Source organism: Andrena cerasifolii, chromosome 1 (assembly GCF_050908995.1).
Source record: "Andrena cerasifolii isolate SP2316 chromosome 1, iyAndCera1_principal, whole genome shotgun sequence".
Lineage (NCBI taxonomy): Eukaryota > Metazoa > Arthropoda > Insecta > Hymenoptera > Andrenidae > Andrena > Andrena cerasifolii.
Window position 1 is genome coordinate 8,787,745 of NC_135118.1, and position 288,358 is coordinate 9,076,102.

General features: G+C 40.9%; 13 protein-coding genes, 1 long non-coding RNA gene and 2 other non-coding genes across 22 annotated transcripts; 5 read left to right on the forward strand and 11 right to left on the reverse strand.

Moving 5' to 3' along the window:
* Window positions 1-13,693: 13,693 nt before the first annotated feature.
* LOC143367823 (natterin-3-like) lies at window positions 13,694-20,770 on the forward strand. Its single transcript, XM_076810025.1, has 4 exons — window positions 13,694-13,845; window positions 15,472-15,671; window positions 18,595-18,738; window positions 20,654-20,770. Exons 1-4 carry the CDS (start codon window positions 13,839-13,841, stop codon window positions 20,738-20,740), a joined length of 438 nt encoding a protein of 145 aa, XP_076666140.1. The 5' UTR covers window positions 13,694-13,838; the 3' UTR covers window positions 20,741-20,770.
* A 29,737-nt stretch (window positions 20,771-50,507) lies between these two features.
* On the reverse strand, window positions 50,508-58,273 carry LOC143368122 (odorant receptor 4-like). Its single transcript, XM_076810500.1, has 6 exons — window positions 58,017-58,273; window positions 54,272-54,608; window positions 53,719-53,931; window positions 53,523-53,636; window positions 50,849-51,004; window positions 50,508-50,603 (listed from the first exon to the last, which is right to left on the reverse strand). The coding sequence occupies exons 1-6, from the start codon at window positions 58,271-58,273 to the stop codon at window positions 50,553-50,555; spliced, it is 1,128 nt and encodes a 375-aa protein (XP_076666615.1). The 3' UTR covers window positions 50,508-50,552.
* A 2,157-nt stretch (window positions 58,274-60,430) lies between these two features.
* LOC143368256 (odorant receptor 67c-like) lies at window positions 60,431-67,044 on the reverse strand. The gene is made up of 6 exons (XM_076810800.1): window positions 66,690-67,044; window positions 63,279-63,615; window positions 62,707-62,919; window positions 62,495-62,608; window positions 60,817-60,972; window positions 60,431-60,595 (listed from the first exon to the last, which is right to left on the reverse strand). The coding sequence occupies exons 1-6, from the start codon at window positions 66,944-66,946 to the stop codon at window positions 60,545-60,547; spliced, it is 1,128 nt and encodes a 375-aa protein (XP_076666915.1). The 5' UTR covers window positions 66,947-67,044; the 3' UTR covers window positions 60,431-60,544.
* A 2,541-nt stretch (window positions 67,045-69,585) lies between these two features.
* Window positions 69,586-78,050, reverse strand: LOC143368138 (odorant receptor 13a). Its single transcript, XM_076810522.1, has 6 exons — window positions 77,813-78,050; window positions 75,347-75,701; window positions 73,272-73,502; window positions 72,868-72,981; window positions 72,637-72,792; window positions 69,586-69,851 (listed from the first exon to the last, which is right to left on the reverse strand). The coding sequence occupies exons 1-6, from the start codon at window positions 77,956-77,958 to the stop codon at window positions 69,801-69,803; spliced, it is 1,053 nt and encodes a 350-aa protein (XP_076666637.1). The 5' UTR covers window positions 77,959-78,050; the 3' UTR covers window positions 69,586-69,800.
* Window positions 78,051-83,850: 5,800 nt separating this feature from the next.
* On the reverse strand, window positions 83,851-87,490 carry LOC143368128 (odorant receptor 13a-like). The gene is made up of 6 exons (XM_076810511.1): window positions 87,117-87,490; window positions 86,540-86,891; window positions 85,441-85,671; window positions 85,230-85,343; window positions 84,991-85,146; window positions 83,851-84,098 (listed from the first exon to the last, which is right to left on the reverse strand). Exons 1-6 carry the CDS (start codon window positions 87,371-87,373, stop codon window positions 84,048-84,050), a joined length of 1,161 nt encoding a protein of 386 aa, XP_076666626.1. The 5' UTR covers window positions 87,374-87,490; the 3' UTR covers window positions 83,851-84,047.
* A 4,585-nt stretch (window positions 87,491-92,075) lies between these two features.
* Window positions 92,076-102,455, reverse strand: Etf-qo (electron transfer flavoprotein-ubiquinone oxidoreductase). 4 transcript variants are annotated; one of them, XM_076814209.1, is made up of 8 exons: window positions 102,268-102,455; window positions 101,211-101,318; window positions 99,626-99,974; window positions 98,980-99,286; window positions 98,659-98,900; window positions 98,190-98,584; window positions 97,887-98,108; window positions 92,076-92,595 (listed from the first exon to the last, which is right to left on the reverse strand). In XM_076814209.1, exons 1-8 carry the CDS (start codon window positions 102,299-102,301, stop codon window positions 92,432-92,434), a joined length of 1,821 nt encoding a protein of 606 aa, XP_076670324.1. In that variant the 5' UTR covers window positions 102,302-102,455; the 3' UTR covers window positions 92,076-92,431. The 4 variants fall into 4 exon arrangements, with proteins under 4 accessions (XP_076670324.1, XP_076670333.1, XP_076670350.1 ...); XM_076814218.1 differs by having other exon boundaries at window positions 101,211-101,313; window positions 102,268-102,425; XM_076814235.1 differs by lacking the exon at window positions 102,268-102,455 and adding an exon at window positions 101,620-101,661 and having other exon boundaries at window positions 101,211-101,313.
* Window positions 102,456-104,306: 1,851 nt separating this feature from the next.
* Window positions 104,307-105,619, forward strand: LOC143378728 (uncharacterized). Its single transcript, XM_076830656.1, has 3 exons — window positions 104,307-104,497; window positions 104,575-105,273; window positions 105,346-105,619. Exons 1-3 carry the CDS (start codon window positions 104,438-104,440, stop codon window positions 105,502-105,504), a joined length of 918 nt encoding a protein of 305 aa, XP_076686771.1. The 5' UTR covers window positions 104,307-104,437; the 3' UTR covers window positions 105,505-105,619.
* On the reverse strand, window positions 105,434-107,136 carry LOC143378717 (putative methyltransferase-like protein 25). Its single transcript, XM_076830648.1, has 5 exons — window positions 106,570-107,136; window positions 106,148-106,499; window positions 105,981-106,078; window positions 105,620-105,905; window positions 105,434-105,560 (listed from the first exon to the last, which is right to left on the reverse strand). Exons 1-4 carry the CDS (start codon window positions 107,134-107,136, stop codon window positions 105,672-105,674), a joined length of 1,251 nt encoding a protein of 416 aa, XP_076686763.1. The 3' UTR covers window positions 105,434-105,560; window positions 105,620-105,671.
* On the reverse strand, window positions 107,114-107,937 carry LOC143378737 (uncharacterized). 3 transcript variants are annotated; one of them, XM_076830678.1, is made up of 2 exons: window positions 107,751-107,937; window positions 107,114-107,675 (listed from the first exon to the last, which is right to left on the reverse strand). In XM_076830678.1, exon 2 carries the CDS (start codon window positions 107,662-107,664, stop codon window positions 107,260-107,262), a length of 405 nt encoding a protein of 134 aa, XP_076686793.1. In that variant the 5' UTR covers window positions 107,665-107,675; window positions 107,751-107,937; the 3' UTR covers window positions 107,114-107,259. The 3 variants fall into 3 exon arrangements, with proteins under 3 accessions (XP_076686793.1, XP_076686784.1, XP_076686802.1); XM_076830669.1 differs by having other exon boundaries at window positions 107,114-107,681; window positions 107,751-107,935; XM_076830687.1 differs by having other exon boundaries at window positions 107,114-107,750; window positions 107,830-107,922.
* A 306-nt stretch (window positions 107,938-108,243) lies between these two features.
* Nd-ashi (NADH:ubiquinone oxidoreductase subunit ASHI) lies at window positions 108,244-109,264 on the forward strand. Its single transcript, XM_076814344.1, has 4 exons — window positions 108,244-108,462; window positions 108,624-108,847; window positions 108,908-109,064; window positions 109,139-109,264. Exons 1-4 carry the CDS (start codon window positions 108,342-108,344, stop codon window positions 109,189-109,191), a joined length of 555 nt encoding a protein of 184 aa, XP_076670459.1. The 5' UTR covers window positions 108,244-108,341; the 3' UTR covers window positions 109,192-109,264.
* Window positions 108,715-110,125, reverse strand: LOC143369900 (uncharacterized). Its single transcript, XR_013085523.1, has 2 exons — window positions 109,912-110,125; window positions 108,715-109,823 (listed from the first exon to the last, which is right to left on the reverse strand). It is a non-coding gene; the product is annotated as an uncharacterized LOC143369900 (long non-coding RNA).
* Window positions 110,126-110,152: 27 nt separating this feature from the next.
* On the forward strand, window positions 110,153-115,828 carry LOC143369801 (FK506-binding protein 15). Its single transcript, XM_076814191.1, has 13 exons — window positions 110,153-110,343; window positions 110,581-110,745; window positions 110,820-111,339; window positions 111,424-111,627; window positions 111,702-111,737; window positions 111,968-112,150; window positions 112,213-112,398; window positions 112,473-112,695; window positions 113,760-114,028; window positions 114,112-114,237; window positions 114,295-114,477; window positions 114,554-114,656; window positions 115,661-115,828. The coding sequence occupies exons 1-12, from the start codon at window positions 110,258-110,260 to the stop codon at window positions 114,632-114,634; spliced, it is 2,262 nt and encodes a 753-aa protein (XP_076670306.1). The 5' UTR covers window positions 110,153-110,257; the 3' UTR covers window positions 114,635-114,656; window positions 115,661-115,828.
* Window positions 115,829-116,024: 196 nt separating this feature from the next.
* LOC143369845 (uncharacterized) lies at window positions 116,025-119,048 on the forward strand. Its single transcript, XM_076814250.1, has 6 exons — window positions 116,025-116,174; window positions 116,882-117,172; window positions 117,294-117,402; window positions 117,474-117,818; window positions 117,888-118,206; window positions 118,289-119,048. The coding sequence occupies exons 2-6, from the start codon at window positions 116,904-116,906 to the stop codon at window positions 118,816-118,818; spliced, it is 1,572 nt and encodes a 523-aa protein (XP_076670365.1). The 5' UTR covers window positions 116,025-116,174; window positions 116,882-116,903; the 3' UTR covers window positions 118,819-119,048.
* On the reverse strand, window positions 118,956-209,693 carry Mbo (nuclear pore complex protein Nup88). Of its 2 annotated transcripts, none has more exons than XM_076814196.1 (13): window positions 209,404-209,693; window positions 145,247-145,416; window positions 128,260-128,373; window positions 126,014-126,200; window positions 125,848-125,945; window positions 124,096-124,306; window positions 123,556-123,704; window positions 123,405-123,490; window positions 121,857-122,101; window positions 120,742-120,852; window positions 120,035-120,261; window positions 119,566-119,814; window positions 118,956-119,477 (listed from the first exon to the last, which is right to left on the reverse strand). In XM_076814196.1, the coding sequence occupies exons 1-13, from the start codon at window positions 209,611-209,613 to the stop codon at window positions 119,414-119,416; spliced, it is 2,121 nt and encodes a 706-aa protein (XP_076670311.1). In that variant the 5' UTR covers window positions 209,614-209,693; the 3' UTR covers window positions 118,956-119,413. The 2 variants fall into 2 exon arrangements, with proteins under 2 accessions (XP_076670311.1, XP_076670308.1); XM_076814193.1 differs by having other exon boundaries at window positions 123,556-123,716; window positions 124,102-124,306; window positions 209,404-209,692.
* Window positions 209,694-210,674: 981 nt separating this feature from the next.
* Window positions 210,675-210,748, reverse strand: Trnat-agu (transfer RNA threonine (anticodon AGU)). The gene has a single exon. It is a non-coding gene; the product is annotated as a tRNA-Thr (tRNA).
* Window positions 210,749-213,842: 3,094 nt separating this feature from the next.
* Window positions 213,843-213,916, reverse strand: Trnan-guu (transfer RNA asparagine (anticodon GUU)). Its single transcript has one exon. It is a non-coding gene; the product is annotated as a tRNA-Asn (tRNA).
* Between the last annotated feature and the right edge of the window lie 74,442 nt (window positions 213,917-288,358).

Below are 288,358 nucleotides of genomic sequence, written 5' to 3' on the forward strand. Positions count from 1 at the left end.
AACAAGTTGGAAAGTGGAATGCGTAATGTCGGAATAAGTCAACAGAAATACTAAAAGTCTTTTATTAATATCTCGTAAACTAATAAATTCCCGAAGCAACAATTTTAGATTTAGGGTCCAAACACCCTCCCCACCCCTCCACACCCTTCCCCACAAATCTCATGTCGATCGGCCACAGGGGCCATTCGAAAGTACACCCAAATTTTGACCTCGAAATCAGATTCTATGACCCCAAAACCCTCCCGAATGACCATCCTCATAATGATAAATGGTAAAATGTGAACTTAAGGATTTTTTATCATGTTTTCGGCGGCTCGGACCACTGTGCCCCGCGGCCGATGGCGCGGAGGGGAAGAAGTGCCTCTTCCAAGGCTTCTGCGGTTCCGCGCGGGACCGCTCCCGTTCCTACCCCCTTGAGCGGGCGAAAGTGGTGGGATAGAAGGAGAGGGGGACGGCGGCGAAGAAGGCCCCAGCGTCCAAGCCCGTTCCTGCCACCGGCCCCCATCCTCAGAATGCACATGTATAATGCTAAATCGTAGAAAAAGAAGTGGTAGATATTTCTGTAAAGTGGGAGAGGGGGTAGAAAGTAAGGAAAGATTTTTCTGTGTTCCTCAGAAAGTAGGTAAACCATATTTTAATTTATTTCTCGAGATCCACAAAAGTATTCGATTTGGTGTTCACGTATGAATATTTCAACTTAGCCTGACTTATTTTAATAAACAATATTTTCTTCGAGTTGCCGAAAGTATTCGAACCGCTCGGAACATATTCGGATCACTAAAATTGTGGTACGGTTTCGAATTTTGAGTTGTACGAACGTTTGGAGACTTCAATACGGCGTTTAACCCGGGAATAAGCGCGCTGCAAAGCGTGGTGGCTGAGAGATGTGGGCGAAAGTTGAACGCTTGTCGTTTCTTGGCAATGTCCGGTTTCTTTTGTGCGGTCGACCGTACTTACATACCGCAGTGCGACATCCCGGCATAACCTGATGCAGCCGCCGCCGCAAAAACTTCGACCTTACGCGAATAATAAAAGTAACACGGTTAGGCTGAGTCTTTCGCAGTTCGTACATAGATGTAGGTAGTGAATGTGTTACACGCGAGCAACCTGTCTGTCTTACGCGAGGAAAATTAATTGTACTTATTCTGTCGATATACTTGCCTGCTTACAGTTAATTCATATGATAGAACGCAGCATCGAGTACTTTTGCTACATGCTACGTCACTTTCTCATTCTCACACGGAAATGACAAACAGGCCTAAAGTAAACACCTACCTTTGCCATACTTTATTTCCGTAACAATCAATACCTATGCGAGCCTATTTTAGCTAAACACTTTTCGTTTATTTTCATCAGTATTGTGTGTCTTTAAATTCTTAGATTATTTTTCTTAATCACCCTGTATATCACCACATTTAAAACACTAAAAGCGTATTCAGTTCTAGCCATCTCTCTGCAGGGAAGCTGGGCTTTCTGAACGAGTTAAATTTAATTCTCGTAAAACAACAACCTAGATAAAGTTCAGTGAGTTTCAGCCTGCGGGTTCATTCGCGTGACTTTTCCAGGGAAAACGTCGTATGCAGATTGTTGAAAAACATTTTTCTTGCTAGTTCAGTCTGCATAAAGTGTTTTAGACATTACGAGGAGAAACATCTCCATCAATCATCTTTCATGCTGGTTAATTAATTTCGGAAGCAATTGAGCGTAGCTTCATCGAAGAGTAACTACGATTTTTGTTAGTCAAGTACCTGCTTCGCGAAATATTTGTTCCTGTAACTAGGGAGAAATATCGGTTCTGACAGCAGGAGCAGTACTCGTGTAGCCTTTAATATCGTGGATTCATTTCAAAAGCGTTCTGAGTGATCACGTTCATTTGTATCCGTTGTGGATACATGGATCCACCTAGTTATCGCTGTACTGCAGAACGGACTGTATTTCAGTTGATAGCAGTTGCATTCTTTATTTTCGCCTTCAATGCACCGCCCGGCATAACGAAGCTGAGCATCAGAAAATAAAATGCAGTGCTTTTTACCTCGAGTTAATTAAATACTAATTATAGCCATTTTATTTAGAATTGTCAGCTATAAGTGGCCTCTATTTTTGTGCCAACGTTGCATCATTGGATATCACACAGTACATACAACACTTGACGGAAATATTTAGAGTAGAGACTTATTGAAAGTGTTTATGAAATAAATGGGAACTATACTATACCAAAATATGAATCTAGTAAAATCGATGCCGTTAGTATAATTTTATTCGACGAATATAAGCCATATTTTCAGAACAAGATTTTAATCTTTGGTAATACTTTTGTGTGAAAAGAAATAGGTAAAATTAAGTGGACAAGATTTATTATATATTTCTCTTGTTTGAGATTAATATGTATTACATTACTCTTTTCGCTTTGATCTGACTTCGCTTTCATTAAGTGTTCTATCTTATTTTTCGTTACATTATGTTATGAACGTGTAATGTAAGCCATTTCAGAAGGGACTTCTAAAACACCATTTCGTGATCGATATTGTCTCACTCAGCAGGGTCCACAAATTTTCTAAGTGGTGTAATTAAAGACTCTGAGATATTTCATCCAAGTGCTGTGATTTCGATTCTTGGAGAAGACTCCATCATCTTCTTCATTCTGTGCATTGGAGCGTTACTCAGTGTAAATAATAAATCTTATATATACAAAGAACGGTTTTATTATAACGAGAAAGCAGTATATTATAAAGCAAAGAGAGGATTGCTTACAGGTCGCGGTAACAGAGCGAGGTACGGTAACAAATGTAGACCCGGCTTAAGCCGCGAGGCAGTACGGCAACGTGACGTTGCTTCGTCACACATTTTTTGTTATAAAGAAAACAGGAAATATTAAACCTATAAATCATGCGGATTGTATATTCAGTTTTGGTGAAGAGGCATCTTATTCCTTATTAATTTGATAATTTGTTTACTAAGCTTTGTTAATAAACTCATTAAATCCTTTAAAGAAGCGTCGTAATAAAGCTGGGTGTATTGTGGTTTATCTGTCTTTTTCGGTGAAGGGGAGGGAGTTTTTATTTAAAAGATTTCTTACAATAAGCAAAGCTTTTCTTTATGACAGGGTGACTTTTCAAAATTTGGACCTGCCCCTTTTTTGCTCTAAACTGTATAAAAATTCTCCTATCTCGGGTAAATAAAATTACATTAAATACTATTATTATATTATAAAACTAATATGCTTATTAAATCATTAAATAGTCTCAAAGTTCATGTGTTTGATCATCGTCATTTGTACCATAAACTAAAGAACGAACCCGAACGTCACCCTCAGTTAACTCAACAGATAATTTTTCTACACTCAATGCTATCTTATATAACCCAATTTCAGCAAATTATGCAGCTGCCTCCTTTTAGCAGCCAAGTCTTCAATTAAAAGGTACATTTGTACACCACCCGTTTTATCCCGTTTCTTTCTCTGCTGGTTGTTCTTGCCCAGTGTTCGTCATTTCACAGAATGCCGTCCACCCCACGATTTCGTCACCGACGTCGCCGACAATTACCATCATTCGTCGCGATATCAGCCAACCATTCTGTAAACAAGTTTCGTCGCTTTTTCAACGAGACGACGTGCCGTTTACCTGACAAAGCAATTACCGCTGCTGCTGTGGGTCATTGCCACTGCGTTTCTGCAGAGTCGTTCTCCTGTGGATGATTCGGTGAAAGCCGTCATTAATAATTATATTCCTAGTAGCAGTTATTTGTTGGGAGAGGCCAATGACGTGTTATCCGTTGGCCAACTGTTGAAGTGTCGCGCTATTTTAAAATGGGCCAACGTTTGTAACCAACGCAGGCCCAACTGAAGGTTTCTTTCCATAGGCCCAACAGTTGAGCCTCTACAGTAAACCAACAGTAGGAACACAGTTGGTTTACTACACTTCAATAAAAGCCTTATCAATCTCTAAAAAAAAAGTAACTGCAAAGTACGGTTTTCTGAAAATTTTATTTGTTTACATACACTGGATCTTTAATAGTACCTTTTCCATATTAGTAAAAGGAATACAAATAAAAGTATCACTTTCAGAATACATAGTTAAGTAAAAGTAAACATTTCTTATGTACGTTAGAAGAATAAAGAGACCACACAATACATCATCACCATTCCAGGGTACATATAAATTGATAGAATTATGAAACGATGATAGACTCTGATTGGAATCGCTATTAGAGATATTAAAATATGCTTCAAAAGCAACACTTATTCATAGACTATCATTGATTTGATTTCTTTTGCAGCCACATGCCGTTGTTTAGTTCGCTGCAATGATTTAATCTCTATGTTTTGAACCCGCAGGCCCTATGTTGGGATTTTGTAGGCAAAAACACTAACTATATCCCAACTAATTCCTAACTGTTGGCAACTGTAGGCCAACCAAAAATGCTACTAGGGATTACCGTTGGAGAAAATATAATGTCCCCGGCGGTAATTCACTACGTACTTTTCTGATCTCGATTGTCGTTTTAATTGGGATGTGTTCTTCGTCAACCACGGTAGCTAGATATACCCGGTATTTCGAAATGCTACGCACTACGGGAATGATAATAAATGCGAACGTAATTGAGCCTCTTGCCGGGAAAATCTTAATTATCGTGGACTTAGGGTACCGAAGTTCGTATGGGTATTAGTGCAAGTTCAATAATAATTGGATCCGTATCAAGTGTAGTTAAACGTTTCCTCTTATGCTCTTTCCCGTTGCGCTCAGTAATTAGGGTGTTACTGTTTCGCCATTCCGAAACAGAACGCCCATTTTCAAGGAAGAATAAAAAAATTATTGAATAATGGAAAAAACTGGTTTCTCCTTTCAAATTATGACCAATTAGGTAATTCCGATTATTGTTCACTACTTTTTGAGCATATTTACCGAAAGATTTCAAGCGACATTCTACTCGAATATTATGTATACATTATAATGTGAGATTCGATATTTCTAATGAGACAACGTTGTAAATATGTAACAAGTAATGAAAACGTTAAAAACTGATAACTGCTAAAGAAAAGGTAGGTAGGTATTTAAAATAAGAACAATTGCAAGAATGAATAAGTCAATGATTCAAATTAAAAGAGTGTTGTTGCTCCGAAGTACAATAATTACCGAATTGGTATCGCATGATGTCTAGATTCATTTGTCGAAGCTGTAAACGTTAGTTCATTATTAGCTGTAAATCTCCCTTGATCGGCATGTGGAGAAGTAGAGACGTAAAAAGCTTGTACGATATAATATGCCTAATTGGGAATCGTATGGTTATCATGTTGACAAAAGTAATGCATATTCGAAAGGTTACGATTCAATACAACGCAATTTTCAAAATTGATCTTAACACAGACGCGTTTAGAATTCTTGTATGCTCCGTTAAGGGGGGAGCCTGGTGTAGCGGATCGAAGAAATCGATTTTTTTTGTTGCATAAATCAATAGTTGAACATCACGACAATATGTTCCCAAAGCCGCAAAACGAAATTCGAAAAATTAAAGCGGATATAGCCGATTTTGCTACGGAGCGCCAGGCTACCACAAAACTTGAAATGTGTTTTTCTCGAAACGACAGTTTTATACTTTGCGGGCAATGTAACTAAAAAAATATTCAACCAATCGACTTGGCCTTGTGCACGGATATTTGTGAACATTTTCTTCATAGTACTAAGTTATTAGTATAATGATATTGTTTAAATAAATAACTTTTTTTTAGACATTTAAGGCAAAATTTCGTTGGAAACAGTGAACTTTTTATTCAAGGGGCCGCCATTTGTTCATTTTGCATCTTTTAAGTTTCAAATTTCTTCATTCTGTGCGTACTCTCATAAACTAAAAGAAAATTGTTCGATTTTTGGTTTCAGATGAAACCAAAAGACGCTACGTTGCCCGCAGTGCAATAATTGCGTCGCCAACGGACTGGGCATAACTTTGTTATTTGCCGCTCTTTTTTAATAAAATTTTTTTGTTATATACCTTAACCTGCTAATACAATATCCTGAAAGTTTCAGAAAGATCTATCAAATACTTTCTTTAAAAAAAATTCCCGAAAAATGCCTCGATTTTCATTTAGTTACACCAGGCTCCCCCCTTAATTAGTCGCGCCAGTGTAAACAGTTGACATCGTAGATGACAGCAGTAACAGCAGCATCTACGCGATGAAAGATATTGCATACGCTGGTGAACAGGCTGAATTCTTGACATGCACGCGAAAATGTGTATAACGTATTAATAGGTAGATCGATAGAGAAGCTTGGCCGTGCAAACAAGTTCCCAGCATTCCTCTTTGATGTGTCCGGATATACGCGAACATTTGCTACTGAGTACCTCGTCATGTAGTATATACTGGCGAACATATCGCTATCAATTGGCCACGTGTATGCAAACTGAGAGGCCCCATTGCAATGCGAAGTGCATCGCGATGGTATTGTATTGTACCAGCAGATAGGAATGCGAGTGCGCCATGGATCTTCATGATATTGATCTCTCCATCAAAACATTCATTTTTGCGTTGCACTCGTTTCTTTGCGCTTTAACTGTATCAATCGTCATGTACCTTCTTCTAATTACTGTTACGTTATTATTTCAAAGCTGAGAATTGATCTAGAGACGCGGTCGCACCGTTTTGAGAACACTGTTTCGAGAAAAACGCGTTTAAAGTTTTACGCGAGTGCCGAGTGGCCGGGTGTTACCCATGCAATTGCCGCTACTCAAATGCCTAGAACTTCGGGATTATTACGAATTTCAGCAAATCCTTTTAAACAAATGTTCCTAAAAGGCTGAACATTCGAAAAATGAAATAAAAAAAATAATCGACTTTTACCTCCCCTTAAGACAGTGGTGAGCAACCTTTTGTCCGAAGTGGGCCACAAGTGGAAACCTACTGCGCTACGCGGGCCGCAATATTAAATACATAAATATAACTAGGCCAAGAATTTTAATTTATGGGCTGAATTTGTTATTCCTGACAGCGATTTACTATAAAACTTTTTTTTTTAAATTTGATGTACTATTTATTGGTAATATATACACAGTAATATATACCTACATATTATAATATAAACAGGTATATGTATATTTTTCTAATTAAAGGAATTTAAATAAGCATTGGTATTTACTTAATGAGATACTTGATTCTGTTTCTCATTAACGAGCATGACAATATTGGGTGCGACATTCGAAACTGCTACTCTAATACAATTATTTAATCGTTCGTCAGCGAGTCGATTACGATGATCACTTTTTAAAAAAATTTCATTTTCGAGAATAGTTGATCACACGCATACGCACTGCCAAATAAGCTCATTATTTGCCTGGAGTGGGTAGCTAGCAATGGAAATTTATTAGCCGGAAATTCTGAAATTTATCCCTTAATTCCGTGTCGTTTTGTAAAACGACTATCTCCATTTGAAATTCTTCAGGAATTCTTTTAGCTTTAGCATTTATATTAAAGGGCGATGAAAAATTATCAAAGCTTGTTTGATTTTCGCTGAAATTTTTGAATCGCAAACTTAAGACACGTTCAATTTTATCACAAAATGAGACAAGTTTTAAATCTCAACCTAAAATAGGTAAAGCTCGTGTAGTGACATTGGTGCTATAGTTATGCAACACTTGAAAATCGCTCTTATGATTTATCTACATATTATTTCATATATGGGAGCAACTTTAATGCGGTCTTGCTGAAATCTGTTGTTTAGTATGCCCTTTCAGACTATATGATTGCCTTTATGCATTCTTAAGGGCCCTATACACGGTGAGATCTGTATCAATAGATGTATATTGATAGAGATCGCGATGCATGGGTAGGAGATTTGTGTGAAGTATCAAACAACACATACACGTTGAGACGGAATTAGTGTTCCTGATTTCTCTATATTTTTTGTTTCTCGAGAAATCGGAAATGAGATCATATTTCTTGAGAATTCTCGAGAATTCTCGAGAAGTTGAAAAAAATATATTGCAAACATTATATTTTTGGAGTAATGTTGATAATATTTATCAAAAACACGAGAAAACTTTAACTAAACGATTATTCCTGTCTAATTTATACAAAACTTGTGTAAATGAAAAATAGATATTAAATATAATTGGTAAATTTATTTATTGAATACAAAAATTTTACAAAGCGAAACATTACTTTTTGGTTTGTTTATGTTATATTATAGTATTTCTCGAGAAATAAGAAATAAGCAATTATAAAATTTCTCGAGAAATTCTCGAGAAAGCATTCTCGAGAAGGAACACTAGACGGAATCATGAAACATCAGTTCAGCTCTCAGGCTTCGGTTGTCCGACGCACTAAATATTAAATAAAACATAATGCCCACACTTTTCAATGGTATACAATTAATAACATTCGAAACGAAACGTAAAGATATTATCGAGGGAAACAGCAATTGTAGATATTCGTATCAGTTGCACGCTCGAGGTATCGACGTTTCACGGTACTGATACAGGCAACAATACCAGCTGATACCAATACATCGATACCGAGAAAGTCAAGTACACGTTGAGATTCGTATCGCGATACTGATACTTGCAACATGTACCGATACAGATCTCAATGTGCACGGGGTTCTTTCCTTAGAAGCCCGAATGAAAATGTATATAGATGGTGCTAAAACAGAGTTGGGCAAAGTCTTTATTTAAATAAAATTTCGAATAACGAATAAAAATTAAAAAAAAATTATTCGCCATTCGTTCGTTAATCCGAGTTAACTTCATTCGGTACATGACGAATAATTTTTTTAAACTTTTATTCGTTATTCGGAATATTATTTAAATAAAAATAATCTCTGTGCTAAAGTTATGCACTTGCGTTTACTTTTATAAAAAAACTTTACACATATATTACAATTGTGAGAACACATCTTTTACAAAAAATGGCGTTGAACATTAAAATTATGAAATTGTCGGATCGATCCCGTTCTTATGTTAAATAGTAGATCTCGATGAAGGGAATACAAAAGTCCTACGCGTTATTCCCATAAGATCAATAATTTAATCACAATTCTCAGTTTAATATCTCGATGAAAAATTTTAATTAATTTCCATAATTCCATAAAGTTAACGAAATATGTTTCTCATCACATATTAAGCACAGCTAAAAAATTCATATGTACAGAGCAGGAATTTATAGCGTGCAATTTCTGTAAAATTCCACCCTGTTTCTAATTAGTGTCATAAAACCGAGCATTTACATTTTAATCTTTTTATCGGGATATTAAACTGAAAATTGTGGAATTTTGATTAGTCACGGGACGCGTAATGACGAAAATATAAGGAGAAGAAAAAAATATAAAAAGCTCCCCTTGCAGGGATTTCGAAGCCTACTTTCCTGGCTCGTAATTTGGGATGCTTGCACCTAGGCTAGTGCGGTAGTTGAAAATTATTTTCCACAAGCGTAGTTAAGGGACATACAAAAGTAAAGATACTACGACAAAAGTGCATTTTCTGGTTAAATTAGTGCGGGTTAAATTAGTCCTATGAAAATAGTGCATAATTATTTTTTTTTTGTATTCCTTTCACCAAGATCTACTACTAAAAAGAACAACGAAGTCGATCCGACGACTTCACAATTTTAATATTCAAAGCCATTTTTTTATAAAAATAGCTGGCTATTCTCAGCTAATGTTCTGGAATTTGTTTATACACATCGGCCCCAACATTTTCTGCTCGGTTTGGTTAAAAAATCGCTCGTCCCATTCGCGCCCTCCCCTCGTTAGAAGCTATTTCTTGCCAAAGTGGCAGAATATTATACAATCCTTACTATTCCAGGGTTTGTTTGTAATTACTAAGTAACGTAATTACAACTTAAAAATTACCCTCCCCTGTTACCATTCTCGCTTACAAATAAAGCTTTCACGGCGTTCGTGATAGCGTTAGCTGTTTCTAAAATTACAACTGCAAGGACGAAATTTTGTTGAAATGTGCCTTATTCAATAGAAACACGAAAGTAGAAACATGGTCTTACTTAAAAGGGAAATAAATACACCGCTGCTGCGTTTCCCTTGGAAGCTTCCCATTAGCCGAAAGAGAAGATTTTATTGACTCTAACAGTCTGTGCGCGCAAAAGCAGACTAGCACTGAGGACGTCGGCAAAGCAGTTAAAGAGAGGAGGAAGAACCGAGGAGAATAATTCTGGTGAACGCCCTCACTGCCTTGACCTTAGCGACCTCTGCCCGTACTCACAGGCCTGAGACCAGATTCCTACGTAGCTCCGCGAAGGTGTAAGGTATCTCTAGATCCATCCAGTTACTCCACACCACATTCAGCTAACGGATTAATCGGATTTAACAATAATACGTTTATTTTAATGTACAGCAAATTCGACAGACTCGTATCTAAACAACTGCATGAAACCGTATTGCGTCATTTCAGTAAAATTTATATTATTCCTAGTTCTTAAGCAAAGTGAAAAAAAATCAGTCAGTGTTCAGATAAAGAAAGAATGTTTTACAAGAAATATATTTATAAAATAACGATTGATAGGTTACAGCGATGCCACTTGTCACTTCTGTTCAGGTCATTTATTATTCGTAAAAGTGCACAATATTTCTTTCTATTTCAATTAGTTTCCGAGAAATTTAACTAAATGTGCTTTCCATATCCAAGTTGGGGAGCAGTTTTTACCTTTTCAAATGAACGTCGACCGATGAGGGAAGTAAGTCTGAAGTATTCTTTAATAGGTACCTTTACCCATAGGTATGGAAAATTTGATCAAAATCGGACATTGTTACCCGACAGTGGGTGACGTTGCGTATTATTTAGTTCGCCTAAAGAAAATTGACAGTTAATATGAAATGCCTTTGATTGCTAATCAACAACGGTAAAATAGTACATTGCGTGACAAGGGAGAGAGGTTTCTCTCTTTTTCAACACCTGCAAGAAAGGGGTGTCTTTGATAGCCTGCTGAGCGATTCGCAAATAAATACACACGATCGATAACGATTAGTCGAACAAATGCATCTTCATACCGCAGGGTGACGCCAAACTCCAGGTTTCCTTTGAAGCAAAGTAAAAAATTGCGAATTCGCATGCGCGTAAAGTCTTTTTCCCTTGGGAGAAAAGTAGAAAACGCGAATACGTCTGAAATTGGTCATTTTGCTCCCGCTCAACAGGCTTAAAAAAAATACCCATTTTCATGAAGGTGTTGAAATCGTTTCTTACGCAGAAATGGATAAAGAAATGGAAATCGTTAGGCACACATATATATATATATACAATTTTGCGAATTTTACTATAAACCAAGCGGCATTTTATTGAGAAAAGATAGTACTTTCGGAAAATGCAATAAAAAATCGATTTTTCGACTGCCTAGTTCCCTTAACAAAATCGATGAAACTTACAGCTTATTAGATTTTTATATGTATGCCTCTTTATATATATATAATCGTTAGGCATCTAGGCTTTATATATATATAAAGATCTAATAAGCTGTAAGTTTCATCGATTTTTTTAAGGGAACTAGGCAGTCGAAAAATCGATTTTTAATGCATTTTCCGAAATTACTATCTTTTCTCAATAAAATGCCGCTTGGTTTATAGTAAAATTCACAAAATTGTAGATTTGACAGCTAAAAACGTCAAGCGGCAACATATAGCGTCGCCTTTGCCCAGAAAGTTTAAACGCGTTTTTCTCGAATATTTTTTTAAAACTCTGACCATATAAGTACACTTTCATTATTTTGCGTTTTTAAATAATTCTTATTCGTCGACACCTTGACCTAGCCTGGCCACGCCAAGTATTTGACTTCCAGGCCGCGGACATCTAGGCAAATGTCTAGATGTTACATTTTATCTTCACATTATTAAAATGTCCGCGATAATGGAATGTATGAACACAGCATTTTAGCTGCGTATATGTAGTTGTGTCATCTTAAGCGCAGTTGGAAAGCACCTTTATGTACCTGCAGCTAATTTTGATTTCACATCTCTCTTTTATATTCTAATTATTGTTATCTTCTATTCTTTTGTGATTTATTTGATTTCATGTACTTGGCGTAATTTTTTCACTTTTTTTCAAGTTTTTCTATGGGGATGATTAATAACTCTAGTTCTAAATGTATGAAATGAGCCGTCGAAGAAATCGAACAGTGTTAGATACGGTGTTAACGTTCTTTTTTGCACAAGACACACCAATTTAGAATTGAGTTTTCTGGATGGCTAGAGTGACGACTGGCGCTGTAATTTTCTTAGTGTCTCATAAAAGGTACCGCGCTTTATTATTCCGCGAGAAGGGATTTGAATAAAAAAGAAAGCGGGCGGGAGACTGGCGCATACAGAAAAGGACAGGAACAGTGGGGTGCAAGGGAGTGGAAAAAAAAGGAGAGAAAAGTAAGGGGAGAAGAAGCTAGGGTACGTAGACATCTGTCGCAGTGACATGCAAATTAGTTTACGAGACCAAAGGACACTTTCAGGGTAACGCGTCTCTGCTAGGAGTTTTAGTTCCTTATTTTCGTTTATAAATCGCGGTACCCAAGAAACACAATTAGAGTAAAATAAACGTCAAACTCTATCAGTAATTACCTTTTCACAAAAAGGTACAAAAAAGAGCGCCAAGTATATAATCCCATCGAAAAGAATCCCATTTAAAAACATTGTCGTAAATTAATATTATATTAATGTTCTATATTTAACTTTACAAAAATAATGATATACAACGATTGCGCCAATTATCACAATGACTATTTATACAAAGGAAAAATCTCAATGGTACAATGAAAAAATGTATTACATAATATTAAGCACATATATTTTTATACAAATAAATATTTTATTCAAAATACTTGGCGCTGCGAATCCGAAGAAATGCTAATTGTCTTAGTATTAATAATTTACATATATATATAATAATATATATGTAACACTTTTTACAATTGCCCTAGCTGCCAATTACCTCTTACAGACATAAAAACGAAAATTATGCCTTAAGATAGTGCGTTTCTTGGTCTATCCTTTGACCACAAAGTCAGCCTTCCATGATAAGTAGTCAAAGATTTATGGCAACTTTCCGCAGTGACTGTCATTGTTACTTTTGTCCTGCAGGGGTAGGACGAAAGTAACATACCATGGGGAGGAAAGTAATACTAATTATTTTGAGTAGAATTAAGTAAAAATACTTGTTCCAAAGCAAATTAGGATTATTTATTATCAGAAACGATAGAAACAAACATTTAAATAAACATATTTTAAGTAGGTATATGTAAATATTTTATTCAAAATACTTGGCGCTGCGAAACCGAAGAAATGCTAATTGTCTTAGTATTAATAATTTACAATAACTCCCTTGCAATCTAAAATGCATAATATATATATATATGTGCTGCACCGGAACATTCCAGCTACATTGATGGGACCTTCCTGCAATGAAGTGTGTTGTATGGGAAGTGTTAAATTTTCTGCAGGGCGCCAAGATATATATATTAATGCAAACAATATATATATATATATATTAATGTATGTTTGATGTGTTCTTTCAGTTCTCGTACCTACGTCCAGAAAATTCACAAAAACTGCAATTCCGAAAAAGTGTATCACCTTTCTTCGGAACGAGTTTTATTTGTAACGTTTCAGAGAAACGTACCTATAGATATATCATTAGATCGTATCGCGGAAAGTATACTCCGTGTACACAGAGGCTTGTACGGCGATAAGATTGATAGCGTTTAAAAGATTGGAAACCTTCGTACATCACCGTATTGCAGCCTTCATTCTCCACGACTCACGATCTATTCGACCAAGTAATACAACGGACATTCCACACGCGCAGTTCAAGCACTTTTTTATTCTGTGAAATTAAGTCGCAGTGTAATTGTCATTGCAAGGATGACCGGTGAGTAACGAAACTATTTGTCATACGATTTTACAATCCACTGTATAATTAATGGTATAGGTATGTTGGTAGGTTATCTATATAGCACTATATAAAATAAATAATTTCAATTATATAAATTATTTAAAATAAAATTAATTTATATTAGTGACATGATTCTATTTATTATTACAATAAAAATAAACCTTCTACCATAATTTTGTAAAGATTATGAGTAAGATTATATATAAATTTATAATTTTTGTGGGTGTTTGATATAGTTCAAAATATACTCTAATTTGTTGCAGTGCTTGAAAGTAAACAGCAAAATTAAAAATTTGAAAATCTAAGAATCTGGTTTTTGGAGGGCAAGCGGGTTCCTGGATTTTCACGTTGTATATTCTTTTATCTTATGATATGATAACTGAATCACAAAATCTTTCTCGGGCATATTTAAGAAGACTGCTTGACATTCGCATTTAACGAATTCATTGTTATTCCCAGTGTGTATAAAAGTTTCTTTCATTTCGTAATTTTCCGTAGCAATGTTAATCAGGTGTTGAAATAATTGATTACGAGTTGCATATTTCATAAATTCTGTTTATTTTTATTTTTTCATGTAAAAAGGCAAATATAGCTTTTTACAGCTGTCATTTTTATGGAGGAAGTGTATTAATCAATGCATTACTGTAGATTATGTCTTCGTTTAATCTTATCATTATTGGCACATTTTATCGACGAAAGAGTTAACTTTAGTTATATTTATATTCGCGTATTTGCACGTTCTATATATACGATGTTTCGAAAAGGTTAGCCAAAATGTTGGGTACTGGTACCATTATTTATCGTAACAACAAATAAGTTTTATAGCAATATTTTTCTAAAAACGTTTATCCTTCAAGTTAGAATCAAAAGAATAACGTCACAATAAGTACTTGAAACATTATCCACGAGATTTAATGCACTGATTGCACCTGTTTTTTTATGAATCATCCCATTCACATTGCAATTGATCGTTGAATGGGAAAATCTAGATCGCTTGTCGCGTTTCGTGAAAATTGGGAAAACGAGACGGTCAACTTGTACCTTGTAGCGCGTCTTAGCTATTTTTTGTGAGATATACTGAATCATGATTATAATTATTGGTGGGTAGGTAACGGAGAAACCATGAATCCTTTAAATTTTCAGTAATAATTGTACATTCGTAATACTGTAATAGTCTATTTCCAGAGATTTAAACTTTGCTATGTTGAAATTTGTATTTGATAAAATAGTTGTGCATAAAAGCTATCCTTTGTTAAAATTCACCAAATTTTTAAAGTATATTATTGCGGTCTAAAAATTCACAGAAATATTGGCAAAGACCTGGGGTGTGATACACGGTGTGTGATCACGAAGGGTTAATAATCGCTCCATATGTTATTTCAGCGATGTATGTGCTGTGTAAATGCTGTTCTTTGAAATTTGTATCCAAAATTAGCAATGAACAAATTCAACGTGTATTATGAGTAGGTACCTAATACCGGTGTAACTTGTGAACAAGATAGTCTGTGAAATATTGAATCAGAAATGTTGCTACCCACGATTCCCTTTTCTAGATAACATTTATATGTCGAGGTTCACTAATATCGACGGTTCCTGTTGCAGGGTATAAGTGGGTTAGATACACGGGTGCCCGTTACACGGTACCAGGAATGATTTCAGTCGGCAAGGATTTGGATGGCACGAATCTCGTCGTCGGGCGTGCTTTGCACCATGGCGACATGCTTCCTGCAAAAGTGAAACCGGAACACGGCGTTGCTTATGTCTGCCACGATGGTCGCGAGCACACGAAACATGATTTCGAGGTAAAGATGAACGATTTCCAAATATTTTGTTGCTACTTTGAACAGTAGGTCTGCATCTACAATAGCGAGCATGCTCGCCGAGCACACCACGAACTGCAGGCTCGGCAAGCATGCTAGCTAAATAGTGTGTGGCGGTTAACCCTCGGTTGTCACACCGGGTCAAATTGACCCTGCAATGTTTTAAGCAAAAAACTTTTTGTCGGAACTCTTATTGCTTCAAATTTTTTTTTAAGCATGATGAGACTTTAAATGTCAACATTCAACGATGGGCATGTATTCTACAATGTTCAAACGTTATCTCAGAATTTTGGAGACTTAATTTAACAAATAGTGTTTAAATGACAACTGATTGAAAACTGGCAGGGTCAAATTGACCCAGTGTGACAGCGACGTTCGAAAAAGTAGCTGTGACAACCGAGGGTTAAAATGCTCGGCTCGTGACCTGCTCTGTGCGGTGGAAATTGCTTAGCACACGTGACGCTCGTCGAATTTGTTCGTACAGTGTGTGGACAATCGCGAACATGTCGACGAATCGCACGCAAGCTTCATACGAGCATGCTCAGTTTCGTCCTGGCATCTTTTCTGTAACCATTGTCACCTTACAAACCCACGAATAAATCAAATTCAGTTTAGAATTTCCTAAACGCGAACAGGTGCAACTCAAAGCGATGCGTCTTCTGAAATGCAAAAACAGAATCCCTCCAAGGGGCATGTTTCTTATATGCACCTTGCAGACCTATGCAACGCGTGTATGTATGTATACGTAGCTCAAGAAACCGTAAAAAAAATTGTTCTTTGACATTCTTCCGCCCCACTTCTAGCGGCCATCCATCAAGATCGTTTTGAAGGAAGGAGTTAACGTTTCTGTATAGGGTGTCTTGGAAAACATGGTATCTTCAAGGGACGTGATTGAACAGATAAAACGAAGTGTCAAATTTCCTATAAACACGATATCACAAAGTATATATCAGCGAAGTCCAGGTGGGCGGTCCGAAGACGCTAGCATCCATAGCGTCTGCTACGTGTTGCGTGCAATGGGGTGCTCGAAGCCAACGAAGCGGCGGGCATACAACGGATAGGGAAAACTCTAGTAATGTGCGTGTAGGCTCGTACCCTAAAACCACAATCTATCGCCGGCGACTGCGGCCGCACATTGGAACGGCAGCCTTTAAAGCAGCGCTGTCCAAGGTTGCTCCTGCGGGAGCTCGGGGTTCTCCCACTCTCGTCCGCGTTGTCAGGGATACCGCGCGCCGCAAACGGTGAAGCCGCTAGCCCGGGTAGCCCGTCATAGCAGCCTTCTCAGCGTCGCGCCGTCTCCTTGACAACGGAAGGCACGCTGTGCGAGAGAAAGATTGGAAGGGGAAGCAGGCGCGTGAGGGGCCCCTACGCTGGACAGCGCTGCTTTAAAGGGACTAGGCAGTCGAAAAATCGATATTTTTATTGCATTTTCCGAAAGTACTATCCTTTCTGAATAAAATGCCGCTTGGTTTATAGTAAAATTCGCAAAATTGTAGATTTGGCAGCTAAAAACGTCAAGCGGCAACCTATAGCGTCGCCTTTACCCAACTTTAAACGGGTTTTCCTCGAATATTTGTTACACTTCATTTTTTTCCTGATTGCGAACGAATTGAGGTTCAGATCGACTTGGGAAAAATTACGGGATGTGTAAAACATGTGCCATTTCGAGGCAAACCTCTTATAGTGTCCGTAAAAATACGAGATTTTCATTAAAAAATTAAGAAGTCGCCGGATTTTTGTAGCGTACAAACAATGATGGTCTGGATTAAAAATATTCGGTGACTTCTTAATTTTTTTATGAAAATCTCGAATTTTTACGGACCCTATAAGAGGTTTGCCCCGAAATGGCACATGTTTTACAGATCCTGTAATTTTTTCCAAGTCGATCTGAACCTCAATTCGTTCGCAGTCAGGAAAAAATGAAGAGAAAAAAATATTCGAGAAAAACGCGTTTAAAGTTTCTGGGCAAAGGCGACGTTATAGGTTGTCGCTTGACGTTTTTAGCTGCCAAATCTACAATTTTGCAAATTTTACTATAAACCAAGCGGCATTTTATTCAGAAAAGATAGTACTTTCGGAAAATGCAATAAAAAAAAAACGATTTTTCGACTGCCTAGTAGAAGACAATATGGATGCTAGCGTTCTCGGACTGCCCACCTGGACTTCGCTGGACTGTGCACAGTGAGATAAATTCCTACAAAATTTAAAGTTACTACTGCTACAAAGCTGTAATATGTTTTTGAAATAGCCACCATTTTGTTTAACACAAAGCTCGATATTTTGCAAATGACGCACTTGTTAGAACACATTGGTAAGCTATTTTCTGGTACAGTTAATACAGAATTCTTAAATTCTTCATAATTATCGAATGTATTCGTGTAGACTAGGGTGGCCCTTATTTATACGCGTCGGAATTTTTTTTGTATTTCTTTGCTGTCACTATTTTTAGGCGTGAAATTACTCCTTTTGGCATGTTTGTGTTCAGACGTGCACCAAGCATCGTCGTTTTGATTTCTTTATCTTCTTAAAGGCTGATGAGATAGCGATTGATATAACAGATAAGATCCGTATCGTGTACACCAAACCGAGCCCGTACCGAGGAAATACTGCGCGTCCTTAAATTAATAGGTAAAGCGAACATGATCCTACGTTAGCTACCCCTTATTTGCCGCGTGATACACTCGATTGTACTCGTCGAAATCAATTTCTTCGGGTTCGAATATACCAGCAGGCGTGACCGCAGTTAATTACACATATGGCAGCTCGCTTCGGATAATTTATTTGCCGAGAGGATCAAGAAGATTAGGATGGTGGGAAACGTGACTCCTTGGTCTCTGCCATATTACGGGCGAACTTCTAAATGCACGATCCACACAGATGTCTCAAGAGCTCTTTTCCCCGACAGATTCTGATGCCTGCTGATTTTAAATGGATTCATGCGTGCCATGGCCACGTCCCAGAAGACGCGGTCGAAGCTGGAAGAACGGTGGATGGAGAGATGCTTTATGTCGGCCGCGCGTTTCACAACGGCGTACCATGCATGGGAAAGGTGAGGCGCGAAGCAATGGGATCATTCGAATTGCTTCAAATAATCATTTATCTAACAAGGCGCACTATCGACGTGTTCACACTATCGAAATGTGTTGTTAAGCACAACAATCTAAGAGGCTCGTATTTCATTATTCTTGCCCATTCTCTGTTTTAAAGGATGAATCACCCCCTCAGAGTTAAGAAATTGGCAGTTCCCGAATAAAGTGTTCTGCTATATATCCAACAAATACCGCGTATTTTAGAAGAAATACATATTGTAAAGTGATCTATGCGTTGACGAGTACAAAAATGGCAACCGCAAGAATGAGGAAGGGGGGGGGGGCAGAGAAACTTGAAAACGCAGAGGGGGTGGTTTATGATATTCTTAGTTTAAAAGGGGATATGTCGACGGAAAATCAGAAGAATTCAAAAATCCAGTGGAGTTTAGTTTTGGAGAAAGTTTAAGATCTACATATTGCAGCTTTCCCGTTTCTCTAGTCCCCTAGTCGTCCAGTTGCCATTTTTGAAATTATTAGCACATAGATCACTTACAAAACGTATTTCCTCTGAAATGCATGTAATTTGTTGGATATTTGGCAGAACGCTTCATTCGGGAAATGCCGATTTTTTAACATTGAGGGGCTGTTTCACCCCTTAAAATTCAGAATAGGCAAAAATAAAAATATGTGTCTCTTAGATTTCTGTGCTTCGCAACATATATCAAGGAAAAATAAATGGATTTTCTTTCGTCCAATACTTCACGTGGATAAGAATTATTCGTTATTCGTAATAAATTATTCTACCATATTATTCGAATAACACATCCTTATTTTATTGAATAATTTATTCTAATATGCATTCTAAAATTATTCAAATAACGATGTGAATAATAAATTGTCTATGCTTTCCGTTGCTTCCTATTTGATAGGTGTTTTAGAAAATATTAAACCTAACAAAATGACATTACGTAAATAACAGAAGAAGTGGATGACGCAGTGCAAGTAACCGATAAATAATTAGACGGATACAAATTGTTTGATTATAGCGGATGACAGCATATTCGTTATCTTGTCCGTTATTCGTCATCGGAATTGAATCATGCCTATCTAGCATATGAGTCATCCATGTCAAATCGATCGTTCTCTACAATCAATGTCTGGGATTTTCATGAAACTGAAAGATAATCTGGTTCATGTGAAATTGTAGCGTATTTAAGTCATCATTCTGTTAGTTCTGAATTCATTTAAAAAATACGGGCCATCAAATTTTCGAATTTTTACCTGCGAAACTATCTATCGTAGGAAGTTCGCCCTATTTTTATTTTGATTGAAAAAGTGAGCCTTTTTGGGAACGTTTACTTTTGATCAGAACCTATAAAAAAATCGCGGTGTATTCTCTTTTAGATAGCAGGACTATGCGCTCGGCTGCTACTAGTGGTTGACCATAGAGCTCACATATTATTATAAATAATTTGAAAACTACCAAATCAATTTTTCTGAAATTTTGCAGAGTGTTCTACTATTGCATAAAGATTGATGCCACCAATTTTCAAAGATTTTCGCTTATTTTGAATATTACTGAAGTTCAAACTTAAATAATTTAAAGATGAACTTCAGTAACATACAAAATAAGCGAAAATCTTTGAAAATTGGAGGCACCAATCTTTATGCAATAGTAAAACCCTCTGCAAAATTTTCGAAAAATTGATTCGGTAGTTTTCAAATTATTTATCCTGGCGAAGATTGTCACTGTAGTTCATCCTTAATAATGTCTACAAATACAATCGACAAGTCTCGTAGCTGTTTTCCTCAATAATTAGATCCATAATTATCAGTGTGCTGCTTCTTTTATTATATATTAGTTTTGTAATTTGTTTACGTTAAAGTTAATCATTTATTGATGTGTATGAATTATTCCTTTGATTGTTTTTGTAGATCCAGAGAAGTCACGGTGTACTGTACGTACCATACGATGGCAAGGAAGTTCCATTTAGGGATTATGAAGTTTTGGTGCAAAACTAATTTGTACACAGGGAGTGTTCAACTACAATATATAATTGTCTTATAACAAAATCATCTACTTTAACCAATGGAATAAAATTTGTATTTATAATTGGAAACCACTAAATGAAAGCAATACAAAATTCAATTTTTAATAAAAGAATGTTAACATGCAAATAATTAATTCGTTCTTTATAGCAAACTTATGTAACAATATAGTTATGGCAATACAGTTATGACAGTTTACAGTGTCTGTCAGCTACTTAGACCGCTCGATATTTAAGGAAATAAAGATTGCTCGTATTCCATTCATTGTAGTTCTCATAATTAAATTCATATGTAATAAACGCTGAAGTATTTTGTGGCATAATATTAAAATAAATTGATTTCCTACATTATGAATAGGAATGTTTTTAACATTTTCTTTTATCATGTGGTTCTAATAGCGGGCAGCTACTTAAGACCAGGGGTTGAACCGTTCCGAAAATAAATGTTTCGAACTGTTATATATCGATTATATTATATATATTACATATATTCAAGAGAATATTATTTTTTATTAAAAAGAATTTTCCAAGATAACAATTTTTATATAATACCATTAAGAAATTATTTTATTTAAATTAAGATTCAAAAGTATTACAATGCAAACAAGTAATCTACTTTCCAAATCATATCTATAAATGAAACTAGAATTTTTATTTTAATAAGAAATATCATAGGCACCATTCGATATAAAACTATGGAAAGGAATTGCTGAATTTTACTTAGACGCAGTAATTTGAAAATTAGCTTGAATTGGCTTGAACGAAAAAAGGTGCAATAACTATTATCGATATTTTGAACAAAGTTATCGACACCTGCGATTATTAGTGTTTGAAATATCGATCAAAAAATATCAAAATATGGTCGTGCAAATATCGATACGTACAGTAATCGATAAATATCGGGCATCAGTGCTCAGTTGTACTAAGCGATTTCCAGCGAGCAGAGCATCCTTCGAGCCAAGAACTTGAATCGTACGTTGGTCCCATAAATATTTTTAAGCACTGGCGAGCATGCTACTGCTTACCGTACACAGATTCTTGATCAGTTCATTATACTTTTCCTCTTCGTTCCAAACAAAGAAGATGAAAAAAGTTTATCACAATATTCTAACATTCTAATTTAACAATCTTATATGAGTGTTGATAGCGAGTTGCATAAAATTCAGTTTTCGTTTTCTTTAAATTTACACAAAACTTGTACAAAACATACATTTCGTATGAAAGCACTGTAATCGCATCGAATCGCCACAACCAATACAGAAATAAATTACAGCTCTATAGTAATTACAATCACCGAGAAGTACAGAGAAGAAACTACCTAAGGGGAAAATGAAGTGAAGGAAGACGTCGGGATAGAGAAATCGGCAGAGAAGTCTGGAGGGTTGTGTAGACCGACTGGAAGTTTAACGAACTTGAACAAAGAGAAAGGGCCTCCAGAACGAGGGAAAAGGATTGACGAATGGGGTGCTACTGCTGTCTCTGGCATTGGAGTGGAGCAGAGTACACGTACATTCTCTCCACCGTCGGGCCATGGCAGGAACCCCCCGTGTATTACGAGCGAACACCCCCATAACAGTACTCCTTGGTGCTGTATCGATCCATCGCCATGCCGGATTCAAGTTCCCCCTAACGTGCCAGAAACTTCGGGACGTCGCGCCGCGCCGCATGGCGGGAGAAGGCGAACAAAGAAAACACAAAGATGAATCTTCAGCTATTTTTCGCTTTGTTTCGCCACGTCGACCACCTTCCCCCCTGACTTTCCGCCACCCTTCCAAGAGACCACGCGGGGGCAAAGATGTCACGTTTGTTTTTAAACCTGCCTCTCTTCTCTTACTCGAAACTTCCTAGTACAGAGTAATGAATCATACTCCTTAAACGCATCACACTCGGCTCCCAACGACTTGCTGACTTTAATCGAATTTGAACAGCAATTTCGGCACCATACTTCGTCAGCGATAGCCAGTGAAGTACATATATTCACGAGGAAGATCCCTACTCTTTAAAGATTATATAGGGTGTCCCTCTGAAGTGTTTCAAATTTTCAAGTAAATTCGTACGAGTAATCCGAAAAAAATATTTCAAAAATTCTCCGGCCTTTCCTTTTTGAATTATCTCAAGAAAGCGATTTTTTATTAAGAGAACTTCCTCGGGATTTTTTTTTTAAACGAACAATAACGCCATTTTCTGATTCAGCACCACAAAAAACATACAGATGCCAGGTTTTAGCCAATTATTCTGCAATAAGAGGATTTTGCCGTTTTTCGCTTACGCCTCGAGGCTATATTGAATGTTATTGATACCACGAGTAAAATAGGTCCATTGCAGATATAATTTTCAGGATTTCCTACTTACTATGAGTGCTTTAAAAATATATATTCCAAATCGGGAAACTCGCTATAAGTAAATGTTTACTTATGAGATACTTTAAGCCTGTTTACAAACAAGGGATCATACCAGAGGGTTAATGCTCTTTTTATAGACACAGAGTTGTAATAATAGCAAATTTGAGAATATAAATATGTTATTAACTCTTTCATTGCGGCGTACATTTCGCTAAAGTATTTTTTTTTCTTAATTTTTTTTGTGTAAAGTACCAGAGAGCCGAGTAAAGTCGGCGCTAGAATCAGAAGGGTTAATACCTATTAGGTGAATGCCTAATCTTAAAGATACAATTAACTAGAGTTTCATTCCTAACATGTGCCCTTTTTCCATCAAACGCCTCAATTGCAACGTGACGTTCAATACTTGTCCCTTTCATCTCAGCTCTCCGCTAGAGGTGGAGCATTATCGATAATCTATCGATAACAATCGATAGTTTTTATTATCGAAAACTATCGATATTTTTTTATCTGACGAGAACTTTGTATGGGGTTGCATTCCACTTACGCCCAAATCGCCCGCAACGCCCGTGGTTTTAGTTCCCAGATTTATGAAAATCCTCAGAAATATGGAAGAGAAATCTGCGAAAAAGTCATTATCGGAGAACTCAGGTTTTTAAATATAAATTACGACTCGAACACAGGAACGTATAATTTATGATATTCATTTTACTTGCAATGCAATCTGCGGAAATCTCACATCTCACAAAAAGTTAACATATATAATATCTAATTCCTATTAAAAGTAGTTATTAAAAAGTAGGTATTAGAGATTACTTGGTAGTTTAAATAGTAAGTAATAATTTAGGTTTATTTTAAAATATGAGGTTAACTCTAAGTAAATTAGTAATTTTTAAAAATGATATTTTTGGAAACGTATTTACCAAGAAGTAGAAGCATTAATAAATTTGATGATAACTACTTTAACACTTCTAGATAAATAGGGAATTGAAGCCGTTGTCGGAATTGTGCAAAAAAATACTATTGCATACCAGTAACATCTGTGAATCGGAAAGGAGTTTTAGCAAAACAGGGAAAATAGTATTTGCAAGAGCAATCACAGAGGCAAAAAATATTCATACGCTTTTCTTCTTGAATAACAGTCAGTCTTTGTTATAGTAACCTACTTCTTTCTAAGATTTTTCACTTTCTTTATCCTCCGTTTATTCCCAACATGCATTAACATGCTATCCACTTCCAGTAGTTGCTCATTTGTTTCTTATAAAGATAAAGACTAAATATGATTGTGATATTTGTTCAACACCTGCATGAAAATAGGTGTTTTTTTTTTAGCAAAATGACCAATTTCAAACGTATTCGCGGTTTCTACTTTTCTCCCAAGGGAAAAAGACTTTACGCGCATGCGAGTTCGCAATTTTGTACTTTGCTCCCAAGGAAACTGGAGGCTGGCGTTACCCTGCGGTATGAAGATACATTTATTCGACTAATCGTTATCGATCATGTGTATTTTTTTTGCGAATCGCTCAGCAGGCTATCAAAAAACACACCTTTCATGCAGGTGTTGAAAAAAGTATTGTACGTGACAAGGGAGAAACACGATTTTGCTTTGCATGCGCTGTCGTTATATATGCATATTGAATTAGGAAATACAACTTAACAATGTGAAACATGATATCAAATTTTTGTAGTTTTATTTAAGAAAAACCTTCTTTACCTCTACGTACAGGCCCACAAGATAAAGATTTTCGGTAACAATTTGCCAGATCTATTCTTGGAAAGGATATAGTTGGTAGCAGAAACAGAAATTGTTCACATTTGATTACATACCGATATGCGTAAAGGCTGGAACAGACACGCCGAGTAATTTAGTCGAGTAGCCAGTAATTTAGTACTTTACCAATGTTTTACTAAACTACTTTACTAAATTTTAGTGTTCCTTGCACGAAAAATTACTAAATCACGTTTCATTTTTCTTATGAATAAAATATATATAAAAAAAATTATGTTAAAAATTCACTAACTGGAAATTCAGGAAAGTTATAAAGAATTGTAAATATTAGAGTTGTGTGAAAAACAGTATTTTATATTTAACCACAGAGTATGATAGCCGAAATTCTATTAACATTCTCAACAAATAATGCATGAGAAGATTCCACGAGGAAATGCTGGAATGGAGACTATAAATCGTAGCAGTATAGCAGTGAGAATAGGAAACGAAGAGACCGACTCACAAAGTGTATCTGGACGCCTAGAAAGCAACCGGTGGCCGCTTTCTTGGCGCACACCCGTTAGGTGGTGGGCACGTGGCCGTTGCGGCATTATGTTCCCATGGCTGGCACGTGGCCGTACTCCGGTACCCCAGAATCCCCCTTCGTAATCGGGAACCCCGCCACCTCCCATTGTTGGGGAGCCGGTGCCCCCGAGGGTTTTGTCGCGCTATTTAATATTTTGATCGGAGAGAAGCGTCTGCGTTTCGTTTGAGTAGCCAGCGGTAGGGGTTGCCCACGTGCTCGCGATCGTTCTCTTTTGATTAATTTCGGTACGGATCGACTGGCACGAACGTGGATGATGCTCGACAAAGGAAAGCTCTGGGAAGAGCTTGGCCGGGGTGGAGCGAGAGCGAGAATGGGGAAGAAGAAAGAAAAGAAAATAGTAACAGCTGGCACAGAGACGAGAATCGGCGACCAACACAATGCGACCTCGATACAGGGGCTAAATCACCCCCTCGACAGCCCCGTCCCTGCGCCGCTCGTCAGTTCTGACGCGTTCAAATCAACACACGATTTGCACGCGTTTGCTTTGCGATCATCCTGCTGTATTATATCACATAATCGTGGACCACTTGCATTTCAGGGGAGGAGTATCGTTAATGACGCCGGATTCTCAATGAAACGCAAGCCAGCGCCGAGAATAATCCCAGCTCCTATTCCCAATAGAAGGGGGGCGAGTTAATTATATCATTCGGAAGCATTATTTGCTTCAGCTTCCGGAGATGTTTAAACGCATTCTGTCACCGTGAGGAGACGCTACCGCAAATCAGAATATGGCTGCGTATTTAATCGGGTTGCATCGTTCGTTGCAAATCACTTTAATTCTTTTCCGGCAAGCGATAGTATACGGCTACACCAGGGATGCGCAGGGAGCCGTTTTTAGCGCCCAGCTGCGAGCAACCCGCCTGTCCCGTTGCTAAGGTTATTGTCGGTGAGGAGGACTGCAGTAATGTACGTGCGTGCTCGTAGGCTCGTAGCGTAGGTATATATAGCTGGGTTCAAGTCATACAAAACGCACGTACACTACTGCAGTTCGCCTCATCGACTCTAATCTTAGCAACGGGAGAGGCGGGTTGCTCGCAGCTAGGCGCTGAAAACGGCTCCCTGAGCACCCCTGGGCTACACAAAGATATCCGAGGCGTATTACATATTGAATTAATTCAAACGCTGTATCACTGCAACAATGTTAGTCAACCGTGTGTACGTAACACAGTCTAATGGAAATTTAGACTTTCTAATAATAAAATATTTTGAACGTTGTACAAGTGAACAGAGTAAGTAAAAAATGGCATGGGAGAAATAGGGTAGGCGGGGGCGGTGTTACCAACCCTACGGATTTTTCCGTAGATCTACGGATTTTTTACTTTATTTACGGATCTACGGATTGTAAACTGAAATCTACGGATTTTTTAGCTTAAATTATTTAATACTATTAATATGTATAATTTTAAAACTAAGGTAATTCGAAGTTGATAAAACAGATTCTGATTCTGATTAAAGAAATCATTTACTGTTTAATTTGACCCATTGATTTTACGATCCAAACCGCCGATTTACTGCGGGTAGCTAAATTCCACTTCACTGCAAGAGCTTTTTATCACACTTAATCGAGTACAATAAGAATTAGCAAAATTGATTTCAGAATCTTTACATATCAACTTTTTTAATTTCCTTTCCTTGGATTTACGTCGAGACGAAAGGCTTTGGCGAAAACGACTTTCGGGGAAACATTATTTTTGGGAAAAGCTGTTGTACTGAAGTGGAATTAGTAAAAGTGGACTTCGCAACTTTTGCACGTGAACTTTTTTCGTAATTTGTGAATTTTGCGGAACTATAAAATATAAATTCTAAAAATTAGTAGAAAATGTTTTAAACGTAAACGTTTTATTGAATGTATGAAATGATGTTATAGTCTCTTGAATTTTACCATTGCGAACCTGTTCGTAAAAATTGTTACTTCGTTTGGAGAAAAAAAACATGCGCGGAACTCGAATAACGTCCGCGCTGCTTCTGTGAAAATCGACTTATAAAGGTATCTTAGAAATGGTCTGAAATGAAAAAGCCTTCAAAGAGAAATGAGATTAAGTTGTTACTTGGAAGATGGTATGTCGAGAAGAAAGAAATGTCAGCTTTGTATTCCATTAACTAACAATAAGTTCTTTTATTTCTGTGAGAGAAACGAATACGGGCAAATTTAATTCAAAATAACTTCGAGGAAACTTTTCGAAGCTTTATTCAACTATTTCAGCCGGAACAGATTACACCACAGAAACGTTTCATTTTATGTCTTTAGAGTGGTCCTTACAGCTATTCGATGACTTGAAATGGCGTAAAATAAAATTCTTGCGCATGATTTGAAATGTAATAAAATTTGTAGGAGTAGGATAATAACAAATACAAAATTTAATATTCTTTTCAACTTTTCAATATTCTTTATACATTACCCCGCATTGTTGCAAGAACGTATTCTTCTTACAGTAAGGAAAACGACTACGATATCCTTTCACAACTTGCAATAAATATGGTTTTCGATTCTTCTTTTATTAATTTATTACACTCTGCTATTAATTTGACTGCCCCCTTGGCCGTATCATTTAATTTATTTTTTAGAATTTGTAGTCCTCTATTGAAGTTATTATTTTCGGACCCGGTTGACATATCTGTGGTAAACAATTCGGTGTGTACACATATTAAACATTTAAAAAAATGCCACAGTTTCTGCATTAAAAAGTATCTCGATCCTCTTTTGTGATAATTTAGTAATTTCATATTTTTGTATAAAATTACTGGCATCACAGCCTTTGCGCTTTCGTCCGTTAATTTCTCTTCCCGGTTAAGAGGATCAATCACCTTTTTCTTTGAACTTATTGATAAATTAAGACCATGAAATGGAAGCACATCGACCTGAAGACTAAAGCAGTCTCTTAGCGTACGGAATATACGAGGCAGCCTGTAGAATAATAATTTTAAAGGCTATTGTAATCTAAAGCGACTTTCGAAATACCAATAAATAAAAGAGAGGGGAAGGAGCAGCTATTTGTAGCTGGACAATTTTTCTAGAGAACTCGCAGAAACTACGGAACCGTGTTTATGGGATTTTACGTATAAAACTTTAGGGGAGACTATACTTTAGGCAACGCTAAAACAGGCCGACTTTTGGGAATTTTTTCTGCAGAAATTAAGAAACAAATTATTTTACACTTTGTCATGCCTTTATATTTAACGTTTGAAGATACGAAAAGAAAAATGTATGTTGAAAATATGAATTGTAGATACCGCTATCGACGCATCTTGCTACAGCGTTGCCACTGAAGTTGCAAACAGTGGGGGTAATTTAGAGAAAACTATTCAACCAATCGACTTGCTCCTACACATACAACTAGATAATTCCAAACTATTGTCGATGGACCTCTAGTATTATAAAAAAAAAATGTTAAAGTTCCAATGTTGCATAAAGAGATTAAAAAATATCCTGCAAAATCGTACTCCTTTTCCTAAGCTCCACAATATTGTCAATTTTCGAATTTTTTGGGGGTTTTAAGATCCCCTTAAGGGGTTAGGCCACCTTGGACGGAGCAAGATTGCAGTCATTTTCGGCATTTTTTTATAGAAAGATAATGAAACAAACAGAAAATTTAATATAAAGCCTGTTATTGTACAACTCTCGCCGGAAAAAATTGTATTTTTTTCCTACAAAATGGCGGCGGTAGAGCCGCGATACGCAAGATTTTGAGGGGCGACGTTTTCCAAGGTGTTCAATCTCACGGCTATACCGTTTAACCTGGAACAAAAGATCGGAAAGTTTTATTTTCTACATGAGTGAATCTAGAGAAGTTTTTATATATTAAGATTTTATATATTAAAAATTAGTTTTCCGGTTTCGACCACGAAAATGGATATAGTTCTTCAATTGACATTTGCATTAAATTTGTAAAATTCAAAAATTTCGCTTCTGTAGTTTTGGCCATAAAAACGCAAAATTTCCCCACTCTGTAACGGTCCGAAATGTAAGGGTGTTTTCGGGAATTTATTTCAACCAAACAACGCAAGTAAATCAATCACCTTTAAATTGAGAACGATTTAAAGAGCAGGCGAAATTAGGTGCACTTACTCTACGCGTTTAAAAGCTGTTGGTTATTGTCTTATGTATGGGGATCGAGTTGTGCGATCCGATCGAGGAACAAATCACAGCGGGCAACTTTCAATTGTCAAAATATACTCCAGTACTTACGGAAATGTGTGAACAATGGAACGCCATTGGAAGTTGAAACTGAAAATATTATTCGACGATATCCTCGCATACTACACGCACCGCTATGCAGAAACGTTTAAGATAAACGGCGGAATGGTTATTTTATTTCGAGAATGCGCTTCCTGGAATCTACGGGACCCACTCGAATACGAGTCCATCCATATGGTGCGAAGGACACGAAAAGCAGAAGCTGAACCAGAACTCGAATCGTGATTCAGGAGTGGCAAGAGAAAACAGCTGCTCTCTCGTCGATCGAGGAGAGCCCAGCAGCTGCTAGTGTTGTTACTGCTATTGCTACCGCTACAGCCACTTGAAACTTCGGAAACTAAATGACAAGGATGAACGTAATACATTTGTAACTGTAGACGGCAGTGGACTCTGTTCTGTATTAAGGGGTGGTTCCGGTCTAGAGCCCCAAAAAATAGGTGATCTTCAAGAATTAATTAAAGGAAAACTACTATATATAATTTAATGGGACGTTTTGCATTGTATTAAGGATGTCTTACATTATAGAAATATATTTTTTGTTTTATAATTAATCATTGCAGACAGCCTTGGGGAGTCGTTAAAGTCAAGGCGTCAAAAAATTGATCCAAATCGGTGGGACCTGTATCCCCAAAAGTTATTATCCGATTCGACTGAAATTTTCTTTATTTTGAAGAATATACTTCTGGCTAAGGGGGAAACCAGAAAACAAAACAAAAAGACATTTTCTAAGAAAATAACGACACTTGAAGTTTGAAATCACTTTCCCTCTATATTTTTCGTCCTTTCAACGCCTTTGAAAATTATAAATTTTCAATTTTTTGTATTTTCTTCTGGTTTCCCTCCTAGCCAGAAGTATATTCTTCCAAGTAAAAAAAGTTTCAGTCGAATCGGATAATAACTATTGGAGATACAGGTCCCACCGTTTTGAGAACACTGTTTCGAGAAAAACGCGTTTACAGTTTTACGTGAGTGCCGAGTGGTGTTACCCATGCATTTGCCGCTACTCAAATGCCTATAACTTCGGGAATTTTACGAATTTCAACAAATCCTTTTAAACACGCATTCCTAAAAGGTTGAACATTCGAAAAATGAAATAAAAAGAAATCGACTTTTAGACCGGAACCTCCCCTTAAGGGGGTAGTGGACTATTGGATACGTAAAATCGTTAGTTTCTTTGACGCTAAATTACTTGATACATAACTGCAGGTATTCACGCGTTTAGTATACATGGCCTGACACTAAAGTTCCCGGACTGCGGCAATAAAAAAACAGAGACATCTGAGATAATAAACTCTAATATTTTATCTTTCAAAGTAGTCTCCCCCATGACGTCAATACACTTGACACGTCTGTGATGCCACAGCTATGAACCATTTTTTAAAGCCCGTAGTTGGAATGTTGTCCAGAGCACTTCACATTCTTCTGTACATACTCGACGTCTTGAAAATGTTTACCTTTCATGATGTTTCTCAGCTTTCCGAGCAGCATGAAATCCGCGGGGGCAGATTCGACGAACAAGGTGGATGGTTCATCCGAACAACCCCTTTCTTGGTCAAAACTGCTTCGCGATTAATCCCTCGTGCGCAGGGGCGATGTTATGCATCAAACTCCAGATTCCCTGTTAGTTTAAGAAATCTGCTGTTCCTTTCACTGTAGGTACAAACAGCTGAACGAAATCAGCTGTTCAAGGCACTTGCGGAGATGTATAAGGTGTTGCCAGCATACACAAACTTACTTTGCGAACATTGGAACTCGCGGTCTAGTTCTCTGCAACTCGCGACGTACTTCATTGCCGGACCATGTATGAGATCGTCCTTAAATTACGTAAGGCCTTTTGGGAGGGGATCACGAATTTCTTACATTTTTTTTCTAAAGAGGAGAAGGGAGTTAGGTAGCGTCTTACGTAGTATTTTTTAAACCTAATTTTCAATATCAGTAGACTAAAAAGCGATGTTTCACCACGCAAGCGAAACCGAATTAAATTAATTATATAAACCAGGGGTCTCTCTACTTTGACGGCCTGAAAAGAAGAGCGATATTTGGGTTTTTTTTAGAGAAACCTTCAAATTATATTAGTTGAAAACTTTATGCTTATATTTGTACATATTTAAGCAATATTAAAAAAACAAAAAAAACGGTACCTAAAACTTTAAACGCGTTTTTTCTCAAAACGATATTTTTCAAATTGGTTAGCATGAGATTTCAAAAACCAATCACCCGATTTACTTGAAAATTGGTAGATATCTTCAGTAAATCTCCCATTCTCGTTGGTACTAAAGCTAAGTCGGTTTTTGCAAAATTAGGCTTTTGCGACTTAAAAAACCAGCGAATTTTTTGCAGAAATCGATGTCTGTTTTAGACACTGCCATTTTTTTTTTTACTTTTCAGTATTTCTCATTTAATCTAGTTCAGACGATAGCTACACTCGTAGAGATTACACAAATTTTTAAATTTTCTATATCAGACAACTACACCGGCTGATTTTATGCTAACCATGCGTATATGATTTTTGTAAGGCGCTCTATTTGGAGCACCATAACTTCGGATATAACCACTAATTTTTAATACAATTTTTTTCTTCATATTCTCTAAAGATTGACAAATAAAGCCACAAAGCTGGAACTAAATATATTTAATGGTATTGTTTTAAAAAATTCCCAAAGTTCGCATCGTGTTTCGTTCGTCAAGGTAGGGAGATCCATTAAGGGAATATTAATAACTGAAAAAATGCAATGTAAAAAATATTACGTAACAAAGGGAGGGGAGGTTGGAATCTAAAATCTTACGAATTCATATGCTTGGGGAGGGAGGGGATAAGATATCGCGAAAATTACCCTTGCGTAATTTAAGGACAGCCCTTATGCGAAAATTGTTCCAAATAAGTGACCTCTTAGTTAGACAAAGTATAATTAAATAAAAAAAAAGATCGTGCAATTGAGCAGGTACGTTGATTTGAAAACGCCGTCACTAATAACGCATGCGGTTAACGTACGTATGTAACTACATAGGGATGTTAATAACCACAAGTTACTTTTATGAGGGATGGTAGCTCATTTCCGTTTTCCGGCGAGCTATTCAAGAAAGGGATCATCATTAAAGTGGTGACGCGAATCTGCCACTGACAGAGTAAAACCCACACATCAGGGGCTTTCTTTCGACAGGATCGTAGGGGTTGGGAGGGCCACGCGACACGGCCCTTCGCCCTCTCTTTCTCCCTCTCCTTTACCCCACTGGTTTCGACTCTCATTCTCGAGTGCAGCTGCTCGTCACATGGGCCCCGCGCCATCTGCCATTAGAAGCTAACCATTGCACGCGCGCTTCATACAGGACCCCGGATCTGTAATGGTTTTGCGATAATACCGGGTGTGCAAAAGTTTCGATGCGACCCCTTCGAGCGGTTAATCCCACGCTGCTTTATTATCATTTCAGGGGAGTAATAAAAGCTTCCCGCGTTGAAATGAGGATTTAGTAGCCGGCTTGCCAATTTCCATTTAATACGTTCACACATTTACTCCGTAAACTTTCACTAAGTGAATAAGAAGCAAACATATTGCAATAAAGTATTCTATTAATAGTGCAGTGAACATATTCGGTACCTCTTCCAAGTTCCATTGTATTCTGAATGCAAGTTCTTCGTACTGCAATATGTATATATGTGTGTGTGTATATTTTCAATATCCTTCCTCCTTATCCTATTCGCGAGGGTTCGGAAATTATGTAAATTTTTCCAATACTTACATAAGCCACCCTTACTTTCGTTACGCCACTCCTAGTAACGTCTCCGCACAGCCTTTTACTGTTTTATGTGACGAATCCCAACTGCCTATAATGAGCCAGACAAGTGCACTCAAAATATAGCATCTTACAGTGTCTTATGGCCTCAAATAGAATGTACAAAAGTTTACTTTCCACTGCGCAGCGCGACATTGTCATTTTTTAGGACAAGATCATTAAATGCAATTAGAATTACTAATACAATTGTAATTAAAAGACAATTAATTGTGATGCAAGACGAGATTGAAAGAAATGTTCGCTCGGAAAGGAGAGCGCAACCGTTTGCATCGGATTAAGTGATTGGAAAATTATAAGAGAGAAGGACTTTTTGCAGGAACTGATGCACAAATACATGAATATCAGGCCGCTTTAATGTTTCCACAGCGGTCTGAGATGTAACAATGGCAGCTCTAAATCGTATTCATCGCATCATTCTTGCGCAACGTGCTTCAGTTACATTCTTCTGACAGGAGCTGCACGGAAATTACCATAACGGGCACTGCACATAGTGAAATACGAAGAGGGTGAAGGGGGTTGGCGCACGCAGCCGGCACGCGACATCGGGCTTGCAACAATAGCTGGATCATTGCTCTCTGTTCAGGAGCTTCAGGCGTGGCTGCAGGCGTTTAAAAAAAAAAGTTATTCTATTTAAACCCTCCCCTTGTCGAGCTCCCCAACATTCAACTGCACGAAACATGAAATACGGATCTGTCCATTCGCAAATGCAACCTTGAATCATTCAGGAGCTAGCGAACTGAACTTATTGTAGTTGCTGGCAGATGAAAATTACGACAGGGAACTCGACCGCGGCACTCGCTTGTTCTTTTGCTGCCAAAAAAAAAGTTGAAATTCGAGTCACGAAGCAGCTGAATGCTCGAATTCAATGATCTTCACTTTCCTTTATAGGTGGGACATTCCATGCGGACTCGGACAGATTTCGGAGTAAGTTTTCGTAGATTGCTGAAATTTGAATATGTTGTAGTCTTTAAATGTCGTAGTGATATTTAAACGTGCCTCAAAGAATTTTCTAAAATTTGGGAAAATGTCGATTTTACAGCTGTTTGAAGTTAAGTGCCACCTTATTTCAATGCATTATAGCTATCGAAGTAGTAAACGGATGGAGATGAGCTTTACGGTGATTATAGAGAAGACATTGAAGTTTTAAGAAAAAATTATTTCAGTTTAAAAGAAAAAAAATTTGAAACATTTCTGTGCAATTATTTTAAACAAATGCAGGTTTTTAACATCGGGCGCGATTTTAAAAATCTGCAAAAAAAGGGAGAATATTGTTCTATCCTTGCCCTTGATGGGCAAATTTTAAAAAATATGGACATTTTAAAATTGGCCCTGTAAAAATTGCCGAAAGTTGACGCTACGTTGCCCAGGTTAGTAGAGGATGCTCTCGCCTTCGCCAGACAAGAGTGAGACAGAAGTGATGGGGATAGCCAAAAATCTGTATCGTGTACACCAGGGGTGTCGAACTTCGCCACTCCGAGAGCCACACCAGTCGGACCCCCGGTCAGCTGATTTCCCCACTTATTTTTCTCCAGGAGTTGCACGAGACCCCGCAGGGAGAGAGTGCGGCACACGGAGGAGAAATTCATCAGAGTGAAGTAGGTGTGGAGGGGGCCGTTCTCCTACGGCTCTACGGAGCAGGCGAAGAGGAGAAGGAGCCACTGCGGCTCGCGAGCCGCTTGTTCGACACTCCTGGTGTACACCAAACCGGGCCCGTAACGAGGAAATACTGTAGCGACTGAGAATACCGCCCGTAGTATACTATTTAGTAAGCCTTAAACTCCATTGCAAGCACTATACAACACTATTTGTGAAAATCATTATACACATACCACTTTAGAGGTATTTGTAGGTTAATACGAACCACTTCAAAAACTTTCTGCAACGTATTTCAGAAATATGTGCTTGCGCAAGACGCTTAATTGAGTGAAATGACACTGTGCGGACAAAACAACCAATACACGGTTAGTTAGTAAAGAAACAGCATCGCTATGACATTCAAGAGTTCTATAGCGGAGATAAGCTGGAGTCTCATATTATGAGAGGTCACCATATTCGGCTACTTTACCCTAATGGAATAAAACGGTAAGAATTACTTTGAAGTGAAATTTGCAATTCCCCGTTAGGTGGAAAGTGTACTTCCTTAAAAAAACACTAAATAAATGTAGGAACTAGAGTGTATGTAATTATGCTAAATACAATATAAAAATATCGTGTTTAATAAAGATTAGGTATACAGCATTTTTATGTTCCTTCTTGTAAAATGTAACCAAAAAAAAAAAATAATCCTTCGGAAAGGAAGATTTTTATTTTTCATAAATCCAGGTTCACTTGAAACATTCCGATTGCAGCTGAATAAAATTATAATAGTGTAACGTTCCGGCGCAAGGCGTAGTCGCGCGTTACAGTAAGCTCCACGAATATAGCAGCTTAACCGTGGATTGTGAGATTGTTCGTGTCTCACATGGTAAATAATTAAAATTCACGATGAGGAATTTTCTTTAGTATAATTTTATTTAGACGAAACACCTTGTTGCTACGTGTTTTTGTGTGATCTTTGCGCATGTGTCTCTCGATAACACAATGGACTGCAGTGGATGTAATGGAAACAATAGATTTTAGCGAGTAGGCAGGTTTGGTGCAATGCATCGATACCTTGCAAATTTGGATGAAGTGCCGCAGAATTGCGTGGCCATATCGAGTGTCATAAATTTCGTCACAGCTTCTGTGACGTGAGTGGCCCCGCGCGACAGTGGTTTTGATTACCACTGCTCGGCCCCTCGCCTGACTTGCCCCGCCTGCAGCGGTGCACGCGGATTGCTTGCTTTTAGGCATATCTTTAAACGCTTATAACTAACAAACGAAGCCTCCGCAATAGCGTTAATCTTCATTTTCGTCTTAGTATGATGTCTAGAATCACCCCTCAAATTTATTCCTACGTGTAGCCGAACACCCTGTATAGTATCATGTACCGTCTGCGGGGGTGACTTTATGGAAATCAAAAATTCGTACCGTAAGCGGGCGTGCGACACTTTCTGATGCTTCTGAAATATCAGAAGAATAATGCACTGCTTTAATACAAATCAATTATTACTTTTATAGTTAAGTGAGAAATAAAAGTTAATTTTTATTCATTCAAATTTTCCGAGCTGGATGAAATTAAATATTCAAAAATTTATATTTAAAAACTCACGGCTTACGGTAATCATCCTGACAACTTATTCACACGTTGAGTAATTTCTAAGAAGACGTAAGTTGATTAAATAGGTATCAGTAAATATTCTGTACAAATGAAATGCGTTGTTAGTATACAGTACGCACTCGTTATAAGCCCGACGAACGGAACTTGCGACGGGCGTACGGTGCGTTGTGGACAGTATTCTGCGCGACCAATGGCGCGAGTGAGAAAACGCAAGAGCGAGCAGGAGGAAACGAAAGAGCCTCTCGCTCGTTCTCGAGCTCTCCCACTCTCGTTCGAAGGATTCCAGGAAATGGTGGGGATAGTCGCCGAGCGCACAACGCATCGCAGAAACGAGCTTATAACAAGTGCGTACTGTATGTAAATCATTAAATTATTAAGTTATTTTATTGAATAAAGAAGATTATATTAGCGTCAAAGTGGTTTGAATGGAATTAAGGGTGGGTAGCCTCATGCTGGTCTGGTTTCGAGGGTTTCATGGCAGGACCTTGAGCTGTGTGTGGCCTTGAAGAGAGGCGCACGAGGCGAAACAGTCCTGGCGTCAGGCGATGGCTGATGTTAGGGCTGTCATTTGTCAACCGTACTATAATATTATAGTATTGTCTAAATAGTGTATTGCAGACGCTAAGAAAAAGTTATAGTACGAAAAAAATACTATATTTTCGATATATCAATGAAGTGTTGTCTATGATCTGTTTGTTAAAATTTATTTATACTTATGTAATCGTTGTGTCATTGATACATCACCGTCCAGCTCAAACTGTTGACCCTTGAAACATGAAATTCGGAGGGTATATTCTATTTGCGACGTACGTGCTCGATAAGAAGGGATTTTTTGAAACTCCAACCCGATGGGGGTAAACAGTAGTGAAATATGTTTTCTTGGATTCCTTAATATCTCTTAGGCCCGATTAGATATCAACTTGGTTTTTACTTTGAAAGGTTACCCACATAAATGTGTAAAAACTAATTTCATGATTTAGCCCTAATCGAACCTTAAGGGGGTGGAGAAAAGGGGTGATATCATGGTGTGTGTTTTCATGGAGTCCTTAATGTTTCTTAGGCCCAAAGCACAGCGCGGGGGTATTTTGCTAGTATAAAATAATTTCATATTTTCTTTCTATCCTACCACTTGAGATTTTACACCCAGGATTTTTTCTATAATGAATATGAAGTGGCGGGGTGAAAGAAACAGAGCCACACTATTTCTCATAAAAAACGAACTCCTCACATATGTTAATTTGAACTTTTAGCGCAATTAAATCTTTATACATATTTGTTAAAGACAATAAATTAATTAATAATGCAAAATACACCCCAACGCCTCCAGAAGGGAATCTCCCGCGGACGCCAGGGTAGTGTGGGATTTTTAGCCACTAAAACCCCACGGCCACTATGAAATTTTTAATAATTTACATGTTAATATCTCTATTACTAAGGCCTATTGGCTGAAACGCTCGGACACCTATTTACTTATTTTCGACATAGATCCATCGTGCCAAGGCACATCAAAATCGGTGTCTACCACATGGTGTCCTCTCCTTGTAAGTCCCTCATTTTAAATAACTGCGGGATGAAACTCGGTATCTCTCAACGCGACTCAGAATTATACGATTTCTGTTAGATAAGGTAACCGGCAGTAAATGAGTGCTGTTACCCCTATTCATCAAACGCTTTTAAAGTGAAGTGGGCTAAAAAAGTGGAATGAATAGGATTTAAAATATATAAGGCTCGACTCAGTTGACCTGCTCTTTGAATTGCGCAAAAACTGTGAAATAGAAGTTCGTATGCTGGATACTAAAGCGTTTTAATGTCGTATTGCGGAGTTTACCATCCACACATTTATGCAAAAAAAAAGTTTAAAACCTGAAACCCGTTTTATTAAATTATACAGGATATTACGACCTTCCTTCGAATTTTCATGAATCTCGAGGTTCTGCCGTAATTATTGAGGCGTAATTTTGGATGTTCCGCTTTTGAGCAAGTCCTGGGACTTATCGGTCTGGGATAGTCGAGCGGATAGAGTATAACTACAAATCCAATCTTACGCGATGGGTGTGTCGTAAAGAGGCGTTATCGAACTGAATCACACTGTGCACGGATAATGAGTATGCATGGTCAATTCCCTTATCGATGGTTCCGACTCCACCCTTAACGCATTTCAGGAGGTTCGATACCGGAGCACAAATAATGAGAAATCTTTGAAAAGTGTTTTGATCTAATGTCCAAAGTGTAGTCCGTACTGTGTTAAAATTTCAAGTCGATTGACAGCACGGTTTATGAAAAAATTGAAATCAAAGTGGCGCTCTTATACACAGGCTGTTATGGGAGAAGCGATAAAATTTCTATAAAATGTTACACAGAGTCCTTAAAAATAGTGAGAAAGTCCTACAAAATGTTGCAATGAAAAGCTTAAGCATTCCTATGAAATTCTAAAAAAAAAATTGCACATTTACCGTACGGTTTATTAGATAATTGAATAAATAGACAGCAATGTGCTCGTATTTTTGGAACTGCCTGAAGGAACCGTTTGAAACGTGGCAACGCTGTGCGCCAGGTAGTCGTCTATACAGTGTATACTTGTACAAAGGATACAGTAAAAATTTGTAAAAACACTACCAAGCTGTAAACATGTATTTAGTAATTTGTTGCGACGCCACAAGTGTAAAGTGGAAAGAGAAAAAAAAGATGGACGCAAAGCGACGTTGCCGCATTTCGCTCGCATATTTTACGCTACTTTCAATGAAAATATTATATTTCTAACTGCATTAAACACACTTTTTGTTTAATTGAATTCCAAAACAAAATATATAGTAATAATTTGATTAGGAATAGACATGTAAATAACATTTTTGTCTACATAATTTTTTTTTATCTAAGATTGGTATCACTGCAGAGCTCCCATGTATAAGCATAGGCTTACCCCTCTCGTTGCCTGCCCCGCAAGTGAGGTATCGAACCTCCTTAAAAGATGTTAACTACACGCGAATGTTCTGTAGGCTTTTTGACCTCTGTGTGTCTTGGCACCAGCAATTTCCGTAATATCACATATTCAAATAATTACCTTTTTATATTTCGATTGGAATGAGCTTCCACCCCACACTCGTGTCCTTTGACGTGCCTTGAAATGGTACCCTACGATTTTGTATCTGAAATTCGGTGGACCGTAGGTTCATCGTACACCCCCAGGTGGTCCTCACTTGCATAAATTTAGTTTCAGGCATTTTTCAACGTCTGGAATTTTTACTAAATGAACGCATTGACGGATGAGAGGTTGACCTCTCTATCCATCAATGGTTCGCGATTGTTTTTTATTTGACCGTGTTGATCACGTTTTACGTTCAGTGATTGGTGACACAGTGGGCGGCTATACGCTAGTTAGTTATATCTCTCACCGATTAAACTTTTAACACTTTCGTGGTCACTAAATTGTGAATACCCTCTGAAAAGATTATAGTTACTTTTTTCATTACAGGTGTTAATACAGATTTTTACATTTATAAGTGGTTATAATCCATGTTTTTGCGCGTAATCCTTTTTACTGAGCTTCAAGCGGGTGTTGGGCCCCATTTTATAGGGACAGTGGGAGACCCATTTAGGTGTCTTCTTCTCGACTAATATGCATTTTGCTATATCACGCAAGTCCCAGTAGCGCCAATGATAAGGCGTCGATCTTAACCTGTTTTTCGGCAACCATATTGAAATATAAGCAAACTCAATACACGTCGAAGTTATTGTCATGTGATTCTGCGGTAATGGTTCCAAACCGTTGTATCTAGACACACTTGTATCGGTAGAAATTGTGATATACATGTGTGATTTAATTATAATGTGTGAATTATATCAGTCCCAGATCTCACATTAATTTGTACACCAATGTATGACACTTTCTAAGAATAAAGTATGTCAAATATACCCTTATACATTTTCAGTTAAATCTTGGTACGTACCAAGATTTAACTGAAAATGTATAAGGGTATATTTGACATACTTTATTCTTAGAAAGTGTCATACATTGGTGTACAAATTAATATGAGATATATATGTATATCGTTCATATGAACGCCATCTTTCCAGTGTGTCGCAACAAGAAATCGTTGGCAGCCGCCGTTCTACGCTACATGCGATCATACAAAAAATGTAACTGCCAAAATAGAAAATTAAATTTTTGAAGACTCTTTCCTTTGTTTCTCTGATTTACGTTAATACATTAAGTCTTAATTTATGATTGTGAAACCCCTTGTATAGAATTCGAGCACACTAAAGCTATTCCTACGTAGTTATACCTACGTACAGTCAGACATTCTTCAATGGGTTTTATATAGCGACGTTACACGATCGATGGACGGAACAATGTGAATGTCACCATGCAAGAAATATTGAAGAATGTTTTGACGGACGGTAGCCTGCCGCCAGCTAGACGGATAATGTGAATCCACCTTTATTCGGCTTCGGCCTCTCGATTAAATGCTTGTGCTCGAACAATCAGGCACGCAACGGAGTCTGTAAGGTTGCATAATGCCAGGCAATCCGCTTCACTCACCGCCTAGGCGCCTACACGACGCGTCTAATATCTGATCAAAAGCAGAAGAAAATGGAGGAAGCAGAAAAAAAAACGTGGAAGCCACTGAAATTAGAAAAGGTATTTGTTGCATAGATGAAAACGGGAAAATTTCTAGAATAAAGAAAAAAACCGTGCAGCAATAGGAATATATTGGTTGCAAACGTAACTAACAAGGAAAGATTCCGAACCGGGAAATTGAAATTAAAAATATTCTGAGACTTTGTGAATATGTAGGGGATTTCCTCCTGATAACAACGCAATTTTTGTTTGCTGCCTAAATTTACTCTAAGGGGTTGAAATTGATCCCTTAAATTCCGGCTATTTTCCGATTTTCTGTTATAACTCGCTAACTGTAAGAAACTTTTTTTTCTATCTCTTAGCGCTCTTTATTTTGCGAGTTACAAAGTAAAATCGGGAAATAGCCGAATTTTCAGGGATTAATTTCACCCTCTTAAAGTGAACGTGGACAGCAAACAGAAATTGCGTTGTAATCAGGAGGAAATCCCCTACATATTCGCAAAGTTTCAGATTTTTTTGTATTTCTGGTTTTCCGGATCTTCCCTTGTAAGTAATACCAGATACAGTGACTCGCATTAATATTCGGACACTTTTTAAAATCGCATAACTTTTTTAGAATTGGTCCAAACAACTTGAGTTTTTTTTAGAAGCTAGAAGGATTAGTTTTCTAAATTACGCATTTCGTCGTTTTGAAAAAAAAATGTATTGGGTTGGAATTGCGAAAAGAATAGTAAAGGTCGATTTTTAAACTTTTTTTTTTGTGAGCTTGTAATGAAAATTCAAAAAAAAACCGTTTGTAGATTGTAGTAAGTTGTATACGTGCCAAAAATTTCATCAAAATCAGTTAACGTTGTTCCGAGCTACAAACGTTTAAAGATCGCAGAATAAGGTCGAGAATCGCTGATTTTGGGAATTTTCGCGATTCGCTGATTTCGGAAATTTTCGCGATTCGCTAATTTCGGAAATTTTCGCGATTCTCGACCTTATAGTTAGCAAACTAATGCTTCTAGCTTCTCAAAAAAACTCAAGTTGTTTGGACCAATTCTAAAAAAGTTATGCGATTTTAAAAAGTGCCCGAATATTAATGCGAGCCACTGTACATATAATGCTGTTGTGCATGAGAGATACCCTGCAATTTTAATTTTTAACAACAAAATTAATTCTTTTTATAGGATCAATATTGTATTAAGAATGGTATAATACAATGTTAATATTTCTAATAAATATCCTTTATCATGGAGAATACGTTGTGTGAATCGAGATCTGCCAGTGACAGGAGTAATTAATATTCCATAGTGAAGAGATGTTGAGATATCATACTATTTATAAATCTTGATGGTTATAGTTCGTATTCACTGTTCTATAGATTGCATCATTTTTACCACACCTACCTATGGAAAGTATATCTATACGGTGAACTCTGTATGTTCGATAACGTTCACAGAAGGGTGTCATGTAGCGTCTGATCATGCTAACGTAACTTATTCCCTTTGAAGTTAATTGAAATCCTTACAAATAATTATTCTCAGACGTCGGAAAGGGAAACAAGAAAATCTATTATATTGGGGAGTTCAAATATTGGAAGAAACGAATAGAATCCTTCAGATACTATTTCACTTTATAATTGCGCGCGTAGTATGAGTGCTACGTAAAGAGTAATAATATTTGCTAAATCAGACACTGGCTACTATAGTTTCCTAAATTTATTGGCAATAAGAGGAAGTAGACAGTGGTGTCATCAGAAGAGTAGATAGAATGTATCATAAACTTAAAAATCGATTGAAAGTGTGTCTACTATTATTTACAAAACTATAAAAATTATTAGCAGTATTTATTTCAGAAATTTTTAGAAATCAGAGAAGGATAATAAACTAGAAGCAGCTGCGTAGAAGTGGCAACTGCAAAAGAGCAGTTTCGTCATTCCAATTCGCACTGTTTAATTATTCATGAAAAAAAAAATTGATAACTGCTAGTAAGAAATTATTTTTCTAGTATAAAAAATGACTGAATTTTCCCGAATTAAATGCCTTTTCTCTTTTCCAACAATAATGTATTTCCCATTCCTGAACGACTGGATCGATTGTCCGAAAATTCGTTTATCAGAAAGGTTTTATCTCCCTATTGTTTCGAACAATCGACGTGGAAAGGGACAATGGTAATGTTGAATAGACGATTTTATATCCTAGTGCTATAGATTATATTATACTCTAGCGCGATATTTTATCGCTATCGGTAGCCTTGGCTATCGTGGTCCAAATTTACCGCACATTTAATGGTAAATGGCAGCAATTAAATGTTCCAAGAGAATTTAATTATCTGGCTCATACCGCGGCAATACTAATTAGTTCTGTACAAAGCAACGCACATTGGTTGTATAATAACGCCTACACCTAGCAGAAAAATTCGAAAGGGAAAAAAGTCGCGATAGAGCATGTCCGAGGATAACTAAGGAAGGCAACTTCGCACAAAGTACTTTAAAAAAAAAAGCGGAAAGATGAACGCACAGAATGACTGAATAATAAGAGGAAAGTAGAACAAAAGGAGGCGGTGGTGGTAAAAAAAAACAAAAAAAAAACTGAGAAAAATTGAAGGGATGAGAGTAACGTGAACGGAGAACGATACGAAATAAAGGGACTTGCGGGCAAGTGATCGTAAAGTGAAACTAAGCGAATGGAAAGGAAAAAGAAGGCGAGAGTTATGGAGATAAAGGAATCAAGTAGGATGATTACGGCGAGACGAAGAGACGGGGAGGAACGCGCAAAGGTGAGCAAGATGGTGGAAGTCAAAGAGACGAAGACAGCCCGAAACGGTGAGCAGGGTACAATTCAGAAGAGAAGAAAAGAGGCAGGGTGGGGTTGAGGGGGGGGGGTGGGGGAGCGGGTTTATAGAGAGGGGAGGGAGAAAAGGGGGTGCTGCAGACGCGCCTCAACAAGGGTAAATGTACGTACGAATACACCCCAGATTGGCTTTGGGTGGTTTCCATGGAGACCAATTCGCTCGGCCCGGGGAGGTCGCAGTCACCGCCGCCGCCATTGCCGTTGCCGCCAACGCGGCTTTCCCGGAAAATCGCACTGCGTCCGAACTCCAAAAACTTTCGCTCAACCGTTCGGAACATGTATTTGCCTAATTTCACCATCTCCCTGTCGCGCCGCCCCATCCTTGATCCCCGCAAACGTGAGTACCCGACCGGACGAATCAGTAAACAGTAAACAGCAGGTACCTAAATGAGCATACAGAAATTGATTATTAAGCATAATTACGAGTGTCGGTTGATAGGACACGGGTTGTACTAACGTAATACGACGAATGCGAACCACTCGCTCTCTTCAAGGGTTATTACACTGGTAATCGAATCTGTTAAATTGATATCGATATTGGATATCGCTTGGAAAAATCGCAGGAGCTATCAATCATTATTATTATTATTATTATTATTATTATTATTATTATTATTATTATTATTATTATAAATGGGAGAACCCTTTAGAATACAGATATACACAAGTAAACACAAATAAATAAAACAGTCTACAAGCTACAACATAATTCACGGCAATGTAGGTAACAAATTATGCTGGAAGTCGGCTGATCAAATGATTCCGGAACGAGTCAAGCGACATAGAAAATAGGTGAATCTCCGATACGTAGAATGAGGACGGTGAAGTAAAATTTTCCTTCTTTCTTATGATTTTGCAAAGATTCTGAGTTAGGGGAAAGGTGGTGTTTTCTAGTTGCATTCTTATTGAGAATAACTATGTTTTAATTAAATTAATACAAAAGCTTGATATGGGCTCATTCTGAAACTTTTTACCTCGAAAGTACATTTTTTTTTTAATGCAATTTTCCTTGCCATTAATATCTACTTTTATGTAATTCGCGACGAAGGCGAGGTACTGTCGCGGCACAAAGGAAAGTATAACTTATGTGACTATTTCATTTGCAATGCAAGGGGATTTAAATCTCGTTACAAGTAGGTAATCTATTCACCTTTAAAGGCGAATTCATAAATTACAGTGGCTTTTACATAAAAGTTGCAGTCTATAATTGAACACGAAGGCAGAAACAAGGAATTGTCGTATTCATCGTTAACCTAACGGTGTTGTATTGCAATATAGTAAACGTGTACTTGGTGTATTCAGTAATGTACAGCAAACAGAAACAAGTTAAGTTCTACATCTGTACGTAATCTGCAATGAGCTCCGAGAAAAGTACTTAATACTCAAATTTAATATGATACTTGAATTTACAATACAGGAGACAACAACATATACACTGAAATATGTAGATATTCGTATCAGTTGCACGCTCGAGGTATCGACGTTTCAGTACATTGATACAGACGACCATACCAGCTGATACCGAGACAGTCAAATGCACATTGAGATTTGTATCAGAACTGTAATTATTCGAATAATTTCGAATACGAATAATTTCTTCGAATATTCGAATAATCAGAAGTACCTATTCGAATATTCGAATTCTCGGAACGATCGAATTTTAGATTGTACCAATTAGGAATCTGAATATGAAGTATTCTTTCACACTTTATCGTGAGATTCTTTTCATATTGGCTCGAACAATACGTTTCTTTTCATATTATTCGATCACCCCGAATATTCGAATATTCGAATTACTCTTAATTATTCAAATATTCGAATACCCCTGATTATTCGAATATTCGAATTACTCCTAATTATTCAAATATTCGAATACCCCTGATTATTTGAATATTCGAATTACTCCTAATTATTCAAATATTCGAATACCCCTGATTATTCGAATATTCGAATTACTCCTAATTATTCAAATATTCGAATACCCCTGATTATTTGAATATTCGAATTACTCCTAATTATTCAAATATTCGAATACCCCTGATTATTCGAATATTCGAATTACTCCTAATTATTCAAATATTCGAATACCCCTGATTATTCGAATATTCGAATTACTCCTAATTATTCAAATATTCGAATACCCCTAATTATTCAACTATTCGAATACCCCTGATTATTCGAATATTCGAATTCTCTGGTATCGAATATTTATATTATCCGAATAGTCGTTACAGCCCTAATTTGTATCGCGATACTATATGTATAATACTTGCAACATGTATTGGTACAGATTACGGATCTCAATGTATATGGGACCCTTTTGATCCGTGCCAACTTGATCTTTTCCGACCCATCTGGCTTGATCATCTGACGGGTGCGAACAAACGAGGGTTGAAATTGCGAGCGAAGCGAAAACCAACCCTCCTCATCTGACGTTTAGGATATCTGATTCGGCGCACAATGTCGTACTAATTTTTCAAGGTTGATGAAATTCTGGTTCTGATAGTTGGGTCGTCGGTTTCTCATGAGACTTTGTACATGTATGTATCTACACTATTAGTAGAGGCTGTCACGCCGTCTACGAATATAATAAACTTAAAGTCAGATACTCAATAGTTTTCAAAATATTTGCATTTAATCCAACAGCTGTTGTTGCATAAACACAACATTGAATTTTATTTTATTTCTTAATTAGTGCAAATGCAATGAAAAAATGCAATAAAAATCCTAGAGTTGTTATTTGAATGCTTGGCCGGTAATGGATGAATAGCAAATAATTCTACACGAGACAGGATTTGGTTTCTATTACAGTTTTAACTTTTTATAAAGATAATTATGTACATTTCGCGAACAAGCAACACGTAGGAAATATTTGCGAAGAACTATCGTCTGAAGAAGAGGAGAACAAAACATAACAATTCTTGCTGGCATTTAATACATCACGTGTTGTTTGTAAATTATAATACGTTTATTTTTTTGGATATCTGCATGATTACTTTATCGCTTTCTATGGTTGTCAGTTAATATTTTTTTATTGTGCAGTAAAAATATCGACTATATGAAGCTATGAGTGCAATAGTGGCGTAACCCCAAAACTTTTGTTTTGAGATAACGGCTAATTAAATTATTAGCGTTTTAAAGTCGTTGCTAAAAATTTCTACTTTTAGGTACATAGGTATGATCTTTTACAAAATATACTTGCTGAGGTGTATAGTATTAGTACTGTGGTAGATATACTTATATATATATAACTAAAAGTATGTATAATTATATCTACCACAGTAGATATACTTGGAAGATATGCATTAGATATACATATGGAGCTATCATCGCAATAGTGGCGTAACCCACAATTTTGGGTGAGTTGACATTTCAGCCTAAACCACATGTTATACAGCAGAATTTTAATTCTATAGTGTCCTGAGCAACCCTACAAAAACTTACACAAAAAAATATATATATATATAATTTAAAACTTAACAAATGCGATCAGTTTTCATTACATAATTTCACACTAGCTATATTTCTCAATTATTAGTATGATTTGCCTGTCGTAGTGTAACATTCTAACATTACCTACATGCAATACTGCATTACTTCAAAGAATACGTGCCACAAGCTATAAAAGTATAATTAAAGAAACATTCCTCTTAAGACACGCTATACACAGTATAAATTAAAATGTCGTATTAAAAAATCCCGACGTAAGACTGCTCGTCGCAGCTACCCCGATCTTCACCCTCTAGCGATTGTGAACAGAATAATTTCACGCGCACCTCCCTTGCGCATCAGGTCTAGGAAGGGCCGACTCCGACACCATCTGTCTCTGCCCGAGTCCGCGGGAGTCAAATTCCCTGTCTGCATAATAGGGCTATGCAATTCAGAAGTGATTGGAATTATGTATAATTAAAAGTAGCGCCGATAAGGTCGTATTTGAATTCATTTTCATCGGAAACCCCATGAAGATTTAATAAGCTATACCGAAGTTTAGATTTCCACCAGTAACGGCATGCGTTCAAAGCGCCGCTGAACGAGCTGGACAAAATTTCCCCCGCAGAAGCGATCGCTCGAAAAGGCCTGCCCGACTTTAGACTCATTATTCAAAACTTTCCGCCGCTGAAAGTGTTGACGCTTTCTTTTATAAATAAACGATGAACCCTTTTAATATTTTTATCCTATAGGTTTGCCACTGTGCGGCCTTGGTTGAAAGACACATAAACACCACAATGTAACCCTTGTGAGACTTATGACTCCTCCCTTTGGCCATACAGATTTGAAGTGGCTCAGCGTAGTCCACTCCGGTCCGCAATAAGGGCTTCGATGGCTGTAGTCTTCCAACCGGGAGACTACCCCATTTGCTGTTGGTCAGTAGTTCCCCGCAGTCGAAGGCACCGGAGGCATCAATGCACTACCTGCTTAATGAGTGGTCGACTGCGAGGGATCCAATGCGACTGGTGAGTCCAACCCTGGGTAGCGTTTACACCGCCGCATCTTTAGATGAGCCTCTTGAATTATAAGCGTGGACGGATGCGTACTGCGACTGATGATTACGGGGTGCCTTTGTGTATGAGTGATCGGGGCGTAATGGAGGCGTTCTCCGACACGTAGAATTCCGTCGGGGTCCAGGAAGGGACTGAGCGCTGTCAATGTCGAAGAGGATTTAACCAACTTACCTCGCCAGAGGGCGTCGATTTCTTCGGCGAAGGTCTCTCGCTGACTGATCTGGTGGATTGCGACGCGTGCTCGTTAAGGTTTTTTAATTTAAAAAACACTTTTCGAATTTTGCAAATTTATAAAAGAAACGGTTTGTAAGCCCGGTTTTTAAAAATCGGCAAACCCTAGTCAGTCCACGGGGTGGCCTGGTATTTGGCGAAACATTTTGACCATATTCACTGAGAACGCCATTCGGAAAAGCCTTCAGCTAGTATATAATAATTAGCCAGAAGTCGGATTGATGTTTAGGTCCGGTTAAAAGGATGTCATTGAGTGATCTTCCGGCAGCCGGCGGACGGGATGCATCGAAGACCACGCGTATTTTCCTCTGACTCCCTGATTCTTCCCAGACGGTGTGATGTGGCAGGTAAATCCGGCTTCTCCAGACTTCCTCCATATGTTGCGGCAGGTAAATCCGGTTTCCAGACTTCCTCCATATGTTCGAGGCAGAGGTACTCCTGCATGAACTCGCCATAATGATGCGGAGCGTTGGGTCCCAAATATCGGCAAGATACCGGCGCTTTAAAATCGACGAATCGATTTTTGTCTCTAACTTCTCAACTGTGCGCCTAAAAAAATACATAATTTTGAAATGCCACTTTGGATATACATAACTCCCACTATGAAGGGGCATCTCGTCGGTGATACTGCAACACCGCGTATGAGCAGTTTGTAAATACCGCGTATCTGCAAAAGTAGCAAAATTGAGATTTCGTGCCCAAGGTTGCCAAAGGCTGTTTCGCTTTTTTTTTAAAAGTCACGCCATGTGAAATAGCCAATAGGAAGTCGCCTTTTTACCAACGGAACCAGCAGGTTCAAGGATACCGTGAATCTGTCTCTCTTAGCAAGTTGGCGACAAAACCGCGCATTTACAGAGAAATCAGGTGAAGTGACGGCACGTTTGGTGCGTGAAAGTGACTTCACACAGCAATTCAGCATTTTTATGATGAATTGATGTTAGTATTTATTACAAGGCGTGCTAAAACTGACCCCAAAAAGTTCAGTCAAAGAAACCCCTTCAAATGGCTGAAATATTAAGTTTTTTCTTCCTCCTGTAAAATCGGTAAAATGCAGAACCGCGGTATTTACAAACTGCTCGTACGCGGTGTTGCAGTATCACCGACGATCTGTTTTATATGTATGCAAAATTTGAAATTAATCTGTTCATTGCACAATTTTTGTTCAATCCTGTCAACCAGCTCACGAAATGTAGCTTCAAGAAAAACGAGTATAAATGGTCGAGTTGTAATAATTGAATTTTTGCGACAATTACTGTTATTCTGCGATACCAGAGCCATGCAGTACGTAGCACACCTTCCTGTTCTTCCAAATTGACCTACTATTGCATAATCTCAATCATGAGAGCCGCACGCGCCTCTTTTGTCGGGTCCGACAATGGACGCTCAACACTGCAACCGTTGGATGTGTTGCTCGTTCCCCGTAAAGACAAAATGTTTTGTTTGCGGTCTAATTGTTACTCCCATCACAGACAAAATTTACATAATTGCATAAAACTCTTCGTTAAATATACGAGACGTTGAATAAATTGCAAATGATGTTGTTTCTCAGGCACAGAATATGTGCTTTGATGCGAAAGTACAAAATAAGGGTTGAAACTTATAGTTTAGTTGGTTGCTCATAATTATTAGATTAAGTCATTCAAAAATAGCAGTATAAATACAAAATACATTTGTTTCCGATTTTAGTATTTATTGAAGAATAATTTTACTAGTTCAATTAAAATTACATACATATAACTTTACTTCCGACTTCTGACTTATAATATACTATACAAGTAATCCTCGTGAGTTGAGTTTTCAAGACAATGCAAGAAGCACTGACACGTAAGATGCTGAACCTTTCATGATCTACAAATGTAAAAAATAAGGTTATTTTTGTTATTAGAACGGAAATTTAGTTTCGAAAACGTTACACGACTGTTTCACGAATTTTCAAAACATTATTTATAATAGGAGAAAAATTTCGTACTTTCAAACGTAACTAACTTTCTTTTGGAAATGATGTTATATAAAAACATTTATTCACAAAATATCAAAGAACTCTCTAATTAAGAGCAATTAAAACCATTATGTAATAATTACAAGTGCCGTACCTGTGTAAAACTTTCGTAAGAAAGGTTTGAAAATTTTCCAAAGGTAAGTGTAAACCCCTTCTGAGATCTCAGTATTACAAGTATTAGAACTCGACTTTCATCAGGTTGCAAGTCGTACCAGAGAGATTTATACGCTGTATCAGCGATCAGTTTGCTCTAAAAATATTAAAATTTAATGATTAGTCATAGAAATAACTTTACTATATATTTAACTCTAAAAATTGATTACGATTTTTTCAAGGTACCGAGGTGCCTCGTTAGCCGCCCGGATATCTGCCTCGTGAGCTAAACGTCGCGTCGCTTACCTATCCTCACCAGCAGGGTTGCCAGGAATATTCTACTCGTAGTCGAGGGGGAACACGCCACACATGCGCATCGACACCAAGGTAGGTCTTCTGCTACGAGTAAGATTTTCCTGTCAACCCTGCCAGGCTTTTCCCTACGTGTAGTGGAGGGGAAACACGTACCACAGTGGCGGCGTATGCGTATATCGGCGTCATCTCACGCACACATATACCGCCACGGCTGTAGGTTTCGCGCTCCGCTACGTGTAGGGAAACATCTAGCAACTCTGGCCCCGACAGGCAAGCATGATTCGTTTAACAATCTACCGACTTACAACCACGCTATCTCGTGCCAGCGGTCGGTATCTCACTCGCACTGAATGTTTCTTAATCGCTTACTTGAATTCTTGGAACTCTACCTCCCTCGATAGCCGACCAGATATCGTCCAGGATCCCGGTCAGCTAACGAGGCACCCCTGTATGCACTGATACAGAAAATGCATCGACTGCAATAGCGTTGTTGTCGAATTTACTCTATGCTAAGATCTAGGAACACTTAGAATGGCGTCGTCGTGTCTCCACGCCGGGAAACTTCCACCAAGTGCACAGCTTTGACCCATTTTCACGGCAATAAGGTGAATGTCCCAATTTCTGTTCAGTTAAGACGTTACTCGTCAGAAAGAGGGTGTAAAAAATTTGTTTGCGATCGAAATTTGCAGAGTAACTGATTAATTCTTTAATAATAAATCCACCAGTCGAAAACTATTTAAGAAAGATATTTCGAGATGTTTAACTACTAATAATTTGTAATTAAATATAATGCTCTAAATGTCTGTATTTCTGCTCACGAAAAATAGCAATGTACGTATTTCTACTGACCATTTTTACCAATTGCTGCTCACATAATATATTGCCTTTTCAGGTTGAAATACGTTACATCTTTTATGGAGATGTTTTATAACGCAACAGTAAAGCATAAAATAATGATAAACAAAAAATAAAATGCCTTCGAATAGAAATAGAGGTTACAGCATATATTGAATTGTGAGATTATGTTACTAAAATTTCGGTGAGTAGAAATGCGGACGCGACGGTGATTCACTTGACCCTAAACCTAATCACCTGTTTTCTACTTAAAAAAAAATAAAAATAGTACAAAAATCTACATCCAGAACACAATACGGTATCTGTTTTTGTTATTAAATAAGAACTTTTACTGCAAAAACTATTTTCTGCCCAATTACCGAATACCAATAATGACCCTGTTCCTTAACACAACTGGCTGAAACACGGTCGACGAATCATGAGACTCTCATTTTAAAAGTTTTTCGTTGCTGATGCTGCAGTTTGATTAGCCCCAAGCTCGTGCAATACTCGCGTAAATGTTCAAATAATTTTTAATTATTTCGTTGCAACTATAGTACAAACGTAACGCTTACAATGATAAGAAAAATACGAAATGAGCAGAAATGGGGATATGAGCAGATATTGAGACATTCACCTTATTTCCTGAAAAGTGTTGAAAGCATTATCCAAGGGCCTCCGAAAGTCTGTTTTTAAAAACCAAACCGAGTTTCAAGTTCGCTGTATACTTTGACATCTCGCGAGATGTCGTGACAGTGTTAGCGACCATTTGCCATTCAAAGTGCTAATAACAAGTGGACAGTTTTAATATAATATGTACTTATATTATAATAAGGATACTTATACTATGCAAATTTTCATACTTTAATATAATACTGATAATACTTATACATATACGCATATTTAACACTTCAAAAAACAAACACAGAAGGTATTAACACTTTGAGTGGCACAAGGTTGGGCGAAAGACTGTTTGTCGGAATTTCCGAATAATCGCTTCGGGTGGGAAAGTGTTGTTCAGCTCGTCCCACGTCTTGAACATGGCAACAGTAATGCCAACAATAATGAAAATTTTAACTTCTACATTTTGTATTAGATTCTGACGATAGCACTGCCAATGGGATGGACAAGATTCTGCTGATAAGAATATAACAATATTCTGGCCCGTCGATTCACATCTTAAAGTTTATGACACCTGTCGCCAAACATTCTGTATAGAAATTAAAATTTTCATCAGTAAATGACTGATTGGAGATTCGTCTGCCGCCCATGCAAGTGATACCTGAGACAGCGAAGTATGAAGCAAAATCCGAAATCGCTTGGTCTTCAATAGAAATATTTCAGACTTTCGGAAAATACCCACGATGTTTTCCAGAAAATACCGATGCGAAAACATGCCAAAGCCATGCACAGAATGGGAATCTCTCGGCGTGAAGCCTGCTCCAACGTCAGCTAAAGTGTCAATTACAGTGTCTTTGATACAAGATGGGTGTTCGTAAGCGAACATCATTATATTCTTTAGCAACCTTCTTATTCAGATATTCTCCAGCGAAGCAGTATATAAATGCTTCTAAACAAATAACGATGTAAAACATAACAGACTTTATCAATATGGGGAGTCCATTTTCGTCGGTTAATGCCTGTAACGTAGAATTGCTTTTATGTAAAATTTACTGTATATCGGTTACACATTTACACGTAAAAGTTAGAACTATTACTTACAACTATCATGATAAATCCTAAACAACAAGTAATTAAAGTGTTCGACACAAGTTGACTAAGCGATATATACGTAAAAAATTGTTCAATTCTCTGTGTAAATACAATGATTTCTTGGTGCCTGCTAACGAAGAATCGTAATTGTTTATCATCTATGCGACAAATATCCGTTAGTCCCTGACACATAATATCGATTTGACAGCCTACGTGGAGTACCTAAAAGTAATAACGGCATTTGCTGTAAAATTATAAAAACAATTTACACATAGAAATGTAATATTAACAGAAGTATACAAGATTTTACAGGAAAAATAAGTACAGTTAGATGGAAAGAAAGAGAATAAATTGTATTTCGACCAAAGAACAGCCGTATTGATGCGAACCTCTAAAATCACTTCTTTACACGTTATTCGTTAAAAATTATTTAAATTGAAATTCATTTAGAGTATTCGTTTGTCGATTATATTCTAATAGAGATATTCATCCTAGGTTGACCAGATAGTGTTCGAAACAAAATGTATGTTCAAATACAGTTATATAAACCAGTTGTACTTACAACCATTAGAAGCAGCGCACCAAAGACGCCAAATGTTATAGCAGATGACACCTGATGGAGAAATTCTGCAGTTACCACAAGCTCGTAAATAGGCGACTCGTTGGTATCGAAGGGTAAGTCGACATTCCAAAGAAGATTTCGAGACGTTGAACCGTTAGTGCCTTGAGACGTGAGAGCACCGGCTAGGTAAAAAGTCGCGGATACCACGTAGAGAGATATAACTACGCTCGTTAACCGATAAGAAAGGCGTGATGTTTTTGATATCAAATTATTTGTATCAATAACAGCATATTTCTGACAATCTTCTTCCATGGTTGATAGAATGTCGCTAAGCACGCTGCGAGATATCAATAATTTCGTTAATTATTTTATAAGCATAGAAAATCTAATTTGATTTTCACACGAAATTACCTCCAATACACAGGATGTGCCATAAAAGTTGCGTCAAACTTCAAAAGTATATATCCGCCGCAAGGGTGCCGAATTTTATGCTTGCATATGTAGAAGAGTCAAACCTGAGGTGATAGAGTTTTGTCGTTAGCTTCAGCTTGTTCGCAAGAGAAGTGCCTCGAGGTGTAATTCTGAGCTTTCAATGAGTATTTGCACAGTGATAGGGCTCGACGTACTGATGCTACCCATATTAGTATGTGGTTTTGGGGGCAGGCGGTTAATACTTTATGAGATATTCAATGTTATAGGAATGTCCAAGGAAAGGAGGGACCTCGCCTCTGTGAATTTGTTAGAGGAGGAGGATCTTTCTCCTCGTGATCAATTAAAGTTTCATAAATTTGGAATTCCCCATTCCAGCTCCTAGCTTTCCATAGAGCCTCCTCTACCTTCTCTTATTGTGGTGTTGTTGCAATGTAATTGCCATTGTAGCTAATTCCTCCCTTGTGAAGGAAAATGCCATTATGAAGGATATGTCTTCGAACTTATCAATACCACTAATATTACACAAGTAAGACTTCGGTAGTTGAAGGTTTGTTTAGAACTGATCAGTCAACTTTCAACCAGGCAAAAGACCGGGGGGTCGTCTGCAAGCCAGGCGTCGGCAATACAGTCATCAAGCTACACCTCGGGACTTTCGCTTGTCAGGTTTGACTCCTCTACTATCGCGAGATGAGAAGAAACAAGACTACCCCCAAGCTGAAGTGTCACAGGGGCAAGGGGAATCGCCTGTTTGCGTCAACGTATCCCCTCCAACACAGTTCGTCCCGTGATGAAGAACGCGAACGAAACCAATCGCAACAATCCGCGGATATGGACAGCCGCTAAGAAACGAAAAGTAGGAGCGAGCGGGCGAGTACCCTTGCCTCTGTGACATTTCAGCTTGGCGGTAGTCTTGTTTCTTCTCATCTCGCAATAGTACTTACGTGTTGCTATAGTCTGATTTTCGAGAGTTGAGACCTGAGGCGGGTTGGGATCTCATGGGCGCTACGCCGCACGCAATCCACAGCGTACCATTGGTTCCTCTTTCACCACGCTCCGTCCGAGGAACACGCCTCAGGTCTCAACTCTTGAAAATCAGACTATAGTATAAAATCCAGCAACGTTGGACTCCGACTTGACACGGGCTCGACCCGTCGGCGTTGTCTCAATGAGAAGCCACCAAGCCTCACTGAGTCCCTACCGAACGAACATCAAACATGCCGACGCGGTTCGGCCCCGGCTCAGTGGCTGTATAAACCGACTTTTTGCCAGATCAGGCACCGCAAAGACTAATCTCGTAGACCTTACCTCCTAGACAAAATGATGACATACGCGTCAGGTGGATGTTTCTAGGTGGCTACTATCGCACCTGGCCTGGCTAACACGTGCCGGCAGTAGTCTAACAATAAGACTCTCGCGTCAGACGCTTTTTACGCATATATTCAAGAATTAATAACTCGGAAACGGAGTCTTAAACGCAATTTCGTCATTCTTGATATTCGTCTTATTTTGAGGTATAGAAGCACTTCCTAAATAGATGCCCACCTGTCGTCGCACACCCTGTATATACATATGTAGCTTTGAAGTTGGACGCAACTTCTACGGCACGTCCTGTGTATTGAAGGTAATTTCATGTGAAAATCAAATTAGTTTTCCTATGTTGATGAAGATCTAAATTTCACAGCCAGTCGATTCTATACGTTATATGGCATTAGCATGTATTTATGTCGAGACTATGCTCAGAAGAATGAGACGCAATGTCTCGGACTCCCTGAATGTTTACTTTAAAAACTAATACTTTTTTATTCGGCCGTATGATCGTTATCCATCTTACCACCATGGAATCAGTTACTTACTACTGCAAATTAAAATTTATATGGTTTCTATTAAATCTTCATAAGAACATCATTGTGATAAATTAAATTTTGACATCAATGACTTAACGAGGTTTCCTCGATAAATATAAGTTTAAATACGACCTAATTCGGCTAATTTTTAACTCTTTGTAGGACACTTTTAACTTACAGAATTCAGAAGTGTTTGAAATTATGTATATTTAACAATATTCCAAATCAGGTCAGGAAAACCAGCCTATTATTGGTAATACAATCAGATTTAATAAAAATTATAGAAACTTTCTTGACTGTCTGCAAATGTCTAAAAATCGGAAAACGTGTCGGACAAAGCTTTTCAAACCGAGTCAGCCTGTTAATAAATATAGGTCTGAACTACGTTACTTTCCGAATTACAAGACATTCTCGTGTATTTGTCGATTCTGATAATTACATATGTAGGTACCTACTTACATATGTGCCTATTTGAATTTTTATTTATGGGATCATTTTAAAAGTATGATGTGCAGTACACCAGTTGACACGTTACAGAAATTGGAACAAATTCAAAATTGTTGTTGGCAAATAAAAGGGTGGTCTAGGATTATTGAACGTAGGTATATGACAATTTATGAAAAGATTTGCTTAAGTGCTTATGGAAATGTTTAGCGGACATGTTGAACGTTTGCAGTAGACACAAGTTACATTCGTCTAAAATGTTTCACTTATAAGTTCAACACAGACGGCTTTCAGATCCGTGCTTATTAACTCGTAACTGAAGAAGTGGAAACTTTTTTACCTAACTGGTGAAGTGAAAGTTTTGTTATCAAACTGGTGAGGCGGGGTCTGACATACTCGAATTTTTATTCTTATTTACATAATAAAATTCTGACTTTTCTTTAAAACAAAGCATTCTAGTATTTTCAGTATGTATATTAATACCAGTAATACGAATAAAACCTTATTTGTAAAGAATATGAAAATAGAATTAGTTGTTTTGCATTCTCACACGCAAAAGCGTCGAAATAAACAAACATTTGGAATATCATTATGGGTTCCATGACACCCCACCAGTTAAGGGTTAAGCCGCTGTTCCGTATCTTCGTGAATACCATAGAAAGTTTGCACAGTTGGCCACAAAAATTTTAGCACACGCTACGTTAGAATTACGTTTACCTTTGCACGGTTATTAAGAATAAAATGTTTTTACATCTTTCTTTGCTTAATTCAATTTTTTGTATCTCATTTAACGTGTTATTCATTCAGTTTATATTAACAAAGTGTTCATATTTATGAATTTCATTTATATTTAAGCGTCCATCACCCGGAAGAACGTACGAAAACTATAAAGCACAAAAACTATGAAGTACCTACATTCATAAACCTGAGTCCTGATGACGATACTTTGAGAATTAGAATTAGAATTTTAATAGATAAGTTTGCTTTCGTTTGTAAGAAAATTAAATCAGAATAGAACAACTCACCCGTGGTTCAACCAAGCAACAACTAATTTGATACACACTAGAGTAAACGGCATCGCGATACTCAGATTATCGATCATTTCTATTAGGCTATCACATTCATAGTGCGTGATAACATATTTGTACTGACAAGTTTGAAAAATTGCCATGAACGTCACCCAACAGAATTTATGTAAACCTGGGCATGGTGTGCCAGGCCAAATACCAACAAAATGAAGGCCACACTTAACAGATCGACTAATAGTGCTTGGTGATTTCATTTTACACTGTGTGGTAATTTTAAACCACTATTCGTTGAAATTGCACTTTTCGATTTGCGAAGTCACATTAAAAACGAATTATCGTTTCAGCAACTGTAATCTCCACGAGCACTTAGCAGTGTCTTCGGCGTCAGTAGTGTTCGAACAATGTCTTACGATAGACTGAGAGCATTGTAAAAACCATCATGGACGCACAAGCTTGCAGAAATAATACAATGTTCACATGCGTATCGCAAATAATGTTGCAATGATTACAGGTTTGCCAGATACAGAAAGAACTTCAGGGAGTTCTTTCTGATTTAGATTAAAAATTCACGACTAGGCATGCGGCACGCAAGCGCATATTAAATTCATAAAATCACATGTCGGAGAAAGTTCAGAAGTTTCAAAAGTGAAGAGAAACATCACGACATAAAAATGTTTTGCATGAAAACTTGATGAATTTAAGCGTTATCGAAGCAAATAAAAAGTAAGACTTCAGTTTTACAAGTTTATCCCGTACCTAAAAAAGTTTCGGTTCCACAGAGAAAAATGGATATGTTTTGTATTAAAAACCGACAGTTGAAGGGACCAACCAGTTTCAAAGTGTGCAAATAGACGTTGCATCTTCTATTTTAACCTTCACAGGAAAAAATATACACAATTAAATTAGAAATATTTTACTACGTACTTGTCATAAGACACGGTTGAGATAGGTGCAAGTGTATAAAAATTTGATATATTTCTTTTTTATATTTACATTTAAAAATCATCGAGCTCTGGTATCAACGAACAAGTGTAACTTTGAAACTCTAAATGTTCTCAGGAGAATTAATTTTATTTTAAGTAATATTGAATTAAAATGACTATTAACTACTGTGCATTTATTCACCTATCAACTAAAATCAGTGAAAGTAATGTGTACGCTTTCGATAACGCATGGAAACTACTAATTATATAGAAAAGAGTGTAAGGAAAACCTTTGATAACATAAACAAATTATTCGTGGAAGTTGTGCAGTTCAGTTGTCAAATCATATTACATAATGTTAAACATTTATCAAATTATATGTATACCTACTTCGACGAATAATGTTATATTTTTATTTTTCAAAACTTGACAAAATTATCGGGAACGTTTCAAAAATGTGTAAAGTATTTGTGTGTAACTTTCATATACATGAACAGCAGTTAATAAAAAATATTGTTTAATTTGATTGAGTAATTGCTTTGTCAATTGATCTGTAAACACGTGCAATATCTACGACCATCTGCTTTCAAATAATACAGTAATTTCCCGACAGAAGTAACTCGCTCGACACTAGATCGATCCTTGTATCGTGCATGGGAACAACCTGTTTGAGGGCAAATTATATTATGAAGAAAATAACTAGTTTACAAATATTAAACAAAATCTTAGAAATCAGTAAACATTTACAATAAAAGAATAAATAAACATAAAACATTAATAAACCACTTCATTCATTCCGTAAATTACAAATGCGCGCAAACTAATCCTAGAAACATACAACATATGAACACAAAACCCTACACTGGTATCAAGAAAATGATGTCTTCAAGGATGTATTCAGCTTTTTTTAGTGTTATTTCATGTGTTTCCATTGGAAAAACTAATAAAACACCTTTTCTATAAATAAGTGTAACGTCTATACTGAATTCCATCTAAGAGTAGACTCGTTCCGGGCAGGGATACACCTACTGTTGATTGGTAGGAAACCGGCAGAGTAAGCGCTACGACGAATCGCGTGTGTCAGATCCGTGGGAGTTGCGCAGATCGGTCGCCAAGTCGATAGGGCCGTAGGTCTACTCTTACGTGGAATGCTATATCAGGAGTGTCGAACTTCCCCACTCCGAGAGCCGCACGAGTCGGGCCCCGGGTCAGCCGGTTCCCCCACTTATTTTTCTCCAGGCGTTGCACGAGACCCAGCAGGGAGAGAGTGCGGCACCCGGAGGAGAAATTCATCAGAGTGAAGTAGGTGTGGAGGGGGCCGTTCTCCTACGGCTCTACGGAGCAGGCGAAGAGGAGAAGGAGCCACTGCGGCTCGGGAGCCGCAGTTCGACACCCCTGTGCTATATAGTTTAGTTGGCTGCTTACAATTATTAGATTAAGTCATTAAAAAATAGTAGTATAAATACAAAATACATTTGTCTCCGCTTTTATTATTTATTGAAGAATAATTTTCCTAGTTCAATTAAAATTACATACATATAACTTTATGTCCAATTTCTAAATTTCAATACACTATACAAGTACTCCTCGTGAGTTAAGTTTTCAAGACATTGCAAGAAGCACTGACACGTAAGATGCTGAAGCTTTCATGATCTACAAATATAAAAAATAAGCTTATTTATTTTATTAGAATATAAATATAGTTTCAAAAACGTTACATTATTTATGACATGGGAGAAGATTTTCGTACTTTTATGCACAACCAACTTCCTTTTGAAAATTATGTTATATAAAAACATTTATTCACAAAATATCAAAGAACTCTCTAATTAACAACAATTAAAACCATTATGTAATAATTACAAGTGGCGTACCTGTGTAAAGCTTTCGTAAGAAAGCTTTGAAAATTTTCCAAAGGTAAGTGTAAAACCCTTCTGAGATCTTAGTATTACGAGTATTAGAAGTCGACTTTCATTAGGTTTCAAGTCGTACCAAAGCAAATTATACGCTGTATCACCGATCAATTTGCTCTAAAAATACTAAAATTTAATGATCGGTCATAGAAATAACTTTACTATATATTTAACTCTAAAGATTGATTACGATTTTTTCAAGGTACAGTGGTGCCCCGTTAGCTGACCGGATTTCTGCCCCGTTAGCTGTCTCTCGCGTCACTTACCTTTCCTCACCAGCAGAGTTGCCAGGAAAATTCTACTCGTAGTCGAGGGGGAATATATGCGTAGTGGAGGAAGAACACGACACGCATGCGCGTGAATACGCCGTAACGCCAAACAATCGACGCCAAGGTAGGTGTTCCCCTTCCACTACAAGTAGGATTTTCCTGGCAACCCTGCTGGCAACTCTACTCGGGGCATGCTACTCGTAGTGAAGGGGGAACATCGACGTGTGCATGATGAAACCGTGATACACATATACCGCCACTGCTGTAAGTGTTCCCCCTCCACTACGCGTAGGGAAAAGCCTGGGAACTCTAGCCCCGACACCCAAACATGATTGTTTTAACAACCTACTGAATAAAAGACGTAGTTCTTCGTCAAAAACTTCGCTATTTCATGCCGGGTGTCGGTATCTCACTCGCACTGAATGCTTCTGATTATATAAGAACCTTGAAGATCAAATTTTTGGGATTCTATCTCCCTCGATACGTGACCAGATATGGTCCCGAATCTCTGTCGGCTAACGAGGTACCTCTGTATATACTGGTATACAAAATGCATCGGCTGCAATAGTTTTGTTGTCGAATGTACTGTATTCCAAGATCTACGAATCTACGTCATCTTAGAGTGACGTCGGTGTGTTTCCACGCCGAGAAACTTCCACCAGGTTTGACCCATTTTCACGGCGACATTTAATGAAAAGTATTAAAAGCATTGTCCGAGGGTCTCCGAATGTCTGTTTTTAAAAACTGATCCGTGTTTCAAGTTCACTTTATACTTCGACAAATTGACACCTTAGTAACCATTTGCCACTCAAAGTGTTAATAAAAAGTGCGACAGTTTTAATGTAATACTACGCCTATGTAACACTTCAAAAAACAAACGTAGAAGGTTTAACAGTTTGGCTGGCACAAGGTTGTGCGAAATACTATTTGAATTTGAAGTCAGTTGGGAATTTCCGAATAATCGGTGCTGGTGGGAAAGTGTTGTTCAGCTCGTTTCACGTTTTGAATGTATGGCAACAATAATGAAAATTTAAACTTATATATTTTGTATGAGATTTTGATGATAGCACTACCAATGGGGTGGGCGAGATTTATTTGATGAAAATGAGCCCAAATACGACCTTCGTACGGATTATTTTTAATTATACGTGATTCATCTGACATACATCTGACAATCTTCAATTCAAATATTTCAGGCTTTCGAACAATACCTCCGATGCTTTCCAGAAAATATCTATGTGGAAACATGCCAAAGCCGTGGACTGAATGGGAATCTCTCGGCGTGAAGCCGCACCAACATCAGCTAAAGTGTCAATTACAGTGCATTTGATGCAAGATGTGCGTTCGGAATCATTGTATTCTTTAGCAACCTTATTATTGAGATATTCTCCAGCGAAGCAGTATATAAATGCTTCTAAACAAATAGTGATGTAAAACATAACGGATTTTATCAATATGGGAAGTCCATTTTCTTCACTTATTGCCTGTAACGTAGAATTGTATTTATGTAAATCGTAATATATATATATATATATATATATCGGTTACACATTCACACGTAAAAATTAGCATTATTACTTACAACTACCATGACAAATCCTAAACAACAAGTAATTAAAGTGTTCGCCACAAGTTGACTAAGCGATATATACGTAAAAAAATGTTCAATTCTCTCTGTAAATACAATGATCTCTTGGTGCCTGCTAACGAAGAATCGTAATTGTTTATCATCTATGCGAGAAATATCCGTTAGTGCCTGACACATAATATCGATATGACAGCCTACGTGGAGTACCTGCGAGTAATAACGTCATTGCTGTAAAATTATAAAAACAAACTACATGTAGAATTGTAATATTAACAGAAGTATGCACGATTGTACAAGAAAATTAAGTAGGTACAGTTAAACGGAAAGAAACCGGAATAAAGAGTTTCGTCCAAAGAACGAAGAAAGAACAGTCGATCCCGTAGATGCGAATCTCTAAAATCACTGCTCTATTTATTATTCATTTAACATTATTTAAATTAGAATTTATTAAAAGTATTCACTTGTAGATTATATTTTAATAGAGATATATCCTTTCTAGATTGACGACATAGTATTCAAATCAAGGTGTATGTTCAAATACAGTTATATAAGCCAGTTATACTTACAACCATTAAAAGCAGCGCACCGAAGACGCCAAATGTTATAGCAGATGACACCTGATGAAGAAATTCTGCAGTTACCACAAGCTCGTAAATAGGCGACTCGTTGGTGTCGAAGGGTAAGTCGACTTTCAAAAGAAGATTTCGGGACGTCGAACCGTTAGTGTCTTGAGACGTGAGAGCACCGGCTAGGTAAAAAGCCACGGATATCCCGTAGAGAGATATAACTACGCTCGTTAACCGATAAGAAAGGCGTGATGTTTTCGATATCAAATTATTTGTATCAATAACAGCATATTTCTGACAATCTTCTTCCATGGTTGATAGAATGTCGCTAAGCACGCTGCGAGATATCATTATTTTCGTTAATTATTTTATAAAACAGGAAAACCAATTTGACTTTCGCATGAAATTACTTTCAATACACAGGATGCGCGATACATGTCGCGCCAAACTTCAAAGGGTACGTATATATACATATAATATACATATACATTATGGAAAGTGCAGAAATATTTGTAAACCTGCATCCATTTTATCCTGGTATCAATATACTAAATAGTTACTGTTCAAAAAGCTAATACACTCCTGCAAAATTATAAAATATTCTGGCAACCTTCCAAATCAGCCAATTGGGTGAGGACTGAACAGACCCAAGAAACCAGAAACAAAGATATTAAAAACTATAGGAAAATTGTAGCTCAAAATATCCTCACTGCAATACAAATGAAGATATTTTAAACTTTTTATCGATTTATTCAAATCCAGTAATATAGTTTTCTATCTTTGCCAGAAGAAAATGAAATGTTTTCTTTTTTTATAAACAAGCGCAATAAGATTCGTCATTTTGATTGGAAAAAATAACATGTTAAATTTTTGTCTATTTCTGAGGATGAGGCCCACTATGCGTCGACGCAAAAGCGGGCTCAGAGCGAAACGAAAATTCATTCGTTGTTTACGATCGGTAATTTCATATTTTCCCAGGAACATCTGTTTACCAGATTTTTAAACGGGCAATCAAGAACCTAGTGCCGTTTTTAAGAATTTTAAACGTTTTTTATTGTTGTTAGTTAATTCGTATATTGCTCTGTGGGCGGCCAGTATATAGATACACTAGCTGACCCATTACCCGGCTTCACCCGGGAATTATTATTGACGTTTCCAGAACAAAAATAGCCTATAATTTAATCTAGGACGTATGTAATGTATATTCAAAATTTCATCGAAATCCTTTCAGCCGTTTAGGGGTGAAAGAAGGACAAACAAACAGACAACATTCCACTTTTATATATTAGTAAAGATACGATGACTTCCGCCCCGCACGTACCGTGGCCAAGGTCTAAAACGCAATTTCGTCATTTTTGATTTTCGTCTTATTTTGAGGTATAGAATCACTTCCTAAATAGATGCCCACCTGTCGTCGCACACCCTGTATATACATATGTACCTTTGAAGTTGGACGCAACTTCTATGGCACGTCCTGTGTATTGAAGGTAATTTCATGTGAAAATCAAATTAGTTTTCCTATGTTGATGAAGATCTAGATTTCACAGCCAGTCGATTCTATACGTTATATGGCATTAGCATGTATTTATGTCGAGACTATGCTCAGAAGAATGAGGCGCAGTGTCTCGGACTCCCTGAATGTTTACTTTAAAAACTAATACTTTTTTATTCGGCCGTATGATCGTTATCCATCTTACCACCATGGAATCAGTTACTTACTACTGCAAATTAAAATTTATATGGTTTCTATTAAATCTTCATAAGAACATCATTGTGATAAATTAAATTTTGACATCAATGACTTAACGAGGTTTCCTCGATAAATATAAGTTTAAATACGACCTAATTCGGCTAATTTTTAACTCTTTGTAGGACACTTTTAACTTACAGAATTCAGAAGTGTTTGAAATTATGTATATTTAACAATATTCCAAATCAGGTTGTGGTAGGACCCATTTTAATGGGGAAAACAGGTCTATTATTGGTAATACTATCAGATTTAATAAAAATTATAGAAACTTTCTTGACTGTCTGCAAATGTCTAAAAACCGGAAAACGTGTCGGACAAAGCTTTTCAAACCGAGTCAGCCTGTTAATAAATATAGGTCTGATCTACGTTACTTTCCGAATTACAAGTTTTTCTCGTGTAGGGTAAAGGACCCAATTACTGTCACCTTAAGCTATTTTACTTAAAATAACGAATAAATAAACTATAGTATGTAATCTATAGTACAGATTGTAGGTTGAATTACATAATTATTTTGTGTATGACTTTACAACGCTTATTTATTCGTTATTTTAAGTAAAATAGCTTAAGGTGACAGTAATTGGTTAGGTGTCAGTAATTGGGTCCTTTACCCTATTTGTCGATTCTGATAATTACATATGTAGGTACCTACTTACATATGTGCCTATTTGAATTTTTATTTATGGGATCATTTTAAAAGTATGATGTGCAGTACACCAGTTGACACGCTACAGAAATTGGAACAAATTCAAAGTTGTTGTTGGCAAATAAAAGGGTGGTCCAGGATTATTGAACGTAGGTATATGACAATTTATTAAAAGATTTACTTAAGTGCTTATGGAAATGTTTAGCGGACATGTTGAACGTTTGCAGTAGACACAAGTTACATTCGTCTAAAATGTTTCACTCATAAGTTCAAAACAGACGACTTTCAGATCCGTGCTTATTAACTCGTAACTGAAGAAGTGGAAACTTTTTTCCTAACTGGTGAGGTGACAGCTTTGTTAATCAAACTGGTGAGGCAGGGTCTGACATACTCGAATTTTTATTCCTATTTACATAATAAAATTCTGACTTTTCTTTAAAACAAAGCATTCTAGTATTTTCAGTATGTATATAAATACATGTAATACGAATAAAACCTTATTTGTAAAGAATATGAAAATAGAATTAGTTGTTTTGCATTCTCACGCGCAAAAGCGTCGAATAAACAAACATTTGGAATATCATTATGGGTTCCATGACACCCCACCAGTTAAGGGTTAAGCCGCTGTTCCGTATCTTCGTGAATACCATAGAAAGTTTGCACAGTTGGCCACAAAAATTTTAGCACACGCTACGTTAGAATTAGTTTACCTTTGCACGGTTATTAAGAATAAAATGTTTTTACATCTTTCTTTGTTTAATTCAATTGTTTGTATCTCATTTAACGTGCTATTCATTCAGGTTATATTAACAAAGTGTTCATATTTATGTATTTCATTTATATTTAAGCGTCCATCACCCGGAAGAACTTACGAAAACTATAAAGCACAAAAACTATGAAGTACCTACATTCATAAACCTGATTCTTGATGACGATACTTTCAGAATTAGAATTAGAATTTTAATAGATAAGTTTGCTTTCGTTTGTGCGAAAATTAAATCAGAATAGAACAACTCACCCGTGGTTCAACCAAGCAACAACTAATTTGATACACACTAGAGTAAACGGCATCGCGATACTCAGATTATCGATCATTTCTATTAGGCTATCACATTCATAGTGCGTGATAACATATTTGTACTGACAAGTTTGAAATATTGCCATGAACGTCACCCAACAAAATTTATGTAAACCTGGGCATGGTGTGCCAGGCCAAATACCAACAAAATGAAGGCCACACTTAACAGATCGACTAATAGTGCTTGGTGATTTCATTTTACACTGTGTTTGGTAATTTTAAACCACTATTCGTTGAAGTTGCACTTTTCGATTTGCGAAGTCACATTAAAAACGAATTATCGTTTCAGCAACTGTAATCTCCACGAGCACTTAGCAGTGTCTTCGGCATCAGTAGTGTTCGAACAATGCCTTACGATAGACTGAGAGCATTGTAAAAGCCATCATGGACGCACAAGCTTGCAGAAATAATCCAATGTTCGCATAAGTATCGCAAATAATGTTGCAATGATTACAGGTTTGCCAGATGCAGGAAGAACTTCAGGGAGTTCTTTCTGATTTAGATTAAAAATTCACGACTAGGCATGCGGCACGCAAGCGCATATTAAATTCATAAAATCACATGTCGCAGATAGTTCAGAAGTTTCAAAAGTGAAGAGAAGCATCAGGACAAAATAATGTTTTGCATGGAAACTTGATGAATTTAAGCGTTATCGAAGCAAATAAAAAGTAAGACTTCAGTTGTACAAGTTTATCCCGTGCTTAATAAAGTTTCGATTCCACAGAGGAAAATGGATATGTTTTGTATTGAAAACCGACAGTTGAAGGGACCTAAAAGTTCGAAGCGTGCAAATAGACTTTGCATCTTCTATTTTTACCATCACAGTTAAAATATACAAAATTAAATTAGAAATATTTTACTACGTACCTACTTCTCATAAGACATTGATGAGATACGTGCAAGTGTATAATTGTTTTATGTGTTTCTGTTTTATATTTTACATTTAAAAATCATCGAGCTCTGGTATCAACGAACAAGTGTAACTTTGAAACTCTAAATGTTCTCAGGAGAATTAATTTTATTTTAAGTAATATTGATTTAAAATGACAATTAACTACTGTGCATTTAATCACCTATCAACTAAAATCAGTGAAAGTAATGTGTACGCTTTCGATAACGCATGGAAACTACTAATTATATAGAAAAAAGTGTAAGGAAAACCTTTGATAACATAAACAAATTATTGGTGGAAGTTGTGCAGTTCAGTTGTCAAATCATATTACATAATGTTAAACATTTATCAAATTATATGTATATCTACTTCGACGATTAATGTTATATTTTTATTTTTCAAAACTTGACAAAATTATCGGGAACGTTTCAAAAATGTATAAAGTATTTGTGTGTAACTTTCACATACATGAACAGCAGTTAATAAAAAATATTGTTTAATTTGATTGAGTAATCGTTTTGTCAATTGATCTCTAAACACGTGCAATATCTAGGGCTATCTCCTTTCGAATTATACAGTAATTTCCCGACAAAAGTACTCGCTCGAGACTGGATCGTTCCTTGCATCGCGTATGGGACTACACTTTGTTACATTGTTACTTCTGTTCCCTGACATCAGCGGTCGAAGAAACGGACTGCGAATGAGAAAGATAGAAAGCAACTGAGAATGAAGTAAGAGCGAGTCAGAGAAAGAGAGAATGAGCTAGATCACGGATTCTCAGTCGGGACTTCGGGAGCCATAGACCTCCTTAAGGTGAAACCCCACGGCGCGCCGTGAGGCACGTAACATAGGATTCTCGGAAAAATGTCATAACTTCGGCGTTTCTCAATATTTTTGAGTACTTTTTTTTATATTATTTGTTAATAGCCAACGGTTGTATGGACAGCAACATAAATAAAATTGAAGCATCTTTAACAAATGAAATAGTAATAAACCGAAGAAACGAAGAGTGCACAGCGCACTCGGGTGATTATGTATTAATAACAGCCAAAGTTGCAAATAGTTGCAGCCAATTTTTTTATGGCTCTTAGTAGATGGTATCTGCTTTCAATTAGTACTATCTAGAGCCCGGAGGAAGGCGGAGCTTTGTTTATAAACCTAAAAGAGTTAATGAAAACTTGAAATACTGGGTAGCTTCATTTGAAGTCGTATAGTGGGATTACAGTGAAGAATGAAGAGGAAAAATGTCTACTGCAGGCCTGCCTGTCCAAGCATTTACTCGCACGAGCAGCCGCGACAAGCCGCGAGTTAGTCTTCGCTCTCGGAGACACCGAGCCAGGCCCAAGAGCGAAAGGCCTTCTTGGTGGGGGAATCTGTGAACGCCACTATCCCCACTCTTTTACTGCTGCCGCTCGGCTTGCTGTCGCTCTTGTCTTCGCTCGCAATCACCCGCGCACACTCGCGGCTGCTCTTCGAGGCCAAGAGCAAAAGTTGGACTGGCCTGGTCTACTGCATTGCGTGGAGTAGTCAGATTTTCTCCTAAACCCTTAGTTTTGGTAATAAATTGAAAGATATCTGCAAAAATGGGTGCATTTCGGGCGTTCTTTTCCCTTTGATTGTTATTTAAACATATTTAAATGTTCACAATGCATTAATAAGTTATATCGTTGTACTCGGGAGGGTTCATAGAAGAATTTGACGGAACAAGCAACCGAAGAACTATTACTGTTTTGACACAAAAGATGTTCAAATTTTCAAATTTGCAGTTTTTTTCCAAAATCGAATTTCTCAAAAACTGTGGGTGATGGCGACAAACGGTTTGCGGATACGTTTTCAGCGCACGAAAACCTATAAGAAACGGCTATTGAATGTTACAGGTTCAGATGGCTGTCGAACTATGAAATCAGACAATACCGAACTACATGATTAATAGTGATCATTTTATTACATAAATGAATAGTGGGAATAAAATAGAGTTGTAGCTACATTATGTGTAATTTTGAAGGTGAAATTTTTTAAGACAGTCTGTCAGTTCAAATTTTTATTACTTTACATAACATGACATTCGTGCACGCACTTAATTTATTTTTAATTTTCAATCTGTAATTATATTCCAACATTTACAGGTCCTCATACTTCGTGACAAAAGACTTATGCAATTAGTACATTGCATACAACACTGACACGTACGATACCGACGCCTTTAACATCTATAAATTAAAATTTATTTGATGTCAGCTCTTTCATAAATTAAGTTATTATTCAAAATATATTATAAAAGTGCCATTTATAATAAACGGTAAAGTAGAATACTACATTAAATATGTGTAGTAAATCCTTAAAGGTATGTAATGCGCCAATATTTTGTACTTTACTGTTCCGTACCTGCTGAAAGTAAATATTTCTTATTAAAATTTTTCTAGCATAGTCTAAACACTGTATCATCCTGACCCAGACCTAACACTGCATCGCCAAACTTGATTCACTACCTGTAATGCAACTTCCTAAGCCAGCGAAGTCCAGGTGGGCAGTCCGAGAGCCCGAGCATCCATAGCGTCTTGTACGTGCTGCGTGGAAGGGGGTGCTTGAAGCCAATAAAGCGGCGGGTATGCAACGGATAGGGAAAACTCTAGTAATGTGCGTGTAGGCTCGTACCCTTAAGGTGAAATTCCACGGCGCCTGGCTCGCCGACTCGCACTCACCAAGCCGTCTCGCCGAACCTGGGCGAGCCGAGCCGACTCACCGAGCACGCGCCGTGGAACTTCACCTTTAGGGCCTAAGGGCACACTACTAGAGTCTTCCCTATCCGTGGCATGCCCGCCGCTTCCTTGGTCTCGAGCATCCCCTTCCACGCGGCACGTAGAAGACGCTAGCGTCCTCGGACCGCCCACCTGGACTTCGCTGTCCTAAGCCTTCACTTTGCTCTACCACCCTCGCCACTACTAGAAAATCTTTTCAGCCACTCTATTCAATTGCAGGTTGTATTCTTACAATTGGGTCTTAATAATTCGAAATAAGGAGAATTCACATCGATTTGAATTATTACACTTTGATTAAGTGCAATTTAAACATACTCATGTACACTTAAATACACTTCATGCTAAACAGAACTCGACCCGAGAGAAAACGCTTCGGGAAACAAAAACCTATCTACGAGAAGAACAATGTTAGCACTATTTTTTTTTAGAATATGACCTCGAGTTAAGGAAGTATTAATGTAAAATTTCGAGTAGTGTAACGGTTTCAAAAACAGCTCTTCAAATCTGTCAAGCCTTTCCGAGCGACTGTTTCAACTCGCAATGCTTTGTGCTTTCTAGGTAGCTACGGCCGACAATGCCCTTGCCATGGCTGACCTAGGTAACGCGTGCCGGCAGTAGTCTAACGAGGACAGATTTTAGGTGTCCGCCTCCGATTGCTTTAGTCTTTGGATATGTTTTAGAGAACCAACAAATAAGAAATACGTGTTATTTTATTTTGGCCCCTTTTGCGTTTTTAGGGTGTGAAACCATCCCTCAAAGTTCATAAGAAGAGTTACAAAAATGACTGGCGACAAGAACTTCATCCATACAGCAAGTTATGATGCAAATAAAATTTATATCGAGTTTTATTGAACACAATGTTATAATCTTCTTTAAACTAACAATACGAACTTTTGTACTTTTCATGAATTTTGAGGTGTGGTTTCACCCCCTAAACACGCAAACGAGCCAAAATAAAGACACATGTGACGTCCCCAGCCCCACCATGGGATCACGCTGGCTAGTGTTCGCCAGTGCCACTAGAGGTCTAATCTTCGTAACACTTTCTCGCAAGTCCTTAGTTCCAGTCTCGTTCGTATATATATCTCTCGGTCCCCGTGTACGTCTAAGGCAGGGTCCGTTAGCTGCTGCCCTACTGATGTAAGTTACCGACACGCGCGCGAAAGGTTTTGGCAGATGTACTCCAAAAAGCATGACCGGCCTTGGGAATTACGGTTACCAGGGATGCCAGGAAAATCCCTACCGTAGTAGAGGGGGAACACCTACAGCAGCGCGGTATATGTGGTCGCGATGACGCCACGACATCAAACCATTCGACGCCAAGATAAGTGTTCCCCTTCGACTCCGCGCATGTTCCCCTCTCTACTGCGGTAGGGATTTCTCTGGCATCCCTGACGGTTACGCCGGAGGCGACGAAGCAAGATTCCTCGTTGTCCAGGAACGAACAAGTCAGGACGTTACAACGAATTTCTTATTTTTCGGTCCTCTAAAACATATCCAAAAAATCAAAACTCTCCTCATAAGTCCCGCTTTTTATGCGTACTTTAAACATTAATAACTCGGAAGCAAAGCCTAAAATGCAATTTCGGTATTCTTAATGTTCGTCTTATTTTGGCATATAGAATCACCCCCTAAAAACAGGTCTCCGCGTCCGAACTATAGGATTGGTAAAAAACCTTTTATTATAAGGCGCGATTCCCCGGCTTGTTCAATTTTAAATTTAAACATAGGATTCTCATCGGAATGTTCTCCATTTCGCAAAAACTCATTCCACTATAGCCTCGTTTTTTTTTTACGCTGTCATCACAAATGCAGCACTAACACCAACGGTAATCGATAAATCCGATGCTGCTAAACTGAATTTGGTGTGTGGTTCACAGAAATATTACCAACGGTTATCAGCTCGTTGGATATTTATCCAGTGGGGGTTGCCTGGTCTGGAATGTACTTTTAAACTCAAGAATGTAAAAAACACTGGGAACCCTCATACATAACTTGCGTTCCCCTCTGAAATTCGTTCGATATGAATTTGTACCTGGTAAACAAATTTTATTAAACTTCTGTTACTACTTTGTGCAAATTAATATGTTCGTCATTTCCCTGAAATTGAATAACATTCAAATTTATATATGGGCGTATTACACATATTTAAAGACACTCTGCACATACGTATTTTGTACGTTTCTAATTTAACTAATTTTACCCAAGATTTAATTTCTAACAAAAACAGACTTACATTTGCGAATCCTTCTAAAGATAAATCCCCAAATTTCCCAGCAGTGATTGTTAATTGTTTTTGAGATCTTACCATAAGGAGAAGCAAGCCGCGACTATCATTAGGTTGTAAAAGGTACCAGACTGAATTGTATACGGCATTGTTAATCGATGTACTCTAAAATAGAATGACAAATACTTTAAATGCTTGTAATCATTTTTAATTGAAAATGATTTCTAATTACTTACTAACCTTACTGCTAAGATACTCTCCGGCGAAACAAAAAACAAATGCCTCTAATGTAATAGCAGCGTAAAAGAACAATGTTCTTATAATGGTTTTGAAGTTTTGATCCGTATCAAGCGACTATAGTGAGAAATTAAATGAGACAAATCTCTCTGAAGCTTACAATAGATCATTAGTTCTTATGGATAACACCAATTTCATTTCACAATGATTTGCAATAAATATCAGTTCACACTATTTAAAGTGTTTAAATTGAATTATCTGTGTCAAGTTAAATTAATGCAATAAATATCTCTATTCAAACTCATGGATACACGTTACAGCAAATGTAAATAAAGAAACATTATACATTATGATATTAATAAGAACTAATAATGTATGTATATATGCAATTCGCAAATGATACCTACAATAATTATTAAGAATCCTATACAACAAATAATAAGCGTATTGCACAATAATTGCAATAAAGCTATGTATGAAAACAGATTCTCAACATCCTTCGAGAAATTAATAATCTTATAGTGTCTATCGACTAAACTTTTCATAGTTTCTTTCGGTAATTCCCGTTTTTCATTTTTAATAGAAATTTCGGCTAGAGCTTGATGCATCATCTCTATCTGACCTCCAGAATGAAATATCTAAATATCATTAAGGAATATAATATATCAAGGTCTATTCTACAATTATTCAATACAATTTCCATAACATATGGTTAATACATAAATATGGAATTTTTCGTTTTATATTGTATAATTTACGGGGAAGGTGTTTCACTAGGGAGACTTTCATCATTTATACGTATTTGTGTTATGTGTCGTTGATGAGAAAATAAATATTAATATTATTACCCAGATAGCAAAAAAGACGTCGATTTGAGACTTTGAAGGTGTTTTGAAGACGTCTTACAGTCTTACAAGCGTCCATTTCAGACTTTCAAGACATCTTAATGGCGTCTGGCCGCTAAACGTGCCCCCCTACTTCCTATTGTCGCACTGTATTTAGAGAAGACCAGGACAAAACCGGGGCCCTAACAGAAAATAAAACAAAAATTGAAGATACGGTTTATCATTATTAAAAGACATCAATTAAGCTTTGATTAATTTTATATTGATTCATAAATTCACTACTGTTCTAATGCAGTACATATACCTTACTAAAATGTATTTGTATTTAATATGAAACAATTTTTAATAGCCAGTAGCAAAGCTTAATTGATGTCCTTTAACGATGAAAAACCGTATCTTCAATTTTTGCTATATATTCTGTTAGGGCCCCGGTTTTGTCCCAGTCTTCTCTAAATACTGTCCTTCAAGAGGTAGTAGGGGGGCACGTTTAGCGGCCAGTACCCAGCAGGGTGTCGGGTAAGACCCCGCTGGGGGACTTCACACCTAAGTCACTATATCTCGGATTGGCACTATACATGCTTTCCCATTGCACCGGTATACTGCAACCAGTCGCTGCGACCAATCGCAGCGAACAATCGCGGGTGGGAGATCCCGCCTTTAGGCGAGGTCGCGTAGTGGTAGCCAAAGCCGATGTCACAAGTAGTCACTTACCCCAGACAAGCTGTAGCGAAATTCACTACAATGGACATGGCTATACGATTTTGCGACACTTAATCCAAAATTAAAGCGTATCGTTGAAATACACCAGACCTGCCTACTCGCTAAAATCCATTATTTCCATTATATTCACTGTAGTCCATTCTGTTATCGAGGCACACACTCGCAAAAATCACACAAAACACAGAATCATACCACCCAGAAGCAATGAAAAAAAATCAGATCTCTTGCACTAAAACGTGTAAAAAAATTTAAAAAAGAACACAACTCTACCCGCACTGGACGCGAAAAAAAAACAGATTTAGAAGCACTAACGTTGGACCGTTGAAACTGGAAACTCTTATAATGATTGTCTACTTCACGATGTGTCTGCGGTAAGTGAACGCATGCGATAGTGGCTATGGTCACCACTGCCCGATCCCGCGCCTGAATTGCCCGGCGTGCACCGCTGCACGCAGATTGCCTGCTTTTAGGCATATCTTTAAACGCTTGTAACTAACAAACAAAGCGTCAATCGCAATATTGTTATTCTTGATTTTCGTCTTATTTTGGCGTCTAGAATTACCCCTTAGATTTTCTTCCAGTAGTAGTCGATCACCCAGTATAGTGAGAGAGTACTATATTTAGATTTGTCATCGTACAAATCGAAAAGCGAATATTTATTTTTTGGGAGAAATAATTTTCATGTTTCCCTTTTCGAATAATATACTAAGTGAAACAAATATTTTTCTGATTTTGTTCGACATACAACACAGACATTTACAATGTATTTATTAGTGTATTGTGTTTTAACTTAGACAGAGAATTATTTTATTTTTTAACGCGAGTTAAAAATACACCATTTAAAAAACCAATGATGAATTCGCAAATAAATGCAACAAATAAAGTTACTACATTTTTAACTTTGTACCTATACTTACCAGGGTAATTATTAATGCATCTAACATACCAATGGCAGATGCAATAGCCATTAATTGGAAAAATTGGACAAGGAGTATACATTCGTACATCGGGGAGTTATAACTCGCAAAAGGAAATTCCATTTTAATTAAAAATTCCCGAGATTTCATGTCGAATTCGGTGTTGTCAGATTCACGGATAATTTCGACGAATACACTGCTATAAAAAAATACGGCAAGAGTGTATACACACATAATTAGTTTCGAGCAACGATTTGAAAGGTCAGCTTTGCTTATCATAGTATTTGTATCTAATTTGCCAGTGGAAGAATAAGTCCAATCGGTAGCCATTGTTGTTAAAATATTCTTGAATAATCTGCAAAATATTACGGCAACTGTAGCAAATCTATAAATAACTGAAGGAATTTTCGAGACAGCCTCCTTTCTTCTATAAAAAGGTAGTAGATGTTCCATATTTAATTGAAATGGGAGATCGTGATAGCAAACTTCAGGATAAAGTGTTTCCTGATTAAAAGTTAAATTAAATTTAAATAAACTATGTTCTGCAAATGCTGCTTATTGATCGTGGTATTCTACGTGCTCGTAATGCAGAGCCAAATGTCGAAAAATCTTAATAAGTATTTTATTTATTTCTGATCATTTTACTTTAATCTTTAATTTTCCATTTATTTCTATTGATAACATTCATATTTCAGTGGAACTTTATTTTCTACCTCACAAAATAAAGAAGGGTATCCCAAAGTGGAAAATATTATTTCTGATCATTTACTATTTTGTTGTTGTTGAAATGCAAGTAGAGCACATAATATATTTCTACACAATTTCTTACATTATTCAAAACCAATGTCTTATACACAAACATATGTCTTATAAAAACATATCTTTGGATTATAAACAATTCTGTATCATATTCACCTAATTTCAGAGAAGGTATCATTACTCATAGAACACTCTCAAACTGAGTTTAGTCATGTAATCAAATTCATAAACAAAATATCAAGAGTTTTTTGTAAACAGTTAAATCAAATATATTACGTTCACCATCAGAATGAAAAATTGCACAAAACGTCCTTAGAAGGCTGAACAGCTGGATATATCCTAATGTATTGGAGATAAAATTTTTTTAAAATATGGCGTTGCATGGGTCGAGGGGACTTATTTATTAGCGCAGACGATTTTTTTATTCGATTATTATTTTAAAAGATACGATGGTCAAGTTCGGTTTTCTAAATGGAACTATTTTTTTTGAAGAGGTGATTTGATAGAGCGTTTCAAGACAAATTCAATAAGCTTTAATGTATACACTTTATTTCCACTGGTTTTTGAGATATTGGGAGGGATGCAAGTTCGATTGGTTAGGTGAGGAGGTGTGAAAGTTGCTACACCAAATTTCTAAACTACAGGGAGCAGATTGTATTAGGACCAATCGGATTTGCATCCCTCCCAAAAGAACCGGCCATCCGAGCGTAGAAGCAAGTGCGAAATAAAAGACTATTGAAGTTGAAAATTGAGTAAATGTTATGACGTTTTGAAACATTAACATTAGTAAGTAGCGTTTCTGACTTTGTCCAGCCTTTGGGCCTGCCATTCCTACCCCAGACCTTTGGCAGGTAGGTATCTGTTTCAACAGGCAAGGCCCACCCGTGACGGCAGCAAGACCGTCCCCGGTCCTTGCTATTTCAGCGGGTTTTCTTCCAGTGAAAATCAATAAATTTGCAAACGCAATATCTCAAAAACCAGTGGAAATCAAGTGTATACATGAATGCTTATTGAATTTGTCTTGGAACGCACTATCAACTCATCTCTTCAAAAAAAATAGTTCCATTTAGAAAACCGAACTTGACCATCGTATCTTTTAAAATAATAATCGAAAAAAAAAATTCGTCTGCGCTAATAAATTAGCCCCCTCGAACCATGCAACGCCATATTTTTTTTATTTTTTTATCTCCAATACATTAGGAGATATCCAGCTGTTCAGTCCTCCCGCGGACACCCTGTATAGGCTAAGTCTGAGTCGGCTGCAGCCTGGGGTGTCAAATTTTGAGCGAAAGAATTTGAAAAAGGTAGCAAAATATTTTGCCCGTAGCTTTTTATGTTTTCATTGACAATAATAACATAGATTTGCGTTCCAAAATAAAATGTCTATCTATTTTCCCTAGCTCCGTAAATGGAGGGTGCTCTTTAAACACAGAGGCTTCAGACAACTTTAAAAACAATTCACTTTTCTTTTCGTGTAGTAAATTAGCAATAACTCATATGTGAGCTGTCACGTTGAATTAATTTTAAAATTGTCTCAATTCTTTCATATTAAAATGTTTGATGATATTTCACGGGAAGGGCGGCAGACGCTTGTTAGCCCAGGGGCGGCAAATCTCCAAATTCGCCACATTATCATGTTGCATCGTTTCGTAATATTTGTGTAGTATACATATTACATATTTCTTAAATCTGCACAACGTAACTCACCCACGTTTCCTCCAGAAGGTAATCAACTTGAAATAGAGCAAACTGTACGGCAAAGTCGTGCTCACGCTGTCCACTAAATTTGCCAGGTTGTCGAAATTAAAGTGCGTCGATAGGTACCAATATTGAAATATTTGTGCCGTTGTCATTGCAGCTATCCAAACTGATCGAAACACGTACTGATACGTTGATGGCCAAATTCCAGTCAGCCGTAAACCAATTTCTACTGGGCGACTAATCCTGTTGATAGACATGCGAGCTGACATTATCATTTAACTCTTTTTTTTTTCACTGATTAAGGATTTATTTGAGCAACTTCATCTACTTCCACATAGTACTACCGAATGGTACTATGCTCTAAACCGATCATACACGAACGACTGAATTCTATGTACTAAAGATGCTTCAGACGTATGTATGTATTGTAGTGTGATACTACTCGCGCATCGGCTACGTTTCCATAAAATATTCAGATCTCGCGAAGAAGATACGAACACCAAAGTTGCAATGTAGAATCATTGAATATATGATTAATTGATAAGAACAAGTTTAGCAATTTTTCCTTTCTGCATCCACGATTGCAGGATTTGCTAGCTGCGCACCCCTAAGAGTTTCCCTGTGCAAAAACAAGATACTGAAGACACACGCCAACGAAAATTCGTTTAAATAGGAACACTTTCACTAATAAAAGCCAAGCTGATGGAGAAATGTGCCAAAAAATGGAAATTTAAAAAACATACGAAAACCGATCGAAGAATTGCTTACATTAATGTAAGTATTTATTTATTCCGTCTGTAAGTTATTAATTTTAAGTACGAGGTGGGTGTCTGTCAAGCAAACTCGCAACAAATAGAATGTGCCTTGAATTCAGAAAAGCAATATTCTCCGCCGATATCAACGAAATTTTTCTTTATTTTCAAAGAAACAAAATATTCCTGGGAAGTTTACATTATATTTTTATTATAATCTGTTATTACAAATTACTGTTTGTTGCGAGATTCAACGTTCTATGTGTTAAAATAACCTTATTACATATAGGTATAGTGAAATAAAACAATTATCTACAATAAATTTTTAATTACACTGTTACCCAAAATGTGAAAAATTCTATCAAAACCAGGCACTGTATAGTATAATAATAAAATATAATTAACGATTGTTGCTGTTAGATGCAGCAAAATTTCATATTCATTCCATCTGTAATATGAATAATTATTGTACTGCCATTTTATTGCGATTTCCATTGTATTTTTTATTTCAACATTTTGTGGTATATCTGGTACAACATATGTGGTACTAGTAGAATCTTTATTAAAAATATACAAAATAATATCATTACTGTTCAAACTTAATAACGCGGAATACTTTTAGTTTCCTGTAGGTAAATGTTTTAGAATTTTACCATATTTATAGTCTTCCAATCTTGGTACACTCTGTGGTAGATCTTCTATTTCAGTATCAGTTTCTATTATACTACCAGTTGGAATTTCATCAGCTTTATTAAACGCCTTTGTAAACTTACTACAAACTTATTTGAGGGTAACAGAGTATATACTGTTTCACGATTTCTTTACGATGTAAATACAGGTTTTTAAATGAAGTTCTTCATAAAAGCCTGAAACTTCAATATCATTATTACTGGTCAACAATAAATGACATAAAAAGGTGTTTCTATAATATCATTTTAAACAATCAATTATTCACTGGTCCATTAATTGCGCCCGATAATTGAGGAAGTGTTTGGCGATACAAACATCATTTCTACAGCGATACAAGCGAATCCGTGGACTATCTTTAAGGCTACTGCCCAGAAGGCCCATCAGGGCTCCATCTTAAAAAAAAAATTATGATTTTATCCAAACACCGTATTTTTTCTGCACTACTACACTTAGCCCATTTTTAGTAAGCTGCCTCTTCATTTTCCCGGAAAAAATGGGCCCCTCCGAGCGTTTGCCACTTGGGCCTTAAATCCGCCACTGGCCACCAGGTATCCAATAATAATACCTCAACCATAGACGGCTTACCAAACCATGAAATTAATCATCGCTATCCCCCCACAGAGTCGAGCTTTAAAGCTCGTTTCTGTTTTTCAGGGTACGCCTTAATACTAATTGTAAGCTTCATCTTCTAAAAACCGCAATGCTGACGAATGTGGTGGTGCATTATATCGTTGTGATAAAAATTAATAGAAAGTAGAAGCTCCGTTCAGATAGTCAGTTTGTCGAATAACTTAAGATTCTCAAATAATTAACGTTTCTGTTACACAGAATTGTAAATTTACAATGGAAAATTGAATATCTGAAAAACAATTAGTTCACCGCCCTCTATGTTCATTAAGATCCAATACAGGGTATCCTAGAATTGAGGTACAATCCGGAACATGCAATTTCCTGATGCAAGAAGGCATCAAAAGGTCCTTTACCGTTTTGGGATCCGAGGCTCTGTTCTCGAGATATTAACAATTAGCGATGGAACTTCCGCCCCGCGCAGTTTAAAGCCGAGTCAGCTGAGCGCGCAGTAGCGTACGCTGGCACGCACACGCAGGAGGCGCCTGTTCAGCCGACCACGCAGCATCAAACCAGTCTCATAAGATTTCATATTTATGTTTACTTTATTAGTTACAATTTAATAAACATGGTTTTTTGCTCATCGACAATTTAATAAGAGTTTGATGTAACGGTTATTTTGAGAAAGGTGTTGCCACTGATATGGCCCATAATAGGATATACTAATAAAGACCATAAATTTTTAATTTTTTAAAACTAAAGTTTATCCATTATTATTGTTTATTTAAAGGACGTGGCACCATGTATCTATTTCGATTAATCAAAGGTAAAGGCAATAATTATCTTATAAAAGATAATGATAGTCGATATATGCCAACCTTACCCTAAATCTTATAGCAAGCTACAGACGACCGGTCACTGCGCACTGAAAAATATTTTCTTCCAAATAGAGCTCGAACTCTTCAACTGTCTATACGTATGAATAAAGCAATGTGCGTACCTGTCGACTGAATGAAATTACCTATAATATATGTACCATGATAAAATTGATATTCATACAATAGGTAGACACATTCGCAATTATTCTATTTTTAAAGAACGCTGAAGAAATATGAAGTTTTTACTCTGGGTATTGATTTCCCCGTGACTGCTGCTACGGACTATCCGCATTAAAAATACAATTCACTGTCAAGTAAATTGTAGTATGTTTGTTCCTAAACTTATTTGCGTGTCTTCTACGCGATATTATTGGAAAAGGAGAAATATTGTAGTAAAGCAAGAAAAGAATGTCGGACCAACGCTGCCCAAGGCAGAACCCGCAGGTCCTGTGGGGTTGTCCCACTACCGGCCACGTTGTCAGCGATACCACGCGACGTTGAAGAGGGGCGACCAATACAAACTAGCGTCTCCGTCGTTAACGAAGCTGGACGCTACGCATGACGCGTGTTTAGTGACACACGTGACACGTTTATTTCTCACGAATATGTACTGTACGGGAAAGGAACGGTTGGAAGGGGAACAGCCTCAGGGTTGCCAGGAAAATCCCTACCGTAGTGGAGGGGGAACACCTGCCTTGGCGTCGATTGGTTTGACATGTACCGCATTGCTGTAGGTGTTGCCCCTCCACTACGGTAGGGATTTTCCTGGCAACCCTGGGCACCGCTTTCATAGATCGATCCCTGACAACGCCTTCCCCTTGGTTTATTTCCTATCTTCTGACACTTTTTCTAGTGTAAAGACTGCCATATCCACCTCCTATATGTCGCAAATAAACCGTTTGGTCAAGAAAGATTTAACTCTGCGTGGTCACACCTTCTTATACTCACAAATTGGTTACATGGGGTTCACTGCACCCCAGCGTCACTTTTGACTTACCATTTTCGTATTTCTTTAATCTGTTAACTTTTGAGTGATAATTGTACATTTGTAATACTCATACAATCATGCTATAATAGTCTTCTTCTAGAAATGTAAATTTTTATATGATGAAATTTGTAGTTGAAAAATAGTGCGGAAAAACGATGTTTTTTGTTAAAATTCAACAAATTTTTAAATTCTAAAATTAAGGTACAAAAATGTACGGAAATATTAATAATAAATTAATATAATTTATTTGAGTGGGTGTTTTCATCCCTAGGATCGTTCCACTACTAAAACAAAAAATGGTTACATTATTACGTCAGTTGAACTACATTTTTACAAAGCGTCAAATTTTTCTGAATTATCAAGTTGCCGAACATCCCTTGTTAGATACCTTTCATAATCATCGACACATGTATTCGCCGGAACTGTGTTGTAGAAATCGGCACAAGGAGAGGCATAGAAAACAAGAGGAGATTATTTCTATAACTATTTAATTTCTGACTGAAGTGTTTTTAAAACGAGTGTGAGGAAAAATGCTGAAGAAAGTGTTTGTATGAAGTACAAGATTCTTGTATATTGTAGCTTTTAAATTCTACAATTGTTTTTCTCGCGTGTATTATCCTAATTGAAGGGAACAAACTAAAACTCTCTGATCTGTAACACACTACATTTTATATAATTATAATATACAGACAAACAATTGATCATCGATGACGTTAAAAACGCATCTTTCTTAACACTTTGACTGGCGTCGATGTGTTTGCACGCCCTGGGAATTGTATTATTGCACACTTTTGACGCCATTTCACATCAATAATTTTTCAAAGCCGTCGACAGCAGCGTGGCCAGAAGTAGAGAGAAAATGGTCGCGTAGGGAGCTCAGTGATGTAGTAGGGCAGCGCTGTCCAGCGGTGGAGCCCTTCACGCGCCTGCTTCCCCTTCCAACCGCTCCTTTCCCACACAATATTCGCGAGCAGCGTTGCCAGGAAACATTCCGTCTGAGGGAAATACTATGACGTCATATTACCTCCACTACCACTTTACACTTATCACCTACCTCACTTGCATCACGTGACTTGTGTTACGACCCCCATCTATATCTTCCCATTTTCCCTCATTTTTCCCTCGAACCTGATAACGCTGTTCGCGAAGAAAGTAGTAGTATTAACTCCCTGTGCCGACGTGTATCACTAACCCACACGTCATATGTAGCGTCATAGTCGCCTCTTTAGTGTCGCGCGGGATTCCTGGCAACGCGGATAAGAGTGGGAGAAACCCACAGAGCACATGTGCTCTAGCTTAGGCAGCGCTGTCCAGGTAGCTGTACAAGGCGCTGTCTCCCTACCACATAGGGAGTAGTATAATAGAGGAGGAATCCTCGCATGGTGTGCACAAGTCGTTTCAGTCTAGTACATACAACTGGTCTACGGAATTTAGAAATTGTTCGAATTATGTATATGTCAGCGTCAACGTGTTTGTGAGTGGAGTCGAGGGCGGATAGCCTCATGCTGTTCTACCTTCGATAATTTTATGACTGGGACTTGGGCTGTGTGTAGCTTTGAACAGGGGTGCATGAGACTAAACAGGCTTAGCATCAGGTGATGGCTGGTGACCACGTTCAGTCTACCAGCCAAGCTTGCCAGGTGAAAGCTTCAAAATAAAGGCCATGTGAAGTCGCATTACGTCATACAAAGCTTTATATACCTAATAATACGACTTATGCACCCCATGCGATGCTGCCATGGTGTGTTCCCCCTCCACTATTCCTTACTACGTCATATGGACTCCAAGCGGTCATGCCCTACTTCTGGCAACGCTTCTCCCGACTATCGGGTGGCTGAAGAACTGCTTGTTTGAACGAAGAGAGTAGCGTTAACCCTAAACTAGATAGATATAGTTTGGAGATAAAGAATGGTGACGCTGTTCCTTAAGGATCTAGTCACGGAGTGGGAAAGGCGAGGTTACCTTTTGAAAAGAATACTGTGATGAACCGCACGACACTTACTCAAGAGCCTTGGAATTAAGCGGTCTTTTCAATACATTTGTAACACATAATTAAAATAGCTCGAATAAGGTTGTATTTGGATTCATTTTCATCAGACAAAGCTCACCTATCCATTCGTAGTAGGACAGTACCCCCGTGAATATGTAATAGACAATATAGAAGTTTAAATTTTCATAAGTGTCGGTATGTGTTCAAAGTGCGGGGCGACCTGCATAAAACTTTCCTGGCGTAGAAGACTGCTCGGAAAGGCCTGATCGTTTTGAAGCGACATTTTCAAAACCGTGCTCCAGTCAAAGTGTGTACATTTCGGTCAAATACATATGTTGTTTCTATTTCGATTAATTCTTCTGAATTTCGTCGAGATTTAATACATTGCGTACAAAACCGAGACGTACGAAGCAGAAGTTTTCAACATCTGGAAATTTTAATTAATTACTTCTATAATAAAACATCCAATTGATATTTACATAGGAAATTATAAAAAAGCATGCAAATAACACTACCAAATAATACTAAGGAAATGGTAATAATAAAATTACACTAACAAATTTTTAATAAATAATTATCGCAAGCAATAAGCAAGTAAGTATCATACTCCAAACAGATATTATTTAACTTTTACAATTTTAATTTTAACTTTTTGAATTCTTACGGCATACCTAGTAAACTGTACTTCTAAAATATTATATACTATAGTACGCACTCGTTATAAGCCCGTTTCTACCATGCGTTGTACGCCCGGCGACTATCCCCACCATTTCTTGAAATCCTTCGGACGAGAGTAAGAGAATCCGAGAAGGGATCGCTCTTGGGTTTTCTCACTCACGCCATTGGCCGCGCGGATAGTGTCCACAACGCGTCGTATGCCCGCCAACAGCCCCGTTTATCGGGCTTATAACGAGTGCGTACTAGGGCGGAGCGGAAAATTTAAATTTGAATTTCCAGTTGGCCTGGGTGCGGGATAGTTGTCTTGTGATTAACCAGACACAACTGTAAAAAAAATTGGAAAAATATTCATGTCTGCGGATTCCTTTTTTTCCTAAAAATGATCATATAATCATATAATCGTATCATCATTTTTAGGAGAAAAAGGAACATGCAGACATGATTATTTTTCCAATTTTTTTTTTACAGTTGTGTTTGGTTAATCAACAGACAACTATCCCGCACCCAGGCCAACTCAAAATTCAAATTAAAATTTTTGCCTATATAGTATCGCTCCGCCCTAGTGCGTACTGTATATCGATTTGAAAAGTAAACAGGATAGAATGGTGCATAACATATCTATATTTACATAATTTTCTTACATTAGCATATGTCTGTAACGATAGAGTCACAAATTTTCCAGCTGTGAGTTTTAATTGCGATCGAGATTGCATTATTATAAATAATATATCACGAGCCTCTTCGGATTTTAAATTGTACCAAAGGAAATGATATACAGCAGCAGTAATATTTTCGCCCTAAAGGAGGATATGTTATTACAAAAAAAAATACCAAACCAGCATTTTTAAAATATTGTAAGTGTCTTGTTAGTTTGTCTCACCTTCGAAGTAAGATATTCACCAGTGTAACAAAGTATGAATGCTTCGCAATTTATAGCGATGTAATAAGGGAAACATTTCAGTGCTAACGCGAATCCATGTTCCATATTTAAAGACTTCATTATTAAAAAAAAGAATGTTAATGAATTCCAATATCAAATTAAACAATCACTTCAAATTACGATCAAAAACACATAAATTATATTTACTCACGACTACAAGGACGAAGCTTATAAAACAGATTACCGAAATATTTAACAAAAATTGTCCCAGTGATATATAAGTAAAAACCTTCTCGATATTTTTGGACAGACGTATAATTTTCTGGTGTCTAGTAACAATATCCCTTATTACCAAACTCTGCGATTTGTCCTTACCAGAATAATTAGATAATTCGATCAATTTTTGACAAAATATGTCGACTTGACTACCAACATGTAACATCTGAAACAATCGTTTGGTCAAATATGTACCTACATAACGTGTAACATATGTATACGTAACAAAGGATTACATAGACTGTAGCATGAGTCATAAACAACTTCCATTTTTATTTCTTTCACGCTACCCTCCATCGAATATTTCACAGTGGATTCTACCTTAATACACGTTTATCATTATCAATAATGGATATGTACGTATTTATTTTTCTGTTTAAGAACTAGTTTTCTTTCAGATGAAGGAGTTTTCAACAAGACTTAGCACTTAATCATCGTCACCGACGTTTCTTCCATTGAGGCCACTCTGAACGGATCAAGAATGACAAGAATACATAGCGGCCATTAACTAACGAGACGGGTGCAACAAAATCCAATGCAGATCGAAAATAAAACAAAAGAGACAGTCTAAATTAATTTTCAATTGTTTTTCTACATCACTATTGCTACTGTGTACGATTTTAAGAGGCAGTCAGTGTATATCGATTCTGTTTACAGTTTGAACGCATTTTTTTGGTTTATTAACTTTAAAATCCTTTACTATAATAACAATATGTATACAGGTAACCATATAAATATCCTTATGTCAATAAATTAACAACATTATATTGTGGGTCAAGTATTTTTACACACGTCTTTTACGTTATAGTTTTGTTTCCCATTACGACTTAATAATGCTTCACGATTTGTCCAAAACATTAAACATGCTTTTCATTTTAGCTAAGTCGATGAAAGATATCCACAAAAATTATATTTGTTATCCGATGGCAACAAGATGCTTGAAACAGTAAATGCGACGAATAAAAGAAAGAATAAAATTTTTCATAATCGTTTTTATTGTCGCTCCAAAGCACAATGAAAGAAAGGCTACTTACTAGAGCTGCTATCAATGCTATCGATGCGGCTGCTGCGTAAACTATAAATGCTTCGAATATAAATTGTACGACTACAATAAATTCGTAAACTGGAGACGCTGTATACTCAAATGGAAATTCCATCCTAATTAATAATTGTCTCGTTTTGGAAACTGACTCATCGTTATTCTCGCCAAATGATACCAACGCAAGTGCTACGTACAAAAAGAAGCTGATCCCAAAGTACGCAATGAAAAAATTCGTAATACGAGAAGATAAAATGGATTTATCTATCATTATTTGTTTATTTTCTCTAGAAGAGGAATTACTACTCCAATCTTCGGACCAAGTGGCCTGGATGTCACGAAAGGTTCTGCACATAATAAGTTTTGTAGTAATCACTACATAATTAAATAACAATTGTTTTTAGTTCATAATCGAATGTAAAAAACGGTTATTAAAAAATATTAAATTCTATTAAACCGTAGTAGTAACAATTACGTTACTATAAAGAAATAATCTTATTTAATATTGCACACTACTAGTTTACCCCAGCCCCCCTTTTTCGTAAATAAAGAATAATTAATACGACTCTTACCGATTATAAAACCAAATAACAATTAACTTGAGAAGAACAAGTGTATTCGATAAAGTAAGACTTAATCCGTCTAATACATCAACTAAGTTACTTGATGTGATGCGAGTTATACAGTACCAGTATTGAAATACTAGGGATGTTGATAATAACATTGTCCAGATAGCAATTTTCAAAATTGCATACGAAGAACTCGGCCAGATACCGAACACACGGAGACCGAATTCAAGCTGGTAATTAATTATACTCGCAGACGTCATTGGTGCCAATGTTCTTTGCACAGTAGCACGATCAAAATACAATTCGAAATATTGTTACAAACATTGGATAATAATATGCTGAGAACTATGTTTTTTTTCAACATTAAATATGTCGAGAATATGCAAAAAAAAAGTATTGCAGAGAATTATTACAAAGATGAAAAATGTTTATCTCAATTGAATACTTATCAGATCGTTCCACAAGTAATGCGAATTGGAACGAATTCAAAATAAAGAGAGCAAAGAAGAACGAATTGTCAAATTTACATATTCGTCACTGACATTCAATTCAAATACATTAAGTTACAGAATCTATCGTCACATAAGAATCTCTAGAAATTGCGCAAAATTTTAGAAATTCATACAGCATGGGATGTCCCGAAATGGGACATTGATTAAGAGTAACCAATTTTAGAATTCTGCTGTCGGTGATAAGTTTGCACGAAACATGTGGTAGTTGTAGCTTCTATGACATCCGAAAATCATAATTATTTAGTCGCTGTGGAACGAAAGAACATTAACAAATATGCTCAAACGATTAAATATCAAAGTAACTAAAAAATACTAATATTCAAACGGCGAGTCATTTGTGACGTTCTAGTTAAAAAAAATCGCAGGTAAATACTTAATAAGTTAATATTACAGATGAGATACAGATCCATGGGTGTGAAATAGGAATGTTTAATAACATTCCACTATATTTTGTAGCAGGCGCGGCCAGCCGAGAGCCGAAGACCTTCTTAAGGGGAGGTTCTGGTCTAGAGCCCCAAAAAATAGGTGATATTTAGGAATTAATTAAAGGAAAACTACTATATATAATTTAATGGGACTTGTTGCATTGTATTAAGGATGTCTTATGTTATAGAAATATATTTTTTGTTTTATAATTAATCAGTGCAAACAGCCCTGGGGAGTCGTTAAAGTTAAGGCGTCAAAAAATTGATCCAAATCGGTGGGACCTGTATCTCTAAAAGTTATTATCCGATTCGACTGAAACCTTTTTTATTTTGAAGATTATTCTTTTTTCTAGGGGGAGAACTAAAAAAAATTACAAAAATTACATTTTTTTTAGAAAATAACGACACTTCACGTTTGAAATCACTTTTCCATGTATTTTTCGTCCTTTCAACGCCTTTAAAAATTATAAATTTTCAACTTTTTGTAATTTTTTTAGTTCCCCCCCCCCCTAGCCAAAAGAATAATCTTCAAAGTAAAACAAGTTTCAGTCGAATCGGATAATAACTTTTGAAGATACAGGTCCCACCGTTTTGAGAACATTGTTTCGAGAAAAACGCATTTGAAGTTTTACGTGAGCGCCGAGTAGCCGGTTGTGACCCATGTATTTGCCGCGACTCAAATGCCTATAACTTCGGGAATTTTACGAATTTCAACAAATCCTTTCAAACCCGTTTTCCTAAAAGGTTGAACATTCGAAAAATGAAATAAAAGAAAAATCGACATTTAGACCAGAACCTCCCCTTAAGTTCTGGGACCCGAGTAACAACCGAGCGCGGAACTGTAAAGCCGGGTCCACATTTGTTACCGCACCTCGCTCTGTTACCGCGACCTGTTACCTAAATAGGTAACTGATCCTGGTAACTGCATACTGTGACTCGTTACTTGGCTCGGCCGTTCCGATGAATGTCTCGGAATCGTTTGACATCGTCGGACATCGTCTACATTTCTTACCCTGATCGGTTAGCTAGATAACAGGTCGCGGTAACAGAGCGAGGTGCGGTAACAAATGTGGGCCCGACTTTACCTTGCTAACCGTTGCGTGGGATGCGGGAGAACTCCAAGGGTGTACAGGCTCGTACCATGGTCCATACTAGCCTGCATGGGCGCACGTACACTTTTGCAGTTCTCCCGCAACCCATGCTGTGGTTAACATAACAGTTCTGCGTGTTTTACAGTCAAATAGGAATATTCTGTGAGAATCTGGATCAACCATTTTTTATTATTGCATTTAGTTGCAAAGTCGATGAACAGGTTGTCGATTGTCGCGCCTATGCAGCAACAATCTTGTGGTATATTGGTTTATCTTAACAACCAGCTATTAAGTACTTACTTGCGAATTGCGTTAACAATTATTTCACAAATACTCCGTCAACAGAAATGATGGCAATGAAAGACATTAAGTAGGCGAAAGATTAGTGACTTTCTGATGATTACACATCTTTATTATAAATTTTTCGACCAATCTTCAAAAAATAATGATGATTTTCGACGTCTTTGAAATCACGAGCTATACAGGGTGTTCGGCTACACGTGGGAATACATTTAAGAGGTGATTCTAGACACCAGACTAAGCGGAAAATCAAGAATAACGATAATGCGGTTGAGGCTTCAATCGTTAGTTATAAGCGTTTAAGGATACGCCTAAAAGCAGGCAATCCGCGTACAGCGATGCACGCGGGACAAGTCAAGCGAGGGGTCGAGCAGTGGTCATCAAAATCACTCTCGCACGGAGTCACTGGGGTCACCAAAGGCTAGTGTCTAGAATCACCGCATAAATTTAGTCCCACGAGTAGCCGAACACCCTGTATAAAATATGAAAGAAAATTCGCATTACTGTGAGATCACGTGATAATTAATATTTTATTCATTTTACGTCTACGGAACTATACGCGGATTTAATGAAGAATTGCATTAAAATTCAAATTAATCTTAATCTGAAAATAATCTGAAAATGAAAGAGACAAAATTGTTTTTTAGTCACACTGGAACCACATCTTATATAGAACCGACCATATTGCAAACCGAACATATAGCTCTAAGTATTACAGTTTCATGGTGCGCAGTGGAACGTCTACTACATACTGAGCTTTCTTTAAAGTGGTTATCGATCAAGCGCAATCACCAGTCTAGTATTACATAAATAAACCTCCGAAAAAAGATACAAGCAAAGCAACTCATAACCAGTAGTTACTAACTAGTAGTTAGGGTTCCAAGAGGGAAAAGGAATATTTTTTATTTATTGCTGTAGGGGCACGACCATTATGAAGCATTTGCATTGAAAATGTTGCAATTGCACGGTACATTGCGTCTTTCTTGTAACTTTCTGTTAGTAGGTACTGTTCTTTGACATTATCTTTTACGTAAATAATTTTTTAACAAAACACTTACTGACGTATGTGAAACGTGCATGCGTATGATACTGGCATCTGTACATCTGTAGATTATTCTCTCTTTAAAAATATTATATGCGAAATGTGGAAAAGAATTCAGAATTCTCTCAGAATTGTTTATACACATTAAAATAATGAAAACATTTCCGACACAAGGTGTGGTACCTAAAACGGGGCACCTGAATAACATAATTTAATGTGAATAATTATTTTGTAAGTGGAGACTGTCACAGGTTTTAAATGGAATATATTTTTATTACTCTCTTTCTAATAGAGCATTTTTATATACAACGACCTATAGCTAAAGGTCATTCAAGATCGCTGAACCTCAATTATGAAAGAAAAACTTTGGTATTTTATTTACTTACATACACACTGCCACTGGCAGTGTTCGAAATGGAGACCTCAAGGTTGTCGGCGACCTGGTCGCTGGTTGCGATACTTGGTATTAGAAAAAATACTCGTATCGAAGGGTGAGTGTACTTCGACAATAGACAACAAAGAGGAAAGGGAAAGTAGGTTGATTTATTCTATGATTAGTTGAGTTAAGGGTGCCGCCTCATTGGCAACTCAGAGACAAAGTATCAGCGTTGCCGGGAAATGGGTTCGGTGCTCATCTATTTGTAGTGGGGGGAGAGCTGGGACACGCCACGCATGCGCGTGATGACGCCGTGACGTCAAACCAATCCACGCCAAGATGGGAAACGATGGGAAACGAACCGACGCCAGCGCTAAGCCAAACCAAGTGAGGCCGCAGCCAACCAGCGACGCTATCTCCCCCGCCGATTTCCCGGCGACGCTGTACTCCATTCCACATAAGAGCGGACCTACGCCCCTACCGATTTGCGACCGATCTGCGTAGCTCCCACGGATCTGACACACGCGATTGCTCGTAGCACTATTACGATTGGTCATAGCACTTTCCCTGCCGGTTTTCTACCAATCAACAATATATCCCTGAGCGGAACGAGTGCGCTCTAAAGTGGAATGCAGTGTAGTTGACCGTGGCCTCACTTGGTATCAACACGTTGTCTATCTGGTGCTGTTCCTTGCTCGCTGTCAGTCCCTCTGACTCGCGCTCGTCCCATCTCACTCTCGACTTCGGCAAGAAAGAAGCGAGAAACGATCGCACGCCCCCTTTATGTTGAATGGTCACCGCCGCGCCAGTCCCGAGCTGCGAGCTTTCAACGAAGAAATACTGTAATTTAGTATTTCTGGAATCAAGACTCCACACTGTCCACACTGAGGTGAACAGTGTTAAGGTGAACTCCAACAGGAACCTGATGGTTCGGCGAGTGCGAGTCGGCGAGCCGACAAAGAACGGGAAGCCCAAAACCAGGCAAGCGCCCGCGCCGCTGGAGTTACGTTTAGTTAACACTGTGTTCGCCTCGATGTGGACGCGAAATAAAGGAATTTCTTTAAACATTAATTATAAGTCCAATGTATATACAACATTTTTTTTTTATACTACAAAATATATTTATCACAATACAACATATGTTAGGTACGTAGTCTCATGAAAATAGAATTTCTTCAAAACCCTTTAAAACACATTACTGTTACGTGTATATACAGTGTGCGGGTGTTATTCCATTAAATAATATGCATGCAAATTGAGAAATTGATCCAAAATATATAAGTACCTACGTAGCATTTTCGTTTACAGATTATTTGTAAATTTGATAATACGCTGTACATAAAAGTATGAATTACCTTAACTGTTATTCTCATTATTTATCTAATTAACAATGTCGACTGTTTTGATCAGCATCTTCGAGTTAAATGTTGTATATTGTATACAGCTTTGTAGAATGTTATAAAAGACAAAACGTATTTTTATAAATTGGAGAATTCATTATTACATCTTTAAATGGGCCTATATACACTTTGGCTTTCGTAAGAAAAAATTTTAACAATTTCCAAGTTCCTGTTACATTCCATTGTAAGCTGGCCCACCTCCACCTTCGGGTACAACCCAGTTAATATTTTGACTTGGGTCTTTAATATCACATGTTTTACAATGGATGCAATTTTGTGCGTTGATTTGCAGTCTTTCTCCCTCTCCAGATTCTAATGGTACAAACTCGTACACACCTGAAATTGAGAAATTTGTAGTATAAATAAAAAAAACCTCCACCTCAAACAATTAAAGAATTTCATGGCACAGTTTCATATAACATAAAACACCAATTAAGTATTCATTGTAACAATTACTTTAAATCTACTATAGTTTTTAAGATATGCTGGAAAATAGGAAAGCATACATTGACATTTAAGGGGTGTGTTTTCACCCGAAGGAACCAAAAAGTTAAAGCCGATCTTGCTAGCTTCTTTCGTCTGAACGTGTTAGACTGGAAGAAGAGCACCCGAGTATGCATTCGTGGCCCTTGTTTGGCTGTAAAAGTGCGCTTAAAAAGTGATGGGAACATGCGTGCCTTCAATCGGTTAACAATTTTGGTGGAAAACCCCGGCTGCTCCGCATCACCTGTCGGAGTTGGTACGGGTTAGATAAAAGTAAGGCCGCCTACGTCACCGCGGGGTCTACACATTTTAATCTATATTTTTATTTATTTACTAGCATCCCCCGTCTCGGCTTCGCCCGAAATATTAGCGTGACATAATCTGTAATCGGCAATCTGTAAACTCGAGACCCCTCGGCCACTTATCCCCGCCGCGGTGCTGTTTTGCAAGCGAAAAGCGCTCACCCGGTCGCCGCCTAGCGGTAGCGTCCCGATCTACTATTATTTAAAAATCAGTATTTAAAAAAAATAAAAACGTTAGAACCTTCCTCTCGCCAAGACCAACAAATTGATGTAACACACTTGTGCGTACAGTTCATATTTACTGAGAAACCGCATTTCAAAGTATGCAACTTCAAATTTATATAATAGTATAGATTACGTAGACTGACGGAGGGGGCCGCACTCTTATCTGGCTGGCAGTAATAGGTACCGGCGCGTCAGGCGCGGTACCGGCGCGTCAGGCGCGGTACCGGCGCGTCAGGCGCGGTACCGGCGCGTCAGGCGCGGTACCGGCGCGTCAGGCGCGGTACCGGCGCGTCAGGCGCGGTACCGGCGCGTCAGGCGCGGTACCGGCGCGTCAGGCGCGGTACCGGCGCGTCAGGCGCGGTACCGGCGCGTCAGGCGCGGTACCGGCGCGTCAGGCGCGGTACCGGCGCGTCAGGCGCGGTACCGGCGCGTCAGGCGCGGTACCGGCGCGTCAGGCGCGGTACCGGCGCGTCAGGCGCGGTACCGGCGCGTCAGGCGCGGTACCGGCGCGTCAGGCGCGGTACCGGCGCGTCAGGCGCGGTACCGGCGCGTCAGGCGCGGTACCGGCGCGTCAGGCGCGGTACCGGCGCGTCAGGCGCGGTACCGGCGCGTCAGGCGCGGTACCGGCGCGTCAGGCGCGGTACCGGCGCGTCAGGCGCGGTACCGGCGCGTCAGGCGCGGTACCGGCGCGTCAGAGTGTCAGACACGGGACCGGCGGAGTAGGTACCCCTTCCTAAGCGCCTGGCAACACCATGATGCAGACGATGAGCACCTCTTTCCCTCTCTATGGTGGTCTCTTATCCTCTGACAGGGAGGGGGCACCTGCTCCCCGCTGATGTATATGCAGTCGACAGGAACTTCAATATTTGCAATTACTTAATTCGTTTTCAAGGGTCTACAAAATCTGTTTTTCCCTTTTACACATTCATGGACTTGAAACAAAAATATTCGCCATTCTGGTAAAAAGCGAAAAATGATTCAAAGACTAGAATGAAGTATTTCAAAAAGAGAAGGAATTATTTTCATTCTGTTCATGCTGCTTTTTCATTAAATCTGTTTGATCTAAAGTAGCCTTCATTTACTTCAACATACAAGAATACAAACCATCCAGACAAAATTTTCAAAGGAAAGTAAAAATTGAATAAAATGAAATATGGATGCATCAGAAAAGATTTTTTAATTATCTTGCATTTAAATGCAATGAAAGAAATTGCGAGCAAAATTGTCTTTTACATAAAAAATGATAAATGATCCCTAGTGTATAATAATTAATCTGATAATTGTTTAAGAACAAGAAATCTGGGTGCCGATTACTGCAGATATCGCGTTTTTCAAATATTCTATGTTTGTATATTTCACCCTTCCAAACGTAAACGCGCAGAGTTTCGTTTCAGAGGTCACCTTATGCCCTCCGCCAGACAGTCAATAACCTATTCCCCACCACTTTCCAGGCATTCGAGTCATCCTGTAGGAAAACAACTCCGTATCGAGCTCCTCCCTGTCTCCCCGACAGCGAGCCTCGGAGAAAGAAAGAAACCACTCCGCAAAAGAAATAGAAAGAATGGTATAGTGGTTATCAAGGGTGGTGAGAGATGATATTAAGCACGGAAGACGTATTTTCTTTGCTTGCCAGTTTATAAATGTTACTTCATATCAGTTTCCTTTTAAGAACGACACCAAATGACTGTTAAAACAATATTGTACGCCGTTATTATTTGCCTGTAGCTTGTCTATTTCTTTAATATACAGTAAACTAATAGCAAAATCTCCTTTCATCATGTAGCAGATCTTTAACTAAATACAATGGTTGACTATGTTCGATATATTCCAATTGTCTACCAAAGGTGAATTATTAAATCATTATTACATGCAAATCTATTTATGGCAAAGAGGCATATCTACAAGAAATAATGAATATATCAATGTTCAATAAAATATTCCTCGCGCTTAATTTCATACGGTTCACTAGGGTGGCCCTTTATTTTTCAACATCCGATTTCTTTTGCTCTCACCCCCTAGTATGGTTGCATTCCATAAGAAAATAATCCATGAAAAAGTTTCTTGCAATCGGACAACAGGAAAGGGTGGCGATCAGGCCTTAAAACTTAGAATTCATCAATGGTTTCGATTTAAAGAATTTCTCAAAAATGGTAAGCCCTATTGTTGCATATGAGCGATCCATGGTCCCCCGGCTGTCCCAAAATTATACCGATATGTACCCCGGAAAAAATCAACATAGGTGTACCTTTTTTTGCTAATAACTTTTTAATGAACAATGTCAGTCAATTAAGTTATAAGAGAAAGTTAATCAGGGTCAACTTTCTCTGCCATATTATTCAAATGACTAACAAACTGCGCGGTCGTTATAGTCAGCACCCTGTATAATGATATCTTGGTGCTACAGTAATTCTTTCAAGTGAGAAGTTTATGAAGTACTTCTATATATTAGCGAAATGACAAAAAAATTTCATTGCCATTTCATTCAGCAGTGGTTTCATCAGCAAAATGGCAAAAAATCTTCATTGCTATTTCATTAACAAGTGGTTTCGTCAAATAGAATATAGATATTTGGGAATAAAGCGACGAGTAATATCAGACAATTAATGTCTGCAGTGCTAGAGACGAATAGGGAGGCCACATTGTGTGGCGAGGTTGTTGGCCGCAGCTACGTGCACCTCGAATTCGGGAGTTGAGCTTGGTCGAGGGTAGTCTAGCCATGGGGGGTGCCCGGATGGCTCAAGTTCAAGGACGCATTGGTCGATAAACCCGGACGAGATTCAGGGAGGGAGAAGAAAAGGAGCGAAAGATAGAGGGTAGAAAGTGAGAGAAAGAGAAAAAGTAGAGGGGTACGCGCGACTCTATGGAAACTTACAGCAGCCAAGAAATATTCAATTTACAAAGCGTAGAAATTGTAGGATAGTTGTAGGAGTGAAGAGAAAGATATTATAAACTAAAGTCCGTTCAACGAGCCGAGTCACCAGTTATAAACAAAATATGCACGTGGGAGAGCTATTGGCTATTTGCTATTGTCGTTCCTGGCCTGTCTGGACGCCGTCACGTGCCTTTGTTTAAAGCTGGTGACTCGACTCGTTGAATGGACTATATATATATATTACAAATACCAGGCAAACGACGGACAACACAGTCTCATAAACGCGATAGTATTGAAAAACTGGAGTTCAGTTTTGTAGAAATCGAAAATTTACAAAACTTGTGTACAAAATTAATTTGTTAGTATTATGTAAATGATAAAATAAACATTTAGTACTTCGACTTTGTAAAAATGGATGTCATTACAAAGAACAGTTTTGCTGAAACCAATCAGTGTAAATCTTCGCATGATAGAGTGGTATGATTCGTAACACTCCGTAATAATATAAATTTATTCACTAAACTATATATTTGTAAAGTAAAAAACATTATTAATATTTTATGTTCGTGGGAAGTATTTCAGAATTGTATGTCTTATGTGTGAATATACGAATATTGTCCAATGTTCTCACAACTGCATTATACATATTTATAAGATTTACTTTTATCCGTTAAATTATCACAATTATTAAGTAAATATAACAGAACCGTGTAAAATTGTATAAAAATATTTCCACTTGTGTGGTAAAAAAAAGGTAAACAAAAGTTTTTCAGATTTTAACAGAGAATGAAAACAAACTGCCAATACAAATTGTTGAAATTATTTCAAATTATGTCAAATTATATCATGACGGTTTTCGCTTTAATGGTTCCCCAAATACTACGGAATATAAAGCACACAGTTCTATTTATAAAAAAAGCAACAACAAGTAGATATCAATTTTTTGTGACAAAAAATAATTTTTAAATTTATGCATCGAGCAATTACTCCTCGTTGATAATTAAGAAACTCTAGCTTATAATTCCATTCTGACAAAGATCAAAAGTAACTAAAAAAACGTAGCGATCGCTGCAGTAATCACCCTATACATGCATACATAAACTGTAGAAATATCAACATCCGCAATGCAGTGACGGGGGCGACTTGTTCCTCAAGTCATATTTACGGTACATAAATGCTATTTATGCACCGTCGACATGAAACATCCTCGAATAAATTCAGTTGAACTCTTCTCAATCTTAATGAGTTCTTCACGCATGCATTGCATATACACGGCAAAATAATATTTGTTGCGAATTCATTTCTCACTTAATGATGAAATGTACGAAACTCAAAATTGTGATTCTCTAAATATGTTGAAAACTAAATGAAAAAGTAATTCATCGATTAACACTATAACACTATATTTTAAAAGAAATTATAGCAACAATTCATAGAAAGTATATAAAAATTTGAAATATTTACAGAACAATAAAAAAAATATATTACTTTAGTACTATACAAATTAATTAATTTACACGATATATTTACCACGAATAAAAAAAATAACTGAACAGTGTTCATCAATTTATAATCTATTACGAAACATTTAAATTGTTGATTATAAATGTAATTTATTATAAGCGATTATAATATTCTTATGAACTATGAAGTGTGCTCAACAGACGAAAACGGAACCACAAAGAAGAAGTAAGAAAACGGGGAGGGTTTTTTTTTTATCTATCATAAAAAAAACTATTACTCACCGGCAGGACAGAATCGACTTTCTGGTCCAGCAAATTCTGCTAAATTTCTTTTTACCGGAACCGTGTCATCGGCCAATGTAAGATGAGGTGGCTGGTCGGCTTCATGATTCGTACCGGTAAGAGCCACCGAAGACAGTAAATCGAAAGATATTTCATTATCTGGTTTTGGATATTCGATTGGTGTACATTCAGACGCCGGTTTCAACTTCTTGCAATCTGGACCTAAACAAACATTGCCATTCGTAACAATAAGTAACCTTTCATTTCGCCATTTAATTCTTTCATAAGTAACATTAACTTTACCATTGTGAGAAAAAGTCCATGGTTCCCTTCCACCAATTAAAATTGTAAATGCAGAGTACGATAAGCCTCCATAAATACCAAGAGTTGTGTGAAAACTTGGTCTCACATTTCTAACAGCCCGTAATTCCTTATAAATCCAACTATTTTCTATCTTGTCTGTGTAAGTTGTTGGTTCTAAGCCTTTTGTAGGCGAAGGACTGCTTTCTGCATCCATTATAGCCTCTACGGCACTTTCTGCCGCGAGCATTCCGCTTTTCATAGCATTGTGGGTTCCTTTAATTTTTGGCACATTTAGGAATCCTGCTGTGCAACCAACGAGACAACCGCCAGGGAACTGAAGTTTTGGAATACATTGGATGCCTCCTTCTACTAAAGCTCGGGCACCATACGCAACTCTAAAATAAATGATTACAACATTATAAACGCCAAAAGAATGAAAAAAATTCCTTATTCGCGTCTATAAATTTACCTTTTCCCTCCTTCAAGTATGGATCTAATACTCGGATGGTGTTTAAATCTTTGAAATTCTTTAAATGGATGTAAGTAAGGATTAGAGTAATCTAGTCCAATAACGAAACCTATAGCTATAAGAGGTGTATCTTCGTTAAGGTGATATAAAAACGAACCACCGTACGTATCTCTCTTTAATGGCCAACCAACTGTATGTTCGACTGTGCCTGGCCTGTGGTTCTTCGGATCAATCTCCCAGATCTAATAAGAATCATGTCTACGTTGTATTCTTCAAATGTACATTGAAAACATATGAAAACTGGTAACTTGTGTTAACTACCTCTTTTAATCCAATACCATAAGATTGAGGCTCACAATTCTCCCTGAGATTTAATTTCTGCGAAACCTGCTTTGTAAGATGTCCGTGGCAACCTTCTGCAAAAATTGTACATTTCGCATGCAATTCCATTCCGCGCTCAAAAGTATCCTTCGGCGAACCATCTTTAGCAATACCAACATCATTTGTGGCTATTCCTTTAACAGATCCATCATCGTGATAAAGCACTTCCGCCGCGGCGTATCCAGGATATAACTCTACTCCAGCAGCTTCCGCTTGTTGTCCAAGCCAGGCTACAACGTGACCCAATCTACGCAGAATAGTAATTAGAAAAAGGATATCCAAAAATTGTATTACTCGATTAACCCTCGGGTGTCACACTGGGTTAAATTGACCCGGATTTCGACTTTGCGACCAAATATCTTTGAGGCATCATTGACAATTATACTACTGGCGCCATGTAGTACTATTTTCATGTATCCTCTACAAGTAGAGATACTTCCCGACTGTGCGGAAGCGTCAGTGCGTGTTTGAAAGCCGTCGAAATTTGAGGTAGGGTCAAATTGGCCCATGTGTGACAACTACGTTTGAAAAAGGAGGTGTGACAACCAAGGGTTAACTTTACTAATTTGCGGTAACAAATTATTACCTGACTATGTAATTCCCATGATTGCACAACGGCATTCCTTTTATAATTGGTATTGATATTCTGCCTTTCTCAGTGAGAAATGCAAATTTATCATGTGCGACAGGAGTATTCAATGGCGCCCCCAATTCCTTCCAATTTGGAAATAGTTCATTTAAAGCAATCGGGTCTAAACAAGCTCCGCTGAGAATATGACCTCCAATAGTGGAAGCTTTCTCAACAACGGTAACTCTAAGTTCTCTTCCATGTTTCTCTGCTAACTTCTTTGCTTGAACTGCAGCAGATAGTCCAGCTGGTCCGCCACCAACAATTAATATGTCAGTTTCATCTACATATCTCTCCATGTTTATATCTGCGGAACATATTTAATGCTTGATGGGTGGAAAAGCAATTAGCATGTTTTACTTCAGTTTATGGGAATACCTATATTAAAGTGACCAGATATCTTCTGTTCTAATGCGGGACAAGCAAGCAAGCAAGCAAAAAAAAGGATTAACAGATCCGTGACGTGATCTTTTCCGTAATTTATTAAAGCATTTACAATATATTTAAAAATACATACAGTCGGTGTAGAAAGTATTTGTACAGCGACCAGTTTAAAATAAAACTGGATATAATTACGTTATTAATAAATTTTAGTGAAAAAGAATGATTTACAAATATTCTTTAATGTTTTTAGAATGGACCTTGTGTAAACAAAATTTTATTACTCCTGATCTTTACGAAAATATTAATAAACAGACCCAAGTGTACAGAAATAGACGCGTAGAAAGTATTCGTACACTTCTTATTTCTCGTAGTAAATCTAATGTAAACACAATACGACCTACCGGATACAACGAGTAATAACAAAGCCGATTAATTTCAAGGCAGCGTTTGTGGAAGCAATACAAAAATTAGGATTATTTCTCAAGATGGGTCGTAAATGTTCTGAAATAACGGAAAATGAACGAAAAATTATTATTGGCTTACACAATCATTGCAAATCGCTTGCAACAATTGCTCGCATTGTAAATAGACCAAGGTCTACTATTGAGATCATTATCGATACTGTGCCCGGATGGAAAGAAGTCAGTTGAAATGTCACAGGGGCAAGAGGGGTTCCTCGCTCGCATTAGCTCCCGCCGCCCGTGTCACGTTTGCTTACTTTGTACTCGTCGACTCGCTCTGCACTGGTGTCAGAAAATGACTTGGAATGGTTGTTTCTGATAGAAACGAAGATAGCTCTATAAGAATCAACCAATCCAAGTCTTTTTTTGGCACCAGTGCAGAGTCAGTGCGAGTTACCAAATTCGCTATAAAGCTATTTCTAGAAAATTATCACTGTACGAATGCTTTTTACTCCGACTGTACTTGTGATTATAATGTGATACAGTAAAACGAAATTAAAAATATTTATTTTTTCACAACAAACAAAAGTAGAGGGAACAGTAACTTTATGCCATTGCGAAAATGTAAAAGGTTACATGTCCAACCCGGGACAGTTTTCAATGTAGGACAAAGGGCTGAAATGTGGGATTGTCCCGCACAATGCGGGACGTATGGTCACTTTAACTTATATACATTATTAGTAGTCATGAATTTATACCTTTCCATCGTGAATCTGTCTCCCTGGGCACAACTGTATAATGAGTGGTGATTTTTGGAAACTTTTCCTGGGAATAAGCTCTTTGGAACATCCATTGCCACCTCTGTACTGCCGATAGAATAAATGTGATTAAAATGGAATATTATCATTTAATTTATAGTTTGCTAATATTTTTAATTAATGCGAATCATTTTTACATTCTTTGAATTTATAAAAATTTTAAACAAAATTACGTGGAAGGTGATTCCAGAATTTACGAGATATATTCTAATTGATGGCAGATTCGAATGAAAATACAAGTTTTTAAATCTATTGTACTTGCGCATTACAATTCTCTTGTCACGTGTAATTTGACAAGTGCATGGTACGTACATACATCTATATCAGAGAATAAACAAAGGACAATAACCTAACACTAGAATCCTAACAAAACTCGCCTGACTGCAACAGGACGTTTCTACTTGGCTTCATTTTCTTATGTAGGTAAAAAGAACGTCGAACTCTATAATTGTGCATTTTGCATTCAAAATTATGTCATAGCTACGCGTGTACATACGTATATGTGTAGGTATATATTAATATCCATATCAAAAGTTCAAAGTTCAGCAGTGTCACGCGTGTCATACAAAATGCAGCGTAAAATAACTAGTCCATCATAAAATTGTGTGCATAAAATGTATAAATTATATTATGATTGTCAAAATACTTCGCGAAATGAATTCATGTACTCAATAACGAATATTTTGGACAACATTCATAGAATTAAATAAGAAAGATTGAATATGAACTTTCTAAAATGACAGTATGCACTTATTATATTTAATTGTATATTTCGCAAATTCATATAAAATACTACATGGAGTACAAGGCAGAACATTATGTAGCTGCAATCTACAAAAGACATCTGCCCTCGCCTTCACTCATAGCGTGAATGGCCTAATAATTAAATAAGTCAACCAATTTATTATTGTACAAAGAACTTTCAAAATTATCTATTTGTTAAAGTTTGATATTTTATATTATATGAAAGTATAATTAGTATTATCAATGAACTTACGGCTATTGGATGGATTAAATATTGCACGAGCCATAATTGTTCATCAACAATGAACGGATTGTAGTCTCGATAATGATACCGGTCAACTTATAGTACATGAATCGTGGCCAGCTGTTGCTGCAAGTGTATTCTGAAATCAGTCTTCAAAACCACAATCATTGCTCTCTTCTTTTCCATTTCATGTGTTCCCTGTTGGAGCTGCCAGTTCGAACCGCATTAAAAAATTTTAAATCCGGATTGATGCGGTTTTCTTCCCGTAAATTCCAGATTGAACCCGATGAAATATTTTTATCGGTTTCAAACCGGATATGCATGTAAAAATCTCGACGGTATGCATCCCGTGAATTATTTGCTCTGCCAATCCGGATCGCGACACACTCGAAAGAGCTTGTGGCATTTCCAGATTGAATCCGTAAGATTTTTGATCCGCAATTTCAGATACGAAACTTCCGGGTTTATACAAATGGCAGTTCCTGATAGAAATTGATAAATTTCGCACATGCAAATCCTGTTTCATCCATCGATCTGGATATCCGCATTGAATCGGATTCGTTTTTGAACTGGCACAAATCACTGCTTGAAAATCCACGTAGTACCGCATTGAACCAGATAGATCCAGTTCAAAATTCAACGCGGTTCTAACTGGCTGTTCCAGCAGGGTTTGGACAGACCTACATCGATATTTGTTTGGAGAACGTTATGTTGTCGCCATCTGAACATTATCCTACGAACTATGATTCTACCTAAAACATTCTATATTATCACAGACGAGGTATAGAATAGACCTATCAAGCACAGACGATTCTTCCATAGACGAGGTATAGATTCTTCTATACTAAAACGAGGTATAGATTCTTCTATACCCCGTCTGTGTCGATAGTGAGAGTGAGAAGCGCTCTGCTCTAGGTTCAACGAGATTGTGTTGATATGTAATAATATCAGTGTCTAAAGTAAAGCAAAAGTCGACAAAATATACCCGCAGAATCCAAGCATTTTTAGGTCACTAAAAGAGTTTTCTGACTCAAACGGTGAGCAGAGCGCTCCGCATTGAACCTTCCTCTTTCGAATGAGACCTCGCCCAGCCCCAAATCTGCTCATATAAGGACGAAAAACGAAAAATCCCGAACCCATGTTTCGGGCCAGATTGTGTCGGTATACAGCGCGCTGCATTACCCGTGTCTATCCCCTTAAGCATTTGCTTAAAAATAAGTAGCGACTGAGAATACTGCCCTATGAATACCAGCCTAAAATATTCTTTATTCTGCCGAAGATATTTATTGTGCCTTATAAAATATAATACGATACATTCCCTCAATTTAGCATAATTAGTGCATAAATAAATAATATTTTCATTATTATTTTGTGTTTTCTTTTAAACCTCACCAATATTACATATATTTCAATTCATTTTATTAGAAACACGAAAGTGGATGACCATATATTTTTCAATTACCGGTTAGTACCAGAATAATCGCAGTGTCGTGACTGCATGTGGCATCACCTTGGCTTCGCGATCATTTGGCTTGATCTAGCCCAGAGGTGGGCAAACAATTGAAATAAAAATTTGTGTACGAAATTTTTATTTGCAATAATTGTTTGCCTAACTCTGGCTGGCGGTGGTGCGTCATAGCGAATTCGGTATCTCGCACTAACTGTGCTGATGCCAGAAAATGAGTTTGGATTAGTTGTTTCTTGATTTTTGATAAAGTCGAAGATAGCTCTATATGAATCAACCATAGACATATATAGACAGAGCGTAAGCTGAGGGAGGTGTAAGATTCGCGGTAAGGGGAGCGATACAGGCAAATCGGGTAACGCAGTGGTTATGTGTACCGAATGCTTCCGAAGCTAACCCGACGTCGGGTTCTGCCTTTTCCCCTCCAAGCCTACCGTTCCCCTCGCCAATAGTCCCAGCTTCTGCTCCGTCTATATATGTCTATGGAATCAACCACTCCAAGTCATTTTCTGGCATGAGCACAGAGTCACTGCGAGATACCGAATTCGCTATCAGTAACGTCTCACGCACACATTACCACCACTCCTGTAGGTGTTCCCCCTCCGCTAAATAAGTGATCCTGCATATTGTCTGGCTGGCAACCCTAAATAGAAGTGTTCCTTGTGTGCCTCGTTCTTTGCAATATCCGAAGCGGTTTAATTACCAGCACTTGTTATGGGGGATGAAAATTACGACGATCTTCGGAGAAGGAATATCGCCGAAAGAAATGCTGTCGTAAGTACTCCCGTTTCTAATAAAATTTTTTAACCTTTGCGCGGATTCATGCATTTGCTTACCTTCAATGGTTCCAGTTTGCTGAATTTTTCACCGATCTCAAGAAAGAGACGAACGAGGCGAAAAGTATAGAGAAGTACACACGAGAAGAAGACACGGAGAATCTGGAAAATGAACCTCCGAAGAAAAGACGCAGAATTCATTTTAGCTTTACTGATGACGAGAGCGTTACATTTAAACGATTGCACACCGTTAGTAAGCGATATAACACCAGGAGTAGATCGAAAAACCTGGGTAACGAAGACTCGAATCCTTCGAACGATGGAGAGGATGAAGAGAACGAGGCTAAGAGTAAGAGACATAGGTTGCGGGTTATGTTCCCCTGGGCGAAACCTCAAGACAGGTCCATCGACTTGATGAAAATGAAGTCTGACAAGGACCAGGAGGAAGGGGACGAAGATGAAAACAATGACGACTCTTTTGAAGAACTACAGAAAAAAAAGAATTTCAATGTAAATAAGTCTGTGTACGATCCAAATAGCATTCCATCTGTGGAAGAAATTACACAAGATATGATGGACAACGTGGCAGAAAGGAGTACTATGAAACAGTATTGCAAGATTCGGGGAACTAGCTGCCACCAATGCAGGCAGAAAACTATGGATACGAAGACAGTGTGTCGATCTGGAGAATGCATCGGAGTTAGGGGACAATTCTGCGGACCTTGCTTGAAGGGAAGATACGGGGAAGCTGCCATCGAAGCATTAAAAGACCCTGTATGATTTTCTTTGAATCAGTTTATATTTTCTTTCACATGTTTATCATAGCTGATCGTTTAACATTTCCAGAACTGGGCTTGTCCACCTTGTCGAGGGCTGTGTAATTGCAGCATATGTAGGACTAGGAGCGGTCTGCGCCCTACAGGAATCCTAGCGCCTGTGGCGCAAGAAGAAGGGTATTCGTCTGTTATGGACTACCTCCAGTCTACCGAACTCGACAACACGTAATTTCGTTATAGTAAGACACAATAGAATAACAGGACGATTCAGTATTGAAAGCATATCTCTTAATATATTTAATCGGTATATATAGCATTTGAAATGACAATACCTTTATACTTACTAACTCAGACCCTGTATGACAGGAGTTTCTGCCCTCATGTATTTACTTCGCCTTATTTTATCGCAATGATACCGTAATGCCTCGGCGACAAAACAGGATCGAATAGACGCAGTATTGCGAGTTTAGAACAATGATTGCTCTTCTGTAAAAATATTATTCTATCGAGCATAATGCCTGCTTCCAATACACGACCGATGTGTACCCTTAACATTTGGAAAATATTAAATCTTTTCATTAGGCGTAGATAGAACTGATAGGTATTTTCTAACTTCTCTGCAGGCGGTATCTAAAGATATAAAGATCGTGCTAAGAAATTTTTAATAAACAAACATGTGTGTCCATACCGTTATCGTCGTTATACCTTTCCTGATTGTACTTCAATTCTCGAGAACGCCCACCGAGCGTACGTCGGGAAATCGTGCGAAGGTCCTCCGCGACCTACTTTAGCATCGCGAATACCTATTAAACAGAACTGTTAAGCGCTGTGAAAGAGAGCGAAATCGAAGTAATGGAGGAGAGAGACTGTACCCATGGAAGAAAGGATCACTTGTAAGATTGCCCTGTAGAACAGCGACGAAGATATCACTTTATTCCCCGAGCTCCTTTCAATGGATTGTTGGGCAAGCATTCTAGCGTTCTTGGAGAACTCAACTCTCTCGTCGAATGTCTCGTTTGTCAAGTGGTAACAACAAGGCACAATACACAGCAGATTAATGTCTTTTGTGGCTAAGAATGTTCTAATAATCGAATGAGTAAGAGAGCCACAGGTATGTAAACCGGTTACTATCAGATTCTTATCCAACTTCCAGTCATGAAAATTTTCATTTACCATTCTTACGTAGTCCGTTGTTTCGTTTATTTCCTCGACTACATATTGGACCTGAAACACAGTACATTTTTGCTATGCTGTATGTTTAAATGTCTGCTTTATAGTAGAGTATGATCAGTACCAAATTTCGAGAACCCATCGTTTTCTTCTTTAATTTCTTTTGCCTACAAATTGCTCCGTTGCAACACAGTTGTGAGGAATCTATCGCAAGGACAGGAACTTCGTGATTCTCTGCTAGGAAAGTCGATAAATAGGCTTTACCAGCGCCAGCATCTATTACCAGGCTATCGGTCGACGCTGCTATTGCTCCAATTATGTTTCCGAAAGATTCAACCTCGTGCAGTTTCTTAGCATTCATGAATTCTGGCTTTGTACTAATGTGTCTGTGTTCATCCAAGTGAGTTACATTTGGTAGAATGTCTACGAGGTTCTTTGAATTTATTTGTATAGAACATGATTGAAGAGAAAGAGACTTTGTCAGCCTTATGAAATTATTAAGGATAGGGTGACTCTCATTTTCCGTCCAATAAGCACAATCTGCTTCGTTTCTCTCTAGCTCCAATCTTAAAGCTTCTGGCAAGCACATCTCCCACAAGTTCTCAGTGATAAAATCGACTACGTGACAGTTTATTAATTTGTGATAGGTATTTATAAAGCTCAGAACATTGTCAAAGTGTTTATCGTACATAACTATAATAATTGATGTTTAAATCTTTTCAAATAACAAGGTCCTTAACGTAGTTATCAAAAATAAAAGGTATTACAATGTTCAAACAATAACATTATCTTCTTGCTCTATGCTCTCGCTCGATCAAAAGTCAAGCTGTTCTGCCTCCGGATATGATGGACATATTTTTGTTAGGGAGCAGAACTTGGCATACTTAAACCTGATATCATCCATGCTTCTCTCTATATCTACCGTCTCAGTATTACATCTAGGAAAACTGTCAATGTCTCGCAAAAGTCCTTTCGCAATGTCGACAGCTTTCCCTGAATTAGCCTCGCTTGTGCTTAAATACTGTTCCAAGATGCCACAGTAATATCCCAACTGCGCGCCTAATATGCTAGCTCTGTGATATCCGAGATGGTACCCATTTACAAATCGTTTTTTGCCTGTTTCGTACCCTTCCTTGTATCCTAAATTCTGAGCGTTCTCTTCAGCAAATAATAAATTCTCAAACTCCTTGTTCACATCAATATCCTCCTTATCAGACATAATTGGTGTGCCTGGAACTTCATAAAAATAATCAGAATAGCAGTGGGAAAGAAGATATATTCATTCACTACTTTTATAAAATGTACCTGCAACATATTCAGATATCTTAATAAGAAGTAATCTTCCGTTTACTTTCTTCCCTAGTGCTTTTTAATACAATCTTACGCGACACATAACCCAACTTCACTGCATGGGTTGAATTTTTTTAGGCTATAGTCCAAGGTAAAGATCGTACGCTGGCAAACACTACTCCGCTTTTTTAAAAGTCACGCGGAGGAATGCTTGCCAATCGTTGAAGTATAAACTTTAGAAGCGCGAAGTTCGAATCGGATCATACGTTTGTAATAGGAAAGGGAAACAAAGCGAAGTTTGCACGCAGTAATATTGAGAAATAAAATTTGTTATCATTATTGGTAAGGGTGTGTGGAATTATTATTTCGTGCAAATTTTCAATCGTAAAATTCCCCAGAGATCCGCTACATATGTATGTACCCTGTAGCACGCGTGCGTAAACGCGTGACCACCCCCGCCGCATGAAGCAGAAACGCGCCTAGGAGGGGGTATTTTCTCCGCGGTTCTCCGCCGTGCATTTGCAGTAGTGTGAACAGAATCGAATAAAGCGGGCTACACATGCAACGATTGGGAACCGTGGGACAGATATGAGTTGAGTAGCGAAGATGGCTGTCTTGAAGAAATTCGGAGAGCTGTCCAGTAGATTATTGGCAAGAAATGGGTCTCTGTTTTACATTAACAGACACTACGCGACAGAGTTTGAGAAATATTTACAGACCATTAAACGTGAGTATCATGTTTCGGAGAACAAAATTATCCAGCACTGTTTTCCACTGTGCTCCAATAAATTAAACTTTATTATATAAGAATTGTTCACAAAGTTTGTTTAAAATTACTCCGAATATTGTCTCGCATAAATTAATCTAGAATGTTTTTGTTTCTTTCAGCTTTGGGATTGAGGCAAATGATGCCAGGCCCTTACCCGGAAACAGAAGAAGAGAGACTTATGGCTGCAGAAAAGTATGGTATGCATCCAGCTGAGTATAAGCCGCTTCCAAATGATGAGACCGGTGCTGGAGATTATCCGGACTTGCCATGGCAAAATGTTGAAGCTCGAGATCCCTATTACCCATGGGATTTTCCTGCTATGAGAAAAAACTACGAAGAGCCGGTAGGTTTACAGTTTTATTAAACATACAAGGAGGTTCTCATACAGTATTTAATGTTGCAGTTGCATCACCAATTTGACATATTAGGGCCAGATCGCTTTCCCTATGGTGTCCGACAATTTATGGATCCTTGTAAATGTTCCATATTTTTTGTAGTCTTCTTCCTTTCTTCTTATTGTATCATTATGATGTTTGGAAATACTAGACCATTGCAGGCAAGTATTCACTTTCTGTCTGATATTTTGAAAATGTTAAGCCCAACAATTGAAATATTAATGTATTATTTTAGGCAGAGAAGCAGTATCCCGGGAAAGGAATTCATTACACTTTTGAACCAATAAAATAAATGTATAATAATAAAAAATGTATAGTTACGAATAGGTATAATAAATTATGCAAACTCTGTAATGTAGGTACAATTAATTGTACAATTTCCATTTTTATTGTAGACTGGTATTTTGGATCAATTAATGAATGTATCCCTTTAATGTAGAAAGTAAATTAAGGAAGTTATCGGAAAAACGTCACCTTAATTATTATCATTGATTGGTTATAGCATGTTTTCAATTTAGTATTGCCTACTAAAAAATGTAATTATGGCTATTAGAAGCAGGGCCGTTCCTGGCGGGGGTGCAGAAGGTGCCTCCGCACGTGAGCGGCCAAACTTAAGGGCGGCCGCAAGCCGTTTATTATATGTAAAGTTTTGACTAATAACAATAATAACCGAAACTCTTTTGCACGATAACTATTTAAAATTATGTATATATAGATATAAAAGTAAACACTGCATATCAAATTCTTAATTAAAAAATATTAAATTAATAAGGGCGGCAATATTGTTTTTAAAACCCAGGAACGGCCCTGATTAGAAGGAATCCTTAACCCTCAGTTGTCACACCTACTTTTTCGAACGTCGTTGTCACACTGGGTCAATTTGACCCTGCCAATTTTCAATCAGTTGTTATTTAAAAACTATTTCTTAAATTAGGTCTCAAAAATTCTGAGATGAAGTTTGAACATTGCAGAATATATGCCCGTCGTTGAAAGTTGACATTTAAAGTGTCACCATGCTTAAAAAGAATTTGAAGCAATAAGAGTTCCGACAAAACGTTTTTTGCTTAAAAAATTGCAGGGTCAATTTGACCCAGTGTGACAACCGAGGGTTAATTATGGCTTTATATTATTAATTCTTTCCTTGGATGTCATTAAAAAGGAGCACATTTGCAACAAGCATTTCGAATAACGAATGAGAATTATCTTTTCTTCGATTTATTTCTTAGATAGTTTTTTTTATCTAGATGTTTATTCTGGTTACAAGTGACAGAACGTTACTTACTAGCCGCAAGTGATTTACGTTGTTTTCGTCGGCTTAATCGTGCTAGAAAATTGTTTTCCTTTAAAATATTCGATTCATGAACATGACTTCAGGAAACCAATTACCCAATCTCGATAAGATATTCCGTGATGACGACGAACCAGATTTTATACCGTCAGGAGGGTACGATATTTTTAGATAACCATTTTCAATTTTTGCAATGCCTGTCTTTTAAAGCACCTTTCAACAGCAACGAAAGATTATATTAGAATCTTGTAGATGTACGCAAATAATAATTTCGAAACATAGAGGTCGAAATAACATAGGGGTTATACTGTTAAATTTTGTACTTTTAATTTAAATAATAATTCGACCTAAGTATTCTGTTAAAACTGTTACATCTATGTCAATTTTTTCCAGATCCAATTTGGCTGTTATTTTTGGGCTACAAGTTAAACCAACAGACAGTCACTCTTCGTCGAAGCAACATACTCTTAAGAAACCAAGCAGTCCTCGTAACGTAACTCAAACTGTTTTAAGCAAAACGGAAGTCATAATAGCTAAAGCAGTGCATGCATTCAAACTGTGAGTCTTAGTATCTGAGACAGCTACTATTTTAACTGTTTGCTTTAATTTATATTAATTAATGTTATTTGTAGACAAAATGGAGTTTACGTACCTATTGGCAAAGTCGGTATGGCACTTACGGGGAACAATGGGGCGAAAGTATACGAGATTATTTTATACAAAAACAAGCACGAATATATATCTACCGTTACTATAACTCATGATTTTTTATATATAATGCAACCAAATAATTATTCAAGTTATTACGATAACAATAAGGATAATTGGTCAATTTTATTCGAAGACAATGATGTGTGTATAGAATTTGCAAGAGAAATAGGATTAGCTCGATATTTTTCAAAAGTTGGGAAGATAGAAAACGTGCTTCACCAAGATTTGTCACCAATTAACAAGGATGTAGTAGCAAAAGAGGGAGACAATCTATCTATCAGATATCATATTTCTCCGGAAATAACGCAGCCACTTAAAAGCAATACCACAGCAATGCAAACAATGCCAGTTCAAATATCTATGGATGATAATTGGGAGAAGACACTTATAGGAAGCAGTAAAGGATTGAAAAGAATTTTATTCTTACCCCCTACTGAACAGGTTTTAGTAATATATTTTACGCGGTTTTAACGAACTTGAGTACACCAAATTGATACAACAATCATAAATATAATTGTTCTGTAGATTAGTCTCGGTCCAGGGTTTCCCAAAGAGAAAGATGTTGTGATGGAAATAGAAATAATAGATATACAAGCACCCGAGGAAACTAGTTACGCGCATAAAACTACATCCGGCAAAGCTTCTATCATATCGCGAATGGCAAAAATGGGCCAGTCTATGTTGCCAAGAATTCCTACGTCTACTACTACAGACTCGGAAGATACCGAGGTATTTAGGATTTGTCTTCACTCTGTTACTCACATTCATTGATATAACAAATAATGAACTGTACATTATTGCAGGATGATACGCCGCATAAGTTACCCCATCATAAAAAAGTAAGTAAGCACTTAAGAGGGTAGTGGACTATTCGATACGTAAAATCGTTTGTTTCTTTGACGCTAAATTACTTTGATACCAAACAATCGTTATAGCCGTGCTTTTGACAATCTATTGTGGGCATCTTTTCGAGTATTTACAAAAAAAAATCGTCCCCTTAAATTATCTACAACTTCAAACGAATCTGACGAGGCTAAAAGCTATAATGTAGTTATGTTGCGTATCCAAGGTGGAGCCATTAGAGGAAGGATCTCAAAAGGAATGTTCGTCGCAAGAATCAGTGGACGAAACACCAAAAAACACGCAGAAACTATCGAAACCGAAAAATGATGTGCCTGTAACAAATACTACTTGCAAACCCTTCCTTTCTACAGCCACATTTACTCCGCAGTGGTCTCCCACACAAATGCAGGTACATCAACTTAATTGCCCAAAAGTTATCGTTATTTTATTAGGAATTTGCACTGATTGCAGCCAAATTTTGTTACTTCGGATGGCCAAGTGTATTTGTTACAGCCACAAAATGTAACTCCAACAATATCATCGTCAATGATTGATCCAGGGTTAAACATGTTGTTATCTGAAACTAGAATGACAAACACGGAGCTCAGAATGGGAATGTCTAAGATAGCTGACAATGTGCAGAAGTTGCTCGATAAGGTAGTTACATACAGAAGAAATCATATGTTCTTTACAAAGATGCCATGCATCTGTATATTATGTATCATGTACAGTTTCATGTTCTTGAACTTCAAAATGCAACGTCTCCTATAAAAGATAAAACAGCTTTGGATGCTACTTTAAAAATGCTATTAACCATGAGTGCATCTCAGAGTGAAGAAAATGATAGTCAGTCTCAGAAAAGTACTGATGCCAGAGTTACTGATAATTCCGTAAAAATCAGTACAATGAAAAACAGAATAAGTGCTTTAGAGAAAGAATTGCAGGAGTCAAAAGGTAACATACACTTTCATATGCGATGTACTAGAGCAGCGAAGGCCAGTTCGAGCCATTTGGGAGCCCGGGCTTCAAGATGTTTACCATAGCCGCGCGGAAGGGGAGCTGGAAAGCCAATGATAACGAGTGTCGCGCCACGGATAGGGAAAACTGTAGTAGTTGCGGTGCAGCCTCATACCCATGCGATAAGCTTGAATGACTGGGATTCTTGGGGGCCCCAGTGATCGCTGCCACTGGGGCTCTTAAGAGGGCCAGTCATTCAAGCTTATCGCATGGGTATGAGGCTGCACCGCAACTACTACAGTTTTCCCTATCCGTGACGCGCCCATGTTATCATTGACTTTCGAGCTCCCCTTCCGCGCGGCTCTGGTAAACATCATACAGCACGGGCTCCCAAATGGCTCGCACTGGCCTTCGCTGTACTACAGTAAACCCTCTTATAACGCGGTTTCCATATAAAGGCTCCTCCAAACCAACGCGAATATCCGCTCCGCGTCGCGGATCACATAAAGCAGCAATTTTTTATACGTGGTGGCTTATGGGCAGTGTTATCTGCTCCGCGGCGGATCCGCTCCGCGCCGCGAAATTCGCGTTGGTTTGGGGGAACCTTAAACGCGGAGCAAAAATTGCGACAGTCCTCCGACCCATAACGCGATACAGTAAATCCCCGTTATGAGCCCGTTTTTACCTCTCGTTGACAGTCCGGCGACTATCCTCACCATTTCTTGGAAGCCTGCGGACGAGAGTGAGAGAACCGGGCAACGAGCGAGAGGAAACGAGAGAGTCAGACTCGAAGTTGCCGTCGGGTACGGAAGAGAGAATCATGTCCGTAACCCACCGTGAGCCCATCGCCAGCCCCGTTCGTCGGGCTCACAACGGGGATTTACTGTACTATCATAATGCGGTTCCCATATAACGCGGTTCGAATTAATATGATTTGTACTATGTAATTCGGAGTTTGTTATAACGCGGTTTCCATATAACGCGGTACGAATTAATCGCGTTTTAGGAGGGTTGATTCTAATTATATATAACAATGCGTTGATTTACATAATAATTTATAGAAACATTAAGCGCCAATGCGGAGTATATAAAAAATCTCGAGGTTCAAAACGAATCTTTAACACAGACTAACGAAAATTTGTATAAACGTGTTAAGGAATTAAATACATCTTTAACCGATGTAAATAATGTACTCGCGAAGACTAGAAAGGATGTAGAAGAAATTAATAGCACACACAAAGAAAGAAAAGGGATATTAGAGAATAAAATCTCCAATCTTCTCAAGCAATGCGATAGTCTAACATCTGCAAGTTTTACGAGTACAAAGGAAGTAAGGTTTTCTACATATTTTTTTCAAAGAAACGTAATTATAGATTTCTTACATATCTGATTATCGATGATCGTTATTTTTAGAATGACAGTAAAAACAAAGAAATCAAACACGTAATGAACCAAATTTATCATTCTCTGTTAGATAAATTTGTGAATGAATCCTACCCTACCATTTATATAAAATCGACAATAGCAAGTACAATAAAGGTAAGAATTCCAAAATAGTCTGTTTGTATTCTTTAATAGAAATCTTTTTATTTCTAGAATGTTACATTACAAATTCTCTATAACGTTAGCAAAGAAAGCAATAAGGAAGCAAAACCAGTGTCTGATCGAATTATAGAAACTGATACATCAAAAACTGCCGACACAGAATTAGAAAAATCTGATTCAAGTAATTCTACAATCCAGTTACCAAAACAGACCGAAGTTTTAGAAAATGCCAATGTAATCTTTAATCTCCATGTTTAATTTCGCGTGTCGCATTTCAGATATTACGTTCTTAAATCCTATTTGTTCACAGATATCGCCAGTATTACTGCAAGACGAACCGCCACCCATTCCTCCGATTGATACTGAAGACAACAGCGATTGGTTACATTAATGATTATACGCTGCAGTTTATAGTTTAACATGCACTGTAACATGCATCGTAAATGGAGGACATAGAATTAAGAAAACAAGAGACATGAAACCATAGTTGTATTTCGCTTATTCTTAATAATATGGAATGGAATTCCATAAAAAAATTCATAGTCTCATCGCGGACTGTTTGTTTAACTATTCATAAAACTATTCCTAAATCTAGAACCAAATTGATTACGGCTATAAAATAACAATAAGCGAAATACAGCTACGGTTTCATGTCTCTTGTTAGTAATTATTTAGAAGTTTTCCATCCTCACCGATTTCAATGATTTTTGGATATGTTGTCGGGGACACGATTCTGAACAACTTTTTCCCATACATGTTACCGCCGCTCGACCTTCGTTTCCGAGATATTCGCGAAAAACTGCTGCTACTGCACAATGTATTCTACCGTGTACTGACAGTACGCGTTCGTGGCAGCGTATGCGCCAGTATGGGACAAAACAAATAACGAAGCTGACCTTCGTTTCAGAGATATTTGCGAAAAACTTCTTTTGACTTATTCCGACGCAACGCATTCCACTTTCCAACTTGTCCTGGGTATTAGTACTGGCCGGGGGGGCGCGCGCCCGTCCGCCCGCGGGCGCGTAAAGCATGGTGGCGAACCGATATGAGTCGGGGTGTTGACGGGCCTCCGCAAGTTTCTGGTTCAAATCTCTAAACTCACATCAGTTCGCTATCATGCTTTACGCGCCCCCCGCACTAATCTAGCCCCAACCAATACTAATACCCGGTACAAGTTGGAAAGTGGAATGCGTTGCGTCGGAATAAATCAACAGAAGTTTTTCGCAAATATCTCGAAAACGAAGGTCGTGCGGTCGTAACATGTATAGGAAAAAATTGTTCAGAATCTTGATCTTGATAACATATGCAAAAATCATTGAAATCGGTGAGGATGGAAAACTTCTAAATAATTACCCTCTTGTTTTTCTAATTCTATGTCCTCCATTTACGATGCATGTTGTAGTGCATGTTACAATAGTTTATATTTTACAATACAAATGACAACTCATCCACGAACCAAAACATTTTTAATACCCTCTGATTTTTCCTCCGAATTCTATTCCTTGCAAGAGTGTTTATATCGATGTGTAAAAGAATTTTGTAGAAAGCTAATAAGCTTCCATATTAATGAATATTATTTTACTTACATCGTCGACTTATCATTTTCATGTTTACCATTCCGCAAAAAACCAATATGAGGTTGTTACGGTTTACTTGCGCATTCGACAATATCTACAAAAATAAATTACCTCTCTTCAGGATCAGAAATTGCCAGTTTATAATTGCGAAATAAAGTTGGTTGGTTTTGGTTGCAATATAAGCGCACAAAATACAAAAACTTTTTGACTGCTAGGCAAATCACAACAGTTGCGCCGTTGTTCAGTCACTTGTCCTTTGGAAATGGCGCAAAATCACGGTATGTGTTTTCGTGACAATGAAATATTATAAGACGCCGATGGAAAGAAGGAATGCTGCGAAAAATGTGACAGGACGTAAGTTACCGCTGTAAACATTGGAAATTAATAGGGAACAGAAAATCCCGCCCTACTTGTCCCGGCTCTCGAGTAATTCTATCTGGCTGTGTTCACGGTTTCTTCACCTTTGGCTTCTACCACGCCAATCAAATCGAATTCTAACCTCAAAATATCGACCAGCGAGAGCGTTATTTCTCTATTAAATTCGATCGCTGCTAAACGATTTTCTCAGCCAGTAGAAATTAGACAGAGAATTAAACAAAGATGCCAGCAATAAATTTAAAGATATTATTTAATTTGTCCTGACATAACCTCCTTTTCTTTTCCAAACTATTACGCGCACATACTAAATCACAAACATCGCTATTATTACTTTCAACATCTCACTTACAGTAAATCCAGAACATCCGTTCGCATTTCTGGAACCTTTTAACACTGTGCAATTGTAATTCAGAAGTAGATAGATAAATAGCCGCTTACTTCCGAGCGAAATGATTTGGGAGCTATATATGTCTTAATTGAAATTACACAGTGTCGAGGAAATTGTAATAAAATATATAGAGACATTCTCGACTTACTGTTTCCTTGTCCTCTGTACCTTCCCTTTTGCGATGTTCATGGAGCATAGGATGGCATAGAAATCATTCCACGAACATCGCAATCGGTCACTAATTCTTTGATGCATTCTTTAATTAATAAATGACGAATATTTGCTTATGAAATAGATTGTTAGTCTTTACTTTTATAATGGATGTAAGTACGGTGGAAGATGAAGATGTATCCTTCCATTTGGGGGAAATGTTTGATAGTTACGAAGAACTGGAACATAAACTGGAGAAATTTTCAAAGCGTAGTCTAGTTCATTATTGGAGAAGAGATAGCAGAACAGTCAGCGGAGCTCACATGAAAACCGCTCGTCCGATTAGCGAGCGTCTAAAATATTATTCTGTGAAATATGCTTGTATCTACGGCGGCCAAAAGTTTCTACCGCGGGGAGCTGGCAGAAGACAGTCTCAGTTAGTTCATAAGATTACATATTGTTAATAATAGACTGTTACACGAATTATCTCGAAATAAATGAATATAATCAAACTTATCTCTGGATATGATAATTTATACGCGTTGCATTTTGCTTAGATCGATAAGGACAAATTGTCCCGCTCATATTATGCTAAGGGCATCGAAAGATGGTACAAAGTTAGAAGTAACTAGTGTTAATAACGAACATAATCATGAAATATCAGAGGTAAATAATAATAGCTGCGTAACATTAGATTAAACTTACAACATTTCACCTGACTCTACTTATCTTGTTAGGAGTTATTTAAGAATCTACCACAAGAAAGAAAATTATGTGGTGAAATTAAGCAGGAAGTGCAGGATCTCATGCAGTTACATATTGACCGCAAGCGACTGAAAGAATACGTACGATTAAGAACGAACAAGATACTTAGGTCCAAAGATTTATTTAATATAGCGGCGGCCAATAAACAGAAGCGAAATATAACGCCCGAAAGGGCATACCATTTATTTAAAAAGATTCACGATATTGAGAAAATGCAAGGCAGAGATGATAAAAAGACGTATTCGGAATCAGAGGATGAAATTGCACAAACGATAAAGAGGATGAAGAAAGAGCAGGAGTCTCCATGGGGTCAAGACGTAAGATATCCTATTTCACATTGCATAATCTCGCCGTACATTTAATTAAAGGAACTGCTCTTTTATCAGAGATTGCCAGCAGAGTTAGAAGTAAGCGAAGGGAACGACGGCGAAGACTCCTACAGTGGTCAATTAACGCAGGAAGAAGTGGTAGATGAGATTGACACAACAGAAGGCGAACTGCTGAGAGCAAATAACGATGGGGATATAATATCAGCGAACGGCGAAATTGTAGGGGAGTTAGTAATGCAAGATGGAGATCCCTCCGTGATTGTTGAATCAATTGTAAATGCTGATGGTTCTGTTTTCGTAGATGAAAGGGAATTCAATAATTATTGTAATAATCATTTGTCGCATGTAGATGGTAGTCAGTCTCCTAGTGCTAGAGGTAATTACTATTCGGTTGTAACAGCAGATTTTTATTTCGATTATACAAATGGTACGTTATTTGTAATTTATTTTAACATCAGTTTTAGATATCGAAACGATCGCGCCTACTGCTGACATGGAAAAGATAGAAGGAACGTCTAATTCCCCTAAACAACAGACCAGGTCCCTCACGCCACAGTCTCAGCAACCTGATAAGTCACCGAGCGCTTTCCACGAGCCTGCAGATTCCAGAATCTGGATTATGAAAGAAGCTACGAATGCAGAGATCGAAGCTGACAGTGGGCCGGAAAGTGAGGCAAATGTTTCAAAGTCAGCAACCACCGGAAGAGCGGATATCGACGTGCCTGAAGTGATGTTGTCAGATGAAGCCAGTCATCAGTTACTCCATGAACAGTTGGCAGTACTGCGCGCGGAAAAAGGGAAACTGTACCATGAGACTGAGATGTTGAAACTTAAGAAGGACAAGTTGAAGTTACAGATAAACTGTTACTCGAATGAGATACGCAAACAAGAAATGGAAAAGGAGAAACTAAGGCTCGAAATAAAATTGCTACAGTCGAAGGTTATGGAGGATTCTAACGACGTTTCTCATTATATTTTCGTGCCTTGAGCAACGTGGTGTAGCAAACGAACTTTGTGATTGCATAACAAGAATACCGCGCGGATGAATCGCCGGCGTTTTATTCCCTTTAGCGAAAATCAGTGGAATCGTACTCAAAAACCACGATGTGATTTTTTTTTATACATTACCGTGTAATGATAAAAGTATTTCAAATCAAGCTGTTTATTTATAAATACTCGATATTGTTATATAAGGTATTTCGTAACAATTTGTCACTTACCACGACACATTTTCTTGCTTTTATAAAAGACCGATAAATTTATTTTCAATTTCGAGCAATTAGAAAAATATCATAATTCGACAATTTTTTCGCAAATATAATTTTCACTGTAAGTGAAATATGTAAGTTTTGTAGAATGTTTGTACCAACATTTAAAAGGGACGTGTAAGAGGGAAACTGTTGTACATATTCTTTGAACGAGCAAAGTGGCAGAACATAGAATATATGTACAGCTAGTGTAATAAATTATTTTGCAACTGAAAACATTTTTTATTGTATGCTACTCCTATGTTTTGATGTAAAGTAATACAAATTTACAATTGATTAGAAGTAACAGTAGTAATACTTTATTAATTATTTTACCTAAATACTCACTTCCTCCTCGAGTTTTTTCACCTCTGTTATTAACGTTTTTATATCCCTCGTTCTGTGAAAGAAAAAACCGACCAGCATTAAAACGTTATTGCGTGTTTAATAAGTGTATTTTTTTATAAAAAAGTGATAACAATACGTACATATGTCCAAGATTATTTTTAATTGTATTCTCTTGATCGCCTCTGAAAACAATTTCTTTCCTCCTGTCGTTGCATTCATGGTTCTCTGCATGCTTAGCCTGTTGCGTTGATTTTTTCTTAAGTTCTAACAGCCTAATCTTTGTTTCCTCTATTTTCACTTCCATTTTCCGTAATTCCTCGGCTTCTGCTCTTTCCATGGGAGTCATAGAAGGTTCCTTGTAATTTACTAATCGTAATACTTCTTTCGCTCTACAAATGAATGATTTGATATTAAACCATAATTGTAATACAGTGGATTGTAATACTATGGCGTTAAATGACACTGAATCACAGATTGCTTTCAATGGAAAGTAAAGATAATATACTAGCAGTCTACATTCTGCTACCGTTTCCAATTCAGCCCTTAGAACTTTAAACAATATCACCAAACCTTTTGAACGCTGTAAATGTATTTTGGGGTTCTCTTTACCGTTGCGCTAATTTCTCCTGTTCATCCTTGATATCTTCGTAACGTTCAGCCAAACGTTCAGCAGTTTGTGTCAGTTCTTTCTTTGCCTCCATTAAAGTGTCCAACTCTTTCAGTAGATGCGTCTTCATTACTTTTAGTGCATGTACCTTTTTACCGATTTCCTCTCTCACATTATCGTGTCTAACGAAGTGTTCTTTGCGAAATATGTCGGTTGAGTGGTATAAAAGCTAATTATAAAAGTACTTTGATCATCTCCTTTCAAATTGATAGTTGTGGCAAAAAGAAAGTTTAAAATGTAAACCATAGTACAACTAGATGGAGACCACAATTTATTGAATTTATACGGTATAACGCGAGGGGTTTCCTCAGAATAGACCAGTGATACCAACATGATACGTGTGGCATTAGACCTACAAAGGGCGAATTCCATTTATGTCCAAATCACCCGCGCCCACGACCAGTAGGAATTTTCCGTTTTTGTAATAAAATGAATATCATAAATTATATGTTCCTGTTTGCGAGTCGTAATTTATATTTAAAAACCTGCAGTTTCCGATAATGGTCATTTCTCTTCCATATTTCAGGAGATTTTCATAAATTTTTAACGAAAACCACGGGCGATTTGAGCGTACGTGGAATTCGCCCAAAGGTATTATTAAATTCAAATCTTCTTTTGGCCAGTGCTGTATGTTTGAACGATTTAATACCTGCAAACATTCTCGAAGAGTCATCGACTTTGATCCAATCTTCATTATTGGTTGTGAAGTCTCGCGCTTCAGCAATCTTTTTATGTACACGTCAAACGCTTCTTTGTGAACCTTAAATATACATATACGCGTGATTTAATGAATGCCAATTATTCGAATTGTCTATCCCTGGCTCTCAATTATCCGTACTTATAATCAGGAATTCTTAATTTGGAGGTAGAAACGAGAATAGAAACGATTCTACTTGAATGGTTTGAACATCTCATCTCTACTCGGATGATGCTACTACTAATCGACGCGTGTTACGAAGAGTAGCACGTTTCATTTTTTTCTTACGGACAACTGCGTGTAATTTTTTTAAATGAAACGTGCTACTTTTCGTAACGCGCGTCGTAATGTACTAGTCTAAATTGTCTTGTTATTTATTTAGTTAAAGAGAACAAACTCTTTGACTGGCAGTGATGACTTTTGACATAGACGGTCTCTGTCCGTTCTCTGGCATTTACTATCATTATTGACCTATACATTTAATCTAGAGATATTGGAGACAGGGGCGTCCGGAGACTTTTTTCCAGAGGGGAGCAACTTGGGGATGATGGTAAAGAAAAATATACCCCTCTTGCTTTTTTAACCCATTTTATAGTGTCAATTTAAATAAAAAATTAAAACCGAAATTTAAAAATATTCCCTTTTTTTAGTATAAACTTTTTAAAGAACAGTTTTGAAAAATAACCGATTTTTTCTCAAAAGCCAAGGAGGGTAACTGCCCCTTTTGCCCCCCCCCCCCTGCCGACGGCCATGATTGGAGACCTTTAACTACAGCATAGATTTCGTCTGGATAAATGTAACGATTAAAACTAGAAAAAAACGTTCTCTCTACTGTTATTTATCACTTTATAATTTGCGTTTGAAAAAATGGCCTGTTTTAGGGCTATCGAGGGTAACCTCCCCCCTTAAATGGGAGACATGGAAATTGTGTTAATACAATGTCTAATGTTAGGAACTAGAACAAATTCAAGAACCTGCCCAGCATTGGGATTGACTTTCGGTTTCTCGCTGGCAGTCAAAGAGTTTGAATGATGAACAAGCGAACTGACTCCAAGAAGACTGCTTACTTTCTTTTCTACGTTAATTATGGGTTCTGGAAGTTCAATTTTTGGAAAATAATGAAGATCAATAACAGATCGGGCGACAACATCGCCGGTGTGCAACAGAGCCACCAGAACGCACGGCTCCTGAAGAAGTCCGAATCCTAAAATTGGTGTGGCTTCGTTCGTTCCCGTGTGTTTAGTCCTCCGGCAAATTAAGTACTGTGAGCTGGACTGGTTCAACAGCGACGGTAATCGGGCATCTTCATTTTCTGGAAGATTGTATTCTCAAAAAAAGCTCCCAGCTCATGCACCAAGTTTTCAGTAAAATAGATTGAATCTTTGAAAATGGATTAAAAGTTCGTACAATTCGTTTCTTTCGCAGGCAAATGTATTTGTTCTTGTGAGATGTGTTTCAGACCAGACAGTTTAACCCTTAGTATCATAGTGTAACACCCGTGTTACACGAATTGAAAAAATCGTGAGCGTCATTTGGGGGCTTTTTCATGAACTTTAAAGCGTTACTTTACTATTATCATATGTAACAAGTAGGGGTGCGCGGGTACCCGAGATTATAGTCTCGGGTGGGTTCGGAAAATTTCGGGCGGGTTCAGGCGGGTACCCGCAACATACGAATACTCGGGTAGCCGGAAATTTTTGGGTATTTCGAAATTTTCGGGTAGCTCGAAATTTTCGGGCTTGGTTGGAAGAAGTCGGGCAGGTTCGGTCCAAGGCGTTGTCGTTTCTTACATGCTAATTTAAAATAGAGTATACTATTATACCTAATAATATGTGTGAAAAGTTCTTTAATGTATATATTATACATTATTATGAAATTGATAGGATACATCTGCATGAGCATATATGCACTACGAACGTCACTTAACTCGACTTGTGCTTAGCTGCGAATGTATGAGTAATCGACGACGAAATACGACGATACGCCTTGGACCGAACCTGCCCGACTTCTTCCAACCAAGCCCGAATATTTCTGGCTATCCGAACATTCGTATGTTGCGGGTACCCGCCCGAGCCCGCCCGTAATTTTTCGACCCGACCCGTCTGCTCGGGTACCCGCACACCCCTAGTAACAAGTGTTCTTAAGGCAGAAATACATCCGCAGAATTTCTACTGTGATACATTGTCTCGTATTGCTGATTACAACTCTTAATTTCGCCAGGGCCACTGAAAGTACCAGGTAAATGCGAATTTTGTTCCGTCAATTATTTCGGGTTTCCTTTTTGAATAAATTTCATGTCGAACATAATAATGTATGTAACACTAGTGTAACATTCTGCAAAACCGAGCATTGGCTTAGGGGGGTATACCCGTTTGAACCCTCGGAAAATGTGTACATTTTGTGGATTTTTTTACAAGTCAACGGTTTGATTAAGATTTCCCGTTTTTTTTACTATCTTTACATAGTATTATGAACTACTTAAAAAAAAAGTTTCAGTTAAAAAACTATTGTCTTTCGGAAGTTATGCATGCATATCCGAAAGTCTCGCGATTTTAGGCGGCTAAAATTAAGATTGCCTAAGTACGCGAAAATAAAGGGTATCCATGTTTCTTTACCATCTGGTGTGTTGATATATTCATCCAATTGAGAGACCATTGGTAAACTGACCATGTGAATTCCAGCGTTGTGAGAGCAGAAATACCTGAAAAGGAAATTATGGACCCAATCGTGATGGATTATTATCCTGGAATGATTATGAAAATTTACCTAGACTTGTTCCCTTTATCACAACGAAGGTGTATAGGACAACTGTACTTTTCGTCGGTGTCCGCGAAGAAGAGACCCAGCTCTATTTCCACACACTCGTAAACATAAAGCGCCTCGTCCTGTGTGCAGAGACTGTAAGTGGAACCGTACTGTGACCATATCTAAAATTCATAGGCATTCGAGAAACACAGAGAAATCAATTAGTCCCAACATGCCTGTTAAACTTGTGAGAATCGGCAAAACTACAGTTGCGTAGATTAATAAATTATTAGGGATTATATAACTCAAAGACAACTGAGCAAACACAATTTGTGCCGCAAATCTTCGTGTCATTCGTTAATTTTTTAAGATCAATAAGATGTTTTAAAATACTATCGTCCACTCTAGGCGAAACGAAGTTAAATGGTGGTTCAAATTATCGAACGCCTATCCCTACCGCTTTACTTGCGACTCGGAGTGGGAGTCAGGCTGTAATTAAAACTCGTAACTATTTTTCGGAAGATTTCCACGTTTCTCGTGACGTTGGAATGGTAGCAGGACACTTACTCTTCTGTCCGCGTCGTCGTCGTCGCCGCCGTCATTTAACTCTTCTCTCAACAATATTGCGTGATATATCTTTCCGCTGCACATGGCGATAACCACGATAGGAGGGGTAGTTTGTAAGCACATGATGGAGCAGGAGTCTATTCCGTAATTGTCGTCGGCCGGAGGATACATTGTGAGAGATGCTGATACCATCGGGCTCTCGTGACTTGACAAGATTAACAGGCACACGTGAAAAATTGACGAACTATCGCGGTCAAAGTGAAAATAAATATCGAATTTGTAATTACAATAAATGGTTGAAATTCGAAGTATTCATTGCTTCGTTTCTTACAGTGCAAAATACATTAAACTGGCAGTAAGATTTTTCTTTAATTTTGTATAGTTTTAAATCTTTGTAAAGATAGTAGTTTCAGAGAAAATATTTAGAGTTTCATATTACATATTCGATATTTTCTTTACCGTCTTTGGGGGTCGTCCTTAAATTACGTAAGGCTTTTTTTTTGGGGGAGGGGGGGGGGTCGGATCCTTCGTTTAAATACTAGTTAATATAATATAATATAATAAGTAAATTCTTTTGAGCTTTTTATTTCAGATGATCGACTTTCGAGCAGCAGTGGTCACCGCAGAAGCCTTTTTTTAGAGAACCTTCGAGTGATGGACAATAACTTAGTTATTGATAAATATTTTTAAATGAAAAAATTACGATGCACGGTACTAGATGCAATCCTTAAAAGGAAAAAAGTTTTTCTGAGAAATGTGTTATAGCTTTTGAGTAAAAAAATTCCAAAGACCACCCTTTCTTCGGCCTCCTGACTGAGCATGACCCCTTAAATGAATTATATAAACCCTTAACAGAATTTTAATAACTGAGCAACTTAAATGTAAAAAATATTACGTAAGGAGGGAGTTGCAATATCAAATCTTACGAATTCTTATAGGGGAGACCGGGGCTAGTTGACACAGGGGGTAAGTTGATACAGACGAATTATCTCGACACCGTATATACGTAGCTCCATTTCAGCGAGATATGTGAAGATTGTCGTTCAATTCTTTCCTACGATCCAGCGTACGAGTGTGTACATCGACGTTAACAATCGATTTTTAACCGTTTTCGTTTATTTAGAGAAAAAGTAAATAGTTTTGATACACACAAAACGATCGTCCAAATAACATTTTTTCATTCGTTTTGTATGTATTTTCTCGTCTTCGCTTACTATACATTAAAGAGGAAGGACCAAAGTATATTTTGGCATATCTGTTATTAAGTAATTAATTCACATAAAAAATGAAATCAGAATAGCGTATCAACTAGCCCCGCAGTGGGGTAAACTGATACATTTTACCTTCGCCCAAATAACATTTTCTCGGTCATTTTGTATGTATTTTCTCAGCTTTTCATTTACAATATATTAAAGAGGAAGGACCAAAGTATATTTCAGCATATTTGTTATTAAGTAATTAATTCAAACAAAAATGAAAAAAATTGAAAACTGAAAAACGTATCACTTGCCCCCGTCTCCCCTACTGGGGGAGGGAGGGAATAATTTAAGGTCGGCCCCTTTATGAAATCCAATTGAAATGGAAAAAATTAGACAAACTCTGGTCGTGAAGTGAACAGAATAGCTATTAAAATTATTTCAAAACACTCCGCTTTGTAACCAGAATCCATTCCTTGGAACTTAAAGTTAATTGGAGCTACGATTAATTTAGTCCAAATTTTTCCGCAAAACTCTTTTTTTCACATACTTATCGAGCAAAAGATTGCCATGAACAGTCAACACCTCCCCGTTCCCTCGAAGAACAAGAATGGGCCATTCAATTTGGTTCCAATCGATCACGTTGTTCTGGAAATAATGCACGCTAGAATTTCATGGCTCGTTGTTACGAACTATCAGCGATTTCACTGTGATACCTTGTTGATGTCTCTGCCAGTGAACATCTCCGGTTTTCTAAGCGTGGGGGTGGCGAAGTCAAAGTCCACGGCAGTGTCGCCAAGGGAAGAGAAGTTTGGTATTTTTACTGGCGAACCATATGGCATGCGACCGACTCTCCAGGACTTAATCAATCTTGGTGTGCCACCAAGTTCGCACTCGTACAAGCTGGATGAAAGTTAAACACAGTGCAGTGTAAATTTTGTAATTTCTTTGGAGTAATTGTAACTAAGGTGAATGTCCCAATTTCTGGTCCAGTTCCCCTTTCTGCTCATTCCGTATTTTTCTTATTATTATATGCGTTACGTTTGTACCATAATTGCAACGAAATAATTCTAAATTATTTAAACAATTATGCGAGTGTTGCACGAGCTTGGGTCAATACATACATACTAATTTTTCGTGAGCAGAAATACGGACATTTAGGGGATTATATATTTAATTACAAATTAGTAATAGTTAAACATCTTGAAATATCTTTCTTAAATAGTTTTTGAATTGGTTGATATATTATTAAAGAATCAATCAATTACTCTGCAAATTTTCATCGCAAACAAATTTTGCACACCTTCTTTATGACGAGTAACCCCTTAAATGAGCAGAAATTGGGACATTCACCTTACTTCGGTGTGACTTATTGAAACATTAAATTTCCAAGTCTTTGTTTAAAGTAGCTGAGCAGTTAGAAACGTAATTTAGAAGGTTAGATAGTCTTCTTTCGTTTACTAAAAGATAGTAGAGGAATTACGAACACTTAAGGAAAAAGTTCAATTGAAACAAAATTATCGATTCTAATCAGATTTACTTTATAGGTAAATGAACTTTGGTGAATTATCTATAAAGACAGCGCGCAGAATTATAGATACTTTGATAAAGAAAACATTTTTTGACAGAAAGACAAAACCTTTTCTGTCCGCACTTACCCGTAGCTAGCGGGGTAAATGCGAACGGTTGTTTAAAGATCTCTTGATCTTTAGCAAACACTGGTTTTCCTCCATGCTGTGGGTCTGACACAGTCTTTCTTCTTGTTTGGTCGAATTTTGATTGCTCGTGGGATTGGATATTTATTTGCTGCCTGACAGATTCAGAGTCTTTTACCTTTCACCTCTTTCACGAGTATCTCAAGATCTTTCAACGAGTATTCTTCCTAATTTAATTCCGGGGTACTGGACACATAAAAAACTTCGAAATGTTAAGAGAAGGGTTGATGCCATCGTCCGTAATAGCCCCAAACATACTGTTCGTAATTACCCCAAACGGACAGAAGTTAAGAAATTTTAAATAAAACATATACGAACATGTACCTACGTGCACAAAGTGATCCGGTGATTTTATTTAGAATTAAGTAACCGAACTACGAGCAAATTATAGTTTGTTGGGCAGTATAGTTTTAATGTACTATAGACTCAAAATACTCGAGCGTAAAATTATAAGAAAAGCTACGAAAACATTTCGCGACAGTTTACTTACAAGGAAATATCCTGAACCCGGAAATTCAAAAAAATCCGAAACTTTGTGAATATGTAGAGAATTTCCTCATGATTACAACGGAATTTTTGTTTGCTGCCCAAATTCACTCTAAGGGGGTGTAATTGACCCCTGAAAATTTGGTTATTTTCCAATTTTGTGCGATATAATTCGGGAACTGTAAAATATTTTTTTTACCAAATGCTAGATCTAATTAAAAGAAGTAACTTTTGCTTTTAAACTTTTTTTCTATCTCTTACAGTTATAACACAAAAACGGGAAATAGCCAAATTTTCAGGGGTTAATTTCACCCGCTTCGAGTGGATTTGGGCAGCAAACAAAAATTGCGTTGTAATCAGGAGGAAATCCCCTACATATTAACAAAGTTTTAGAATTTTTTGAATTTTCGGGTTCGGGAGCTTCCCTTGTTAGTACTAAATATAGCTAATTACATCATGTGACAATATCGCGGAAGGACAGGCGAAGCGAAACCAGCGAATATCGCGGTGCTCGGGTTTACTCCGCGTTCGCAATTCCCTTACTCTCCCCTATCTTAAGCTGGGTTTACATCTGACGAGTGACTATGCGCGAAGAATACGCGTTCAGACTGGGCGAGTGCTCGGCCCAGTGGGCTCACTCGGCCGAGCGCTCGTCAGGTGTAAACTGAGCATTACGGTCGTTATTTGATGGTTAGTTTTATAATCGACAATGACGGTACAGTTTCCCTAGAAGTACAGAGGGTTATGTCAATATAAATTACCGAAACGTATTTTCCGACGTGAGCACTAGAAGGTGGGAGTCATTCGTGGAACCAGGATGCCACCTCACCTTCCGAATCTCCACCGTTGAGTTGAAGTGATCGAACTTGTAGACTCTGGAAGGTAAAATAAAGGGTAGGAATTCACGATGAAAATCAATGAAAATCAATGAGAATAGAAAGCAAACCATTATTACAACATAGACCTTAAGCTTCTTTCAATAGGATGATTATATCTACCCTAAACCAGCGATGAGCAACCCCCGGCCCGCGGGCCGCATTTGGCCCGCCAGCCGCTGACCTGCGGCCCACCTAAACATTGGCATATATCTTTTGAACTGTAAAAGATATCGGAATGAATTTTGCTCCAAAAAATAGGAAAAAATTATCCCTTTCTAATGTTGTGTAATTTTATATTTTTTACGTTTATTATTTTTTTTTTCATTTCTGTTTACTTAATTATGATAGAAAAAAATTGAAAATTGTTTATTTGGTACTTTATTTAATGCCCTTTTAAGTGGTTTTTAATACAATTGTTTAGACGTACCTCGTCGAGTCGATTACGACGATCGTTTTTTTAAATTTTCATACATACCTGTCATGTATACCTGTTTATATAATAATATGTAGGTATATATTACTAATAAACAGTACATCAAATTTAAAAAAAAAAGTTTTATTGTAAATCAATGCCAGGAATATCAAATTCAGCCCATAAATTAAAACTCTTAGATTAGTTATATTTATGTATTTAATATTGCGGCCCGCGTAGTGTAGTAGGTTTCCACTTGTGGCCCACTTCGGACAAAAGGTTGCTCACCACTGTCTTAAACGATTATTATTAGCACTTTATAGCACAGTTGGGCATTAACTAAATAGAATTTTATTTAAAGAAAGAATCGAATGAAAGATACTTTATCTTTATTCGTTATTAGAAGCTGGACTAATATAGACTAATAGACTGGGAAGTTGTTTTCGCAATGCTAATGAGCTCAATCACGACACATGTACAGGGCATAAAGAAATTATTTGTCGTGGCTTTCAGGGGTGAATTTACACCTCTGGGTCGGCGAAAATTTGTTACAAAAATCCACCGGTAAAATTGTTTATAACACTGAAAATTAATGTTCAACGTTTTTTACATCAATGTATTCTGGGCGTTGAGAAGAGAAAAGGTGTAGAAGAAACCATGTATCGCGAACGAATTTGTTTGGTCAGAAAGCAAATGTTAAAGATTGCGCAGCAATTTGATGTTGAGACATGGGTCCTACCACTATCAACTTCTAGTGCCAGTAACAGGCAATGCTGCTGCGAAGCGAGCTCTTAAGCTAGCAGCACGTTCTGTTTGTTCATTCTGATTTACATAATCAAAAGTAATATTTGTAAAAGATGCACTAGAAGCTTCCATAGCTCTAGGCCAATAGCAGGGAAAGAAAATGTATGCAAAACTTGCTTGTCTGATGACGCTGTTTTCAGCACAATGTAATAGTTTCGCCCGCTTTCCTACTTGCAACCCTTAAGGGGCCATTCCGGTTAGACGGGTTGAAAGAAATTGAATTTTTTTTTAAAAACATTTTTCGAAAGTACATATCCTCAAGAATGTACTGTCAAATTTTTATGCAAAATCCCGATTATTTTAGCTTCTACAGAGGCATTTTGAAGGAAGCGCAGAGACTCGGCGTCTATAAATGAAACCCTTGAACGCGTTTTTCTAGAAACGTCATTTTTCCACATTGTGAAGATAAAATCTGAAAATCTATCGAACCGATTGCTTTATAAATTTTACTGCTTACTCTGCACACCTATGACTCTCGCAAGGACCACAACCAAGTATCTTCACCGAGTCTCACCTACTTTTAAAATCGAAAATAGCAAACGAAAAACAGCCGAAAACATTTTTCTTGCATTTTGCTCGGCATTTTGCTAATTTTTAAGATAAATCAAGCGACAGCGGCAGTCATACTGATCAGGAATCTGTTTGGATTTTTGGGTTCGGATAAGTCTAACAGCTGTAATCGCCCACACGATTGATGACTTAAACCCCCTCATAGTTTCACAACGACTGCATCATATTCCCTTTGGAAAAAAATGTGGCGTGGAATGATAATTAGAGAAAAATTTATCCGACCTCTGGCTTTAGAAGAATCGTAGGCCACGAAACTAGGGTGCATAAGAAACTGTTGCACTTTCTTCGATTGTCTTAAGTCACAATGCTGAAGACGTAAATCTCAGCTTTGAACACTGACAGGATAAGTCGTGGGTTGGTCGCAATTTTCTGCAGATCATCACCGATCACCCTAGTAATTCCAACAGCAAAGTGTAGAAACACCGTCGTGCATGCTCCTCGCCCCCCCATGCTACATACTTACTCCACGCGACGTGTCGTTATTTAACGCGAATTACCGTAATCTTTCACGATCGTACCGACCCTACGAATAACGAAGGAACACACTGAAGCGTGTCGCGGTGTTTGTTTTTCAGCGGGACGAGGCTAGCCTGCCGGCCAACGATGGTCGCCTACATTTCGTATATTTTATTATTACTCTCACACTTTCCGCGGCTGGACACGGTAACGCTGGCAAAAGGGGGTTGACGGTGGTTAGCCCGTGGCCGTTATTAATGTCCGCGGCACCGTGGAAAGAGGAGGGGGCCAGGGCCACGAAGGAAAGAGATGGACAGACAGATAAACAGAGAGGGAGGGAGGAAAAAGCGAGCGAGAACGTCCCCGGCGCAAAATAGGGAGAACGAGAGAGGGAAGAAGGGTCGGAGGAGGTACAAAAAAAAACAAAAAAAAAAAAAACGGTCGGTGGGCATAGGGTATCGTCGGCAACGACTGGTTACACCGTTACACCAACGACGAGGACGAAAGCAACTTCACCATCGCCAGCAGCCTCGCTGCAAAAGCACGCCACGAGTTCTTAATAATTGATAAAAATGTACGCATGCACGCACCAGTAGAGGGAGTCGGTCGCAAGCCAGACGACGTGGTCAACCCCCAGCGCCTCTGACCCTCCTCCCACCCTCCCTCTGTCCCTCTCTCTCTCACTTTCTGCGGGTGGTTGAGTCCCTCTCTTTTTCCCTTTGTGCGGTCCAACCTTTCATGCTTCGTTGACAAAGGCACACGCAACGATTTATTCGCACTTTGCACCACAGCCTCGCGGGGATTTTTCTTCGTTCTGTCACAATTTCGGAATTATCAGAATTTATGGCCACCCCTGCGCGCAACGGTAGACCATACGTTGCGTTCTGTGTTACTGCCAACAAGTAACTGGTTCAGGAGTTTCTGAATACTGAATTTTATCGCAGCTGTCTAGGTTCTTTTCGGAGGTGGTCGGAGGAGGTAGGCAACATTGTTAGATCAGGAGCTAGTAAAGCGGTTGGCTAACATTAGAAACTAATATGTGGAGAGAGAGAGAGGGTGGGGGGGGGGGCTGGGTCCCATTGGTGGAATAGGCCTTTTTTAATCAGAGATTTTTTTACGTGCCGTGGTGGTCAAAGTAAACTCTGAAAAAGATGTTTTTATATAAGTGAGTATAATACTAGACTTTCATGTTGGCGTAGGGTAGACCGGGGCGGTAGTAACACTTTGACTTTGGAATACGGTTATGCAGGAACTGTTACCACCGGTCTACCCTACGGGGCCGTCCTTAAATTACGTAAGGGTAATTTTGGCGAATTTTTACCCCCCCCCCCCACAGTATAAGAATTCGTAAGATTTGATATTCCACCCCCCTCCTTACGTAATATTTTTTACACTTAATTTTTTCAGTTATTAAAATTCTTTTAAAGGTTTATATAATTCATTGAACTCGGTTTCGGGAAATTTAAACTAAAACTACTTTTCCGGAACATTAATCATAGAAAATTGAACATTAATGACCAAAAATTAGGTTGAAAAATATTACGTAAGACGCTACCTGACTCCCCCCTCCCCCCTCCATGTAAGAAAACGTAAGAAATTCGCGACCCCCTTCTCCAAAAAGCCTTACGTAACTTAAGGGGTTACGCCACCCTGAGGCGCTCGAAACAGCACTAAACTAGACGAATTTTTTTTACTGATACTATGAGGATGCAAATTATTTATTTTCTTCTTATGGGTAGATCATGTATTAGTGCATATATTGTATAAATACTGTACAAAAATATTAAAAAATGACCGAGTTATTTGTTCTCCCGCGAAGCTCGTTCGCCGTTACACGCGTGACTAACCTAACAAATTATAACGAACATGTTCGTTTGAAATCAAAAACCCAATGATTTTCGTGTTCCTTAATAAAATACCTACGATGTAGCATAGGGATTTGAGAAAAAAAATAATTGCACAAAGAGAAAAAATTATACTTTTTTCACATGAAAAAACGAATTTAAACCATTAATTATATACGAATGGGGTATAGGATGGAAAAACTGATAAGCTACATCGTAGATAATACCATTAAGAATATGCGTGCCAAGTTTGATCTCAATCGGACAAACAGTTTTGGAGATATTTGATAGGTCATCTTTGAAAATGTAGTTTCGAGAAAAACGCAAAAGAAGAAAAGTAGAATAGTCGCTACCTGCTGCGGAATATCGACATCCGCGCCTCGTTGAAAGCCTATAACTCGGCTATTTTGGGGAATTTTTGCGTCTACAATGACTTAAATTATTCTTAAAACTTCACGTAATAAGAAAATGCAAAGAGAAAAAAATCATGTTTTCAAAACTTTCAGGGTGGCGTAACTCCTTAAGGATCACCCTTACCTGACCTATCCGGAGAGAATTGTGTAACTTTCCGGACCACATACAGCGATTATAAGGGATGCATGACATCAGTATATGTTCATATATTTGTGCAAGTATCTTTAATAACTAATAAAATGTTCCACCGATTATGTTGGTATCCCTGTTCGACTTTCAGGTATTGAGATAAGATGCCTCATTGAGTGAACATGCCTACTCATACCCCAAAAGAGTTTAATCCAATATTAACAATAGTTTTGTCAAAGAAAAAAAAAACAAATATCCTCCCTTAAGATGCTTCCCCAAAGCCCCAGACGTGTAAAATCTTAGGTTATATTCCCACGCACCCGGCTCTACGCCATAAATTATGAATCCGGCAGCTAGCATTGTCTGAAAGCAGAAAAAAATCTCTAATAATGCTCGAATTTTTTGACTCGGACCACACCGCGGCAAATTTCTTGGCGAAACGAAAGAAAGAGAGCCGCAGCCGGCTGCTCGAATCTAATTAAGAAATTCTTACACGGCGGTGCTGCGCATTCTGCCACACCCTCGCACAGCCCCGCCTCCCCCCCTCTCGACGGAAGCAGTCTAGAAAAAATTAAAAATAATTTTTCCTACGTAAACGTATTAACCCCCGGGCGAAGTGTACGGAGCACGGGAGCTTTTTACGCGGCGCTTTTCTTCCAATTTGTACAAAGAATGGCGCGCAGAGGCTGACTTCAAAGCGGATCTTACGCGATGTCGTATCATTTTATTCTGGAAAGGCCGTCCCCGTCGCGAATTTCCCTTCCGGTTGTGCTTAACGTTACCCACGCTTCCGTCGTAGCTATTCACCAGCCCTTAACCCTTCGCCTACCCTGATAGCATTGCACAGCTTGTTTTATCCATTTCCTAGCTTTTCTTCAACGTCCCGTGAATGAAATTGTCTTCCAATCTGTCTGCCGGGGGAAGTGAAAGCGCGCTGTTCTCTTCCTGGGCGTAGAGCCAAGGAATTGTTCAACCCTTCCCAAGCGTGAAGTCAATAGGGAGCATGCGATGAACGGTAGCGGGTGTTGAGGGAGCACAAGTGACTTTTGCAATCACGAGGTCGCTGTGCACAGCGCAGTACTAAGAACTCAAACCTCAGTGCCGATGGTTGACAGCCGATTTTACACAAGTTTCTTGCGTCGCAATGCTAATTAATACTTTACTTATATGCTCACAGTAAGTCAACCTAAAAGGCACGAATAAGTAGAATACGTATCATGAAGAATGAAATTTCTTAGGCTGAGTGGTGGCAGGACAGAAAGGAGGTGGGAGAAAATTAACGGGAGCGTGAGGTAATCTCTCAAAAATTTTGGTAGGTGCATCAGCTGAAGATATAAGACACCGTGGCAGGGGAGGTATAGCCGTCGATGCAACGAGACAGTCGCCAAAGGAAAGAATTATGCTTTTACTTGCAGGGTGGAACGATCCTCTATACAAGCAAGAGGTGCCTGCGAAAATTCTCATTTTTTGGGGGAAATAAAATTAGCGTCCACCCCAGTGGAATACATCGGTTTTGAAGGTAGCGGCGAACGGCAGATAAGCGGCCTTCTCTCGGTTTCACCTTCTCCTTCTCGGCAATAAATCCCGGGGAAAAAACCTATCCGGGTCTCGCACTGTTTTTTTTCGCCGCTTAACCTAAAAATTCATTAGATTATAAAGCCATTAATGCTCATCCGCGCGACAGGATCTCTCTTCCGGTTAGCCGAGTCCAGAGTAGGATCGATAGGCTACCCATGGTAAAACTTTGATTACATTTAATTTAGATCGTCGAGCGATTGTCCGGGCAAATGAGCCGCCTGTCTAGTCCTGCAGCCCTGGGTGCTGATCTAAACTGTTCGACTGCACGATCCAGTGCACTGTCTCGAAATAATCACAACTATCATTTGCTCGCTTTCTGTGGAACTGCGGAGTAACCCGGCCGAAATCGTGCGAGCATCATTTATGTTAACAACGGGAAAGAACGTAGATCGACACTGTTCAAGGGTGGTTGAAACGGAAAAGACGTAGGCAACGCGAAACGAGGAATAATTCAGAATGGCTGTTGAGAGGGATAATAAAACTCCGGGCGGAGAGTAATTAGAAATATGATTTGCTGGGGTAAATGGGCCGTGATGTCTAGGATAATCACCCACCGAGTATTTCCATCTCGAATTCTTGAAACCCAAGATCTCTTCGCCCGTTAGCCTATGACCTCTCTCATTATCTTCCTCGGATAAAGGGGAGAAGAAAGAAGAAGGATATGTTGGCGATTAGAATCGATGGGACTCGAATGGAAGATTTCGCGCTAAAATCTGGGGAATAAATCTATAGAGAACGGGCACTTAATCGGCGTAAATATTCCGAAAGAAGCCGCTGCACTTAATTCCGCTCGGTGACCCCGTGTAACGACGTAATATCGTTCAGTAACTCGGAGTATTTTTATTACTTTGCTGCGGCAGCATGGTACGCGAAGGAGGAGGGGTGGCTAGGCGACACCAGTAGTCGAGGGGGTGGTTCCTCGGCCTTAGGAAGCTATGCTCACGATATAACGAGAGCCATTATGATAAGCGGATGCATAGATTAGACATAACTCGTTAAACCGGCTGTACTCGAGGTCCACGATGAAAGACGATGTATCACGGGATCAAGGATGGCTCCGTTTGACAAGAAATTCACAAGCTGGCTCTTTGTTGCAAAAAGTCTTACGGAACCATTGGTCCAGAGTGCATATTTCGAGGGTTCCCTGAGAGAAATTTTAAGTTGCTAAGTTGTTGACATTTAGATGAAATATAATCTGTACTTCGCAGTTGTCGTTTTCACCCCTAGAAGCGCTCGCTAATTCCGTCCTATCGTTCGAGGAATAAAGACTTAAGTGTCCAAGAGGTTTGAAAATCAGAGGGAATCGTTAATGACTCCGTTCAGCCATTCTATGAAATTCTGTAGAATAGTGGCAGAAAATGTTTACAGGCTTTCGACATCTCGTGACCGCGAGCATCAGCTGTCAATGGCCAGGTGTGACTTCGACCGATCGAATTTGGGTGGTATTTAGGCGGACCAAAGTGTGATTTCCGCGTAACGATAGTTGGCATCTCTGTTTAAGACTGGTGGATGGGCCACGAGCAAGGAGAACGCGACCGATGGTGTGAGGCCTGGGGCCCATAAAATCGGGATGTTACGCAAAATATAACGAGCAACGTTCCTCTGGGCTGGCTGACGCTCCTGCCGTAATTCATCCGGCTCTCGCTTACGTTCGCCTTCCCGACGACACCTGCGTCGGCAACTAAGCCCGTTAATTCTCGAGGTTGCGTCGCGCTTTCATCGCGGCCATCGGTTTCCAAGGAGCGCTCCTTGCTGCTACTTTGCAGCTCCGTGTCCTGCGTGTCTTGGCTCTCGATCTTCCTTAAGCGGCAGGGCGCGTCTTACGATTAGACTAGGCAGTCGCACTTGAATCGTAAATATTCTCCGTCCAAATCCTAAAGGGTCCCGGTTCTGCTGGTTCGTGAGCCATCGACACTTGAGAAATGCCTGAAGCTTCGACGCAACAGCAGGAGAAAGTTTCGAGTACCTAGATATAATTAATTCATTTGATACTTCTTTGAAGCTTGGTCATCTTGGGTTTTCCTGTTTAAGTATACAAGAAATACTTTGTGCGGGGTGTAAAAAATTGTATGATCATGATCATCGTTAGTAGAACCTCAACCCCAGAGGTCAAATTTTTTATATTCTTCATATATATGTAGATGGAAGAAGATAGAAATTTTGACTTCTGGGGTTGAGGTTCTACTAACGAAGATCATGACCATACAATTTTTATATTTATATTAATTTCACTTTCGAGGGTTAAACGGTTTGAGCTGGGCGTTGATGATGAGTCTGGGGTAGGTCTGGATTAGGTCTGAATTAGGACTTCAGGATATATATATATAAAAGAAGTCTTCTTTTAAACCCAGACCGTTTAACCCTCGAAAGTGAAATTTGGAAGGTACATTGTTTTCATGGTGTAGGCACCCACTAAGGAAGGATTTTTGGAAATTCCATTCCCAAGGGGGTGAAAAGAGGTCAACTGTATTTTCTCGGACTCCCTAATATCTCTTAGACCCGATTAGATATCAACTTGGTTCTTACTCCCAGGGATTACCCACACAAATGCCTAAAAATCAATTTCAAGATTTTTCCCTAACCAACCCTTAAGGAGGGGTGAAATGTATTTTCATGGATTCCTCAAAATCTTTTAGGCCCGATTAGATATCAACATTGTTTTTACTTTGAAAGATTACCTACATAAATGCCTAAAAAAAAACAATTTCAGGATTTTGCCCTAATCAACCCCTAAGGGGGTGGTGAAAAGGGATGAAATGTGTTTTCATGGAGTCCTTAATATCTCTTAGGCCCGATTAGATATCAACATTGTCTTTACTTTGAAAGATTACATAATGCCTAAAAAAAAACAATTTCAGGATTTTTCCCTAATCAACCCCTAAGGGGGTAGTGAAAAGGTGTGAAATGTGTGTTTCACGAAGTCCTAATATCTGTTAGGCCCGATGCAAAGCGCGGGTGTACTTTGCAAGTGTACCTATATTCTATTTGACAGGAGGACGAATATTTGAAAAAGAATTATTATTTGGTTGAAGATTCCACCAATTAATTAACTTGCACAAAGTTGCTCCAGCGGACGCGCCCTCCCCCCTCCCCACTTTATCCGTCGTTACGCATGCGTGGAGAGGGACGATTCCGTAAAAGAGTTTCAACCCCTGAACAGCATTGGATATTGGCATAAGCTTTCATTCAACAATCTTTCGTGAGAATACGGTTCGTTTGCGACTCACGTGGAAAATTATGTCACACATACCTGCATATAATCCACGATGATTTTATGAACAAATATGTAAGCGGCTGTATGCGCGCAAGCTGAAGGTATTTGCATAGTAATTCTTTTCGTGCATGTTGGCACATATATGGCTGCAAGTATTTATCTCAATAAAATTCAAGTTATACACGGATTCGCAGCGCCAGAAGGGTTAAGGATCTCCGGCGAGAGATCGCTGGAGAACCGGAAGCACGTGCCGTGCGTGTCGCGAAATATTTTACTGGCACGCATCAGCGGCCGATTTCAGCCCTTGGCCCAGGAAGGGCTGGTTGCAGCCGCTCTCCTATCTGTCCCGGGCCGCAGCGAAAGGGGATAGGATGCGTTTATTTAAAAAATGATTTAACCTAATGGTTTTACATATGTAATCCCGATATAAACCCGAGGCTAATCTCGGGAAACCACACGCGGCACTCTCGCAGCCGCTCTCGGTCCAGTAATCCACATACGCGCCTACCCATACCTAGTGTCTCCACACACGACTGCCACCCTCCTCCCTCTGCGCGGTTCACTTTCCTGGCTGGACCTGTCCAAACCCTACCCCCCCCCCCGCCGCCCTTGCTTTTACCAACTTTTTTTCGATGAGCAAGCGCTAACGAAAATCACCAACCTCACCCTGGCGCTTCGGAGGAGGGTGGTCGTCGAGAGGGAGCGGGGTGTGTGTTTGCGAACCGAGGAGCATAGGGTGCGTTGTGCTCGAGCGCGCGCCGGATGATTTAGATGGTCCCCGATGATATCCGCGCCTTTTGAAAAATGTCGCCGCGGCGAGGAGGAAAATATAGAAGCCGCGACTAGCTGGCCCGCCGTGTGTACCGCGCTTTATCAGCTTGAAGAGAAACTTTATTGCCGGCTGAACGATATTTCTCGTCGAATCAGCGGTTAACAACGGAACCAGTGTATGAACGATGAAGAGCGAAATTGGAGAATCGGTGAATAATTCTGACGAGCCGGAATGTCGCTAGGCTAGGTGTACAATTCGCTGAAGGCATCGCGCCACCATTAGCGCAAACTGGATTTTGCCTTGGGTGGCCACGCAAAGGATCTCAAAGTCGCAAGAAAGAAGCAATCTGCTAGGAAACTGGAGAAGTGGTAAATTCCTCGTTTTCGTTGATCACACTTCCAACAATGGACTAGGTAAGCTCATGAACAGCCATAGCATTCGAGCCGAAGAAGCATCAGCGACCATTTGCACCAATGCGGAGAAGTATTGAAACGGATATAACTTTCGCAGCCAGCTAATGTTCCATTCGTTCCCTTCGTTAGAACGCGACGAGGGGAGCGACGTCTACGTGGGCCGGAAGCCGGCAGCCTCGAAGATCGCCAGCGTGAATAATACAGAGCACGAATGCCATGCCAGGTCCTTTCTGCCGACCTGGTGTCCTTTCGCGTCCGGCGACGCGCGAGGGTGGTGGCATTTTACGGGCACAAACGTGCACCAGGCAGCGAGGCCAGAGGCAGGGTGGCTTGGTGCAGCGTCTACGTAGAAAACCATGCACTTGGGTAATCGCGCGCAGCGCCCATAGGCACCTGCAGCGGTTCTTCTAATCAAAGAATTCCGGCAGCGGCTGGCGGAGGAAGAGAATTTAAATACGCGAGAGGCATTCTGCTCGTCCGCGCCGTCATTGTCCTGGACATCGTCGTTGTCGTGTCGTAACGAAATAAAACCCGAGAGGCAAAAGAGGGACATCTGTCGGTTCTTTTAATTACAGCGGTACGTGTACCAGGCCACGGACTGCCCGCCACGGACCTTACATTTTCCTTCCCTTTCCCATTTACCTCCCTGCATCTCTCCCTTCTCTGTTCCCTGTTCTCTCTCCCCGGCCAGTGGTGTGCTTCCGCCAGCTATTCTCGGTCACTCTCGTGCCGTTCCATCGAACACCATCGTACACTGTCGAATCTGGTCGGGACAGCTTCGGAAGACTAGATATTCTCCATTTGCGCGAATGCTGCTGAATAGAAAATGTCGATGCTATCTGCCAGTTCACCGTTTCACTCGCCAAGCTTTAATTTAAGCAAGTTAGGCCTAACAAAGGAAGAACTGGATTACCCTTCAGATTATTTTAACGTCATCTTCCGTCATCTATCGTCGTATTACCGAAGAAATAGTCGAACGAGTTGGAACGTCCGCGCTGTAAATACCTATAGCTTTCTTCTCCTTTAAACGACAGGGTGTACCTAGAACTGAAGTCCCCCCGCCCCAAACTCCTGAACGAGGACTCAGTATTACGCAGGTTTACGAGGTGAATACTCCAGGGACGATTCGTAGGAACGTTTGCTTGGAGTAGAACGGCGCGGGGTAACTAGGGGTAGCGCGAGTGGCGAAAATTATTCATAAACGTAGGCTGGCTTGCGACGTGAGGGATGAGGAGAACGAAAGAGGGGGCAGAGGTGTATGGGGGGTGGGGGTCTCTCTGGTGGCGCGCCACGTACGCAGACCGAAGCTGAAATCTACCGAATATTAAGGTAGCAAAGGTCCTCCCAGGTCGCATAATAAACACATAACGGTAATCCTTAAAACAATAATTAGCCACGAGAGCCAACCAAGAGGCGACGATCTTCCGGTGGCGCGACGAAATAACGCCGGTTTCGTGGTCCGTTACCGAATTAATGCCACGACTCGCCCGACACTCCGATCCAAGTTATTACCCCCGAAGTTCCACCTTCTTCCTATAACGATTATCCGACGGAATGGTAGCTCGAAGGAGCTGCGAACTGTTGTGGCGAATGTCCACGGGGATCCTTGCCACTAGCTCCTATTTAGGAAAGAAGCGTCGATGTTGTTCGACATCTACTTCTGACGCTAACAATAACACGCATCGATCCGAGCAGTTTATGGAGCAGCCTGCTAATGCGTTTAGTGCAAGGAGACTTCAATACAAGTGGATGATGCTGCGGACGTCGCCGTGTTACGGGAAGGTATGTACGTAGTTCGCGGAAGATGCGGCACTGGTTGATTGAATTAAGCCGTCGGCTAACGAGTGAAGAAACTTTTAAGAAAGTCAAACGATCGGTGGTTCTTTGGTCTGGAGGTTGGTTCGATTCCTCGCCAGTTGTCCACGTTGTTCCTTCTTGTCCCGCCACCGCGTAAGTGTAGGCATCGGAGAAAGAAACGAGAGGTGATTAGCTGAGCTAGTATTAAAACATACATCCCTTGGAAAGCTACTTGGTTATAAATTACAGAGATATCGTTCGTACCGGGGCCTGGGGATGCTGGAAACCAGGAGAATCTCAGATTCCCGCTGGCATTTAAAATAACCAAGTTTTCAGAGGAGGTCGGAATGGAGTTTCTTACGAGAGAAAGAGGCAGGTTTTCGGGTACGTAGAAGGGGTAGGAGGCTGGGCGGCGCGAAGTGGTAATAGTTTTAATCCGGTGTCTTGAAGTCGGGATTTGGTGGCGCAGCAGTTAGTGGCTGTGCTGGTAAGTCCAGGGCGAACCCACTTCGCGCTCTGATATCATAATCCGAATAATCACTATTATTGCCGCCATTTGCTTAATCCGAAGCTCGGCCGCTTGCGTTTCCACGGTTCGGGGCTCCGGTGCCGCTGGCCGATGGGGGAGGCTGGGTATTGTATCGAAGCTGTTTCCACAGTGCTCCCACCGAGACACCGTTTCAGTCGCGCCAGGGCATCGCTCTGTTTCGGGAATCGAATCGACAAGCTGTCCGGGGAATTCCAGGTCCTCGCGTCCATGGATCTGCCGCGAGGCAGAAACTTTCGCGTACAATAACGCATAAACTCTATTTAACGTTGTTTAAGTCGGAAGGAAGGAGACACCGAATCCACGAGATTCGTTCTAATGGTCTCCCTCAGAAACTGTTCCAAGGTCTTTTACATCCGAGCATTTAACGCGCGCCGGTGTACGCACGTTCTTATAAATTCCCTCGATTCCTAGCCGCGGCAGCGGCCGGAAAAAAGCTGAAATTGCTTAAGTGAAATAGGGAAAAAACTTTGGCGGTAAACTGCCGCTCTTAATTTGACCAGTTTGTTCGGGTCTTCGCGCTCGCCGCGGCTAAACGTTTCGTTCGTTTCCGGAAAAAACTTGCGGAATTATGAATTAGCGGGAAGTAGGCAGGAAGTCGGGCTCGACTTATTTATGAAATTATAATGCGAAGGACACAACTCGGAGTGAACGGGTGTACCCTTTTACCGTAGAGAATTAAGGGGTATCTCCTCGTGCATCGTGATATTCAAATTAATTAGGAATATCCGTTCCGCTTACTGCCGGTGTCTTTGGAAGCCACTGTATTTGAGATTTAATGTCTGATGCGATGGGCATATGGATATACGTCGAAAGACATTCTGCTATTAGAGACGCAGCGATCATTCGTAATCAAGCATTGGAGAAAACGCCTGATCTGAGGCTCGCGAATGATCTGAGGTTCGCGTCGAATCACCTGACTAAATATCTAAAATTATTTAAGGGGGAACAACACCTTGACGGCCGGAAAATTAAGCTACTTTTCAGAATTTTTTTCAGGAATACTTTACAGTTTTCATAGAAAAATTGTATTGCCTACCTTTAGTACGCTGTCTTAAGAGACTATAAAAAAAATAAGTAGAAAGACATCCATAAATTTTAATGTATTAATTAATCTTCTAGACCCTCCCACGCGAACTGGTTGAATGTGTAACTACAGAACAGCAGGTCTGAAATCAAATTTCATTTTTTGACCTGCTGTTCCATATTTACTCATTCAACCAGCTCGCGTGGGAAGGTCTAGAAGATTAATTAATATTTTAAAATTTATGGATGTTTTTCTACTTATTTTTTTTATAATCTCTTAAGACAGCGTACTAAAGGTAGGTAATACAAATTTTCTATGAGAACTGTAAATTATTCCTGAAAAAAATTCTTAAAAATAGCTTACTTTTTCGGCCGTCAAGGTGTTGTTCCCCCTTAAGCAACTGTATAAAGTTGATCGACTGGTGGTCTTACATTGTACCCATCCCTGCAAACTAAGTATCTTTTTCTGAAGCAAATATTGCCAATCAAATGCAAAACTTTCCTTTCGTTACAAGAACCCTAACCACATTGGCGATCTAAATCATTGTCCTCACCTATCTCCTATTAAAACAACTCTTTTCTTTGTTCTAAATTCTATCCCTGTACATTTTCTTAGCTGGTCCAATTGCCAAGCCAGTTCAATCTAACGTTGGCTCACTAGTCTTTATCTAGCATACTGTTAAGTATTGGGTAAGTGTCTACACGATTGGGGCTCTGTAGAAATTCTATCCGAAACAATTTACCCATCGCCACATTTTGCATTTCACGGTTCAAATCTATACGCAGTATAAATTATTCAGTCTATTACTAAGGGCTCTGGTCATCCTCTCACCACCGAAAGCATAATTTGCTTAAGGCCTAGGGTACGTACAGTATCCTCGTTCTATATTTTCACGTAAATTTTCCAAAAAATATTCCCAAAGGTATATCCACTTTTCTCTTGCAGAGTTCTCAATGTTACCTCGGATCGACTCAGCCTACTATTAAGGGGTTACGCCACCCTCAGACGCTCAAAGCAGCACCAAATCTCACGATTTTTTTCTATAATACTACGAGGTTGAAAATTATTTCTATACTTCCTATGTGTAGAGCAGGTATTAAAGAAAATATTGTACAGATATATTAAAAAATGGCATGTGTTAACCTGCGAAGCTCCTCTCCGTGAGCGCTGTATCAAATTACGACGCCCAGGTTTGTCTGACGTTAGAAAGACCATGCTTGTATTTTTCATAGACAAAATATCTAAAATGTAGCATACGATTTTTTTGACCCGATAACCCATATGTTTATAATAAATGTTTTACTTTCGCCTTGTTACGCGAAAAATAATAGTACATGATTTTCACCTTGCTCTGATTGGTACAGTACATTTTCTCTTCAAATCAGTATGCTACATCGTAGATATTTTATCAATCAACAATAAGATCATGGTCTTTCTAATTTCAGATGAACGTGGGCGTCATAATTTGATACGCAGCTCATGTGCGTAACGGCGAAGGAGCTTCGCGGCACAACACATAACTCGGCCATTTTTTTAATATTTCTGTACAATATTTATACAATATATTCATTAATACATGCCCTAAACATAAGAAGTACAGAGATCGCGTGGGATGGTCAGATTTTGTCCCAGATCCTTAGTTTTGGAAATAAATTGAAAAATATCTACAAAACTTGGTGCATTTCGAGTGTCCTTTTCCCTATGATCGTTGTTTAAACATATTTAAATGTTCATAATGCAATAATAACTTATATCGTTGTATTCGGGAGCGTTCATAGAATAATTTAACGCAACGAGCAATCGAATAACTATTACCGTTTCAACACAAAAGATGCTCAAAGTTGAAAATTTGCAGTTTTTTCTTCAAAATCGATTTTCTCAAAAACAGGGCGATGGCGACAAATGGGTTGCGGATTCGTTTTCAGGGCACGAAAACCTATAAAAAACGGCTATTGAATGTTACAAGTCCAGACGGCTGTTGTACTGTGTAATCGGTCTGTAACGTTTCACATCGAAGTTTCCAACACTGTATAATACTAGTCCAGTATCACTCCGATTCTGGACCAGGTGCAGTCCCTGGCTCGATCCACAATTGCAATTCTTAATACCAGCTCTTCCCCCAAGAGGATAGGTTTGCATCCCGTTCGGATGTGGTCAAACGCCTCGCTATATTACTTCCATCCATAATAATAACGTTTTACAGCTGTCTAAAAAGTACTGCTCGCAAAGTCGACGGAAGCAATATAACCGTAAGACCTTCGCAGCCTCCCAACTATCGAATTTGCGCCGCGGCAATGGCCCTGCATGTAGACAAAGCAGTGGTGCCTTTAGTGGCGAGGGGCTGCAAATGTGTTCGTGGGAAAAAGCTCCAGAGGCATCGAGCAATGATCCCTTCAATCGCGAGGCTAATTTCGCCAGCTTCTAATCACCCCGAAAGATTAGACGCGGGAAGAAGGAGACGCCGTGACGGAGCCGCGAAGGATAATGTTACGCGAGTCCTCGGTGGCATGTGTCGTTGATGAGGCGGTTAGTATTCAGCGGTGCTTCCCAGGCCCTCGGGAACTTTTGAAAACTAACCGGAGTAAAGCCACCTTAATTCCATAAGAGAGGGAGGCCGAAGGGGTTCGGGCGTCATCGTAACACCCTCTTAATTACAGGATATTAGGACGTGGCCGCAGGAGCCGCGGAGGTGCTGCAAGCCAGATAGCGCGATTTATTATCCGCGGTCTGCCTTATCTCGCTTTTTAGCAGTGGGATTTCTTGCAACGCCCCCGTAAACTCGTCGCCCCACATCCTGGAGATTGATTTCGCAACGCGTCACGCGTAAGTGTCCGCTCGTCGTTCGGGGGACCGGCCGCTGTCGACAAGTTACAGTGGGGTGAATTCTACTTACACGCAAAGGATTTCTTCTTTTCCACCTTGGAACATGCCCTCCTTGCCCCATCGCTTGGGAAGTTCCATCAGCACTAACCCCATGTTGCCCCACAGTGCCAGCTGCGTTCCAGTCTCGTTGATAAGCAAATTTTTGATTTCGAAAATCGGTGGGTCAGTGGGTCGAAGTTTCTGGAAGGTAAAGCACGACAACTATGGTTAGTTCTGTTGAGCCGGGTGAGTGAATCCAAAAACCCAAAGGTGTAGTCGTTCGGGCTTGGGGATTAATCAGGTAGATCAGGCCTGTCCAGGGATTTGCTCGCAGGAGCAGCCGCGTGTTGCTCTTCGCTCTCGGAGGCACCAGGGTCAGGCCCAAGAGCGAAAGGTCTTCTTGGTGGGGGAATCTGTGAACGCCACTATCCCCACTCTTTTACGGCTGCCGCTCTTGCCTTCGCTCGCAACCACCCGCGGCTGCTCCTCGAGGGCAGGAGCAAAAGTTCGACAGGCCTGAGGTAGATAATTAAAATTACTAAATTACCTACTCTGCGCGTCGATGTGGCGAAGTCAGTAGTTTCTTTCGTTACAATCGAATAATTAATTATATTCTGAATATCAGACCTGCTGCATATGCATTAGGTATAGATATAGAAACCGAACAAACTACATATGTAATCCTAGTTGAGCGCCCATTATATTTATATGCATAATAATAATGATATAAAGGCGTGAGAGAGCCGTTGATAAGGTAACGAGATAGCGAAATAAAAGATTCACCCCTGTGTTGTCAGCTAATCTCGAATAAACAACCGTGCATGGAAATAGTCTGAAAAGCAGAGAGCGCGTAAAAGAAAGTACAAAATTGGCAGAGGTACAAAGAGTCGATAAGTGAGGAACAAAGGGACAACAAAATCAGCTATAGCAATAAAGTTAATGAAAATACATCGCGTTTGGAACCGGAAAATAGGAGAGAAAGAAATGCGTCGATTAACTTTCTAAACAGGCAAATAGGATTAAGCAAAAGTTTTATCGTTCGGTTTCCCCGGCATTGCACTTTTAATTTCCCAGCCCCGTAACAAGATATTCCCAGCCCCTCGACTTCCACTTTCACCCTCGCCGCGCATCGTCTATCGATTAATAAACTTTATAATACGATCCAGCTCCTCGTTTGTTTTCCAGTTTGATTTTTATCACGGCGGTGGTCCCGGGAAAAAGGCAGGTGCACCACGAGCTTCCTTCCCCCCTCCCCCTTCCCCGCAGAGGGATTCCTCCTTAACATTCCCTTGCCACGGGTCCCTGGGCTACCCTCTTTCGCCTCGATATTTAATTTCGAACTAAGTTCGCGAACGCGAACATCATTACGGCCCGGCATCCCCCGACAGGTGGGATGGTATCGGCGCGTATCAAGGGGCAATTATTTTTCTACCCCCCGAGGGTAGTTTTTCCAGCAAGACGAGGCATTTGGGGACGGCTGGTATCGAATGTACTTCTTTGTCTCGTGATGTCAGTCTAAAGTCGTGTCTGATCCCAGAGAGACGTTTAAAATATTGGAGAATCTTGCGGGGATGTTCGGGGTTAAACAAATTCGGTGACTTCTTAATTTTTTTTATGAAAATCTCGATTTTTTACGGACCCTATAAGAGGTTTGCCCCGAAATGGCACATGTTTTACGCATCCTGTACTTTTTTCCAAGTCGATCTGTACCTCATTTCGTTTGCAGTCAGGAAAGAATGAAGAGAGAAAAATATTCGAGAAAAACGCATTTCAAGTTTCTGGGCAAAGACGACGTTATAGGTTGTCGCTTGACATTTTTAGCTGCCAAATCTACAATTCAGCGAATTTTACTACAAACCAAGCGACATTTTATTCAGAAAAGATAGTACTTTCGGAAAACGCAATAAAAAAATCGATTTTTCGACTGTCTAGTCCCCTTGAACCGTGGTAGCTTTAATATTCGTTCATCTATATTCTCAATAGTCCGATACAATTAAATATACCCCAGGTTCCACCAATAAAATCGTTCTTCGATCCAATCGGCTCCGTCAGCATCTCCCCTGATTGTATTCGATTTGCTGTGAAAAAAGTGCGAAGCTAAGCTTGCCTCAGCATGACGAAAGGAAGAAACGAAGGACTGGGCGCGTTTAAAAGTTTTCTTCTCATTAAGTCTCATTCTCCTGGGACCTCGACACCAAGCGACGCTCCTCCCCCTCTCTTCCACAGTTAGAAACACATTTATTAACGGCAGCTCATCTCATCCCGCCGTTAAGTACCAGTAAGAGAGTGCTCTCTCCCTCTGTTATCCTCTCGCCGAGAGTTCTCTCATTCACTTTGCCGGCTGTCTGCTATCCCGTCCGGGGGGGGGGGGAGGGTGAAAGAAAAAAGACGTCACATCGTCGACGCCTTATTAATCCGGTAGCCGAGGATAGAAGGTGGAAGGTGTCGCGGAGAGAGGCCCTTTGAAGAAATTAAAAGAACAGAGGGTATAATGTGAACACATCCATTCCGTGACCCTCTTTCTTCTCCTGCCAACCCCCTCCTATCTTTCCGGGACCTCTTTCTGTTATTGTCGTTGCCGACTCGGCACCATTAACTCCACCGTTTCGCGACGCTTTTGCTAAACGTCAGTCAGCTGGACGTCCCCAAGTCTCGTCACGGTTTCTTACAACCTGACGTGCACACTTACTCCTCCCCGTCCGTTGCTTTGCGCGTTTAACGGGAGCTCTGAGGCAGGATTGCCCGAGAATCCGCAGCCAAGATGGAGCGCTAGGTGATGGAAGATGGAACGGCGGACAGTGTGTCCTCCGAGGGCTTGCAGTGACTCAAGTTTGTTAGCGGCAAATGAGAGATTGATGCGTCACTATTCTAACGCATAGACGCAACTAAGCTATCAATTTGAAGTTTCCTTCGCTGGACTTTGAAATTTCAAGAAATACTTGCACGCGAACACACAGACGCTTGATACCGAAAGCACAAAACTTTGCTGGAAACAAGGAGCTGTCAGATTCCGGTGGTGTGAAAAAGAGAGCACGGCAATCCTCGTACGCCCCAACTGGAGCCAGAGCAAAGATGGCAAACGAGGATGTTAGCCGAATAATGCAAAGTAAACGTCATTTGAGATATAGTCCAGCATTTGTCCATATTAAGATGTTTAGCAGCCCGTCTGTACATTCGTTTCCGCGCGTACACCCGCGTATGTGCTTTTGAAATTACATAGCGAGGCCATCATTCGTCGTTAGTCAGCATTCCTGCGTTAACTATGTGTATCTTGAACACCCGTTATGTGCCCATTTGTCAGCAAACTCCTCTATACCGCCTTAAGATGCATAGCTTCGTTCCTAACGTTTCACCTATCTCTGCCACATCGTCTCTAAATTCACTATACACGTACTTGCCGTACCTTTGTTGAGGAGAGAAAGTCTCCTCACAGAATTCGAGGACCCGGAGGGGTGTCCTGTGTTTTGCATATCTCATCTGCCAGACACCTGGTCCGTCAGTCCTTGCCCGCGAACCTGGGACTCTTTTAAAATCACGGAAACAAGGCTAGCCTGAACTCTACACGTAACACCAAGATTCCCATGGGGTAAGGGCTGTTGCCAGATGACCTCGTTCACCTGGTCATCGGTCTGAGATCTGAATGGTCACCCAGAAAGCTTCAGGATCCAAGTTTCTGTAAGCGGCACTCAAGAGCAACGTTCTGAACGTTTCCCTTTCCTATAACTCGCAACATCCACTACCAAAGCAAACTTCTACCAATAAAGAATCTTTCCTACCACCTCCCTCTAAAAGTCCCATCAGCAACCTTTGAAATACAAAAGTACGCGTTTCGTCGATTGCTGCAGCTTAAGCAGTTTGAGTTCCGGGAGGATAATTATTGCATGTCTGTCCAATAAGGGAAATTCCTACTCGTCATCGTCTACGAGGCAGGCCTCCATCGCCAGCGACGCACGCAACTTTATATTAAGCCTAAGTTCTAAACTCATAAGACAACAGCCATGGTAGGGTCCAAGTTCCCTTCTACAGCGACGAAACGGGTCACTCGATTACGACGTTGATCGTCCTACTAGAGACAACCAAATTGGATAAGTTCGAGCAGCTTCTTCGCCGACTACTTGCGCCATTACCTTCCGGGCATTTCAATTAGATACGATTCTCGAATTCATGAATCTTTTCGGTGGTATCTTCGGAGCCTCGATGCGACTGCGTCTGAATTTTTAAATGATTTTTTTAATCATCTGTCTTTAAAGATAACAAAGGAAGACAGAAATTACATACATTGTTGTTTACCTAGTTTAATAGATACACAGTTTAGACCTATGATCTTAGGCCTATCCTAGGCCTAGCATATTCCTGTTATTTATTATTTGTCAGCATCACTTTCTTGAGAAAATAAGAATGTACAAACAGACAGGAGATTCTAAATTAACATAGAAGCTGATTCTGTAATGAGTATAAATGAAATTATCGATTGAAATGGATCCTAGTGGTCGACCGCGTAGAGATTAGCTACTCGCCGGTTAAGGGAAGGTTCCGGACTAGAGCCCCCAAAAATAGGTGATCTTTAGGAATTAATTAAAGGAAGACTACTGTATATAATTTAATGATACTTTTTGGATTGAATTAAGGATATCTTAAGTTATAGAAATATATTTTTTGTTTTATAATTAACCATTGCAGAGTGCACTGGGGAGTCATTAAAGTCGAGGCGTCAAAAAATTCATCCAAATCGGTGGGACGACCTGTATCTCCAAAAGTTATTATCCGACTCGACTGAAACCTTTCTTATTTTGAAGAATATACTTCTAGCTAGAGGGAGATACCAGAAAAATTCAACAAATTGAAAATTTATCATTTTCAAAGGCGTTGAAAGGATGAAAAATATTGGGAAAAAGTGATTTCAAACTTCAAGTGTCGTTATTTTCTAAAAAAATGTCATTTTTGTAATTTCTTCTGGTCCCCCCCCTAGCCAGAAGTATATTCTTCAAAATGAAAAAAGTTTCAGTCGAATCGGGTAATAATTTTTGGAGATACAGCGCCCACCATTTTGAGAACACTGTTTCGAGAAAAACGCGTTTAAAGTTTTACATCAGCGCCAAGAGGCCGGTTCTTACCCATGCATTTGCCGCTACTCAAATGCCTATAACTTCGGGAATTTTACGAATTTCAAAATATCCTTTTAAACATATATTCCTAAAAGATTGAACATTCGAAAAATGAAATAAAAAAAAATCGACATTTAGAACGGAACCTCCCCTTAAGCAGAAGGATGAAGTGTTAAGAATAAATCATTCACAGGGGAACACCGCGAACCCGCACTCACCGATTGGAGCGCAGCTTTGTGGGTTTGCAGAGTAACTCAAGACAAGAACAACGATCTGTTTCATTCGGGCAGTATCGCCCTTTAAGGGGGTGAAAACTAACCTCAAAGTCAAATAGGCACTCCCACAATTTCGCGTATAACTCCCGAACCACAACAGACAGAAACAAATGTTTCAAACAAAAATTCAATGGTGCAACGAGCGCTGCAAACATGCGTTAACAAAATTTCGAAAAGAGTTAAAAAAAACATTACCCGAACAAAAAAAAATTTTTTTTCAAAATTTTGTAAACGTAAATTTGCAGTGTTCATTGCACCGTTGAACTTTTGTCTGAAACATTTTTTTCTATCTGTTGTAGTTTGAGAGTTATGCCCGAAAGAGTGGAAGTGCCTATTTGACTTTGAGGTTAGCTTTCACCCCCTTGAAGGCCGATAGGGCCCGTACGAAAGACACCGTTGTTCCTGCCTTGAATCACTCTTCTATAACGCGGCGTTCCCTTGCCAGAGAATCTCCACAAATATTCAGAGGCTTCCACGTTTCTTCGGCATTCTCAGAGAGCTCTTGATCGAGGTACTCTATTCAGACGGAAACGGAGTCGATACCGGAGGAGGGCAGAATACACCCGGTATACGCGACGTTTTCATGGAGAAAGAGGTGGAGAGGCAGGACCCGTTAGGTGGCCGACGTCGGGCGTAAATTTGCATTGAACGAAATGAGGCGCTATGGGGCATTCCAGTCCGAAGTTAATAGCTTCCCAACGATTAACTGTATCTCTCCACCCACCGCGTTTACCCAGTCTCTTCCTGTCTTTCCCCCCCCTGGCCGTTCATTCGACGCGTCATGCCTCTTCGTTCTATCCCTTTCGCCCGCTCTTGCCACCCCCGTCCTCTCTTTCGTGCATTCTTCTTTTTCCTCGTCGCACTTACCTATACCGTCCGTTCCGATAACACGGGCCCCAATGGCCGTGAAATAACTGACTTTGCCCAGCGATTCGCTGCACGGTTGATCTACCCGCTCGACCATGGAACAGTGTCCCGCCGTTTTAGCGACCTTTGCCATTGATTTAAAGGGTTCTTTTTATCCAAACGCGGCGACGAAGTTCGATACTGTAACGGTTCAAGAATCGCGTGCAGATAGTAGGTGGAAAAGGCGGCGCCTACCGCGGCTGCAGCCAATAGTTTCCAGGCACGGGAAGGCGCCACGGGGGTTATAGGGCATAATTTAGTGGACAGTTTGATATACAAACAATCTTTAATGAAATTCTTGGTGTTCATTAATAACGCATTACAGCCTGCTGCCGCTGTCGGCATCGGTACCAGGGAATCCCGTGTCCCCGCCCCTCTTTTCGCTCCTCGCGCTCGCTTGCCCACCCTCCTACATCCCGCGTCGTCCTCCGACACCCCTTTATCGTCCCTATCTACTCACTCTCTCATTCCCCCTGTCCCGCGGAAATTTTGGCACGTTTCTCGACGACCAGACACGCTCCGAAAGCGCCACTCAGCGATGTTTTCAGCCTCTTCTTGACACGGATCGGTTTAGAATGTACCGCAATAGAAGATGTCAACAGTTCTGACGACGATATCCCATCAGTCAAGGGATGTGAAATAATTGATTTAGCGGTCTATAAACTAATTCAAACGTATTAAGATATGAATCGGTAGAGAAAAGGCATCTTGAATTTCTTGGTTAATTTTCTTCTTCTATTTGTACATGATGCCTGTAACATTTTCTCGCGGCAAATTTTTACAATTTTCGCCAGTGCTTTTTAAAAATTTGCCGCGAATCGGAAAATTGTAAAAATTTGCCGCATTTCGGAATCTGGTTCCGAATGACAGTGCTCACCGCAAAACCGAATTTTTAAAAATGCTTCTTGGATGTCGGTTGTTACTTTATTGTAAACGTAAATATTTTTCCACGAAAAAATTACCAACTGTTCTTTAAATGTTGCTCTTTTAAGCGCAAAAAGTATTGTAAAAATATACGCTCTGCTTCTTAAAAAAAATTCACAAATATTCACCTCTTTTCGGTCGCCTGACTAATAGGTATACCCCCATAAGGGGTCATGCCTAGTTGGCAGGCGAAAAAACCTGATATTCGGGATTTTTTTGTGTAAAATCTAATGTATATTTTTTACAACTATTTCCATATTTTAAAAGTACACGAATTCAGCAACTCTCAGTAATTTTGTTATATTCACTTTTCGATTTCAAATGATCGGACTCGGAGAAATCGTGCTCACCGCGCAGCGGCATTATAAAAATAGCTTCCGTGAGAGTGGCTGTTATTCCTTCAGTATTTCATATTTTCCTATAACAAAATTACTGAGGCTTACTGAATATATGTACTTCTAAAATAAGGAAATAGTTGTAAGAAACATACATCACATTTTTCATAAAAAATTCCCGAAAGTGACGTTCTTTTTCGTCCGCCAACTAGGCATAACCCCTTAAGGGGATTAACTAGGCAGTCGAAAAATCGATTTTTTATTGCATTTTCCGAAAGTACTATCTTTTCTGAATAAAATGCCGCTTGGTTTGTAGTAAAATTCGCTGAATTGTAGATTTGGCAGCTAAAAATGTCAAGCGACAACCTATAACGTCGCCTTTGCCCAGAAACTTTAAACGCGTTTCCTCGAATATTTGTTACTCTTCATTTTTTTCTGATTGCGAACGAATTGAGGTTCAGATCGACTTGGAAAAAATTACGGGATGTGTAAAACATGTGCCATTTCGGCGCAAACCTCTGATATGATCTGTAAAAATTCGATATTTTCATAAAAAAATTAAGAAGTCACCGGATTTTTTTAGCGCACGAACAATGGTGGTCTGGGTTAAAAAAATTCGGTGACTTCTTAATTTTTTATGAAAATCTCGAATTTTTACGGACCCTACAAGAGGTTTGCCCCAAAATGGCACATGTTTTACACATCCCGTAATTTTTTCCAAGTCGATCTGAACCTCAATTCGTTCGCAATCAGGAAAAAAATGAAGAGTAACCAATATTCGAGGAAAACGCGTTTAAAGTTTCTGGGTAAAGGCGACGCTATGGGTTGCCGCTTGATGTTTTCAGCTGCCAAATCTACAATTCAGCGAATTTTACTACAAACCAAGCGGCATTTTATTCAGAAAGGATAGTACTTTCGGAAAATGCAATAAAAAAATCGATTTTTCGACTGCCTAGTCCCCTTACGTAACAACTGGACGAGGTTCGGTACCTATACTTAAGAAAACGAGGACGTGCAAACAATGTGACGCAGAGTCGACTCCGTGCGACATCGTACGAGGGCTAACGGGCTTCCCGGTGAAACAGCGGCTCGTTTTGGGGTGGCTACCGGTTAATGAATCGACGGTAATCAGGGGTGTGGGGGTGAAGCGACGAATGACAATCGAGTTTTGTATTAATGTCCAGAGCATGCCGCGCCCATGGTCCCAGCGCGGCTTGTACGACAGCCACCATCAGCCTGATCGTTCGTTTAATCAAGCGAGCCGCTAACATGATTAACTTATTGCGTATTCCCGTCATTCCCGTGTACGTGAGGCACGAATCAGCGATACGCTAGCGCAACACCCATCACGGCCTCTCTATCTGGTTACATCCCACCCTCTCTGTCTAACCACCTGTCGCGTTGCGCGCTCTTTTCGACGAATCATTTGGGCGTAGGCGGTTCGGCTGTTTTCTAATTAAACGCTCATGACAGTTCCCCCTTCCTCATCGTGCACGGTGTCGTAATCGTTTTTCCTGCCATTCGCTGGTAATTACGCGCGAACAGTTGAGACGAAGTTGCTTGATGTAGCTTAAGTGACCGACATGTTTGCTGTGGATTCTTTGTTCAGTGTTTATTAACAGCAAACAATTGCCATTGGTTAAATATTAGAAGTGTGGTACACTACTGGTACAGTGATAATGATTGTCAAAGTTATTCTTGTGACTCGTTTAGGATAGGGGAGACCGGGGCAAGTTGATACAGGGGGAGGTTGATACAGACGAATTATCTCGACACTGTATATACGTAGCTCCTTGTGTGCGAGATATGTGAAGCTTTTTGTTCAATTCTCTACTACGATCTAGCGTACATCTGTGTAGGGGAGACCGGGGCTAGATGTTACAGGGGCAGGTTGTTACAAAGCAGTTTAAATTTTTGTCGCTTGGACTATTAGTTCGAGGATGAAGTGGCTGATGTGTTTCAACCATACACAGTTGTGTATGTTGTTTGTTTGTAGTCGGTTCACGCGTTGTCACTTTATTACAGTTTCTTGTGTTTTCGGTACCAATAGTAACTTTTCTCTTTCTGCTTCAATGTTTTCTACCGAACAGATGGATAAATGTATGTAAATTAATATTACCACGTTTGAATCAGTGTTCCTTTAGCTACAGATTCGTACCAAGAATATAAGGATACACCAAATTGGTATGAACTTGTAACTTTTTATACACAATGGTGTCAGCCGGGGCAAGTTGTTACATTGTATTTAGTAATTAATTTATTAATTTAACCCTTTAGTTACCACGAGTCACTGTAGTAGCTTCCCGCTAAAACCTAAAAAGATTTAGTAATTAATTTACCCCGCAGTGGGGTAAGTTGACACATTTTACCTTCGTCCAAATAATATTTTTTCATTCATTTTGTATGTATTTTCTCAACTTTTCATTTACAATATATTGAAGAGGAAGGACCAAAGTATATTTCAGCATATTTGTTATTAAGTAACTGATTGAAATAAAAAATGAAAAAAATTGAAATCAGAATAGCGCATCAACTAGCCCCGCAGTGGGGTAAACTGATACATTTACCTTCGTCCAAATAATATTTTTTCATTCATTTTGTATGTATTTTCTCAACTTTTCACTTACAACATATTAAAGAGGAAGGACCAAAGTATATTTCAGCATATTTGTTATTAAGTAATTAATTCAAACAAAAATGAAAAAAATTGAAAACTGAAAAACGTATCAACTTGCCCCGGTCTCCCCTATACAGTTACAGATTAATATTAATCGTTTCCCCTCACCTTTCCGCCAATTACACTGCCCTTTGTATACAGTTGTATCTCCCCTTTCAGCCATTTATATTTTTGTACGCGTTCCACAAGCGCTAACTGCAATGTACCGTGTAAATTTTTAGAGTAAACTTTGAACAGCAAATAGAAACCGCCTTAGATTGGCCAGTGAATTTCAAAGAGCTCGAGGGGGTAGGCCTTCGGCAGAAATAATTAAAGATTCAAGCAAACCAAATAATAGTAATCCAGCAATTCTACTAATTACGTGAAAACTACTCTACGCATATATTGAATGTAAGGAGTTAACTTGTTGCGAAAGTTCAATAATTACGCTCATGCAAAAGCATAAACATAACATTTGCGGAGGATAAAACGAGTTGCTGCGCGAAGAAGCGGGTCAATTAATATGTTAAGTGAAATACAGCATATTCTACTGACAAGAAACTCTTCCTTTAAGCGACGCGATAGAGTGCCGTCAGCAAAGCAATAAGTCCAATAAGTCTTCTAATAAGAAGGGACCCGAAGGGAGTCCTGAATTTAAATTTGAACGTGATTCTGTTGGCAACGACGCGATAAAATCCCATGTATCCGGTATCAATAAAAGGCGCACATCTGTCACTTTGCCGCGCTCACGAGGTCATTTATCTCGCGAGGATAATGGTCGAGCCTAAGTCATTTCTCCGCGCTCGGACCGATTACGTGAGCCCGGCTGAAAACTCGAGGAACGTGTCGCGGAAAAATTAATAATCCTCCATCGGCTGGCAGAAACTCGAATTCTATGGTAATCAAATGGGACTGCGGAAGGTCTCCGTGGAGGCTGATGGAAATTCTCCCTCTCGCTGGCCCTCGCTGTCACCAATATTCTATCCGGCTTCACGCGTGCACTGGGGCGAAACGTGCACCCGCGACGTGTCTCGAAGGCCTCGCGTTATTATTGCTTTATTAAGTCGTAATACAGAGCGAGGCAGCGAGATGCTTGGGGCGTGGAAGCTGCAACAAACGGCGGAAACAGCGCGAGGATGTGCGCGCGATCGTTGATGGAGCTGGCCGGCCATCCTCGTGCCAGCCGGACCCACGCAATTCCGCAAAGTATGCAGATCTAAGAATTCAAATGGCCGCCCTATAGCCGCCCGTAAAATGGCGGACAATCACGCTCGTAAACCACTATATTAAAATTCTATATCACCCCCACCCCCAGCCGCCAGCCGGCCACCGCCGATGATATCATTCCCGCGTCTCTCCTTCCGCACCCTGCTAGCACTTTCGCTCCTCTCATCGTCCAGGGCCTTCCTACCTACCGATCATTACACTGCACGCAACGTGCGACCGTTCGCTCGTGTTTATGTACGCGGACATTGGCGCCTGCAAGCATAAACCACGAGCACTCGTCCACTTTTGAAAATGCAGCTAGCAGGCACGGCGGAGGAAAGACCGAGGGACCGCAGTTCGTATAACTGTGACGACCCCATCACGGGCCGCTTGATCCTGTCCCATTCCTGCGGACTGGATAGTACTCTGAAATCGCGCTCCCTTCTTCGTTGCGAAGAATGTTAGGTGGGATGCAGCGAGCAGGCTGTTAGGGGTGTCTTTGGGCACATAGAGTGGCACTCTTTTTTCTCCTTTTTTTTTTGCGGATAACAGCACTCGACTACAAATGGTTTTATTGGTTTCTTGTCTACCGACTTTTATACTCCTCGCCGATGTGCGCGACCATTCGCCGGACGTGGACATTCTCGTTTACGGCCGTCCCGTGTCCATGCACGCGGACATTGGCGCCGAGGGTTCTGGTACTTGGACTGGGGTATAACTACGCGAGTCTTTTCAGCGGAACGCGCTTGTGGAGTGAAGACTTCTGCTTCGACATCCGAAGGGCATGGACCTGAGACCGGTGCTAAATACTGTTAACCCTGCAACGCCCAGACCCTCGAGGGGTTACATCCACCTGTGGGGTCTGAAAGAACATGTGTGTTCGGGAATTTTCGGGGGATAAACTTGAAGGCTTTCTTTGTCAAACCTTTATGTATTCGAAAGTGTATATGTTGAACTACTTGCAGTAATTTTTGCTGTGGAAAATATAAATACATAAAAGAAATATCAGCGATCCCCGAGCAGCGATCTTCTTTCAGTAGTTTCACATTAACAATATCCTAAAAATAAAAATGCTTTAATCACACTTCGGCCTTCAATGTTAAAGCAGTCCGAAGATATTTGTCGTACCAAATACCACTGCGATGAAGAAGTATATGTGTGAAAACGAAAAATTTGAAAATCTGGAATCCGATTTTTGGAGGGTAAGCGGATTCCTAGACGTTCTTAAATTTAGTTTATCCCCTAAAGTGGGTTTGGTCAAATTTAGTAATTTAATTGATGTAGTTTAATTTCTTTAATCTGAAACGTTGGCTAGAACTGAAAAATTTGAAAATCTGGAACCCAACTTCTCGAGGGTAAGCGGATTCCTAGACGTTCTTAAATTTAGTTTATTCCCTAAAGTGGGGGTGGTCAAATTTAGTAATTTAATTGATGTACCTTAATTTCTATAATCTGAAGCGTTGGCTAGAACTGAAAAATTTGAAAATCTGGAATCCGACTTCTGGAGGATAAGCGGATCCCTAGGCTTTCTTAAATTTAGTTTATTCCCTAAAGTGGGGGTGGTCAAGTTTAGTAATTTAATTGTTGTAGTTTAATTTCTTTAATCTGAATCGTTGGCTAGAACTGAAAAATTTGAAAATCTGGATTCCGACTTCTGGAGGGTAAGCGGATTCCTAGGTTTTCTTAAATTTAGTTTATTCCCTAAAGTAGGGGGTGGTCAAATTTAGTAATTTAATTGATGTAGTTTAATTTCTTTAATCTGAAGCGTTGGCTAGAACTGAAAAATTTGAAAATCTGGAATCCGACTTCTGGAGGGTAAGCGGATTCCTAGGCTTTCTTAAATATAGTTTATTCCCTAAAGTGGGGGTGGTCAAATTTAGTAATTTAATTGATGTAGTTTAATTTCTTTAATCTGAAGCGTTGACTAGAACTGTAACGTGTGAAACGAAATGCAAATACCGTCTGCGACGAACAGAAACGAGCGGTTTAAATAATGGCGTGGATATTTCGCAACCTCATCCTGCATTCTCAGGTTTGCCACCCGAAATTGAAAGGTTCAAGTCGAGGCAGCGAAACGGTCACACCGGAGAGACCTGCATCGTCCAATTGCACTTTCCTAGGAACCATCCATCTCAGTAACATTCGAATATCAGTCGTGCACTGAGGACAATTCACTGAGGTCGTTGCACGACCTACCAACGATATATTTATGGATTCGCTTGGATCACGAAGTAAGTGCATGATGTTTCAGAGAATCAGCGCTCCAACGGATACAGTCGAGGAGGCTGCCGCGCTCTTCTATCCCCAGAAATGAAACTCGGGCGCTGATAATAATACCCAGCGTGGCTGGAAAGCGGGAGAAAGTCTCTTGGAGATGGGGTCTGGAGGCAGCCTAAGATACGACACTCGTGCTGTGGTTTTAACTCCCGGTTATGAGATTGCCAGATTCAAGGGAATTCTATCCTACCCCCGTGTACGTGTACACGCTGCTGAAGAGAATGCTCGCGCGTACTTGTGCCTACCTGAGCCTGTATTACTAGTACTACATAGGAATACACGGGACGGCGGGCTTGGAACACCGCGCGCCCTTCGAAATCACACGGAGTCGCGCCCTGGGAAACTAAACTGCAGGAAATACCGAGGGTCGTCTAACATCCGAAAGGTACAGAGATAAACTCGTTGCGTGAGGGAGGAGGAGGAGGGGGAGAGGGAGGGGCACGGGCTACGAAATGTGTGTCTGACTACGTCTCTGCCGGTGCTCGCGTGTACTCGCGGATGAATGGTGCGTTAGCCAGATAGCGCACACTTCACTCCTGTGCTCCCACCAACTGGCGATGAAATTTCGGCGATGGTCGCAGAGATTTTCAATTTTGGTGGGTTCTCTAGTTTGCCTGGCGAGGTACATTTCTGTCTCTCTCCAAGAGATGCCACGAATGCTGTGCGAGAGGCTACATCGGCACCACAGCTTCGCTCAGATCAGAGCTGACGTAGACGTTGTCGCGATCCCCATGATAAACTAGGTTCCCATATTTTCGGAAGAGAATGTTACTTGAGGGTTCAGAGTAATATGCAGCTCAGAAGCTAGCGGAGTTCTCGAATCCTAGGTTTCGATGCCCTGAATTGTCTTTTATCGATGGTGGGGTGTCCTGGAACATCTACGACGAGCGTCACGAACATATTTTTACCATTGTGTTTGCTCCTCGAATAGAAGCTATTCAAAGGCGGGATTAATAACCTGCTAATGCTAAAGCCTCGCTTAAATTCTTAGGATCGCATCGATCAGTCAACGACGGTCATTGGGATAATCGAGCCACGCAGCCGTCAGAAACGCGCAGCTCGGAACGAGGAAGAAAGCAGAGGGGCCATTCGAGGTCCAAGGGAAGCCGCAGGAATAAATGTATGGGAAGGAAAGATCTAATTTGTTCCTGTCGGGTCTGTTTTCGGTTGGGGGTGACCGCGGCGGCGGGGGTAACGGGGCGAAATTAATATTCATAAGCGTCCAGAGAGGTCTCGAGGGCGGGGTCAACTTACATGTATCTTTCGCTACTGACCCTGGCCACCGGAGCGATAACGGTCACGAATTAAAATACTACCCGGCCTAGGTTTTAACCCTTCTTCTTCATGGTTCGAGATACGCGTATGGACGCGACCGTACCTCCCCCCGTAGCTACCCGATCTCGTTTCTTGAATCACCGGGGGTTGGTTATTCCTCGGAATGTAAATCTAAGCCGAATACGCCACGAGGCAGAGAAATTGCAGTGTTTTTGTTAGGTGGCGGAGCAAGTAGGAAGGTCTCGAAGCGACACTTCGCTTTCGTGGGGTGAAACACTGGACGTCGATGGAAAAGTATGTATCCATTTCATGGAGATTCGGAGATGTCAGCTAGACAGCGTAATGGCATCAATGATATCATCTGAAGGGAAGTTTCTCTTTCGAAAGAACACACGTTCAAGTTTGACGGTCTCGGAGAGTATTACTTTTAAGAACTTGAGTTTTAAAGAATCTCAAGAATCTTAATATGCTCTCTGTCTATTTTAACCTGTAATGTACAAGTGTTCCATCTAAATCCGTAAATTATATTTTTCTTCGATCCCAAATGAGCATGGAATTGAAAATAAACAGACCCCTGCGACACTTCGCGTCTACGATTTACCTAGAAATAAACTGAATTCGTTGATCATAGCACAAGTGAGTCTGACGTGAGTGGAAGTAAATCGCGGCGTCCGTCCAACGCGCTGAGGAATGACCCTCCGATAGTGTAGGTATGGGCAATTAATCCTGTTCGATGTATCACCATCCAGCGCGTGTACGGCAGCAAATATCATTAATCGAGGGAGTCATTAAGCGCAAAGTGACACAGCGTAGGCAGACCATGAGGATGTATCGAAGACAGAGGCAAAGGTGGATGAGCTGGCAGTTCCTGCCGCTATACAATTAGTCGTTGGGTATTAATCCTGCCCGGTAGCCGTTACCCGACAGGATATTATGGTCCCGCAGGCAGTAACAATGAGGATTATATGGGGAAAACGCTTCGATAGCGTTTCTAATACAAGCTGGATAGCGGGTGCGGCGGTTAGAGGGCGAAGCGTTCTCGTAAACGCTCGCCCACCGACCGACTTAACTTGGCTGGCAATAATAAAATGATATAGGAGGCGAAATATGCATTTAAATTATCGCCCCGCGATAATAATTTGCATACCGCCGCGGCACCTCTCCGCCACTTCGATGCCGCCGCCGGTTCGCTTAGTTTAGCCCCGTTTAATTTAAATAATACTTCTCGGCGCGGGGGGAGCCACGGCTCTGCGCCGAGATATACATAAAATCGCCATAACATTGTAAATTATAACTGATACGGCTTATATCGTGAGAGAAAGGAGCCCCTACTCCTTCTTCTTTATCCCCTTTCCCCTCCACCTTCGAACTTTCCGCGATCTCCTTCGACCTCCTCCTGTTGTCTCCTAGGCCACTCGTATTCCGACGATTGGGGGCAGCTTGAAAGATCCCTTGACTAAATGAACAGCGCTGAGTGTTCCCCATCCGTCATCTATCGCATAGAGGGCTAGTTTTATCGTGTATTCATTGTCTTTTTTTTTTAAATAAAAGAGTTGCGGTGATCGTAACATTTTTTGGGTAATGTTTCATCCTTTTTTGCAAAAGTGCAAGGTGAGATGTCTCGCCGGAGGCAAGTGTGCCATCTGTGAAAACTAGTTAGAAGAGTTAGGCTCAATGATTAATTGACCCTATCTTTAATAGTAGAAACGGTAAACACGACCAGGGCACCCTTACTATTACCTACCTACTATCGCGCCTATCTTATAATTGGATTAAAAAGTCTGCGTAGAAAGTCTCCCCTGTGATTCAAAGACAACTGTATCAGCTGATTGTGCGCTCCTTCTTAGAGACTCTGCTCATAAATGTGGCAAAAATATAAGCTACGTTTGGTGTGCAGGGACTATTAAAACTTGTGTCCGCTTTACCACGTTGCCTCGTGGTACCCATAGCTCTACCCCCTGTGCAACACTTAAGGGGAGGTTTCGGTCTAGAGCCCATCAAAATAGGTGATCTTTAGGAATTAATTAAAGGAAAACTACTATATATAATTTAATGGAACTTTTTGCATTGTATTAAGGATGTTTTAGATTACAGAAATATATTTTTTGTCTTATAATTAATCATTGCAAGACGGCCCTGGGTAGCCGTTAAAGTCAAGGGGGTCAAAAAATTGATCCAAATCGGTGGGACGACCTGTATCTCCAAAAGTTATTATCCGATTCGACTGAAACCTTTTTTATTTTGAAGAATATACTTCTAGCTAGGGGGATACCAGAAAAAAATACAAAATGACATTTTCTAAGAAAATAACGACACTTGAACTTTGAAATCACTTTCCCTCTATATTTTTCGTCCTTTCAACGCCTTTGAAAATTATAAATTTTCAATATTTTTAAATTTTACTGGTTTCCCTCCTAGCCAGAAGTGTATTCTTCAATGTAAAAAATGTTTCAGTCGAATCGGATAATAACTTTTGAAGATACAGGTCCCACCGTTTTGAGAACACTGTTTCGAGAAAAACGCGTTTAAAGTTTTACGTGAGTGCCGAGTGGCCGGGTGTTACCCATGCATTTGCCGCTACTCAAATGCCTGTAACTTCGGGAATATTATGAATTTCAACAAATCCCTTTAAACAAGTATTCCTAAAAGGTTGAACATTCGAAAAATGAAATAAAAAAAAAATCGATTTTTAGACCGGAACCTCCCTTTAAGCCGAAAAAATCTGCCCAACATCGATTCTGCGGGAAAAGTGTAATTTGTCAACAATTTTAGACTAATTTTCTTGAATGCTTTGTCGAGCAATGTCTCCGGTTTATACGCTAAACCACCGTTACTGAGAAACAGATAACAGTCCGAAAACCATCGACAATGATTACACCATCGATCCCCAGCGTTTCCCCTTGCGGCGCGTGAATTTGCCGATCGATTCGCGAAGACGTAAAGGTATGATATTTTGGCAATCACGCCAAAAACGTGATCCAAGGGAAACAGATAAGGGCAGAGAGCAGCTGGCACAAAATGGGATCTGCAGGGGCGTCCGTGGTGGCTCGAAATAAATAAATAAATAACGGACGGGGCGTGTTTTCCCCGAGCAGCCCGAGGCGGGACTTGGCTTGCACCAGGACGAAGAGGAAGCCTCGTATAACTTCGCGAGAACTTCTCGTCGCGTTCTGAATTTCCGCGCGTTCTCGCACGTACACGCAGTGTTTTGGTTTGCCTTAATGGATTTCGCGGTAATTGTAAAATATCTCGCGAGTTCCGGGCGCGGGCGTGTGCACACGCTGGCGGACACGCGCGCGTATCCTTAACGCTACACCAGCGTTAATTTCGGGGCAAGTTTCCCGTGAGCTATGCCGGTGACAGCTTAGCCAAAGAGAAGCTGAAAAGTGGAGTTTCCGTGCGTTGTCCGCGATGGTGATACCGAAACGCTTCGCATTTGGGAGCGTTCGCGAAACAGGGGCTACACAGGCGGCTGCTGGGCCGTTTAAATGTAAACGCGAGTAATTTGTTGCGTACTCGTTCAAGCATTATTCAATGCAAATCCGAGACTCTCCTACGAGGCACCTAAAGCTTGATTCCAGTCGAGGTGCACTAAAAAAAAACTCAACGCTTCACTCTATTACGTCACTTGGGTCTTTCTTGACCCGATCGTGTTTTCGTTTCTTCGATGATTTTTCTAAGGGTGCGTTTATGTTGCAGCTGCGATAATAGCAAAGGAAAAGAAATATTTCTTTCTCGACGATTTTATCGTTGGTCATCTATGTAAACAGTTCCATTATAAAACAATATAATGTATTTCGACGCTTCGCTCTTATCGTCGCTCTGATCGTTTATCGCAGCTCCAACATAAACGTACCCTTGTTCAGAGGAAAATATAAGAATGTTGTTACTAATATGTGTGTTTCTCGCTCTTTGATATTGTGTCAAATGTATATGCACACGGTTAAACATGTAAGTACCTAAGCGTTAAACAAACTCGTGCATTTAAGGTCAACTTCAGATGATCGATGCGGTAAAAAACTGTGTTTCGACCGAAATGGGGTTGTGCATTGATGGCTATGAATAGTGTTCCTGATTTCTCGATATCTTTTGTTTCTCGAGAAATCAGAATTGAGATCATATTTCTTGAGAATTCTCGAGAAATTGAAAAAAATATTGCAAAAATCATATTTTTGGAATATTGTTGATAATATTTATCAAAAACACAAGAAAACTTTAACTAAATGATTATTACTGTATTTATACAAGACTTGTGTAAATGAAAAAATAGATATTAAATATAATTGGTAAATTTATTTATTTAATACAAAATTTGTACAAAGCGAAACATTACTTTTTGGTTTTAAAATTTATTTTTAAATAGCACAATGCGTCTAATGTAGCGTCAGCGAATCTATTTTTTTGTGTAGCAAAATGTGTTACTGTTATATTTTGACGTTTTATAAATATCTATCTTGGCTGTTAAATGGAAAAAAGCGTCTTTTGACCCTTTTGGAGGAAATTCGGGATCATGCAAACATTTTGTACGGGATACAATAGTCTTTTCTCCTCTTTTCTATATTTCTTCTTTAATAACCACAAGAAACTTAGGTACTTAATTCAGTATACAATTTTTAAAAATTTTTAAATAAGAATTTAAGAGTACCTTCAGCAGTTAATAATATCGAATCTTCTGTACTGTGATTTTCTATTGGAATTCGTATAGGTTCTAATGTTATTAATAAAATGTAGTATAAATTGTAGATGTGTTTATACGTTCGCGATTAACTAGTAATACATTCGTTTACGAAAATAAATGAGATTTATAATATTTTTCCTAATCTTAAGTTTCTCGAGAAATTATAGTATTTTTCGAGAAATAAGAAATAAGCAATTATAAAATTTCTCAAGAAATTCTCGAGAAAGCAATCTCGAGAAGGAACACTAAGGGTAGGACAACTGAAAGCACGCCTATTGAATTCCACTATACAGTGACCATAACTCTATTATGGCAGGGTTTAAACATTTGCAAGTGGTCAGGAACAGATCTGTTATATTACAGATTAGCAAAATTCACCCGCATTTCGCTTCGGGCCTAAGAGATATTAAGAACTCCATGAAAACACACTTCACCTCTTTTCACCACCCCCTTAGGGGCTGATTAGGGAAAAATCTTCAAAATGGTTTTTAGGCATTTCAGTGGGTAACCTTTCGAAATAAAAACCAAATTGATATCTAATCGGGCCTAAGAGATTTTGAAGAATCCGTGAAAATACGTTTCATCCCCTTCATCCCCTTAGGGGTTGGTTAGGGTAAAATCCTGAAATTGTTTTTTAAGCATTTGTGTGGGTAATCTTTATAAGTAAGAACCAAGTTGATATTTAATTCGAACTTAAGAGATATCAAGGAGTCCAAGAAAATACATTTTACCCCTTTTCACCCCCTTGAGGATGGAATTTCCAAAAATCCTTCCTTAGTGGGTGCCTACGTCACGAAAACAATGTACCTTCCAAATTTCACGTTCCTAGGTTAAACAGTTTGTGCTGGACGTTGATACCAGTCACTCAGGACTTCATTTATATACACAGATTAAACCACTGATCGTTATCTGTTCTCGTATAATTAACATTTCCTCGATACGTTAGCAACATTTTGTACACGTTTCAGCAAATTTCACGAAGTAAGATTGTCCGAAAGTCATGTCTCTCCGCGTCGTGCTTCGAGAGACGTAAAACATACTTGCTCGAAGTACAGTGTCCACCAAATGGTAGCTATAATCACGCACAGTAGTTTGGATAAATCAATACACCAAGAGGAATGATGCGTAACGTTTGCAAAATGGTTGAAGCGAGAAGTATAGAAAATATAACACGATATTATAACACTCCCTAAAACTAACTCCCTACCACGACTGCAGGGCACTGTTAACAAGTGGTCTGAATTTTGCACGAAGGATCAATTTCGCCAACTTTCCCCGTGTTCCACGCTCGACCAACGCTGATGCACACGATGCACGCATTGCACCATTGAAAAATCGTTGTCCACGAGAACGCATGGCCCCGTTAAGTACAGCCTACGCTGAAAAATAACCCAGCAAATTGAATGGAGGCGAGGGAAAAGGGGGGAAGGCACAGGGGACGTGCCAGACGATGCGAAGAGGGTGAGTTCTGATGGTCGAAATAAAAATTCGGCGAGGTTCCGGACGACGAGACATTGTACTTGTCACCCCACCGTGCTTCAGGGCTTTTACAAGCGGACCGTGCGGCTTTTGTGGCCGAAACTCTACGTGCTTGTTGTTAGTTGCCGATCGAAGCCACCCACTTCCTCGTATCTTACTATGTACAACCCATTAAATTCGTTTACTTGCACCACGCGGATGTACGATGTATTCTGTCGGTTGAAAGCGATGAACGATTTATGTCTCTCCTCCGATGGCAAGTCTCGCGCGGAGATTTCAGACAAGAATCTTTTCCTCCGTTTCTTGGCTGTTATGAAACATTTATGATGGCTTCCTTCCAGTAACTTCTAGCTTCGAACGCGTCCCGTAGGTTTTTCTTTGCCTTGGCTTCCTCGATACATTCCACGCCCCGTAACTTTAGCTTCCTCCTTGTTTTTTTTTTTTTTTTGTCACGGTTATAAGAGTTTTACCGCGGCCACAGCACAGTGGAATTCGTTACCGGAACTGATTAAAAGTTGTCACCGGTATAAGCTGCTCGAGAACAAGTTTTGCAAACATTTACATAGGAAAACTCCGGGCCTGGTCAATTAGGTGGGGCGAGGTAACGCGGTTAACCCCCGTTGGTTGTCTGCGTTTGGTAGTTAATTTGCAACTGCAGTTTTGCGACATCAACAAATGAGCGACTTAGCTGATCAGAAGTGCCGCTTGTGGAATCTGGGATTCAATCCCGACCAATCGTGCCAAGTAGTATAAAATTCATCTTCTTTATCTATTAGCGGGAACACCTTGGGGCAATGACAGAGAGAAAAAGAAGAACTTAATACAAATTCAAGGAGTAAAATTGTTCACGCGTTTAATTAATTCATGCGAGTGCTCTAAAAGGTGTATTTAAGGTCGAAGCCAGATATATTGGCCGGTGAATTCGTTTTCGCGAGCAGCGATAGAGGAGAAATCAACCACCACCACTTGACGATCGTGGATTTTTCAGTTGAAGTTGCGAGGCCCTCGCAGGGTACGGTGGGGTAGTGGAAACGCTACTCGGCTCTGCCTGAACTTAGCTGTTTGACTGATATTTATTCTTAGCGTAATAGTTGCGTGCGTTACGAAGCTATGCGTAGACCAATACGAGATGAAGCTATCGAGGAAGAATCAATGTTCTGACCAATAAAGCTCCTGAATTTTTTCAGAGCTAACGCACACCTATTCTGGTGTGTGCATTTCTACGCTAACAGCTCGGTTTGGCCTACACGCCAGGAGCTTGGCACTGTCCCCACCACTTCTGGCTCACTCTTGTTCTGCGAAGGTGAGAGCGAGATGGAACGAGAGCGAGACAGAAAACGTTGAGAAAAGGAGCACCGAGGCAGGCAAATGGTGTGGTGGGAGAATACCCCTAACGAAAATCACCGGACAATATATCTAGCTTCGACCTTAGTCAATTTCAATAAGAGGTGTGAAACGTGTGACACGTGATAAGAGATAGCGACTGACCAATGACGAAGGACCTTATAATTAAATATGTTCTACGACCTACGACTCAAAAAGACGATTAGCTTGTAGACCCTCTTCAGGCTTATCCCAGGTTTCAACCTCTTCCGTACTTTTAGTCAGTCCCACTGATCAGTTAAAATTAGATCTATGCTTCCGAAACAGTTTCGTATACTCGAAGAATAACACGAAATTTGCGCCTAAACCGCGATCCCATCGGAGCCAACGCGATTAAACGATCCACCAGGCAACGTCTCGTCCTTTGCTCTCATAATCCGAAATCCAAACACAAAGGGATAGCGCAGAGGAGGACAGGCAAGAGTTGAACGCGCGCGAGTGTGTGTGGGGGATGCGTCGGGGGGTGTTAAAGGGAAGCGACGTCAAACATTAAGCATAATGCCCCCTCGACAAGAATGTCCCAGCGGTGGTCGTCGCTTAAAGTGTCTATTTATTACGTTATTACACACGTTTGATGCGGGCACGCGGAGACCAAGCAGGGTGGCGCGCGCGCGTGCATTCTCTTCCGCTTGGAAACGGTCTGAACGCGGTCCTCCTAATGCGACTCGATTTAAAATATAAATTCTCGACGATATGTAATCTCGTGCAGGGTCGTTTTCTTCGGGGATTCCAGAGGAAGCCGCGTTTACCGTAGCGAGGGTGCCTTTTCTCGGGGCTCGCCGTGCCAGGGGAACCTGATATATCATTGGTTTACCGGGAAACGTAATATCCCGTTGACGGATGGAACCTTATCGGGCGACCGAATGCCCCGCACACTGGATTTATTTAAATTCGAGCGTCGCATCCAGCTTCTGAAACGACAGTGTGTCGTGCGTGGGAGCAGCAGAGAGAGAGAGCAATCAGAACAGTTAGGTATCTACGAAAACAATCCAGAACTCGCAAGCTTCATAACGATTCTCGTCTTTTAATTGGAAAAGTATCTCAGCTTGGTTAAGCACACTGGACGAATTTCAAGTGGGCTGCATATTTAGCGCCTTCGGATTAGAGATACCTGGCAGCTAAGCACCCGCCCGCGGTAGTAATATTAATAGACTGGAGAATTGATCTCTGCGGAAGTAGTAGATCTAAATTATTGCCGATGACTCTGCAAGTCTTGGATCATCTTACGATCTACTTCGATAAGAAAAGTACAGACCTTAACCTAAAGTAGACCCGCGAGATTTCCGTTAGTAAATCCTGTGCGTTGCATCACAGATCCGGTTGACACAAGAACGCTATCCAATCGGTTAAAAATTCAGGAAACGAACTGGTTATAGGAGAAGAAAAGTGGCGAGGAGTGAGAAAATAGTCGCAGACCTAATAAACACTAGTCACGCGTACGAAAAACTAAAAATCCTCCTTCACCTCTTCAATCACCAACGCAGAAGCTTGACGAATAGCTGAATGGCCCAAGTGACAATAATTTAATGCGAATCGTCGGAATTTTCAAGCGACTGCTGGTTGGTCGACTCTCGGGCAGCGAAAGGCGACAGACAACGAGCCAAGAGATCGTCAGGGTCCTAATAAATAGGAGCCATTCGTAATACATACTGTGGCCGGTGAAACCGTTCGGCTGCAGACAGCGGCGCCCTGCGTCCCGGCGGATGCGCCACTGACGCTTTTTGCCATCGATAATAAATTACCCCGTCGCGATATTTCTTATTGTTAGCGGGGCGCTACCGAGTGCGTCTGAGGGCTTTGATCGGTACGTACTTTCTCCGTCCTCCCCCTTTCGCCCCCCTTTCTATATATCCAGTGTCGCGGTCGTTAATCAAAGACACATCCTAACTTCGGCCTGCCTGGGCCGTACCAACGGGGGTCCGCAAACTACTCCCCTGTGGTGGACTTTACCACCCCTGCCCTGTCTTCTTGTCGGCGATCGTACGCCGTCCTTTTTTATCTACGAGCAAACACGTATCGATTCGCAATGGTTCTCCTCGGCTGAGCGATAATTCTCGCGACTCTGATCAGTGTTTCTGTAAATTCCAAGCTACCACTCGCTGTTTCGCGATTCTTTGTTGGCCGAGGTCTGAAGAGAAAAATCTAGCGACACGTTATAAGTGATATAGTCCAGAAACGGGTCAGACGCAGACGCGTTTTCATCTCATGTTTGAAAAATGTGATTGATTCGTATTTCTTGAGCTGAAAGCTGTAAAATTATTGTTTAATGAACGACCATTTAAGACAAAACTATCTGAAGAAGCAGAGAACTTGATCCTTAGACTTATTTAAGTATAAAATGAAAAGTTAAAGAAAATACTACTTACGATAGGTATTCATTGTTTGGTAATGATTGCGTGACTTTTGAAGAGGCACAGATTCGTAGCTCAGAAATCAATACGTGCCAATAACACTGTGATCCAGTGTACACCTATAGGTATTTCGAAACCTTTACTCAATGTGAAAAATGGGAGTTCGTAGGTCTCAACAGATCCTATTCCAAATTAGTATTTTCCGCACTCGACAAAAATTGAACGCGCAAAATATGCCGGCTCGTGGCTTTAAATAGCAAGACAACTCAATTGAAATGTCGATTCGCGATTCTGAGAATAGCCCTGGAAGGACCATTACGCCGCGACGGAAATCGCGTCGTTATAGGCCGCATTTTCCGAGCCATAAAGATCGGATATTGCGAGAATTATTCAGGATAATTTAAATTGAGACGCTCGTTCCAGCGGAGCGCGGCTTCTCCGCGGTGCGCGCCAAGAAAACAAGGATATAAATTATGTACAGATAGGCGGTTTAATTTAAATTGCAACCCCTCGGAGCTTCGATATCCCAATTTCGAAGCGGTTTTCGCACGCGTCGTAAAATTCAAATCAGGCCACGCTACACTTCGACGGGCGTAACTCACCTTAAAGTAGACAGAGCGCCTTCTCGTCGGGGCGGTTCGAGGAAACAAAAATAAATGCAGCCACCCTCCCGCAAGCAATCCTCCTCCATTGACAAGTCAGACATGGATCAGCAATGTTTTTGGCCAGATCGGTAAACAAGTTTCTTCGTTCGAGCGAAATGATAGCAAAAAGCAGGTTCGATTTGCGTCCTGCCAATCTATTACACCGTCCAGGGAGACCTGTGCTGAATGCACGAATGCTTCCTACGTCCCGTCAGAGACGACAGAAATCTATCTATCCACGTAGGAAGATACAATATGAGAATCGGATCCGACATCAGGCATGATGTATGGCGGTTGGCAAGATACACCCTCGCGAGAATGTCTTTCCATCCTCCTACTCCCCCCGCCCCTCTACCGCCCTTTCTTTGTCTTTCCCTGTATCAGCTTTCGCTGTCCGTCTCGTTCGGTTTGCCTGGCCGTCCTCTTTCCTCCCCGGAATTTTCGTGCTCCGTATATTGATGCTTGCCAAAACGTGGGCTCCCCTGGCCGTACAGAGGCATGTATAAACACACGCGCGCGGGCCGCCGCAGGAAGATGTTCCCGAAGCCGACTTAAGCCGGGGTCCCTAAACTTCTTCCATTTCGAGGCATTCCGTCGGCTCACTGGACATCGTTTGATGAATCGAAGGAATCGAGACGCTGTAGCTTAGCCCGAGATTCCGGGGAGCAATCGATGACAGTGGAATGGTAGTAGAGGACGGCTGACAGGCTCTTGTTGTGGTTTCACCTCGAAGCAACTTGGTGAAAAATTCGAGACCCGGGCGATACTTGACACGTAAATAAACTTCGGTATAAAAACAACCAAACAAACACGGCCTTTACACCATCCGCATTTTGTCCGTTCTTTGTCGATAGCTTTTCTGGGTGTTATACTCATGTAGCCTACGTATGTGTTAAATAAAGACGTTATTGTTATTATACAGGGTGCATCACTTATCTTGTTACAAAATGTTCGTCGAGAATGTATTATTAATAGTGGCGTAATTAACTTTTATTAAGAGTTTATCAAAGAGACAGGTCTAAAGAGGCACTTCCCATTACATAGCAAATATAGTTGCATAGTTTTATCGAAAAAGCATCAAGAATTGTTAATGAAATTCTTACTAAACTCACACGTGTTCCGATAGTTTTTTGTTCATTTGAATGTTATTTATTTGACATAATGCTTGGAGTAGTAGAAAGTAGAGAAATAGCAGGAAAGAAAGGGCTCGGTCGATCGAGAATGTTTTTACGACATTTATCGAATTTTCTGATTTTCGATCAATCCGCTTTCTCCATGATATTACTACTTTGCAGATTCCCTATCGGGAAACGGTTTCAGTTAGACGGACCCGAGGTTAAATTCGACGATCAGGAGATTTAAAAAATAGAGTAGAAGATATATAATAAGTAACATAAACAGACTAGTAGTTTCAGTCACGTCGGCCCACGAGCATGTCTGACTATAGGCAATCCACTTCCACTTGATCTCTTCCCTATTAAATTCTGTTTGAAATTGATTCCACTGGACCCCAGAGTGCTTTGTAGTATCTACATTGAGGTAAAACTAAAGCTTCATTATTTAATTAGACAGCTTATTACTGGGCACATCGTGACAAAGGTTTACCATCAAAACTTTCAATTAACTAAGTTAAACGCCACGCTAGGAAGACTCTGGAGGACGCCAAAAATTTTGCATTTCGGCAATTATATATCGTACGAATGTGATATTCTTCGACTTACAAAATGGTTTCAAGAATATATGGCGTTCGTTAGATTGCCGTGAGATGAAACAGGGGTATAGAAGAAGGGAGAGGTTGAGACCCCTTGTAATCAGGCGTCGCGTTTTAGTTCAGTTAAATTAAATCAGACCAATGCAGTAGGTGCTCAGGCAACATCACTTCAACATGTCACTGTTAACTATTTCACACAATTCGGAATAATTAATATTTCGTTACGTAATTCCACGTCTAATTAATCTCGTTTCATCTTACATTTCAATAAACGGCTCTTTGACTAATTTTGCAAAGAGATTCTGATTTGTTCTGTCACCTTTCGCGTGAAATGTTTGACAGAATCGACGAATTAGACAGGAACAAATGTGCGTACGGTGTATCATTCGCATCGAAGGATCGCGGCGGAGGAAGAACCGCCGAAGGCGAAGAAAGGGAATCATTTGACGCAACGTGGTAATTCAGTTTGCGGAATAATGGATCATTGGCCAGGCCGTAAGGCGCCGGTCACTCCCTCATAAAGCATTCCAGCATCGTTCCGACGATCCCATAGGAATCCACCCCCCTGGCTACCCTCAGTGGCTGGTGGCCCCTGCGTCGACAAAAGGCCTGGATAGGGATGGACGGGCCTCGAATGCTCCATTTCGCCTGTGTCCTTTTTCTCCGGCGGCGTTTTCCTCTACTTTGACCGCTCGAAAAACCGTGCGATTAAGCCTCTCGTGCATAAAATTGCGTCTCGCATAGTTGAAGGGCATTAGGTAAACCTGTATTCTGGCAATGAAGGCACAATACCAGTAATTAAACTACACGAATTTTAAGAAGGACAAATTTAACTGTACGGGATCGTACTGTCGAAAAACCAGTGGAAATGTTTCTCAACAGATCTAATGTGATTCTGCCAATAACAATTGAATTGAATCAAGCCTCTGCGGTCGGATAAAGTCTTGAGTTCCTGGAGAGAATCGACTCAAGTCTACGGAATACTGTAAGCCACGTGTAATCGTAACTTTCGGTTAGTTTGATTTCATTTGCACAAAAATGTGAGTTCTTCCCCTAATTTTCATCCCTTCGGTGTTTCCAGAGCAGATAACCCAATGACGCATACGACTTCACAGGAGCCACGCTGCAGAATACTCCAAGTTGTAAGTCAAGTCTAACCAGCGTACCCACAACAAAATAGCTTAAGGAGATCTGAATTTGTAAAAGCTATACAAAAGCTGTTAAAAAGATCCTAAGATTCTAGCGGCTGAAAAATTTAGTTCAGAAGATACGACGCAGTGTACGAACAAACCTTTTGGTAGAATTACTCTATGATCTTATGCAGCCATATTTAAGAAGCCTTACTGGCAGTCTATCTATCGGATATCAAGTCAAAAGAGGACGAAAGACGATTGATCAGGAGAATTGTTAAATCGTTTTGCAAACATCCTGGCAGCCCCTTTTCTCCCCCCCCCCCCCTAGATTTTCGTTTTCCCATCAGGGACGAGGGAAATTCGAGATGCGAGGGGGATAGGGTCGGGGCTTCTAGAACTGAAAGGAGTTCCCCTTTAAAACGATTGCGGTGTCTTGACAGAAGGCACGAAAGCGAAGGTAGCCCGATTACGGGACGTTCGAGGAGATATAGCCACTCGCTGGCCACTACACGACCGATCGAGGGTCGTTTCCACCCCCTGAACTCCTGAATAGCCTTCGAACCGTAACCCTCGTGGCCCCCAACCCCATCGTTCCTGATGCAACAGGTGATCCTTTCTCGATATCGGCCCCATATGCCGTGTTGCATCGCGTCTACTCGATAGCTCTCACCCAATTCGCAACCCCTTCGTTTCCCGATTCGCGTGAATAATTCACTTTTCATACGCGGGAAGGGGCTGGTTTTCTGCCTCGGAGCGGAGTTGCTCGTCGCTGAAATAGCAGAGAATGCAGCACGTCACAATACTGTCTAAGTAAGGTAGACTTTCGCAGCGTGGTTGTTAGAGTCACATGTTGCAGCGTGCAGAGTATTTAAGCGTGGTTGAAAAATAATTGGTCCCCTGTAAATGTCGAACGGTTCTGTCACCTTGAGCATTTCTTACGTGCTCAATGAATCTCTGCTCGTCGAATAAAGCGGCAGAATCAGTGAATGTTCTACGTCGATCTCATTTCGGACAATAACAGAGAGTCTGATGGTGGTAAATCAAGAGATCAGAGAGAGATCTTTAATTCTGGGATCTTGTGGTTTATGATTAGCGATACTGACGAATCTCGTATTGTCACGAAAGAATAACCAGTTTCCTCATCCATTGAAATAGATTTTTATTTCAGTATTATATACTCATATTTTATTACAGTAATTCTAATTCACTTACTTTTACATGCGTTTGAACGAGCGTGTTGCACTCAGGCCGCAAAACTTAATCACCCAAATGAACTATCATTGTTATTACCCTACTATAGTTTTTAGATAAGGATTGTCTCTGTTGATATCTAAAATTGCAATTATTTTTATCGTTCCTTTTCCGCCCTTGCTAGATCTTGACTGCTCCCGATCGGCGCAGTCATCGGTCTACGTCAAGAGCACAACCCTTTGCAGGCAGCCCTGGCCCAGGGACAGAACCAAGGACGCGTTCGAATTGCAGATGGAAACGATAAACCCCCTCCTACGAAAATGCTGAACGACCTTCTGCTAATAAAACTTCGTTCGGGAATAAGAATAATTTGATACGAGACGTCAAAAGGTTCCTTTTCCCTAGCGATTAGAAAACGAAAGGAGGAACGGAGATCGAGTTTCTGGGGGTGATTTATGCACGCCGTGTCGGGGGGAGGGGTCGCTCTTTCCGAAGTCTGTTTCCGATACGAGGAGTCATTAATATTTTAATACGGCCGCGGAGCGGGAAAAGAGAGCCGAGATATCCTCGCGAAATCGAGATCTCAATAATTACGTCACTCGCAGACGCGTCCTGCTTTTGATTCATAGCACAACAGGATGCCTGAAGCCGGCACAGGAGGGTGGGGAAACCGTCTCTTTGGATAATCGGAATTCAATTAAACCATTAGCGTTCCTCCCGTTCGTATTTGGGGGAGGAAAAAGAGGACAAATGGTCGGCAGAGAGGGTTTCGATGCGACGGAACATCGAACCGCGATGACTACCGGTCGAATAACTACACGAGTTCCATTCGAGTACGGTGTCACCAAATTAAAAAACAAATTGGCAATATCAATAGAATTAATCCATTAGGTTTGTGTACATTTTCGTAACCTGGTCACCTTTGTTGTTGCGGACGGAGGTACCTATTTAAAAGCGTGCCCCCACACATTTTCATTGTACAGTTTGAAAGAATAAAATGTAACAGTAAAAAGATCATTCATCTTACACCATCGTATCTGAGTTTCAAAGGGCATTAGTATTCATCTAAGTGCAGCTGTATGTTTCCTCGATACATTGGTTAAGCAGAAGCTAAATATGAAAGCAATGATGCTTTAAACAAACTTGTTTTGCACTTCACGCTTTCACACTGCACTTCTACTGTGCATTTCCTTTCCCCCTATACCTATACCGAACATTACCTCTAACATTCCGAAGGTTCATCGTTTCGCGAAGCAATCCATATCCCATGGAAAAACGAGATTCGCCGACGTCCATTATCGCTTGCAATCGCCAAAGAAGCTTTCCCTTCCCCGCGATATTAATAGGCCGATTGATCAACCTAATTCTTCGGAGATTCGAGGGCGGTAGGAACGAACGGAGAATAACTGCGGACAGGAAAGAAATTCCAATAAGAGGGTGGAGACAGGGCCGTGAAAGAAATGAGCCCATTTTGATAATGGCCTCCCACATGGAAGCCAACGTAGCCTGGCGAAGCTCTATGGGGATTTGGCGATCCATAGAGAACCGTGGAACATTCGCGCGTGTATGTGTGCGCGCACGGATCGACGAGGCCTGTAACGATGCTTGTGCCTCCGCACCTTTGGATCGTCGACTCTCGGATTGGGGAGGAAGAAAAATGACTCGTTCGAGGTGGCGTCTCTTCGGGAATCTCTCATTCCTCGGGATCATTGGAGACTTTTATGGGGACGTTCGACTGCTCTCGGCCAGCGCGTTGAGCAGAAAATGGAAAAAAAGCGATCTTACAGGTCGGGTCGTCCGCTGGACAACCCTTTTCACTTAGCGGCTCTCGTCGTTAGCACTCTTTCCGGGCGCGAGAGAGGACGAAATAAGAGGCAGGAGCGTCGTTGCGGTTTACGTCGAACCTGGTGTCTGCCGGGAAGGTTAATTCTAACGAATTCAACGAGGCAAGGGAGGTCGGAGTTTAACAGGATAAGCTAATTGTGGCCTATTGGCTAAGAAGTCGAGAGAAATGGGAATGAGGGTTTCAGAGAAAGAGAGCATCACGGCCGAACGGGGTGGAAGAGAACGAGAGGGAGCAGGGTGGTCTGTTCGCTCGGCGCTGCTTCGGAGGATCGTTAGCAGCTGGCAGGCGACTGGAATCACAATGCAGTTTCTTATCAAACATCCGTGCCTCTAAATACAGGGTGTGCCGCGAGGTAGCCGACAAACTCTAATCTACCACCGCGTTCCGCAAGGCGACTGCGAATCAAAAAAATTATTAACACACCGTGGGGTGTTTTCCCGTTGCATCTCGAGGGAAAACGTGGCACAGTGTCTTTTTACATCATACGTACTAGGCGGAGAGCACCCGCGACGCGTGCAGGTTCAGCTCGGAATAATGTACCTTGTAGAACTGTGCTCGAATCTTTCAATTTCTCTGAAACCGTCAGATTATACAAGAAATTACTCGGGAATACCTCGGAAGCGCCTGGGAACGTTATTCGTTCCCGGCAATCTCACGAAATACGTCAACGAAGGCATCCGGAGGAAAAAATTCGAGCGAGCGAGCCTCCCCAATCGTCGCTTTATACTCGAGGCTTAGATTAAGTCCGCTAAGAAAAATCTATCCGACCCCTCTCCCCCCTGGCCCCTCCTCGACGTGAAGCTTGGAAAAAAGAAAGCCAGCAATATAGCCGTTGTCCTGGCACGGATCTCTCGCGATATCCTGCCTTCGCGAGAGGGATGGCTGCCCCAGGGTCCAAGGAGGCAGCGAGGGGTTGGCCCGGAGGAACGACGAGGGGGGCTAGCTCTCTTCCATACGTAGGTAACTCAATTTAGATCGAGTGGCGGACATTTGTTACCGAGGCTCGACTCCAACAAGGTTCATCCTGTCCCGAGGCACCGGGTCCGTTTTTATTTCCTATTATTTATCTAGATAAATAAGTCAGCCCCAGCTTTCCAGCTCTCCGTGGTCCTCCATTATCGGCATTGGATTCTGGCGGAGACTTATCGATGTATTATTAGGATTAATGACCTAACGTTGGTAGTTATTGGAACATCGCATAACTGTAAAGACACTGTGAGCATTCTGGGTTCAATGGAACTGAAAAGTGAAGGAGAATTGGGGGCAAGAGGTGTGCGTAGCTCGAGTGTAAACGGTGGTGTGTTTGCTAATCGAATTGCTGTTGGAATAAGTTATCATCTGATTTCAGACATTTCTGCCCCGGTTAATGATGTGACGTTGATGTTTATTAGAATTGTATGCCATTGTAGAGACACTTTACTAGAGTAAAAAGTAGCCTCGTTGAATGAAATTTACTTCAGCTCAGGCTGTGTTTCACCTTTACCTTTAGCAGGATTTATTTATTACCCTAATTTATACTAAAGAAATTAGTTCACTGTCAATATCGTACGATAGAAGGGCTAATATATAAGCGAAAATATATTTTTTACTTACAAGGGATGCTCGGGAACAAGAACATTAAAAAAAAATTAAACTGGAGAAATGTCCTAGGGGCTAGAATACCCCCTCAAAGAAATTGTGAGTTTTCATATTATCGTGAATATCTGTGGAACCGTAAAAGAAATAAAAAAAAGTTTAATTCAAAATTTGATGGGTTTGAATATCCTACAATATGATGATACAGATTTTTTGGAAAAAAAATGTTTTCAAAATTTATCTCTGCTACCCTTTTTTATTGAAAATTCATTATCATATTGCAGGATATCAAAAACCACATAAAAAATTAATTAAAATTTTGTATATTTTTTTCAATATGTTTTACGGTTTCCCAAATATTTGCGATAATATGAATACTCACAATTTGTTTGATGGGGTGTTTTCACCTCTAGGACTAGGGGTGGAAGACCAGTTCCATTGCCGAAATAAAAAATGGTTACGTTACGATCATCCCTTGAACTGCATTTCTGCAAAGTTACAAATTTTTTGTTGAATTTTCCAGTTGCCGAGGTTGTTCCAGTTGGTTATGAGTCAGATCCTGAACCTTATAATTAATTGCAGATGCTAAGGTGTGACTGGTGATATTGTTTGCCCATTTAGGTGAACAATAACTACTTTTCAGTTCATGAGTGCTTGCTTTTTTTAACACCTTCTAGGAACAATGATATCAGATGAGTAAATCCCCCAATAATATTACTCTCTTTTCCATTATATACGCCTCCAACTTCGAATAATGGAAGTTCAACTACTTCACGGCTAATGAAAGGTAATTGTCCAAAACTGCTTGGTGTAAAGTGTTAAATACAAGATTCCACCGGTTTGTGTGTTCCTACATGCATAAATTTTTGTCCTGGCGCGGAAGTAACATTTGCACAGGCACCACGTAGCAATATCCGAGAACGGGGGTAAGGATGAAGGCGACGGACATGAGTTACACAGGCATGATGATCATTACGAGCCACAAGCAGCGTATGTACAGGCTATACGGAGGTTACGACAATATCTAAAGAGCTAGAGAAAGAGAGAGACAGGGAGAGAGAGAGAAAGAGAGACAGAGAGAGAGAGAGGGAGAGAGAGAGAGAAGGTGCTTGCATATTTGCCAAGAATTAACGCAACCGCGAAATGTTGACGCTGTTTACGATCAGCTCGATAAGCCCCACGGCAGCAATGTTGCACGTTAACATGGTAATGCAGTCTGTAATTAATTTCACACTCGTGGTAACGACTTTCAAATTTATTAGGCTGCAATATACCAGTTCGCGAAAAAGAATGATCCATTCAGAGACCTTGGAGCAAATATTACATACCTTGGGCTCACATTCTGGTTAAATCGTTCAGTAAATTGTGGGTAACTTTAAGCGAACCAACCCTCGAATAACACCGTCATCCTGAAAGATTCATCGATTCCTGTCTGGGTCCCATGAATCTTCCTTTTATCGCGAAAATGGCCAAGGAACGGGAGAACGTGAAAGGATCAAACGGCAGGTGCCGCGACCAAGCGATATTTCTCCAGGCCGCAACGTGGACGGGGGACAGAAAGTACGGTGGTGCTCGATTCTCAAAAAGTTCGCTCCCGAAGACCGGAAGGCCCTCGATGGAAAAGGGGCCGGGAGAACAGAAAAGGGGGGCAAGCCTCATTGTTTCCGCGGTGTAAAAGGTGGGCTAACAGCTAACAGTTCTGGCTCTGGCGTAGGAAGCCAACAAGCGCTGGCTGGCAGGCAGGGTAGGTAGTAGGGCGGGTTAAAAAAGGGGGGAGAGAGAGAGGGTGAAACGCGGAAGGGGCCTCGAGCGATTCAGGGTGTTCCGCAAGTGTAAATGCCAAGTGAACAGTTCGAGTGAACAGCCCTTCAGTGCTCGCCGTGGCTCTCGACCTTTATAATCCGAGCATAATTACTGGGCGGGCAGTATAGCGCCTCCTCCGCGTTCCTACCACCACACACCATCATCATCGTCTACCTACCATCAGTGGAGAGGACCACCGGAGCAGCCGCTGCCATACACGAGAGATTAATTGTTATTAATTATTTTCCCGCGGCGGGTAATTGCGTCATCGCCGCTGGCCTCCTCCCCCCCTCGACGGCTGGTAACTAGCAACGACGTCGGCTTCGCCGTTTAACAATGAAGCCAACCGCGTCCTTTTCAGGCCTGGCCGGAAGCGGACGCTTGAAAACTGCGACCCGCGCCGACCTGCGCGCTCCCTACGCCGCGCGCTTCCGCTTAGATTCTTTCAACGCCTGCACTCTCCGCTCGAACCCTCGTTTTTCATCTTATTTCAGGCCTCTGTGTCCGTTAACCGCCCACCTTGCCGTGAATTCTCGTTCGGGGATCGTCAGTGGCTTGTTGCTCGAGCACACTCAATCTCACCAATAGTTCCGCACCTGTTTATCGAATAGACCTGTTGAGTCCAAGTTTCCTGTATAATTGGGACAGAGTGAAACTCCGCTCCGGTGAGTGGAGTTCCGCCAGTGAGGAACATCGCCTGGACGAATCGATCTGATTGCGAGAAGTGACCACTGCTGTACACGGTTAAGGCACCGCAGAGGCCAACATTGGTCGGACACTAATCGTCCGCAGGATCATTCAGCTGACAGGTGCTCACCGTGACGGTACTTTCGTTAACTTCGGTGGGACATGGCTTCCAAGGGAGCGAACACGTTGGGCGAGGGCGTCAGGCGAGACGGGGATGCCGCGTTATTTGCGATTGAAGCGGGTACCATAGCCTAGGAACATCCTTTGGTGAATTGCTGGACTCAGTCCGGCGTTGCCATAAAGGGACCTCGGAGGACGACTTTAAGAGTACTTGGGGCATCATACGGGGTAAATTATGTGAACACTAGCTTTCCCTCTACATTCGTTGGAGTTACGTTTACCTGGTGGATGTGTTAGAATCTTCAGAACGATTAGGATCGGTTAGAAAACACGTGACTGATTACTGAAATTAAATCATTTTTATTGAACAAAACTATTTAAACGTTCAGGTGATCTTGCTAAATCTTCTTGAGTTTGGGTATTCCTTTATAAGTGTTCGCAAAAAATAGACAACGGGGAGGAATGGACAGTTTGAACAAGACTTTCCTCGTGCATCCCCTGAGTACAAATAAACTCTACATTATATAATTTGCAAGTTTCATTGTGGAATTGATCCTTCTGTATCTCTGATTGTGAATACTGAATGTACAAGAAAGCTCTGGCTCTGTTTACCCTGGCCTCCTACAAAGGGAAGTTGAACGAAGAGCAATGTAGAAGAGGATCATCGTCGCTGGCATCGATCATCGACGTCGATTCACGAACAAAGGGGAGAGAACTTTTTCCCCGCAGTCCCGTGTCCAGGCAGATCCCGCCACCTAGCCAGGAGGGCGTAAGTTTAAGCCCGTTCGTAAATGCGTGTAGAACTCTGGAGCACACGTGGAGGGATGGAATTTGCTCTGTGGAACGAGCGTAAGAGGGAAAGAGAGTGAGCCAAGAGGGAGATGGTCGAGAGTCACCATGCATGGGCCGAAGAAAGAGCGGGAATCAGACAAGGGGTGGAGGGTTGGTCGACCGAGGCTGTCCGCAATTAAAATAATTCCCTTTCTGCTTGCAGCCGAGCGGAAAGAACTTACCCGGCACCCTCTCGCGGGTGCCCCCGGGGTGCTACCCTCTTCCTCTTTCTTCCTACGCTCTGCATCTACTTCCTCTTACTCCCTCGCCTCTACCCCCGTCGCCTGGTCATGCTGGTGGCTCTGGTAAGCATAGCTATTTTAATTGTGTCGTCCTCCCGTAGGATGACCAGTCCGCAGCTCGAAAACCTCGAGTATGTGGCCGCGTTACTATGCTTTGCTCGCGAGAATTACTGACGACTAGGGGGGTGGATTGCATCAGGGGAGGAAATGGACAATGAAAGAGGCTGATGCAATCTTCCTGGCACGGTAGAAAGAGGATTTTAGACACCTTGCACTGTGTGCGACGCCCTGGCTGAGATTTGAAGGATGATTTTGATCCTTGATCAGGGAGTTGTCAAATGTTGATGTCTTCGATAAATCGGACACTTTGTAATAAAGGGACGATCAATGGAAATTACTGCTGTGAATGGAGGTTTGAGATGATTTTTATTTTCCTGACACACAGAGTTCGAGAAGTATGAACGCTTTTGGAATGGTTTTGGAGTTTGGGCTTGACTAGGACTGCAACAGAACTAAAATGCGGATAATGATACTTTTGAACCACAGTGGTTCGGAATGTGGAGGAAATGGACAACGAAACGATTCCCCTGCATCTGAACGAGTTGCTTTACGTACTATACGCATCAGAGTATCCGAAGAAGAAGTAAATGATCAAACTCTAGCGCCAACGATCGTTTCGCCGTTGACAAAACTTGCTGCAGCTCCGTCAATAACACTTCAAACCAGGCAGACAAATTAGCGCGAGCAAACGGCCAGGCTCAAAGCGCCCTCGTGAATCTCATTTCGCAAGTAGCGTTTCCCTGCGGGAAACGAGACAACGGCACCTGAAAAGAGCAACCTGGACGCGGAAGAAGCGTGAACAGGAGACGTCCGCCTCGGTGGCAGGCTCCCATAGACCGAGTTGAGCGATGCGCGAAAGGTTTATCGCTCAGACGGCTGTTACGAACGCCCAAGCCATGGTTGGGATTAATCCGAGCGAGGGCCTCGGTTAACCTCGTCAAAAGCTACCGCAAACGGTGGCCCGCGTTTCACAACGGGGCGCGTTTCATTCACCAGACCTCGCTCCCGTCAGGATCGTCGCGACGCGCATCGTTCCTCGGCGTTTCTTCGTCTTCTGGCGAGATCAACGAGGCGCTGCCCTTCTCCTTGTGTGTCGCGCCGCGCCGCGCGGAGGAGAGAGAGAGAGAGAGAGAGGATGAAGCCAGCTGGAATTATGCCGGTGTGCAGCAGCCTGGGCTGGCATTCAGTGGCTTCTTCGGGTCGAAAGAAGAGCGTGATTCCCGACGCGAGAGAATCTTTCTGCGGGGCAACCACGAAAGGAGACATCAGCCTGGTTCTTAGGCTCCCGTTGTCGCGTGCCCGTGAACATAATGGGCGTGCGTCTTTCGCGGGATGAGCTCGTAATCGCTGCAGCAATCGTTCCGCTAGGCTACCAGGCCTCTTCAGTTTTGCCATTACTGCACCACGCTAATTGGGAAATGTTGGGGTTTAAATATTCTTACTTTTAGAAAAGCAACGTTGATCCTTGGTCCAGGTGTGGTTAGTTCGACGACAGGATTTACTTTGTTGGGTATGATAGCTTGAGTATCAAGGGGAGCAGTAAGCCACCATCGCAAACTAACGACAATTTTGCTACTATTACGTGAAGATCTTGATGTTTCATCGATATCAGTTCGTGAGAGTGCAGAGGGAAATCAAAGATTTTCCGTATGATTATACTTGACAGGTACGCAGCTTACGATTGGTCTAGGTACACCTAGTTCGATATCAAAAGACGCACAAGTTTTGGATTTGATACTCCAGCATTGCTTGAGAGCCCGGTGAAGTCAAGTAGAACAGTCTACCACAAGTAGGAACCTAGATGTAGCATGACTTGGGTTAACAAAAGTTAAATTAGTAGATCGAAGATTTGATGTTTAGCTATACCCGTCAATTGGCGCTGGCGTGTGACTCAGATTGGTAAATACGCGCCACATGGCTACAACAAATTAAAAGTAAAGTGGTGGAGAAAGAGATTCAGTTCATCTCACATAGACTCCAGAGCTCTTACGTATGTAGAGTGTGGTAACCGTGTAGATTATTATTAACAATAATATTAATGGGATTTTCATTATACCATTTCATATTATACGAAAGAGAAGAAGAAAAAAAGAATTCGTCGACATATTGGAGAGCTTGCAATCGATTCGAGCAGTCGAAAATTACGCTGTCATTCTTCCCTTCAGGAGTTGGACTCCCTGTTTACCTTCCCCAGATACCGTAACGTCAGTCCTCGCTCCACCCCAACGAAATCACCTCGGCATTCGCGTGAAACTCTCAAAGTAGAATCCCCGTGGCATTGTAGCTTGTAGTAGATGAGTAAGTACGCGCGCGTGTGGAGTGAAGAGAGCCGCTGCCGGCTCGTTACGCACCAATTAAATGTATGCAGCCTGGCTGCCAAAGATATTAGAGTCATCCGAGCGAGTGGCCGGTCGAGCAAAAATAAGTAATTAGAAATACCGCATGGATAATATACGCTGCAATTAAGGCCGAAAGAGGGCCACCTAGCTGCCGCAAAAGCAACCCTACCCACCCTCCGTCCGCACCGGTACCGCTGCTTCCCTCCCCACCCCCGAACCTCTTGCAGAGCTGGTGGTGCCGTGCAAAGGGGGGTGGAGCCTCAACCGGATGCGGATTCATAATTAAACACGCCCTTAAAACAAAATCATTACGGCTGTGTCGACTCGGGGCGGCTTCCAACCCCATCCCTTCTACGCTCATCCCCTTTTATCATCTGTCTCTATCTTGTCTTCTCTCTCTCTCTCTTTCTTTCTCTCTCCCTCTCTTTCTCCTTTTTTCTCTTCATGTTCCTATACACCACCTTGACGCTCCTCGCGGCCGTAGGTGAGCGAGTAGAATGGCTGGAGAGGGAGAAGGGCAGTAGGGGGTGACTTGTCGATGTCCTCCACGTACCTCTAACCTCGGTTTTTCCATTCACGGTAAATACGTACTTACGCGATCGTGTACGACGACAAAGATTGTATTCATCGAGCCCAGGACCTCGTGCATTTTGTGCGCTCGTTCGCTTACTTTGATACAAGTTCTTTTATTCCTTCAGAAGGCGGTCAACCTGAATGTGTACATTACTGCGTGCTCGTTTTCGAGCACGTCGTTGAGGGTAGAATATTGCTCTGTAGCTGCAGAATGTACACGCGTTCAAATGGGAAGCCTAATTTCATGCGTGACACAAGCAGAACGTTATTGGAGGTTAGGGAGTGTCTCCTTTCCGTTGCTCCTTTTAGAAGGAATCAAGTGGCCTGGATTAATTAAAACTTCCGGTAATACAGTTTAGTTAAACAGTTTTCTTTAATGCTCAACCTGTCTTCATGCGAGTATTGGATTAACTGAATGCTACCTCATCTCTCGCATTGTTGAACCTATTCCATGTAATAATTGAATACTGTGCCGTGCGTTATAATTTGTACATACACCTAGTTTAGAAATCATCAACACCCTATCCACCTTCGATTCTAAATGCATTTCATGATTAGTCCCAGGTCGATTCTAAATCCGCCAATCCTAGACTAAATAGCTTCAAGATCAGTTATCGACAAATGCTAAGTTTAGCTCAATATTCAGTAGCAGACTTATTGTTCGTTCAAGCCCATTTCCAGACAAATCCTAAACCAGTCTAGCTCTATCCTCAGTCCAACATCACTTTCAAGTCCGTTCAGCTCATCCTCTTCCCAAAGTCACTACCCTACTCACGTGGCCATTATACCTATGAAATTGTTCATAAACATCGAAAAGAAAAGAATTGAAAAACAATCAAACCCAACCGCTGAACTGGCTTTCCTAGACACGTACCTCGTATCCTATCAATTTATCATCCAATTCATCGACATCCCATTAAAATCTACCCCAGTCGAACCCACTTATGAACTCTGAAACAACGCCGCTCTGTCAACTGACGGCGTATACTAACGAATCTAGAAAAAAAAGGCTAGCCCTTTTGAAACAGAAATCGCTCGAGCAGCCAGAAAGCTACCAAATAGAAAAGCTCTCCCCTCCGCGGCATGCATGTCCCACACTCATCCGGCTGTCGGAGCAAGTGGATTCAGCGAGTCGTACAAAACGTCGGACCAGCACCTCGAAACGAGTGTCTCCACCGCGGTGAGGATCGAAGGGGAACGGAGGACACCGTTGGTGGTGGAAGCACTCTCAGAGGGTGGAAGCTAGTTCTGCACACCTCCCCGCGGCGGAGGAACGGGGGCGTTGGGCATGCGAACCTACCGAGGCATCGCGGGATTCGAACTGGTTCCACCCACAAAGTCCATCGCGCCGGTCCGGCCGCCCCGCGACGAGCTTTTCCTATTTTCTCATACCAGCTATAACCCAGGCGAAATCCTCCCTCCACCCATCGACGTCATCCTCCTACGGTGCGGGATCGGCCAGTCATCGAGTAGCTCCCGTGGATTCGTTAAGGAATCGGGGATACCCATGCGCACCGACTTGGGGCCGCTGAGCCTGCTCGGGGGGCTGGTCAGCATTGCGGCTACTTAAGGCCTTTCTTTGTTGCATGCTGTTTGTATGGAAATGATATATCGCTGTTACGCGGGTCTTGGTGCCCCCCACCCCCATCCACGTTGCAGAGATTACTGCGATGCAATGTACCCGTCCCTGGTAACTAAATATTCGCCTCTGAAGCAAATGCTCCCGATTAAACACTAAAGTCCGTGCGTTATTCAAATACTACGTCATCCTAGACTGATCCATTGAACAACAGTTTTCTAAAACTTTGCACTGATTTACCAGCTTCCCTTGCACCTGGAGAACCTCAAATACCTGTATACTTTTCTAATCAAATTCAGTTTCAGTTCAGTTCCGGGCGAAACGCTTTTCCGGTCCATGTCGATTCTGAGCCGCGAAAAGGAAACCTCGAGAATTAAATAGACCGAAATACGTAGTAGCGAGTCGAACGAAGATTAGTCACCCCCCTCCATGTTTCAATCCCTCCTTATCGTCGTCGACATGAATTATGCACAAAACTGGCCTGCTGCAAACTGTTCGCAGAATTTCAGACACGCTTCCCCCGAAACTACTCCAGACATCTAATTACTTTCCTAGCAAAAGTGCAGACGGGCGACGCAACGAAGCGCGTGAAGCAAACTGTCCGTAATTTCGCGAGTTCTCAGTGTCACGTCGTCCATTTGTTACGCGACTTATTGTCAGACGGGAAAAGGAAACGAAAGGAAGCGCAATAAAGGGCCAAGAGGTATCAGTGTGAGAGGCGAGGAAAAAGGCCAAAAACCAACGGAAATGAAACGTTCGCAAACGAGTCACGATCCCCTAATTAGGCGGCTAAATACCGCTGACGTTTTTTGCCGTTGCAATATTATCATATTTAGTATGCGCGCTTAGGAAGCCGGCTTAAATAAGCCCTGGGACCTCCAGGAAGCTCCGAGAGCACGAAGTCTAATAAGTTCCGCTGCTCGAGGAGTGCACGCGGACTGGGCGTCGTATTTCTGCGGAAACGTTAGGCCATTCGCGTACTGGCGATTTCCCGTTTTCCAGGTAACAATCGAATCGGTATGGGAATGGCAAGTTGTTTGGTTATCAATCCTGAAGGTGTGCCGTTCGAAGAGCCACTGCATCCCGAGCGATCCCTCGCCATTGGCTTTCGATTCTGGCATTGAAGTCTCCGATCTGTCTCACTGATTTCCTCTTCTTCTCCTGAAGAGTTCCATCAATGCGTCTGTAGTCTTAGAACGGTCACGTATTATAAGTCGACTCCAGGTCTATCTGATTTACTGATATTCACGTGAAGATTCCGCTTGAAGAGAATGAACGAAGGAAATCAATATTGTCTGGGGAAAGGCAGGTTCACGAAGGTCCCGTTTAATATTTTGCGAATTAAATTACCGTGAAACTACTGGAACCGTTGTCGTCTATTAATGGAAATATTCGAGATTCCTTTCACGTAGCGCGGAACTCAAGTAATTTGAATTAACGTAAGGGTTACGTTATAATTTAGGTTGGAAAAATTAATTTTTCAGAAAAGCCCCCGATTTTAAGGGACCTGCGTGACCAGTAAGCGTGGCCTAGGGTTGATTCGATGTCGTGAGGGCGCCTGAAAGTTTCAGTACGCTGCGAGAGAGGAAGAGAAACGGCGGAAAAGATGGGCACGAAAAAGAAGAGAGAGCCTAAGAGAGGCTCCAATTTACCAGGGCGTAGGGACTTTGCGTCCGAGAGTGAAGCTAACTGCTAATTTAAGGGTTAATTCCTTAGGAGACAAGTTGGCAGAGTTACGACGAAAATATTCATGGCATTATGCATACGCTTAGGCGGACGCCGGGTGTCGCTAATAAAAATTAAAAAGTCTAATTGCGGTTAGCCTCCGTTGCGGACTTTAAGATTTCTATCGATTTCTTTCGTGACGTTTATTTCGCAGTTTTGTAACTCTACACAAATGTCTTCCTTATTGACAGTTGCTTGTAGCTTTTCATTAGTAGCGACCAATTAATGAATGTATCAAGAGAAACGGGCTAAGAGAATTCATATTATACAATAGTTTCATTATTAATTTATTCATTATTCCATGTCGTATAAAATACAGTAGTGCTCGTAATGTCGTAGCAATAATATAGGTTTATCTGCAGAATAATAGATATATCACGATTAGTAGAAAAATATATAATTAATAAATTAGTTAACAAGCATATGATAACCGGTGGTAGGCATTTGCAAGGGAAAAGATTGAATATATTTTTTAATAAAATCTACTGAAAAAAATCTATGTATCATTTAAATGTATCAATTCAATCTGAAAACTAACAAGTCCAATGTTTCCAATATTTTTCTCAGATATCAATAAAGAATATTTGCTTTTAAATGATTACGTCCTCGCATATTCTGTAATTACGGCATCCTAAAATTACCTCCTAAAGTGCTTTTCAAACATCTAAAACAAAGGTCCAATGTTTACGAGGAGATCAAGTTTTAGATTTTTGAAAAGTACTTTCGTGACGTTTCGGCTTCTAAAGAGAAGTAACGTTTCAAGAAACTGTCCCTGAAAACCTATTACAAATGTTTTGAAAAATTCAAAATAACATACAAGTCTAGCTAATAGGTACACTTAGAAGCTGATATCCTGTCCCGCGAATAAAGCGACTGTACGACACTTCCTTGTTTACAAGAACACAACATTAAGACTCATTCAAATTTTTATAACAGCAAATGATAAGATCAAATGAAACAGCGAATAATGTAATCCTTTTATCTTGACACCGTACTTCCTGCTCGTTGACCACACGAAGCTCAATTCTCTTGTGTCATCGTACTCCGATGCTACGCTACAATAGGTGGTATAAACGCGTTTCATTTCCAAGCTGGGCCGATCGAGCCGCGCCATAAAGCGCTCGCACAGGAAGCGACATGGGTGTCTCGAAAACGGAGGGTCCTTAGGAACTCACGCCCCATTTCGCTGAAGGTTCATCTTTAATTTCTTCGCGTTTTTCCACCCCGTCCTGCGTCTCGACACTCGACACTCCTTTAAATTCCCCCGTATCCCCCACCACCACCCCCTATCTCACCCCTCGACCAAGGAAAAGAAGGAACCTACTCACCCTCCCCCCGTCTAACGCCGCGTTACTGTTCGCTCATTTCTCCGGTTGTCTTACGGCGATTAACCAAGCTCGTACTACCCCCCAGGAGTACCTCTCTCGACCTACTCATCTCCCCCCGCCCCTTCCACGGGACGTGGTCTCACCCTCTGGCATGTACTTTTCCTTCTCCTCGTCCACCTCGGTAGCCAACCTCTCCACCTCGAGTCCCTTCTCTCTCTCTCCCTCTCTTAGCTCCTTTTCCGGCGTAGTCACATTCTTAATATCGTCTTTTTAAAATTTCTTTTAAGCCCCATTAGGGAGGCTATATCGTCCGCGGGTGCAAACCCACGCGGGTCTAGCACATCGGCACTGGCCCGCGTTCGAGGCAGGTCAGGTGCCTACTCAAATTACGCGAATAAATTTTCTTTATTTTTACAAGCCCCACCTCCCATCCGCCCACCCCTAACGGACGCGAACGTGATCCTCCGACACGAGCGCTGGGAGCGAAGAATACTGTCGGCTACATTCACGACGACGATTCCGGGTACGGCTTATTGTATTTGTAGGAGGCGACGGTACTTTTCCTTCAGGAATTGCGACGAGCACGAACACAGTTTGATCGCAATTGAGCGTTTATTGTGTAGTGACACTGGCGATGTAATTAAACGTAGGTAAACGATAGGTACGGAATTGCGATGTTGAATAGAAATTAATCTACAGTTAATTGTTTAATTAAAAAAGTTATTTCATATTTTCCAGCTGCTGTGTACTATGTACACTGCGTTCCACATTAGAGCGTACTCGTTACGCGCAGGGATACACTGTTGATTGGTAGTAAACCGGCGGGGAAAGTGCTACGACCAATCGCGAAAGTGCTACGACCAATCGCGCGTGTCAGATCCGTGGGAGCTGCGCAGATCGGTCGCAAATCGGTAGGGGCGTTGGTACGCTCTTATATGGAACGCAGTGTAGACGTGACTGAAGGGGCGTTAACTTTCGACTGATACGCTTATTCGAAAGCTAGTGAAACCTTAGTGAAATATCCTGTAGAGAATCTGCATGCATGAAGTATCTCTGAGGATAGTTTTAGAATGTACGTATTGAATCCTAGAAGGTGGTAGTATCAAGGGTCAGCATCTGTTAGACACGAGGCCCAATAACAGGTTCAAAATTTCCTTAATAGGAATTGATCTGGAAAACTTTGGTACGCGTCGTTAATTTATTCGAATATGTCAATGACCATTCAGCAATGTAATTTGTGCCCCCAAACACTCGAGGATCGCTCAAGGTGCTTCTGCAGGGACTTTAAGTCAGTTGGATTTCGTTCGTGGAGCAAAAAGCCTGTCCGAAGCGTCTCGATTTAATTATCACTCCCGCGGCGAAGTTACAACCTTATTTATCGCGCGAAACGAGGGGCTGAAGGGAGAGGGCTCGCTACTTAAAACGTACAAATCTGACTGTCAGCCTTCTGTCAAGTCCTTCCACCCTCGCGCCGCTTTCCTGTTCATCCTGGACGCCGGGGAAGCCCTGACATTCGCAGCCATGAAAGTTACGAAGTGCAAATGTCGTCTGGCGGTCTTTAAGCTTGCCTTGTGCGCTTGAGAAGTGATTTCCTAGCGCCCTGTAATTTCTGAAGACGAAAGGATCACGAAAAATCCTGATCAACGGCAGGTCCATTGATTGGAAACACAATTCTTTTGTTCTCAATTAGCGAATCCTCCTGAGAAGCCTAAGTCCGAATGTTTGCACTTCGTTTGCGAGCAATTTGATTAACAGCCCAGTCCCAAGGGCTCAGAAATAGTGACTGCAGATCGCATTTGCACAGAAGGGGGGGAAGCATATTTCGTCGTAACGCCACCCTAGCGTGCCATTCGCGCGCAAGGTAGAGAAGGAAAGAGAACGCACAGTCCGGAATTCAATATTCGAACGAATCGGATACACGATCGGGAAGTAAGAGGAGGAGTGGAAGTCGCAGAAGGGAGATTGCAGCGGCCGTTGTTTCTCGTCTCTGGTGGAAATCGAATTAAGGAAGCGACGATACGGACGGAGGACGATTTAAGTATCGGGGACGAGGCGCGCTCCCGATTTAAGGGGACGCTGTATCAATCTCGGTTTCAATTTAAGCGGGATGGCAGGAATCGCGTGTGCACGATTGACTGTCATGCTTCTGGACTCGGGGATGCTTGAAGTAATCGCTTCGGTAATTGTATGAAGTTGTTTTTCCCCCACCGATTCTACAACGAGCATTTAATTGCACGCTGTTGCACCCCTCTTCCAATCATGCTGGAAATGGCCGCTCTTTTTTGCGTTATTGGCACATTATGTGTGTACAGCATTTTATTTCAAATTCTTATCTGTCGAAAATTTCATGATTTTTTTTAGTAATCTACTCTAATTGTCTCCTAATTGGCCGACTACCTGAATGGCAGAAAGTTTCCTGAAATCCCTGATTTCAAGGGCAAACGAAATTATTCAAATTCCCAGCGAATTCGTTGATCATCATCAACATTTATGAATGCCGCGGAGACCAACGCTTAATTCTATTCGGATGACTCGAATTCATCCCTCTCCCACCGCGTGGTCTATCTACAGCAGTCACCCCCTCGAGTTCTGGATGGTGGTAGTAGCTCCTGAATACAAAATATCAATCAGCTTCGGGGGAGAAACGGGCGAGAAAAATACTCGGTAATTACGGCGAGCCCCCTTTACCCTCGTACCACCCCCAATCACCGTCGTCTCGATTACTTCTCGGAGACAGAGATTTCGATTTCTTTTCAAAGTCCCCGGCCCGTTAAGAGCGGGGCAAAGAGCGGTTCTATTTTTCAGCGCTGGAGCGCGGTGTAATCTCACGAAGATTTAATGCAATTGGAGCATGTCATCCTGAAGAGAAGAATTATCTATTGGCTTCAAAGATAATTGCAAGAAGAAACTCCCAATTGAGCAAAGCTTGATACGTTTTAACCTCGATTTCATCCGAAAAATGCTGGTTCAGATTGCGACCCCCTCTTGCCAGAAGCTGCTGAATTGGACGGACTGGCAACGGTACCTAAGAAAAGGTAGCTCGAGCTTAAAAACCACACGGAAATCGGGTTCGTCTAAAAAAGGCTCAAGGGTTACTTCGCAACGGTGTAACACCGGGTGGGGCTGGAATTGTTATTATTATTCTCGCAGACGTTATTTCACGGTAACGAAGAAAAGTGCTTGGCTAAGGCCAATATATACCCACTTTGTTCCTAACGTCCGTTACGTAAATTCCGTGCTCGCTTTCACATACTTCCAAGATTACTTTTCTGTCCGGCCCGTCGAGCTAGGGGGTAGGTAATTAAAACCTCGAGTAGGTAAATAACCGACTGCCAGACCGCCAGCGGAGAACTACCGAGAAACGTAATAAGTAGGCGAGCCTTAAAAAGGGAGATCCTTAAAAAACGTCCGCCACCCCCCCCCCCAACCCCCTCTCACCCCGCCCCCGCGACTCTCCTCCAGATCTACCACCCATTTTTTGTGTTAATTTGAATTTCGTAATTAACCGGCTACGTATGAATTCCCGAGAGAATACATAAAGGTCCTTCCTTTAATTTCCGCGAGGATTCGTTATAATGCCGCGCTCCCTTGCGAGCTGGAACGTGGATTTTCTGACCTCGAAGGGGACGGTCCGTGTGGAACGGAAAATGACCCGCGATGCTTCCAGACCTGGGATATTGTACGGTGTGGTACTTAATGAGTTTCTCCGTTTGGCGTTTGGCTGAAACGCGTCGATTGTCGGCATCTCAATGGCCCGGCAATCACCTATCTCTTAGCTCGTCTCTAAGAAGAACGAGTGAAACCTTAAAACGCAGAAATCTGTACGTGATCGGTAGGGCGGAGCGGAAAATTTAAATTTGAATTTTCAGTTGGCCAGGGTGCGGGATAGTTGTTTATTGATTAATTAAACACAACTGTAAAAAAAATTTGGAAAAATATTCATGTCTGCAGATTCCCTCTTCTCCTAAAAATGACCACATAATCATATAATCATTTTTAGGAGAAAAAGAAACCTGCAGACATGAATATTTTTCCAATTTTTTTACAGTTGTTTGGTTAATTAAAAAACAACTACACCGCTCCCAAGGCCAACTGAAGATTCAAATTTAAATTTTTGCCTAGTGATCAGTGAACGATAAACATAGAGTTCCGATGATGAAAAGTCGGAGGTTTCTGTCGCACTTCAGGTAAAATCTATTTCGAATCTTCAATGATCGCCGTTATCTTCGGCTGATTATGCATTATTCAACTTACGAATTCCACGATTTTCCTGTGAAATAATGTTATTAAAAACTAGTTTTAAGCCTGTCTTTGCCAGGCATTATCCTATATGATAAGACGCCTAAGATAACCACAATTTATATTGGAATCCCCCCCTAGAAACAATTTTCCCTGCGAAATACGAAATTTTACAGCTTTTGGGTACCAGAAAGGTACACCTGTCTAATTGGTCTCCTGAAGGGCATTTCCAGGGGCCTAAGTCACATACGTGCCCAGAATCACTGCCCGGCGACATTTAAGACCCCCCCTAGAAACGAAATAATTCTCGATATTATTACAACTAATGTGTGACAAAGACCCCGAATCCAAGAAATTTGTGGAGCATATTCACTCTTACAACATCGCGTTTTCGTTTGCCTCCATGAGAGCCCAAATAAAGGGCGCATTTCGACTCCACGTTAAGCGCGCATTTCGACTCCGCGTTAAACGCGCATTTCGACTCCGCGTTAAGCGCGCATTTGTATCTCCCCCACTTCTTGGAATCCTTCGGTCGAGAGTGAGAGAACTCGTAAGCGAGCGAAAGAGGACGAAAGAGTCGACGCGAAGTAAAGCCAGGATTCAACCGGGAAGGTAAGCTATACTACGCTATGTCATGCTACGTTTTAAAAAAATTAGCTTCAATACATTCTTATGGAACCGTTTCCACCAAAACATACGTTCAAACATAGCATCGCATAGCTTAGCTTAGCTTAGCTTCCCGGCTTTATTGTTGGCTACGAAAGAGAGAAAGCATGATACTTTGTCCCGCTTCATTTTTCAGCCGCGCTCGAGCAGCGAGCTCGACCCGCGTGCAGGCCTAGGTACATACAATGCAGTAGCGAGTACAACATTGCACGTAATACCTAGTTTAAGCCACAGGGACTATCCATTATCGAATTTTCCAGGTTTTGGATTTTTTACGGCAGCTTTGGTTGCCGAGGAAGCTTCATGCCGAATCTGAACCTTGCAGGTCGTCGGGAAGTACGAAGAAAGCCTCTGGAAAGATTTTGTTAACAAACGAACATCCACCTTAAGCGTCTTATTATATTGCATAGTGCGTAAGAAACTCCACAAAATTATCTATTTAAAATAACGGTATGAATCGCGAGTTTTACGGGAAATATAGCGCTGCAAGACGACAACCACTTAAGGGATAACCAGGCACCACCAATTCGGCTTGACGATCGCGTAAAGAGATCGTAGAATCATCTTTTACACGGCTCCGGCCGGATCCCTTCGAGAACACCAGATGCATCGAACGACTTTGAAACCGATGGCTACGGTTTTCGCGGATACGATGTCGAGTTGTATCGACGTTACGAGCATCGTAAAAGGTTATAGTTACATTATAATAAGCTGCGGGAAACCGTGCCGCGGCGAAACGAACGGGACTGAACATCGGAAACGACCGAGCCCCCTGTTTATACGCATCAGGACGGATGTAAATTCCCTTGAAGCGTGCAAAAAGGCGGCAGAAGTCAACGATTTATCGCGATGTAAAGGGGAAAGTCCTGATTATTGGCTCGTTTAAGGGCTCGTAACGCGTCAGGGTGAAAACCTCGCGAAAGTTGTGGCTTCTCTGATCCTTGGGGGAACCGTTCGACGGGAACGTTTTGTTTTACGATAACAAAAAAAAAAACAGCTCGGGGTAACACGAGTCGATTTGACTTATTATTGCTTGTATTTCCTTTAAATAAATAATTGACATTTTGCACTATTTCTATGCCATCTTGAGTGCATATATTTGTCTCCTCTGCTTCGTTATTGATACATATTTATTCATGGCATATTTGTTGCCTATTATTGTTCAATATTATGATATATTAGTTTACCATATCATTCTCTGCTTTCTTCCTGTGCGTGCTTCATTATCACGTTACTTCTACCACTTCGTTTAAACGGTCCACTTTGTTACATGTTGGTTCAGCTTAACGATACCCATGCTGGGCCCAGCGTGTACACCGCTGTTCCTCGCGACGCGATTTCACGTTATTCGGGGCGACTTTAAAGTCGATGTACGCGACAGAAAGTGCTTATATTCGATACTTCGTAACATCGATGTCTGCCGCTAATTCCTGGCGAGAAAATCGCGCTTAACGACGCAGGAGGCGATAAGGAAAACCCGTAGCTCATAGCGGCGTAATATAAAGCCCCGTTCGGCGCAGACGAAGTCGGAATAAACGGAAATTACCGGGGCCATCTTGTAATTATACGGCTAATAGGAAGGTAATTTAGTGTCTCGAACTCGAGTTACCAGCGTAGACGTCTGCAGAAGCGAGCGCGTTGCCGCACGGCGGTCCTCGCGGAAAATTAAAATAATAAACGGCATCGTTAGGATTCATCATCTGATTTTAATTTCCATTCCGAAATGATTGCGCATTATCTCCCGGGGGTAACACCGTTTCTGGATTTACTGCTTCATGGCCGAGCCAGACGTTGCTCACCAGCTCGTTCCTTCGTTCCTACCTTCCTCGTGTCGCTTTCCCTTCGGCCACTTACAGTTTTATCTTCTACTTCTTCCATCGTTTCTGAAATACCTGTCCTCGACGAATTCGACGTCCCTGACACATTTCAGGGAGAAATTTGCCGGAAATCGAGCACTAAGTTATGGTAAGACAAGGTGTAGTTACCGAGAATTTAAATCAGTAGTGTGGTCGTCGATTTGTCAGACAGATGGCTGACGTTTCAGCTTTACTGCAACGTTCGACGTTCTTTAGGAGTTGAGGGAAACCTCTTAGAAATTAGAACGTAAGCTATTGTTAAAAGGTATTTAGATCAGTCGAATGGTGACTCAGTACTGTTATTGGTTAGATATACTGTAACAATACTTGATTTTAATTGCTATTCTAGTTTTCACCGTCTCTTATAATTTGCCGAATAGTTCTTTGGCAATCGAATCGAAATCAAAGATGTGGCTAAAAATCGAATCGGTAGTTAAGGGATCTAAGGCTTTTTCATGTACATAATAGCTGCGTGTTTGTTTACGGCAAGACCTACCATTTGTCCACCAGTTTGTTTTACTTTGAAGTAATACAACCCGATTTTTCGAGCGTGTCAACTTACTTTCCGCGAGTATACATATACGTGGAGAATTATCAAACTCATTTACCTCGAAACCGAAGACTTCTATACAAAAAATCTGTTGTACTTTTTCGGTTTGTTTTTGTATCGCTTTCTTTATGGTTACACTACTCGATGCGGGACACCCCGCATATCAGAATATAAACAGATCTCGGAAATATTAGGGACAGAATACGTTGAGCTAGGGCGTACTTGAACGATGCAATAAGTACATAAGTGAGCCATACTCGGACGAATATTCAATCGCAAATAAAAAAAAATGCTGAAAATATCCTCTATGCGACACAATGCACACATGATACATAAATTCCTGGGCTATCGCCCGCTTTCAAAGGACCCAAGCTGCCTCTTAATTTCATAGGCATTCAAAATGCGTTGTTACAGTATGTATTATGTCATCATTAATTGGTAGAAAATAGATCAGAGATTTTGTACGTACCAACACTGATCACGTGTCAAATTACGGCTCCTTCACGTACGCAGTGAATCGTTCAAGTCTATCCTAGTTGAATCTATTCTTTCTGTAATATTTTGAAAAGTTTTCATTTTCAGAAGGCTGTCTACATAGCCTTTTTTATTTCTTTGTCTGTAACGGTTAAGCCCTCACAATTTATGCCAGAACTATTTATACACCCTGTATAAAGCACTCCAAAATTCGATCATCAGTTTTCCTGAAAAGTTTTGAATACTTACAATCAGAATTCTGAAAAATGGTCCAGAATTAAGGGATGAGTCCACTGTGAAGTTGTGAAAAATTGTCATTTTTTAAAGATTTATTTTTGATAAACGGAATGTCCCACGTAAATAATGTTTTGTATACTTATTAATACACTTATTGACAGAATAAAAAAATCTATATTAAACTTTTTACAGTTTTTTTAAAAATATATATCGAACTGATGTGAGAAAGCGATGCAGCGCGGGTGCAGGTGATTCCGGGAGAACAACGCATTTGAAACCAAAAATTCAAAGTCTGTTGTAATCATTATGAGTGTGGTTATCGCCGGAACCAGGATTATTTTTACTGCTAAAAAATTAACAAAATGACGGCGGTTTGAAGTTTAAGTGTCGAAATGCGGTGAATTTTTCAATCATTTTGCCTTGTAAAAAGTACGAAATGGTTAATCCAAAAAGGTTTCCGTGGTCCCGGCCACAGCCACTGATGTTCTGAATAACGTGTGAAAATTTCAAACTGATTGGTCAAATAGTTTATTTTGCAATCACCTGCACCAGTTGAAAAAATGTTGTTTTGAGATAATTGCGTTTTAAGTTTTAAAACAAATTAAAAATATTCTTTAATTTTTTATTTGTACAATATAAGAGTAGCTTAATAAATACCAAAAAGATTTATTGCATTATATGTTGTATCTACGCAGAAAAAAATCTTTAAAAATAGCATAATTTTTCGAACCGTCACAGTAGACTGACCCCTTAAATTTATATGGCCTTTAATGGGTTCTACTTCCAGCAGTCATTGTTTTGGAACGATTAAAGATTGAAGGAGACTTCTTAACAGAAGTCGGAACGCGATTTTTGATCTTCCCAGATTAGTATACCTCTCTGTAAGCTCGATGAAGGCTGGTATTGAAAAAGTTCCCCGCAACGCGGTGGATTTCTAATAAAAGCGACCAGCATGCCACGGCATTGCCTTCTCAATAAAACGGTACCAATAAAGTAACCAACTTGGGCCGACTTTCTTGCAGTTACGGCAGTTACACAGGCCGCTCGAGTTTAACCTGACTTTTACGACTGCAAAAGTGTACGGGTATATAAAAGCGTTACGGGTTAAACGACGCTATTCTTTAAAGAATTTAGTGTCGAAGCTCCACGTGAGATGAATGTGAACGAAATGCTGGGTGTAACACTAATTCCCTGCGGTTTGCTCTATCGAATTAAATGCGTCGATACGTTCATTGAAAATTCAGTCTAATTCAAACTAAAATCCACGCCACTTCTCCAACATCCTGTACTACTGTAGGCTCCATAAATTCTGTAGGCTCCATAAATTCTGTACGCGCAAACAGTAGACGAAAGCTCTGAAAAGTACGGACACCTTTGCGAAGCGTATTCGAGGAAGTCCGCGGCGAACAATCCCGGGGCAATTTTATTCGTAAACATTACAACGACGCGTCGGTTCAACAGGATACTCAATTTATTACCAAACCGGCTACAGCGCGTATTTAAATTGCCGCTACTGCGAATGGGCGCGCTCGTCGAATGCGTGAATTATGTCCCGTCATTATGCGTTCCATTGCCGCGGCTCGCAAGCACGGTTTTTACGAAGAGCGTCGAAAGCTGCGCCCCCTCGCACGCCGCGGGAGGGGCGGGGGGGAAAAAAAGGATAAAAATATGTGCACGACAATCCTTTTTTTTCTGTGTGTGTATTTTTTCGGAATCCTCTGGTATCCCTCGTACGTTTCTACGGACGCGCGTTATCGCGATCGTAACGACACGTGTGGCGCGGCCGGTACCCGACGATTTTGGAAAATAAAGTTTATCGCCTTCGCATGCCCTCCCAGTACTCCGCATAATGGCTTGTCGTGCTCGAAAATGTGAAAAGTATTACGTCGTTGCTCGTAGATTTTCGGCGTAATTTTTATGGAGCCGCGCCAGCTTAACGTGTCTGCGAATACGATGATGCGAGCCGCGTTTCCGGGGGATGAAAATCTACGACTCTTTGGGACGATGTGTCATTCGAAAGGTCCCCGTGGGGAGCGAGAGGTGTCCACTGTGTTTCGACAGAGTCTTGTTTCGTAAACGAACTTGTCGCTGCGCTTTTCCAATTTCCAGAGGCCTTCTGTTAAGAGTATAACTGAAACATGAATTCTGTCGTTCTATTGTGAAATTAGTACGAACAGTACGGGACATGAATTAGGACTTTCGAATTAGGACGTCCGGAGGTTTTAAAGAGAGTCACAATCATCCGACCCTTGAGTCGATCGCCGAAATATTAGGTTGGCAAGGATGAAATTTTTAGTTAAGAATATTGCCAACTTTAACAGCTTATTATTTTGACATTGGCTTAATATTTTACCGTTCGGTTTTTTGGTTAGAAAGTTACATATCTCGTCTGTTTAAAGAAATCATTGTAAGCGCTACAATTCACTCTAAGGGGGTGTAATTGTGACCGCTAAAAATCCGGTTATTTACCGATTTTGCGTTATATATCGTGGACTGTAAAATAATTTGTTCACCGAATGATAGATCTAATTAAAAGAAGTAACTTTTGTCTTGAAACTTTTTTCCTATCTCTTTCACTTCGCGAGTTATAACACAAAATCGCCGAATTTTCAAGGGTTAATTTCACCCCCTTCGAGTGAATTTGGGCAGCAAACAAAAATTGCGTTGTAATCAGGAGGAAATCCCCTACATATTCACAAAGTTTCAGATTTTTTTGAATTTTCGGCTTCAAGATCTTCCCTTGTTAGACCTCTGGAATGCGCAATGTGAGACAATGCAAGGCGCGAAACGTGGAACGAGTAAAATACTGTACCTATAAACATAAATAATTAGCTAAATAATAATTCAATTATATTCGTGTTTGACGTCAGTTTTATCGCGACGATCGCGCCAAGTGACTAAGAATATTTAAAAGCAGCAAATTGAAATTGTAGAAGACAGGAAAGCAAAGCATAACGATATTTGATGGGCTATTGGCTTTCAATATTTTTTCACATTCTTACACGAGTTTTCCTTTCATTCAATAATCATTACTAACTCGCTATTCACGTGCATCTGTTCGATGCCCACTGACTTATGGATATCAGTATATCCAACTATGTCATCAAACCTTCCCTTTCCATCCGCCAAGAAACCTCGCGTCTCAAAGACGGGAAACTTTGAAATACATCGGCGAAGGCGTCCGATTGTCTACGGGTGCACGGTTAAGGTAAGTGGCTAATTAACATTACAACTACCCGCAAGGAATCTCCCTCTGCCGAGGCAGCATTGCTGATGTTCCGGTCGCGTTCTTGGTAGCTGGTAGCCTCCTAGTCCCGCGTAATTTAAGTGTGCCACCGAAGACACGGTTTCGCCGCGCGACGCCAGGCATTATCATGGTAATTTGTTAGAAACAAACATTATAATTCCAGGAGGCGAAGGTGGGAGCCGCGGCTCTTTGGCTGAGGAGGAAGGGGCTGTCCGTGGAGGTGGCGGAGAGCGAAGAAAGGCAGAGAGGCGGTCGCTTTTGGTGGGAATGGGCAAGGGTTAAGACTTGGTCGGGGCAAGTTAAAGGCGTAAGATCCACCGTGTTTTGGACAGTGTCCATTGTCTCGGGGTTATTTATTAGGAGACGGCGCCGCTGAAGACCAAGCTAAGATGGTGCTGTATGCCACGCAACGGTGCCGGGATTTATATCTCGGTCCACGACCAAAACGCCATTATATCCTGGCTGGGTCCGGAACCCTGTTCTCCCAGCGAGGATCTCCCATTTTAGCGAGCCATCCTTGTGCTTGATTCGCCGTGATTAAGTCGCTCAGCGGAATCCAAACTTTTCCACTTAAGGCTCGGAAAATTGATTGCGATTGGTCCTTTAAAAAGAGCAACGGCATGGACGACAGAAAGGATTACCTATGCTGAGAGAATTGGTTAGCGAGGATCTATCACTAAGTTTCGAAGAGGGCAAAGCGAAAGGTATCAGTTCGATGCTGCTTGAAAATGTACGAAACCTTAGCTTCGCGGAAGTTGCAAGGGATACGAGGGTCGGAAGGAGTGGAAAAGAGGGCGAGAAAGCGAGAAAGAGGTTGGACGCGAGGCTTCGAGCCGGGAAGAGAGTAGCAGAGGGATGAACTCGAGCAACTACCACTAAAATCCGCGTTGTGTGCCACTTCCTGCGCGAGCCAGCGCCGTGGAATTATTAGATATGCAACCGCGACGGCCGGCCTCCTACCGGCATTATTAAACTTAGTTATGAATGCCCATTAAAACTGTAAAGGAAATGCATTAGCCTGGCAAGGTATTCCAGGGGCTGACAAAGCCCCATCCCCTGCGCGAGCAACGGAACGCCAGCCACTTCGGCTCCCCCCAAGGAAGAGATCATCCGATTCTCGTGGTGATCAAGAATTTAAAAAAAGAAAGATATTTTCTAGTCCCTGATTCATTCGTCATGTTTTGGGCAAACAAATGGAACAAAAGGAGGCAGGGATAGGTATAGCTAGGTTTGAACCTTATCATTATCTAGGCCTTAGGGTGCAATCGAAGTTAGTGTGAGCTGAGATCTTGTAAACCAGGCCTACTCGAGGATAGAAACTGTAGCGTGCGTAGCGTTGGACTTCGAGCAAAGCAGAAGACCAGGTAGGGTAATACAGTTCAACCGAAGGTTTCGTGGCCTTTGGACTTTGCCAGACGACGAAACCTAACCTGTCCCTGTCTCAGGACTCGGGGTGTTTCCTTATTTTTGCACGCGGTACGTGTATCCTTCGGAATAGGAAGGAACGCGACGACCGTTGACGGCATTCGGTTTGAAGCAAGCGTCTTGAGCGATTGTGCTTTTCGTCCGCTCAACATTTTTTACTCTAGAGAAGTTTTTGGTGTTACATCCTTAAATAAACCATATTCGTTGTTGAGTTTTATTAAGACGCGGAAGTTATTACTACCCTCGCATCTTCCACCTCAAAACTCTGACGTATCTTGCTCCTGTTTTGTGTTCAGTATCGTACTGGAATTATATTCATATTGTTCATAACGACAACTCTCAAGAGTACTATCGTAAATAAACAAAAGCTCAAATCGCAAGTTACCTGAATTTGGGTCATATAGAGTCTTCGTAAGAACGAAATGTCAAAACTTAAAAATCAGCAACTTGTAATTCAATTATAAAGATTGAATACTGACCAGGCAAAAGTGAAATAAAAAAGATTAAAGTAGGTATTAGCTTGCTGTTCCAGGCACCATTTACAGTTCATTTGTCAAATCTTCCATTAAAGTAGTTAATACCAAGAAGAATCCAAGACTTATATCAATCCCAGTCGCCGCAAATGAAAATTTTCGATACAGACCAGAGAAATGCCCAAACGAAACTGAGCAAGGATATTCAGTTACAGAAGTGTGACGATAACGCGTAAAGGGTGGGCCAGAGGCTCCAAGAAATCTCCTCTAGGGGTTATTAGCGGCGGAATTATCGTCACTGTGGGTGTGGCAGCCCTTTCGTTGCTCATAGACTATACAAGCTAGATAATAGAGAATATCGCGGGGAAGGGATGCTGTGTGTACGCCTAGCTTCTTCTAAGACGAAGGGCGTTTCGTATTTTAACGGGCTGGTTTAACAATGGACCGAGTTGTTCTCGACTATACGACTTCCAGAGGGAGATAAAGACACTGGTCCTTAGGCGAGAACTACGTTTACAGGTTCTTACAGCTTGTAAATCACACTGCGGTATTCCTTTCCTCCCATTCTCGATAATCATAATAAATCCTGCTCTTTTCCAATTAAGATTAACTCGAGTATGTAGTTCTGTTGACTGATCATGTTACGCGGGAGCCACAATTGATCTCAAGTGGTAGCATTCGCTGAATTTAAATGTCAAGTAGTACGTACATACTTCAAACATCGAAGATCCAAATACCGCGCAACTTCCAATATCCTCTGTGCAGAAACAACAGCTTTATTCGCATATTGAGAAATGTCAAACATCTCCGACTAATCCCATCTACTGGTAGTCTGGCATAACTATTTGTTGCTACACAGAGAAAACCTCATATTTTTGTCTCATCTCGTTCTTTCACGTCTGCATCCCCCTTTCGTGTACATTTCTGGACGCGTGACACTGTAGTGCTCCCAATGAAGAGAGGAAGAAAGCACGACACGAGGGAAAATGTATCCCTGTACCCAGCAGTGGAACGAAACACGCGTGCCAGAAGCGAGAAAGAGAGGAAAAGGGTACGAGCCGGCCCATGTCTACCACAAAAGCCATTGTCCGCCACTTACTGAATTCGTCGAGGCTTCCTCTCACCCTGGCACCCTTGTCCACAGCACAGAAACCCCCGTGCTACCGATGTAAAACACTTCCCGTGAATTTTATTGCTCTTCCACGCGCAGGACTGCCTAACCTGGACCTAGGAAATGACGAGACCACCCTCCCCCTGCCCCGCAAGTTACTTATATGATACTGTCCGCAGCAGACGGAGGGAAGAGAGTACCACAATTTTTATTCAGTTGAGACTACCAAGCGGTATAGTGATTGGAGCCTGTATTTCAAAGTTCGACTTTCTTGCTTTCAAAGGAGGCAGTTGCTTGGAGCATCTGTCGAGAAACGAATAATTGTACCTGCATTTCAGGGGTTCTTTTAAAACTTTTCGAGGAAATACCTGTCTAGATGCAGAGGATAGTCTAACGAAACCGCGAGGCAAGTTTTTCGCACTCTGTATGTTCAAACACATAGAGAGACACAGGGGGCAAGTATTTACCTCTGGCAAGGATGGCGACGTTGTACGTACAAATGTCACCGTAAAATTGCTTTTTAATTATCGTCGGGAGGATTTTGCTTATTTCGCGATATCCCACTCTTTCAGCCGCCTGGGACGGGATTTCCCTTTTTGTTCTGACCTTCGGACACCGCCCGGCGCCCTGCGCGTTTAATTTAGATAAGACGGTCCCTTCACACTAGACGGCATGTAGAAAAGCTCACGTAGACTCGCCGAATTACCACTGTAGCATAAGTTGAAAGGATCTGCCGTGCTTTTACAAAGGCAAAAGATATACTTCGCCGCTCCGCGAGGATTACCCCACCTATCACCGAACTTGAAGCTGAACAGGACCATAAGAAGCCACAACTTTTACAGAAGAGACCAGAGTCTTTCAAACAGGACCCAGGATTTGGCTGGTATCGCAAGGGTCGCCTAAAACAACCCAATTCTTTCTCTAAATCATCGTCGAGGATCGCCTTTCCAGGATACCAGAAAAGGATCAGAGACTGCGAGTCGACAGCCTAGACAGAAGTAGCCGCCGTTATCTTTGCGACGGGGCTGGCGATTCGTTAAAGCGGGGCGGTAAATTCGCGAATTAAAGAACTTATTCCATTTGGGCAGCCAAAGGGGTGTGAACGCTTCCTCGTTCGTATTATCTCGCGTCGAGCGAGAAGAACAAAAAGGGTGCGCAGGTGGAGGGTTGGGACGGGGGGGGGGGGGGGCGGTGGTTGGCAGAAAGGCCAGGACGAGCCACGGGGAGGGAATAACCTGTACGAACGGGGGAAGGAAGACGAGGGGAGGAGAAAAGGGACAGAGAGGACGCGTTTAGACGTTCGTTCCGCTGGTAACAAAGATAACTCTATGCAATAAAAATGATTCAAAGTTTCCCGCGGCGGATGGTGGTTCCGATGGCGGAGCGGTTGACAATAGCGCGTCTTTGTCTCCGCCCCACACCCCCGAACGCTACCCCCGTTGCCTCTTTCGCCCTCCTCATCGCCCACCTCCCCCTCCTCTACTTCATGCCTCGTCCGTATCCTGCGACACCTATCTTCCGGTTTAAAGTCCCGGCGTGCGCGCCAGGGAGGAACCTCGCTAACTTTTATTATTTACGACCGATATTTCAGTCGGGCAACGGGCGCGCGCGCGCGCCCGCGCACGTAGCGGCCGTAAAAGTGGCCCTTGGGAGCCACGGCGATTCTGAACATTCAATTGACTACTCTCTGCCTCCCTTTCGCGGAGCTCGAGAGAATAGGGGACATCCTTCGATGCTTCTTTCGATACAATGGTGCCAGTAAGGGACAGGCTGCTTGGGCTGATCTATGATATTGCTACGCTACTTCGAGGAGGATCCGAGGAAGGTGTTCCGCTAGAGTTGTATCAAATGCTAGGTACATATTGGCGTCGGCTAAGTATGTGCTTGAAGACGACGCAACAGCAGACATCCAAACGTTATTCGATTCTCGTAGGATTTGCGACTACCCTAAAGGGGCTTTGTTGCAAGACACAAATATCCCTTGGCGCTAGAATGATTTCTTGCAGACAAGTAGGATAGAGACGAAACTAACGGTAAGGAGCAAACCATAGCGCTAGCCGTTCTTTCCCATGCACAGGGACGAGCGACAGGATGGAAAGAGAGGAAGTGAGTACACATATATGTAATTTGTTTTCGTTATGTAATTCAAAAGCAGTTAAATGTTCACCTTCAACAACATATACAAAACGGTAAAATTGCGTGATCCCGAGTATGCAACTTGAGGTACATGAGACGCGCAATAAATTGGGCCGTTAGCCTACAGGATATAAGGCGCTACTTGGAACAGTCTTTCTAAAGAACGCGGCTTACACTCTACAGCCTCCAACAGTATGTTCAATAAGATTGTACATCTCCTACCGCCCCAAATTCTTTGAATGTTTGCCTACACGCGTACAGTCCGGCGAGCCAGTGCAGACAGGCCATAAAACCGGAGAAAAAGTGGTGAACGGGAGAGACGAGGGACTTCTCAGGATTTTCCCTTATCAAATCAACGGGTGAGCGAACGATGATCGGTCCCCAAAGGGAGAGAGGAACCGGAGACTCTGCTCCCCCTGGTCGCGCACTCTTTATCTGCCTAGCTACGAATACCCATACGTAACCCGGTGAAGGGTCTGAATTTGCATTTTATTCGCAGTTGCGGACCGCGGGTCCGTGGGTAACGTTCCTCCGCGGCACGGACATTTATTTTAATTAAATTACTCCGGAGCGTCGAACAACCCATTTCCTATAAATTATCCCCTCACCGGTCTTTTGGTCCCCGGTGGCCGCGCTCGCGCGCTCACACGGCCAGGCATTAATGTACCCGCTGATCCCACGGTGCCATTGAAATGAAATAAAAGCACAGGCAGGAGAACGAAACGTTCTGCCCATTCTCGCGGCGTGTGCGCGCGCGGCCTCACCATGCCGCTTCCCTTTCATTTACCACGTAATCATTTTCCACTGGTGCACGCGCGTATCTGTGTAGACGGACACCGACGAACCCGCGGGACGCGGACACACGCGTGCATTTCTGCGACCGTGTATATCGGTATCGTGGGCCATAATTTAACCGAAGCTTAATCGCCTCGAATCAAAAGTTCGCCGGAGAAAACGCTTTCGCGGTAATCGTCGTTAAGCGAACGCGCCGTTTCGAGGTAATGGTCCCGGCTATCGAGCAACTTCTACTTGACGAAGGTCGGAATTCCATTGTTTTTACTGTGACTATTAACAGCTCGTACGATAAGTGACTTTTCGCGCCATCCTTTAGAGGGAAAGTTGAAAATAAATTTTTTAACTGTTCAAAAGTGCAGGTCATTTAAGACTTGAAAGGTAACAGTTACTCTTGGCGGCACCATGTCCGATACGCGCTCTTAAGTATCAGTCGCTTCGATATGTAAGATTCCTTGCTTTGGAATCTAGTAGTACTTATGAATATTAATTTTTTGTTTTATGTAGGGTAAACCAACCAGTGAATGACCGAATTGTTGAATCTATGGACCTTTGAGATTAATACATGAATATATTTATATATAACAACAAAACAACTGTTGAAATTGCATTTAAATTTATTTTTCTTGAAATTTATATAAAAATAATTCCTTATTCTTATCATAATTTAAAAGAAAAAAATTATAAAATGCAAAACGTGTAGAAGCCCAGTAAATGTCCGCATACTTTTAATAAGAATTGTACTTACTAATGTTTGCTTAATACGCACAACTAAAAATATAGGATATTAAAAGTGCAACTACACTCTATTTATAAACATATCATAATGTTTAAATTTATAATTGACATTCCTTTGCCTAATGGTCATTCACTGGTATGCGGTCAATTATTGGTTGGTTTACCCTGCTTGCAAAATACTCGGCATTATTCAGTTGGGTTTGAGACTAGGGCTGGGACTATTCGAATAATTTAATATTCAAATATTTTACAAGTATTCGAATGCTATGAATAAATTTCGAATATTTGAGTATTCGAATGTTATTATTCGAATACTGATGTATTCGAATGTTATTATTCGAATACTGATGTATTCGAATAGTATGGTGTGAAGTGGGTCAAAATTAGCTTACAAGATTTCACCCTGACAAATGAACCTAAAGAACTTGATATAATTCACACCATACTATTCGAATACTTGGATATTCGAATTATATTCGCCAAATAATTGAGCAACTGAAGTATTTGAATATTCGAATACCAAAAAAATCGACAAATAGTGCCAGCCTTAATTGAGACAGAGATAAACAAAGTTGTGGTCAACTACCTAAATTAACGATTACAGAAAATAATGTGTAATCAATTAAACAATTACATTTTGGCCGTCTCTGGTTTCAGAGTTGCAGCAAGTATTTATAATGTTTTGAAATATATTTACACGTATTTCAAATTTAAATAGCTCAAAAGCTTGGGAGCATGAAATACGTGTATGATGTGTGTATGGAGTGTTTTTGTAAGGGAATACGTAAGAAGTAGAAGTTAATGTACTTGTACGATAAGATTACCTATGTGTAAATGTAAACAGAAGCTTAACTTGCAAAAACTGATAGTTGACAATTATTTGTTCCCATTTACATCAGATCTATGATACAAAATAGAGTATAGATAACAGGACTTGGAAACAATTCTTTAGAATAATAAATAAACTAAGCTAAAATACTTCATTTAGGTACATATACACAATTTGACTCCAGAATAAATAACAGAATGGGAACGATTTGCATCTGTAATTAAAAAATGATAGAGGAATGCATGAAACCTATATACATATGAAGTCTAATAAAGTGATAAAATATCTCAAGTACAGTACGATAATATAAATTACTGCTAGCGGTACAAAATATTTAGAGTAGAATCCTAATACTTGAACGGGGAACTTCATTCATTGTACTTTGTCTACAACTCGTGGGAATAATTAGTTGGTAAAAAATAATTAAAATTACAATTTCTAACTTCTATATTATACGTTAAACTTTATTGCAAATATTATGATTATATTATTACATTTATGAGATCCAATCTTATAAAATGAGGTCATAGAACTGACAAAGTACTTGTACGATGCATAGAACGTGTCTATTGTATGTAACGAGTTGAAAGTAAAAATTATGTTATACATCTTGTTATAAATCGTTTGTATAAAAGTGACCGTGAAAGTGGGTTCGATAAATGGTCAACACGAGGAATTATATAGCAATGCTTCAGTGTCATTCATCTTATTATTATTGCATGTTCGTTAACATGCACACCTCCCAAATATTAGGAATACTGTCACAAACATGGTGACAAACTATATAAAACCAAACAAACTGTAAATCAAATATTGGCAAAGAAATTACACTTTATGATTTGAAGCTTAACCAAAAGTCATATGAAACACATCACTTACAACAATTATTGTATAGAAGAATAATATTAGAAGGATTTACTTAATCCCCTATATTTAAAAAAAAAACAGAGAGAAACTGTTTTTATTAAATAAACAGCAGCAATTGCCTACTCTTCCGCACAAATGTTCAATACATGCAGCAATAAAAGGAGACGCGTGCGCCCCTTTCACAACATACTGTTGAGGTTAGGTTCCCATGCAACGAAATATCGTACACAGAACCATGCTGTATTGCCATCTCCATTTCGCTCACCGATAAGTAATTCAATTGTTTGATTAATTAGGGACTAATTTCTAACCTGATAAGGAACATCTTCTCCAATTTCCCCACGCGTTGCCGCAATGTTCAAGGTCACTACGCAAAAATCCTTCGCGTTCCACACGTATAACACGTTGTCACGTATTTCCAAGATGTTCCGTGTATCCTTGATGTTCTTTGACAAATTGTCCTGCAGTTCCCGAAACAGACTCATTTCGTTCAAATGCAACGGATCTGTATACGAACTCATTTTCCAGGAAAACAAGGTTATACACAGTTTACTTTAAACAGAATGACAACAACGAAGTTCCGCGACTGGATTAGGGGACGCAGCAAGGTAGCCACCATCGTAACACTGGAGGCGGGTGGCAACACTGTCGCAGTAGTATACCCGCCGTATGTTCGTGCCTCTCTTGAATTTCGCGATTTTCATCGCCGCTCGTTATAAAGTGTTCTGTAAAAAAAGAAAATTACTAACCCAGACGCATCACATTTTGGTAAGTCTTGTGTGAAGTTGTAGTTCACTGTTATATTTACTTGGTGCGTAATTATCATTCTGAATATTGTCCGCGGTTATGTTTGTTCAATTGAGGTAATGATGCCTGATGCGATACTGTTTCTATGATGCAAAATTCGTGTGAAGACTTTTCTAAATCTATAATATCGATACTATCAGACTCCTCTAATAACTTACAATTTTGTTTCAATGATGTGAATTGTTAATGTTTTGTACTCATCTGTTGGGTACATGGTCGTCCGTCCGGGGGGGGGGGGGGCAAAAAGGGCAAATCATTATTAAGTCTGTACTAAAAAAGTGGTTTTTAAATTTCGAATTTAAATTTTTAATTATATTGGCTACTCGTGTTTTCGTTACTATATTTTTCTTTACTGTCATCCCCAAAGTTGACCACCTCTCCTGTATAAAAAGTCTACGGACGCGCTTGGTTGGGTAATCATTACCTTGGGTGACGGAAACAATGGCGCTGCACAAAGATCGCGTGTTATTCTACATGAAATGTTGATGGAATTTAATAATTATCTTATCATAACTGTGTTTCATAAAGTCCAGCATATATGGATAGTAGGAGAAATAAAAATATAAATGGCCAGTGTAGGATGTATTTAATTCAGTTTAAGTCGTTCACAAAATTAAGCATGGGAAAAGGTACACTGAAATGATACATAATATAAAATAATATTAAGAAGTCATATAATAATATTTATATCGAATCAATCAGATTCGTCAATATTGGTTTGCATTTATAGTAGAAAAAAAACAAAAAAACTCGATAATATTTGCTTTTCTCGAAAAGGCCCCGGAGGGATTCGAACCCTCGATCTCCTGTTTACTAGACAGGCGCTTTAACCAACTAAGCCACGGCGCCATTAAATAAAATTTTTTATTCGCTGTTGTTTTGTGGAATCTATAATTTTTACATTGACACTTTCTAGAATTATAAAGAAATTTCTATTGTTTATACTTTTTATGAAGCATTAGACAATATATATGTTGCTATTTACTTCAATTACGAATATTGTAATGTTTTCAAATCATTACTAAATATTTTTAAATATGTTTTCATACATGAAGGGAAAGGGGGGAAAAACGAGGAATGTCCATTTTTCGTGATTTTGCGATTTATATCATATTTTGTTGGTGGCAACTGGGACTACACAACTGTCGAATCACAAAGGGTTATAAAGTACAAATGCCCCCGTAAGATAATATCTAATCTGCACTGGAACAAACCACGGTATGTCCCCCATCTTTGCCTAAGCATAAGCTTTTGTTGTCAAGGTAAAACAAGAAATTATGATAAGGGAATGCCCACTCCCCAAAGAGATGCCTATTCTCCATTTAGCAAGTGAATATAATCATCTAATAATTCTAATAGAAAAAACGATTTTTATAAAAATGCACTAAAAACTAATAAGTAATTATTTTCTTGTACTACAATTTTATATTAAATTAAAACACGTATGTAAATTGTAAGATACTTTTGTGGTTGTATAGGCGATCTGAATTGTTTGCATCGCCATAATGCGTTGCCTTGACAACGATCGACTGATCGAGAGGAGAACGGTCGATTGTATGCGTCACATCGCCACGAGGCACGACGCGTTATTCGGTACCATTCGATAGCGTGGCTGGTGGCTGACGGAGGCAAATCCGCGAGTAGTGGTGGAGAATTATCGATGGTCGTGACTATCGATGGTGGTCGATAGTAATCGATAGTTTGATCCCTACGATCGATAATTATCGATTGTTTCCGTAACATAAATCCACTATCATGTATGTACCTTCATATTACAAGTGTATAATAATCGTCATCTTTATTGGAAAAAATTAGCAACAGTTGAATATATGTAATTGATGTTCAATGCTAAATAGAAAAGAATTCAAAATGAAGAATATAGGATGTGTTTAAAAAAAAGAGTAGTGTACGAAAATAGCAATTGCTTCTTATTTAAAAAAAAAACGATTAAGTCAACATTTTTTGCTTTTATTCTGGACCCCCTCTCGGAAATTATTTATTGAGTTTCACTAAAGATTTTTTCATACTTTGCGAAAGTAGCCGGAATACAGAGATATTTCTTACATAACTCTGACAACGGTTTACGTTCTTCATTTACTTAAAAACACTATAATAATTATTATTTTAAAACATGGCTATCGCTGTTAGAGTATCGAGCAACGTGGATAGCGTCATGACATGAACAGAGTGGAAGTGGGGGGAGAAGGTTATCGATCACCATCGATAGTCATATAAAAATATCGATAGCTTTCGATATTGAAAACTAACGATAATTCTCCACCACTATCTGCGAGATAGGCGAAAAGAATATCATTTGTTCCTTTTGTGATTGTGATTGTTATGATTTGTTGCGTTTCATCTCGCGGTTCATCAGACCAGGTAAGTATTATATTTTAAAAATTATTCATGTTTTCAGAAACCTAATCTTTCTAGGTTAATCGAACTAGTCTTTCTTTGTTTTAAAGATTCCATAACTATCTTACAATTTTGTTATGGCTACATATAAGTATATATGTCTGTCAGTATTTTAACTACTACAATTTACAACTAGTCACTACGAAATTCATCAAAAAGATACTGGTTTTAACCTCAAAGACATAAATATACACAATATGAAAAAAATACTTGGCCAGTTTTATTTTATGCTCTAATTATTATTTGTTTAAATGTGTAAAAGACCCTTACAATTAAAACCTATGTATAGAAAAACAAAAGTGCTTGTTGTAGCTGCTGTACGTAAAAAGAAGGCGGCAGGAACTGCCACAGAAATGCTGAAATCATTGTCGTCTTATCTAATTGGTTCAGATTTACAAAAGATAGAGATTGAATCATTGCAGCGAACTAAACAACGGCATGTGGCTGCAAAAGAAATCAAATCAAAGATAGTCTATGAATAAGTGTTGTTTCTGAAGCGCATTTTAATATCTCTAATAGCGATTCTAATCAGAGTCTATCATCGTTTCATAATTCTATCAATTTATATATACCCTGTAATCGTGATGATGTATTGTGTGGTCTCTTTATTCTTCTGATGTACATAAGAATTGTTTACTTATACTTAACTATGTATTCTGAAAGTAATACTTTTATTTGTATTCCTTTTGCTAATATGGAAAAGGTACCATTAAAGATCCATTGTATGTAAACAAATAAAATTTTCAGAAAACCGTACTTTGCAGTTACTTATTTTTAGAGATTGATAAGGCTTTTATTGAAGTGTAGTATAACCAACTGTCTTCCTACTGTTGGTTTATTGTAGAGGCTCAACTGTTGGGGCTATGGAAAGAAACCTTCAGTTGGGCCTATGGAAGGAAACCTTCAGTTGGGTCTATGGAAAGAAACCTTCAGTTAGGCCTATGGAAAGAAACCTTCAGTTGTGCCTGCGTTGGTTACAATCGTTGGCCCATTTAAAAATAGCGCGACACTTCAACAGGTGGCCAACGGATAACACGTCATTGGCCCAACAAACTCCCACAAATAAATGCTACTAGGGTATATCTTCTCTTTGGTCGTTCGGTGTAGGAGAAGGGGAACACTTATATTTGGTTGGTGACGCCGTGACGTCATACCAACGCTAAGCCAATCCAAACCAAGTGACGTCATATATACCAGTACGTACTCAGTACGACGTACTGGATTGCCTCGCAACCCTGCAGGCAGGCGGTATCGGGCAGTTCCTGTGCTCACTTGCCGATGACCTCACGCGAGTCTCTTGTTAAATCTCCGCAGTTGTTGTATTAAATAAATTGAGTGCTGTGTTAGACGGAGTTGTACTTTATCTTACCACGTGCCACCTCAACAGGTTGAAATTGAGTTTCTAGATTTGAAACAAACATACAAGAAAAAACAAACAAACAGAGCATCGAAGCTGAATAAAATCGTTTAATAATAATAACAATTTATTGATACTTTCGAGAGAATAGTAAGGTAAAGCAAAAGATATCGCCCCCGGGTGGGCTCGAACCACCAACCTCTCGGTTAACAGCCGAACGCGCTAACCCATTGCGCCACGGAGGCTTATTGCTACCATCCCACTTCAAAATGCAGTAGCAGTTTCAGCAATTTTTTGTCGCATCACATGTTCTCTTCTTACTTTATCTCTACTATGTAATCTACAGAAATTATTTAAAATCAAGAGATGGACATACTGCCAATTTCCAGAACATGTGGCTTATCTTCAGGAACGTATTTTGTTACTTGTAATAACGAAAGTATATTACATGGAATAAGTTCATAGTAAGAACCTATCTGTTTGCAGTACGCCAGGCACAATATATTGTTCATCTTCACAAGAGATTAAAAAATGGTGACAATCATTTCTAATCTGTTCTGTTAACTCCGGACTACGATTTACTTTTTATCATATGTATAATATTTTTTATCATTTGACGCTTTCAGCTTGCGTAGACACGTAGGTAAACGTGGTGTTTCATTGACAAAGAGACCATTATTACATAAGACTATCGTGTATTACTAAGTAATGTGACTATATGTATTGTTACATTATCCCCATGATCACTTTTATATAATCTTCTAATAAAAGACTTACTTGTAAGAATCGAAGCAGTGAAGGAAACGGGTTAACTTTAATAAAAATATATTTTGACGATGCGGCCTAGGTGTCTCGAGTCGAGGCTTGTGGAAGACTGCCTGTTCTCGTCAGGGAAAGTCCTTGCGTTGTCGCTGGTGAAATCTGCTTAAGGCCCTAGCCTAATTTATGACGGGCCTGGCGTCACGCTGTCCGGGCCCTGCATCGCCGTGCTGGCCTTAATGCAAACTTCCGCACGAGGCTCTGCTTCGTTCGTTGGGTAGCGTTGAATTTTCCAACAGCCTTGTCGAATACAGTAATTTTACACTCCTTAGAAGTTTATGACAATTAGGACCAACAATATGAGCGCAATATTATGTATTGTGCTACTGTAGGCCACACCAATTTTTCCTTGCATATTACTGTTCACATTAAAATCACATATGTATCTGTTCAAGACGGAAGCACGTTTTATTGTTTACACCGAACACAAGCAATAATTGACTTATGTTAGCGGATTCAAAGTTAAAATGACTTTAAATTTCTCATTTTGCCATCAGTTGCCCCAGCCATTGTTCGTATTGACATCCTCAATAAATTACCGAAAAATATGACTAGAACAGATGTCCGGATGTAAAAGTTCTCTGCCAATGTGATATCAGACCCTGAAAGAAGGGCGGCCGTTCGAAGAGAACGATAACGCGTGTGGCGCGCTAACAGGGAAATAGTCTGGCAGTTGTGTCGAAGCTATATACGGTTAATTAAATGGGGTTGGCTCATTAGTAACTGTCTATATGCAAGGCGATGGCCGAGACGCGATTGGAGGGTGGTCCCAAGGTGATTTATCCGTCACGATGGATCGCAGATGTTCGACTGGTACTTGGTATGGGTCACCACAATGCTGTAATTAGGGGCGCGTTTCGTTTATGTGCATGCATAATGAAATCGTCTGCCCTTCACTTTTCTTCTATGATGGATCGACGATAATAACTATTATTGCCACGCAACTCGCATGAAATCTTTCACCGAAGGATCTATAACTACGTCGCGTATTGTTTTCAACCGACCTGTTGAAATTTGGATCGATTTGCTAGAGAATATTATATACAAAAGTATTGTTGAATAGGTGGTTAAAATGATTAGTGATCGATGACTGAAATGTACAAAAAATATTGTGATTTTTTATACCATTTTCTGGACAGTCTGGGTATGTAGTATGCACGTAGGTACTATTTCATTGGCCAACCTGAGTTCTGATAAATTCAAGTTTGAAATAGCGTACGACATTTGTTGCGTGCGTTTGGAGAAATTCGTGATTTTTCTTTATCAACTCCATACAAAATTTTTGTCCCACAAAAATAAACCGGAACAAATGACATTGGAAATCAAAGTTTCCTAAACTGTGGTTTCTTTACTCGTTTACGTGCTATGTCACGTGGTTCAATTGATCCCAGCGTGAGGCCAGAATTCTAAGAACACGTACCCAAGAGAAGACACTTCGGTTTGGCCGTGCTGACGTTAACAGCCCGTTTAAATTGTGCGTTTAATTACAAGTAAGAGACAGTCGCGGCGAAATTTATCGGTCACCGTCGGTAACCCCTTCGTTCCTAATCTCCGAAGCAGATACTCGTACCTAAACACGGCTGCACAACTCCTTCGCTCGCAATAAGACGCTTCTCGTTCCTTTCCAGCACCTATTCCCCACCACCTATTCTGACTAGATTCAACAGAAACTAATGTCCCAAAACCTCGGTTAGCGTTGTTGAGAGCCTGAAGTAATCGTTCTGTACTTCGTCAACTTACCCCGCGAACTTTCTACTGAAAACTACCGGCGTAAATATTCGCTTCGACTCGTTTAAAACAGTTTTACGCAGTAAATTCTGATCCTGCAACTTGCTGCCACCATGTAGCAGGTCACTGCCAAATTGCAAGCTATTATTACCCCATGGAAATGGCAATGATTGGAAAATTTTAGCTGAGACATGGACATTACAAACTTTAACGTGTTTCATGTTGAATAAAAGGGCCTTGTAATACCATGTTCAGGAACTACACAGATCTTGCTCCTTATTGGATAGAAATTTACGCCCATAAATCTAAGCGGTTCCCGTTGAGAGCTCGAGCGTTCCTCCCCGAAAGTTTACAGCTCCACATTCTCCCCCGTTCCCTCGGATACACTACCTGCAGCCCTCTGTCTCGCTCTTTCTGTCGTTTTCGTCTCGAAAACAGGGTATGTACTTTGCAAGCCATGGCGAATGTCTATGATGAAGGTGAGAGCACGGGCCTGTAACGATGAAACGGGTGAACGTTGCTCATGAAATCATGACGAATTCATTCGAACTGCGAATTACCTTCCGGTCGACGGAGTTTCGCTAAATGTCCGGAAGAGAGGGTACATATGCAAAACGCTTGATCATCAATATTCCATCGCGGTAAACCCGGCTCAGAAATCTGGAAATTCTGTCTTGCCCCCTCCCCCACACCTTCCCCTCACTTTCCATGTTTGCCTACTTCGCCGGATAAATTAGAAACCGTCGATTAATCAACAATTCCGGTTCGTTAGCCACGCGTTGCCTCGCTTTTTCGTTATTTTGATGTGTGTTATATCCATGCTGTTCGTACCATTACAGATAGTGTTCCTGATTTCTCGATATTTTTTGTTTCTCGAGAAATCAGAAATGATCATATTTCTTGAGAATTCTCGAGAAATTGAAAAAAATATTGCAAAAATTATATTTTTGGAATATTGTTGATAATATTTATCAGAAACACAAGAAAAATTTAACTAAATGATTATTCCTGTCTAATTTATACAAAACTTGTGTAAATGAAAAAATACATATTAAATATAATTGGTAAATTTATTTATTTAATACAAAATTTGTACAAAGCGAAACATTACTTTTTGGTTTAAAAATTTATTTTTAAATAGCACAATGCGTCTAATGTAGCGTCAGCGAATCTATTTATTTTGTGGCAAAATTTGTTACTGTTATATTTTGACGTTTTATAAATATCTATCTTCAACTAAGGCATACTTAAAAAAGTTACCCCGAGGGTAGCCCACCACCTCACACGCACTCCTTACATTAATCTACATTTAGTGACCGCAGAGTAAGCATAACAGGTTGTGCTTGGGTATACTAATCCTTCGAACTCTAATTGCAATATAAGGTAAAATACTACTGGTATTCTTTCAAAACTCTTTTTTATACATGTCCCTATGTCATTACAATTTATTTTGCCATTCGGGAGGTACACCTGCATTGCTTTCAAATGACAAACTCTAAGTATCTCATGGCCACACACTCACGCATTGCAGCTGTACACACAGAACACTCTACCCAGGAGTGTCGAACTTCTCCACTCTGAGAGCCGCACGAGTCGGGCCCCGGTCAGCCGGTTCCCCCACTTATTTTTCTCCAGGCGTTGCACGAGACCCGGCAGTGAGAGAGTGCGGCACCCGGAGGAGAAACTCATCAGAGTGAAGTAGGTGTGGAGGGGGCCGTTCTCCTACGGCCCTACGGAGCAGGCGAAGCGGAGAAGGAGCCACTGCGGCTCGCGAGCCGCTAGTTCGACACCCCTGCTCTAACCGATCATCAAATCCGTCCCCATGCATGAGAGTTCACCGCCAGGTTGCGCTTCTGGAGGGCTCAGACTCCCAGCGGCCGACTAACATACGTAATATAAGATCACATGCAGCTGCAATACGCGCACCCATCACAAAGCCGATAATTTGCATGAACGAGTGCACCATGCCCTAATTCAAGACCCCCCCCCCAAAAAAAACCAAAGCAATCGGAGATAAACACCTGAATATTTTATAACTTTGGGGGTTGAGTTCACCCTCTAAATATGAAAACTGGCCGCTATTAGAAACACGTATATCTTATTTTTCGGTCCTCTAAAACGTATCCAAAATTTAAATCAATCGGAGGCGGACACCTGGGAACCTCTCCTTGTGAGTCGATTTGGATCCACAATGCGGACCATCTAATGAAAGTGACAAGTATGCCCGGGAACCAAGCCAATTTACACTATGAAGTTCCTAGAATCACTGTTCTTAAATCTACTGTGTGCGTATAAAAACCACTGATGTTTCATGAAGTCGGTATGTATTTCAGTTCGTGCGACACGAACTACCATAAGATGAAAAATCTATCCTCTACTGCAGAGTCAATAATCTTCCGCCAAATATTCCTGATGGATTCCTTTAGTCGACTGCATTTCGAGGTGGTTGTGTTTTCCGAGATTCCAATATTGTAAGGACAGGGATATGTTAAACCATTGTGCAACGTCTACCTACTGGTGGCCTGCGTGGATTTGCATTGTTTTGTTAAAATAACGTGTCCTTTATTCGAATCGTACAATTCATCATGAGTAATAAATAAGAAATTTACAGGGATAGGGTTTTCCGATTTAACCGATTACAAGGAAATTGATTTGAATAAACCTCCTTCTTTACGATAGTTTTGACCCACGAGTCCGTTGTTCCAAATTCGCCTAACGTTTGTTAGAAAGTCAACAGACAAACAAGTCTGATACGATACAAGGGCGCTATAAATCACACGAACCTTTCAACCTTTTTAACATTTTATAGTCGCAAAAATGGATTTGCCAAATCCAATTCGAATACTTGAAATATAACGTGTATTTTACTTTTTTCCCCGTGTTTCTACTTCGTTATTCTCAGACCTGAGTTAGACACAATGGGAAGTCTATTTTCAGGGATTAAAGTCCGCAAGTAGAACTTACTTACATATATTTGTCAGGCCAGCTATAGCTTCCAAGAGACTTCCCATTTTCGGCTAACTTCTGAACTCACTCAGTTGACCACTGAAGATTTAGATCGAGAATCTTTGAATCTTGGCAGTAGAGTTAGCTCCTCCTCCCGCATTTATCAATCAACGATTGTCAGACCCCGTGCATGTGGCAGGACGAACTGCGCACACCCGTTAGATAATACGTCTTAACACTCGTAGGTTATCGTGGCGTTGAAAGGGAGTAACTTATAGGGGCATTGGGAATTACCAGTTTATTATTAGGGAGATAGCATAGAGGGCCAAGATCAGGGGTTGCTGTTAATTCTCCTAACACTTGGCTCCCCGGAGAGAACACGCCGCCTTAAGACTTCCACCGTTCTCGACCCATTCCGCCGTAAGGTGCCGACATCTTGAATCGCTGCCGTGTTAATTAGTACGACTTTAAACGCACCCGCATGCGGTGGCAATCAGGGCTCGCTGAAACGATTTCCTCCAAAAGATGTAATCTGTGTTAATAACACCGTCCTGAGCAACTGGATCAACATTCGCGATTGAAAAACCGGCCCCTCCTCAAGCAACCATAGCCCTGAAAATTAAATGTCGTACCGTGTTTTAGATGCTTCGAAAGCATCTCAAAAAGTGATCGAGATGGCTTTCTTGATCTGATGTACAGGTCTCATAGTTCTGCTCCCTAGGTTGATAAATGAGATTCAAATATTTTGTTAATTAACTGATCCTATATCAGCTAGTTGTCTGAGGTGTCCCTAAATAAAGAAGCCCAGGAGGCCATGTTTCGCGAGAGGACCCGATTATCATTTCAACGAGACCATTTCAATACTTGTCACTGGGATAATTTCGATAATACCAACAGAAATGAGTCAGAGTTCTGTCATCTAATTGCAGAAAGCCTGGCAATTGTTCCTTTTTTTTTATAGAACTAATCAGTTAACCTATCCGTTTGGAAATACAAATCGATTACTCAATCTCGCAAAAAACGAGCACACTCTCTAGCAAAGATTTTCTTTCATTCTGGTTCAGGTGTGCAGGATTCTGGCCGACAGAAGATCGAATGTTCAGTGTGGCGATAAAAGGAAGAGAAGCCTGAAGGAGCCAATTGATAAATCGAAGAGGGCAGAGCAATCTGCCGTGTAGGAACGATGTATCCTGGCCAGCGGACGTGCACCATTTATACAATGTGCCAGAGAATTGTAGAACGAAAAGGATTCGGCGATGGTGAAAGGCAAGGGAAGACGAATCGACGACACTGACGTACGAAACCGCGTTGGACGTCTTCCATACGTCAAAGCCACGCCATCTCGTCTTTTCCTGCCCTCTGGAAGTATCCCCGCGTCAAGGTAGAATTAACACGTTCCTTTCTATCTGATTACACGACTATCTGAATGAACGCTTATGCAATACTTGTATGGCATAACATAGTGGCCAAACGAAAGTATAAAATTGACATCTTTATAGTAGACTAGCAAAATATACACGCGCTTCGCTTCGGGCCTAAGTAAGAGATATTAAGGACTCCACGAAAACACATTTCACGCCCCCCCTCTTTAGGGGTTGATTAAAGTAAAACCCTGAAATTGGGTTTTAGGCATTTATGTGGATAACCACGAAGTAAAAACCAAGTTGATATCTAATCGGGCCGAAGAGATATCGAGAAGTCCGTGAGAACACATTCCACCCCTTTACGGGTTGATTGGGGCAAAATCCTGAAATTAGTTTTTACCTTTATATGCAAAAACCGAGTTAATATCTAATCGGACCTAAGGTATATTGAGAAGTCCGTGAAAACAGTTTTCCCCCTTTTCACCCCCTTAAGGGTTGATTAGGGAAAAATATTGAAGTTGGTTTTTAGGCATTTGTGTGGGTAATCTTTGTGAGTAAGAACCAAGTTGATATCTAATCGGACCTAATTTTACCCCTTTTCACCACTTCGGGGACGGAATTTCCAAAAATGTACCTTCCAAATTTCACGTTCCTAGGTTAAACAGTTTGAGGTGGGCGTTGATGAGTCAGTCAGTCATTCAGGACTTCTTTTTTTTATATATATAGCTAGGTAGACTGCAGATGGCATGCTGGTACTATTTCAGAAAACTCCCTCACTCTATACGAGGGAGATGATTATTCTATTCGTAAAAAATCATACACCTGGTATGTAGGTTTAGCCACTGCCAGATTTCCCAATTTTATCGTTATATCTATGTGGAGCTAGCTGATGTATCCGCTTTCGCGGGGGTAATTTTATGTTACGAATCTTTTAGTTCGTACATAAAGATAGGTAGGTATTATAATATATCGGATTTTTTTCGGAATTTTGGATTGATGAAGCAATTCACAACTACAACCATTATTGTACAAGTAAAACAATCAACATATGTATCCACACAGTCGAGGATTATCTTCAATTCTTGTTTTTGGCCTTAGAAGCACCGCCGGATAATTAAGATAATTAAGAACATTTCAATGCGGGTTATTAAAGAAATCAATGGTGAGCATACCATAGCCTATGAGGGCTAATATCTTACGCGGTCGCGTAATGTGCATTCGTAATAAAGTAATTAGGTTGAAATTTGTTAGGTGTCGGCTATAACTGATTCTGTTGATTCCTATTGGTGATTCGGCGAAAGCACTCGTGCTTAATGAAATGTCGCAGATAAGCACAAGACAAATGCTGGGGTCTGGTTAATCCCGCGTTTTTATTTATACTTAATGACCGTGCGATGCATTCTTTATTTCAAACATGAAGGATCGATTCGTTTCGTCGGAATTTTTGCCCCCTGCTTTTTTTTGTTTATTGCCGCCATTTCGCTAGGAACAAAGCGACATGTCACGCGATCATTTCATCTGTTATTTCAATAACTTGAATCGGATCAACGAAGAGGCGGATAAGAACTAACTGTGTTTCTAGGAAAGTAGATCTTATATATTCCGTATTTGACAATATTGAGCAATTAAAATTCGTAGAAAAAGTTACTACGACCATCAGAGGTTATATTCGAAAGATTTCAATTATTATTTTCATAGTGAGTTATTCAGTTAGGACGAATAAAGTTGTTCCCCGTCGAGGAATAAAAAATAATCATAGATGAAGACATTAAAGAATACGACAAAGTGTGATTTCTTATTACAGAAATATCCTATATAGCCAACGAAATTTAATTAAAATAAAGCGGCCTCAAACCCTCGATCCATATAGGTTTTTATATCAAAACCATAGAGGCATATTTTTCCATAATACCCACGATTGCGTGATCGTATTGCAAATTAAAGTTTGATCCCTCACGTGACGCCGTGAACCCCCAAACCCCCAGACCTAAAACCGTTAAACGGAGCCACAACAGCCAAGACTTTTAATCCAATTCGAGTGTAAGGCAGATTATTAGTTCCCTTTTACCATGCAAAATGGAACTCGTCTTTCTCATGCGACATTTTCTCGCAGAAAAAGGTTGCCGTACGTTTCCATAGGGTCGGATATAAATTTGGTCGAGACGAAACACGAAGGGGAATATCGTCAGACAGACGTGCTGCAGCCAGATAGCGGAAGCGGTAGACGACGACTTCCGATGGACCGTATTGTGCACGAGTCGCATGTAAATTGTATGTATAAAAATCAGAACGAACTCCTTCTGACATGGCGTTTCCTGAATTCTGTTTCTTCTGATCGCGTTTCGCGCGATAACTAGGGCAGATTTTTTGCCGGTTTGCTCTTTCGATGATTTCAACATCCGTTAGGGGGAGAAGAATGATTTCCATAACATAAAACGTAGATTATTAAAATTGTTATACTCCTTCGTGTCTTGTTTTCCAAGAAGAAGGAAATTATATATAGTAGTTTTCCTTTAATTAATTCCTAAAGATCACCTCTTCTGATGGGCTCTAGGCCGGAACCTCCCCTTAAGATACTATGTTTCTTGGTCCATCATTTGAGTCCAGATTCAGCCTTAAATAATAAGTAGTCAAAAAGTTATAGCAGTTTTACGCGGTGACTGTCATTGTTACTTTTGTCCTGCAGGGGTAGGACGAAAGTAACATACGGTGGCGGCGAAAGTAACACTAATTATTTTCAGGAGAATTAAGTAAAACACTTCTTCCAACGCAAAATAGGATTTTTTATTATAAAAGAACGATTGAAAACAACATTTAAATACACATATTTTAAGTAACAATAAAAACAAATAAATTTTAAATAACGAAAGGTAGAAAGCATATCCAGCTTCGGACATTTCTTTGGTATTGTGTATTTAGTTAAATGATAGGTATTAAATTTCACCTAATCCGAATTAAAATTATGACATACGTGGTGAAGATCACCCATGCGGCAGTCTTCGTGGGTCCTACCCTTAAAATCTAGACATTTGGGATGATTCTCTCTCGAACAGCTTTCCCGGAAAGGGTCCAATCAAACCAGACATAGACGATCATTATCATCTGAAGAATTCCTATCCTGTATGCTATTTTGCTCGCCCAAGTAACATGTTACTTTCATCCCCATAGTGACGTGTTACTTTCGTCCCCAGCCATGTTTTTCAGAATATAACTGTTATAACATACAAACTACACAAGACTTGTTAAAATCGAATGCAGGAACTTATAAAGACATTATCTAAGAACGCTCTAGCAAATAATTGGTTTAATATCTATAGTTTAACTATGAATATTAAAAAAAAAAAAAAAAAATAGAAGAAACTTACAATCAAACTACAAATCAAAAAGTCTTGAACTTACGGAAATCCTTAATAATCAGTTCAATGCAAGAGATTCCCAGAATTTATGAAAACTTATGTTGAAATTCTTAAATAACTTTTGTCCGGTTCTTAATGTCCGGTATATGGGCCCTATACCCTAAATGTCTCGATTGCCATATAATATTTCAGGAACCTCCGAAAACTCGTGTTTACGCGATTCATAATCTCATTCTGTCAGCCTCGTGCTTGCAGAAGACAGTTCGCCCAAAGTCGTCCGCATACAATGGCGGATAACAGCGGCGTATGGACGCTAGGTGATTCTTTAAGCGTGAAATAAATAACTCGGAGGGGTTCCACGGAAAATGTGACAGAGTTTCTGACCCTCGACCGTAGGCATGTCACGTTAACCAGGGCGAAAAAAAAGCAAGGGGACACATTTTAACGTCAACAATTAAAAATATTGTGCATACGTTACCGCTGCGTTGTTGGTCCCTTGGCCCTCGAGGCTCGTCTTTACTCGCCTTTTACGACCGCGAGTTTATCTCCCCCAAACTGTTTCTCGAGATTTCGTAACAGTCGTTGCTGGAACTGCGCTAATGCAATTATAGTGAACAGTAGGTAATTCAGTTACCAGTACACGAGTCTGGCGCATTAAACAAAGTGTAGTTAAGATTTTCTACAAATTCGATTCAAGATTATCAACTAAAGTCTCAACACGTCCGCTACCATACATCATATACATACATGGATATGCATGGATTTGTGACGTCTAAATTTCTCCTGATTACCCACATCGCATGTATGCGTAATTTTGCATTTTACGTTGGTAAAGCACACGCAAAATGTTATGTAGGGTAGAGTGGGGCTACAAGTCCGGCGGGTAAAAAGTCCCGAATACAAAATCTCCTTTTGTAAACAATTGATTGAATATTGCAGCATAACTATTTTGATGACAAGGGTAAATGGGGAGGACCGCAGAGTCGCCAGTCGTTTTTGGGCTCTCGTGCGTGTCATATGACGCCTTTGTCATTATGTATAATCAAGAAGCGAAAAAAGTACGTCGTTTTTGTTGTGTTATTCGATGTTAACTACAGTTTAACGGCGTGTAAGGTGAATACGTTAAGATTGTATGTTTCTTTAGTAATGTGTACATGACATTGTTTATTTCTGAATGATTATATTTTCGAACCTATATATGGGTGAAACTATTGGGGAACCATTGGGGCAAAAAGTCCCTTATACTTATATTTTTTACTTATATTTTTATTTTTGGTTAAAGAAGTTATCTTAAAATACTAAAAAGAGTAATTGTCTTTATTGAAGCAAACCAATTAGTAAAGTCATAAATTATCTATCTTCTTTCCTTTTTTTATATTAAAATAATTTGAGTTTCACCCTTCGTTGACACACCTCCTTTTTCGATCAATTTTGACATACCTGGGTGGCTCACACCCAGAGAAATTTTTTAACGACTACCGTTCTCATCTAAAGAATCCAATTATTATGGAAAAAATCATGAATCAATTTCAAGGTCTCTAGACTGTATTCCAATAGTTTTTCGATTGAATTTTTATCGCAGATTTTGTAAAAAAAAATCTAGATTACCACATGTCGAAAGAAACGAAGAAAATCTTTAAAAAATTGTAGCTGTTACAAATACAAATATTAGAAGCTAAAAATCTATAGAATTGCTGTTGAGATATAATACTTTGAGAGAAAAAATAGTTTGTTCGTCGGCTTTGGAAAAAAAACTATTTATTTTGAATATAAAAGGTACAGAGCGTCACAATCAGCTTATGGGTGGCTCACACACAGAGTGTCAACGAAGGGTTAATAAATAAGGCCAATGTGTTTAAAAGAGAGTTATATCTTTATGTTAAGCCCGGATTATTTTGCAACTTTTTGTTCTTGGGAATTTTGGGAATTTCCGCGATTCTCGACCTTATTCTGCGATCTTTAAATGTTTATAGCTCAGAGCAACGTTAACCGATTTTCATGAAATTTTAGACACGTACACAACTTACTTAAATCAACAAACTTGTTTTTTTTTTTAATTTTCATTACAGGCTCACAAAAAGAAGTTGAAAAAACGACCTTTACTATTTTTTTTGCTACTCCGGCCAATTGCATTTTTTTGAAAACGACGAATCACGTCACGTAGAAGACTAATCCTTCTAGCTTCTAAAAAAACTCAAGTCGTTTGGATTAATTTGAAAAAAGTTATGCGATTTTAAAGAGTGTACGATTATGGCTGTGAGCCACTGTATGTACTGTGAACTGCGGGTGGGATGTTCCCAACTGGGTATCGGTAGCGAGTGTATTGAAATGGATACAATCCTTGAACAACGATGCAAGCTCTATACCCAGTTCTAGCTAAATTATTTGCTGAAGCGTATTTCTGAAGTGCCTTGAACTGTGTAATGATTTTTGCACGAAATGGTACCTAATAAATTTGAACTGTTTTTCCATAAGTGCCTAATAGATGAAACGTCATGAAGCAAAGAAATTGAAGAGGGTATTGAAGAGGGCATACGTTGATCAAGCCATCCGCGACAGACTTCCCCTAGAGTACATACAATTTTGAAGAATCTAGCTTCGAACGGAAATACCTCGGAAATCTATCTGAAATTCGCTGAAATTCTCCAATGCTTGACATAGTAATCTTCCAAATGACTATGCCTCACTCTTCTTCGTCAGAAGTAATTACATTCGCTGGTAATTACGCCGATCGCGAACCGTTGTCGTGCGATTCTATGACGAATGCAGGAATGGCGTGCACACTGAACGGATATACTTACCGCACGCGTACGTATGACAAACGATCCGAGGAGGGTCGATCGACTATTGGCACGCAGCGAGCAATATAAATGAATCGCGTCCCCGGGACGTCTATCTTATGGGGAATACGGAACATTAATGGACAGATGCATTTTCGCCAGCGGAGACGAATGGCCCGCGGCTGTCTGTCGATTTATTTCCGACGAGAACGATTCTGTCACCGTTGGACGCACGAAAGACACGCATCCAGGGCATTATTGGGAGGAACTTGTCAGATGTACGCCTCGGACATCCCCGCGGCAAGTATTTTCGTAATTGATTTTCGGGGTTGACGAATGATCTGAAGTGGTACACAGGTTTTTTTTCTGGTTTCTCGTCAACCTTTTGTGGAACATGCGAAGGACTGGATAGGAACATACTTATTAGGAATTATTTTATCAACCACGCGAGCCAAGTCGAAGGAGACTCCTCGATAAGCTATTTTCTATTTACAAGCTTAGTTACGTTAGTTGGTCAGTTTTCTCTCGGCTCTTAGAGAGAAAGATCAGTGAATGGCACACGCGGATTTTCATGCAACTTTGCTCGATTGTTTGTTGAAATGATCTAAGAACTTTGCCGTATTCGGTTGCTGCTACTTTTGCACTTTAAGGGAGATAGATAGGGATTCAATAATGAACTTATTATACTACAAATAATTTATATAAATACGTTTATATTTATGAATAGCTGTATGAATAAATATATATTCCGTTATATAAATACATTTGAACTATATGAATATATAAATTATTTATAAATCAGGAGATAATTATACAATAAGAAGGTTATTAATACAAACCACTCCGTTTTATCCGAGTCGGCCCTTTTACTTGTGCATTTATAACTCGTAAATTACAAAAGCTATCGAAAAAACATTTAAATAAATGTTGTACAGTTTCTGAAGGTGTATATATCTATTGGGAAGAATGTTGCAGAAAATAATTCTTTTATCTGAAAATTAAAAAAATTATGTTTTCGAAAATTATTTCCGACAGATATATAGACTATCAGAAACGGTATAACATTTATTTAAATGTTTTTTTCGATATCTTTTGTAATTTACGAGTTACAGGCGCATAAGTAAAACGGGTGGTTCTCCTTTCAAGTGCAGAAATATCACCAACTGAATACGGAATAGTTCTTAGGTTAGTCCAACAAACAGTCGAGCAAAGTTGCATGACAATCAGCGTGTGTCACTTGCCGATCTTCCCTTGTTAGTGACTGAAGTGTTCAACTGTCAGCTTCTATCCCACAGCTGGGTTTCAAATATATTACAGTATTGTCTCGTTACGGGCTCGGTTTGGTGTACACGATACGGACTTTTCGCTATCCCCACCACTTCTGTCTCACTCTTGCGAATGCGAGGACGGTACGAGACACGTTGATGTTTTTTCTTGCTCCCTCTTTCGGACGCCTGACACTGTCCTTTGTGTGCGCGACGGTCGCAAGCGCTTACCGTGAGCACGAAAACCGCTTCGCAAGATCTTGACGCAGGCCCGGCTCACGGTAAGCGCTTGGGACCATCGCGCACGCTCGCCGCACACGCAGTGTTCCATCTCGCTCCCCCCTTCGGCCAGAAAGAAGCGAGAAACGAACACTCGGAATTAGGGCTCCGTTCACGATACGGGCTCAACGCCGGTCCCGACCAGCGAGCCGCTAACGAGACAATACTGTATTCAGAATCGTAATTCGTTTAAGTTCAATGTTTCCTACATCCACTGATCAAAGTCTGAGGTTGTTTTCTTAGCACCGGAGGTTCAGATCACCACAAATTAAGATTTAGTTCGCACATTGTCATAGATTTATAGTCTAAATTTCAGACTATATAATCAGGGGATTCACACTCGGTCCACTATACCCTACAGCAGTCCTGCTCTTTACGGTGCAAATACCTCCTGAAGTTCTGGGACTCGGGCAACAGCCGGGCGCGTAACTGTTCCAATGTTACCCGTTGCGAGAGCTGTGAGAGAACTGCATTAGTGTGCGTCGATGTACGAGCCTACATGGACGGCCGCACACTCATGCAGTTCTCCCGCAGCCCATGCCGTGGTTAGCAACACAACAGTCCCGCGCTCGGCTGTTACCCGGGTCCTAGAACTTCAGAAGGTATTTGCACCGTAAAGGGCAGGACTGCCCTACAGACAGTTCTGCCTTGGTCAAGCTACAGAGCTGTTGATCTACTCTGTACTTGTAGGGCAAAAATCTGTAATCCCAAAACATTGCGTGGTTACGATATAATTCATCACAGTACGCATAAGTTGATTGTTAAGAAGCATTAGCAAAAACTTTGGCAACTGTTCTCAAGTTGCCTCCTACAGTTACTCCCTTGTACTTATTTCAACATTTTCTATTATAAATCAAACCGAAGAACGTAGTATTCGATGTTAAGGGATCTACATACCCTGAAACATGTTGCTTTGCATGCATCGACTTCCAGGTTTCATGAAGCTGGCATCTTGCTCACCAGCCAGGATCGTATACTGATTCCTACATCGATGCAAGCTGCTTCTGATGTTGCAACGCGGAAAGTAATCTACGCACGTGCACTGTAGTAACACTAGTAACATGTGTCATAAAACCTGATAGTCGACGCATGCATCGCAACATGTTTCAGCGTGTGTAGACCCCTTTAAACACTACACGGGATCATGAAACCTCTCTGACAATTCACTTGGAAATAGAACTTCGCGCGATATCGTTTTCTTTGCCAAACAACCATCGTTCCCGCCACTTTATTCTACTCCCAACAATGTGGCGGTGCGTTTTAAAAACCCCTCGCCGATTGAATCTTAACGAGATACCTCATTTCCCGTGTACTTTGAATAACACTCGCGTCGAAGGAAAAATGACATCCACCGCGAAAGGGCGGAGCTATGGAGGCAACTGATTGCGTTGCACGGTATTTACATAATGTTCGCAAGCACTAGTACCTTGCCAGCCCATAATTCGTAACGCAGTTTATACGATAACTGACAATATGGTAGGAACTCTAGGAAATTGCAGTCAACCTTCCCCAGAAGTACATATGTACCTACTCCCTTCTGGATGGACATAGAGACGTCAAGGGATAATCAATGGCTGCGATCTCATCCATGAATTTTTCGTACAACAGTCAAAACATTGACAATTGTGTCAACTGTTTTCTAGTTTATAGCTTCAATTAAAAAAATTTAAAAAGTAAAAAAAAATTAATAAAATTTATTATTATATATATTTATATATTTATATATTTATATATTTGTATATTTGTATATTTATATATTTGTATATTTGTATATTTATATATTTATATATTTATATATTTATATATGCGCCGATATTGATGCAGTGTAGGTCTGGGTTAGGATGGGACCACCGCCCTCTTTCGAATAATAAAAAAAAAAGGATTATCAAAATCGGTTCATATGCTGAGGAGTTATGCAGGGGCAAACATAAAAAAATACATACGAGTCGAATCTATAACCTCCTCCTTTTTGAAGTCGGTTAAAAAACGGTGAAATGTGACTTTCTCGACCGAGTAATAAATGTGTGAAGAGTATCCTCAGGATTACAATCGAGGTACATGTAATTAGTTGGGACATTGTCGTAGGCACTACTTGTCGAACAACGAGTGTGTTAAAAGAATCATTGTGCCTTGCGCAGACATAGTGATATCGTGAAAGTATAATAGCATGGGCATGGGATCGAATTCTGTGTGAAAAATATCACAGATAGCATTCCTACAAAAATACTTGGGAAAGTTTCCATTCGGTCACTTCTTATTTACGTTTTTATTAGCTTGGGGTGTGTTTGCACCCCTGTCCACAGAGTGAAGGGTAAGCTCCTGTAGCTCCTTGATCTATAGAAACCCTACCAAATGAATGCAGCCTTGTAATAAATGGCGAAGGACACATTTGGCCGCTTGTATCCTCAAAAATATTGCTTTGCACACCACTTGATTAGGTTAGTCTTGGGTTAGCCATTGTATCTATGCAAGACACAATATCATCGTTGTTGCATAATATTATCGCCTTTGCTCCCGTCGAACGAAGAACTAGCCTGTGCTTGAGTCGGTACGGTAGATATCGCCGATGGAAGGTTAAGGGGTTGCTAGCCGACGGTCTTCTTATCGACGGGAAGCACCACGCAAAACGGCTCCCTGAATCCCCGATAGAAAGGGGTAGCTGCAAACTGACGTCGGGTCCTTCCGAAGCGTTTCACCCTCGTTGAGGGATCCTTCTTCTGTCATTCGCAAGGCGACTAAAGTTGCTAATGTAACGGATGCCACACGATTCCTCTAGATCAAAATCTTGTAATTGGTAGTAATCGTGCATGAATTGTATCAAGACTCTTGCCTTGCGAGCTGCTCATGTTGGGGAAATACAGAGAGGAGCGATTAAGGAGCTACGTACACCTAGGAGGCGGCAAAGTAGGACGGATTTGAAGATTTTTTTTTCGGTGGAGAAATGGTTTTATCAAAGAGACAGTATATACATTAGACAGGTCATACTTTTGTCTATAAAATGTGAAATTTTTATTAAAAAATTTGGAGAAGAAGCTGCGTGGTAGCTGTTTCCGTACAGCGGTTTTGCGTCCACAGTAATTATCATATCTTCGCTGTTTTTCATCGGAATAAAAGGAAGAAAAATTATTCTTAAAGTAGACAAAAAAGTAGTCAGTTTTACTGAAATCGCCGATTTCGGGAATTTCGCGATTTTCGACCTTATTCTGCGATATTTAAGCGTTTATAGCTCAGAGCAACCTTAATCGATTTTGATGAAATTTTAGGCACGTATATAACTTACTTAAATCTACAAACGGTTTTTGTGAATGTCCATTACAGGCTCATAAAAAAGTTAAAGAAACGACCTTTCCTATTTTTTTGCTACCCGACCAAGTGCATTTTCTTTCAAAATGACAAATCACGTCATTTAGCAAACTAATCCTTCTAGCCTCTGAAAATAAACTCAAGTCGTTTGGATTAATTTTAAAAAAGTTATGCGATTTTAAAGGGTGGCCGAATACTTTCGCACGCCACTGTATAAGTATATCCCTTTAAGGAAATCTTTGAATGTATGATTAAAAAAGTCAAATTTTGCTCTTCGGGATAGACGACTACGACCGTCCGATCAAAAGATGTTGGATGTGTTATGAATTTTGTTGAGAAATATAATTTCACGGTCTGGGTTAGAGTTATACAAGGAAGACGCGCCAAAATATTCTTCATTTCCCTCCATGGGACGAATATTCGTTTCCCCGAAAGATCTACATCCTCACTGGCGTAATTGCGACAAGCGTACGATTTACAAAAATACATGAAAAGTGTGCCAGATTGAGTCAGCGGTGTACAGGGCAGTAGGTATTATTTGATGAAATAGGCGAGATGTAATTAAAGCACAAGAATGTTTCCTCAGAAAGTACAGAGAATTAATTAAAACTCACGATGCACCCTGGAAACATTAACAGAGGCACTAGCTATCGCTTGAACGCCACCTGCAACGTCCTCTTCCTACTTTTTTAATTGATCAACTGATTATGCGAAGCATCGGTGATCGGCTATCAATGATTCCTGACATGACTATAGATATCTCGTATAAATAACACGCGTATAGGACGATTAATAAAGCTATGTACATTCCGGTCAAATCGTCGAAATATTCTTCCAATCAGAACGCAAAGCTTCTATTCACTTGGGGCTCTAAAACAGTTGCTGTGCCTCGTTTCACATTCGTCGATGCTAAAAAGATCGCAAGCATTTCGCCGCTGTTCGTGCAAGATCGCAGTTCATCGTGACCATTGTTCACCAGGCAATTCATCGGCCGTTGAGTAGTATGATTTGCATAGTGGACCGATGGCAAATCAGTTTTATTTGCGAAAGCGTGGAACTGATGCAGTCTCTCATTTTCATTTCCATCATCTGCACTGAGCTGCACCTATTAGTATAGACAGGGTACCTATCTTTTTCGAGAATTCGTACAGTACTTTGCCAGGTGCTTGGCGTCGATCTCACTTGGACTGGCTTGCGATCCTCGAATCGGTTTCTTTTTCTCGAAGATGAACGCATACACGCGCGTATCTTCTTTTGTTATGGAATGCCGACGTGAGTTATGGCCATCCAATAGAGGGAGACCCTACCAACCGTATATTGGATTCGCGATACGCATTTCGCGTGCTTCGCGATACTCAAATTTCACCGGGTAAATCATTGCTGCCTTATTCGTCTGAGGTTCGAGAGGGGCGACCGGAGCTGGCGATACTGCAAATCGAACGTGAAAGCAGGATTTCGTTTGCCGAACCTTAAGATCTTTCCCTAAATCGAGATAGACTCTTGCCGTGATTGTACTTCTGCTAATGACCCCCTCTTCGCGATACCTTTATTCGTGTGAATTTCCCACCCCTCCTGGCGCTTTTGTAAATCATTTGTCTCGATGGCCTGAAACGAATCGAATCGCTGAATTATTGATTCGGTTGAAATTAAAAAAGAAAAACGGGAACTGTCGTTGCGCTCGCGTGTATGGCAGATTATATCAGCGGCACCCTATCAATTTCCACCCTCGAACAATGCCTGGCAAACGGGAAGATATCGAGTGGCTTGGGGGGCGGGAACCCTTATGTGTCTTGTCGTATTATAAAATATTGACATGCATACTTCGTTCACCGTGGATATTTTAGGTGACGCAAAACTCTACGGCGAGGTAGATGGAAGGGCGGGCTTTAATAATACAGCAGGCGATTTTCAAGTTTTCCTGGAATGTTTTTCATTCCAGTTTTCACGTGAACGTACGTACCCGTCGAGGCACCCTTCGATTTCTCTTTCTTTGTCCTCGATTCGTATATGCTACACGCTATCGCCATTTATTTCTTCAAAATCTAAACTGTGACATTGCTACCGCCTAACATATATAACCACAGATCTTATTGTTAGTAGAATGAAGGAACCATTCAGTAAACAGTACTTCGCTGCAATTAAGTATTTCCTATCGACTTTCTGCTTGGAATAAATCTTCGCGAATATTTTCATAGTTGAATACTTAAACAAAACTGGGATCTCCTATGGGTGCGTTCCACTTACGCCCAAATCGCCCCCAACGCCCGTGGTTTTCATTCCACATAGCGACCGCGCGGGCGATTTCGGCGTAAGTGGAACGCACCCTATGTAAAATAACTTAGTAACAAATGAAAAATAACAATTGTTAATTGTTTCATTTCTCAAGCTGGAAGAGCAATGAATAAAATGGGACAATAGTGAATTTCTGTCTTTTTTGCAGAACTTTTGTCGAAATATATTATAACATTTTATTAAAAAATAGATATACCACATCCTATTTGGACGTCGGAGTGCCTTGGAACATTTCCTCAAGTTAAAAAAAAATATAAAAAATAACAATTTATACAAAAAATTTATGAAGTTTTTTTTTAACATGGAGACATCTCCAAAATGCACCCCGACGCCTCCAGAAGAGAATCTCTCGCGGTCGCCAGGGCAGTGTGGGATTTTTACCAACTAAAACCCTAAATTTTTAATAATTTACATGTAAATATCTCTATTATTAAGGCCTATTGGCTGAAACGCTCGGACACCTGTTTACTTATTTACGACATAGATCTATCGTGCCAAGGCTTATCGAAATCGGTGTCTACCACATGGTGTTCTCCCCTTGTGAGTAAAAACTACTTGTTACAAAAAGTGGGTCCATGGAGACTGCGTAGAGATTGGTGACTGGTTAGTTCGTAAGAAACAGCTATTTTTCCAAATATATTTTACTTTTCATTGAGTTCAAATATTTGTTATTAGTTACTAATAGCTTGAATAGTTTAAAATATTGTTGATCCTCCAAAATTTCAGCGATTAGTTCGCACTTCAAAGCTTGTAGCACATTACCTCAGACCTTGTGGCATATTTACTCACCACTTGAGTAATATGCCACTTTCGAGGACTTTTGTATTTGTAAGTTTTTCATTTAACTATAAAAGTTACATATCCACACTGCGTTCCATATAAGAGCGTACCAACGCCACTGCCGATTTCGCACCGATCTGCGCAGCTCCCACGGATCTGACACACGCGATTGGTCGTAGCACTTTCGCGATTGGTCGTAGCACTTTCCCAGCCGGTTTACCACCAATCAACAGTGTATGCCTGCGCGAAACGAGTACGCTCTAATGTGGAACGCTGTCTACACTTACTACTCAACACACAGAATTAGTTACACTTTCATATAGTTTTACCTTTATCCCTGTATCTACTTATACTTGCGAGATACCGCGTTTCAAAGTTAACCGCGGCAAATTTCCCCGAACGACCCTATGTACAAACACGCGACAAATATGCACCAACCATTGAAACATTCTGCCGAGCAGCAACTTATGAGTGTCCATCTAATGATTTTTATTCCGATTGAAAGTCTTCGTTTCAGCCTGCCTTACGACCATTCAAAGTCCCCATTCCAGCGACGACATTCATCGCGCAACAAGCCAATAATTAGCCGAATTGTCGATGAAAAGTAATTTCCCTTGGACGCTGGATACCCAGAGAAAGGGGGCTTCTTATATTGATAGAATGGACCAGCGACGCGAGGGCATCGCGCCGGTATCGGCCGTCCCTTCAATAACCTCGATACAAAATTCTTTTCACCGTATGCCCTGAATGCCTATAGGAAATATGGTGAAAGGCCGTCTGATTCAGACGGTCCAGTGTTGGCTCAGGGCCTTTCTGTGCCTGTACGGAACGGCGGCCGTTTGCAAGGCGTCTATAAGCCACGGGCAGCCGTAATGAAACATAAATTATTCAATCGAAATCAGCCGCGGCGCGTGCACCGCCGAGGCGGCCAGTGTTTTTTTTTCCGCCGAAAACGGCCTTTAAACCGAACCCCTCGCAAGCTGCTGGCCTGGTAGAGAAAAAGGCCGTGGCGCGGTACTCTCTTGGATCTTTTTCTTTTCCCGCATCGCTCCGCAGACTACTCGTTCCGAACGATTTTACGTTTTCATGGGGCCCCCGTGTGCCCCCTAACCACCCCCAACGCCCTCCCCCCCCCCTTCCTCCGCAACCAGTCGCCGTGTTTGCGCTCACTTCAGTAACGTAACGAATCGAAAGCGCCGGTTTTTTTTTTCTTTCTCATTGCCGCCCGTTTGATCGAGGTTTCGTTTCCTTGCTTCTCCGCATTCGACGTAAATACGAGTTCGTTTTTATTTTTTTTTTTTTTTCATTCACTCGAATACTGGGATTAATTACCGGGATAGGCGAGGCACGGCTTCTGGCGGGACTGGTTCTTTGCAGGGGCGAGCGACAAGGCGAGGCACGAGTTACGAAAATTCACTGTCTCTAATCGCAATGGGTGCAGTGGGTCGAACTTTTCTCAACACGTTCGGCTGGTTGTTGAAAGAGCGCGCGGAACGTCGGGAAGACTTTTTGCTAGAAGGAGATGAGAGCTCTGTAAGAAATTCACCAATGCAGATCAGGGTGCTGTGCACTTTTATCCTGATGGTGGATTTGAGAAATTGATATCCTCTTTTGGGAAGGAGAGCGTGGAAAACGCGACCACAGGCTGGTCTTTAAGCCGCCCGTTTACACTTATTACGAGCACCTCCCTCGCTGTACTTGCGCTTTGGCGGCGCTCTTTAAAATTGAATGGGAACCTCGATTCCGGGTGTGTCGACACGCGTGTCGACACAAACAGGGAATGGAAGACGCGGGGCCTCCGAATGAAACGCGTGCATGGTACGCGAAGGGAGTGACGCGTAACACTGTAATCCTTGTTCATGTATTATGTTCCCTCTTCCACGTCGGTATTTTCATTGAAAGGGATGCGTAAAACAATATCGCCGACCAAGTATTGGAATAGACACGTTCGACGAGGGCATAAAGAGTTATGAAAGATTTTATAGAACCAGAACTGTAAATTTTTCAGAATATCTTATAAGGAAGCTCGGCAGCTTGGAAATTAAAAAAAAAATCTGAAAGTTCTTTCAGAAATGTTGCTCAAGTGGTGCTAATAACGTAACTGTTGTTTGATTCGGCAATAAAACGGTCAAGGATCAACGATCAACGGTAAGGGTGAAAGCACCCTCTCGAAAGAATGCTGAGTTTTCAGATTATCGTGAATATCTACGAAACTGTAAAAGATATAAAAAAGAAGTTAAATTCAAAGTTCTGTAACAAACACCTTTTTCAAAAATTATTCCCACCACCTTTTTTCGACAATTCTTTATCACTATATTGCACGATATCGTAACCATAAAACTTTGAATTGGCTTTTTTTCGATATCTTTTACCGTTTAGCAGATATACCCAATAATATGAAAACTCACAATTTCTTTAGAGGGGTGATTTCATCTTTAGGATCGTTTTCTTGACGAATCGAAAGATAATTATGTTGCTAACATCACTTGAGCTACATTTCTGTAAACCTTCAGATTTCTTTTAATTTTCTACTTAGTTGCTGAACTTCCCTTGTTAGTGATTTGTTTACTATGATAAAAAAACGATATAGTGTATACTACTAATAAGGGAAGATCCCGAACCCGGAAATTCAAAAAAATTTGAAACTTTGTGGATATATAGTGGATTTCCTCCTGATTATAACGCAGTTTTTGTTTGCTGCCTAAATTCACTCTAAGGGGGTGTAATTGACCCCTGAAAATCCGGCTATTTTTCGATTTTGAAAAAAAGTTTCAAGACAAAAGTTCGTTCTTCTAATTAATCTATCATTTGGTGAAAAAAGTTATTTTACAGTTCACGAGTTATAACACAAAATCGGAAAATAACCGGATTTTCAGGGGTCAATTACATCCCCTTAGAGTGAATTTAGGCAGCAAACAAAAATTGCGTTGTAATCAGGAGGAAATCCCCTACACATTCCGAAAGTTTCAGAATTTTCTGAATTTCCTGGTTCGGGATCCTCCCTTGTAAGATGGATCCAACTTTAGCAATGTTGAAATACAAGTATCCAACTCCGGTTAGAAAAAAGCTTCCAGCTCTTGTACCTAGCGTAAGCTCCAACAGCCTGCAAACAAGGGTACTCAACTTTGAGTACGAGAAATCTTCTTTGTTGACATTACTGTAGGCCTCGCATATTTTCCATGCAGTGAGACATCTAAGAAATCTTAAGTGGAACACCTTCTTCTTCGTTCTCTTGTCGACAGAGAACTTAATTATATATGTATTCTGCAAAAGTTTACCAACAACAACCTAAGTAGTGTTCGAATACAGTTATAAGAAATCTTCCTTGATAACATTATTGTATAAAATAATAGAACGTCTCTCCCCCCCCCCCCCCTCCCTCTGGCATCCCCTAACCCAGGACGAGTTTCCCCGCAAAACTGCGTTGATTCAGTAAAATTCACAGCGCCTCATCGTTCTCGACGTGCAATACGGCTCACCAGGGGAGGCGTATATAGATTTTTATGCAAATTCTATTGATATCCGATCGCGGCTGACGATAGCGCACGGAACGTACACGTCCTGGTAGCTGTGGTTAGCGGTAAATCGAGTACACTATACATGCCGCCACCACGTGACCGGTCGCCAGCCACCATTGGACGTTGCCACTCGAACGCTCGCGCCGATTGGTCGAGTGTTCACATTTCGAACGAGGACATGGTAGGGTAGATCGCGATTAATGTACGCTCACTCGCCCTCGAGGAAACGAGACACAGAACGCGACCCCCGTTGACTCTGCGCAACAGCCTTTTATCAAACGTATGTGTTTTAGAAATTATACGTACGCGGTGGATTTATCGAGCGCTGCACCGCGCCAAACCAGCGAAGGATTTCTATTATCATTGCGGTTAATTCAATACACCCCGCCGACCAATTGGTCTGCAAATGCACGAGGGACCCTTTGTACCGGTCGGCGCACATTCTGCGCCCGAACCAAGGAACTGGCTGTCGAATGCTTGGAAGCTGATCATCGAGGGTAATCTTATTGGATCACGGACGCTTCGGCGAAATTTCCTCGATGAGACTCCGCGCGGGGTGTTTCGCTGAGTTTGCGCTAACACGTGTCAAGCGCTCTTTTCTTTATTGTGGAACAACGGTAGTGGCTAGGGCGAGTGCGTGACCCAGGGTATGCGATTACCGGGCTGGCGCGAAACGCGGGCCAATTTGAAATACAACCGCCTCGTTATTAATAAAATTTGCATTTACAAGGGCGAGAAAGTGTCGCGGCACGACACGCGGGACGAAAGACCGCGTCGGCACGTTTAAGTAGAATTTCCGTGATTACAGTAGCCAATCCATAACCGACAGTTCCAGGGGCTCCATAAATTAGTGTTGTATTAAACATCGCACCTGAAATTCTTTTAGCCTCGATTCACCAGCAGTCATCTGTGCGAAGTGTCGAATGTTGAGAGTGTTGAGACACGAGGATACTCGTGGACTGGACTCGCGTCACCTTCGAAACGCGTCTCAGACCCAGCATTAGTTAAAGACTTTCACAGCGTGAGGCTAGAGACAAAATTTGAAGCTTTTAACACGTAAATAGCTACCTATTAGGTTGCCCCAAAAGTTCTTTTCCTAATTTGCATACTCAGCTTTGTTGGGTCATCGAAAGACAGATGCGCAGCCCTGTCGGTTTTTTTTTTGTTGATGTTCCGATATCCTCTCGCCGTTTAGCTTTCCAACTTGGTGGCTTGGTCTCTTTCTGTGTGTTCTGAAACACGGAGGACCAGAAAAGACATTTGCGGCACGTCTCTTTGGTTGGTCGGAACAAGTTGCTGGCATTTGACGAGGCACGTTCTACCCCATCTTCCTTACTCTCCGGACCTTGCCCCTTCTGACAATTACTTGTTCCGTTGTCCAGAAAATTATCTTCGTAATAAATAATTTGGCTCTTCGAATGACACGAATAATCACCTCCATCAGCATTTCCTCAGTAACTCAGAGGAATTTTGGAAAAATGGCGTCACGGGGCTACCGGAGAAATGGAATACAGTGGTAGAGCAGAATATTAAAGTTTTGCACCCTTAATGTTTGGTAAGAAAATGAAAGAACTTTTGGGAGAACCTGATATACTAGTTGGTTCTTGACGGTCAGTAAGTAATGCGAGGACAAGCCCCTTTGGCGGAAGCCGACGACTCATATTATCAGCCGTGTGAAGTACGAACAGACGTCTTCCAGAGAACGTCAACGTCGCCCACAGGACTCATTGGCTGAACGCGGGGCCCGCCACTGTCGGGGTTTGATTACTCGTTATCGGGGTAACTCTACCGTCGTCTGGCATCTGATAAAGGCTCGCGAGTAATTATTAATCATAGACCGGGCAGTATAACGATCCATCCGAGTCTTATCTCGGTGTCGAGTGATGTATGCAAGTGGCCGAGGCCAGCGCCACGATAGAAGGGAGCGGAGCCACTGTTCACCCGTTGACCGGGCTTGCTGGTGTTCGCCCGTCGCGTTGGTGGTCGTTACTTGGTCGGCGGGGTTACAATACTTCACCAAGATAACAACTAATAATCGATAGTGGCATTGCCAGGTACGCAGCCAGGTACATGTACATAAGTACGGTCTCGAAAAGACCTTTACACCCGTGCCCGCCTTGCCAGCCCCACCCCCCGTGCAAGTTGCATCGGCGGGTAGTCTTGCCTTTCAGCCACCCACAACCACCCAACGACTGCATGCAAGACGCTCGTAGGTCAAAGGTTGCGCGGTTAACTACTTCGTAAATTATCGTAAGGTTAACAGTGCGCTGTTCGAATGAACGGGTTGGGTGCCTGCGTGTCGTTTGAACTTTGCACGCCGGGCATTCAAGGAACGGTGTATCTTTGGAGGGAGGGGGGTACCGATCGGAGAGAGGAACATGCATGGATCTGAGCCCGAAGCTTCTGGGCATCGGGAATTAATAACGTTTCTCGGCCGCCAAGCCCTTCGTATGTCAATAATGGCGCAGCTAACTGTTTCTCTGCAAGTGGCCTGGTCTATCGTTGAAAATCATCATGAAGAGTGTTTCTCTCGGCATAATAAACGCGCGCACGCCTGTAGACCGCAGCTGTCGTTCATTGCACGGTCTGATCGAACGATAGAACGCGAGCCGCACGATTCAGAGTTAGGTAGCGAAGGATAACGTATTACAATCGAACGCACGCAATAATGCCTATCGCCTACGGTCGATCGGCAATGAAATGTAAAATTTAACGGGGCAATTATCTCGTGTCGTGTATCTGGCCTAGGTGTACGTCAGATCTAACTTCCTTTCATCCCTTCTACTGCCGTTTTATAGGTGACTGCCCCCAACGGTTCAATAATTAATACATCGGCGGCAGTTTGTCGGGGCGATCAGTACGCTGAATGTCCACTATATGTGTCCTACAGCTTTGGAAAGTCGTTTGATAAGTAAATATCTTATAAACTTTTAAGTTGTGTGGAACTCCTTCGAATTTACTCGTATGTATACTGAATAGCGGTTACGGTGTAGGCTGTAAAATGAGGAGGACTAACAATACACCAAATTCCAGAGTCTGATAAACTAGAGCTTTTATACAGATAGCAACCAAAGTTGGGAAAATTTTATTTCGAATAATGAATAAAGAATAACGAATAAATTCCCAAGATTTGTTCTGTGAATAACGAATAACGATTTTATTCGACGAAAAATTATTCGTGAATAATGAATAACGATTTTATTCGACGAAAAATTATTCGTTAATAATGAATAAATCTGTAGCGTTATTCGAGCCAGATTTATTCGAATAAGAATTCATTCGTTATTCGAAAGAACTCAGCGACGAATAAATGTTATATAATAATATAATAAATATTAATAAGCGGCGCGACGGTGAGGGGAACGCTTCTCGAGATATGGCTGTTTATGTCTGGTTATTAGAAAGAAGGATACCCGACACAAAACGTTATTTTCGGTATCAATTTGTATTCGACAGCTAGGACGATAATTTCAATAGTTTTTTAATTAATATGTTATCAGATTGCTTGTTTCGCGGCCATATTATATTCGACGATTTATTCGAATAAATTTTGATTCAAATAAATTTTTATTCGTTATTCTCGAATAACTTCATTTTATTCGTTATTCTCGAATAACTTCATTTTATTCGTTATTCGTAACTTTTATTCGAATATTATTCGTAGCAGAATTTATTCGGAATTTTTTTTTGTTATTTCATTCGAATACAAAAATTTATTAGAATAAGGCCCGATTCTGATCGCAACGCTCTGTATGTTACCTGAAGGGATGTTTTTCATTTAGTTTATAAATTGGAGCATTCATCGGTCAAAAAGGTCGTCGGAGTATTTGAAAATCTATCGTTAAAACGGATTAGAGACAAATTAACTCGTCCTTAACTTAACAGGTGAATAAGCGCTCTTTTCCGCGCTAGAATGCACAAACCACAGCAAGTTCGAATGACACTCGCAATCGAATAACGGCTCTACTCCGTTCACCAGTGGTGGAAAGTTCGCTATGGGTTCTGATGCATCAGTAACTTCCAACTATGCCCCTCTACACATCCGAAAGATAATGACTAAATACTTACGATACTCCTCGAAACGTCGTTATCGTTATCGCACGGCGAACGAACAGCGGTATCGCGCGACACGAACTTCTCGGCTCTATCTGTGCCTCCCTGTGCAAATGATGATAATGAACTGCGCTTAGGAGGGTAATCGTAATATTCGTACGCCTTCCAAATGCGTCCTTTCGAGTTCCGTGCTTCTAAGAACGTTGAACATCCCCCCTGAGTCCCCCGCCGGGGTGTTTCTACTTTACGATCCGCTTGTCCGCGTGCTTTGCAGTCGGCACAAAGGACTACGCCACCTCGTTACGGAGGGACCAGTTAGAATAAAGTGTGATTAGGAAGATAGTTATGACATTTTGTATTATAATTCCGCTAGGGTAAAGTCTCGTCTTCGCTTTCTCTCACCTACCACCCTTTCGTTCCGTCGTTTCGCTCTCTTTCCCCCCTCGTCCCCTTCCCTTTCGCGCCTCTACCTCTATCTGATACTCTCGAAGGGGTTGTTAAGATTGCGCCAAGTTTTCGACGTAAGGAATTTTGGGCATTTCGAGACACGTTTTTCTAATATGCGCTACGACTCTTATGGTAACTGGACACGATATGTTTATAAAAATAAAATACGAACATTTTTGTTGAATTGCGATACGTATCGTAAATCTCCAACACCCGAATAAAAATATTAAAATCTAATGATATTCTTCGTAACGGAATTCATATCACTCCTCTAGTTCTCTTTCAGCCCGATCCCAATTTCTTCTCTCTATTCCTGTACATCGTACCTCTAAATTTCAATCTTCCTTTTCTTATATCGGTGGCGCACTATTATAACTCCCTTCCTGCTGCTATCCGACGGTTAGACTCCTGTCAGTCCTTCAAACATGCAGCTCGCCGACATATCCTCCAATACTTTTAGTATTACTCCCACCTTGTCACGTTTTCCTTTCCCACCCTAGCCCACGTTGTGTCGTGATCTACGCATTCGCCACCACTGTTCAATTGTTCTTCCCATTGCATATTTCGCTGTCGTAATTATTAAGTAATGTTTAGTATTACGTTATGGCCAGGCTTATTAACAGTTCTTACTGCTGCCTCGCCTTACTCGTATTTTACTTTCTCTTTACGTACTATATTTTCTATTTAATGAGTAATAAAGTCGAAATAATAATAATGATAATAATAATATGTTGCCAAAGATAAGCGATTGATCGATTTATACGCGCCACCGTGTTTGCACCAGATACATCCTGCTCTACGTTCACCAAGAACGTGTCCGTTCCCACGGGAGTCAATCGAACCCCCCCCCCCAACGAACCCAATCGATCGCGAAAGACTCGTGAGAACTGGTCAAGGAGATGGGAAACCGCTGGCTGCCCGTATTTGATTGTTTAATTAGCAAGATGACCGAGCTGCCTCGAAGGACCTGGACTTGGACTTGGAGAACTCGGGGCGGGTGTATACACCGAGACATGGGTAGGAGGAAATCGAAGAACCAGAAGGAGATACGCGCGGATCGGGGGACAGAGTCGGTGGCAAACAGAGAGCGAGCGAGCAAGAGAGACCCGCAGAGAATGTGTCCTGCTTCCAGAGAGAGGGGGAGATACAGTCTGAGGAACTCGGAGCAACGGCAGACAGGCTGGATTTCTGGGGTGTATAGGGGTATTAATCCCTGCCCTCAATTACCCTTTGTCTTGGGCGCAGCTTGGTCCACTTGTTAAGACACCGCCACTGTTTGTCTTGAGGAGCAGGTAAGGGAGCGGTCGCGCGGAGGTCTTGGGGGCTGTTTCGGTCGGTGCTTTACATACGTCCGTAAACCGGAGACGAACTGCTACCGGGAAGGACTACTGATCGTTGCGGTCTCGGCTCTGTTCTTGATAGAAGTTTCCTAGCAAAGTTCCTGCATCGCGACCGCCTTGGGGAGCTACCTTCTCCTAGCTTGATGCGCGCCTGTAAATCGATTCCCCCTGCGAACGAATCTTCGCTGCGGTCCCTCCACTGGGCTTCTTGAGCTCTCGCTCGAGGAGTACCGATCGTGTATGGATAATCGGACTTTTGCGTATATCTCCCCATCATGATCGCACGTTGGAATTTCGACGGATGCACGGCGGGGATGTAAAAATGTTGCGCGTAAACTTGGGTAGAACGATCGGATCCTTGGAGGTCTCTTCGAGCAGAGCAGAGCTGAAGAGTCAGGTAGCTCGTGGACGAGAGGAGGGGAGGCCGTGCAAATCCCGTGTAAACATTTGCAATGGATTTGCGAGCTATTCAAACGGTTAAATTCTCTTAAGAATTTAGTTTGTACAGGGGCGGTGTGCCACAGCCGGCACCCTCCTTTCGCTACCCCACGTCACTCTCGCTGTCTCTCTCTCTCTCTCTCTCTCTAGAACGCAACGGTGCTTCTTCCTTACCCCAAACCACGCGGCGGGCCTCTCCTCCTCTCTCTCTCTCTCTCTCTCTCTTTCTCTCCCCCGCATTCGTTTTTTTTCTGCCCATCCTCGTCGCTCTAACACGCCACTGCTTCTCCCTCCGGTCTCTTACCCTTTGTATTTCTAACAATTGATATTCTTCCCAGTGTAAAGAAACGGACGGAACTCCCTCTACCCCCGGTCGCTTTCTTCCGCCGACCCGATGTCGAACAAATAATACAAGCGGAAAATCTGAGGAAATCAGAGTCCGTGGATAAATCTACCACCTACTTCTCGCGGTACCTCGAGTATTTTGGTTTTCGCACCGATCCCTTGCTTCTCGCCCTCCTTCTACCGTGACTTTACTTCCCGCTCCTCGTGTTTCTTCAAATACGAATCCCTCCAATGCGGAATTGACGTAACAAGTAAGTGACGAGGCTGATTGCACAGCTGTACAATGTTCTTCAGTACAGGTTCCCTTAGCAGTCGCGTGTGTATTTGGTGCACACTTTTGGGAGCATTGTGAGAAATCGTATAGCGACAACAGTCTCTGAATACCGAATTAGATTGTAAATTAGATTAGACAGTCGATTACTTACACGACTTTCCAAGGACCAGGTGAAATAGATGAAATATGTTTATTTGAACTGTTTAGTTTTTCACTTCTCGGCATCCCTGGTTGCGATCAAAATGCGCCGAATATTCTCATTGATATTTTGTATGCTGTCTGTAAGGTAAATGTCCCAATACCTGGACATTTAAGGTACGGGGGAAACGCGATTGAGAATTTTCCAGTTATACAAGTCGATTTATATAATAACGATTTTGCAATTACGTGAGGCATTGCGTGACTTTATCATTAAAAAAAAACATGTTATTGAATTGAATAATTATGTAAAATATTGAAAATTCATAGTCCTTACAATCGCTCAATACCTGGACAGCTTAATTAGTATGTCCCGGTGTCCCGATTTTACTGTCTCATTACCTGGACACATGAAACATCAGCAATTTGGATGTTTTCTAGGGAAATTAAATTAAAAAAAACAACACAATAGTTTTTCCTATTGGCATATTTTTTCTATATAAGTAATTTATTCAGGTCAGTAAATAAACTTGAGTTAAAACAATCTATTATTGAATGATTAATTTTAAGATTATGTGTATTCGTGTGTGACACGCGAATTTTACACATGAATGTTGAATTGAATATTATCGTTAAAACAAGATAACAAGAATACAATGTAATAATTGGCAAGGTGTTAAATAACGATTTTAATACTGTGTCAACAATAACTCGTACTTATTTCACAGTTTGCACACATGGTCAGGTTTAGGGCCGTTCCGGAATTTCACTGTACCAGTAGATAGACACGCGAATAAAAAACTAATAAGACCTATAATTTTAATCTTCCAGTCAAAAAATAATACTACACTGTACCAGTTTTCTAAAAATGTATTAGTTGTACCAATATACTAAACATTATTAATTATATTCGCTTAAAAAATAGTAGAGACTGTTTAGCAAATCAGATAAGAACAATACTAAAATGGTGTAAACTGGAGAGTTGAAGAAAATTTATTTTTATTACGAGTGTTACGAGTTTACTAAAAAAAATATGTACATGAATATATTTTATTAAATATCTGAATAATTTAATAAAATAGTTATTTTATGGATAAAGCGAATATTAAATGTAATAATCAGTATTATTTACACTAGTGCCCAGGTACTGGGACGTGTCCAGGTATTGGGACATTTACCTTATTAACTTTACTTTTATCGCGAAATGTAACGTAAGTCGTTAGGCTCTTAGATGTATTTTTCGGCGAATTTTAAACGGAATGTAAATTGAAGAGGAATAATAATCAATTTCGTTAAATATCTTTCTAGTTTTCTATGTCCTTGCTGTGTAACTGATTGTTTTTTGAGTACGTCGAACGTGTTTCGTCGCTCACGCTATAATGTAGCCTAAGCGTCCGCGATTCCCTCCGAAAGCTCGCAACGATATTGCATAAATAATTACACGGTTACTTCGTTAGTGCGTGCAACCACGCCGTTAAAATTACGACGAGCTTTTCCTGTTCGCCAAGCAAAACGAAAGACGATGTGATCTTTATCGGAGCCCGAACAACCAACAACCAACAAACACGGATGGTATTAATGGGAAGGTAAAAGGTGATCGCGTACGCACGTGCGCGGCGACTCCAGCCCCGCTGAAAAATGAAATAAAATCCACAAAAAGAAAGGACGAATCAGTTGTAAAGTAATTATTAATGCCAGAGGCATGCAACGCCGTCCTGCTGGTAGAAACTTTTTGGCGGCACGCGAATAAGCCATATTCCTTTCGCCGTACGTAGTCCAACTTTGCCACTGTGGGGGAGGTTTCCACCCCCATGGCCGATCGTCGACTTTAATTTCTCATTGGCACCGTGTCTACTGCGCCGAAAAGCTGGCTTCGATGTTCCACGAAGTCTAGGTACGCGAAAAGAGATTTAAACGCTGAATTTACGATATAAATAATATGTATTGCACGTTCTAAACAATCTAAACGGATCTCGGGAATGTAAAAATTCGGTTTTACGCAACCTGTTTCCATGGAAGTGCGCCTGTGTATTTTATAAACAGAAGAAGCGGATGAAGAATGTTACTTTATAGATGTTGTATAAATCAGGGACTCTAAACCGGTATGAGTTTGATACCGATATTACGTCAACGAAGCTATACCGAAACCGATATCGTACCAAAACAGATGAGTACCGAAATCGTCGTAGAACCGAAATAGGTGGATACCGAAGTCGTTAAAGTACCGAAACCGAAATAAATACCGGTATCTTTGCGGTTCTTCTTTAGGTGGCATAATAGATTAAAGTAATATCTTCATAACCCTTATTAATTCGAGCTGCAAAAGCACCGACACAACGAAATACCTTCTCATAAAAATACCAATATATTAGTATACGTTTAGCGTACAGATTCTTGTCTACTAATATTTTGAGAACTGTAATAAAATCCGAAAGCCGAAAAAATTAAGGTAAATATAGGTGAATATACCGGCATATATCGATATGACGTCATACCGTATTTTCAATTTCGGTAGAAGTCCCTGTTGTAAATTGCATAGATATCGTTTTGTATTTTCGATTCGAAAGTAATCTCCACTTTGCTACGATATTGTAGAGATTTCTAGGGTAGCCGCAATCGAAGCAGTGCAGCTCAATGACAGAAAAATGACACATTTTTGTTGCGTCGGAATTGTACGCAACATAAGTTAAAAGAACTTTGAGGAGCTGTCGTACCCCGAACCTAAAGCAACGAGACAAACTCTATAACACTTCCGCCCGATTTCTCCGAAACTGAACGAAGAGTTCAAAAGCCGAGACCTCTGTCTATGCGAATAAGTTTGTAGTTTATTGCACGTTGCGATACTGGTGGATCGTTGTCTGTGTTTTCTTCTTTTCTAATGACTCGTAATAAGGTTCCACTGTCTCATTAGAAAGATCACGATTACGTTGTCGTGCATGCAGGCCCAAGCCTCGTCCAATCAATATCAGTGGTGAAATCCGCGAGGCAATCGTGTGCAACTGTTTCTAGTGTCGCAGTCGCACGACAAGGGGCGCAATGCGGTGCTCGATTGCATCGTTGGATTAAAGTACGATCGGCGGGTCACGATATGCGGCGATCAAACGATCGATGGTAGCCTGGAACGCGGCTCGCCGTCTAAGAAACCGAACCCACGGAAATGCTCGTTACGTGCAAAACTTTCGCCGCGCTGTCTGCTCCCCGTCGCCCAGCATTCTACGCATTTTTCATCAGGCGTTTACACGTTCGATTAGTCGATCACCCGGGTAGACACGAAACATCCTTGTAAACACCGTTAGTACCTATGTTCCGATGCCCGTGCGTGGTGTTCCTTCTCGAGAATGCTTTCTCGAGAATTTCTCGAGAAATTTTATAATTCTTAATTCTCGAGAAATTATAGTATTTCTCGAGAATCTTAAGTCTAGGAAAAATATTATAAATCTCATTTATTTTCGTAGACGAATGTATTACTAGTTAATCGCGAACGTATAGACACATTTACAATTTATAATACATCTTATTAATAACATTAGAACCTATATGAATTCCACTAGAAAATCACAGTACAGAAGATTCGATATTATTAACTGCTGAAGGGGCTCTTAAATTCTTATTTAAAAATTTAGAAAAATTGTATACTGAATTAAGTACCTAATGAGTTTTTTTGTGGCTATTAAAGAAGAAATATAAAAAAGAGGAGATAAGACTATTGTATCCTGTATACATTTTTTGCACGATCCAGAATTTCTTTCAAACGGGTCGAAAGACGCATTTTTTTCATTTAACAGCCAAGGTAGATATTTATAAAACATCAAAATATAAAAGTAACAGAGTTTGCCACAAAAAAGAAATAGATTCGCTGACGCTACATTAGACGCATTGTGCTATTTAAAAATAAATTTTAAAACCAAAAAGTAATGTTTCGCTTTGTACAAATTTTGTATTAAATAAATAAATTTACCAATTATATTTAATATCTATTTTTTCATTTACACAAGTTTTGTGTAAATTATACAGGAATAATTTAGTTAAAGTTTTCTTGTGTTTTTGATAAATATTATCAACAATATTCCAAAAATATAATTTTTGCAATATTTTTTTCAATTTCTGGAGAATTCTCGAGAAATATCATCTCCTTTCTGATTTCTCGCGAAACAAAAAATATGGAGAAATCAGGAACACTACCTGTGCGCAGTTATCGCCTTTTAAATTTATTGCAAAGGAATCGCCAGGGGGAAGAAAACTGATTTTTCGTCGCGGAAAGTATTAATTCCGTGTCCTCCGGGAACATTGATATCGATGTTTTAGCGCTGTGCTATTTTTTGGAAGTTAAAAAAACAGATCACGAAGGAATTGCCTTGAACACAGAAAGGATTTTGCGTGCTCTCCCTCATAGAAGTCTCGTTTCACGTCCTAGAAATGGGCTCACCACAGGTCGCTTATATCCCGTTCGATAATTATGCTGCCTCGAAAAATTCTCAACCGGCGAAGGCATCGCGATGGCGTGACACGATACACCGGCTATCGACGCGAACTTTACACTTTGCACGTGGTTCCTGTTTTAGAGTAATCTGCCCCTGCGACAGAGTGCATTCGTATTTTTAGTGCGCGTGTAAAGTAACGAGCGTACGGGATACGCCTGGCCGATATGGAAAATGTTGCATTGAAAATGATAGGTTACAAAGCGACGTATAACAAAAGATTGCTTCCTGAGGGGGGTGGTACTGGTTCTTTTTTTCAATAAATCCTGGTATCGCGATCGCGATAAAGCGCATTGTGGAACAGGCTGGGGCAATTTCCACGTTAACGTAAATCTATTGGAAATTTTTCTCGTGAATTATTTATCGAAAACAATTTTTGCCCCCCCTTTCGTACAACGTGGACGAATAGTCCTTATTACCGAAATAAAGGGACAATTAACTGAAGGGGTTCAAAGAGACTTCCGCTCTTTATTTTCTTCTCTCATTGTCTTTATCCGACAGAGTCTCAATGAATTCCCATTGCCACATTTGTATTGTATTAAGTTTCAGTTCCATAGTACAGATTGAGCATTTTTACTCTTTGATTGTTTCGTTATAATTTTACTAGAAATTCGGGATCTCTGCTAATGATCACTATCCGTTAAATGCTTGAACCTCCGATACAAAAAATGGCTCGTTTTCTATTAGCAAGAATAATAAAATTTACACAAGTACAATAGGAACAGACGAAGGGAAAGGGAACAGGGAAGAGGAATGGCTTTAAAATTAATGTTAAAAGGGGTTGCTACTTTTCTTTTAATTTTAACTAAACAATGATTAATTTGAATAAACAGCAGTGGTGTTGAAAATATTTCACAAGTTCATTCGCGAACACCCCGTCGTAAAAAATCAGTGCAAGCTACCCTTGCAATGGAAGCAGTGTTCGAAATGAATCGAGAAAGAAATCACGCAAAATCTTATTTCCCACTGATTCGAGACATCGATGAAATGCGAACGCTTAAATGAGAAATCTATAAATGCGAAAACTGTAAATGCGAAAGCTATAAATGCGAAAGCTATAAATGAACCTCTGTAGAACTGTTCAGCTGTTGGAAAATGGCGCAATGAATTCGACACTGGAGCCCGATTACCCGGGTTTATTCTCGCCACATTGCGGAGCGTACTAAAGCCGAGAGAAGTCGAATCTTCGAAAAATTTCAAGATCCCAAATCCTTCGTAGCAGCTAAGCTTTCGGCATCCATCCGATGGCGACACACCGCGGCGGGCTTCGCAATCAGCGTTATCGTTGGAGGTCGAAGGGTGTGCGTGCGTATGTATCAAAACAAGCATCCCCGTGTGTTGGTGATGATGGTGGAGGCTGGATTCGTGAGGAGGTGGAGAACCGCGAGTACCTCGCCAGCACACTTTACGATACGTCGAATGACTAATACGTTGAAACAATAGGCTGTCGTCGGCCGCCCGATGGGACTGATGGGGCTGAGGGGGGCCGCGGGTGGTGGAGGGATGATGGTGGCAACAGCTCGACGGGGTTGGGGGATTCCAATGCACCACTTAAGCGTTTCTATATCCGTGGCTTCGGGCGCCTATACGTACTTCCGAGCTTTTATCGCGACAGCCTCTGCCTCTGACGAGATAGAGGAAGAGGGACAGAGTGAGTGAGAGAGGGAGAGAGAGAGAGAGAGAGAGGGAGGTAGAGAGAGAAAGAGAGGCAGAGAGATAGAAGAGACGAGCCGTTAGCATTACGATCATTATTAATGACGTAATTGTTATAAGGAAGTGAACTTTTCCATCGTCCCCGCGTCATTACATCGTTACGCGTTCTCTCGTCGCCTCTCGTTATCGCATCGAGGCATAATAGGGCACTCTCGCCCGCCGAGCCATCCGTTTCTCCCTTCTTCGCGGCTGGTTTATTAAATCGCGAGTTTGGCTGACACGCGAGTGCCTTTTAACGCTCCGAACATCGAATCCCCGTCATTGAAAACCAATTGCACGATTCGGCTGGCGAAAGGGGCGGCAGCCTGATTGTGTGGTTTAAACGGGCACACAGCTATCGGGAATACTTACGCGGGCAACTTTCATCCCCGATAATTAGTATCCGCTAATTAGCGTTGTCTGCTTAATGCGATGAATCTCCCGATTTTTTGCCCGCTTCTCCTGGGCGAATTCCGCGCGGAGCGGCAAGAATCGAGGTCCCAGTCAAAGGATGCTGGGCTCGTGTAACATAATACACGCGTTTCCACCTGGCTGAAGGCGCTCTCTTGTACCTCTGATAAAGTCAAAGTTCAAAGTCCGCGGACGTGTGCACACGTCTGCGCGCACGTGTGCGTGCGGTGCGAGAGTCGCGGGTAGGGGTGGAACCGGGGGATGGTCGATCCCAGCCGACGGTGATTGCTTCTCCCCCAAGCCTGCCTTAAAATTGACGTCATATTCGTTATCCTTTCGACCCTTCTTCCACGCCATCCTCGCGTCTCCCGCGCCTCCGCCCGTGGGCATCTCTTTCTGCATGCGTATAAGCTTACATCAACCCTTCTCCACACGGCCACACCCAGTTCCACGGCCGGAGTACCTCCGAGCGGGGATTTAGTGGATTTCGAATAAAAAAAAAACAAATCCTTCTTCGCCAGCGATTCTTCCTGGCTCGTTTCGTGCGCCAACGTCCCTGCTCCTTGCCGATTTTACGAGTTCGTCCGGTCGTCGTGGGACTTTGTGCAACTCTGTACACCTGTAGATCTCTCGCGCTCGAACCCGGTAAACTGTTCAGGGTTTTCACCGTTCACACCGGGATCGCTCTCCTCCCTCCTTGGAACGTCGACGCAACTTGTGGGCTTCACGCGCCCACTGAAGGCACCGCAATAATTTCTCAGATACATACGAATAGGGAGAAGAAGGCTTTTGCAAACGGAACACTGGCCATCCGTTACCGCGGCGCCGAACGACTCCCTTCTGAAAGAGCTTCCATCCCCGGGGGAGAGCTTCCATTACTAATCCATGCAAAAACCAGAATATCTTTATCCCTCCGCGCGCGCTGAGGACGTATTTCCGGAATAAATTCCATTGATCGTAGGAGCCCTCGCCCGTTCTTTTATATTTTCCACGCTCGTCTATCATCCCTCTAATTACATTGATTTATCGACGAAATTCATTTGCGATTATCCGAATTCGCGCGTAATAAATCCTATTGGGAGATTTCACGGCGAAGGTCCGGAAAAACCAACGAAAAAAATATCGGGAATACTCACGGGGATATATACATCCTCCATTTTTTTCTCTCTTACTCCATAGGGAATTGGTAGCTTTTATCTACAACTCTTTACAGGTACAACAGTGGATCAAGTCGCAGTACGCTGTAAGTATACTCAGTTCAGTTCCTAACAAAGCTACGGCTTAAAACTCAGCAGAACGTCAGAAGAGCCTAGCCTACTGAAAGACCAGTGTCTGAGAGTGCGCTGTGAATACTTCTCGTCGGCAATTGCGTTCAGCTTCCACTGCAGCTAACGGTGTTATAAGTTGCGGCTACGTCTACTCGAATCTTCAATAAGCAGCGCATGGGTTGTACACACGTAGTAAACTACCCAAAAGCTGGGGCCGCAGTGAAAGCAGGTGTCTGGGAGCACACGGAGAACAATATTTTGCACTCCGCGGGGGACGAGCGATCGCGACATTCGAGATTCGACTGCCGATTGCTCAGCAGCAAGTTTGCGGGTCTGGAAATGCGTGTGTCGTCGAAGCAGCGGGCAAGAGGCGCCGAAAGGGTTGGAGGCTCGAACAGAGACGGCTAAGGGGAAAAGGAGGGTGGATGGACCGTGGCATAGGGGTCAGGAGGGGAGTGGGGGGTGGGGGGTGGGGTGGTACTTGGGGGAGGCGGAATACGAATATGAGAATTAAAGCCGTCGAAGGAATTAAAGCGTATAACCATGGCGCGGATCTCTGAGCTGTGCCTGTCCGTTCGTCTACCTCCCTGAATCTCCGTTTATCCCTTCTCGTATTCCTGTCGGAGGATCTGAGCTGTTCTGCAGATACCCTGCTATCGGCTCAGCCGCTTCCGGCTCTACATCGCGCCTGGGTCTGCCGGCAAAAATTAATTCTACAATTGCCGCCGTCTGCCTCGCCGGACGATAGCGGGCAACCGAATAGCCTTAATTGAAGAATAAACGGTCGTTCTGATCCCTTAAATCTTCCCCGAAATTGTTCACCAGATCCAAGATGTCGCTGCACAGCTACCCGGCGGGGCATTCGTTTTCTTCCGCGGGAGACAACAGAGTGACGGCTCGCAGAGCTCGCAGATTCGCGCGTCACAGAGTCAGCAGTAGCAGTTGGCGAGCTCTATATCAATCACTTGGCCACTGGCTATCCCGTAGCAGCCCTTCGACTATCGCCCTTCGTTCGCCCCTACCGTTTCTGCACGGCGCGCCGCCCACCCCCGCATCCATCCTAATCCACATCTCCCGCCCCTCTCTGTTGCTCTTTCTCTGCGCCCTCCCCCCCCCTGTCTTTGTCGTTGTCGCGCGTTGCACACGGCCGCCAAGCCGTGCCGCTAACCGATGTTCGGATTGATAATTTATGACCGTTAATTATGACCCTGCGGTCTCGCGTCCAGTATTCGACCGTGCGCGTAATCGCGATTTCGAAACCACGGGCTGCACTTCGAGAGCAAAGACGTTGCCCTCGCAACGATTCTTCGCCATTCCTTCGGAGGCTTTTATCGGCTCAGATTAGAATCCAATCGTTCCGGGGTGAACGTTATGTTCGATGTCTCCTTCGAATTTGTAAGGGGTTGTACCTAGTCAGGCGGACGGAAAGAGGCGAATGTTTGTGATTTTTTTTTAAAAAAGCGAAAGCATATATTTTAACAGAACTTTTTGCAGTTAAAAGAACAACATGTAAAGAACGTTTGGTAATTTTTTCGTAGAAATATGTTTACGTTTATAATAAAGTAACAACCGACAAACAAGAAGCCTTTTTAAACAATTTGGATTTGCGGTGAGCACTGCCATTCGTAACCAGATTATCGGAAATAAAAAACAAAACAGATCTCGTTAGTATATTAATGTATCCTCTGATTAACGGAGGGAATTCCCGAAATATTAATTTAATACAAATTGGCGGCTATTTAAAGTCGAAATCCTGATTTTTTCCGGCGAAAATCACATTTGCCATTCATCTGAACCGTAATGGTTGCGAACGGTGTAATTTCCAGATACAGTGACTCACAGAATACCTAGTTCACGATTGCCCGTCACGGTTGGTTACCTAAATTATCTGTGTAGTATTTTTTGTATGAACACCAAGGCACTTAGACGACAGAGCTATTCCACGTCAAAACGAATAGGTGACACATTTAGTCTCACCGATTCTTTTCAAAATTACAGCATTTGTCGATAACCTTGCGAAAACAAAGTATACAAAATTTCAACGGCCTATGCCAAATAGTTTCCGAAATATTTAATGTTAAAATTTCGAAAATTCAAACAAAATCGGCTGACGCGTCATCACTTAAACTGTAATATCTCGGTCATTTTTAAAGATAATGCCACCGTCTTGGGCTCATTTTAAAACTGAAGGAATGCTTTCTCAACCCGTGTATAAAATATTTTGTTTATTGTTAATAATCTTAACAGTAATCGATGTCAAAGTTTCAAATCGCGATTTGACGTCGTTCCCATCCACGGTCCGGCTTGAAAAAAAAATACCATTCGATTCGTTGAGTCTTCAACTAATAAATACCTTTTTCAAAAAAATGGAGAGATTTTGGGAACAGTTAATAAAAAAATAAAACTTACGATTGTTCACACCGCTTGGAACTACACGGAACACATGGTCGGTCCGCATGCACGCGTTTTCAAAACAATAGCTTAGCGTAGGAAAGTATTTATATACGATGGGTTAAAACAAGTTTTTCTTTCAGTGTTTTCGGTATTCTCGAGAAAAATAGTAGGAATATCTGCGCTAAGCTATTGTTTTGCAAACGCGTGCGTGCGGACTGACCATGTGTTCCGTGTAGTTCCAAGCGGTGTGAACAATCGTAAGTTTAATTTTTTTATTAACTGTTCCCAAAATCTCTCCATTCTTTTGAAAAAGGTATTTATTAGTTGAAGACTTAACTAATCGAATGGTATTTTTTTCAAGCCGGACCGTGGGTGGGAACGACGTCAAATCGCGATTTAAAACTTTGACATCGATTACTGTTAAGTTTATTAACAATAAACAAAATATTCTATATACGTTTTGAGAAAGCATTGTTTCAGCTTTAAAACGAACCCAAGACGGTGGCATTATCTTAAAAAATGACCGAGATATTACAGTTTAAGTGATGACGCGTCAGCCGATTTTTTGAATTTTCGAAACTTAAATATTAAAAATTTCGAAAACTATTTGACATAGGCCGTTGAAATTTAGTATACTTTGTTTTCGCAAGGTTATCGACAAATGCTGTAATTTTGAAGAGAATCGGTGAAACTAAATTTGTCACCTATTCGTTTTGACGTGAAATAGCTCGACAGTGAAGTGATGTGAGCAAATAGGGAAACAAAGCAACACTGGATACCGCAATCAGTTATTTTAGTGAATCGAGTCACGGTATTTATCCACTCATCTGATGCAGCTACTCTATCCATTCTCGCGTAACAGACATCCGTCCGTCTCAGCTTTCGGCAATCGCCGAACCCAACGGACCGCTCCGACGGCTCCGGGAGCAGCCCCGCCATCCCTCAACCCTTCAATCATTGCCGCGATACAATGACTCGCGTGCAGCCAGCGAAGCATCGTTTATTCGCAAGGCTCTTTTTGCACCTCGCGAGCGTGTCAGGCACGTTAGACAACAGGAACCGGAACAAAAGCTCCTGCAGCGCCAGGAGCCGTTCCGCCGGTGTCCCAGCAGAGGACATAATAGTCTCGCATCGAGCATGAAGAATCGCGCGGTCCGCCAGCGCGCATTGTCGTCCCTCGATCCTGGAACCGAGCGCGACTCTCGCCAACCGCTGTGATCCCGTTTCAGCTCTTTCCGCGCGCGCTTCCTTTTTTTTTTCCCCCCGAAAAAGGAGAAAAAACGAAGGAGGAGGAAAAGGGAGAAATAACGAGGCTCCTTCTCACTAATCGTCGTCGAAACGAAACGCGTCGCTGCATGCGTGTCGCTCTACGCGAACGATGGCACAGCCGTGAAAGATAAAGCCGCGTGAACGTCACAACCGTCTATCTGCTCTCTGGCATTTCTCGCTCTCCTTCTCTCTTCCTCTATCCCTGTTTCTTCCCCTCCATAGCCCCCTCTCTTTCTCTCTCTCCCTCTCTCTGTTGCTTTTGGTCCATTGAGAGCGCCGCAAAAGAGGGGAGGGGCGCCTCATATCATTAAAATAGAGATATTGACAAAAGACTTGAAGGCTATATACTCATATATATGTATACATATATATATGTATATATATACAAATATATATATATATATATATATATATATATATATATATTTGACGGTAGATGAAGCAGCCTCCGGGGCGTCTCACAGATCAATGGGAATATTGAACAATTGTCTCTCTAGCTACGGCTAAAACGAGCGGCCAAGACAATCAGCCCTCTGCGAACAATGCGTAGCTTAATGACGTAGCAGCACCCGTATTCGCCGCGCATCTCGTTCCCTCTCACCCCCCAGAAGTGTCCTGAATGCCGTTGCACCCCTGTCTCGCCGGGGAAAATATTATAATTAAAATTTTAGGCCCCAAGAAATCGGCCGGGCGCGATCCGCGTCCGTCTTGACGTTTGAAACCGGCCCGATTAGTGTTAGGATGTATCAATCTCGTTACCGCTAATTATTTCTGGAATTGGGCAATCTTGCTTACGACCCCGTTCAGATGCACGGGGCCCCGAAGTCGCGGATGGGACCGGACTAGTTTCGCTCGCACGCTGGAAGCGACCCGAACGCTCGACAAACGCGGAATGACCAGGCCGGCATCCGGCATCCGCCTGCGAAAACGGAAATGCCGGAAGCGTATCGAAATTACTGAGAAGCATTGTCAACGTGTCCGAAACTGACAGTTGCTCTTAGGATCCTCTGTCAGCCTGAATATAAAAGCCAACAAACATCTTGGAACCACCGCCATCTTAAGGAGCGGCTGAGCTGGGGACGAAATCGCGCGAAAAGGAGGAGGATAACGATCAGGCGCCGGGATCCCAAGTCGATTCAGTGAAAGGAGAGACAGTGGCACGGCGGTTCTCCTTAAGGGCTGCTCTCTCCGCAGTGGCAATGGCATTGGCGGCGGTGTGTTTTAGGGATCAATAATTTATGTAAATGTGTACGCGGCAAGGGCGCTACCGTGTGGCGGTGAGTTACAGCTATGACGGCAAGGTGGGGTGGGTGGGTGGCGGCGGATGGTGGTGGAAGGCGGTTAGGTGGAAGGGACGAGGCTCACCGGGGGCGGGAGGGGGGTCGGCGGTGGGTGGGTGAGTCGCGGCACGGTGGCGGTGGCAGACCGACCGAGGGTGGAGAAGATCGCGACACGAAGGGGTTTGACGTCCAACCCTTTCATCGATTGTACTTCTCCGGCTCCCTTTTATCCCTTCGCCTCGTATCCTCCCTACCTCCCCCCTGACCGTGCTTCGACGTACACCCCTTCCACGGGGGTGCTCAGAGAGCGCGGCAAAAGCAGCCATCGACTAATGCTCGATAATTCCCGGCGCGTTTGTTCGCGCGAATATTTTCTCGACTTTCCAGTGTCGTGACGAATCGCCGCCTCCTACTCGAACTCGCCGCTCTTTTCGCGTATCTTTGAAATGCACGCGCCCGACCCTTTCTCTGCCGCGCGTTTTCCTTTCATGCCTTTGTTCTTCCAGAGGGGTGGTGCGCGGTGGGAGGGGGGCGAGGTCGGGCGGCGATGGAAGTGGAGGGGGTGGGGGCAAGGGAAACCGACGTGTATCCGCGAATAATATTTTCCAGCGGTCCCTGCCTGTTCACGACGCCGACCACGGCGATGCTCCTGCATAAATAACGACTCTGCTCTCCCACACTGTCCATTTATTCGCGTTGAACTAATTAGAACCGGTGAAATTATTCGCTCGTTTACTATATTTCCCGTCTTTGTGATTTCCCGACCTGCTGCGGAGCTGGAGCCGACGTTAGTGATCTCCGAAGACCTTTGCGTCGAGGTTGGTATGCAATATCACATGAATTTTTCAGCGGAGCCTTGCTCCGTCTAATCGTGCGCACCTACTGCGCGTCCTTTTGGCTTCTTTGTTTGAACACCACACGGTTTCTTCGGCACTAATTGTTTGGGACCTTCTGAACTTCCAAGTGGAATTCAATTTATCGTTTCACCATCGCAGTTTTCTGTGGCTGATAATTATGGGTAATTTAATCCAGCTCGCAAGGGGAGGACACCATGAGGTAGACACCGATTTTGATGAGCCTTGGCACGATGGATCTATGTTGAAAATTAAGTAAATAGGTGTCCGAGCGTTTCTGCTAAAGCGCCTTAATAATAGAGATATTTACATGGAAATTATTAAAAATTTCATAGTGGCTGTAGGGTTTTAGTGGGTAAAAATTCCACACTACCCTAGCGTCCGCGGGAGATTTCCTTCTGGAGGTGTTTGGGTGCCCTTTGAAGGTGTCTCCACGTTAAAAAAAAATTTATAAATAAAATAATTTATTAAAAAAAATTTATAAAGATTTTTTTAACGTGGAGACATCTTCAAAAGGCACCTTAACGCCTCCAGAAGGGAATCTCCCGGTGGCGCTAGAGTAGTGTGGGATTAAACCCCACAGCCACTTTGAAATTTTTAATAATTTACATGTAAATATCTTTATTATTAAGCCCCATTGGCAGAAACGCTCGGACACCTATTTACTTATTTCCGACATAGATTCAGCGTGCCAAAGCTCATAAAAATCGGTGTCTACCTCATGGTGTCCTCCCCTTGTCAGTAATTGCACATTAAAGAGGTGTCTAGACATTTGATTCCCTTCTTGATGGTTCCTATTAGATACAGGCAGTTCGTTATGTAGACTCGGGCGTGTATCAGTAGAACAAATACAAGCGTTTAACAATTCTGTTGAGAGATTAAAGTAGACAATAATCTGAAAGCAGGTATTCCTAACGGTCGTCTAATTTCCAGTATGTGCAACAAAAATAATTACATTAATAATTCAAGGCAAACCTGAGGCTTTATTCGCGTAACTGGCGGCGGTGGTTGGCAGTAAACATTCATTATGCTACTCTAAACCCTCAATGTAGCATAACGTATCAAATATATGATCAGAATGAAGGAGCAGTATTTTACCTACAAAATTGTCCAGTCAGAACTGTGTCTACGGTCTAAGCGAAATCTTAAGAACCACCAATCTTCTTTCTTCTCACTCAAAACTATCGAAAATAGCATTTCTCGGTAACCACTTTCGTCGCTTTGTGTTTCTTCCACGGCGTAGATAACTACGAAAATTCTATTCGATCGATTACGATAAATACAAAGACAAGTTTTATATGCACGTAGCACCGAAAAATTTGATATTTAATTGGATTTTCGTATTTTAATTTAAGTGGTGTATCAAGCGACATATCCAGCACCTCAAATTTATTTGCGAGCACAAAGCTAAAAAGAACCGTACTCCAGTATTGCAATCGAAATGCTACAGTGATAAAAAAAGACGAGAAGACTTTTTGACCCGCCCAATATGTTCGGTCGAAATCTCCGTAAATGTTTACTTTCCCAGTCACCGAGTTTTGTAGGCCGACAGGTGAAGAGTCGGTCAGAATCGGCAGTTACGAGGATTCGAAGAGGGGTGAAAAATAGCGAAAGGGTGTCGCAGCGGCGGAGGGAGCAACACAGAAGAGGATCAGTCGTTTCAACCCTTCGTCTTCTCTCGACTGGCGTCATTCCGTCGTCCCCTACCCTTTGATCCCCCCAATAATCAATATATTCTAACATAACTCTAATGGCCACCCCATTTGAATACAGTCGAATCCACCCCACAGGCTGTTCGCATCTCGCGGAGCTCCACGACAATACCAATCATCCGAAATATTCCCTTTCTCTTTCTGTCTTCCTGTTGTCTGCCAGCCCCTCGCTCTGGTATTAAAACTTTAGAGAACGAGGCGCCCGCGGGCGTCCTTCGTCCACCGACCCCCCTCTTGAATTTTCTGCCATCGATGTCCGGCGTTACGCGTGTCTTTTGTTCCACCAGCCTCTTGATTCCTCCTTCAGCGAAGCCTTTGGACGCTCCGACGACTTCTTGTGTTCAGCTGGACGCATTCTCCTTACATTCCGAATTCATTGCTTCATTCAATCTTCTTAGTAGTTCTTATGATTGCAAAATTATTGGTGGTTCGGTATTCTAGAGATTACTGCGTTGTCTGCACCTCAGTGCTGTAAAACTTGACCCTTTTCAAGGTAAACTGATTGAGGATTTCTGGGAATCTTATGGGGTTCCACTGTTTATTTTCTTCACAAAAAATACCTTGCACTTTTTGGGAAAACGCATTTGTAGATCTTAAATTTGCCGATTTTGTTGGATGACAATTGTTGGCGCAGAGCATGATCGTTTCATATACTTACTAGGGTGTTTCAATTTTTCAAAGCTGCTATAAAGTTTTTTTTTTAACGTGGAGACATCTTCAAAAGGCACCCCAACGCTTCCAGAAGGGAATCTCCCTCGGCCGCCAGGGTAGTGTGGGATTTTTACTCACTAAAACCCCACGGCCAGTATGAAACGCTCGGATACCTATTTACTTATTTTCGACATAGATTCATCGTGCCAAGGTTCGTCAAAATCGGTGTCTACCTCATGGTGTCCTGCCCTTGTAAGTAGCACAGTACTCCAGAAAGAATGTACCTACCAATAATCGGTTAAAATATTCTGTTTATGGTGGTACTGTGCGCTCGCAATAATTGACCCGTTGATTGCCACAAAATAACATCCAAACGAAACTACCCACGATACGATTTTGAACTGCACATACTCGATGCATAAACGTTTATACATTAGCAGGTCCCTTCATTGAACGATGATGTCTGGACGTGGCCCACATTCTTGAGCAATTCAATAATGAAACCATTGCTAGGCTCCGAAATTGAACTGGCTGATTCGATAATTCGCCTTGGTGGATGAATATTTAACAATCGAATGGAAGAGGGAGTAATGCGGTTTCTGTACGACAATGCGTACATAGGACAGAGTCTCGAACCATTTCTGTCCTATTATTCTTGTCTCCATTATCGCGAATCTTTCCACAACCTGATCACGCCTTTTAATCTCAGACCCAGGAACATTCATCGAGAGTACTCGATACATCTTTCCGGAGTATCTTTCCACGATGGTAGGAGCCATCGCTCCCAGGGATAAGTCGAGAGAGCTAATAAATCAATTCCGCAAGCGAAAGAGGACGGCGGCGCGAAACGTTTCCCTCCAGGTCGGTTTTCGGTTTCGAGTGCACTCGATCCGAAAATAAGGATTTACATATTCATGCAAAGATCTCGCGGTGGAGGATCCAGCAGAAGGAGACGACGTCGACCGAAGCGAGGATAGTTTGTAATGGGATTTTCACCCCGTTTCGGAGCACAGTTCCCCTCTTCAGCCGGTTGTCCCACTCTTTCATTTCAAGCTCTGCGGTGGGAACTGTCCTAATGTATTGACGAGCTGCTCGTATCTGTGGATACTTATACTGGATTTGAAAGTTCATGGAATCTCCCGAAACCGGCTCCTCCTGCCCTCTGGTTCAAAGTTTATTCTCGAATCCAAAGCCTTTCAAAAACTACTCCACCGTTCGAAATTAAAGTAAAGGGAGTTGTTTAATTGAACCGTTCATCCTCAGCGAACATATAATGTCAGATCTAACCCAGGCCATACCTTACTTAATCCAAGCTTGACTTAGGCCTAACTAGAACCTAATTTTGGATTAAGGCTTAACCGAGACTAAACTCAATCCTAATTCAGACAAACTATTAATCTTTTCCCCTTTTAACGCTATTACTAAATAAAAAAAATATATAAAAAAAAATTTATGTCAAACGATTTTATTTAAAAATTAAAAAACAATCCATTTCTTTTACTCAATTTCGATGGTGTTTTTCACTTTAAATAAAATCGTGGAGCAGGATATCTCACAACAAATTCATTTCGACGCTTGGTTCTGTATTAAATTGATTCACATTCTGTTATGAAATACCCTGCTCCACGATATTATGTAAAGTGAAAAACACCATCGGAATTGGGCACATGAAATGGATTGTTTTTCAATTTTTAGTGCATTTTAAATAAAATCGTTTGACATAAAATTTGTTTTATATAATTTTGTTGGTATTTAGGTTTTAGTGTCTAAGTTTTGATTTGCGGTTACAGGCTGATTTCAAGTAGCTTGGATCTGTGGTTATGGGTTATATTTATAGATGACTGGGTAATTTTTTTCACCCCCTCGCGATTAATTTTTTTTTTAAATATTGTATTGTCATCCAAACTACGGACGCCTGCAAAGTTTCAAGACAATTGGATCGTTGGAAGTTGGTTAAATTTGAGTTGCCAGATTTGAACCAAACATATAAACAGAGGTTAAGTAGCAGAATAAAATTGTTTGAGAATCAACCTCATTTTCTTCAATCTTATAACATTTTTCAGAGCTGTCGTCATATTTGGCTTCGAATATCGAACAGAATTATCTATTCGCACATTTCCAGACACTTCGAGCAGCGATGTTCTATGCTCTCGCCATTTACGGCCAAATAACAACAAAAGCAATTGAAGAAGTTTCCTCGTAAAAGGTCCCGTAGCGCGTCGAAGTAAAGGTGCAAATCTCATTGGCTTCTCTGCTGTGCTACTTCGTTTCAAAGTCCACCTTCCCGTCGCGACACGTCGCCGGCGGAATATCGCAGGCCCGTCACGTGCGATTTATTTGAACTTTGCTTTTACTTATAGCTTCTCCATTTCCGCGATCTGCCGATACCACTTACCTGTTCCCAGGAACTCCAACCCCCGCGACGAACGGCGGTAGGGACGGTAGAGATGGGAGGGGGTGGGCGAGGGGTGGGGGTGGTGGCGGGGGGTGGGGGTGACGACGAGGGCTGTAAAAGGAACGACGATTTCAAAAGCGGCGAACACGCAGGAGAACGGGCCAGCGAGAAAGAGAGACGCGTGTATGTGATAAAATGGGTGTTTATTGCGAAGGGGAGAAAAGATAGAGAGGGCGGGGGCGGCGGAACGAATGAAAAGTTGTCGCATTTGTTTCGCCGCGATAAAGGGCGACGCTTCTCGGGAAAGTAAATCCGGAACGGGCGAGTGTTGTTTACAAAAATTCTCGATAAGACGCGATAAAAACGAAGGCCGCCGTCGGCCTCGTTCGCCGAAGAAAGAAATCCATTTCGATCGAGGGACGCTGGGACAAATGTCATCGGGCCAGAAGGAAGGGAGAGAAAGTTGCTGGCTGCCTTCAGCTCGCATTACTGTCCTCCGGTTTCGAGTACAGGCGACATTCCTTCCTCGCGGACGTTGGATTTCGAGACACGAACCCGGCACACGATTGGAATACCGAGTCGTGGCCGCGATCTTCCAGAAAATAGGAACGAGACCGCAGTCTTTCCTACTCTACCCCCCGCCTACCCCGCCCGTCACGAGCTGCAACTTTATACTTTAAATCCGCCCTATAAATATCACGCTCCTTTGGATCTCGGGGGCTGGTTTCCGAAAGATTGGCTCGCGGTATCCTACGTGGGAATCGCTCACCGTTTCGCGTCGATATATCAAGGGATGAAGTCCTCCCCCGATCCCCCATGAAACGATTCGTCATCCCCGTTCCTTGTAAAACAGGCCACTGGTTTTACGCGGCGTCCCTCCGCCGACTCTCTAACCCTAACCACTGCATCATCGACACGAAAGCGGAAGTGTATGGAGTATCCGGACGTATCCAGTAAGATTTATCGAGTGTTCGTCAACGTTTCTGCAAATAGCCGTCGGTTTCGATGGAATCATTGTGGAATGTTTGATCTCCGAACTTCTTTCTGTATATGAGCATTACGCCTTTGAATCAAGTAGAGGGTGAGGGTAGAAGTCCTCGATATTTCGAATGGGTATATACCTATGAAGGAAGTTGTGCTGAAGTGACATTGTACCTACTTCTTTATTGCATACTTTATCTAAATTTTAGGTGGATTATGTAATTAGCATCTATTAGGATCTGATGCATTAAATTTGACAGTTTTAAAAATGGATTTCATCATTGCATTTCTATGATATGGATTGACAATACATTTAATCAAATTCTGCTCTTTAAAGATCTTGCGATACTAATTCAACTATCCTAGATTCAAGACCGCAGGAGAAGATTAGTAATTATATTGCCGAGCTTCCTCAGTACATACAGGGCGCAGGGTGTTTCGTAGTACATACATGTGTTAAGTAGTGCATGGATGAATTCAGGATACAGAAATAATAAAAAAAAAGTTCCTATTGGCATTTTCTTATTTCCGCTACGCCATCTGGTGGCGAAAATTAAAGCAGTCTAATCGGGTTAGTTGCTACCTGTTCTTGGTAGTATTGGGAATTTCGACTGTTTGATGATCGATTTTGTAATATTTAACAGACTATTTAATGACAAAAACATTATCGAACTGTTTCAATACTTGCGTGACAACAGTCCTGTAACGCGATTCGCCCGATTACAGAGCTTATTTTAGTAGATGGCGCTCTCAGAATATTCCCGAATAAACGTGTGTCCGATATGACCTTGTTTTCGAGTTACTTACATAAATCTACAAACGGGTTTTTTGAATTTTCATTACAGGCTCAGAAAAAAGTTGAAAAAACGACCTTCACTATTTTGTTTGTAATTCCGACCAATAGCAATTTTTTCAAAACGACGTAAAGTGCCACTTAGCAAACTAATCCTTCTCGCTTCTAAAAAAAACCTCAAGTCCTTTGGACCAATTTAAAAAATGTTATGCGATTTTAAAGAGTGCACGATTATGGGTGTGAGCCACTGTATGTGCCGGGAGATTCGACTAGAGCAAGCATGCCCTCTTTAATCACCTCACAATGATTTCATCATCGCAGTTATCTGGTTCCATAGCCCAAGCAGAGGAGCAAGCAGGCGCGAACGCTGAAGCAATTGTTTGCCACCGTGATCGTTTAATTTATACCGGTCAGCTCAACAAGTGCTACTGGTCACGTTCACCCGATTATCGGAATTCTTCCGTCCCTTCTACACGCTGCTCGACGCCCGACGTCGATGATTTATCGACTCTGGGATCGCCGGCCACGTAATCCTATCGACGCGGCTTCCCTCCTACCTGGTCTTCCCGCGTAAAAATCCCACCGCACCCTGGCGTTTCTCCCCTCTGTGGGAACCACGGCCGAATCGAAGATGGAATGCTAAACAGCCAAAGGGTTGAACGGCGTTCGTGTCGCCGCCGCGCCGGCTCGTTCAAGTGCACACCGACAGCAGCCAAACCGTCTAGGCGACCGCCCCGAAGCCCCTCTTCAGCCAGCCGCTGCGCGCATTTAGATAAGTTAAACTATAAATTAGACGGATCACTGGTAGCTACTCGAGGAAATGTTGTCGGTGCTTGAATATGTATGATTTATACAAGGAACCCGACTCACCGATATAATTCCTGCCCCGGGCGTTAGCGGATCGCGGGGATGAAACCACTATCTCTCCGTCTCTCCTTCGCTCGCTCGCACGGTTCAATCTTTGTTCGATATTTCGCAGTGAGACACGGCGATTGGTGAAAAGCAACTCCATCGGCCAGATTGGGAACGTTCCCCGGCTGTTTTCAACCTATTTATACAGAGTGGTCTGTTTTTGCTGATACAGCCTGGACGGCGGCGACTTTTCGAAACTGTATAATTCCTTATATTTCTAACGTATCTGCCATTTTTAAAAGCTGCTAAAAATCCGTTCTGCTCTGTCACATGTACACGAAAATCATTCCCCTCCTCTTTTTTTTCAACTTAACTCGACTCCCCATCTTCCTCTCTCTTTCTTCCTTTGGGCGATGGATAAGTTCTACTAGAGTACGGTTTCTAGAAATTCGATTTTTGAAAACGGCTTATAGGTACTTCAAACTACAGTGACTCGCATTAATATTCGCACACTTTTTAAAATCGCATAGCTTTTTTAGAATTGGTCCAAACGACTTGAGTTTTTTTGAGAAGCTAGAAGGATTAGTTTGCTAACTGACGCGTTTCGTCGTTTTGAAAAAAAATGTATTTGGTTGGAATAGCGAAGAAAATAGTAAAGGTCGATTTTTAAACTTTTTTTTGTGAGCTTGCAATGAAAATTAAAAAAAAAACGTTTGTAGATTGCAGTAAGTTGTGTACGTGCCTAAAATTTCATCAAAATCGGTTAACGTTGCTCCGAGCTGCAAACGTTTAAAGATCGCAGAATAAGGTCGAAAATCGCTGATTTCGGAAATTTTCGCGATTCTCAGCGATCATCAGAGGCGCTGCAAGAAACCTTTTTAAAAATTTGGTTTTGGGTTTGGAATTAATCTGCTGATTAACGGAGGGAATTTCAGAAATATTAATTTAAAGCAAAACGGCGGTTATATAAAGATGAAATCCTGATTTCTTCGTGGAAAAATCACGCGAAAAAAATCAGGGCTTCAAGTTTAAATAGCCGCCATTTTGTTTGAAATTAATATTTCGGAAATTCCCTCCGTTAATCAGAAGATTAATTTCAAAACCAAAACCAAATTTTTAAAAAGGCTTCTTGGATGTCGGTTGTGACTTTATTATAAACGTAAATATTTTTCTACGAAACAATTACCGAATGTTCTTTAAATGTTGCTATTTTAACTGCAAAGATTTCTGTAGAAATATACGCTTCGGCTTTTTAAAAAAAATTTAAAAACATTCGCTTCATTTTGGCCGTCTGAATAGGTAATATTAAAATATTTTTAGCGTTGAAAAGTAAGAACAATTCGTCGATAATTTTACCTTGCCTTGTTTTCCCTTGCCTGAGTCTCTCAGTTGGACGGTTTCGTCATGAAGGAAGCAGGGACGCGGGATGAAAAGGCTATATTTTCATATCAATGATTTTATGACCGAGTCCATCCACCCTTCCGCGGCCGAAAGCCCCCTCTAGGAAATCTATATTTTATCGCGCGTAAAATTCTTGCTATTTATTCGCGTATAAGAATTTAAATGTTTCCAAAATGCGAGTTGGCCGGGCGTGGATCGTCTTCCGCCCCCCTGAGCCCGTGCCACCCGTAATCCTTGCATGATTTAGACTCCTGGGGGCGGTTTCGGGGACGAACGGCCAAGAGATTCGATGGTTTCTAGCTGAGAAAGGGGGCGAGGGTAGGGAGAGACAAAACGCTTCGCGTAGATTAAGTTCGATTCGCCGTGGCATATTCTTGGTGGGCCGCGGGGAAATATGATCGTGGTATTTTAAAATAACGACGCCATTAGTGGGAGACCGGGAAGACGTAGCTAGGGCCGTCGTTTCGTTGCCCCCAGGCACGATTTCCGGGGTGAAACTTGCCTTTTTCTCTTAATGTCGATCTTCTTCTCTGATCTGGCAAAGTGAAACCGATCCTGATTCCTTTGTTCACACAATTACATATTTACGGGCGGTAACAATGTTGGAGCCATCAATGGATCGGTTCCTCGTAGAATGATAGATCGAAAAGGTGGAGTAACACTTCTTCGTTTTCGTGAAAATTGGTTTGAAAAATTCACCGAGTTTTCGTGTATTTGGATAACAAGGGAACGCCTTAAAAACAAATTTCTTCCTTAATTCAAATTAGCATAAATTTGTTGGACGTTACAAAAATATTGAGCATGGATTTTTTCGTTTCGCGATTGAACTGCTTAAATGTTTGGAGCGCCTTTTTAAAACGAACAGAACTAATTTTGACCGTCTAGGACCGATAATACCTACATATGTTTAGTATGCTTTGTATAAAAGTGGACACTTCGAAGAAGGACCGAATAAAAAGAACGTTTCAATCATTTTCGCACCCGATTGTCATTTTTATGAACATTATTATTCACAGTAAATTAAGTAACTATACTTTTAAGAATAGACATTGAAATACTGAATATTAATTTAACATTATATTTATTATAAATTAATGGGTAGTAATCTAATTTTACTTATAGTGAATACTTCAATAATATTAATATTCGTTTATAGTACGGAAGGATATTACGGAAGAATATTTAATTAAAACTGGTGCAATCTGCGCCTAATATAATATTTCAATTTTGATAAAACAGGGTAGAGCAGCGGGATTATTTTGAAAATTCTTAAAACTGAAATGATTCAATATAATTCTATGTGTAAGAAGATTGACTAAGATACAGTTAAAATATTTTTAAATTCGACAAACCGTTTGAGGTTAGTTATAGAAAAATTGTTTTGCCCAACGAACTTCGGGGGAGGTTTCACCCTCTCAAATCATTTGTTAGGTTCTAGGTATTCCTCCTATGCTCCACCTATACTCCTAGTATAATCACCTAGGTATGCTTCTCTACAAGAATCGGCTCCAAACTCGCGTATAAGATGTGATCAAATTTGTAGTGTAAATAAGACTAGAATAATTTTTTATTCAAAAATATGCCCAAGTTATAAAATAACGTTTTTCTCACGCAAGGCTTCGTTTTCAAAAAGTATATCTGTATGTACTTTGAAGTTTCGTGGCGTAGGCATGCCCTTACTTCGGTGTAACTTGTGGCTACAGGTAAATAGACTTCTACTTGCGCATGAAGTTTCTACTTTATACTAAAAATAGCCTAAACTTTTTCTAATTAAAGATAAAAATTATAGCGGTATTTGAGCAATTGAAATCTGAGAGTATATTAGCAAGATTTGATAAATTAATTATTAGAATAGCACAGCCCGAGTATTCAGTGATAGAATGACCGCAGAAGCCTTTTTTTTAGAGAACCTTCGAGTGATAGACACTAACTTAGTTATTGATAAATATTTTTAAATAAAAAAAATATAATGCACGGTACTAGATGCAATCCTTAAAAGGAAAAAAGATTTTTTGAGAAATGTGTTATAGCTTATGAGTAAAAAATTTCCAAAGACCACTCTTTTCCGACCTCCTGACTGAGCATGACCCCTTAAATGAGTTCGCTATTCTGTACGACGAAGGTGTAAATTATGTCTGGAAATGGAAGGAAGACAAATGCAGCATGTTTTCTAAACACCAAAGTAAGGATGTGGTAAAATAATCCTTCTTTTTAATTCGTATGCAATGAATACAAGCACGCAGTGCCACTCACATTATTAACATCTGAAGTCGCTTCTGACTCTCACAGGGTTGATTTTTCGACCTATATTCCTTAAGCACTTTCACTCAGTCTAGCGTCTACTATCTTCCATATGAACCCTAACTCCCTTTTTAAAAATACTCTCTATAAAGGCATGAGTAGAAGTGTGCTGGGTTCTCAGCCTGTTAGCAAGACACTCAAAGGTCCCGCCGACTGTACTCTCCGCTTCTTTTGTGACATCCCCATATCTCTGTGCTGTTCTGTAAGCGCGCTCGTACTGAACGAACTTTCAAACTTGTTTCTCTCAATAACGAAGCCTCGCACGAAAACAATTTATTTTAACATTTCCCCCTATTTTTGCACAAAAAATCAGTCCGTCATTGTGTGTACGTCTACGTCTTCTACCCGGAGGTCTCAGCTTTACGGAGTCCCGTGGAGGCGGTTTTTTTGTCTGACGTTGAGCTCGTTCTTCGATTCAGGGCGATCCGAGCGAAGAAGTCGAGATCAAAGGGCGGTGGGTAAATAAATCCGAACAGCTTTCCGCGACTACTCCGTTAGGGAGTGGATATTCCGCGGCGAGCACGGAGCAGGAAGGGTTGCCGTCGCCTGCGTCTAATCCAATAATTTAATTTCAGGATCCCGGCTAAAGGGGATTTGAAGTATTAGCCGGCGGAATTTGTGTATCTTTGATTAGTATTCCATACGACGCGGCGCTCGGCCTTGTTCGATCGCGGTTACGTACGAATCCTAAATCAACTGCGTTGCCTCGTGTGGCGTTGCCTTTTCCAGCCACCGTTGCCGTTGCCCGAAAATCGCAGATTGACAATCGCGAAGCCGGAGCGACGCCGAATCTCTGATGCCAGTCTATACAGGAGGAACTGGTCGAACGATCAATTATACTCGCATTAGCAGCAAGGCGTGCAAAGCCCTGGGAGCTATAGTGAGATTCGCCAAAGGCTTCAGAAGCAAAGAGACGTTATAGTTACTTTATATCGCCCTGGTGCGTCCTCATCTGGATTATGCATCGGTAATCTGGAATCCGAGGCACTTGAAATATAATCAATTACTGGAAAGGGTTCGGCATAGGTTCCTGCGGTTCGCGGCTCGTGTTTTAGGGAATCCGATGAGGTTTGAAGACGACGACTACGGTCCGATCCAGAGCTCTTTAGGACTTTCCTCCTTATCGAACCGTAGGACGGCAGCTGATTTATCTTTTTTTTATATAAGATCGTCAATGGCTTAATTGATTGCCTGGATTTAGTGGGGCTTGTTCGGTACAATGCACCGACTAGAAACCTGCGGAGGCGACCACTATTCGATTCCAGGTTGCCGGTGTATAATTACTGGGCAGTTACCCCATTGAATAGAGCCGTGTGGAGTGCGAATGAATTTTTAAAAATCTGTGATCTATTTACCTGTTCACTAGATTCAATGCGCACACAGTTACGGAACCGTCTTTCATAGCGTTAATCGGTATAAATTGTCTGATTTAAATTTTTGTAACCCCTATTTTGTATTTCTGTGGGTTTTCCCGTTCATATAAATAATAATAATAATTAATGGCTTGAGGGTTAAGGATGAATTTCAGTGACAATCTTAGCCAAAAGTTTATCAATTTCCAAGATATTAATCAATTGTCCGGAATTCTTGTGGCAATATAGTTTGGTGCTTGATATTTCAATACACAAAATTTCAAAAACTTTGCCCTAATATTTCACTCTTAATTTTGTAGTTATATTTCTCAATATTGTTTCCCCATAAGAATACACGTTAAATTAAAAGTTAAATAATTCAAAGACTACCGAACCAATTTTTCTAAAAATTTGAGAGGGGCTTTACTATTGCAGAAAAATTCATTCCTCCAATTTTCAAAGATTTTCGCTTATTTTGAATGTTACTGAAGTTCATCCTTAAGGCCTTCTGACATGAGACACTTCTAGCGCTCCCGATTAATATTTTGAACATATTCACACGTTACATCTGTCTCTTCTATCTCTTTCTAATCAGCACTGTTTCTGCCAAGTGGATATATCCGAAATATCAGTCGTGAGCTGCGAGAGTGTTTAATGATCCGCCGAGATCACTGTTTCCTCGTCAAATCATCGTATTTGATTCCTGGAAGAATTATCTCGATATAACAATTTTTAGTTCTCCTTTGTTTGGTTGCTTCTTCGAAAAGCCAACAGCCATATTGATAAAAAAAAAATAGAGATTGATTTTCATAATAAGTACAGCATTTCAGCATAAGTGGCGGACCCTTTCCGCGCTTTGCGCTTTGGGCTGCGAGTTCACTCGTTGCACGGGTGAGAAACTTTTTCGAGCCAGAGAGAAAAAGAGTCTGAAGGATCGTGTGTATCAGAAGGCTGAGCGGGAACTGCAAATGCGTGCGTTCGCGCGATTGTGGTGGGGGCGAGTGTCCTCAAGGGCGGTCAGTGCGTCCTGAGAGTAAAGTTCAGGCAACTTGAGAGAGTTTGGCGAACATACCTGTTTAGAGCGGGAAAGAGTACTGAGCTATTTAGCCAAGAGCAAGTTTTTGGGAAGTAAGATCTAAGAGTATTATAAGTTTAAATATGTTAGACGCAGTGTTTGTGTCGGGCCAGTGGTCATCGTCTATTTAAATCAAACCGTTCGTCAACCTGGTCCAAGAATACAAGAATACCTTCTACAGTATTCCGTTATGCATTACCCCCCGCAAAATGAAAATTCAAGCCACTATTCCCCCCCTCAATGATACCAGGAAGAATACGAAAACATCCCAAGCCTAAATAATTCCATAACTGTACCACGAAGTCATCATCATTATCTACTTAAGTCCTTCATTAGCCTGGCCCAGGCGTACGTGTAAAAGTACCCATCCGCGGTGCTCTGCTGGCTAAAGTGTTATTAGCTTCCACAGAATGGAAGCTGAAGTTGTCATGTCCCCTCAATTCAGCATCAGTAGCGCCCGATCACGTGTAATTGGGTTCGAATCATCAATTGCCACCGACGGGGATCAACGATCCTGCGCGAGGCAGCGCGGACGCGCGACGCAGTCACGTATATGAACTCTCTCGCGGCGCATCCAACTTTCGCGGCCATAAAGTTCGAGTTTACAACGCGAAATGGACTGGAAAGCAAAATGCGCAAAAAAGGAGAGCAACGAGGAGGCACGGCATGGAAGCAATGGCGGAAGGATGAGCGAGGCCCCGCCGTTCGAAAGAGGGAAAAAGAGACAGGAGAGTGGGACGGGACGGACGGATGGAGAATCGTGGGTGTGAAAGGGAGAAAGAGAAGAATTAAGAGTGACAGAGAAAAAGAGCCTCCGCGGGAGTAAGAGACGGAGAAATTGGAGGGGTGAATGTGGGTGGAACGGAAAGCGTGGACCTGGAGAGAGGGTAGGAAGGAGGATGGAGAGAGAGAGAGAGAGAGAGGAGGTGGAGAGTGGGACAGAGGAACGCTAGCAGCAGTCGGAGAAGTAATATCCAGCGCAACGTTCCGGCAGGATGAGCTTTAATTGGAATATGGATCCGCTCTCTGTCGTTTCCCGATACTCCGATAAATTATCCTACGTACCATTTGCCCCGGAAAGCGCCACTTCAATTCGCAGCCGCGTTCGAGGCGCGTACATAACGCCTAGCCTGAAAGAGAGATGATGCGCGCCATTCGAAGCGAATGAACATGATGAAGTGCGAAGCGGTAGGTTTTAAAGCGACCCGATTAAGGTCAATTTGCCGTGATTCGATTTATGCCGCGTTGAATTAAAACGATACGCTATCTGGTTATACATATACGATGCCGCCCGCTCTTTCCCGAACGATATTCACCGTGTATCATGAATCATCATCTATATAATTCCATTATATAAGTTCCAGAGTCCTACGAATTCTAAAAAAAAAAACACGCTTATATCTAAACGTATACGACGAAAAGGGAACAACCATGGCTGTCTACAGTACAGGCCGGGACATAGTGAATTTAGCAACGCTGCGATCAGTCCTATTTGAATTTTTCTGAAGCCTTTCGCTCGTCACGTCACGGCCGGCTCCTGTACCAGTCGGAACATAGTCATCGGACTGACGGTTGTTCGAAATGCGGTTTCACAATACCGTACTGTCCGGCCTGTACTACAGACGGCCATGGAACAGTCCTACTGTACTTAAGCACTTTAGTATGACGAAAAGGGGGGAACTAATCTTGTAGGTGAGACATGAACAAGAAAGTTGACTACTATAGACAATGTACAAGACTATATTTCCCCAACAGGTCTACGTAAGTGTACACTTTTATTCCTAAATACGACACACTTCGGTGTTTGGGGATTCTTGAAAATTGCACTTCGCCCCGGAAATTTCCGATCGACGCGGTTCTTGGCTACCAAGTTTGATTATCTAAACGTCGTTGATCCTCCGTGTACACGGACGTGTACATCCGCGTTTTACTCACACCGGCAGCAAGCGTAGTCCGTGGGTTGTTCGGAGACCGAAGAGAAATGCTAGGCATTAGGATTGGGACGGCGGGCAATGACGGAAGTTGATTCGCCACGTTCCGCCGTGGGACTTGGCCGGCGCTTCGCGAGTTGTGATCTATACCCTGTATATTCCTGCTGCCCTTCCAGCCTTCCTCCAGGGATTCCGCGTGACGTATGTGGCTACCTGACGAGAGAAAACAATCTTCGAAAATATATCGCTCTTATCTGCCCCACCGATGCGACCAAGCATCGCCATCGCAATGGAGTATTGAAGTTCCTCACGAAGCTCGAGCCCCTTTGAAATGAAACGAGCAGCAACACAGCGCTCCAAGATCTTCCCTTACAATTAGGCGAGATCTCCGTGGCAAACTCTTCCGTTCCATCGCGAATTGAATTAGACTTCCAAATCCCGGCTGGCCAATGATCAAGGAACTCGACGAGCACAGTGGATATGTTGAGTTTTATCTGGAATTATGTGTTTGCGACGGGAGACAGTAAACTGGACGCACAACGGAGGATCGAGTAGCAAGGGGTGTTGCTGTTTTCCGCTATCTGTCTTCGGGTAAACGCGTGCGGTTTAGCCAATTCGCCTGTTGACCGAGAAAAATGGCTATCGGCCCTGGGAATACGTTTACGACCGCTCAGGGCCCCGGTAATTCTATTACGGAAGGATTTTTTTCGCTTTATACTATATCGGAATCGGTGCCCTTTTTTCCACCCCCAGAATCCCAGTACGGACCGTTCGTTCCCCTAATAAGGTCCAAACGCCTCCAGGGACCATCGATATATTCGAGGTTTCCGCCGGTTCACCATTTCGTAGCAATTTCTACAGTGCTCTGTGAAAAGTTACAAGCTACACTCGCGACTGTTGCCTCAAGTTCGCATGCATCGAGCGCTCTGAAAGAGTTACGATTATTTTAGCCTCTACAGCATTTGCGTTTATATCTCTCCAGGCATCTATGGGACTTTCGGGTAATTGTATTCTATGCCCTCCGCTATCGTAGCGAGCAACGATACGAGCCTGCTTCCTTTCTCTTTATATGGCCTGCGAATCCGACCGCGGGACGTTTGATCCTGATGTATCAATCTTTTTCAAGGGCCGACAACCCCAACTGGCGGCCGTTGCGCGACGCCACTCGATACCACGAGCATTTGCATGTCCTTTATGAAAATTCTATAGTTTATGGGAACATTTGTATGTATTATCGTATTAGCATATTCCAAAAAGACAGCAATCTCAATATTGGATAGCGGGCTCGAGCTATATCGCTTGTTTACTACCCCTTCGAACGCACCAAACCGCGCACGTGTCCTCCCTTCTCGCATACGCGATCGCCTGTATTCTTTCTCTCAAATTTTCAATACACAAAGCGTCAGGAACGATCGTAGGAGGGGAAGAACTTTTCACGGGAATGCCAAGATTCCCACTGAATTTCCCGAACACCGAACACGCAGAGTATATACATACATACATACATACATACAAATCTCTGACAGTGGGTAGGCGTTCGCTGATGTTTCATCGGAGTTCCAGGCAGAAATTTTCCACGAAAACTCGATTCACTGCAGAAAATTCTGTAGCCCTGTCCGTCCAATCCACCCAGCCCTTATTCGCCGATAGAATAACTACTTAATCCTCTAATTATATTAATAAGCAGCTCCAAGAAATGATAAGCACTGGACACTGAAGCTTTCCCAGAGATGATTACTTTTCACTGATGCCTACAGCTGGTTGTCATCGACAACATCAACGGAGTTGTTTATTACCCCTAAGAGCCACGTGCAGCTCCCGATATGTTGCGCTGAGGAAGCGTCTGTAGATGTGGCCAGGAAGCGGAGGAATCTGCATATTATTGGATCCACGCGTCGAGATCAGATCGTTTGGCGAGATCAAACCATTCGTACGAGGAGCTTTTCTCGTCCCACTGATATCATGTATACGAAGGCTCGTATACGTTGCTAAGCAACCGTCCGGAGGGTGCTTTCTTGCCCGCATCGACGTGGTTTTAGCTGGTTTACTCATTTAGGCAGTAACAAGCCTACACGAAATGTATGGAAGAAATCTCATGCGAAAGCAACGAAGTCGCTGGCAGGTGCGGGGCATCGTTTGGGACGGCTATACATCGATTTTCAACAGGAACTCTTGATTAATAGACCCTCTTCTTTTTCTACGGGATATAACGACTGTATGCTGTTTGGCTGTGAAAGGGGTGTTGTATTATTAAAGTCATCCAGCCTCGTCACTGTTTGCCAGATCTGGACACTTTCGATGGATATTCATCGGGTGTAAGAATTTAAGGGGGGAGCCCTATTTAGGACGCTAGGAATAGGGTGATACTTGGGAATTTTTTTCTGAGAAACTGTTGAACGGATCTTTTCCAAACTTTCAGGGTACTTCAGTTCACATTCCAACAATAAAAATTAATTTTTTCGTTAAAAACTGTTCGGTGGAAATGGAGATATATGAACATGTTCGTTAGGACTCGCGCGCCGGAGTTGCAAATTTGCGATTGTAATGGTGTAATTCAGGGTAATTCTTCCCTGAAATAAAAAACCAAGGATTCTCTTATTTCTAGTACAATTACATTGTCGATGAACCTAACAAACGGGAGAAAAATTAAAATTTGGCAAATTGGTGCGACTTGAAAGAAAAAGTTACGATTCTGCTCCAAGATATTTCGTACTATTTATGAAAAACACTTGTTCAATTCAATTTATTTATCAAAGTTATAGGTCCATCGACAATGTAGTTACACTAGAAATAAGAAAACCCTTGGTTTTTTTTATTTTAGGGAAGAATTTGGGCCACCATTACAATCGCTAATTTGTAACTCCGGCGTGCGAGTCCTAACGAACGTGTTCCTATATCTCCATTTCTACCGAACACTTTGTAACGAAAAAATTAATTTTTATTGTCTGAATGTGAACTAAAATACCCTGAAAGTTTGGGAAAGATCCGATCGACAGTTTCTTAGAAAAAAATTCCTAAGAATCACCTTATTCCTTCCCCCTTAAGTTGATTGTTCTCTCATTATATTGTACGTAGAAAAATTCAGCAGCGTATTCAGAAATTATTTGAACTCTCTCTGAATACTCGTTTCTCAATTCGTAGATTCATAAACGAGATCTGAAAGGAATTGTATATAAAACGTTTTAAAAAGGCGAGAAGATCCAAATTCTGGTCAGAAGCTAAGCAATCAGCACTAGTACATTCAGCAAGCTCATATTCATCGCTTCGAGTTTGATATCTGAGGTGCATATAATACATAGCTGTGAAGCTTCTTCTGCAACTTCTTCAGCTTGCAGTCGGGTCAAGATCAATTGGCCACCCACGTCTGCGTCATCGATGGTTCGTGACACGTACCATTCTCATACTTCATTCATTGCGGTCGAGAGATAGAAAGGGCAAAGCTGAGAAACCATACCCTCTGTCTTGGACAGATGCGAACTATAGTATGGGATGAAAAATAGAGAGCTTATCTATTGCGATTTATAGTAGAAGAAGGAAAAGAAGTGATCTTAGGCAGATAGTTAAGTTTTCCCCGCCTATGCAGTGTATTTGTTCTGTGGAATATGTTTTCGCCAAAACTCAAGGTGACAATGAACTTTGCACCAAGTCAAACGTCCCATCTGCATGTACCTGTCGTCACGCCTTTAAAGTCCTTCACACCCAGCTACCCCGCAACCAAAGTGCCCGTAACTATCCTGATTATCGGTTACCGCTTAAACGGCGAACAGATAATACACTTCCGTCCAGATATCGAGTGTGTCGCAGTCCAGGTGGGGTGGGCGCCAACAACGTCCTCAGCGGGGAGATCGATGCCACCCCTCCCCCCACCCCCTCCCACGAGAATCGCGGGTTTTGGGAGGACGAGGGGGGCGGGGTGGGTGCTAATCAAGCTAGTGCAGCTTCTAATACGCTGGAAGGCATTTAATCTCGACAACTTGCTAACGACCTGACCAACACACTATACAATCCCGATAAGCGACAGCCCTACGCGCAAGAAGCATTCCCCGATACCTTCTCGCTGGCTGCTCGATACTCTCTCCGTCCCTCTTTGTCTCATCCACCGACTTCCCCTCCTCGGCCACCCTTTCGCTCAGGGATGAGCTTGAAACCCCTCTTTGGTCCACTCAGATACCCGTGGTCGTTCCCGTCCACGTACACACAGGCAACCAGAGGGCCCAGACAACCCGTGAAGTCGGCGGCAGGTGGAGAAACCGGTGTCGAAGAAGAGGGTGTCGCGGGTGGAAAGCGTTCGGAAGGGTGTATTAGCCGGTTGCACGTTCCGTGGCGCTCGTTGCCAGTTCAACTGTATCTCCATAGCGTTACTTGTCCCGTAAGCAGGGAGCACTATTCTCTCAGTCGATGGTCTTCGGATACGATGGCGCCTGTGCCCCCCAGAAACACAGCACTACACGCGCTACGTGTATATCTGTAGACCGGTGGGCACGAGGGGGTGGATGGTATAGTTTTGCGAACTAGCGCCGCGCCATGCCAACCCAATTCAATTTAAACTTCGACTCGCTCGCGGGGGAGGCTGCTTCCAGGATCGGTGCGGAGGGGGTGGATCGGTAACGCGCACGCGCCACCGCCACTAAATCGCCCGAAATTAATGCGAGTTATTAGTTGACGGCGATAATTAGGAGGCAATTGCACGGAAAAGGACGTGCCGTTGCGTCGCGCCGCGTCGCGGCGAATTCCGATGCTCCCGTCAGCCGATCAACCCTTTCTTATCTAACGGAGAATGCCTCGAGTGGATGGAGGAGCTTTCGTGACAGTCCAGGCACTGAGAGACACCGTGGCTCGTGTCAGAGACCAAATTTCGGCGGTTTTGTTCCAGAACTGGGGATCGAAGGCTTCTGGACAGACTCATCGGTACAGTTCCAGGTGCAAGCTGCCCAACCTGAATTTTTATTACCGTAGCGTGTTCATTCGTACTATTTACATTGTCATAGAATTCGACGATTTAACAAGTTTTCAATTGACCGATCCGTGAAGTGTCATGGAAAACGGGAGGACGAGGGTGGATCTTGGGCAAAATCTGATCTTAAGTAGGAGAGCGACTGGTCATCCAAAGGGAGCAATGCTCCAGCTCCTAGTGGAAGACTAACAGGATTTCCGTAAGGGGAGGTTCCGGTCTAGAGACCCAAAAAATAGGTGATCTTTAGGAATTAATTGAAGGAAAACTACTGTATAAAATTTAATGGAACTTTTTTCATTGTATTAAGGATGTCTTAAATTATAGAAACATATTTTTTGTTTAATAATTAATCATTACAGACGGCACTGGGGAGTCGTTAAAGTCAAGGCGTCAAAAAATTGATCCAAATCGGTGGGACCTGTATCCCCAAAAGTTATTATCCGATTAGATTGAAACTTTTTTTATTTTGAAGAATATACTTCTGGCTAGGGGGGATACCAGAAGAAAATGCAAAAATGATATTGTTAAGAAAATAACAGCACTTGAAGTGTGAAATCACTTTCCCCCTATATTTTTCGTCCTTTCAACGGCTTTGAAAATTATACATTTTCAATTTTTGTATTTTATTCTGGTTTCCCCCTAGCCAGAAGTGTATTCTTCAATGTAAAAAAAGTTTCAGTCGAATCGGATAATAACTTTTGGAGATACAGGTCCCACCGTTTTGAGAACACTGTTTCGAGAAAAACGCGTTTAAAGTTTTACGTGAGTGCCGAGTGGCCGGGAATATTATGAATTTCACAAATCCCTTTAAACAAGTATTCCTAAAAGGTTGAACATTCGAAAAATGAAATATAAAAAAAATCAACTTTTAGACCGGAACCTCCCCTTAAGAGGGGAATCCTATTTTATGGGCTAACAAAATAGCAAAATTTAGGATTTTTTTTTAAGAAACTAGCATTTAGATTCATCTGAGATTTGGACCATGTTTTTATGCATCCTTAAGAAGTTGCAGTTTTTTTTATTCATTTTTAATAATAAATACAGGAGTTTGCATCACGCCACGTAAAATTCGTCGTCCGCTGGTGTGCATGATATTTACCTTCCGGGTAATCTGAAACAGAAAAATGAAACGGCGTTTTACTTTGTACATACGTAGCTTCAATTTCATGAACCAGAATACCGCTAAGTGTTATACTTCTTTTGTTACATAAGAAAATTGGCGCAATGTTTGACTGCAAAATTTAAAGGTTTAGACCTTTCAGTTTGAAAACTCTCCACACTGCTCAATACCTTTTTTTGTTTTCGCTGGTTCACCAATTCCAAGCTACATATGTATAAAATAAAACACCGTTTCATTTCTCTGTTTCCGATTACCTGGTAGATAAATATCATGCACACCAATGGCCGGCGAATTTTGCGCGGCGTGATAGTCGATCATCCATAACTACTATATTTATGTTTAGAAATTAATAAAAAAAAATATGCAGCTTCCTCAAAGATGCATCAAAACGTGGTCCAAATTTCAGATGAATCGAATCGCTGGTTTCTTAAAAAACCAAAATCCCAGATTTCCCTATGTTTTTAGTCCAAAGAATTGTTTTCCCCCCTTAACGTCTAACAAACAGTTTCCCGATTTATTGTTCGCCACATCATTTCGATTGTGTTCGATTCTCCAGAGGATTGTCCATACCTCCGTATTCCAAACATCTTTCGGTCAACAGCAATGGCCAGCAGCCCAAATTGGAAAACCTAGAAGCATCGGTTCCCCACGTTCGAACCGGCTGAATCCTCCTACACGAGAGTAATATTCCGTCTCGTCGTTTGGATGGGACGCGTTTGGCGATCCCCTCCCCCCTCCGAAACATCAAGCGAATGCGAAGGGACTACAAAAGCATATTAGATACTTCGAATATTGGCTGCGGTTTGCCTACGGATTCCCAGCGAATGGAGAGCGAGAAGATACACGGCCTGTGGATTTCCACGGGGCTGCAATACACTTAACTCGACGTATATTTGCATGCACGCACGCACTTTGTCCAAGGAGGGTTGCTTCGACGCGCGTACAGACGCGGAGAGAGAGAGAGGGGCGGGGGAGCCGTGCATGTGGACGCGTGTACGGGCGTGTATCGCTCGCTCGTTAATATTCATACGAGCCATGAAGCACGGCGTCGCACACTCGCAGGCTCGTATAAAGTATCGGTAAATAAATCATAATACGTTATTGCGTATTTGAATATGTTTGACGCGAGACTTTGGGGGATGCCGAAACGCGACGCGGCGCTGCCTCTTAGTTGGAAATGACGGTTGAAAGGGCGACGGCTTTGTGCACCGCTGGATACTAATTTCGAGCAGTGCTTCAGCGACGAATCCGTTATTGTGGCGGTGAATTTTTAATTTATAAAAGCTTGATTACTTGCTCGGAGTGCGCCCAGAGTGGACAGTGAGGAAGTGCGCGATAATTCTGTGAAATTCTATAGAAAGCAATAGACCTACTAATCGAAGGCTACACCAAGGAAGGTTACGTTCTAACTATGATCCCCGACTCGTTACGAAATTCGTATTCGGAGTACTTTTTTATCCGTAGAAAACGATACGAATCCTTGAGTGGTTGGGCAGATTTACAGGCATATATTATTATTATTATTATTATTATTATTATTATTATTCGTCTTTATTACTTGACACATCCAGAGAAGAAAATAATGGCGAGGCTGCAGTACAATACTGTTAGAAGCCTAACCATAACTAAATAACTAACTAAATGACTAAAAACTAACTAACATTAAGAAACTAGAAAGTTATTGTGACGCATAGTGTAACCTTATATATCGCCGAGCTTTACATTTAAAATCAGGAAACGAATTTAAACCTCGAATATCAGGTGGGAGGGAATTATAGTAATGAGCCGAAATATAAGCAAAGGATGATTCAAATTTAGATGTCAACTGTGTCGGTATGGAAAGGAGACTTTGGTGTCGAGTAGAACGAGAATCAGGCCCATGGTAAGAAAGATTATTGCGAGGAATATTATAGAGATAAGGCGGGACATGAGATGAGAGTATTTTGTGAACGATACAACATAAATGGAAAATCCAGCGCTGAGGCATACGTAACCAAGACGTTTTGACATATAGGTGAGAGATATGATCATACTTCGGGGCGCAAAAAGAAAAACGCAAACAGGAGTTTTGAACTCGCTGGATAAGGTGAGAAAGATGACAGGATAAACCTGGACGATAGACTGCACCACAATAATCAAACAACGAAATAATCAAAGATTGAGGTAATAACAGTTTTTGTGCCGATGAGAGAATATGACGGGCGGGGTAGAGTAGACGTAAACGCGAATAGGCTGGACGACACAGCGAGGAAACGTGGTTAGCATATGAAAGACGAGGATCAAAAATGCTGAAGAACACACGTTGATCGGTGTCTATATGGCGCCAAGTATAAGCACGCGGTACGTGAACTTCAACGAGGATCAATTAGATTGCCATCTTTCCCTTTGCCTCGTCTCTGGTGCCGCAGTCGAAGAAACGGGCGGCAAGGGCTGCGCAATAATCGAAGATGACGCCAAGCGTTGTTATCGATTCCGCGCAATGTTTCGGTGATTCATTGGTGCCCCTCCCCTGAGTACCAACTAGGGTGGCAGAAGCCATTGTGAATCGAAAGTAACGCAATATACACCCCACGCGTAACGAAGCGTCGGCGTATAGGTGATATCAATGCTTTAAAATACATATCTGCATATACGTAGCCATCGACCCCTCCTTCCTTTTATCCGCCCCCCCCCATACCTCTCCCCCCTCTCCCATTCCTTTTTTCCGAAGGATAAGGGCATCGTACTTAATGAGTCGGGGAGAGTTGGTCCGCAACCAGGGTTGCGGATCAACCCCCTTTTGCACCCAGTCGGAGGGGTCTGGCACCCCGGGGACGCTCCTAACCTTACTTTGATGTCTCTGTCTCTGTTCCTCCTCCTTTCTTTATTTCCCCTTTCTGCGGCGTTGTAACAGTGCCTGATTTATCGGCATTCTTCGAACCGTCGCGGTAACGAAGCCCCGTATTCGCTTCTTGCGGAGCGGCAGACACGTGTCGCGAGCCTTGAATTATACCTTTCTTCCTTATTGCAGTTTGTAAATCACCAACCGGACGCATGCGTATCGCGGCGCGTAGTATTCTTCCGCCTAATTATTGCTTTCGGCCGAGTCCAAGGCTTTGCAGAAGATGGTATGCGCGACAGTTGAGCCTCTCGCGTGTTCAGAGATGACGTATCGTCTTCGTCGATGAGTATCGGCGGTGTTCTCCGGTTGAACGTCGACTCTCAACGATTGGTCCGTCGCGAGACCGGTGACGGCGTTGAACGTGCTCCCCGAACTAGCGTGAATCTTGAGTTACTGGCTGAGCTGTGGAAGATGCCGTGATACGGGGGCAGGTGTCGCGGTAAACTCAGTTAATTAGACAAGAGGCAACCATCGCCACCCCTCGACACCCCCGGAGGCTTGTTAATAACGCGTAATTACCATTATACACGGCGATACACTCTTCCAGGGCCCGCGTTGCCGACCCCATTAGATAAGACGACACCTTATTATACGCGAACTAACGTCGTTGTATCGCGCGAACCACAAAACTTCGAAGCGTAGAATCTCGGTGTAGATGAGGGATCCCCCAATCCCCTTTCCCCATTCATCTCTAAACGAGAACGATAACGCAGGGAAAGAAAAATTGAATTAATTAGATCTGCCACCATTATCACTATCCTATGTTTCAATCTACCGCAAATATGTGTCGAGTGCCTGCAACTGTAGCACAGGCCGATTATCCCTACAGTACTATACGAGTCCATTACGTTTATGTATGCAAAAGTGCATTACATCTGAGGGTAGAACATTCTGTACGTATTCTGTAAAGTACGCGAGTTGAATTCATTTTTTCACCATTGAACAGAATATTTCGGGATATTTTTAGAATTTCCCCGTTGAATTACAGCAGGTGCCCCATTTCTCGAACGCTCCGCCGTTAAGAAGTTCGATGAGTTAATGGCACGACAACCGCATGGATATGCGACGCGTGGTACGCGCTGAGAAATTGTATTTCGGCGTCGGGAAGTTTGTTTTATTACTCGAGGATTCTACCCAACCAGTCGCGACTCCCTATTAGCGCGGAAAATGAATGTTCCACTGCATTCGAAATTTCTTCTCCGACATCGCGCGCCGAAAGTTGGTTGATAAAAAAGGATTTTTGGACTATTTACCGTCAAAACTGAACAACGCAAGCCCACCGTTTAGCACTTAATTACGGGACCACGCAGACTCTGGTCCCTCCTTCTGTGACCTTCTCGAGCGTACCGCTGCCGCGGGCTTCTTTCACGATTTACGTCATAATCACCTGAAAGATAGAACGCGCGAGAGTTCCCCCCCGCCGTCCTCCCGGGCTCCTCTTCAACGGGGTTCATTCTCTTTCGAACGCGGAGGCTCGAAGAGCTGGAGCACAAAATGCATTTAGGGGTAATGCGACGTGTATCGCGCGGGCCGCTTTCAATGCCCGCTGGAAAACGAGCGGCTCGTGTAACCGCGTGCTGGACCCCGTCTGAACCTTGAACGTTAAACGTTAAATGCTAGGCATTCAGTATTATCCCTCCCCCCGCTCCCTCTTCCTTTTTTCGACGCCCCTCGAGTCGCGAAAACGCGCGTGTCGCGAGGCCTACGGCTCGCCTCGCCTACGACCACTTTGGACTATCAGTGGTGCGTGACGTTCCCGTACAAACGTCAACTGAGCACCCAGGGACGTCAGGGGCAGGCCGATGTCTCCTTCGCGCCACCTCTGAGACACTATTCTTCGTCCCTGCTCGAAAGAGTACAGAGTGGAGGCGTCAGCTTTGACATCCACTCTCTGCTCGCGCTTTGTTAGCGACCTGCGACGGAGCTTGAGCATTAAATCCGTCTCGTGGCTCTGTCCTCGGTTTGCCGCAGAGTCTCTTTTATCATTCGGTTTATCAACGAGAGACTCTCAATTCTTCTCTGATCCTTCAATTTTGCTGTATGCTCGCTTAATTTTCGCGCATCCAGGACTGTCAGATGTAGGGTGGCGCGGAGGGGCTCGGTTAAGAACGACGTCGAGATCACGCTGGCAACTGTACCGACGCTGTGGCGTCGTATTAGAATCCAAATGATCCCATTACGAGAGAACAACGATAAAACTAACAAAGACGGGGAGCGCCGCGGCGAAGTCTCGTTCCTGGAGTTGAAATCGAGGGGTGTCTCGGACCGGGAGGCATCTCGGTGGCACGACAAGAAAGGCTGCCAACGATTTTCATTATTTTTACACGAGAAGTTTTTCTCACCATCCATCCGCTGAAACACTCGGATCTTCGGTTACACGTGGGCACGGGTCGGATGGAACACCCTCCACCCCTCCGCTCCTTCACCACGATTATGACGATTCTCTCATTTCGTATGGAATGCTAAAAGGAGAGGTGCACCGCCTCGATAAATCACTATACGTGAGAATCCTGATTGAAGGGAAGCAACGCCTGAGGACATCTACTGGAGGACTCCTCGATCGGCATCCGCGACATCGAGGAGCTTCCCTTCCAGCCTAAAGACTAACCGCGGCTGCATTTATTACGCGGCATTAGCCGTTGAAGTTAGGCAGGGAATGATCGTCGTAACCAGGGGTATCGCAGACCCCAAAAACTCGGCGCGTTCCTTGGCGGGATTCACAAGTTCCCGATTGGTCGGCAGGGTCGCATCGAGCCGTGGCGCCGCGGCGCCGCGGCCGTATCCTCCAGTGATACCGCGGGGATAATTAAAAAATTAACTTTCTACTTAGGTGTTCGCCGGGGCACAGTTAACGGGAAGTTGAAGTGAAAATTCATGTTTTTGAGGCGCGCAAAAGCTCCGGTTATTACTCGTTGGCGCATGCCGCGCTCCGCTGCCGCGGCAAAAGCACAAAGCTGATGAGGCGAGGCGGGGGAAAGGTCTCTAAATGCCTTGATGCGCTCCTGACGAGAATAAGGGTGTGAGGGCGAGTGGATCGCGGCTGGCAGGGGGGGGAGGGAGACGGTAGGGGGGCCTGGCGGAAGAACGTGTGTTAGAGCCGTGGAGCACGTATATACGCGGAGAGGCTCTGGGTACCCGGGATACCGGTAACTCGCATTCGTACTCGTTTCGCGGCACACTCGTGCATTATTTCCACGCGTACATGCACGCGGCACCCGTGCACTCGTTCACGGGACGAAACCAACCGCGGGAATGAAATTTTCTACGGCCCCGAGTGCGCGTTAGTAGACGTCGTACCCGGCGGAGCTACGTACGCGATACCGACTAGGTACCAGCAGGTACTCCTCTTCAGCGGAGGGCTCGTGGGGAGGGGTTGCCTTGTAAATTATACCTCAACGGACGATGACGCCTTTCCGCGTCCTCCGCCTAGCTACTCGAAACCCGCCGGGGGTAGCCGCGTTCACTCTGCAAATGCCGGGGCCCGCTCATTCCGCGACGCTAATTCTCCAAGCCCGATCGAGTTAACTTTCTTGGCCTCCGAGCGATGGGTCGAGCGATCTTTTGTCGCGTTTTCAGGTATTGCAAGCATGGGAAGGCGACTTAAGGGCAGGTGTTGCGTACGTATTCCTGTATAATGCCACCTAACTTGGAAGAGCTTGATTCGGTGAGTGAAAGGAGGGTGGTTCTGTGACTTGGGTGGTCGGTTATACGTCTTATCGTTAGAATGAGAGAAAAGGCTTCATCTTCCTCGTGAATAGCGAAATGGAGAGTTAGGGATTAAGAGTTGGACATGTCTTTCGGATGACATTGTTCAACCAAGATTTTTGTAAGGTGATTGAAGTGAAGTAGTTTAGAATCTAAATGTTAACACGTCGCGTGGCGTCCGCGTTTTCACGCGGATGAATTTTCATCCTGTACGTAGGTATTGTGCGTAGGCTTTGGCGTGTTTTCTTGCGAATAGTTTCTGGAAATTATCGAAAGCATGTATTGTCAGAGCGCCCTCGGACGTTTGCTTTGAAAACAAACCAAAGTTCAAACCGAATCAAAGTTTGCTTTGCGCTTTGCTGAGGAAGCCACCCTGCTCGTCGGCTAAGCGAGCCTAAATAGGATGAGTTATCTGTTACGGAGAACTTTTATTTCTACATTTTCGAGTAGATCTTCGTCAGAGTATTGCCAATGATTTGTCAAGATTTTCCTGATTAACATAAGTCTAAACTCGACCTGACCCGGATTATTTTTAGTCATGTCCAATATAAAATTGGTCTACGGAAATCAGAAGTGATTCGAATTATATATAATTAATAATTGTTGAAGTAAGGTCGAGCTTACACTCATATTTACCGAAAAGATTTCGTCCATTCATTATACTCTCGGGAAGAACTAATGCAAGTTATAGAAATATCAAATTTTCGTTATTTTCGGTATAAGTTCAAAACGCGAACGAGCGGAACAAAACTTTCGTTGGGATCATTCCCTTCGCCGTATTAAACCGGTATAGGTATCTACTTGTCGCGAAATCAGGCGTCACTGAAAGTGCTAATCTTATTATTATCGACTTTAAATGCATTTGCTTTTAAGAGGGTGCTTTGTACATTAGGGTGGACCTTATTTTTCGACCATCAGATTTTTGTTGGCCTCACCCCCTAGAATTGTGGCACTTGTTAGGAAAATGATTTGAATAAATTTTCAGGCCACGGGAAAACGACGCGCATCAAGTTTGAAAATTTTTAATTTTTTAAAACTTGACATAAATATACATTATGGTATATCGTTGAATTTGTATTTTTTCTCTGTTTGAGAATACATACACACCATATACGATTGTTGACAAAAAAAACAACTGTGACCCTGAAAACTCAAAAGTGTGACCAAGAAAAAAGAAAAAAAATTCCTACCGTTATATTCGCTTCTTTATATTCCACAACTTTTGTCTGAAGAATTTTTTTCATACATTCATAAACGATGGAGATATTGAACATTTTCACAGGGGTTGAAACGGTCCCGAAAATAACTGTTTCAAACTGCTAAATATCGGTTCCGACTGAAACAGTTAGAAGGAACCGATACTCTGAATAACTGTTCTAAGGAACCGAATTTTTTGACAACATCGATTTCGGTTACTCAGTTGAGATTCTGAAACAGAAAAAAAATACAAATTCAACGATATATCGCAATGT

Excerpts from the sequence above, each read along its gene's own strand:
- LOC143378728 (XM_076830656.1), top strand. The coding sequence starts at position 104,438 with ATGGGGGATGAAAATTACGACGATCTTCGGAGAAGGAATATCGCCGAA. Across the intron at positions 104,498-104,574 it reads TCGCCGAAAGAAATGCTGTC|TTTGCTGAATTTTTCACCGA; the intron begins GTAAGTACTCCC and ends CAATGGTTCCAG. Across the intron at positions 105,274-105,345 it reads TCGAAGCATTAAAAGACCCT|AACTGGGCTTGTCCACCTTG; the intron begins GTATGATTTTCT and ends TAACATTTCCAG.
- LOC143368256 (XM_076810800.1), bottom strand. The coding sequence starts at position 66,946 with ATGAAATCACCAAGCACTATTAGTCGATCTGTTAAGTGTGGCCTTCAT. Across the intron at positions 62,920-63,278 it reads GTGCGCTGCTTTTAATGGTT|GTACTCCACGTAGGCTGTCA; the intron begins GTAAGTATAACT and ends TATTACTCGCAG. Across the intron at positions 60,596-60,816 it reads CTTACGAAAGCTTTACACAG|ATCATGAAAGCTTCAGCATC; the intron begins GTACGCCACTTG and ends TTATATTTGTAG.
- Etf-qo (XM_076814209.1), bottom strand. The coding sequence starts at position 102,301 with ATGGCTCGTGCAATATTTAATCCATCCAATAGCC. Across the intron at positions 98,585-98,658 it reads ATACTTGAAGGAGGGAAAAG|AGTTGCGTATGGTGCCCGAG; the intron begins GTAAATTTATAG and ends CATTTATTTTAG. Across the intron at positions 92,596-97,886 it reads AAGTCGATTCTGTCCTGCCG|GTGTGTACGAGTTTGTACCA; the intron begins GTGAGTAATAGT and ends TCTCAATTTCAG.
- LOC143369845 (XM_076814250.1), top strand. The coding sequence starts at position 116,904 with ATGGATGTAAGTACGGTGGAAGATGAAGATGTATCCTTCCATTTGGGG. Across the intron at positions 117,173-117,293 it reads GCTGGCAGAAGACAGTCTCA|ATCGATAAGGACAAATTGTC; the intron begins GTTAGTTCATAA and ends CATTTTGCTTAG. Across the intron at positions 117,819-117,887 it reads AGTCTCCATGGGGTCAAGAC|AGATTGCCAGCAGAGTTAGA; the intron begins GTAAGATATCCT and ends CTCTTTTATCAG.
- LOC143378737 (XM_076830678.1), bottom strand. The coding sequence starts at position 107,664 with ATGTCTGATAAGGAGGATATTGATGTGAACAAGGAGTTTGAGAATTTA.
- LOC143368122 (XM_076810500.1), bottom strand. The coding sequence starts at position 58,273 with ATGAAATCACCAAGCACTATTAGTCGATCTGTTAAGTGTGGCCTTCAT. Across the intron at positions 53,637-53,718 it reads TAGGATTTATCATGATAGTT|GCATTAACCGACGAAAATGG; the intron begins GTAAGTAATAGT and ends TCTACGTTACAG. Across the intron at positions 50,604-50,848 it reads CTTACGAAAGTTTTACACAG|ATCATGAAAGGTTCAGCATC; the intron begins GTACGGCACTTG and ends TTACATTTGTAG.
- LOC143368128 (XM_076810511.1), bottom strand. The coding sequence starts at position 87,373 with ATGACGTCTGCGAGTATAATTAATTACCAGCTTGAATTCGGTCTCCGT. Across the intron at positions 86,892-87,116 it reads GTTATTTGGTTTTATAATCG|AACCTTTCGTGACATCCAGG; the intron begins GTAAGAGTCGTA and ends TATTATGTGCAG. Across the intron at positions 85,344-85,440 it reads TAAGCTTCGTCCTTGTAGTC|TCTTTAAATATGGAACATGG; the intron begins GTGAGTAAATAT and ends TTAATAATGAAG.
- Nd-ashi (XM_076814344.1), top strand. The coding sequence starts at position 108,342 with ATGGCTGTCTTGAAGAAATTCGGAGAGCTGTCCAGTAGATTATTGGCA. Across the intron at positions 108,848-108,907 it reads GAAAAAACTACGAAGAGCCG|TTGCATCACCAATTTGACAT; the intron begins GTAGGTTTACAG and ends TTAATGTTGCAG. Across the intron at positions 109,065-109,138 it reads TACTAGACCATTGCAGGCAA|AGAAGCAGTATCCCGGGAAA; the intron begins GTATTCACTTTC and ends TATTTTAGGCAG.
- LOC143378717 (XM_076830648.1), bottom strand. The coding sequence starts at position 107,136 with ATGTACGATAAACACTTTGACAATGTTCTGAGCTTTATAAATACCTAT. Across the intron at positions 106,500-106,569 it reads CGATGGGTTCTCGAAATTTG|GTCCAATATGTAGTCGAGGA; the intron begins GTACTGATCATA and ends ACTGTGTTTCAG. Across the intron at positions 105,906-105,980 it reads TTGAAGTACAATCAGGAAAG|ATACCGCCTGCAGAGAAGTT; the intron begins GTATAACGACGA and ends TTATATCTTTAG.
- LOC143367823 (XM_076810025.1), top strand. Across the intron at positions 15,672-18,594 it reads ACACGAAACATGATTTCGAG|ATTCTGATGCCTGCTGATTT; the intron begins GTAAAGATGAAC and ends TTTCCCCGACAG. Across the intron at positions 18,739-20,653 it reads GCGTACCATGCATGGGAAAG|ATCCAGAGAAGTCACGGTGT; the intron begins GTGAGGCGCGAA and ends TTGTTTTTGTAG.
- LOC143368138 (XM_076810522.1), bottom strand. The coding sequence starts at position 77,958 with ATGACAACGGCACAAATATTTCAATATTGGTACCTATCGACGCACTTT. Across the intron at positions 73,503-75,346 it reads ATGCATTAATAATTACCCTG|ATATTTCATTCTGGAGGTCA; the intron begins GTAAGTATAGGT and ends AATGATATTTAG. Across the intron at positions 69,852-72,636 it reads CTTTAGAAGGATTCGCAAAT|ATGTTAAAGGCGTCGGTATC; the intron begins GTAAGTCTGTTT and ends TTTAATTTATAG.
- Mbo (XM_076814193.1), bottom strand. The coding sequence starts at position 209,613 with ATGAGTTCGTATACAGATCCGTTGCATTTGAACGAAATGAGTCTGTTT. Across the intron at positions 126,201-128,259 it reads ACGTCGGAAAATACGTTTCG|CTTGTACGAGTGCGAACTTG; the intron begins GTAATTTATATT and ends ACTTTCATCCAG. Across the intron at positions 124,307-125,847 it reads GGCAATCTTTTGCTCGATAA|TCACGAGAGCCCGATGGTAT; the intron begins GTATGTGAAAAA and ends AATCTTGTCAAG.
- LOC143369801 (XM_076814191.1), top strand. The coding sequence starts at position 110,258 with ATGAACATGACTTCAGGAAACCAATTACCCAATCTCGATAAGATATTC. Across the intron at positions 110,746-110,819 it reads GCAGTGCATGCATTCAAACT|ACAAAATGGAGTTTACGTAC; the intron begins GTGAGTCTTAGT and ends TGTTATTTGTAG. Across the intron at positions 112,696-113,759 it reads AGAATTGCAGGAGTCAAAAG|AAACATTAAGCGCCAATGCG; the intron begins GTAACATACACT and ends AATAATTTATAG.